Source organism: Gasterosteus aculeatus, chromosome X (assembly GCF_964276395.1).
Source record: "Gasterosteus aculeatus chromosome X, fGasAcu3.hap1.1, whole genome shotgun sequence".
NCBI classification, from domain to species: domain Eukaryota; kingdom Metazoa; phylum Chordata; class Actinopteri; order Perciformes; family Gasterosteidae; genus Gasterosteus; species Gasterosteus aculeatus.
In genome coordinates this window covers 14,172,765-14,411,107 of record NC_135698.1, presented here as the reverse complement: position 1 = coordinate 14,411,107, position 238,343 = coordinate 14,172,765, and the positions used below count along the sequence as shown (strand labels likewise).

Below are 238,343 nucleotides of genomic sequence, written 5' to 3'. Positions count from 1 at the left end.
AGAGCTAAGGTCTCTTTTTCAATGGTTGAATAATTCAACTGATGACTGTTGAACTTAGCTGAGAAGTATGATACGGGGTGGCCTAGGTTGTCAGCACCCTCCTGGAGCAGGACAGCTCCCACTCCAACCGCGCTGGCGTCCACCTCCAGCTGGAACGGACGAGTCAGGTCTGGGGCGGACAGCACCGGTGCAGTAGTTCTCTCCTCGTAGTAGGTGTTGGGTAGTTGAGCACAGCAGCCACCTTTCCGTCCCGTGGTCGCACTTGACCATTTCCCACCTGCTTCCCCTTGATCACGTACGGACCCGAAAAACGGGCCGAGAGAGTGGTCCCATGAATGGGGAACAACACGAGAACTTTATCTCCAGGCAGGAAACGACGCACCACCGCTTTTGTATCAAAGCGTTTCTTCATCTTCTTTTGCGACAATGAAAGCGCTTCCTTCGCCGTATTACAGGCGTCTCGCAAACGTTCCCGAGTACGTGAGACCAACTCGAGAACGTTTGTTTTCGCGGACAAACCTCTATCGAGAAACTCTTCCTTTAGCATTTTTAAAGGACCCCGGACATCATGCCCGAACACGAGCTCAGCCGGACTGAACCCGAGAGAGTCCTGTCTTGCCTCACGCACTGCAAATAAAACTAACGGGACCCCATCATCCCATTCCTTTCCAGTCTCGGTGCAATACTTGCGAAGTGCGGATTTTAACGTCTGATGCCACCGTTCTAAAGCTCCTTGCGACTCAGGGTGGTAGGCACTTGCGACGACATGAGCCACTCCAAGAGCCTTTAAGGACGTACGGAAAACGCGAGACATAAAGTTTGAACCCTGATCGGTTTGGACCGTTTTCGGCAACCCAAAGGTGGTAAAGAATTTTGTTAGTGCCTTAGTTACCGTCTTGGCCGTGATGTTACGTAACGGGATGGCTTCCGGAAAGCGTGTCGCGACGCACATGATTGTTAACAAGTATTGGCACCCGGACTTAGCACGAGGGAGTGGACCGACACAATCAACTAGCACGCGCTCGAATGGTTCGCCGACGGCAGGAATAGGACAGAGGGGAGCCGGCGGCACAACTTGATTAGGCTTCCCATTGACCTGACAGATGTGACAGGTTTTGCAGTATTGTGCAACATCAGTTTTTAAACCTGGCCAAAAGAAATGCTGGAGCACCCGGTTATAGGTTTTAGTGATACCGAGGTGTCCGGACCAAGAATGGTCATGGGCCAGTTCTAAGACCTGTGATCGAAACTTCGAGGGCACCACAATTTGATGCACCACATTCCAATCGTCTTGCTGCCCAGGATTTAGCGATCGACTCCAGTGACGCATTAGCACCTTATCGTGCCAGTAAAACTGGTGATTACGCAGCGATATTTTCCCCTTTTCAGCACTCGCCCGACATGGAGTTAAAGATAAATCTTCTCGCTGCGCTTCAATCAGAGTTTCGCGCGAAACAAGCAAATTAGTAATGAGATCAAAGCTCCTAGCTGACCCTGGAGTCGTTTTGGGCGGCTCTGGAGGATCAGCCAGCACGTCAGTTCCCAGAATCTTGGGAAACACAGAATCGCAGAGTATATTACTTTCCTGAAGGTCATGTTTTGCTTGGGCTCGTGTCACCACGGCGCTAAACACCCCTGGCAGGTTTCTAGCAAGCACATCCGCCTGAGAGTCGTTGTGCGGGACGTCGACCACTTGCACCACCGGCATGACTTTACCCCCAGCTATATCGTTACCCATGATAAAGTCAACGCCTCTCACCGGTAGCGAGGGACGCACTGCCACCTCAAAACATCCAGACGCCACCTCAGACGAAACGTGCACCCGATGCAACGGGACAGTCACAAAACCCATTTCAATACCCTGCACCACCGTGCTGGTATTACACGCGGAATCAACACCAAAATCCAGAACATCTGCTAATATGAAGGACTGAGACCCCCCTGTATCCCGGAGAATTCTTACCGGTTTTCGATCCTCGCCCCTCTCACCTACTGAAACAAAACCGCGGAATATGAACGGCTTGAAACAGCTGTCTGGGGTCGTGGGGGACACTGCAACCGCCGGAGACAAAGTTTTCACCAACACCGAGCCTCGCGGTTGAAAAGATGAAGAATCTTGTCGTTCTTGTTTACGTTTCAACGTACGACACTCAGCCATACTATGACCCATTTTGTGACAGTAACTGCATTCTCGATTAGATTTCGGACTGGGAGGACTCCATTTACTTCTCGAGTCGGAAAGATTTTCGTTCTCCTTCACGGCGGAACCCCCAGAATCAGACGGACGCTTATAAAACACCGTTTTGTGCATTAAAGCATACTCGTCAGCTAACACCGCAGCCTGCTGAACAGTGCTGACTTTTTGTTCGTTCAGATACAATGCAGTACGTTCAGGAACACAGTTCTTAAATTCTTCGATCAGCAACAGCTCTCGCAAAGAGCTATAGTCAGTTACCTTGCACGCCTTGGTCCAGCGATCGAATAAGATGCCTTTTTCCCGAGCGAATTCAACATACGTTTGCGACGTGCCCCTTTTCGAGGTACGGAACCGTTGTCGGTAATGCTCAGGAACAAGTTCGTATGCCCGTAAAATTGCAGCTTTCACGGCTTCATACTGTACGCTTTCCTCTAACGAGAGAGATGCACATACCTCCTGCGCCTTACCTGAGAGTTTACATTGCAACATTAGTGCCCAAACCGCGTTTGGCCATCCTAAAGCTAACGCCACTCGTTCAAAAGCTTGAAAATAAGCTTCCACTTCCTTTTCCCGGAAGGGTGGAACGATCGAGATGTTTTTAGCCACGTCGAAATGTGTTGAAAACGGCGCTACCGAATCACCACCAGTACCAACTGGTTCGTCAACGCCTCCCGACGGTGATGGACCAGGCGACGTAACGGGATCACCTTCGACCAGAGATGTTTTGACAGTAGATTTCTTTGGTACCTCGGGCGCAGCCTGTAACTCCAACTCCCGCAGTCGTACTTTGGTATCAGCATCAATTCGATACATTTCGATCTGACGCTTCAAGTCATCTTGCCTTGCCTGAGCTCGGTCCTGGGTCTCCAACTGCAGCCGTGCTAAACGTAGTTTTAGACGTGCATCTGAGCGACTCCCTGTTGATTCTGTGGAAAGAGAAAGAGGCTCAAATTTAGGCATCGAGTAGGCTAAACCTTCCTCCGCACCAACCCCCACCAAGGGAGTTACTGGACCACCACGCGATACGCGTAAAGGCGAAGTTCCCGCAGCAGCTGGTGCCTCCAACTCCGCCGCTACAGTGGGACTAGACTCCATGGCCGAAAAAACACCTTTATTAACCAAGCCAGCCACTAAACAATCTTTTAACTCTGCTTTTCTTAGTGTTCTAGAAAAAGGAATCCCATAATGTTGAGCAATAAGAGACAAATCACTTTTTCGACATGTCCCTAAAACTTCAACATTTGGTTGATCTATAAATCGGCTTAACTCAAACGTTGCCATTTTTAAACAACAATATGCAGAAATAATCAGGATAATCCAACATTCTCTGGGCCTACTTACCTAACCCATAAAGCTAACTTTTCCTCTCTAGTCTTCAGAGGGTACCGATTAAGAGATCGCTCTCTCCCCCGGAGTACCTCCAAAAATAACAAACTAAAATAAGAAAGGCAAAATAATAAACAGTAAACCGTTGTCAGGACTGGCGCTAAGCACAGCCCCGCTGGCTTACTCTGTCTAACCAGAGAACGTGGATCACCCGAATTAAATTAGATCACTCGAATTCCTTAGCTACTATCCGGACACAGAAATCCCGGACGAGCCCCCATTTATGTTACGGACCCCTCGATAAGGTGACGGCTCGTTCAGCCGAGGGGTCAGCCACATAAAGAAACGCGATAGGCAGGAAGCGATGCAAAGTTCTTTTTATAGTTTTCCAACCTCCAGCCCCTCCGTTTCACACATTAATATATCACAATAGTAGCTCGAACACAAAACACTGGTCTCCTGGTGTTGAAGCCGGGGCCTGGCGCTCTCGCAGGTCTCCTCCTTCTTCCGGCGCTCAGTCGCTCTCCCCTCTATATGCTCAGCCTGAGCCATCACCGCAACCGCTCTCAGGTGCGCAGGGGCGGAGCCTGCACTCAGAAGGGCCAAACCAATTAATAATCACAAAAACAAACTCAGAAGGCTGTGGCCGTAACAGTCCTTTCAACTAATTATTTGTTTCCTCTTTTGTTCACAGGGAGTGGGGAGTAGATTTAGAGCTACCCGGGGGAATCCATCACTTCTCTGTCTATAAACACCAGTTTAGACCTGGGCGGACCACCACCTGTACGTTTGGTTAGGGCGCCTTGACCGTGTGCCAGGAAGAGTGTATTTTCTATTGGTTAGTACAGGTTAGGGGTGGGGACCTTTTGTTTATTTCTTTGTTTTGGTCCGTCCAGCCCACCCCTTTTCCCAGAAAGTTATTGTTTATTTATGTATATTTATTTTTGTGTTTAGATATAAGCGTTTATCCAGTATTTTGTGTTTGTCCTTTTTCTCGCACCGCGACTCCATACCCTATTTGCTGGCATCGGTGGGCCCGAGCAGTGGGTTGCCATGTTCCCCTCACTTTTGGGAGCTGGAACGTAACAAGCTATATTAATGTTCACTCGCTCCTTGCTGGTTCACAGTGGTCCTTTTCATTTATGCCAAATTCACCTGCAAAAAGTCAATTCCAGATATATAGCCAGCTCCAGTCCAGGCTCGTTTACTAGAATCAAGTGAATATCGCTTCTCTGGTGAGGTCAGCCTCGCCAGAAAGGGTTTCACCAAACACGGTCAATAATAATATATATATACTTGCTTTTAGAGATTTTGCAGTGGTCAGAATGTTCACATGCAATGGGTAGTATAACATGTAACAACGATTGCGTTTTTTTATTTTTATTTTTTTTTACAGGTAAGGATTTAGTTTTGGAGTTGTAAAACACTAACATTTGTTTGCTCAGGGTAAGCTAATATTTTGAGTCGATTATTTTATTCACTATAAATTTAAAAATTCTGTCTTTCTGTTTGTACACTATACTGTATGGTTAGTTCCAATTTTCACTACACCCCATGTGCATTGCAGGTATACTTCCTCAATTTGAATCACGTGACTACCAGGAGTTTTAAAGTGACGCGACCCTCTCTTTACACCGCTCTGGGTACAACCGGTAGCACTTTGGGAAGAAAACCAACGACACAAACCTGATTTATTTCACAACAATGCAGCATGAGGGTATTTCTTTTGTTTCAGTAAAGGATTTGTTTAGGAATCAAATAATGTTTTCAAAATGGAGATAACCGTTGAGTCTTAATGGTGTAAATGTTTTAGATAAAATGAAGCCTAAAATAATATACTTGAGCTCAGTTTGGGAAGGCTTAGTGACAATCCTAGTGTGACGTCATGGAGGAGCTAGCTCGCGCTAACTAAGATTCCTTATGACAAGCGAGGAGGTGAGTAGGAGCCAACTTACTCTGTGTATGATCATTCAAACTATTATTTTATGTTTATTTTGTTATATTAATGTATATCCTACCTAACCCTAACTTATTTGTTTAACCTTAATAAAGTGAAACTTATCAAACACTAATTAAAAAACACTTGTACAATGTGACTCCCAGCTCCACACATCAGCGCCTCAAACAAATTGAACTGGATTCTGAATCTGAATGCTTTGACCATATAGGCTATCATGCTTCCTTTTAGTTGCCCTTTCCTCCAATTAATACTTTTATTTATTCCCGACCAGCCCAGCTCCTCACAGCGCTCCTGCTTTACATAACCTCCTTAAACTATTCAGTTAACAGGAGTACTTCATATCAAAATCAATTCAAATTGATATAAAGTTTTTAGTATTTTGGATAAATTATAGTACTTGTGTGTACCTGGAGGTGGCGCTATCGGATTACAGTCCGGTACAATACATTTACAACACAGATCCACATTTCAGAACTTTCAGAACAGCGTTTCATATGGCAGATTTGTTCTTATTTCATTTTTAAAAATATTTTTGGTCGATTTGAGATTGATTACATGTATAATAACAGCCTTTGAGCAAGGCTTTTCTCCTAACCACGACCTAAACGCACCGTCTCGGATTGATTCACAGTGGATGTAATACTTCATCTGACCACTAAGGGGCAGTGTAGCCCAGCATTAGACTGTGTTCCAGACCGGAGGATCGGAGTCACACATGTATGACGCAGCATCAAAGCTATCCTATAATATTCCTTGTACGATAAATCTAATGTATCAGTGGTTTCTGTCTAACTCTATCTTGCTGTTGTTCAAAGACACCAAAATGCTCTGCAAGATCATTTATTATGTCACTAATCTGTTGTCTTATCCCTGTGATAGTTGAGGCCCGGTTTCAAAGGCCATGCTTCTCATGCTCTGTTCCCCTCTGGACCACAGGCCTCACTAAGCCTGCTGCTGTGCACAAGGATATTAGAATAAAGAACAAATTTGTGAATCCGCTTTAGCGACCCTGAGTGGATAGAGATGGTTTAACCAATTTAAGATATTACTTCGTCACTACGTACCATCATTTAACCTCATTCAAGACATATTTTGAATTTGTAAGTTAGCTTTGCCTCGTTTTGGCTAATGGGGCTTCCTTATTTCAACTAGATTATTAAACTAAGTTATTTTAAGAGAAATAAGCCACTGGACTGAGACGAGGTCAGAGAATTGAGGGGATGCAGTCACGTGCTGTGGCTGTGATTTGCTCGATGTGTTCCAGAGAAACAGGGAGATTTTGGAGGCATCGCTGGGACAGAGGAGGGAGCATTGCTCGTGAGACATAGAGAAAGAATGGTTGGTAGAGGATGAGAGACTTCTGCCTCCATGAATTATGGGATGAAACATAGGCTTGTGTGCGTCCTGTGTGTACATCAGTGTGTATATGTTTGACAGAGAGAGAGCGAGACTGAGTGAATGCCAGTGAGAGGAAGCCTGCGTGTGTTGAGATAAGCATGATTTTTGAGAGGTTGTTGTTTTCTGGGCACACATACGTGTGTGTGTGAGTACGCATGTGTGTGTAATGGATTGTTTTTATGTTGCACATAGCGGTTCTGACTTGCAGTTGAGTGGATATTTTGGACTACACACAGTAACAAAATAAATGTTGACCCTAAATGGCGGCACTCTCAATAATTGAGTTCCCCTCTCCCCCCCGGTTTGCAGCTTTCTTTTTTCCCTAAATGCCGTTTTGAGCTATTATGTGCTATTACGTGTCTGTTAAATTCTGTATGCTGGTAAAGCGGCCTGTTCTTGATGTCTTGCATGAACTCTCTATCACCACACACTTTGTGCCAAGACTTGATTTGTCTTTTTCTGTGATGGGGGATGGCAGAAGTAGGTCAGTTTGACCTTCGGTTGATTTGTATTTCATTTACTAAGACAATATCTAATCAATTTCATAATGCTTGGTCATTATGTACAATCGGAACAGTACATTTTTTAAAATTAGAATAGCTTAACCATTCCAGAATGTTGACTAAATTGTTGAAATATAATCAAATTAAAATGTCAAGAATCAAAACCACCCATTATATTAAACCAGACGTTACTCCAACATATGTTTTCCTTCTTTAATAAAGAAAGAAAAAAAAAAGTAGAAGTACAAGTACGCAACTGTTTCAGCTTTTCATCCATCAGTCCACAACTCCAGCTGAATTTTGGAATATCTATCTGTCTGATAATGTATGTCATGTCTTGATTAGTTGTTGTTATGTTAAATGGTAATATTTATTCCTTTGTAGAATTGTCACCCCGCCCCATTCTCATTTAAAATCAAAGGTTTTCCAAAGGAAATTCATGAAATATGGCCAATAAGTAAGTTATTTTTTTCCTAACCATCAAAATTGTCTTGTGGTGTTAAAAGCTGAATCACCACCAGCCTGCTGCGAGCAGACTCGCGGCCTGAAAGGGCCACTTGGATTGTCAGGAAGTTTCCGGACTTTTTTATTTCCCAGTTGAAACTCAGGCATAGAGGTGACCCCGACTGAGTCACACAAACGCTGCCGCTCCGACTGTTTACCATCACAATGCTGACACTGGCACTTTCCCTCGCTGTCAGGGGGACTCATATTTATGTATTTTCATTGTAATTACATGGCAGTGTTTTTATATTTCCAAAATGCCCTTGTTTTTTCCCCCAGTGGCGCTTTTCAACCCCGACTGCAGATCAAACCGAGCTTCTGCCAACACTTTGCTTTCCCAAGCCGCTGAGAATAAAACCCACCAGTAAACAAAAGATAAAGCACCCGAATGGAAGCTGAAACTAACACAATGAGAGGGGCTGTTGAATAGTGACGCAGTGTGTGTGTGTTGGCTGGTATTGGAATTAGTTGACTAAAGAGTGGAAATGTGTGTGTCTGTGTGTGTGTGTGTGTTCAATGTTTTTTTGTTCCTACAATTTAGTAGAATTATCTGCAATGTTTTGAGCGATTAAATTGGCAAATCATCTATATTTCCGTGGAAAGTGAATTTAGCCCCAAAACCAATTATTCCACTGAAGATATTACGGTATAAGCCTATTTTTTGTGTTACCAAAACAAGCCGCGAACGGTCCTGAATAATCGACTCGAAACCTCATGTTACTTACTCTTCTGACCAGTTGTGACTGTGTATCTGCGTCTATCCTGCACTCATTGGACTGATAGCTGATAGGTCGATGGTGGCGGTAATGCGGGTGCGCCGGGAACCGCAAGGTTGGCGGTTCGAGCCCCGGCTGCTCCATGTCCCATGTTGATGTGTCACTGAGCAAGACACCTTACCCCTAATTGCTCCCCGGGCAAAAATGTAAAAAGCTGTGGGTTAAAAATGCAATGCAAGTCACTTTGGATAAAAGTGTCAGCTAAATGACCTGTAATGTAATGATAGTGCCATGCTAGTGAGCTCTGTAACATTTGTGAGTGTGTGCGCACGTCTACGAAGTGTGGGTGCATATTCCTGTATGACACGTGTATTGGTCTCTGACTGAGGTCACGCATCATTTGCTGGTCTTGATCATAATGAATCCAATGTGTGTACAAAGACCCGTCTTTGTATCGCTCCAAAATGTGCACAATGACCTGGTTTTGAATTGACCCACCCAGAGGACGAACCCTAACCCAGAGGTGTCATTTATCACACGTTGAGAGCAGAAAATCAGGATCAGGGCGCTAATAGGACCGTTTTCAACCTCTGACTGTATATTGTAGCCAGACTTGAATTATTCTACCTCATAATCATCCTCTCATTGGAGCGTGTTGGAAATCTCTCTCAATAGCTGTGTACATTGTGTTTAGCCCTATTTCTTTATGCGAGAAGGAGGGGGCACAGCTCATACAAACTCGGGTCCAAGACAAAACATACTTAACTGTAGTTTTCCTGTTTCACACTTGCCTGAATACGATTGTGTAGGTCGAAATACTATGAAATAAGAAAAAGGGGAAATGAACTATCTATGTGGAGCCTTACAGTGTGCCCCGTGTGTCTTAAGATGCACCACTAGATGGCATCCTGAGAGAGGTCTGTTCACCCCAGCGGCTCCTTTCTGAGTGCAAGAGGAACACTGTAGAATCCTGTTCATCTCCATAGGTATTCCTTTAATCTCTTAGTTATATGGTCGGAGTCTATATTGATTCTCTGTTTCTGCGCCTGTTATTTCCTTTTTAATATGCAACATTTTTGTGATTTATTCTTTAGCTATTGATGCAACCATGAGAATGTCAAATTGAATGCCTGCTCAGGAATCCTGCATGTGCATTTCCTTCTCGGCAGTGATTGGAATTGGTTCCTAGCACTTCAAACCTTTGTTTTTTTTTGTTGTTGTTTTGAGACTACGGATATTTTATTACCTCTGATGATTTTGCGTTTCCACGTACAAGAACTTGTGTGAAACTGCTTATAAGGGTCCTCTACATTGTGTGGGGTTAAGTGTAGCCAACCATAACTTGTTACTACAATCCAACAAGACGCTCACAATAGCTGCGTTGAGCTTTTAGGAATGTTGAAAATGGGGAATTTCAGCAACATTTTTCTGGGACAAACAGGCTCTTGAGCAATGAATGTTCTTTTACAAATATATCCCCTGTGCCAATGAGTTTATGAAAGCTCTGTGTGTGTGTGTGTGTGTGTGTGTGTGTGTGTGTGTGTGTGTGTGTGTGTTTGTACATATGTGTGTATATAGGATGTTTGGCATTGTGAGACACAACAGGCTGCGTTTGCTGTGCGTGACTGAGAGCCGAGCACCAGGAGCAGCCAGCTGTGTCCACCCATGAACAAGGGCTGCACGGGGAGGGGGGGGAACATGTCACCACACCAGATCACTAAACACTAGCTCACCTTCTCCCTCTCCGTGTGCAACAAAAACACAGGTCAACAACTTACTTTTCCCTTGGTCCGTCTCCGTCTCTCTGGCTGCGTCCATGCGTACAGCATCCCCTCCTCCATCCACCTCCTCTCGCCCCCCTCGGCTCAATCGCACCACGGCGGCTCTCTTTTCTTAGCAAACCTTTCTCTCATACATTATTGAGACTTGTTTTTTTTTCCTTCAGTCTCAGAATGAGGAATCTTTTGAATTTTTAATGTCCCACATGAAAAATGTAGCATCAGTCATTTCTCAACGATACGAACTGGTAAACTTTTAGCAGGACACAACACCCCGAGTCACGAGATGATGTCACACAATCAAGGGATTCAGAAAAGCCCCTCGGCCTCTGATATTGAGAGGTCGGGGAGGGCATGGGTGGAGGACCTAATAAGATGGAGGAATATGGAGGAAAAAGTCTGAGGCGCCTAATGGACGCATCGTCGACTACAACCTTCTCAAACATACATGCATTTATAGGCGCCTCCCCCGCCCCCCTCCCCCAAAAAAGAAAAAAGGAGCACAAAAGAAGGTGGTCAGAATGATCAAGTCGGGTGAATACAAATGTTTACTGGTGCGTTCTCATCCCAAGAAGAAGGAGATAATCATATTCAGTGAACACCTGCAATGATTTGAATCCCAATGGTGGGCCGTACTTTGTAGTCTCTTGCTATTCATCAGGGAACCCTGTTAGAACCCCCCCCCCCCCTCCCAGTCATCCAACCCGCTAGCGAGTCTCCCCTCACCTGAGCCACGGAGCACGCTCTACAAACGGCAGCCGGGGTCAAGGTCAGTGTTGTGAAATGGTAACGACCCTTTGTCAAGAACCATTTACTCGCATAAATCAAACCCGGACTTCACATCCCTGCATGGGATGGAATTTATCAGGACTCCACCAACCGTCAAGACCTACTGTGACGGGAGACGTAGTAGAAAACGTGGATAGTAGACAATACATTCATCCTTCTCTCTGGTTGGCACCCTTTCTTTAATGTTGAAAGGTGATTTATGCCTTAGCAAGAAGCGTAAAAAGCTGACGCTGTTATACGTCTGACAAGAGATGAGCTACATGGAGGAAGGAAAGTGGAATCCAGGTAATGGATTTAACACTCTGTGGCTCTATAAGCCTTCTGGGACATACGCAGCGCCACTGTGGACGCGACAGGCTGATCGCCCCTCATCTATTTATCCAGATCATGAATCTGACTCTGTCCCTGTTCCATAAATGCATCTCAGAGCTCAACGTGGGGGGGAAAAACTGAAATGGACCTATAGCCTGAGGGGGTCGTATATTCCTGCCACAAGGCTGGAGCCTGTCATCTATATTCATGCACTCATTTAGTTGTTTGTGTCTGCAAATTGGCCACAGCTTGTAGTGGCTCATAAATAATGTGGAAGATTGATGTAATATATATCACCCCTCTGCCCCTCCTTTACGGCCTTGCATCATCTCAAATGGGAGGTTTATGCCGACATATATACATTACAAACCAGTGAGTTGATGGATCAAGATGCATTAATGTGTGATCGGTCCCCATTTGCATGGTCATGTTTGACATACTAATGCAACGGGAGGCCTTTTTAGGGAATCGTCTTGTTGATCGCGTAAGACCAAGGAAAGTTTGTATCGTTGTACATTGAGCGGAGCGCTGGTGTCATACTCCTATTTGGCTCTCTAATGGTGGCTGCTTTTACGGCGTGTTTGCCGTCTCTTGCAGCCTTGGCCGGTTTATCACCGGCTGACGGCCATTTGTCAGCGGGAGCGAGGTAGTCTGGAGGACAGGGACAGCGAGGGGCCCACTGCTCCAGTTCCAGGAGTCAAATTGAGAGCAGGAGGATGGTTCTGCCACAGGCAGTGGTTATAGCAGTTTGGGGGATCCATTAAGGTACCTGCCCTCATCCACAACATGGTCTCCCTGTGAACGCCGTTTAGCCAGAGGTGCGTTCCTTCACAAGCAGCAGCAGCATGGAAGAACCTCTGGTTGGATAAACAAACATCACTTAAGCAAGGAGAACAATCACTGGTGTATTTTAGCTACACAATAAGGTAACCTCTCAATCATTTAACAGGCTTTAGAAAGTCGTTTTTGTTCTCTCCATTGCCAAGGAAGCACATAGTAATCCACTGTGAAAAAAAGACCTTATGCTGAATGTAATATTGTAAACAGAGCGTCAAAAGCAGGTGTTTCACACGCGGGTTTCATCTGTACGTCCACGATATGCAGAATGTATAGCCGGCGGCCATGGACGGAAATAGAACCAACAGCCTGGCAATAAACTGTCAAGGGACAAGAAGCAAAAAGGTTAAAATGAGGAGGAGGAACAGCACAGAACCAGCTAATGAAAGACGGACTGTACTACAGAAAATCCTCCACAACAACAGGAGGGAAACCAGAGAGCATCTACAACCGTATGTGATAAAGGTGAATGTATTCTGTCTTCATTTGAACACACTTCCATTCCCTCTCTGATACTGATGAAGCTCTAATAAGGAATTGATTTTTTTTAGGGAGACGAAGGATTGTGACCTTCTGACCCCATTGCTCCTTGTCGGTTTTGCAAGGAACCGTCTCCGTCCCTGAGAATCGATGCAGCGGGGGCCTCCTGGCCCTCCTGGCCCTCCTCTTCCGATCGCAGAGGCCCAAATGTGTCATCAATGTGTCATTGAGCATACGTCTTCTCGCCCAGAGGCGACAGGACCCCCGCCGCCCCTCCTCAGCACCCCCTCCCTGCCCCGTCGGATGAGCGGGCGGAGAGCGGCGTTTACCCCCATTCTGTGAAATGGTGCAGAAAACAGGGGAACGAGGGACACGCCCCGTAGTGTCTATCAATCCCGAGTCTGCAGCGCTGACCTCCTGTGAAACTTCATCTAGACGCCCTCATCTATCTGTCCGTGAATGGGGACAGGAGGTAAAGAAGGAGGGGGTGGCACCGGAGCCGGCAGCCAATCTCCCCTCCCTTCTCCGATGCATAATTCAGTGTTTCTCTCACAACAGCCTGCGCTTCGAAGGGCTCAGCTCCCCCCAGCCATGCGGCCGGCAGTCTGCTAATATGAAAGAAGCTCCGAATCCACTCTGTTGTTCCTTCAGGCTTTCTGGCTCTACATTCTCCGTCATACTTGTATGATTTATTCAGCTTGTTCATCCACGGCGTGAGACTCGGACCCCAAAGGACGAGTTGGGGAAACATTTTTGTCCTTGCCGGGATCCAGCCGCAGAACTTGGCAGAGGAAGTGTGTCGGCATCGCCGTGGGTTGTCGGAGTGACACTGGAGTAGCTTGACCTCCCGCTGGTGGTTGGTTTTACGGCTCCTTCAGAGAGGCGCGCTGCTGAGCCACTGTACAGCAACCCTGCCTTGGCCTCAATCAGCAGCCCAGGAAGAAAGCAGAGAGGACAAGAGCACAGGGTGACTCTTCCTGTTCCTCCAAACACTGTCCGCTTTTACCAGTCATTGAAAGTTCACTGAAAAAACTTTTTTTTTATATCTTTCTCTTTCCCAATAACTTAGACAACATGTACACGTCTTGTGTAAATACGTTGTAATTGTGGTTTGTATTGACTCACGCTAAACATTTAGTGGTTTGTTGGTTGAGGGAAAGCGGCCAGCTGTTTATAGACCTCTGGTTGGTATAATAAAGTGCCTCCTCACTGAACCACCAGACTACTTTTTATCTCCCTAGAAGTGTTCATTATTGAAACCCGGCACCACCACAGCCATGAAACGGAAACTGTGTTGATTACTTTTGTCTGCTACTACAGGGAATTGAGCAAGAGGAAGAGATGCTAAACACGCCACGATCCTCTAGGACTAGGTCAAGGGTCACCAGTCCTTACCACTGTTCATTGTGTATACAATTTTGTTGCTGAAAATAAAAAAATGATGGGTTATGAAGGTGTTTGTTTCTTGTTGAATTTCTTCTTGGCAACGCTCCTGTGCAAATCTCCGCCGGTTCAATTTATTGCATTTGGCGGCTTTCTGTGCTGAGGTTGCAGATTGCGGTGAGGTTGCAGATTGTAACCAACATAAATTTCTCCTTCATGCCAAGCTTTTAGGATTTGCACTTTTGAAGTACTGTCCTTATAAGTGTCATCTGGGGCCTGCAACGTTAACATGAATAAGGTATTTTGTTACTGTTACTAAAATGTATATTTTCCTCGCTTGTATAAAATGGGACGGGGGGGAGTGGCGTGAAGTACGGAGCGTGAACGCAGGGGAAGCGGTCAGCATTGGGTGGGATCAAGGAGTGGGATTCTCAGGGGACCGTGCAGCAAAGAACCCGCATCAAAGTTCCCTGGACTACTGGAAGAAAGACCCTGCATCTAAAGGGAAGGCGGTTGACGTGGCGTGAGTTCTGCAGAACACTGAACGCCGGCGTCTTGCCACGCCTCCACAGTTTTTGGCCTAGGGGGATTTATTTAAGTTGAATTAAATTTTGGACTGATGTGACTGGGGGTAAAATGAATGAATGAGTAGAAGTAGTACACAGCTTTTTGTTTGTTGTTGAAAAATGATTTTTTTATTTATTTTTTTAATCCGAAAAGTAGATGAGATGATTTTTTCTGATATTATAGTTAGAAAAAAGGAGAGATGTTTAGGTGATTTTTGTACCTTACAGATATATTAGGCAGTGGAATAGCAGTGTCCCTTGGATTCAGGGTATATATCTTTCCATGAGGTTTTTATAGTAATAGAAATGCTATCAAAACCATCCTCTTATATGTACATGTAAAGGGCTCATTGTAAGGAAACCAAAACACAACTATTGATATTTTTCTATATGTGGCCCAATATGTTAAAATAACAAAAAATGAAATACAACATTTAAATTCCCTTCCCCTTTTCTCTGGTCTGGGTTGATCTTTTACTCCTCATTCTATAAGGTCTCCCTTGTGCATGTGAGGTTTTATTAAATGTTGTGGGAGGCCTTGCGGATCAATATTCCAACACATTTCCCCTTTTTTTTAATCCCTCTTAAAACGAAACAAAACACATGAGCATGAAGGGGTGTTGGGGGTGAGTGAGCCTTGCTTGGCCCTGTGACTCATAACCGTAATCCACCAGCTTCTGCTGATGATGAGATCCCCTCTCCAAATTCATGATTAGAATTGCCATTTCATTTCACGGAAAGTTTCCAGCCCTGGTCGAAGCAAATGGGTTTGATCTCCCTGTTCTTATCTCTCTGTCTGGTGTTCTCTTGATCTTCTCTCTAATAGAGAAGAGCGTAGCTTAGGGAACAGGTTAATTATGGTGGAGCTCATTACTCATGTTTAATTATTGCAACTAGATTTTTAGCTGATCAAAACGTGTCTTCTCTTCATTGCGGAGAGTGAAATTACTCAATCGTGTGATTTACTGCTTATATGACTGATTTCATTTTGGCTGAATATTATTTTTCTTTCACAAAATATCTCATTAATACCACCAGGATTATTTGAGCACTACAAAGCATGTCAAGTAAATCATTTGTTTGATTTTCTTTTTAGCACACTGTAAATAACATGTTCACAACACTAACCATCCCCACCTGTAAATAAGCTGATTTTCACACAATGTAGGTTACATAGACGCTTTGCTTTGTGTAAGCTGCCAGTGTAGGACTCATTAGCTGACAGTCATTAGCAACTTGTTAGATTGAAGTCATTTACAGGCTGCGCTAATCTGCTGAGGTGACCTTGATTCTGCGTCTGGGTGTTGTTTATGCAGTGCAGCAGAGTGTGTCTCTTTGTTTGCTGTTATGAGCACAAAATGCATCCATCCCCATGCATGGCCGTTTAACTTCATTAGTCATAATTACCTTTGCTGTTGCCCAGAGAGGTGATGAGTTTCCCCTCTCTTGCTAGACTGATGCCAGGAGAACTCATCAGCCGGGGCGCTGAGGGCCCGGCGTGCTAAAATCTCAGTCCCCATCTCTCTTTTTTTTGTCTTTAACTGCTCATTGTACATCAATCTAATCTCTGCTGGTGAAGAGAGTGGTATTAAATCTGGCAGGCGCAGGCAGGACAAGTTTCAAATTTATAGTGGGGGAGAGGAGAAGGGTATGAGAAGGTGCTTGTTGAAGTGATAGATAAATGAGGCTTGGCCTTGTGTGTGTGTGTGTGTGTGTGTGTGTGTGTGTTTGTGTGTATCCCATATGGACTTTCTTTCTAATGTAACGTTTTACAGTTTTCATCTAGTACATCCAGCACTAGTGAATGAAAACCATCACAAAACCATCCATATATTGACACCGTGACATCGTTACAGTGGCACAGTGACTGCAGGATAGACGTCCTTGGCTCGTAACCAGAGGCCGAGAGAGAGAGGAACAGATTTCTCTCCTCTCCAGGTCCGGCAAGTTGAAAGGGACCGGTTCCCTCAAGGCGAGAGCTCGAGAGTAGGAGAGACTGAGTGAGTAACGTTGGATGAGCGTAGGAGAGAGGGCAGTGATTGAGGAAAGGTCAACCACAGAGAAAATAGATTAGTGGAGCAACTGCAGCAACACTTGCAACAGGACTATTCGAAGAGGAGAGCAAATTAACGAAAAGAGCTTTTAGATTTCCATGACACTACTTTCCTGTTCCTATAGGACATGTGATTGTTCAGAGCAGGGAAGTGAATATACAAAGCACATGCGCCTGTGATTGGCAGACACAGACAAAGAAGGAACGCTCTGTGTGCACAGTCAATAGCCATTTAGAGGAGACGAAGTGAGAGATGACAGCTGAGCAGAAGGGTGTGAAGAGAGGTGGATAAATGAATGAAGGGAAATAGTGGGAGGATGGTGAGAAGTGAGTGGGGGAGGTCCTATTTTATATTGTGGTAGGATGGGATTGTCTTGTGACCTTTGCCCTGTAATTGAATAAATGAGTGTTTGGAGCACTGCGCTGAAGGACCTACAGTGAAGCTTCCAGCCGGCCGTTTTATTTAGTATGAAGGTGTGTCTGTGTGTGTGCATCCAAGTGCCATCCTGTAAATGTGTATCCACACCTCGCTGTTAATTACAGTCTCTAACCATCACAATGATGATGGTGGAGCAGGTGTGCTTTGGGCTCTGTTCTCTTTGTTATTGGCACGTGCAGTTTTTATGTCTGAGGAAACATTCCTTCTCTTATCGCATTTATTTTTCACGTTTGTTTGTCTCCTGACTGACGAATGCTCCAAAATATTGCTGAACGCGACTTTATTTGCATTCTAGAAGCTGTCACGTTAATAAACAGGGCCTCATATTTGATTGACTCCCTTTTTCAATCAACTGGGTGTCTTTTGTCTGACGTGTTGATCCCCACCATGTGGGACCACCAGCTCCTGATCCACTGACCCATATGATTAAGGGCAAAGGCCTCCCTCCTTCTATTTGTAGCTACAAAGGTGAAGTGCACATTAGCATCAGTATCATCTATCTCACTTGGTCTTCGCTGAGACCCCTCACCTTTTACCGTACCGTTTCCTCCTCCATTGGTGTTTTTTTAAAAGATCTTTATTTTTTTTTGCTCCATTTAAGAGATGTGATGTCTGACCAAATCCATTTGCTTTACCCCGCTCAGGGCCAGATGTTCATCCATCTGTGTGGGGTTAACATGCCAAAACAGCCGTGATCCGTTGGGTCTTTCCAGCATCCACACCCACAGAACGTGCATGCCCAAAGCCACTACTTGTTTCCCTAGAAGTAAGAAGGTTGTTTCCTCGCCGTGAGGAACTGAAAATGCTCCGAGACATTCGAGTCTTCCTTCAATTGGCGCAATCCTATACCGAACACACAAGTTCAGCATACTAAACTAGGAAAAATGAAATGGAGCCAATTTAATTTCAACAATAAAGACCTCGCGCCCTCTGAGCTTTGATTGTGAGGCTGTGCCGTTGTCTGGTACTGCCGGTATTCATGACGGGAATAAAGAAAAGCAGAATAAACCCAGTCGGTGCGTTGCTGTTGGTGCGCGTCTCTGGAGGCTCCACGATAGCTGGGATGGATGGAGTTGAGGAGACGAAACGCTGGGTCTTTGTGCTTCTCCGGAATGAAACCTCGATCAGGGATGTGAGGAGGAGGAAAAGGAGGAGAGCAGGGCGGAGGAGTGGGCTCCGAGACGGGTGTGAAGCTTCTGGTTTAAAATGAGATTTTCCCGTACTTATTTATTTATCCGAGCTCATAGCTCAAGGCTGTCTGCTTGCTTTTTGTTGTATGTTCTGTGGCCTCTGTGCCCCCTTCCCCCTCCTCCCTTTGTGTATTTGCAAGTGTAAAAATGTATGTGTGTGTGTGTGTGCACATTTGCACCTCTATTGCTGCTGCCGGTGTGTGTCTGTGTGTTTGCATTGTGTGAGTGAGGGTTTGTGTTTATGAGCGTGTATTTTTTTTTCACTGCATCTCTGTCTTATGTGAAGTGAGAGCCTGAGCTGCTGTCGAGGGAAGAATGCTATCTTCTGGGATAAATTTGTTTTATTATGCTTGTGCCAGACATGCTGGGCATCTACTGCACAAACCAGAAAAGCAACCTCTTCCGGGCCGTCGCTGAGCTCAATGTCTGAAAACGGCTCCGATATCGCAGGACACTGCAGAGTGAGAACAAGAGCTTTTTGTCTTCGTTTCTCAGTTGTTGTTTTTTTTTACAAGTTCATGGACATTTGCAGTAACCACACTAAAATCAATTTTATCTCTATTAGGCTAAAAGAGTTGTCCGTGAATGCAGTGGATTTTCTTCTGAGTGTGCGTGTAGGATTTCCGATGTGAGGACATTTCTCTATCATTTATCTCATTGATTTTCAGCCACTCTGATCTGATCTTATATTCTGTTGAATAAGGGAGGGGATTTGCAGCTAGCATGCTGAACGGTTCATATCAGTAGGTCAGCCCATGATTTATTTTGTACAGGAAACCGGTGCCATTTCAAATGAGAGAATTAAACCTCAGGACCAAAAATACAAAGATGCCAATCAAACATTCCCGTTTGCCTCGACTCTGTTGCGTCGCACATAACTCCTGCCTCCTTGTCCGTTCTAATGCATGCTGGATGCTAGGAAGGGGAAATGGCTCTCTGTGGTGTCAAACCACTCAGCGTCCCCTCCGTCTGTCTCCGTCACAATGTGGCCAATGTGTCCGTCATCTCCCGCGTCTCATATTCCTCCGCTTGTTCTTTCACAACTCCGTTACCATGACTGCCGGATGGGAGGGGAGTTGCTGTCACGACGGTGGACCGGGAGCTGTGCTGAAAAACGCGGGTGGCTCTGAGGAAAGCACTAAGCCACGGTCAGACCCACGAAACAACTATGACTCACAGCTATTGAAAAATGCATCACACTTAAATTGTTCCAGGCCATGTGGAGTGCCTCCACCATTCAAACGTAGACGCACACGCATGCAGACACACATTTGTCGTAGGCACTGCAGACAATGATGTCTGTTTGAACCCCATTTGTAATTTGACAGTTCACGATGAAATTGAATGTGAGTCACAAGGCCGACACACCGAGACAACAATGGGCACCTATACTAACTCTACTTATTTCTGTGTGTGTTCAGCAGAAATGAAATTTAAATAGTGGGAAATTTTATATAGTGGGAAAGAAGACCAACGAGGGATATTTGTACGTAAACCATTATTATGTTGATAGTACACATACATAACATACTGTAGCCCTTTCCCAAATCTTTACCCTACCTAACCTATTATGGCATGGTGTTTATTTGGAACTTGTCACGGCACACAAGGGAAAAGTCTGCACTTGTCTGCAATGAACAATGTTGTAATGTTTGTTTAAATGAATACAACAAATAATTTGCTCTATGATCCATGCAGATATCTGCAAGGGCTCTGTGCAAGCAAATGTAACCTTTTATTTAAGCTCCAGGTCTTTTTTTTGCATATAAATGTGAGGTTGATGCCCAGAACTGAGGAACACAGGCGCTGATGATGACGGCATCATCATACGCTACAAAAACGATGTGTTCTTTCATCTATCTGTTTTTGTTGGGTGAAAGCAAAGAGGAATGGCTTGTCCCAAACAGCTGGCCTTAAGGGCATAACTCACCTGAGTAACAAATGGCTCTTTGCATGCTGCTGGTCTCACGGGCCAATTGCAAGGGCACCTCGACTACACTGTTTTCCTGCCAGTAATAGCTAAACAGTTCTCTAAATACTTACATATAAACTGTTTTCCAGTTTTTCCAAAGTGTTCTGAAGTAGTCTAAAACTGAGAGGTAAAACAGTCACACACACACGCACAACAGTTTGATGATTATCTAAACGTGTCTGCCAAGCTTCCCAGCAGACACAATTCCACTCTTTCAACTTAACGCCGAGACAGTCTGCACGGCTTTGTCCAAACAACAGATTTGGGTTGTTTATGTGAGAGAGGAGGAACACCGTATGTGGGGAATGTTGATCCTACTGTTTTTCAAAGGATGATCCTGCACTTGATCTGGAGGACTGTTTAATTTGTCATGGTGTCACTTCCACAGGCCGGCGGCCTGATGCTGAAGGGACGGGAGAGACGGGGTGCGTAGCACAGAACCACACGTAAAATAAAAACGTCAAGAATTCAAACAACCGGTCTGCTGCTTTATGAGCACAACTGACAACAAGGTTCTGTGATTTAGGAACTACAATACATTTATTTGAAGGGTTGCATCAAAGATGAGGTCTGAACACAATATACAAAATGAATTGAAACCTTTTCAAGTGTCAGGTGGTTTTGGCTCGACATCACTAACATTGACTAACCAGCCATGCAGAGGAGCAGAGGGGGATTAACATTTCCAAAATTTGTACAATTTATCTTTATCTGACAGAATCAATATGCAGAGAACTTGTATGAAACATAAAGATAACTTGTGCATTTCAACACTGTTTCCACTGCGTTGTTGTAGGTTAGGAGTCAAAATACAGTTTCTCTTCTGGAATATTGGCACTGGACTGATGACATTTTTTCACTGTGGCAGCAGTGCACATGGAAAAAAAACCTCTCCGATGTGTAGCGGCTTCTACTGGGGCTCGTCTACGATGGAAAAACTCCACTGTGCACTTGTGTGTCAACCTCACTCATAATAACTACATCTTACTTTTCTTTGGTTCACAATGTGTGTCTGCAACGAGTGCGGACAAGCTGTTGAGTGTCAAGTGTCTTCCGTTCCTATAATGCATTCAGTGTTAATAACTAAACCAGCGCAGGCGGCAAAGACGCGTCATTTAAGATGCCGAGGCATTCAAGTGTCTTTTCTCCTGACGTTTGGTCCATCGGAGTTTTTCCCTGCGTCCACGCCTGTGACTGCAGCGCTCCCTCTGTGCCGGGGCATTGAGTTTTTGGGGTGATCCTGGCTGGTTTTGTTTACACGTTGACTAATGCACCCCTCCTTTGACTTCTTTCAGGGAGGGGGACAAGCTTTTCATGGGACTAATTGGAGTGTGCAAGCCGTCACCGCTGAAGTGCTCCCGCAGGGCCTCTCTTTCTTTTTCTCTTTTCTTGCCTTCTCCCCTCCTCCAACACTCAGCCTTTTATTATCATTTCCCATATCGAGTAAACAACCTGTTAGTGTAAATTAGGGTCCAGTGAGTGATGAAGCGACACATCAGACCCCTCCTGCCTCCTCTGCCTCTGCCCCCCCCCCCCCTCTCCCTCGCCATCACACTCTTTCCGTCCCTTTGAGCTCTTTCCTCTTTTGTGCCCCCACCCTCTGTTCTGCCATGTATGGCACGCAGCCACTGGTTATGATGGTGAGTGTGTGAGTGTGTGTGTGTGTGTGTGTGTGTGGATGCAGGGGGTCTGAAATGAAGATTGAAGCGGACAAAAAAGCCCTGGCGCAACCTTGAGGTAGAAATTAATAATGATAAAAATAATTACTGCCCCACTCCCCTCACCCACGCCGCCCCGACCTAGTTTCCATAATGGAGAACGATAGCCCCCAGTCGCACCCTTATGTGTGTGTTTTAAGTGTGTGTTAGTGTGTCTGTGTGTAGAGTGTGCACATAAGGCCATGGTGTTGTAGGGATGGATGTAGGACAGGACCTACATGAGGAAAAGCCAGAGGCCTTCAGGCACCGGGACTTGCGACGCTGTTACTACGGACAGCTACAGGTGAAACGCCGTCTTTCTGTCCCTCTCCGCGTCGTGCATGAAATGCACTGGTGCTGGCGTTCACTTGGCGCGTACTCGCCTTGTCAAGGGTCCTCATTTTGGGTGTGAACGCCGTGCATGTATTCAGCGGTGGCGTGGGGAACAGACGGCCAACACTGTGATGCCACCTAATCTCTGCGGAAGGTCACACACACACAGACACGCACACACACATACATTTTGTAATGATGAACTATAACAATGTCTTTTAACTATAGTTCGGAGGTTTTGTGTGAAACATTCTAATATTTTTATGCCATCTTACACCGTCTAAAGAGACTACGACTAAAGGCAATTGCATTGCAATGCAATGTTGGCGAATAAAAGTTTAGAGGCTTAAACTACAATATGGAAACATTTACAGAGTAGAATGCTATCAAAGCTGCGCATACTGTGAGGACTTAAGCTCTTTGAGAAGTCTCACCGGTGATTTAATGCAGTTAGATTAATTAAAAGTGCTTAATTAAGGCATTGAGGAGATGAAGCGTCGCTGTGGACCGCTTGAGAAGAACAACAGAGGAGGGATGCGATAACCTCTGACCTCACTCTCCAGTCTCAGAATAGTCCACTGAGGTGACCTCATGCAGCAACTGGGCAGAACGCAAAAAAAGTTACTGCCTCTGCTGGATATCTTCTTTTTTTTTTACTGTACTTCCTTCCTTAGTTCTTTTCTCACATAGTTTTATTATGCTGATTTAAGACCAACATTGCAACACACCTGGTCGGTGTGAAGCCTCCGTCACGCTTTCACATCACTTCCTTCAGCTCTCTGACGTTGTGTTGGGCAACAGACGCGGGGGGGGGGGGGGGGGGGGGGGCGGCGGGTCACAGAGTTACCGTGGACACTATTTGATGAAAGTAATTGCTCTCTCTATCTAGCAACTGTGATGACTCATTTCTGTACGTTTTGAATGTTTTGAAGGGGAATTATTGATGAGAAAGTGAAAAACTAAAACTGAGCAGAAAAAAAGAGACGGTTAAACTCAAATGTTCTTCAAAATCACACTGTATGTAACTGCATTTGAGGAATGTTTAAGCGGCGTAGGTTGTCTGACCTTCATGGATTTATAAATTAGTATAAATCCGACTGACCACCGTAAAACTAGCCCACAAAGTGAGGCTGTGAACGTATTAAAAGTTGCATAACATGTGCTTTTTTTGTCCCGCCCTCTTGGACGTGTGGACTGCTTTGTGGATTCACAGAGCCGGTCTCGGCTCAACAGCTGGCCTGGCAGGTGAATGACTGCTCTTGTATAAATCATCTTAAATACTAAATAAAGGGAAGGGATTAGGTGTGGTACATATGCCTTTCTCTCCTGCGACTATTTTCATGTTCAGCCATGTGTGTGTGTGAGTGAGATTCAGGGTTTAAACTGTGAGAGCATCTGGCCATGCCGGCCTGGCTGTGTGCTCCTGCTGTGGGTCAGTCAGGCTGTTTGGACGTGAAGTGGCTGTGAGTGTGTGTGTGCAGCTTGCTGGCTTGGGACTGTTTATGTCTGTAATAGGCACTTAACCACACAAACCCAGCAGGCAGCTAAAGAGAAACGCCAGAGGAGATTCTCGGTGGTGTTAACAGCAAGTTCTTTAAGTTCCCCCCCCTCTACCGTGATAATTTATTTAAGGTGGTTTTCTCCGCCGAACCACATTATATAGCAGGCCTTGTCTGCTGAGAGAATATTCGATGGTAAGTGTATCACACCAGAGCAAGAAATGGATGAAAGGGAGACAGGAAGGGAATGCACGGCTGAAAAGTGCAAAGGGTGCAGATCCACGGTGTTTGTATTTATTCCTGGATAGTATAGAGCGGGAGGAGGGCGCGTGCAGGGTGTTAGACGGATATACTTATCCATCAATTGTTGAGCCGGAGCAGAGGCTGGTCGGAGGGGCGTTACGGCAGGTGTCTGCACTGTGGTGCCGGGTTGATCTAAAGCAGAAGAGGCAGCGCAAGCTGCCGTGACAGGGAGGAAAAAGTTGGAGAATACTGTGGAAAAGAAGATCCTGATGGAAAACCCGTGACAAAAACCAAAAAAAAAAGAAACAGCACAGAGGAAGAAAAACACATCTGACTGCTGCCGAGGACAAGAGGAGAGACGGCGAGGTACGGGGTTGGAAAAAGAGGGAGATTGGGTGAGGGGTGGGGGACTAAGTGGGAGAGCCGCGGAGAGACACAGGGAAGAAGAGGGAGGTGTGATAGTGGGTGGGAGAGGAGGACAGCCTGGTGGACGGGCAAAAAGACAAAGGAAAGAGAGGAGAGCCAGCTCAGGTTTGAAGAAACCAACAGATGCATGGAGCCAAGGTCTCGGGAGGAGGATACAGGAGTGAGATGTGGAGTAACACAGTGGTTTAGTGAGAGGTAAAGGAGAAGGAGAGAAGCGAGGGGGAAGGAAAAGATTAAGGGAAAAGGCAGAGTGATAAACTGGCCGAGTAGAGGGAGGAGAGAAGAGCTGGATGAGAGGAGAGAGGAGGGAGGCCGTCTCGTAGAGCTCACACAGCACGCGTGGAGCTGGTGTCAGAGCGTGAGGGAGGGAGGGTGGGAGGAGAGAGGGAAGCAGAGGGAGGGGGCGTGGTATTTAAACGCCGGAGCAGGACAGCACAGGCGAAGCTCTGAACTCCCCGAGAGTGAAGGTAGGACAGGGAGAGGAAGCAGGAGAACAGAGCTGCACAGTCCCTCCTGACGGCCAAGCCCACACACAAACGCACACAGACACACACTTACTCTGACGCAGGTACTTTTGGACTTTCAACCCGTTTTGTGGACTCCAAAAGCTGTCCTCTGGAACTCTACCTGTGCTTGCCTTCGCTCCCACGCACTCTCCCTCCTCAACTCTCCACCCCAACGTCACTCCCCCAGTCCCCCGCTCGGTGAGGGCAGATGGCCGCGGCGTGGGCCTCTCTCGGGGGGGCCTTAGGCTGTGCCCTGCTGGCCCTGGTCTTGGGGAGCAGCATGGATTTCGGGGCACCCCCTGCGAGCTTCTACCCCCGTTTCAACCCCTTCTTCTTCCTGTGCACCCACCATGGGGAGCTGGATGGAATCGGGGTGGCAGAAGGCGGGGGAGAGGTACTACTCACCCTGCAGATTACGGGCAACCCCATCGCCTACACCCCCGGACAGGAGTACCAAGGTGAGCACACCCCCTTCGGCGTCCACTTTGTTTTTTTTGTTTTTTATTTTGAAGAGAATAGGATCTATTCTTTTAGAGATTTGAGTCACACAGAAGAAGTATATTAAATCAATCTGAATGTAAATTTACTTGGTTGAGAAAATGCAATAGTTTCCCTCTTTACTTCATTTACTTTGAAATTCAGAATACTTTCTTTGACGTTGCTGAAATTAGCCAAAATTGTTATAATGCCTATGCAATACTTCAAATGAAAGATATAAATCAACAATTCTACTCACGCGAGTACAGTGAGCCCGTTCCACTTGCAGGTGTTTTGCAACGCACACGAGGTACCGCCGCGTGGGGTGGCTGTTGTTGGAAACCAGCATTTATGTAACTGTAATGAGTAGTGATGCTGAGCGGCTCTGGTGTTTTACTGAGGTGCGATCCCTATATGTAGGTGGCCTCTCCAAAGGAGAACAGCAAAATCCCTCCAGCTGAATGAGAGACAGAGGGGGGTGATGAGTGCGAATGGACAAACGGAGGTCACATTCCCATGCAGCTCTCTCCTTCGAGTTTTATATTACTGATTTCATCTAACTTCCTCTAAATATACACACGTTGTGTGTACATTGCCCGTATATTTTCCTAACCCTCTTTGTTGTATTTAATCTAATTTGATATGGCAGTGGATAGAATGGAACACAATGCACTCCATCCAGTATCATGGCAAATAAACCTCTTGATTTCAAAAACGATTCATGCAGCAGAGTTTCTTTAGTTGTTTATGAAACGAAAAGGATATGAGAAGGAAAACAGAGGTGGAAAGGAGAGAAGTCTGGAAGAAGCGGCATTATCCTCCATCTGAAAATAACAGCCCGGATCAACCCTTCAGTCAAGCACCTTTTAACTGGGGCCGGGCTTGTACCGAGAGTGGGTGGGGAGAGATTTGAATAACTAGCTGGTGGTTGGGAGGGATAGAGCGCACGGAGAGGTTTTAATAATTAGCATTAGAAATGTGGTGGACTGGGTGGAGGGACAGATTTAAATAGGGCCACGGCTGGGATCGGATGGAGTTGGGGGAGATTTAAATGACGATGAGAGGATTGAGTTGATAAGATGCAAGCGGCGGGGCTTGAAAAAAATGACATGGTTCCAAGCTGCTCACTTTCCTTTCTCCGTCCCATGTTTTGGCACATGATGGCACCTCATTGTTAAATTTGCAGGGTTTTCAATGAGTTTGTATGGAGATTGAAGGATCAATGCCAAGTGAGCAAGTGAAACATGGTTGGCTGCGAGTTAAATTGCCCAATAAGGAGCAATCCTAGTCCCCGTCTCTCTTTCTCATCTTCTCAAACCTTCACCATTATATTCATCTTTTCATGTGCTTACCACATTCACTGCCAGAATTGGGCGTTTTTTTCAGGGCTTGATATATATATATATATTAGTTAGGTGGACATGTACTGTATCTGCTTGCCCTGCAGAATTAAGAATAAAAGATACAAAGAAACCGTAAATCACATATTCTGGCGGTGTGAAGGAAAAGGCAAGAGAAGTGTTTGTGCCATTTTCTGTCAGTGCTCCTTCTATTTGGTTTGAGCTCAACTGCCCCCCCCCCCCCCCCCCCCTCTCTATTGCTTTCTATGTGCTCTCCGGGCTTTAGTTTTGGATTACATTCGGTTTAATCTTCTAAAAGCAATGTGTGATCTAACCACTGAAAGAGCTGCATGTGGAAATGGTGGGCGGAAGGCATCAGAGATGCCGGCCATGTGGTTGTTGTCGGGCCGTAGAAAAGAAAACTAACGAAACAGCGCAAAGGAGAGAGGTTGTTATTGAAGGAAGGGAAAGTCAGAAAAAGAAAAGAGATGAATGACCCCTTCTTAAAGAGACAGGAGGCGAGTGTCTCCGAGTCCCATCTCAGCATTCAGTGCCGAGCCAGAGCAAGACTCCGTGAGGCAGAATTGTTGTACCGTAATTGGGTTTCTGACCTGACCTCACTGCTTCCCGCTTCTCTGTTGCTTTTGGGTGATAAGACCAAGTGTGGGCAGCTTACTCTCCGTGCATGTCTGTGTGTGTGTGTGTGTGTGTGTGTGTCTGTGTGTGTGCGTGTTATAGACGAGATTACTGTGTTTAGCGATCAGAAAGAAATGCCCAAGAGAGGTTGCGACACTCTCGGTGTAAAATGTTGGGTGTATTGGCAGGGTCACAGTGGACAAAATGGAAACCGAAATACTGTAGACACTCTCTGAATCGATGGGAAACAGAATGAGGGGAAATGAAAAGATTTGTGTGCTTCCATTCAGGCTCTAGGGTCAATCCTTGTACCAGACAAATGCAGACCAAGTGTCAGCCACTCACACGCTCACATACTGCCCACAACTAGCCTCAGCTTTCAGAGGACAGGAAAAATGAACTAAGGTCACACTGGGATTAGAGCCTGTACTCTGAATAACCAAACAACCCCTTTGAACCACTTTTGAAAGAAGAAGTTCTTTATTTCATGAATTCTGTCTTTGACCTCTGGTAACTGCGGTGGGAATGCGAGATGTTCTCCGTACAGCAACCGCGTGTTTATAGGAAGCAACATCCGAACACAAACCCCTCTGAGCTCCGATTCTAAACACAGTCAATCAGAGAGGGCTGTTTTTCCTTCTTGTTGTTCCTGGTCCCTCTTCTTTGGAAAGACTACTCGTTCATTTCTACGGATGAGCGGCGGTGTTCAAGAAGGGAGGGCGACACGGCGGTGTGAAAACAGGAAGACGTCAAATTCTACTATCAGAAAATATGGCCTTTCTGGTAAAGCACATTTGATGCAAATGATGGGCAGAGGAGGGCACCAATCTTCTGTGTTCTGCAGCAGGATTAGAAAGTACAGCAGAGAAGCTTGGTGGTGGAATTGAACGGCGGCGCGCTGCCCTCTGCCAGTCCGTTGAGAATAGCCGAACAAATGGAGGGACACGAGCACAAAATGGGCCACTGAGGTTGATCGAGTGCCCTTGTGTGTTGAGGAACTTCACATTTAATCCAAGTTTGAAGTAATGCTTGTGCACTTGTGATTAAAGCCGCCGCTGAGTTTATTGTGACAGTGATTTAAAGTATACCGCGTGTTTATTTATATGGAAACCAGTGTTATGTCTGGCGTCTGTCGCGTTTGAAAAGCTCAAGCGAGTGCTCGCATTGGGCGTACGCACATTAAAGTAAAAAGTCTTTTGTGGGTGTGTCCAATACCACAGCGCCGCAATAGAAAAACCGCAGAGTGCACGGTGGTTCGAAGGGAAAGGGATAGGCGGTACAACAAGAGAGCTGTTTAGAAACCTGGCTGACCGTACAGGCTGAAACGGACAATACTAATCTGTCAATGGTCTCTACAGCCGCCCCGGCTCCACGGACCTTTTCATGTGCAAATGATTGAAGAGCCCCGAGAAACAATCAACATTTCAAGGGGATTTGGACGATGTGACTAAATGGCATTCTTAATGGGAACTTGGAGATAAATTCATCCCCACAAAATGCCATCAGCTCTCACCAGGATAACCTATCAGATTAGACATTGTGAATTACTTCAGCTCCTCTCCCGCCCCCCACCAGCAACAACTCAATGTGGCTTGCGATAGGGAACGGGGCCATTATCTATCTGCAAAGTTGATTGCTTGTCGTGGTTGGGGGGAGTTTTTTCCCTGTGAGTGTGCCGTTGGTTGACCGATATCTGTAGAACAACAAGTCAGAGAGAAGGTCACAGACAAGAGGCCCCGGTAAGGCTGGAGAAAAGCAGGTGCTATCTGGCTATGTACAGGGTTATGTCACTAAAGCCACAGCACCACGGGACCATTGAAACACAGGGACCACCTTCGAGTCTTTGCAAACTTACAGTCGTCCTCGGGTATGCATTAGATACCGCCGCGGCATCAATCGGCTGTGACGTTCAAGCGCCCCGCCGGACGTCATCGTCGCCTTATGCAGCACTTAACCTCCGAGGGGACCGCTGCGGGTCTGCTTTCTGACCTCTGACCGCTTCTTGTCAGTGCCGCGTTGCTCGGAGCTCTGCTCCTGACGGGTGATTAGATTTGCCGGGTGTCCCTAATTTTCCTGTCCCGCCAATCTATTGCTGCTCGCGTTTCTGCACAGCGCCACTGTAGCATTTCATATGCGCAGCAAGCATTGGTGCAGCAAGCATTGGTCAGTGAACCATCAAAAGACTGGCCTAGTTTATTCAGTTTAGGGGAACAGGGACACTGAAAAAAGAGGTAAGAGTGAATGAGGAGTACAGGGATAGAAGCTAATGGTTTAATATGTATCTCTTGTGACCAAAGGAAAAGCAACATGCAGATAGCACTCGCGTTCTCAAGTGGTCCAAACCTGCGCATTCATTGGCTTCTCGGCTCTTCAGCCTCTCTGCCTCCTGCTGCTGTGTCTGAATAGGTCACTTCACTGAGTAGAGGGAAGTGTGTCAAGTGTATTGCTGTTTATATGGGCTTGCTGGCTGTGTTTGGGTGTTCCGTCTTTGTGGACATTGAATGATGAACCATTTAAAGAGCATTGTATCCATCGAGATATGCCAGTTTCCTTCATAAGAAGGAGCAGATGGGCGAGAAATGATAATGGATATTCATTGGGAATCTTCTCTTTGTCACAAACGCATGCTTGGCCATGCACACTGCACTCAGCTCTTAGTGGGTGATCCATCATGACATAGAGACATGTCAGATGCTGCGCTCGCTAAGCGCAAATGCCATCATCAGCGAGCTATTACAATTCTTTGTGTTGATGTTACAACAGAATGTAAACTGATATCAGGACTTTTTTCCCCCTTCAGGGGCTAAATCAGTGTCACAGAAACATGCCATTATAACCTATAGCATACTATGGCGATGTAGTGATGCGTAACAGACTTGCCGGGACACACACACACACACACGTGTGATGCGTCCCGACCTTTGTACTTCCTCATGAAGAGACAGCGAGCTGCAGCACCTCCGGAGGATTTGAAGCCGAGATGGCCCAGATGACACCTGTACGCTACATTTGTGGAAAATTGATTTAGTGAATGGAGACTGGCCTCAGATAACGGTGACATTGTTAGCCTTTTGCCAGGCTGGTGCCAGATCGATGCCAGCACGGCGCCAGGTGTGCTAGAAAGAGCTAAAAATGGAAGGCAGCGAGTGGATCCCTGCCAGGCAGAGGTGTGTGCCTGCGTCAGTCTTATCTGGGCAAGTGGCAACGGGCGCTCACATGTTTTTTATTTTCAATTTCATAAGCAGATTCACATTGCAGCCAAAACAAGGCAGCTCTTAACAAGCATTTGTGAGTTGTGTTTTCAGTAACTTTTATGAGTGGGCTGACGAGTGGGCGTAAAGTATTTTCAGGACGTTGGAGTGTGTGCTTGCCTTTTGGGGGTTTGCCTGGTTTGGAGTGTCTCTCTGTTGATAAAAAAAAAAAGGCTGGGGTGTGCAGATGCTGGGCTCCTATGTACCCGCTTGCTGTGTTTCCGTTGTGTCAGGAGGTTTGAGCTTCAGACAGCAGAAACACTAACAATGATTCCACTCCTGGCAAAGACTTTAATAATATAAAAACTGCCAAAAATGTGGTGGAATTATTAGCCGTTCCACGTCTGAAGCCCAAAGCATTTAGTTGCATTTTTGATGGTTGACTCACATTACCGGTGTTGTTGAAGATTAAGTTTGGTGAGGAGTTATTTATTTAATTGTGACGTTGTATTCGTATTGGTCCCTACGGTGAAGCCTGGTGAGAAACAACCCCGACTCACACAGCCCACACAACATGCTGTAGACCCTGAGGGCGTGAGGATGGATCCCAACCACAGTGTAGTTTTTCAATAGAAAACACAAGGAACGCACCGGTCTACAGTCTATTTGAATTATTTTTTATGGCCACATTGCAGCCCCCCCCACCCCCCTTCTTTTCCTCTTCTTTGATGTTTACTTTCAACTTACAAACAGGTTGTAAACATAATTAAAACGGTTACTTTGTTGTTTTTTTCATCACATAAAGCCCAAATCAGGAAGCCCAAATACCAAGTCCACACATAACCTTATGGGCTCCTTATGCAAACTCATGCTAATGTCCCCATCCCAATCTTCCTCATGACAATGGACCAGTGTTCTAAGCTGGATTTTGAAAAGAGGTGGATGCTCTTTAAAGCTTTCTTCCCTCCTCCCCATCCTTCACGTTGGACGTGTTGTTCTCATGGGGTGGTTTCCCAGCCGCTGTTGATTAGCGTGTCAGCTTTGCCTATGGCCTCTTCCTTTTAGAGAATGGAGGTCCTGTTGGAGGACTGTGTACCTCCTCCTTCTCCTCCTCTTGCTCTGGATCCTCCTCCTGGCGGCTTCATTGAGAGAGCTGTAATCCGTGCTTGGGGGGGAGGGAGGGGGGGCAGCGTGTCGTCTGTGCTGATAGCATTCAGGGGGCCTTGTGGCGCTCCAATGGACCCACTACAGAGGAGGCAGCATGGTGCAACTGGCTAGGTGCTGGGCACACGTCGCGTGGCTCGGGCGGATTAGTCCCAGCTCTACCCCCCCACCACCACCACCACCACCACCCCATTGAGCCCCAGCCTCCTTCAAACAGCCAGACCCACTCTGCCCACAGAGACAGGGCAGGCTGGCTGAGGCAGATTACACGTCCGCACACATGCACAAGCTCGCACGTATCGCTGCCGAAAGTGACAGCATGGGTGAGGGGGTTAGTGTTAAACAGGGACCCTGGAAATACCTCATTCCCCTAATGCTCTCTTGTGATATCCCACCTATGAAACCTCCAGCCCCCCAACACAGGTCTTCGTGACACCAGCGAGCGCTAACTCAGGATTAGAAAATCCACAGGCAAATAAATATTAGTACATTTATCTTGCTTTTGAGGCTTTACCCGAAAGACTTTTGTAAGGCGCTTCACATCAATAAATAACGAAATCCAGTTTCCACTCATTTACCCGGAGGAGCAGCATGTCTTACACCTCAGGGGAGCAGGTGTTTGATTGCGTGTCTCACAGAACAAGAAGAAGTGGGACTTCACCAGTGTGTCGCACTATACTCTAGGTAGTCTTTCTTGACTTTTCCTTCCATAGATGAACGTGAGGCTGCTCACTTTCATAGGGACGACAGCTCTGAGGTAAGGAAGAAACAAAACCTCATTTAAAACCCCTAAAACTGAGAGATTCAATGGTCTTTTAAGCGCACGTATCACTTTTTCTTGACCACAGAGGAAACAGAGTCAGTGATGCTATCGAGTGAAAGCAGAGGTCTGAGGTAGAAGTTAGAGGTAGAAGGACAGAAAAGAGGTGGGGATGGGAGATGGGTGATGGAGGGAGCGTGACAGTGTTAATTACAGCAATGAGTGCATTCTTACCATGCTGAGCTGGTGTGATTAAGACTGGATGTCAAGAGAAATGATCTCCATTGATCCACTGCCAGTAGAGACCATCTAGTTTTTTCATTACTGCGACCAGCTTGTTAATTGGAAATCAATCTTTCCTCTCTGCTCTCTGAAACCCGCCCCTTCATACCACTGTGTCACTTTCCTTCCACACAAACATTTATACCCAAAAGCTATGGAGGCTTGTCAGACTTTGACTAATGTCAGTACTTTTTCACTTAGTTGGCCATAATCTGTAATTTTCATGCCAAGAAAGAGCAGGGAGCGGAGAGCAAAGTGAGGCACAATATCCTGCCTTCCTTTCCAACTCCCGGGACGTTTTTCAGTTCTTTAAAGAATTCTCCAAACTCAGGATTGCTTAAGGATGGAGGACTGAAATCGAATATACTTGCTGAATAACAATTATCATGTTGTCTTTCAACTAGATCTGTCAGCAAATATAGACCTGTAGACGGTTTTAGTTTTTAGTTGAAGGCTAAATGGGACCGGATGGTATGGTTCATCTTGGAAGGCTTATGGTTATTTTACATACCTTTACATTCAATGAATAGTTTTCCAAAGTGTGCAATTTATTAATGTATGATTATGTAATGCATCACATTGTACCTGACTTGTTTTTAAATAATGGGTCAGATTATAGCACAGTCTCCTAACTATGCACACACACACACACACACACACACACACACACACACACAAAGGAGAGTAAAGAGGCTGTGGAGGAGATGCTGAGACGGACTGAGCAGGGATGGAAAGTGAACCCCTGAGTAAATGGACATTTCCATTATTCATATTAGCACTATTATATCTCTGATAGTGGGAAAATGTAAGTACTGTCAGCCTGTAATACCGTCGGCAGCTTGGGCCTGAGTTTGTGCAGTGTGTATGTGCTCCTATGTGCACAGATGTGTGGACAGTGGTAAGCGCTAATAGGCAGAGCAGCACTCTGGTTTACAAAGGGAGATGTGTCCAGATGTTTCTGGCAAGTAGGAGTTCCAAGCCTGGCTCAGATATTACTATGTGAGGTACATGGACAGGTATACATAGACTTATTCGCAGATTCATTTTGTGTGTCAGCTCAAAAGCATGCAAAGATATAGAAGCCCTACAACTGTCTGTTCGTTGTTGTTACTCTTTAGTCAAGTCTCTAGAAGCTAGGAGGGCGTTATGCAAAAAGCTCAGATTTTTTTAAAAGCAAAACTCACTTGTTTTTGAAACACTAACAATGAGTGCTGTCCTACACACAATAAGGACCATGTATTTTACTGTTCAAAAGGCTGAAAAGTCCAGATTGATGCTGTGATAAAAACTGCAGTTTGAAGTGTCAGCTCATGAGGACGGCTGAAATGAGGGCAGGTGCACCTGGTGCTAACTTACTCACTTATTCTCTTTTATCTCACAAACCTTAGGTGAGCCTGGAATATGCAATGTCTGAAATAAAGAGGTGGAAATTCAGTAAAAACAAGCAAAGACCTTTAGTGAAATGTATTTTTTCAAAAGGTATTTATTGTTTAAGCATAGCTGATCTCTGTTGGAAATAATTAAATAGCATTTCTCACTATATAATATATACACAGGAAATGTTTAAAATCTGCTGGATTGTGCTTTTGACTGGACTTCTTTAAATCAGTTAGATCAAGATACTTGTTTCAAAGAAGGTCAAAGAATTAAAAATGCAATACTTTCTCAGATCAATCCAATTGTTTATTTTATTGAAGTGTCATACTCTGGCAAACATATGATCCTCTGTGGGACAAGTTTCCAAAAAAAAGATAATCTTACCACTTGAGCCATTGTGCTGCAGACAACCAACAATCAGTAAGGCCTGTCTTTGGCTAAAGTTTGGTCATTCAAAAGATAGAACTTCTGTGTCCAGGTGGCGCCCCTTTTGTGGACATGACATTCTGTCCCTCGGTGTCTGTGGCCTTCTTGTGGTCTCAAGGCTCTGCTTTGACGGATGCCTTCCGGTCACGGTCAGCTTAGCGGTGGGAGGTCGGGGACAGACCAGCTGTAAGAAAGGGTTGAAGGTCACTTGGGCTATGTGGCCTGGTGTCCCCGAGAGGGCCGTAGCAGCCGGTGGGGTTATGGAGACTGTGGTTGACAAGTTGGCCCTCATTGCCTCCTTCCTGTTTCCTATCAGCACAGGTCCCAATGGAGCAGGTAAGATGGAAAGACAGTTATGCAACAGCGTTGGTCTGTGTCCAATGTCTGAATTTAGTCTGTGGTTACTTTCACATCTGGCCTCATGGTCGGCTCAGTGAGATTGTCTATGAGTGTGTGCTCTGTTTACACATGTGGATTGATGTGTAGTGTTGTTGAGTGGTTTAAATAAAAATGAAAAATATGTGAAAAATGTCTCTTTGTGTGTTTTGTGTGTCTTTCCACTGTGTGAGAAGTCATGTTTTGGTTTTACTCCAGTTTTTGAGGCTGACTGGGCTTTCAGCTTTTTCCTACATTCTTTTGATTTGGTCTCAGAAGGCAAAGCCATTTAAAGTGATACTTCTGCGTAACCTGCATTTAGAATAAAACAGTTTCTATTATCATGTTTGCTTTTCGTAGTGTGTTAACATCTTAAGTAAAGGAAGGTGCTTTGCTTATCGGGGCTGGATGGCTGAAGCCTCTTCTCTGTCTTCGGAACACATGGTGTTGATCACAAGGACCGCTCACTCTCCAGGCCGTCACCAAGCGACAGAGGGAAAGAATCATGGTGTTCCTCAACCCCATTCTAATGTAACCCTTGAAAGGAAGCACCTATTATGGATATTATTCCAATGATATTTATACTGACTGCTTTGTAAACCTTTATAGGATCTAGTAATTATGCAAGATTCTATTGCTTGCTGCCTTGGACCTCTATTCTATTTATATTCACTTGTCTTATTGTCCTACACGATATTACCTTTTCTGCTCTGTTTCTATCTAGATGTCGTCAAGATTGATGAAGACAAGGTCCATATAACAGAACTGTAGATTAACAAAACCTCTTTAAAGTTACATAGCAGAGATTAGTACGTTGATGGTATCTGCATGCTGTTTGAGTCCTCTGTACAATGAACCAATGAATAATGTTAAAAGAAAATGTGCTATCAAAGCCACTGAAAGGTAAAGAGTCTTCGAGTTGTCCCAACGGGATGTGCTTCTTCTGAACATGCAGTGTTCGGTTAGAAACCATAAAGAAGTGTTCTGTCGTAACCTGGCCTTTTCCATTAGTGTATATGCCGTGTTATTGGGGTGGCTTATGTATACAATGTTGACCTTTTTGCATATCAATAACAATGTGTAGAGAACAACACAACTTGGATATTGCTTGCAGATTCACATGTGCTCATATGAACGTAAACAGACACACGCATACATTGCATGGAATGGGAGCAGCACAATGAAGTGTGATTCTGAAGCAGATTATGTGTGAGGAACAGGATGTTTGTGACAGAACTGCCTCTTCACTCCTGTTTTTCTCCACGGCTGTTGCAGGGGTGAAGCCAAAGTAGGGAGGCAGTGAGCCTTCGACTTCCCTCCTTGGTAAACAGAGAGGGGAACCTCATCAAATTGGACCAAAAACAAGAATAGGCTGCACATTATGATCTCTGGCTGCGATCAAGGACCTGTGAACTGGTCACCAGTGATAAATTGCTTTCATCCAAAAAAGGTTCAAGACGTTGCTGTTAAGCAGACCTGTAGAAGCTCGGTGGCTGTTAGGTTGTCTGTGATCTGGTGTTTCACAGCAGCAGATGGCAGTGCCAGCAGGCCAGGATGGTTCCAGAAGGTTACGCAATGGAATGATGCTTCTAAGACCTGACTAGAACACCACATGACACATCTATGTGCAGAAACACACTTCCCACACAGTCTTCTGAAACTGGAGAGAGACATTCATGCTTGCAGTTTTCTCTGCATCTTCCTGTACTTTAAAAGGGTGTGTTTCCCGTCTCTATCGCAGGAAATAGTGGCCTATTCTTCAAGGTGTCATGCTCAGGTGACTGATGGTTTGGACCAGTTCAGGAAGCTCAATGTGAAGCGGCACCCTGAGAGTGGCAGAGGCGTGGAAACAGATGGAACTATAGCTTCCCCATGGTCTGGACTCCATTTCCTGATCCTCTCTGGGGCACGTGTGTGTCTGCCAGTGGGATATGGGTCAGATGGTCGGCTATCTTCATCCAGATTGTTGCCAGGAAAAACCTACATACATTGGAACCAAAAAGGTGTCCTCGGAAATTGACTTGATTACAAAAAAGGGGTATTTCATTGATAATACTTTACATTATACACTCACTATGTGGCTCGTTCTGCCGTATCCTGTTATCATTATCATTTCAGGGTAGGCTGTGCTTTTTTGTTTCACTGTGAAGTGTGCAAAGCGGGTCCCACCAAAGACAATCTTGTCAGAACGTCCAGCAGCCCATGTCTTTTCAGTCTTGGGTGCTTTCCATATACTTTCCGTGGCTTGTTTTAGTAAAGGTTATGAATGTGGGTGTGGTGAAGAGCAGAAAGGAGCTGTTCACACCATGCCAACCATCAAGGCATTTAAAATTCAAGTTGTCTCTGCTGCATAAATGGATAAAGGTCTTCTCGCATTGCTCCCAGACTTCATGTCCAACTCCAGCCAAGTTTCTCATCATGCTGTTTTCTATAAATGTGCTCATGCCGCAAAGCATTGCCAACCAAGTGCCGACTGTACTTTGCTGTACCTGAAGCGAGACATTACCAATCCTTTTAGGATCCCATACGGCCCTATTTTTCATGTCCCTAATATGATTGCTGACCCAGCACACAGTGAGCAACGCCTCGGTCTGTTTTTTTGCTGTTTAATAGACCTGCTTCTTGTTCAAGGAATTGGCCCGACTCCTTTATCAATCATGGCTGCTACTTGACTGCTTGTAGTATAAAGAAAAAGGAACTAGAAAAAAAAACACACATTCCCTGTCAACCTCAGGTGCATTAATTTCTACAGTCAACAGCATTTGGGACGTTGTATAACCTTACTCTAGTATTGTATACCATTTTTAAGCATCTATTCCCTGACCAGCCATAGTTTCTTGTTTGTTACATGTTGAGGATGCATTTACAGAATCCAGGGTGTGGTGGTAATAGCAGGAATGCAAATAGAGAGTTTGTAAAAAGCAACCTGGGTGGGAAACATTTGCATTCATTCATAATATTACTAATATTTTCTTTGAAGATTAATTTCCCTTGACTGATTAGTCGTTAATGCGTATATAATGTGTGTATCTACTTCAACTCAGAAAAACTTGTCTTGTGTTTTGTTGCTTTTTGTGGTGGGCTGCTACTTTGTGCCTTAACATCACTCCTATGAGAAGTGAAGAAAGCCCCAGGCCCATCAATAGTTGAGTAGGAGCACGGTTGTGTGTGTCTGTAATGAGGCATACCACATCGCATCATCAATATTACATGTCGGCTGAGGGCCAAGGGAGGTGCTCTGTGGTGTGTTCAAGTATAAAGTATGAGCGTGTGCATGTGGGTGTGAGTGCCATGCATGATGTGTAATTTTTTTTATTATGTGCTTTTTCGTAATATTTTTTCATACGGTGCACTTGCAACTACAGGAAGCAGACCTGTCCAGGAGCATGTAGACGTTCCGATGTGGGTTTAAGTGGGACGGAGGGATCCGGTGCAAAAAGTGCTTGTAGGTCAGCCAGGATGCACCTTACTGCTACAGAGTGCTCTCGCTCCTCAACATGTCATAAACATATAAAATACTTCTGCATAATGAAAGTGTACGTGTGCATTACGCCGTGTATGTGCTTTATTCATCAAACAAAGAGTCTCCAGTATATCCAGAATATCTTATTTCAGAGACGCATGTAGTTAGTAAAAGCCTCCTGTACTTGAAGAGGTCTGAAAGGCAGTTTCATGTATCGCTTTGTTTTTTGCAGAACAATTTGCTTCTTCTTATGGTAGAAACAGACTAAAAGTCAGTCCAGGTGTTTCAGTCAACACCTGCTGTGTTTACACGTGAACAGGTGCACACACATTGTGTGTGTACGCACACGCTCACACGTGCACGGCACCTGCTAATGTGTTGTATGAGAGCGGTGATAATAAAGTTCAGCCCCATTCCCTCCTCGTGGCTTCTCATCCCCTCAGCCTAGTGAACACTACTCAGAAATGAAGTATGGACAAGAATTTTAAAGGCTACCATCAAAGGCCACAAGCCCCCCCCTTTAGATCTGTGTGTGTGTGTGTGTGTGTGTGTGTGTGCCCCCACAGGTGATTGGATCTTATCTGATCTCATCTGATTGGCTCATCTGTCTGTTGCGTTCCGCAAGGGAAGGCGAGAGGGGTGTTAGAGGCCTGTTTAAATAATTTAGATCTTGCATTTGTATTGATCAGGTAGCGCCGCTCTCCGTGAGCCACTCCACTACCACTTCTGTCTTCATCCCTCTTGGACCCTGTTCTTGTTTTTGGATTGTAACCTTTTGCCCTTAGCTTTGCCTTCCCTCCACTCGTTCTCCGCCCAACTCCCACATCAAACAGAGTACTGGCGCGCTGCTGCGAGGGAGCAGAAAATGCATGAGAAGGGAGTAGATGGAGAAAATGCAGGAGAGAGTATTTTTACCATTCCTGAACTGGAGTGAGGTCGAGGGAAAGAGGCTGGGAGAGAGGTGTAAGCTGCAGATAAAGAGAGAAATAGCATGGTGAAAGCATAACACAATCTTTAGTGTGTGTGTGTGTCTGTGTGCGCACTTCATATGCAAGTGTCTGCGGAGAGTAATGGACTGTGTGTAACCTCGCAGGTCAGTGGAAATGCATAAATGAGCGTATTGTGTGTATGGAAGCTGAAGCCTGGTCCAACTCACTACATTAAATCCACTCCATTACTCCATTCCTACTGCATCAATGCCATGGCCTTGGATCAATACAACATCATGTGTACAAGGATAACCCAGGTCACAACCCTGTGGAATGGAATGGTTGAATAGGTAATGTATTCAGGAAAGCAAAAATAAAATAAAAGAGGACACATGTAGCACATGTATGCTCAGCATGAGAATGAAAATTGCTTGTTTAAATGGAAAAACCTTTTCTTTTCTATTGCAGAAAGATGCAACGAGGAACAGGGATCGAGTATGATAATGTATCGGTTGCCAAGCAAAATATCTCTTTCTCACATACAGCTCTGTGGACACACTGTTCATGCGGGACAATGTTGCAGTGTATGCTGTAGATTACGTGTTGCTCAGTCATTCTCACAAAAAGAAAAATATTTTCAAATGATCAAGAATTTATATCGGTAATATTGATTCAGTTGTAGAATATTTGATTTTATTGGTCCACATTTAGTAACTTGAATCTATGACCACTGTAATAGCTGTTTGCCCTTTTCCAGATGTTACATATTGCTAGATTAAAAGTCTTAAATGGGCATTTTTAAAATATTCAGAGAAAGCAGCCGTCATTGAGTGACGTTTACGGTTGTATTCTGTTGTGGAGCAACAAGCATGTTAAATACAGCATTAGTGGCATTAAAACTGGATTTCTGCGTAAGAACCGCGTCAGAAGAAGGGGAGGACGTGTCTGGATATAACAACGAGAGTTGTGGGATGAATTATTGAGGCTTTGATATGGAGGAGAGATGGGAGGGGAGAGAGGGGCAGAACTGTGTTTTTATGACGGAGTGTAGTACATCCAATATATACACGGACACATGCGGACACATACACACACACACGTGGAAACGCCAGGCGCCTTATGTGAGGACGTGTTAATGGTATCACCGAGACAGACAGCCATGAAGACGTGGCCACACAGAAGTCCCACATTGAAACACACTGAGCCCAGAGGAATGAAACCCTCGAGACCCAAACCGACATGTTGCTATTCATACGAGAAACACTCCAACGCCGCAGGTGTCTCCTCCATTTCCTCCGCTCACCCCCCCCCCCCCCCCCCCTCCCAGCCCTTCCCCCAAAAGCAGGGGAGTTCCAGGGTCAGGAAATAACAACGCCTTCATCTTTCCCCACTGGAAAGGATTGTTTTCCTCCAATGTAAAAGTGTGTTTTCTGCGGTAGGGTTTTTGCTCCTTGGAGCTGCAGACTGTTCCCCTGTGCTCTGATCTGTCTGGCTGGAAGGAGTCCAGAGGCGGAGCTCTTTCCCTCCGGTGATGTAGCTGGCTCTGTGGTCCCGTCACTCAGGGCCTTTGTTTACTGGGGTAGATCAATAGGTTACTTGCTGCTGGATACAGGATACACTAAGCTGAAGATCTGTGCAGCTGGATAATAGACCTCTGGCAGTTTTCTACTCAGCCACCGCTTGTGCTGACCTGTGATAAATGGAGACTTTGGCTATCAAGGTTAGAGCCAATTAGCCCACCGGTCTCTTCTATATGGTTGTCAATAGGGACAGGCTTTGATTATAGCACAGTGATTTGTTCAGGATGAGCTGGATTACATTCTTGCGCAGTTGGCTGTGAGGTTTTGGATTGTTTCTGGTTCAATTACTTGAAAGTGACTCAAACCTCCATCTAGCCAACTCCTGTGTGTGTGTGTGTGTGTGTAAGTGAGCGTGATATTGTTGCTTGCACATTTGTGTGCTTTCCTCTGCTCCTGCAGGGCCTTCAGGCTCATTGGCCAGCCAGTACAGTAAATGTCCCTTTACGTTTCCATTTGTTAACACCTGAGCGCTCTGCTCATTAGCAGCAGGATGTTGGGGAGCTGTAGTGCGTATTCACTTCCAGACTTCCTGTTCACACAAGTGTTTGTCACACCAACTAATTATCTGTGTAGATCTCTCACACCTTACCAGCAGTATTACTCTTGATCTCTCTGTCCTCTTTTAAATTAGCAATAAATGGTCACTAAAATGTATGAGTATAATGCATTATATTTCTTTACATTTTGGAAACTATTGCTTTATGACAGAGGTCTTCAACAGGGGGTCCGTGAAGGTACTGCAGGGGGGGTCGCGAAATTTTTGGTTGATAAGACAATTTTTTTTAAACAATTTTTTCCCCCACAAATGTAAATGTCTCAGAATCAGAATCAGAATCAAAATTTTATTTATGGTCTTTAAATATAGATTAACATGAATCCAACATATTGTAGCGAATGGATAAATTGATGGAGAAGACGTTATCTGTCAGTCCGCAACACACATATTGAGCTTCCCTCAGCAGCTCTCAAGCTGGGCACCGGTTCACTCACTGCTCCTTTCATGCAAATACGACAGCGCAGGCACCAGCCAATCAGATTGCGTTTATGCTCACGTCAAAAATAAAGGATGGCGGACCAAACTCCGTAGAATAGGGGGTCCCTGCTATACCTCGCCATTAGTTTGGGGGACCTTGGCTTGAAAAACGTCTGACCTGAAAAGACCTCTGCTTTATGACATAACCAATTGTATGTGGAATAACAGTGACCTTGCAGATTGACTGTTAATACCAATGTTGAATGCCTTCTTTTTTTCTGTCTTTTCAGTAACCATCTCCACCAGTGTATCCTTTGATGGTCTGCTGGTGACTGGCCTCTACACCTCCACGCCATTCCAGTCAGCTCCCATTCCTGCTCCAGCGGCCTTTGGCTTTGGTAAGTCCTCATAAGATATCACTGAAGGTTTTTTAGAGCAGATGGTTTTCCTGCACAAACTCTTTACACCAATACAAAGTCCTTATTAAATGCTCAACTTTGCATTTCAGCACAAACAAACTTGAACAGGCTCTTGGGTAATGTAAACGGTTTCTATAGGGCCGGGTATGGAGTATCACACTGAGCACAACCCAGCTCAGTAATCCACATCGGTTCCCAGAATGAGCAAAAGACCACTTCCCTCTTGGGTTGTGACAGGCCGTGATGGATGAGGAGTGGGGATGATGTGAACATGGTTTTTGGCCAGATGCGATTTCATTGTGTTTGAGGGAAGAAAAACAGAAAACTGAATATGAGATGAGAAAAGTACATTTAAGAACAAGTCAGTGAAGTATGTGAGCCCTCTGAGAGACAAAACCAAACTTCAAATTATAAGAAAGGAGAGAATAATAATGATCATTAGGCCAGCTGGTCAGATGTTGAGCTGCAGAAAAAGTGCAGCGTTCCTGTTGCATTATATTTAGATAATACATATACTGTATCATTACAATAGTAAATTCAAACAATTTCGGAAACAATTAAGGAACCGGACACTATTGATATTATTATAGTTTAATTATTATTATAGTTTTTATAGAAATATTTTATGAAATGAAAGTAAAAATATTAAATATTTAGTGAAAAAATATGTTATGTCAAAAGTTCTTATGGGAAAATAAGTCAACATTTTCAGGGAAAATAAAAAAAAGTAGAAAAAAATATCAGGTGTCAAAAAAATGTCATGAAAAAAAAAGTCTAAAAAAAGGATTTCGTCAAAAAAATGTTTTTGAAAAAAAAGATATTTGTAGTTTCTAATTTTTTTTTGAAAAAAGTTTTTAAAAAAAATCAAGATATCTTATATTAAAAAAAATAAGTTGAAAATTGTTTTGGAAAAAGAAAAGTGACATAAGTGTCACGGGAGCGGGTGGGAGGCAGGACTCAAACGCAGACTTGCGGGAAACAAAAAGGACTTTAATAGTCAAAAGCCAAAAACACAGGAACCGGGAGGAAAAACAGCAGGCAAGAAACTAAGCACATCCACAACAAGAGAGAAGAACATGCGTGACGTTAGGTAAAGAAAACATGGAAAAAAGGTCAGAGAATATAGGTAAATATAATAAAAATATTTTTGAAAACAGTCCAAATATGTTAGGTTGAAAAAGGTTTTAAAAAAAAGGTTTAAACGTATAGCGTGTTTTATTTACATAATCAGTATACATAGTTATCTCAAAAGTAAAACCGATTGTATACCTTCAATTTGTTTTACAAGAACAGTAGAATGAGGATTTTTTAGCGTGATGAAGAGTGTGTGGAAGGAGCCCTTTGTGTGCAGGGGTGGGGGCTCTCTCGGGCCGGTGGATCAGCCATGAAGAACTGCTGTGAGAACAAGGCTACTGGCCCAGAACTGTCGCCCCGCGGGCGCACCTATCGTGACTAACTCCACTGTTCCTCAGTCACTGACACCACGGACAGGGCAGCTCTTCTCTCTGTGCAGCCCTGCTTACTGTGGGGCATCCAAGCAAGGATTGCATCACCTTTGCTAGACTCATTAATTTGAAAAGTTCTAAGAGAAGAGCTGCACTGACTGATAGGCAGCAGCTTGTAAAACTGTGAGCTGCTGCCGCGTGTTTAAATCGCCTGATTAATTAGTGCCACCAAAGTACTCTCCTTAGCAATCATTGTGGAACTGCTGCATCAATTACAGTTTTACTTTCTTTCTCTGCACAACTATGATACTATTTCCTTGAGATACTCTTCGCATGCCGGTTTGGCCATCGTCCGTCGTGATGCTGCTCGCAGGGGGAGAGAACCAAAAAGAACTTCATTAGTGAGCACATGGAAACCCGGCTGTGCTTTGCGTAAGAGAGTGAAAGCAAAATGCTTTGAAGATAATGCAGTGGAACAGCAATGGAACAAGACACCGCTTGATGGCCATTGGTGTTGTGACAAATGTAAAAAGGTCTGTGAGGACAGGAGGGTCATGTACCTCCATAAGGGAGTTTTGTTTAGTGTAGAGGGCATTGCATAGAGTGTGACTCTCATCCCCCTTCATCGGTGCATGTAGGGGACACAGCTACACATGGACAGGGAGATATAGACAGAAATACACAGGGAATTCTATAAAACTCACTTTAACTCAAAAGCACACAAAGACACACTCCAGCTGTACACAGCTGCTAGAGATGTGGCTTGTTGGGGTAACATGTGGATGGCAGATGTGACAGTGCAGGAAAAATGAAACCTGACTGAACCGCCAAAACGGAATCTCACACGCAGGGAGTAGATTAGTGGTAAATCAAGGTGTCTTTAAGTATTGAGATAAGATAATGCTTAGCAAGAAGGGTCTTTTTAGTTTGGGGATCTTTAATTTCTGCTGAGTAGATGTCTCTGTAGAGAAAGACAAAGACGTACATTCATACATGGTTTCAAAGTGAGAAGAATAAAAAGCTGAAGTCATGGATGGCTCTAAGGATACAGAGAGGTTAGGATATCTAGTGGTTGTTGTGGCCAGAGCGTATGCAGACAAGACGACTGCCGGCTGGCCTCCAAAGAGAGAATTCCCTACGGCCTTCCGGTTCACCCTTTATTGCTTTTTACGGGACACTCATAAAACCAGTGCATGACCACACTGCATGCAAATGCACATGCTGTATCACTGCTCCTCCTCTCTCTTTGTCTTTTGTGTTTTTCTGGTATTGCTCTTTCCCACGCGCGCACAGATACCTTCACATGTACAACGACACCAGGGCGTGGAAACAGTGAAACTCGCAATTTATTGGCTTCCACTCCCTCCGAATAACCATGCACTTTACACTACATTGGTAATAAAAATGTGAAGCTTTCAGTGACAGACTTTTTACTGCGTCGCCAGAACACCCACTCATTGTTGAGTTAACCAAAGTCTAACAGAGCGATTAGGGTGGCAATCATTGCAGTCTGAGGAATGCCATATCCTAAGCTTCTGGGCTGAGCCGCGGCTCCGGTGCCCCAAAGCTCATACCTCCACCGCCTAAAGGCTGGGGAAGCCCCGCTAGCCGCTGGGCGGCTAACCACAAACCTTTACGATGGTGTAATGGCTTTGCTTTGGCTAGTGCAAAGCGAAGCGGAGAGAAGCAGGACACAGGAGTGACAATTGAGTGTTTTTATTTTTATAAGTATGACCTTAAGAGGCCCAATAAACCAGTCTGTTCAAGGCACAGCCACAACAATTATTCTGCGTTAAAAGGCAGGAGAGACTCAACATGTCATTGTGGGATTTATTCAGTCACAATACACAGTTAATGGGCGAGGTAGTGTAAGGTGATTCATTTCATTATGTCGTCTAGCGTCGTTTGACAACCTAATTGCTCACCAGAGACATTTTCAGTCACTTTTACAGAGAAACGTTTTGACTCCACGTGTGTGTGTGTGTGTGTGTGTGTGTGTGTGTGTGTGTGTGTGTGTGTGTGTATGCTCGAAGGGATGCATGTACTCGTTGCCAAAAAAGGAACATGAGTCTGAACTGAGGGCTGCTGAAGAATTCCAACTTCTGAAATGTGTTTTTCTCTCCTTTGACTTTTATCCCGTTAGGAGCAATTTCTTTCCATTTCAGCCGCCTTCCTTTCTGTAAGGAACTCACACATATTTTAAACTTTTTATGATGGACACAATGACTTTTGCAAATTGTCAAAATGAATTTGATTTATTGGGTTGGGCTTTGAATAAGAACAGTTTGCTGTTGTATGTCGCACAGCAATAATGGCGTCATGTTTTGGACTCCACAGGCTGGGCGCTCGTATGGAAAGAATTGTCACATGTGGTCGTATTTATAATGCTCCCTTAATGGCAAAATGTTTCCTATCACATCATTATCCACAAAAACAGTGCACGTATCCATCCGTAATGTCTCCAGATATTTTAGAAAAGGCACTTGAAGGAAGGAGAGAGCTTTGGAAATAGACAAGACGGGGAAATGGATTGACAAAAATGCAGACACGGGATTAAGAAAGTGCCTGAGATTAAGGGAATGAGTGTGAGTGGCGAGTGAGAAGCGAACATTTGATGAACGACAAATGGCAAAGAGGGACCGATGACAAGGAGGCAGTATGTGAATGATATAACGAGGGCGAGAAGATGAGAAGATTCCATCAACCCCCCCCCTGACGGAGTCACTGATTGGTGTTGCCGTGCCAATGCTGAGCTGCTGAGAAACTGGTCATTGATGGATGGCTCGTTCGCCGGATGATGTTTATTCTGTCGTTAATTTGCATATTTGTATAGATTTGCCCCCGTCTCAATATGATGGATCTGGCTGTCAGACAAAACGGACTGTTTAGTGACAGGGACATCCAGCCGACACTCGGCCCCCGTGACGGATGGGCTCATGCTAACACACGGCAGAGTAGAGATGAGATCCTGCTGCACCTTGACCTGTGGAGCCAAAAGGGTAATCATACCACACATTTTAATAAGACTCATGCAAAAACAAAAACATAGGGAAATACAATACACATTCATTAATGGTCTTTCCTTGTCATCATGCCCCGTTATGCATTCAAATCCTGATACACACTCATCCATCTCGAGGCTGCATGTCGGCTGTCTGCGCCCTGCTGCTACTAAGCCAGGTTGGATGTCAGTCAGAATGTCAGACGACGAGAGACGGCAGCTCATCATGTCGGTATTTACAGAGACACACTCGCAGGTGGGATTCCCGCTGAACAAAGCCGTGTTTTGCAAGCAATAGCAGTCCCAGGGGGGTGCACCAGTGTTCTTCCATCGATGGCGTGCGGAGAAAAACTGAGATGGAGATAGCGTGTAGGGAGAGATGGAGGATAAAGAGGAATGATATAGTGAAAGGGCGAGGCGACGAGGAGGGAAGGGGTTCCCGTGGGGAGAGAAGCTGTCAGTCCCTAGGAGACTTCAAACGCACTGAAGCCCTGTGATCAACCTGCTCCCTGGCACGTTGCTGACAGGTCCCTGACTGCGCCGCTTAGACTCCTTCATGCACGCTCACACACACACACACACATGCACATATACACTTCCCTACTATACAAACTCTCACACTCACTGATTTTTCCGCTCTTACCATAACACATTCAAATTCCATTGAATCATGCAGATTCTCCCGCGTGAGATGCACTACTGTGAAATATTTGTTCTGACATCCGACCTTGCAATAACAGCGGACGCTCCCCAAGTTCCCCTGTTGCAACTCTGTCAAGGGCGTTGCAGCGTCCCAAACTGTTGCTTTCTTATCTGTGGGCATAACAGAGGAAGGGTGGCGCTGCCGACGATGATGCTCATAAGTATGATTATGATGACTTATCTGAGCCAGTACTCCATCTCTGCTCGGAGCCGAGGCACCCAAAGGCGGATCCCTCCTGATGATGAATTCATCAGGGCAGGAGATGAAATGAGTTGTCTGGGGCGGGGCTATGGAGGTGATTTGTGTTCTCTGCGGCACAGTGTCAGATCAGGCTCGAGATCATCTGGGCCGGTTCGCCGTAAATCTCGCTGCTTTTCTGGCACACGGCTGTCCCTGTCTCTTCCTCCAAGCTGCTAACAGGCGGTTAAACATTCGGGTGCTCTCGGACCCCACGGCAATGTTCAGAAGTTGTGCGTCTGTCCATGCACGAAATCCCTTTGGAAGCAGAAAGCTACCGCAACTTCAAAACGTTTCAACAAAACACAACTCAATCCGTTATTAATTCGAGGTGAACCCACAGCGGATTTGTGTTTGCCATGCATCCCAACTGTGCAGGTTGTGCGCCTCAGCTTTGGTGGTACAGTGCACCTGCTTGGGAATTACTAGTTAACTAAGTGCATGCTTGCTCTCCTGGAAAACATAGTCCCTTCTTTGAGCTCCCACAGCTTCCCCAGGTTCAGTGAGTGTGCGTCTTTGCTCATGCATATGTGTATGTTTTTGTGTCGGCGAGTGAAGCTGTGGCCGTGTGTCTTTGTGGGAGCACACGTGTAGTTTTATGCACACGCTTAGCATTTGAGTGCTTTGTCCTTTCTTTGCTGTATTTGCTGCTTCCAAATGTATGTTAAAAACGGTCCTGACCATGGGTGCAAAATAGTGGAAGGCGGGAGCTGGACTGCCAGAGATTTCAAAGTGTTGGGTGAGATGTTGGCCTGTTATTATTTTTTTATCCTGCAGGAGAGGGGAGCAGGCGTAGGCTGTTCCTCCCATGTGTGGTCTCCCTTGAGCAGAGCAATGTTATGTTCTACCATGCAGAGAGGTTGGTTACGTGCCAGAGAGAATGAGAGAGGAGAGAGAAATAAAGATAGAATAAAGACAGAGGGAGCTTTGACTAAAAGACTCCTCGGTTTGACACATTTCTGTGAATACTAGTGGGTTTCGCATCCTTTCAACAAAGAGCCAAGTTGACTTTGAAATGTTGTGTTGTGATATAAAACTCCACGTGCACCTTGCAAGTGTGTGGGCATCCGTGGGTTTTGGTGTGCAAACTGTGAGAAAGTGCGTTTACAAAGCCTTCTCCACAAAGTGCAAACCATCTAGGCTGCACTCTGAGGTCTATTCATTTTTAAAGTTCGCTTGCAGAGAGAATGAGAACAAGTGGAAGTGCTCTCTCTGGCTCTGTGAGATGAGGAAGCCTAGTGGTTCCACCGGTTTCTCCCTGTAGGGCCCTGCTTGGATCTGTCCTTACACCCTCTAAAAGCCTCTGAGAAATACAGGAATGCTCCACTGCCTCGCCCAATTTTCTTTAAATTACTTACAAGTTATCTGTGAACAACTCATACAGATCCGATCTGAGCCATATTTTGGCAGCAAAAATAGTTGGTGACCTTCTCCGTGTTTCGCCCTGATTACGAGAGGCCGGCTGTTGCTGTGATTAGTTCTCTGCCTCCCAGCACTCCTCTGTCAAACCAGACTCGGCTGCATAAAACTCCATAAACACATCTCGGCACACGCACACATGCGATATACACACACATGCACTTGCTACACATGCACCGTGCCTTGCCTCCCCTGGCTTTCCGAATGGCTCCTCACCTGTCGCCCCAGGTCTCTATCTCTCACACTCAACATGTGTGTCAGGACAGAGCCTGCGAGACCCCGGCCTTAGCAGTTTGTTTGTTTGCTGCATTGACGGGTGGGGAGCAGGGACGTGGGTGCAAGAAATTAGCACAAGTCAAATCAGATTAATTAATCCCCAGCTCAAACTATTAGCCGAGGAGTCGTGTTGAATTAAAAATCAAATTAGCCCCGGCGCCTGCCGTTAAAGCTGCGGTGTGTGTGCCTGCCAAGCTACCATGACACACACACGCACACGCACAGAAGCCACCCGCTCATGGGCTTCGCTGACGGATGGACGTATGGATGGACGGGTGCTGGAGGACCGGAGGTGGGGGGGGAGTTTGGTGACTTTGCCACCAAGTGTGGTAAGCATATCCAGGGGCACGGAGCTGGCTGGTGCTGCTCCACAGTCCTCACACCGCCACAGCTCGCTCAAGTTCGGCCTTTCAGCAACATTTCACCCGGATGGTTTACACAACACGTACAGACATGGGACCAAAGCCTGGAACTTTTTTTAATGACCCGCTTCTCCGCAGGACCCCATCAAAAACATGAATTAAAATTTACCTTTTACACAACTTGTGGTCTCATTTTTGCGTTCTCAGCCAGCACTACTAGCATATACTATTATCATCAATAATCATAATATTGTGTTCAACAAATCAATTTTTTGAGAATGTAGCAACACTAAACACAAAAAAAACTCGACGTGTGTGATGCATCAGTATTCTTACCAATTACTTGAATGAAGGCTAAGATAATGACAGCAAGTGCACAATTTGCAATCAACTTGAATTTTCCTTTAACTGTCCCAATGTGTTGTATACATGCTCATGCTGGTGTACATGCATTTGGTTATACCGTGTCCGTGTTTGCCAGTATGCAAGTTTGCTTTTGAGATGTATTACATAGTTGTGCAGCTCCATAACACATAACACTTGTTAGAACAACAATGATTTCAATTATGACACATTAGTTCAAGAGGGGTATATTATGCTCCAGTAGTGCTCCTGTATTCCATTTATCATTTACGCATGTAGCTCTGTGAGAGGAAGCACCACACAGTCTTCAGCAATTAAACCAAACTAAATGTTTATCTTCTTTATACTTTTACTATTTTAGTTATTTAGTTACTGGTTGTTTTGACTAGATTAGATAATGCAAAGGACAACAGAAGAAAAAGCAACAATTCTGTTTCTGTTAAATCATTTTTCACGAATGACCATATATTGTTGTGTACAGTGCTGTTTCTCTTTCAGCTGAATATAGCCACCGTGGCAGCTCTTACAATAAGCCTTGGCTTTGTGTGTGTGTGTGTGTGTGTGTGTGTGTGTGTGTGTGTGTGTGTGTGTGTGTGTGTGTGTGTGGCCTTGCCTTCAGAAGTCTAAAGAAAATGGGTGATAGATGCTGTGTGATACAATGGATGCCTAAATGAAAGAGCAGTTGTTCTGAGAATGTATGCATATGAGCAAAAATGGGTCTAGTAGTGAGAGCCAGGGCAAGTATACAAATGATGTATCACCACACAAATGGGTTCTTTCACAGAGCGTTCGCTTGAAGCTAATGTGCACACATGGAAAGACATAATAATGTAAACATATGCATATGCACAGTCCCTCATATGCTCACCTGCACACACATACGGCTCAGTAGACCTCCAGGTGTCCGTTACTGCCAGTTAAACTCCCCTTCATTCATATGACCCCCCCAACATTTTCCCACAGAGTCTCATACCCCATTTCCCCCTGGCCACGGGCATCTTTCACCACCCATATTAACACACAGCTTCCTCCTGGCAACGCGGTGCCAGACCCCTGCCATTCCCCTAACTTTGCCAACCCGTCTCCATGGCAGCGTGATTGGCAGGTGCTGAGATGGATGCTCATTTGAGCCAATAGCAGATCAGAGTGGGGTTGTCATGCCCCGTGAGACCCTGCACTGGCCCAGCTGAGGATGGTGTTGAGAAGGGAATGCAACACAACAGGCGTACACAAACGCACACACTCATAGCATGGGCTCGTTCAGCGGCACAAAGCGTATGGGGTCCCTGCTCGGGCTGTCAGTTCTGTTGTGATGTATCATTTATGTCGCCATTGTGCAGCCCTTTCATGAAACATGTTGACAGAAGCATTATTCTGGCTTTTGACAGATTCCCATACATTCACCGGCTTTTAATAACACATGTTAATGCTCCGATAGGTTTATGACAGGTTTTTAGAATTACCAAATGAAATATGAGCCCTAAATGTGCCTCCTCTCGAAATAATCTTGGGAGGTATATGTTGGATTTCTAAGTCTGAGATGGAGAATGTTCAATGCTTATGAGGCTATTATCAGTCTGAGTGTGCACATAGTAACTACACACACACACACACACAACAGGCTTGGAGGACGAAGATCACAACATTAATCTGCGCTCTTTAAATGAGACACACATTTCTATGGTCAATCAAAGAGAATACAAAGAGCATATATTTATTTATTTATATCAATGTAATTTTTAATTATTGAACATAAATTCATTATTACAATTGGATCACTTTACTAGAAAATGTTTTGTGGGACAAAAAAAAAAGGCATCCAGATCCCCTTCAACCTTTTGGATTGATGCCTTTTCGATCCGGTGCTGCCTGTCAATCACATCTCTCGCAGGACGTTTATCTTGAATGCATCAAAATCATTTAATAGAATGCACTCGAATCATAGACACACAACCGCACCCGTTGTTCTGTTGCTCTCCAAGCCAGACTTTTCTGAAGGACAATTGGGGAACGACTGCCAAATCCAGTGGCTGTTTGGTACTGACCAGATGTCAAACGGTGTGTATAAACTCTGAATGATCCTCGCTAATGTGTACATCAATTTGAATGGTGCCTCTCGAATCGTCGCAACTCTGCCACCAAACCTAACCATCAGCTCTAGTGCCAGTTAGACCGGCTCCTGCTGGTCCTACAGTGTGAAATCACTGACAGGCTGAGCCACCGATTGCCCATCTGCTCCATTGGGGAGAATTCTCACTCCATCTATTTGACTTGTTCGGAGCTCGGCTGTTGAAAAGCTCATTAGCTTTGCAAAGTGAGATATAAAGATGGATACAAAATGCTGTGTCCAAATGAAGAGATGTTAAAGAGTGCATGGACAGATGTGAGTTGAAGTGTTTACAGATTTCGATGAAGAAAAACCAGACGAAGGGGTAAAAATGTGGAGGTCTATGTTACTGGAGACATGTGTGGAATGAATATGAATGCATAAGAGGCAACAACTTCCCACTTCCCTTTTTACGAGGCGCTTAACACATTCACTACCATTACCAGCAGAGATTAATGTTGGACGACAGCCCCACAACCAACACGTTACCCATTAAATCCTGACGTGCATTTGACCGTGGACGTGTGGTTGCAACGATCCCAAAAGCCCCCCTCCCCGCAGCAGCTTATTGAATCAGAAGTGGCCTCTGCTGATACTTCTGCAACGTGCAGCATGGCTGAGTTTGTACTGTAGCTAGAACTTCCCTTTTTGTCGGCTCATTAGGTGAGTTCGGTATGCGGCTGATTGTTTGCTTGCGACTCCCAACGTGGAGAACGAACCATCACAGCTGGTGAGGCATGAAGTGTGCCCATTAAAATAAACTCTTCTTCATATCAATCGGCCTAATTATTGTGTGTTTAGCTGAGTTTAAAACATAATTCAGAGGTCGCAAACAATAAAAGATCAAGGAAGAAACAGTGTGTAAGGAAACCAGTCGGGTTTGTCATATATATTCTTTTTCACAATGACAAAATGTCTTTTATTTCTTCGCTCATCTCCCTGTACAGAACCAGGAACGTACCGAGACTTGTCTCTTTTTCTTCCCAGGTTCACTCCATCTTGTTGCCCCACTGGATTTGGGATTTGGATCTTGTTGAATAATAGTAATATATTTTTTCTCTCTCTCTCCCTCTCTCTCTTTCCTCCTCTCTCCACACCCGGACATGAAAAGGAATCGTTTCGTTATTTGCATTTTTACGCCTGAGTGTATTTTTCAAGGGGGAATAGAAACTCTGTGAGCGGTGTCGATTCCCAGCGCTGCTGTGTCCTGGAGTGCATCAGTCTGCCTTTTCATCTTCACCCTAGCCTGACTGCTTTCTGCTTCTCTTTAGCCATATCCTCAGTTCCCCCTTCTATTCCTCTCACCGTGTCTGCTGCTTTTTTCAATATTTTCCCACAGTGTTACGCTAATTTCCTTTGTTCCCAACATTGGACTGTGTGTTTGGTCTCACTTCATCCAGCATTAGTTAATTTTCCTTTTCACTGTGAATTACAGTTGTATTCAGTATGAGTATTTCATCACTATAAATGAAAAAACCCTCCACTTCGGTTGTTGTTGGTGTCCGTTCTCTTTAACTTGATGATGTCATCGCCAAATTCCTTTTAAAGGAGTTTAACCGTCCACCACATTTTTTTGTCTTCACAACTTTTCCATTGTGCCAAGAGCTAAGCTTGTATAGTGCACATCTGTAGGCATTCTCAAATTGCACCATGGCAATGGGGTAAGAAGTATTCACAGTGCTGCTCCTTCCCTTCATCTGCCACAAAACTGGACATTCGATTCCAAACCTGTTGTGTTGAGATCCTTGGTTTTGCGACAGTAAACAGCAAGCTCATAACAGGACGGAAATGTTCTATAAAATGGCCTTTTTTGTGTCAGATGGAAAGAGAAAGAAGTATAGCACATTGATGCATGCTGGACTGAGGGCTGTCTATGAACAGCCCAGAAGCAATTTCTGCCCGGGAAAACAACATCGCCCCAGACAGTTATGTATGTTTATGCGTGTGTCCCAGCGTGAGTGTGTATGTGTTTGCCGAAGAGTAAATGTTGGTCATTACACAGGAGAAGTTGTGGCAGAGAGGTGATTGGAGAACAGCAGTTCTATTAGTGGGCGATTACATCTCGGCCCGTTGCTACACACCAGCAGCTCCTCGGCGACGCGAAGGGCTGCTTCACTCGACACCTCGTAAATCTGACGCATGCGGCACGCACTCACACCTTAATGATGCCGTATGTTTTTTTGTCACGTGAGCCCTTTTAAATCCTGTAGCTTTGATGAACTCTAGTTAAAGAGTTTTATGTGTGTCACTATGATGAGAACAAGAAAACCTGTGGGAAGCCCGGTGGGTAAACAGATAAATACGTGGTGCTCCATTTAAAATCTAGCTTGTTTTTTCATTATTTTGTCTCGACAGCGATGGTAACTTGTTTTTTGCGCCCCGTGGCGCACACATACAAACATCAACATAGATTTCATGCAAATGGTACAAACGGCCACACACACAGAGATACACACAAACAGCTGGCAGAGATAAAGAGAAACATTTATAGTGCTGTCAACATTGTGTTTAATAATGGGACAATCTGTGGGGTCAAATTTATTACTGTCAGAAAATGGGCGGAATTATTTATCTTTAAATAATTACTTTTATACCACACACACACACAGTATTCACATATTGATTTGCATATTGATTAAGTGGATATTAAAGCTCCGATGATATTAATCATTGCTCATTAGGTTTTCAGTGAGCTGGATGATGATTGAGGAGATGAGAGTATTGTGTTTGCGGGTCATATAGAGCCGAGGTGGGCCGCCGCAGAGCTGCAACTCGCTGCAACTCCGTGCATAGAAGGGACGTCACACACATTTTTAAACTGGCTGTGTGTGTGTTTCCTCTATGAGCACTGGACAACATTATGTTGACTTTGTGTTTTAAAAGTCATTAGAAATGCTCAGATTGCTGTCCGGGAGATGCACACTTGTGTAGTGAATTATTTAGCTGTTCTTCATTTCTGTGCGGCGATGGAAGACTCAAGCGGCGTCCTGCCCTCGCCCTCTGTGATATGAAGAAAAGATTATGTGACATGATGTCATTCCGTCGCCGCAATCATAGCCGCACACAGACGGTCATTAGTAAGAGCAGCGCTGTATGGTGTCAGATCACAGGGAGGAAGAAAAGAACGAGAGGGTCAAAAGAACAAGCAAAGCAGAAACGGTGACTGTATTGATTATGATTATGTTTTAAAATCTGTTGAGAATCGGCAATCAAAAAGAAGAAACAATGAATTAAATATTATTATTATTATTAATTGGTGGCCTTTACATGTGGATTTCTTTCTGAATGAAGGTGATGTTGTTCCTAAAATAATGTCAAATGGATATAATCATAAATGTTTAGGACTAATTGAATTTTTGGATGGCAAAAACATCTCTAATGTTTCCCAGGAAACATTCTTTGCATCTCTTAATACATCTTTGAATTCTTTTGTCCTCCAGGTGTGATGCCAGAGCGCCAGTTTGGTGGAACCCAGTTTGTTTGCAGTGTGGTCGCTTCCCATGTCAGTCACCAGCCGTCCAGCAGCTTCAGCTTCGTCTGGATCGCCCCCCCACCCGGCACCGGCTGTGTCAACTTTCTGTAAGTTGTGTGTGAGTGTATACGTGTTTCAGAGAATGGCTAAGGGGGAATAAGAGTAGTTGAAGTGTGGGCTCGGACCTTAACAGCTACCTTGGTATGACTCATGCATGAAAGTCGTTAACTTTCATATAAATATCCATTATGTTGTGTGTTGTATTGACCCAGTAAGCCTGGGGGTGGTTTATCAGCTGACATCTTGGGCGTTGTTTTCTCTGTCAGAGCCACATACACGATGTGAAGAGGCCGTTGTCTCAGAGAAGGTATGCATAACAACTGGAAGGAGGTTAAACTAGGGCCAGAGATAGTGTGTGCGTGGGTGTGTGTTTGTGTGATAGTACTGTACCTCGGTTGACACGGCCTGTGTAGTGGTAGGTGTGTATGTGTGTGTGTTTAATATCCGTAACCTCTCCATCAATGAGCTTTGCCTGTCTTCCCATTGGAAAATGTGTGAGTGATTAAACAGATCCACCCATTCCCCGAGGATGGGTGTAACAAGGACACAAACAGATTCATGATGCTCTTCTTCTGTGGCATTGCACGTATGCAATATTGAGAAGAAATGCCTTCTGCTACCGCCTTAAAGGAGCAGTGTGCAGGAGTTAGTTGTATTTAGTCACAAGCTGCAGATGGCGTTCAACTGAATACACCCCGCCCAATTCAAGAAACCATGGGATCTTATGGTGGGGGGAACAAAAACCAAATCATTCTTAGTTTTAGGAGATTATACATGAATGGAACCATGGATATGAATGTTTTATTACATAAATAGCAAAAATGTTACAAACTGTTTAATCTGGAATTCAAGGCCACCAACAAACCTTTGGGTTGACACTGGTTGGTCAGAAAATACAGCAGTAGTCAGTTTGTGCACATGGCACGCCTGATTAATGCTTGACGCATCTGTCAAGTTAGGAATTTCTTATGACTCCATTTTAGAAAAGAGTCAGATTTTTTTTCAAATTTACGTTTTCTCAACATTGTGTCCCCTCATATGACTATAGTAAGAATTTGATGACTTTTATGCATCCTTTCTTACAATTACTTGAGTGAACCACATGCAGGATCAGGCGACTCCACCCAACACAGTGTCGCCATTGGGTGGAGTCGAACCGGAATAGTCAGACTACGAGGTGACAGTGCTAACAACTACACCTCCGTGTCCCTTCCAACAAAAGCTCTTCAATAGATTAATTCTCTCATAAAAAATCTTTGTTTTACTAATGGCGGTATTGCGCTATGAAACCGGGATTGTGAGACTCCGGAAAGGATGTAGTTAGCGGACCAATCACAGCCTGGCGTTACTTTTGACGCTAGTCTAGAAGAATTGGGCGACGCGCGCAAGAAGGGGTGAAAAGGCACGCAAGGGGCACCCTGTTCTTGTTCACAGCTCCCATCTCCACCAGTAAGGTTCAGTGGCCCAAAACCGGGAAGAATTTAACTGGAGGGGCCCTCGTGACCAAAGCTGCCTTATAATTTAGTATTATTCCTCTTGAGGTTGAGACGTAATCAGAAAACTGTTTAGGAAACTGTTTTATTTCCTGTTCTTCATAGTGTTTTATTTGGCTCACTTAGCAAGTGCAGTTTAGCATCAAATATTACAATCACTTGAAAAGGCGTTAACATATCAATTTAAAAAGACATCTGTCAGGACCATATGAAATGTAAATAATGCAATGTCTTGTCCTTGCCCGTAGCATTCCCGGCCTGATGGACGGACTATTTTACACAGGCTTGCCCACGAGAGTTTAAATTAAAGTCGTGGACATCCCGTGTCCTTCACAGGGCTGCAGCCGGTCCCCCACTGCATCAATACAGAACCTATGAGCAGTTTTATGGGCAATACGGTGGAAGTGTAACAGATCCCTTGCAGGACTGTGATAGAGTGCAGTGACGTTGGCACCCAGAAGAACTCATTTTCTGGGCGGCTGTAAATTGCCGCCTAAAGAGAAGGGGAGGCCTTGGAGGGGAGGAGGAACAGGGAGGACAAACACACATAGTCCCCCACACACACACACACACACACATTATGTAAACAATTCAAACTCAAACTATCCAAACCATAGAAAGTAATCAGCGACGTCTTAGAAACGTATTTGTAATATTCCTGTTCAAACATCTTCTTAAATACACAAACAAGCTGTTTTTCTGTTTCATATCACTGTGAAGCTGTTGGTCACTGGACAGATGTTACAAAGTTGTCCTAAAAACATGAAACACAAATGAAACACAGGATCTTAAAGGAAGCAGGTAACTGAGCGATCATTACGTTATATCAAACATGAATTGAGACAAGATTATGTTGGATTGTTAGACACTAAAAACACACATGTCAGAAGCACAACACAAAGACAACAATGAAAGAAATGCATTCAGGAAGCTTCATGCATGAAATATGAAACACAAACATGTTGCTTTTAGATGTGTAATAGAAGGGTGCGCATTAGTTAACCCTCGTTCGTATAGAAGCTTGGTGACGGGATCGATGCTTTTCTTGCATACAAAATATAAAGAACTAACTCAAGCTTCAATGATTGGGTAAAGAACAGGGTTGTGCCCCACTTTTTATTCTACTCGCTCAGACATGAAAGTCCACACCACTACACAATCTACTGAATGCGTCTCTGCACTTAGCGGAGGTGAGAATGGTTAATAGCTTCCTCTGGCGAACGCACAGATGCACTGGTGTGTCTCGTCCTTTCTTTGCCTTTATTCTGCTTCACTTGCAGCCTCGAGGCAGTCCGTCAGGAGTGTGTTTGGGCAGATCCACAGGATTTTTTTTGCTTCAGACAGCTGCCTTCAGAGGAACACATCCAACCACTTTGAGCATTGTGCAGATGTCTGGCTTGTGTATGGCTGCTTCCTGGGTGTATTTGTTGATATACACATACAAATCTCCACAATATATCCCTGTGTGTGTTTGTGTGAGATGTGCTTTTGCCGTCGTGTTATTATACTGTTCCCCCGGTGGGACTCAGACAGTTCCCTGCTTGGAGATTGCTTTAATCACTGCGTATGATTCTCCTTTCCGAGATATACCCCCGAGGTACATTTTTCCTTAATATCATATTTGTGTTTATGTGCACATTATTATTTAGTAATACAATTACTAGTTGTTCTTTCTCTGCTACCTGTGTCGGCAACTCAAGCACTCTCCTCTTGTTGGCGTAATTAGAAAGGAGTGATTCCGGTGCTGTAATTATGCCGGCTGTTGTTGTGTTGTTGATATTGCCATCTGTTGAAAGCAGGCAGATGTATGAGAGCATGACGTTTGTGAGATATGGTGTGGCATCGTACGTGTATTCAGTGCTGCATGTGAGCCTGGTTTGGCTTTTGCTGAGCTTGCATTACGCTCAGCCAACTTGACTCCGTTAAGAAGTCGGAGCCCACCAACTAGACATCGTTCAGGGCCATGGGAACGATTCACGTTTATACTCTCACAAAAGCGTGTGTGAGTATGTGTCCTTTTTGCAAACATGCCAGTTCTGTCATTAATAAAGTGATCAATTAAATTATTTGAGTTGACCTTTCCATTTAATGACAATAATCTGTCTTTAAGCTGCAGCAGTCTGTTGGAGAGGGGGATAGACATTAATCAGAGGTCATGGGTCAAAGTTCAGACATTAGGCTGACAGATGACCTATCTCATCCGGCAACTCAATTCTCCTGGTACTAGTCTTCTCCATTGATTTCTTTTTTTCAAGTCAATCTTGTGCTCTGTTTTAACATAAAGTGACTGGTTAATGAGCTTCATGAAAGCTGTGTGACAGAGTCACTGGAGACGTTTGGCCAGGGGGACATGAATGCTTGGTTCAAAGGGATTGCATTGTGGCATTGTAGATATAGAAATATGGGGTAGAAATGTGACAGGGAACATTTAACAGCAAATCGGACCTTTGGTATCTGCTCCACAGATCACAACACAGACTCCTGTTGCTCTTCCCCCTAAAGGCCTCATTCACGATACTGTCTTATTTCCCCAGGGATGGACCTTGACCCCTGTAATGAAATACAAACACCTGTGTACACAGAGACACACTGTGTGCACACATACATACATCAATATCACACATCAGGGCTGTGATCAATACAGCCACAAATTGTCTACATCACATCTGTGGTGCACAGACTCATCAGGAGGTCACCGCTCCAACTGCTGGGACACTGACCTCCTTATCAATTTAAGATGAAATGGAGCATAGGGATCGAGAAGAAGGCGCTTGATCGCGAATGCAGGATAATGAAGCATGCTCGGGGCAGAGTCTTCTCCAGATCTATTTATTTGAGCAATCATTTGTTTCACATTCTGCGCTCTCTGTTCCCGAAAATGTGTGTGAATTAGACAGATGAATTACGGACGTGACTTGTCATAGGGTTTCATCGCTCTTTTGTTGACTCTGTCCATATGGTATTATTATGGATTATTCCCCTCCCACCCCTCTTGTACTCCACACATGGGTCTACTCTGATCCCGAGTGAGGACGGGACAAAGACTTTTAAAAAGCCGATTTTCTCAGATATCATTTTTTTTAAAGTTTTGTTGAGGATTAAATAAACAGCAAATCTACTTCAATTGTTTTGTTTTTTTCCATCTCGACATGTTAAGTCTTAACTGTTGTTTTTTTTCCCTCATCCTCTTAATTATTACTCACTAACAGTCACGGTAAATTGCTTTTCTCCCGGCTGTGAACGGAGCAGTAACCACGCTTCTTCTGGCTGTACTTGGAGCCGTAATCTCAATGTCCCCGGTGCGAACAAGCAGGTCATTTGCCAAATAACTCCCAAATCCCTCCTCTGTGGAGATTCATTAAATTTGCATCTTCTCCAAGAGCCTTTTTCAATTAATTAATTTAGGCTTGGAGAGAGGGAGTGAAGTAATGTGATTCCAAGAAGCCGGGCACGCCTTTTCATGCCCTGATTGATGTGAAAATATCAAGGCCGTGTTGAAATCAGAAAACTACTTTACATTTCATCGAAGCTCCTCTGGGGTTTTCTCAAGCAGTGGATTCTTACCTCTGACTCTCATCCCCGTGTTTCCACTTTTCACCATGTTCCCGGTCGCTCCGTTCTTCTACCCGTTGTCCTTGATTGCTGTGCAATAACCACAGCTGGTCCTCAACACGGAAGATAAATCAAACAATTAGGGTGTATTATTTTAAAGGGTCAGGTCCAAATCAGAGCTGGCTACTGGAACCGCACCCCGTCGAAGCGCCTCGTATTAATCATGGTTTCCAACAAGCCCCGTAAATTGCCTTTTAATTGGGATTCGAACAGGATGGGAGACAGTCATCTAAAGAAAGGAAAAGAGCGAGGCAACGTGTGTGTTCTCAAAGATGTAATAGTTCTGGTGGAGGAAGAAAATTCAGGGTTGTTTTTTGTAAAATTGGCTACAAAGGTTTGTTTTTCTAGTTGGTATTCAGAGCATATTTATGTCTTTAAAATAGCAGTTTCTATAAACTGCACGTATACTGCTCTAGGGTAAATCCACCATCCTTGCTCTTTCTATCTATCTGTGTATTTGTGTGTGTGTGTGTGTGTGTGTGTGTGTGTGTGTGTGTGTGAGGGTATGTGGTTAGCAGAAAACTGTCAAGCTCGCTCCTGAGGGATACTTATGGCCGACAGCAACATGTAATCTAACATGGAAGACATGCTTGGTAATTACCCACTCCGGGGCCTTTTGGGAGCTCTTTGAGTGACAGCCTGTCCATCTGCATACATGTTAAAGCTCATATATGGCTCGGAGTGTGTGTGTGTCCGTGTGGACTGGATCTCTCAGGCCTCGCTATTTGACAGCAGATTGAGGACTTTGAGAGACAAGGCCATCCAACCCCCGTCGCCGTCTCCACTGACCAAATCCCCCCGCCCCCTCTCCCTCCCCCCTCAATTTATCCATTTCTCTCGCTCAAGCCTCCTCTTTTTTTTTTTTCTTCATCTTTCTCAATCCCTCCCACTTTGCCATCTCTCAGATTTGCTCCTCTAGACTAATGAGAGAGTAGAGGATGACACTTATTTTCACAAGATGAATGATCTCTCGTTTGATTCGGAGTATCGGAGAGAGGAGGGAGAAAAAACGTCGACACGTTAGGGTCCTTAATTGCTTTTTTCCCCTCCAAAGAAAGTCAAATTAACATTTAGATGTTCAATAAATGTTTTATGTGTATTAGTGCTGATCTCCTTACGAGTGAGTGTGTTTGTGTGTCTGTGTAGGTGTGTGTGTGTGTGTGTGGAGGCGGTAATGAGAGACACACGCTGAGGAGCCAGTGGAGTGTGACGGCAGGCCAGACGCTGGCGTCGCGCTGCGATGATCACACACTCTGCGGCTACGGCTAAATGCCCTCTCCCGGCTGCTGCTCTAATGACATGCGCGTTATTCAAGTCAAACCACTCAAACACACACTTTCAAAGGAAAAAGCATCGTTTTCCGCTGAATATCTCTCTTCGGTCATTGTGTAGATGATGCCTTTGAATTGTTTGGCGGGAAAGAACAAACACACCGTTTAAAACAGACAAGTGGTTAAAAATACAACAGCTTTCCCATTGTGTTTTGAGGTACTTTATTTTTACTTTATTTTTTTTACCAACAAAACGTATTTTCAGTCCAGCCATTCCACGTCACTTGAGACACTTTTAGCACATTTTGTTGATAATACTTTTGCCATGCAATGCATGACTTTTACCAGAGTACCTGCTTCATTATTTGCGGTTTGCTTTTAACAGATGTGTGTGTATCTGTGCATTTTGTGTTTGTATGTTCAGTCAAACGTGCCCTTTGACAGAGCCCCCCTGTCCCCCGTGGCACTTAACAAAATCTGTAACACAATCAGCGAACTTAAGCTGTGTTTAGTAAATATTTAAAAGCCTTGTTCCTACATACCCACCCGCTGTTCGTTACGCGCCATCTTTTATTCATGAAATCCAAACTCAAATTAGTTTTCACCCAATTCTGAAATATGAGCGTGATTAAGTGTGTTTTCTCCCCAGCGCTGCGAAGGCACAAGACCTCTTTACTAATTGAAAAGTGGCCTATTCCTTATTCATGAGCTGGGATGAACGTGTAAATGCCTTGGCACCCATAAAAGGCCCGAGTGGGCGAGGCGGGCCGGGCCGAGGTCACATGACACTGTAGGAAAGGAAAGAGGGGCGAGTCTGCAAAGTGGATGTGGGACTCACTGACACCCACTGCCTTGTGTGCATAAAGTTTAGCTCATTTTTAATCTTCTCCTCATCGTCTCGGTCCGTGTTGTAACGTGATATATATTGACTGGGTGTGGCACACACACACACAGACACACACACACACACACAACTGTCTGAATTTCTTCCACGGAGCTTGACGTACAGTGAACTCACAATGAGGTTATTCAGAGCGCTACTTCACTGGTTTGACTTAGATAAAAGGAAATGTTGTGTAATGCCTCTGGACTCTGGGAACACGCTGAACACTGAGACAACAGTGTGTGTTCTTACACGGCACAGACCAAGAAAAGAGACCTTTCATTTCCACAAGTGCTCCTTGAAGGGACTTTCTCACTGGTTGTGGGTGGTGCACTGTGTGTTTTTTAGCTTGAGCCCGTTCTGATTTACAAGTCACAGATGACGTTCGAAATCAAAAGCAAAGCCAAATTACAACATTAGAATTTGATCCGGCTGCTGGGCAGATGAGACCAGACTCTGCTGCTCTCCTCTCCTTGATGGAAACACATCACGTCTGTTTCTGACCTTGAAAACTCCGATTGTTTCCCTTTTGGCGTTAGTTTAGGGGAATTTGCAGGTTATACTGTTGGATTCATTTAACAACATAGTGTTGTCTCCCTCTAGCACACAACTCTCCTCCATATGCCGCTGAAGGAGCTACAAAGGCCTGATTTATAAAACTTTACTTGCTTTTAAAATAATTGTTTTCCAGGATTCTTAGAAAAGTATTGCATATGCCTTATTCTTACTAATTCAGGTAGACTCAGACTGGCATGCAAGAGTGCAGCGTGGTGGTGCAGGGAACCAATGACATTGGAAGATGTTTAATCACCCACACTCTATTTGTAACCATATGGGCACAACGCTTTTGTTCCTGAGGAAGTATCCTTGTTAAAGCTGTAATAATGAACGGATAATAAAACCAAATGATCTGGGTTTGTAGGATGGTTGGTGGGGTCAATCATTTCAGCTCAGATATGTGGCCGTCTTGTGTAGGGCTCTTACATATTACATACACAACTTGCAATGTCCTGCCGTTTGTAGGAAAATTCTGTTTGATAATGGATGGATGGATGGAATGGATGGATGGATCCATTGGAGATTTAAATTTCCATATGGTATAATAGTTCATCTTAATGTTCCTTCATTTTGATGTGGTAAACCGCTTAACAAGAAAATAATGGCACTTCATTCCCAAACCTCTTCCACTTTCGCAGTTAAGCCTGTTTTTTCTTTCTGTTTTTAGCTCAAAGTCACATCATAATGAACCTCAGAAAATGTCCTCTTTTATGGAAGGTGCCTTAACACATTTTGGTTTCCCGGGAAATGATGCCATCTGTGCCGGATTTATCTTCACATAATAAGGACAGACCGGTTAACTTTCTCCAACGTGCTGCTAATGCTCTTTTACTTCTTTCTCTCTCTCTTGTTTCTCTCAGAGCCACAGCAACCTATCGGGGACAGATCATTTTCAAGGATGCTCTGGCCCAACAGCTCTGTGAGCAAGGAGGTGAGTAACAATCAGCAGGGAATGCATGATTATATATCCTTCTTCCCCCCTTATGAAAGAAACATGTTCACATACGGCCCCGGCCGGAGGATATCCATGAATAGACATACACGTTGAAGCACGCGTGTGCTCCTCACCTCCCATTACTGTCCATCACATGCACAGATTGTCAGAGTATGGATGGCACATTACGGTCGATGTGCTGCTTCTTCTCGACACTGGCATGGCTGCACTGCCTGGCTCTCTTTCTGCCTAATGATGCAGCCAGAGCCAGAGATATTTGGATGTCTTATATTGCCAGCTTAATTTCAGCTTATGCTAAACTCTGGTCTTTTCACTCTCTCTCTCTCTCTGCCGGAGATTTACGCGTTATGTCTTACATCCACTTTCTGTGACAGCCTAAAGTAGCAGTAGACAGACAGTGTGGTCCCACTCTGCATGCTGAGTGGGTATAATTGCTTGTTTACAGGAAAGAAGCCCCCACCTCACTCAAGAGCTCCTCCTTGCAGATCAAGTGTGACTTTAATGCTGAAAGTGGAGTGAAGTACACTAACGGCTGCCGGGGCGTTTCAGGGGCTAAACAACAACATTTCAGCTTTAAGACATACTTAGTCTTCATTAGAAAAAGAAATATAACCTTTGAGGACATACTTCATTACAAGTATGTCCCAGAGCAGGTCATTGGAGACACGACAAATGACTGTAGCACATGGAGGGAAGAGAGTGCTCAACTCCGTGGCCTGATGCCACATAGAAAAGATGGCGCACAAAGCCTTCAGTCAGGCCTGGGAGAGTGACAGAGAGAGCGAGATGGCTCCTCTCCTCTGTCTCCTCGCCCCGAGAGCTCGTCCTCTCACCGCCACTGACACACTGCCCCAGTCTTCTCCCTGTGCAAAGGAAACCGCCGCAGCCAGCGCCAGTCACGTAGCTGCTCTGTGCCAAGGCCCTGCAGTATCTCACTAACACACCACTGCTCACAGGCAGACGGGCTGGAAAACAGAGATTTAGACCCTGCTGGGCTTTGGAGGTGACGCGTTGCGCATGGTAGCAAACAGAGAAAGTAACACTGAGGTCATGCAAATGATGAAACGGTCTATTTTTGGTCAACAGCCTTTTTAAGTTGTTCTAACCTCCTGATGGTGTGAGCTACAAAGATACTTTACACAAGATTATTTGATAGTTATGCAAAATTAAAAAAATAGGATCAAGGACTATTTTTCTACTACTTTTCTGTTGGTGTCTCGGCCAGGACTCCTTCAGAAAAGAGGGAAAACAAGTATTATTTTGAAAATAAAATAAAAAGCAGAGAAATACAATATAAAGCTAAAAGATATGTTAGTGCTGATTTATTTCTAATTGGTGAAGGACAGATAGATGGTGCTTTGTTGTACAGTCTTATTGCAGATTGGAGGATCGAAGGAAAAAAAAGAAGCAATGAAAACATATTAATGAGACAATTGAAGGTCATGAATTGCAGATGATTTGAGGTTTGGGGAGAGCGAGTGATGCGATTAAACCATTAATAAAAGAAAAGTGTTGACACGGTGTGGCTGATCTTGTGGTTGACCAAGTCCTTTGAGGGACTTTGTTTTTGTGAAATATGGCAGAAAATGTAAATTACAAATGAGAAATGACCATGCCACGAGCAACACAAGGTGAAGGTAGACAGAGGAGAGATGAGAGAAAGGAGTAGACAGAATCAGGCCCGATCCTTTCTGGCCTCTTGTGGATTTTTCAAACAGGGACAAGCACCATTTTTCTCCACTCTGCTCTAATTCACCACAGTCAGTTCCTCTTCCTCTTTCCAAGCCAAACCTGCAACTTCAAAAGAGCTGTGCAGATAACAAAAGCCATGAAAGTGGAATGATGAAGGGGAGTTGACGTTGAAATGAAACTCAAAAATGACTTTGACATTAAACAAATTGTGCTGTGGTGCAGCTTGAACCGTGTTCCTCAGAAGAGAGGTCGGCTAATGCAGTTACACTACTACTACTAAGGTGCATGAATCACGTTTATTGTCTTAGTTCCCTCAGCAAAGACTCAGACTCGCCGAGGCGTTCAGACTTCTCTCTTCCGGTGGGATCAGATACGCCACCGTCCCAAATCAGCAGTAGAGTGGCAAAGAGAGTGCAAGCTGCTTTGAGCGGAGTTACTTCAAATCTCGGCATTAGCATTCAAAGTGGAATGAAAGCTATACGAGGCCAGCTCAAGCCACTTCAGAAGTTCATATGCTTAAGACTCGAGCTTTGAAAAGCTGCAGAAATGAAAGCTATCTAAAGCAGGGTTATGATCCGTGGAGCAGAGGGAGGAAGGAGAAGAGGAAGGAAGGAAGGGATGAGGAGAAACAGGGTAGGCTGCTCCAATAAGAAGGCAATCAGGGCTGATCAGCCAGAGGGAAAACTTTAAGAACAAATGGGCACATCAGCCAAGGAGATAGAAATAGAAGGTGACATTGGAGTGTGAATTTCAGCTCAGTGTGATAAAGAGATGAATGATATATGAATTCTAATGTACAGTAAATAAGATATTTAAGAGTGAAGAAAGAGGACAGGTATAATCCTTTAACTCACGTGGTCCGCCTGACATGCAGCACTTTGCCTCTCAGTATTGGAAAAAGACCACCTGAGTGTTCACAGACACGGGTGTTTGTTGTAATGTTTTCAGTCTGGTGCCCCTAAAAGCCTGCTGTGACATAAGTAAACTGGATATGTGTGTGTGTGTGTGTGTGTGTGTGTGTGTGTGTGTGTGTGTGTGTGTGTGTGTGAAATGATGCCTGGTCCCAGACACACTGCTCTATCAGCCCCTCTCTGCTGTGCCCGTACTCTTCTGCACTCCATTCTCTCGTTCAACCTTCAATTCATCCCTCCAACTTCTCCCACACTTTTCCCCCCATCACTTTATTCAGCAGTCAGCACAATAAAATGCACATATTTTGTCCTTACTTGTTGATTCAGAAGACAAAACTCACGGCTGTGTGACAGAAACTGCTGCAAACCAATGAAATGCACAGCACAGAAGAGAAGAGTGTGGCATATCCGCACATTTCCAAATGGTTCAGACAGTTTTCTGAAGATGCTTTGAAAGCATGATGCGGAAAAATGCAAATTACCGGCACACTTTTAAACCACTAAACCACAGATGACAGGCGGTGGGATAAAACAGAAGTAGATTTCTGCTCCTACTGAGCAACCATAAAAAAGTATTAAGTCCATATGAGTGGAGACAAGGTGGAGAATGAGGAGAGGTGCTCTGTGCTAGAGGGTGGAGGGTTGTGGGTGTCCAATGACGCTGCAGGCCCTCCATCAGCTCTATCTCCTGACGGCGCTCCCCAGCATCGCCGGGTCCTCTCATTTCCAGCGAGGGAATAAATCAGGTCTTTATGGGCCTGGCCGAGTGCACTGCACCCCAGATGGATTATTAAAGGGACATATAACTCAAAGAGGCCACTGCTCCCTGAGGGACGCCCGAACACAGCCCAACAGAGGAGCGACGCGTGGCCTCCCCCCCCTCCTCCCCCTCCTCACCCACCCGGTCTGCCAGCCGGCCTGCTTGCCTGGCTGAGCGCCGGCTTGCCTGACATCCCTCATCTTTCACCAGCGAGAAACCTTGAGACTTCGCTATGTAGCCCATGTCTCCCTCTCGACTGTCTCCAATAGCTCCAATTTTTCCCCGGTTTTTCTCTTTCTCTATCTTCCGGCTTTAAACACAGCCAGAAAAGGCAAAACAGAGATTGGAAAATAGAACGATGTCTTCGCTGGTCTCCTCTCCACTTACCTATGATTATTGTAATGATGCCGACTGAAGCCCACTCAGAGGCCCTGGTTTTCTCTGAGTGGAGCGAAGTGGCTCCTATCGGACCATAGAGAACAATTTCTTTCTAGTCATTGTAAAAGGAAAAAACAACAGCATCCTGCGTCCTGCTGAGTCTGTAATTGCAACAGCCAGTCAGACCGGAGCAATTCCACTTCAAACGAGGTCCGCCTCGTTAAGGATGTGAGTCAGACGAGAAGAGAACAGGAGATTGGAAGAGCGGATGCGGTTTACCGGGTGGGGAGAAAAAAACGGGGAGAGAGAGGAGATTAGAGCTGGAAGATGGAGAGAAGTAGGGGGAGAAGATTTAGCATGACTTGTGCCCTGCGCTCTTTGTGCCGACATGTCTGAGACCGCAGAGGCTTACGCTTATTTAGTCCCCCCTCGTATTAGCCAAACCCTGCTCATCAGCACCCGTCCGGTTCTACTCCCAGAGTAGTTTATTGAGAATACCCTCTTTGTTGCATCGCTTTCTATGTGTGCATATTTGTGCAAGTTAGTAGCAAAATAGCCGAGGGTTGGGTCAGCTCTGGCAGGAAACGTCTGTGTGTGTGTGTGTGTGTGTGTGTGTGTGTGTGTGTGTGTTTCTGTGTGTGTGTGTGTGTGTGTGTGTGCATTTAGAATTTTGTGTGTGTGTGTGTCTCCCTCGGCCCGCTTGTCAGCATAAGCCCCGGCCAGGGAGATACAGGCATTAGCGGAGATGAGCCCCAAATAGAGGAGGCCGTAATTGAAGTCTTTAAGAAAGTGAGAGGGGATTAATCCAAGTGAAATGAGCGCCACTGTCTGCTCCCGATGCGCACGGGGTTAGACACAGACAGACAGAATGGGTGCGGATGGAGGGAGAGATTGTGATGGAAGGAAAAGGAGAGAGACACCAGCAGAGCGTGATGAAGCATGGAGAAAGAAAACTGTAAATGAGGCCTTTCTGAAAGCTTGAAGGGATTATCCAGCCCCACCCCCCCCCCCTCCCCAAAAATCATTTGGGCCTTTCTCCAGCCAAATGGTCTCACTAGAAAGGCTGAGAGAGACTTAGACGGGTTTGTTTAAGAGAGAGAGACTGTATGCGGTTCACTATTGTCCGTCAGTTTGAGAGGGTGGATGAGCAGGAATCGTGTCGTGGTACCCATTCCGCTCCGGTCTGTTTTTTAAGGTGAACAGACTCTTAATGTAAACAGAGCCCAAAACTGCTTACCTTATTTTTCTTACAGTTTAATAGGGTACTAGGAAGCAGAGAGAGTTGCGCATGCTGCGATTGATAGCGCCTCCAGACGTGTTTGGAATCGGCTGACATTTGAGGATTAGAGGGCGAGGAAGGGAGAATGGGGGTAGGAGGGCCCTTTGATCTGCTTTTCATGGGCTTCGCTGTCGATGCTCGGGCTCCAGCCGTGGAGCCCGAGCATCGGGGTCCACCAGAGCGGCAGCAACAGCCGCAGCCACTGAACCGGCCAGCTCCGGCACACAGGCCACTAAAGCTCCAACTTCTGCCGTCAGTGTAAAACTTTTCCAGAACTCTGTGAATAGTAAATCCACTCTTAAGTGCCCAGCATTTGGATCCATAGGGAATAAATTACTGACCTCTGAATGAAGGCATTTGCAGAGCCATTACGATGGTAAGAAATCTTTTTTTTGATAATCCCTCTTGATTTATGTTCCGTTGTTCATGAGGGATTTTAGGTGGGCTTCTCAAACGCAAGCCCCTCTCAGAGGGAATGTTAAAACTGCTGCAAGGCTTGAAAGGAACTAACTAGAAATTAAACTCTTCATGGAGTGGGTTATCTCAGTGTGTTTTATCAGGTGGGCAGACTCATCCCGGATGGAGAATACTGCGGCAGATTATCCTTCTATTCGGTCTCGAGTTTAAAAAAAACAACAACTACCGGAGCAAAGTAAAGCAGCTCGAAGGGATTGAGGGGTCACATGTTCACTAAGGTTAAAGCCACTGTGCCAAATCCAGCAGTGACTGGAGTGAACATTTGGTGCATTTTAGCTTTATGTTCTTAGTGTCTTAAATACACAAAAGCAAAAGTTTTAAATTAGTCACCTACTGTATGTTCATTTTCTTTGGTGCAAATCTCCATAATTTGCCTCAACATTCCTGTCTCTTAATACAACATCTAAACTAATCAATCAAAATGTCTTTACTTTGACTTATTACGTTTTTAACCTTAAATGTGCATGCATACACTATTCTACGGTGCTCAGCGCTTGAGTCAGCGCCACTTTATTTTCTTCAAGCCATGTTTGATTCATTAAGTCTCAACATTCACCTCCGTCCTCTCACAGCCGTGTATCCTCTGGGAGCGATGGGTGGTTTTGTGTGATGGCTAGCTAGCGGCCACAGATTAAAGCACACGGACGCCTCTGAGGTGGATGGCGGTTAATTGGCATTGAACTGTCGAGCATGGCCGCCCTTACTGACAGGAATTAATTAACGTGGGCAGCCAGGAGACTGCAGCCGTGGCCGGCCAGGACACGGAGAAAGTTTGTTTCACTCTGAGATGACTATGACTCTTACACACGTTTTCCAACCAATCAAAATGCAAAACTGCATTGATAGGAAACGATGATGTAGTCTGTTTATCTACTACTGATAACAACTCATAACTCATTTCCTTTCTTCCTCTCTGTTTCCGTTTCAGCTCCAACCGAGTCCCCGTTAAGACCTAGTCTTGGTGAGTTTGCATCATTTTCCCATAGCTAATTGCCACATTAAATACAAGGTATTACCAAGACTGTGTCTGACTGAAAGCAAATGCTGTTTTTGTGCAGTGGAGCTCCATGGAAAACACGCTGTTCTGCGTGACGACTTTGACTCTAACCTCCAGGGCGAGCTGGACCCGAGCATCTGGTAGGGGAAAAGGACTTTTCTGCAATTTAAAGAGTTCTATATATTTGATAATTCTTGCTTTTGTTATAACTCCGTTTCCTCTCCCCTCAGGTCTGAGTGCAGGAACTGTGAGGTGGGAGAGCAGTGTGGTGTACTGATGCATGGCAGAGCGGTCACTTTCTGCGAGCCCTTTGGAGAACGTGAGCTGGTAACTGTCATGTTCAACCACACTGCCGCCGCTGTACATTTTACGGACCATTGAGCACACACCCGAAAAGCAACCACCCGGTGGCCACAACCACAGCTACAGGAAATTAGAGCGTACGAGCTGTGGGCACAGTAGAGTCTGAAGTTGTAACATCTGCAAATAACCTCCGCACAAATGTCTACTCTCTAACTCTCTCTAACAAAGAAACGGCCCCCTTTCTATCTTGACAAAGTTGATTTTGAGACTCTTTATTTTGCTGGGAGAGATGAAAGCCGGCTGGTCCGCAGCAGAGATGCATTTAATGTCTGATGAGTCTTACTTTACTGATAAGCAGTTGCTTTATCTGGCCGTTCCAAATGTTTGATGCCGTTGCCTGGCAACTTTTCTGACAAGTGCCTAAGCGTGCACATCCAGAGAACGTCTCGTATATAATATCAATGACAATGAGAATCTCTTCACGTGCACAAAGCTACTCTCAAACTCCCTCTCGCACACACACACACGCACGCACACACACACTTCTAATCTACTTGGGTTTTATACATGAATTTCTCACCCTTTTGCACAGATGTGGCAATATGTTGAAAACACTTTAGAACCTTGTTCATTGGGAATACAGGTGCAACAGACGTTTAACCTGAAAACATCAGTGAAACACTGTGTTGAGTGAAAAGCACTTGAAGTGCAAAAAATAGTAACAATAAATTATAAGATTTTTGATGATTTACGAGTGATATCCTAAACTGCCGTGTGTATCCTCCCCAGACCACTGTACCTCTCAACACCAGCACAGCCTCAGTCCTGCAGTTTGCCCTGGGTAGGTATTACATCTCTACACGTTGCAAACAAGGAAGTAGTACCAATACACAACACAGAGTACGATACCCTGTTCATATACCTCAGACCCTGCATGCAGCATGCAACAGTCTTTCTCAGCCAGGACAATATAGACCCCTTTGTCTTCCTCCATAAAACCACCATATTTGTCCTGTTTCCTGCCAGTGTGTTTCTCTGTCTCTCCTCCTCCTCTCCTATCACAATAATGAATTATTGAAAATATTCAGAAAAGACACCCAGAAGGTAAGGCAGAGTTTTTTAGAGAATGCGTCTTGTTGTATTTTTCATGTCCATTACGTGTTTCCACCAATACTCATGGGAACATGACTGTGAGGAAGTTACAGTACATGCAGCAACCTCTTTGCCCCTCCCTCCTGTACGTCTCTATTCCGATCTCTGTTCTGTCTGGCTTTGCGCTCGTTTGCAGGTTATTAATATGACTTTGTGATGCAGAAGTGTTGTGTATGCAGAGGTGCAGTAGAGCAGTGCATCGAGGTGGTGGCAGGTTAATGCACGACTGTATTCACCGGGGAGGGAGCGGCGCGGCAGGACGTGGCTGCCGCGCACCGTCAGGTGGTGTGGAGGAAGGCGAGGAGAGAAGGGCGGGATATGGGGGGGTTAGCCTATACTTCGTCCATTAGCCACCTTTGACCCCAACAGCTCCCGCAGCCCCCCCCCCGCACTAACCCACATGTCTGATCCCACTCAGACTTGCCAAGCAGTCACACGTACACACATACAGTGTTAATCTGTAGTTGGATATCGAGTCTCCGGTCCTACATCAGCTCCAGTGATTAAGTCTGCATATTTCTCTCAGCCCTGTTAAGCTGCTGATCTCTTCGTTACACCGTGACACCGTTTAAACCCAATTTTTATCACTTGGCTAAAGGGGGAATTTGGGAGCAATCAGTTAGAAGAAGCCATCCCCTTCGGGTATACTAGGGATCATTGCTCCGCTGATGGAATTCAATCGTTGAAAAGAGGAAACTATAGCTGACACTTTGAGTAGCTGTTCCCTCAACAGGAGTGTTAACTGTCATATATGTCTGTCCTCTGTGTGCATTTATATTCCCCAGGCTCAGGCTCCTGCCGGTTCAGTTACTCAGACCCCAGCATCACTGTGTCATACAGCCTAAGTGGCAACGCCAACACCTCAGATGACTGGATCACACTGGAGAAGATCAGGTCTCGCTCTCTCCCCTCTTCCTCCTTCTTCCTCATCCATCCAACAGCCCTTCCATCTGTTATGAACACCCGTCCTCTCCTCTTTTCCCCTCATTCACACCTCCCCCTCTCAATTTGTCATTCCTCTCCTGTATGTTTCTCTACGTTCCCCCTGTTTTTCATCCCTCTATCCCGGCCTCTCTCTGTTTAGTCAGCTCAGAGGGGGAACACAGGCTTAATGTAATGATGCAGTCTCAAAACTACAGCATTCAGCTGCAGTAAGCGGATGTTTTAATTGTGTGTGGACACAGAAAACCATTCATACATCAAGGATTGGATCTCTCTGTTTTATTCCACCATAAGGACAAGTAGTGTCTCTCCATATGTGGCTATTCCAGCTTCATTTCAATGACTAATGGTGATTATTCAATGCATAAACAGGTTGCAGTTAAGTACGTAATCACAGCCGTCACATATAATACTTTGTGTTATACGTTTCTCCTCCAGGGCCCCGACCAACAGCAGCACCGTTGTCCACCTGCTTCCCCTGCCGCATCAATCCAGGGCTGATGGCGTTCGTCTCCGCTGGTCTCAGGAGGTCCCCCGTGGACCCGAAGGCTACGAGTCCTGCTGGGGGCTGGACAATGTGCTGCTGGTCAATGCTGCCCACAGGGCTCCTCTTATGGAGGACAACTTGGACCCTCCAGACACTGCCAACTGGCTCTTCTTCCCCGGAGCGACTGTCAAGGTACACAACAAACCAGCCTACACTTACAGATTCCCTTCTTTAAGAAATATGATAGATTGAATCATGATGAAATAACCTCTCTGTTGCCAGAAAGACCATTTTTTAAGCTTTCACTGCAAAGTCAATACCAAAATCCCGTAGAGCACGGTTGCATGTGTTAACACCTGCACTCCTATTTGCCAGCATGCCTGTCAGTCCGAAGGCAATGCCCTGTATTTCCATGGTGGTGAGGGAGTTGGCCACAGCTTTGCCTCCACCAGAGACATTGACCTGCATCGGGAGGAAGGAAGGAGCTACTGGGAGGAAGACTTTGAAAGTCTACCGTCAAAGTAAGTCGTCATAATGGTCCCACGTTTTCCCCCACCCCATTTACGGGATAATTGGACCAGCTGTGCTATTTAATGAAGTTAAAAGAACAAAATATAAACAGACCCAAATCAAACCCACAAAAGCATTATCCTTAATACATGTTGGTTCATGATTGATATAATTATTTAATACAACGCCATAGCATGGCGTGGAAAGAGAGAGTAAACACAGAGAGATTGTTTTTGGTAGCCTACCAGCGCTCTGGTATTTGGGTGTGTATATATACACAGGCTTTGACATCTGTCACTTGTCATATGCCGACCGATGCAACATGCAGCGAGTTGCACAGGTTTAATTCGAGCACGGGGGCCGACACAGGTGAGTGCCATGCCTCTGACTGCTACGGGGACGGCAGCCCATCTGCTCAGAGTGAGACACACACACACACACACACACACACACACACACACACACACACACTCTTGCTTTCTAACACACACTGGACGGCAGACAGCAAGGTAGCACAGTGGGAGCCACTGCATGAGGCGGAGATATGAAAGAAGAAAGGTGATAGATACCCGTTAATGCCAGAGAGTGATTAGCAGACCCCCTGCACCAGGTCTGTCATTAATGAGGAGGATCTGAAACACGAAGCTATTTCCACTCACACCTTCCTGCAGCACGCCAGCGTGCGACACTGCACGCCATCTCTCACCCATCAGGTGTCATGGTCCGACACGTGTGTGATGTAGACATCGAGCGTTTTCTGCTCGTGCTAGGCTCCTTTCCACTAGGCGCCATTTAACCCAATAGACTGAAAGAAAGGAAAAGGGAGAGCGAGAAGCAGGCAGTGGAGGCAGAGGAACACACTGAGTATCTTCTGAGTTAAACACGTGCAGAAATGCTGTATTACTTGCGTTGTGTGTTTTTGTTGCACATTATGGCTGCTGTTTGCAGACTTCAGTAATACTCCAGGGGGGAATGTTGTATTAAATAGGCAATCTATAAACACAGATGTTTGCATCCTGGGATTATTAGGTCAATATAGGTTGAGGTTAATATTGGGCCATAAGGTTAAGTGCTTAAGACTTAGCAATAAATTAAGCCTCTCTCTGTGTACTTCACAGTACGTTGTTATTTTCAGTGTTATTTCCCTTCTTTATCCAATCTTACTCTTAAGAATGAATCATTGTTACTTTTAAACTATATTAGGCCACAAACCATCTTACTTAGAGAAAGAAAACTCATTATTTCAGTTTTAGAGTCTATCATGTGGCATTATTGCTTGGATCGCTTGTCTTTTTGCCATTATTAATGGTGATGAAATACTGCCACATGAGTCATGTTCTCCTTATTTTAAATTTTGTGCTGATGAACTTCATTTACTTACTCTTTTTTTACCCAGTTGGGACATAGAGGGAGCCGTCTGTGGGACCCACTGTGGGGAGATTGAGTCCGGCTCAGCGCTAGTGTTTGAGAAAGAGGGCAGGAGGAGGCTGTGCACCCCGTACCTCGACACCACGTCTTATGGAAACCTTCGTTTCTACTTCACCATGGGTATGGAAGACCTCCACACGTATTCACGTTAAGCAACGGTAGATGTGCACACAACCATTTGGCATTGCATGACCACGGAGATGCGTGCTTGTGTTCAGGTGGCGGGGACTGTGATCCAGGAGAGTCTCATGAGAACGACGTGGTTCTGTTTGGAAGGTCTGAAGGCAGGAGGGAACGCGTGGCCCTCGACAGCCTCCCTTACTCTTCTTACAGGGTGAGACACAAAGACGTGTACTTGTACAGTACGGTTCAGAGCCTGAAGTGCTGGCTTTACTGTATACCAGTGAATTGATGGTAATACAATGGCAGTTATATTGAATTGTCAGTCCAACTAGACAACCGTGTATAATGTAACTGTGGTGGAATTGTTAACGATGAGGTTCGAGATACTCTAGAGACCAACAGCAGTGTATTTCAGATTACTGGAATAAACCAATAATAAAGACTTTAGAATTTAATCAAATTATTTTTATTGTGTGTAAAATGTAATTTTATTTCCGTTCTGTTTCTCACAGAAACATGCTTAACTCCTGAACCAGTGCATTCCCATTCCTAGACTTTCAATAGAGCTGATACTATTGGATCATCATGATTGATTTGCTATTTGCATGTGTTTTGATAGTTGATTAATCGTTTCATTTTCCTTTTTAGCAATCATTTTGAAAGCATTGTTCCAGCTTTTCAAAATACCCCTGGCTTTTCTCTTTTTTGGCGTCTTGCCACTATTCTGATCTGCTTTTCTGTCTGTCCCAGAGTCCCGCGCTCGTATCGGTGGCGCTGCCCACCGAGCTGCAAACACCAGTCACCCAGTTCTGCCTGGAGCAGCGGTCACATGGGGGGGCCAACCGCCACGTATGGGCTGTGGACTTCATGCAGCTGCTCCCAGTGCTGCCTGGCACCCACACACATGTTGCTCAGTTCTCCATCAACCTCGGCTGTGGCTCCTACCAGCCTGCCAACAGGTGTGACACATGTTTAAACTGGGTTTTGACATGAAAATATTGCCACTTTTCATGTCAAAATCACAAAATTGGGCTCCAACAAAGGAGACCTCTATACGGCAAGTGAGACCCCTTCGATTCGGTCAGTTATTTTAGGGCAAGAAGGGTGGATATGATGTAAAGGGAACTTTCAGGCACTGTTCTTAAATGGCCATAGCGGTATCTGGAGAAATATGAACTCAAAGAATGAGGAATGTTTAAGAAGTTTCTTGGGATTAATTTCTTCTGGGTATTTAAATCCAAGAGTTCAAGCTCTTGCAGTCATTTGAAGCTTAAATCTTTAAATGAGTAGTAAAGTAAAAGGCATTACGGTGGAGTCTCGGAAGACATCATTTACGTTTTCTTATCTAATCTAAATAAGATCACTCTAGCCACTTTAGCTTATTTAATTTGCAAATTAAAATGTTGAGATAAGACGTCCTCTGTTTGCCATTAGCGTGAGTCTGGAGTTTTCCACCAACCACGGCCGCTCCTGGTCTCTGCTCCACACCGAGTGTCTGCCAGAGCTCTGTGCTGGACCCCACCTTCCTCACAGCACCATCTACTCTTCTGACAACTACAGCGGGTATGAAGGAGTCTGCAAACCTGTGTGTGTGACATGAGTGTCTGACTCATACATACAGTATGTGTCAGTCGGTCACTTTGGAAACATGCATATTGTATTTTGTCTCTCCAGGTGGACCAGAATCTCCATCCCTCTGCCCAATGCTGCCCTGACGGAGACAACACGTTTCCGTTGGAAACAGACAAGCACTGGATTGGGCAACATGTGGGCTATAGACAATGGTTAGTACTATACATATACAGGTCACATGGTTTAGTTTGACGCCAAAAATGAGATGCAAAACTTCCTCCATAAGAATGAATTTAGGGTTACAGACATTTTGAACATAAACAAAAGTATTAAATTATCTAATGATGTCATTTCCATGCCTGGATTTTGCTTCAGTGTATCTCGGTCCGGCCTGCCTTCGTTTCTGCTCTGGGAGAGGTCACTGTTCCCGCACCGGCTGCAAGTAAGTATCTGCTTTTTATTAAACCAAATGAATCCATTGTGTCTCCTTGAAAATGAGTCTGCTCGTTATCCACCTAATGCCTTCCAGCACCAATCACCATCCAAAAGTTAATCAAATTGTATTATGCTTGTGATTTATTAATGGATTTTCATTATGACTGTCTTCTTTTTCTCATTTATATCCTTCACTCTTTTTTAATGTGTCATGTCTTTCCCACCTACCTCTCCTCTCTCCCTCTCTCTCCCTCTCTCTCCACCAGATGTGACCCTGGCTTCAGTGGTCCTGCCTGTGAGCTCGCCTCCCAAACCTTCCCGGCGTTCCTGTCGGAGGGCTTCTCCAGCCCGCGCCTCTCCTCCTACCACAGCTTCTCCTCGCTCCGTGGTGCCGAGGTCAGCTTCGGTTGTGGCGTGCTGGCCAGCGGGAAGGCCTTGGTCTTCAACAGAGACAGCAGGAGACACTTGGTTACATCTCCACTAGACAGCTCCCAGGCCAGGTAATGGAAAAAGCTGATGTAGGAAAAAACCCACACAAACATAGATTTTGTAAGATTTTTTAGATTTTGAATCTGCTGGTTTTTGTGCCACCAGAATATTTATTTGTAAAACTCTGACTTGTCGTCATCATCTGGCTCTACTGCTAATTAATACTGCAAATGTTCCATCCAGTCACCCATCCACACTGTCAGTTCCTCGTTCCCTCATACTCTGGGCTCTTATGCTGTTGATTGATTGCGACCGTGGGGAGGACTGCAGATGAGAGGAGAGATTAAAAGAGGAGGAAAATGTGAGGGCGAAAGATAGAGAGGCAACGGGGAAGTTAGATAAGGCATCTGTGTTAGATTGATTATGCCTGTTGCGGCTCTGTGTATGCCACCTGATGGCCATATTTAATGCCAGTTTCCTGGCTGAATGAGTGAATAGCTGCCTGAAAGAGGAAACCGCATCGCTATTGAAAGCCCTGCTCAGCCAAGGACAGAGAGAGCTGGAGGCTGACAGCCCAGGAAAGATGATGGGACATTACAATAAGTATTGCATTGGAGCGGATGAAAATATGTCGGCCAAAACATGGAAGAACACATAAAAGTATGGAACCTCGAATACATTATCTAAGTAGAGTTAACACGGACACATGGATCTTTCTTGCACTTTATTTCCTTCCACCTCCTCACATCTAATTTTTCCCATATTCATTTAATCATCTCATCCATCATCCTGCCACCTCCCTCCCGCCTCTCTACTCTGCATGACTGTCTGTTTGTCCGCCCTTCTTTCCCCTCTCTCTCTCTCTCACCTCTCTTCGCTTGTCTCTTTTCCTGCATCTCATTCATCAACCTGCCCTCTTCCCTTCTTCTGTGTCATTCTCCCCTTCTCACTCTAACCTCCCCTACTCCTCTCGCTTTCACTGTCTGCAGGTACCTACAGTTTACGCTTCGCCTGGGAAGCCGAAGCACCCTGAGCTCATGTCCCGCCCCAGACCAGCCAGGAGAGGGAGTCCTGCTACATTACTCCTCAGACAACGGCATCACTTGGACACTGCTGCAGCACTACGCTTACCAAGGCTTCCATGAGCCAAGGTACCTCCTATGTTTGGAGTCTGTCTGTGTGTGTGTGTGTGTGTGCACATACACTTGTATGCTTGCTCTATTCCACAGAGATACTATGACTCCATTAACAGACGCATTTTGCGCTGCTAATGGCATGCTGGAGGTGTAAGCCGCTGGGACCCATCGAGTCTGTTAGAGCGGTACGTGTGTGTGTAATGAAGACCAAGTGGGCTGGGTTCCAGCGTCGCAGAGCTCTTCATCACCACTAGAGGGGTCAACTATCTGACCCGCGGGTGCGATTGGAAGTTGTTACTCTTTCAACACCTACGTCCGTACTAAAGACCCCAAAAAACAGGAATCCGTCTTGACGGAGAGAAAAAGGTCTCTGCGGCAATTCAAAATTTAAAGAGTGACGCAAGATGCTGTTAATAAATTTGGTTACATTGACCATCTGCATTGTGTCAAAATCTGTTGAAGATTGTCTAAGCAGACTGTGATTATGCAGGGTTTAGATCCAAGTCAGAGTATCGGTTCAGTAAGCTACTGTGATTCACTCCAGCTATGTTTTCCGTTTTTTGGATACTGACCCAAAATAAACTGTTCTCGCATTTGCACGGATGTGACTTTGCGCTACTTTCTTCAAGCAGATCTAATAATCCCTCTCTCCCAACCAGGATCGTGTCGGTCGAGCTCCCTGCCGGTGCTCGTAAATTCGGCGTGCAGTTCCGCTGGTGGCAGCCGTACCATTCAGGTCGCGGTCACGATGTGTGGGCCCTGGATGAGATCAGCATGACCTCCGTGCTGTTTAACACTATAAGCCTGGACTTCAGCAACGTGCTGGACGTCACCCAGAGTCTCGGTTTCTATCTCGGCCTTGTCCAGCCCTACTGCCAACACGACTGGACCCTCAGGTAGGAGACTTAACGGCAGAGGCAGCCATCGCATAACAATCCTGCACACGACATTGAGCGTGGTGTCCTCTCTCTCCTGGCGTGTTCTACTATAGCTTCTCCGGGGAGCCCAGCCCTGGCTCCAGTATTCGTTACGTGGAAACTCAGTCGATGCAGATCGGCGCCTCCTACAGCCTGCAGTTCTCACTGGTCATGGGCTGTGGTCGCGAGCCGTCCCCTCACATTGACACTCAGGTCCGCCTGGAGTTCTCCACCAATCATGGCCTCACTTGGCACCTGGTCAAAGAGGTACGGAGCATGAACACAGTCGGCTTTTGTTCTCCATGTTAAGTGATTGTTGACACCTGAGGCGCACAGCCTTGTTCATGACTAGAAGTTGTAGGAGTCGTCCCCGAGAAAGACACGGAAGTATGTAATTCATGATTAGGAATATTGATTTACCCATTACAGACTGTAATAATATGTAAATAATGTCTTTAAACGTGGAACTTAGTTTCAGATGAGAAATCATCGCAATTACTTTTTATCATCCCACTATTAGCAAATACATGGCAATACTTGAATCAGCAGGCAGATTATCTTCTTATGATTCAACAAAGATTTTCCCCGATCACAAATGGCTCATAAATATTCATGAGGCGCCAAAGTGTCTGCCAAGATTTGTATTGCCATTGGAACTGAATAGGGCTTAATGAGTCTTCCATCAGTGAATGTTTTCTAATTCTCCCGTGCATGAAAATCTGGCAAGTGCAAAATGTAACTCGCTGAATGTCCTGTAACTAATCCTTCCTTGTGTTCCAGGGTCCAAGGTCAGAGAAACTGTAATCCTGTTTTAGCCTTTTAGTACGCATATAACGAGGGGCTAATGCGGTCTCGGGGTGTGTCCGCAGCGGATTATGCTGTTTCTGAAAATGTTTGCAATAAAACAAAGTCCACAATGACAAGTGGAAAAACTTTAAGAATTATGAGTAATCAATCTTAAGTTATGACCCGACTGTCCCCCCCCTCCCTCCCCGACCCCCCTCCATGACTATACGATAAAAAGTGTGTTTTAATGAAAGCTATTATCTCTTTCACCTAGGCCTGTCTGCCCGGCATGACAAGCTGCTCTGAGTTTACAGCTCCCAGCGTTTACCATCCATCAGAGTTCAAAGACTGGAGACGCATCACTTTGTCTCTGCCTCAGAAGACATGGTAAGAAACTCCCATCTGTAGACATAGAAGACACGATTCACAAAGGGCCCTCTTGGGACATCAAGTCCTCTGATTTGATCTTTTATCTTTCATATCTTTTGTAGTCAACAAGCTTAATACACCTGAGATTGAGGCGAATGTTTAACATAAAGGAAGCGCGGGCACCAATTACTGTTCATGTCTCACACGTCAATACACAGGCAGGGACGTGTGTAACTATTTTACATCATTCTTCTTTTTAAAAAAGGATTGTTTTCTTTCATATAAAATGCTCTAATGCACACTAACAAAACAAGGAATAAAAGTCCTTTTATTCATTTTGGAAAACATAATATCGTATTACGATGTTGAGAACACTTTAGTCAAAAGAACACAAAAAGTAGAAGTCAGTATTGATCCAACTCACTACGTGATACAGAAGCAGCGGCCTCTCTTTTGTGTTTGCACTCACTATTCGATTAAATAATCTGATGGTCATCATTTAGCTAATAGCCAACAGCTAGATGAACTAAAACCTTTGAATTGGCGTTATGCGTTTCCAGTATAAATACTCCAAGAATATAACAGTGCATTGTGAAAAGTAGAGTACAATCGTCAGTAATCAAGCTCCATTTACCATCATGCATTGCACTGAAACAAAGGCAGATGGACGAGAGGAAAGAGAGCAGCGTGATAGAGACAAATCCATGAGTTGAGGTGGAAAAATTATATATTTTATGTGACAAAAATAGCTTGCAGATTCATATTTACTGACATACTTTTATGTCAATATTTATTATGGATATTAAACCAGCCGATGTTGATCTGGCACATTTTAATTGTGGGGCAGCAGTAATGTAATTTAAGGCGTGGAGTAAACCAGCCGTCCTGTATTCAGCATTTCCTGCTAAATTCATTTACTGTAACAGCCCTCGCTTGCACATATATCAGCTCAAACCATCACATAAACCTTCCACACGGATAACTGTGACCTCCACCTCCATTTCATTCTGCCACCCAGCCCCTTAATAAATTGGTGGTCTAATCTCCAACAGGGTGAGATGAGAGGTCACAGGGTCACGGCTACCATAATGAAATAGTCGTGAAATAGCCGTGTAGGATCAGCTGGTGGTCTGAGTCAATACGGGTCATAGAGGAAAGAGACAAAAAAACGCGTACTATAAATCCCCCAGAATACCTGACCAACTGCGCCCTGACGACCATTTGTCATCACTCGACGTGCAGGCGCTCACATGCCTGCATCCACACTGCACGCACATTCACATCCACAGACCTTGAACACAGATGATGCGATGATGATGGTATGATGATGCCCTATGAAACAACCCCCCTTCCCCCACACACACACACACACAATAGACATTCACCAATGTGCTAAGGTTAATCTTTACCTGCCAGAACACTTAATCCACAACTCTTTATCCCCGGTAGAGAAGTAGATTAGTCAGTATAACATGATGACAACAGCCTGACCTGTTAGCAACGGCTGTCCGTTTTTGAGATCATGTAATGTGATTGTGTTTGTGTATTTCCTGTGTTCAGGTCCAGCGCAACACGGTTCCGCTGGATCCAAAACTACTACGGAGAGCAGGACGAGTGGGCCCTGGATGACATCTACATCGGCCAGCAATGTCCTAATATGTGCCACGGACATGGATGGTGTGACCATGGACACTGCAGGTCAGCTTTCACTTACAGATACAGGCATAAAACTCCTCGAGGATTGTCTATATTGCTATTTCAATAAACCCATTGAAGGCCCAGAAATATTATCTTATTGATGTTTGTTATACGATAATTCGAGCAGAGAGATTTAGAACCAAGATGAGAAGTTTGGCCGATGTCTTCTCTCGTAGGTGTGATGAAGGTTTCTCTGGAACAGACTGCCAGCCCTCCTCCCCCCTCTCCTCCAGCGTACTCTCTGACTTTGAGTCCCAGGATGCACTGCTGGCCACATGGAGGGAGGTGATTGGTGGAGAGGTCGTCACCCCCGACATGGGCTGTGGGGTGGTCTCATCTGGATCATCCCTGTACTTCAGCAAGGTGAAACAACTAGAAAAGTTTCTTGGAAATCTTGATCCAAATGCATATCCCAGAATTTTGATCGGGAGAATGCAGCATTTACAAAAAATGTTTTTCAATAAACTGTGTTTAGTGCACGATTATAAATAAATGTCTCACAAAAACATTTAGTGTCTGTTTACCTTTGACCTCTGAATTACTGCTACCCTCAAAATATATGGGATTTATTTCATCCTTTCATGGTTCTGTAGAATAATTGATTCTAACTGGATTGGGGGTGCACACAATTTTCAGTCAGCTCTGTATTGTATCTGCCTCTCACATTTCCAAATGACCAGACATAGCTGAAATCTGCTGCTGGTCTTTCTGTTTGAGTGATATTTCTTCCAGGATTTGGCGTTTTGGTCCTTCCTTTCCACACATGTCTGAATACATGTGCGTGTGTGTTGTCAGGCTGGGCTGAGGCAGCTGTTGAGCTGGGACCTGGACACTGAATGGGCGGAGTTTGTGCAGTTCTACCTGCGGGTGGGCGGAGACTGGGCCGAGTGTAATCAGGCGGACAGCCGGGAGGAAGGAGTGCTGTTGCAGTACAGCAACGACGGAGGCATAAACTGGGGCCTCATCGCCGAGATGTACTTCACCGACTTCACCAAGCCTCGGTGAGAAACCGGCAGAGGAACAACATTCAGACCCCTGATCTCTTTCTTGCTGTCTGTGCAATAAATGAGTTTTATGCATAATTAATAATTAATCTGTCGTGTCCTCTCAGCTTTGTCCACTATGAGCTTCCCTTGGCCTCAAAGACGCCCTCTACAAGGTTTCGGTGGTGGCAGCCTCTTCACTCTGGGGATGGTTACGATCAGTGGGCAATTGATGACATCATCATTTTATCAGAGAGGGAGAAACACATCATCCCCATGGCCAATCCAACTCTACCACAGGTCAGGAATCAACTGAAGCAGTTTCTCCTTTAACGTATCATCCGTTCACCTCTTGAAAATGTATTTTCTTGTTGAGGAAAGTGTCGGCCCAACTGAGAAAGAACAGCCCTAAAGCCTTTCCGAAAATATGTCCGATTATCTCCGGGTGAATATGCTTTGCTGCATACAGGGATGCCTCTTATCACAAAACAACACAACAAACTTGTCTGTCCTCTGTCTCAACAGAACTTCTACGAGAAGCCAGCATTTGACTACCCTCTGAACCAGATGAGTGTGTGGCTGATGCTGGGTAATGAAGGCATGGAGAGGGAAAGCAACAACAGCTTCTGCGCCTCAACGCCTTCTGCGATGGTGTTTGGCCGCTCCGATGGGGACAGGGTGGCCGTCACCAGGGACCTGGCCTTGCGGTCTGGCTACACCCTTCAGTTTAAGGTAAGCGTAAAACCTTTTTTTTTTAAGGATGCCGTTTTGGATAAAAGGCACACAATAATTACGTTTTTTTCCCTACCAGTTGAACATAGGCTGCGAATCAGAGTTCAGCGCGTCTGCTCCAGTCATGCTGCAGTACTCTCACGATGCCGGGCGCACCTGGGCGCTGGTCCGAGAGGGCTGTTACCCAGGAACCCTGGGGGCAGGTGTCTGTGAGGGCAGTGGTCGGGAGCTTAGAGAGCCCACCGTCTACAACACTGGAGACTACGAACAGTGGACCAGGGTGACTGTGGTAATACCACGCAACGTTGCAGCCAGGTAGCTATGGTAACAGGCATGCAATTGGATTTCAGTCGATGTATTAGGAATTTGATTCATTTTCTTCTGACTCAAAGGGGCGATTTAACGAAGGGATTGAACATACACAAACTACACTAAAGAATCTTTTAAAAGCAGCAGAAAAGTATGAAAAAACACAAATACAGTTAATTTGTTAGCGTCTTCAGAGAATTAGTGAATCAGGGAAAAGATGCAAATACTGAATTTGTGTCATGAAACATAAATGAATAAAGTTAGCCTAAATATATGATTTTTAAAAAGATTAAGAAAAAAAGGATTACAATATCAACAAATAAACAAATGATTTCTTCAATCCTGGCCTTACAATTTTCCCTTTCCTCTTTCTTAATTGCCTTCAGGAGCTTTGGATGGAAATAGAACTCTGGCTCAGGCTGATTTTCCCCCTCACAATCGGACTCATTAGCCTCACGCTTATTTATAATTTGCCACATAGATAATTGCAATCAGATGAAAAAGCTGAGAAAATTACTGTCAGCTGCAAAACTTTATGGACGTGTTTGCATTGTAATATAATTACGGTTGTTACATATATTTCGTGAATCGAACCTTGAGACTGGAGAGATGGTTGCAAATGATACATAATTCACAAAGCTACCGGCGGATGCAATCCCTTCTTTGTGAATATATATTCTGACTGGTAAATTTAAATGTCTTTATCACTTTCTTCTACCTCCTTCCCCTCATTTCCACAGTAAAACACGCTTCCGCTGGTTCCAGGAGAGCAGCGTGTACAGAGATGCTCCGCCTTTCGCCCTGGACGGGGTCTACATCTCTGAGCCTTGTCCCAACCACTGTGGGGGACATGGAGATTGCATCTCTGGCGTTTGCTTCTGTGATATGGGTTACACAGGTACAATAACAGATAGGGAAGGCAAAACAAATAAAATACATAATGGTTTTAATGTATCTTTGTCAAATATACCTTTTCATTTCCTATTTTATTGAATAGTGGAGCAGGATAGTTGTGTGCCGTCGGTGGCCGGTCCCACTGAGCTGACTGAGGGCTTCGAGGGGAAGTTGAGCCCTCTCTGGCAGAGCCTAAGTGGGGGACAAATTGGAGGTGGATGTGGCATCATTGGGGAGGGCAAAGCTCTGTACTTCAGTAGCCCCGGGAGGAGAGAAGCGCGCACAGTGCCTCTAGACACCACCAACACCCGGTGAGGAGAATCCACATCCGTACATCTCTCACATGGAGGCATTGGAGTCCAGTTCAATTGGAGGTTATTTATTTGAAACTGAAATTGAGTTGTTACTGTTTCCACACAGATTGGTTCAATTCTACATCCGAATAGGCAGCAAGAGTTTGGGGCCCACGTGCACGAGGCCTCGGTCCCGCAACGAAGGTAATTCTAACATGCTGTAGTGAGGCCCTCTGCTGCATTCGTGTGGCTGTTCCTCAACGGTGCATTGAAACGAGCAGCTCCACGTCTGATCTGATCAGTTCACGCCTCGTTTGTCTCATTTGTTCCTTTTGACAGTTTGCACTTTGACTGTGCAGTTTCCAATCTGGGCGTCATTCTCAGTCTATTCTAGTCTGTTTAGTCCAGTCAGAAGCGGTGAAGCGGTGCTGAAGGCTCAGTCTGATCGTTCCTGTAATGTCAGACTAAACAGCTTATTTCAGAAAAAAGTATTTTCTGCTGGTTTTATTTTGTAGTTGACATAGTTTTACCATAGTGTTTGTGTGTGCACAAAAATAAGTTCTCTCCCTCTGCTCTTTGTTTGATTGCAGGAGTCATTGTCCAGTTCTCTACAAACAATGGGGTCCAATGGCAGTTCGTTAGGGAGCTGGACTTTAGTTCCTTCCTAGAGCCCCAAGTGGTGACCATAGAGTTACCACCTGTTGCCAAAACTCCTTACACAGTATTTCGGTGGTGGCAGCCACAGCAGGGTAAGTTCTTAAGCAGGGTGAGCAGTACTACAGAAAAGCCCGGAAACATTACAATACTACAGATGTATTTGATATCGCAGCTTTAGCTTTGTAATCCATGTATATTTCTCTCTCCACGCTTGTAGGGAAACACTCTGCACAGTGGGCTTTGGATGATGTCTTGATCGGTATGAACGACAGCTCCAGAACCGGCTTCCACGACAAGTTTGACGGGATGACGCCTCTGAGGCACAACTGGTACCGCGTTCAGGGTGGGGAAGTGACTGTGGACTGTTTATCTCTGGACACGGCACTGACCTTCAACTCCGAGGCCATCGATAGTGAGTTACGCGAAAACATCCCTGCTCGCACGCATTCAATGAAGAGAGTTGATGACTGCCGGATCCGTAGTTGTAATTCCTTGTCCGGCTCAGAATGTGTGTGCGTGGGAAGTGAAGGAGTGACTCCCTGAGCAACCCTGACTAAGACTCTGTGTTTGCAGCCAGCAGCCCAGTGAGAAGCTGTTGGAGTGAATGTGAAGCAGAACTATACGCAGCCATGCATATGCACATTAAGTAAACCACCACTGACTGTATATTCAGATACTCAGCAGAAGTATGCATATAAATGGCTGCACAGTGAAATCGTAGCTTTACCCGCACTAAAGGCTGAAACTCGAGTCACCCATTGACTGTGGCGCTGTGGGTCCTGCATTATTAACGAGAGCAAACCTGAATTAACATCCTGGTTGTTATTTGTTGCTTGCGCCAAGCTGTAAACGGATTTACTTTGCACAAATATTACATTACAACGGGGCACATTCATTTAGCGCACAGAGCCGGACTGATTTGGCAACACATGATGCACCGAATGTCTCTGACTCTACGGCTGTCCTGATACGTGCTTAAGCACCACCCATTTTACAATGAACTCCTACACCCAACATTTGACAGCAGCTCTTGCATTTAGACTTTGTGTTTCGGCTGTACACTTTTGCTTTACATGTGACATTAAGAATGTTAAATCAAACCGGACACACACAGCGGTGTGACGCTTTGTTGTACTCCGTGTCTGCAGAGAAGCCCAGATATGCAGAGAGCTGGGACTTTGAGGTGTCCGGCTCGTCATTCCTCCAGTTTGAGCTGAGTATGGGCTGCAGTAAGTCCACCTCTTTCTCCCACGGTGTGCGACTGGAGTACTCCACAGACTGCGGTCATCACTGGTCTCTCATCACCCCGGAGTGTGTGCCGCCCGCCATCGGCTGCGCTGGTTATACGCAGAGTTCCATCTACACCTCGACCCAGTACAAACACTGGAGGAGGATCACCGTCTACCTTCCCAGTGCTGCTAAGTACGTGTGTTTTATACCCAATAGTTGACAGTAGTGGTGTATTTTCTGGCCCACGGACTCCCAGAGTAACTTTTCCGTGTAACTTTGCTATGTTTCCCTTAGTTCCCCCAGAACTCGGTTCCGTTGGATTCAAACCCACTTCACCCCAGGGGCCGAAGGATGGGCTCTGGATAACGTGTTGCTCGCCCCGGGCTGCCCGTGGATGTGCTCCGGACACGGTCTGTGCGACAATGGCCGCTGTGTGTAAGTCAACCAGACGTCTCCGCTCTGCTGACCAACTTGACAAGTTTGGTCATTTTTACACTTATTTTCTGACTCCATGTAAACGTTATACCTACTTTCACACAGGTGCGACAAGGCTTATGGAGGGACACACTGTGTGCCTTTGGCCCAACTGCCGACTGTGCTGAGAGAAGACTTTAATGAGAACCTGCAACAGGAGACATGGCCGGAGGTGTACGGAGCGGAGAGGGGAACTCTGAGCGGAGAGCCTCTTAAATCTGGCACCGCCCTCATATTCAAAGGGGTACAGGTCCTCATGCAGAAAACATCCCAAGCATAAAATACAGCGGCAATTGATATCTCTAGATCAATGACTCCTCTTAGGTGACAAACAATGTAATTCTGCTCTTTTTCTTTGCAGGACGGTCTGCGAATGATCGTCTCTCGGGATCTGGACTGCACCAACACTCTCTACATCCAGTTCTCCTTCAAATTCATTACTAAAGGTAATGTATAACTTGTTTTTTTCTCTGGTGTAGCTGTACTAATCATAATATTGTCCTAACAGGGTTTTTTGTTGGCTTTTCTAGGCGTCCCAGAGCGCTCCCATTCAGTGCTGCTGCAGTACTCTGTGAACGGAGGAATCAGCTGGTTGATGTTGGATGAGTTCTATTTCCCAGCTTCCACGGACACTCTGTTCCTCCACCTGCCACTGCCGGCCAGCGCTCAGACCAACGCCACCCGCTTCAGACTCTGGCAGCCCTACAACAGCGGTGAGTGGACACATTGCGGGGTTGCAAACAAAAAATCACATTCTGTTTCTTAAAGACTCACGACATGAACCAGCAGAATCCGTCTAACAGTTTGCACGATATACATGATATCCTGCAGGAAAGAAAGAGGAGGTGTGGGTCATAGATGATCTCATCATTGATGGAAGCTCCCTACACAACCCACCAACGGTGATAGACAGCTTTGACGAAGGTCCCAATGAGTCCAACTGGTTGTTCTTCCCCGGAGGAAACACTGGACTCTACTGTCCCTACCAGAAGACTGGAATGTATGTCGACAATGGCCGTCGTAATCACCTGTGAAGCAAGTGATGATATATCTTGCAAAAAGATGATTTTACCATTGAAAAATATTTGTGTGTGTGTGTGTGTGAACGTGTCAGCGAGGAGGACGACTCAGCAATGGTGTTTGTCTCCAGCGAGCTCGGCGAGCACTCCATCACCACCCGGGACATTGACGTAAATGAGAACACTATCATCCAGTTTGAGGTACACAAACACCACCTTGACTTCGTTTTCCAAAGCAACAATGACTCATACTCAATGAAAACACAAACCATGGCTCGTCTTCATCACCTGTATTGTGTATATTAACGGATCTCCAGATCAATGTCGGCTGCACATCTGAAAGCAGTTCCTCCCACCCGGTGCGTCTCCAGTTCTCACGGGACTTTGGTGCCACGTGGCACCTTTTGCTGCCTCTGTGTGCCGGTGGGCCCCAGCCCTCCTCGCTGTGCTCCACGGAGCTCCACCCTGCCAGCGTCTACTTCCCTGGTACAACTCAGGGCTGGAGGAGGGAGGTTATTCACTTTGGAAAGCTTCGCCTCTGTGGGTAAGGACCGAGTATATCCCTAATCAGCAGATACATAAGTGAAAAAAGGGGAATCTTTATTTATTCATAAGGGGTTGATGAGTCTCTCTAATCCTGGCATTTTGACCCCCCTTGCAGGTCAGTGAGGTTCCGATGGTACCAGGGTTTCTTTTCAACTGGTTCTTCTCCTCCAACGTGGGCGTTAGACAACATCTACATTGGCCCACAGTGTCAGGACATGTGCAACGGCCACGGTACTTGTGTGGGTGGAAGCCACTGTGTGTGTGACCCCGGCCACTCTGGATCTGACTGCTCTGTGCCCGACACCCCCAACCCCGATTTCTTAAAGGAGGACTTCGAAGGTACACATCGGAATCAGGAAATAACAGTTTATCGAAAACGTATATCTGAGGGAACCTGTGTAATGTGTATTGGTGCACAGAAGATAATGGTCTTTAGTTTTTCAGTACATAAAATGATGGATTCATGCTTTTGTGTTTACTGTTGCGTGTGTTTTTTCTACACCCTTGTGTCTGTAGGGGGAGCTGTGGATACGGAGCGTTTCAGACTGCTGAGCGGGGGCAAACCATCCAGGAAGTGTGGCATCATGTCGAGTGGAAACCACCTGTTCTTCAGTGAGGACGGCCTGCGCATGTTGGTCACCAATGACATGGACCTGGCTAATGCTAGGTAGAGCTACAGCCCCACCAAACAAAACAAAGCAACCTATCCACTCCTTGCATGCACTAACACCACCACGAGGTTGCTGTTGTTGAATTGACACTCTCTTGTGATGCTCATGTGTTTGTGAATGCGCCCTGCAGGTTTGTTCAGTTCTTCCTGCGCCTCGGTTGTGGTAAGGCTGCTCCAGACCCTCGCTCCCAGCCGGTTTTGCTGCAGTTCTCGGTGGACGGAGGACTCTCCTGGGGCCTCCTGCAGGAATTTCTCTTCAGTAACAGCAGTAATCAGGCTCGCCTGGTGGCCTTGGAGATCCCTCTGCGTGCTCGCACGTCTTCCACTCGCCTCCGCTGGTGGCAGCCCTCAGAGAATGGACACTTTTATAGCCCATGGGTCATTGATCAGGTACGCTAAGTAAGGATCCATCCAACCACCCCTCCATCATTCAGTCTTTTAATCATTTTCATTCAAGCAGTGAAACCCCGGGGCTGTCATCCATCCAAGCTTTCACTTTTCATAACCGAGCAATACAGTTTCTTCACATTTACTTTGCAAACATCTATCCTTTCTTCCCTAGGTGGTAGTAGGCGGCAGTGCCAGTGGCTGGGGACCTTTGGAAGATGACTTCTCATCAACTGACGGGCGCTCATGGCTCCTCCACCCTGGAGGAACCCGAATGCCCGTTTGCGGGTCGGATGGGCCAGCTTTCGCTTTTATAGAAAAGTCCAACACTCGCTATGCTGTCACCACTGACATCAGTCTGGGTCCAGACGCCTTCATCCAGTTTGACTTTTCTGCTTCCTGCTCTGTCACCAACTCCTGCTACTGTAAGCAATAAGAAGTGTGAATGTGCTTTTCAACTGAAAATTATTGGAACTCTGGCAATTTCTTTTTAAATAATGAATTATTTCTTTTGTCTATAAAACATCAGAAAATATATTCAAGCGGTTTACATTTCTCATGCAGCTTCTCGGATATAAATCATGTAGACAACGCTGTGTCCCTTGTTTCTCTGCAGCGGTGGAGTTGGAGTATTCTCTGGATCTGGGTCTGACCTGGCAGCCTGTGGTCAGAGACTGTCTGCCTACGAGCCCCGACTGCTCCTCCTTTACGCTGCAGAGGCTGCTGGTTTCTGACACATTTAACAAGTGGGGCCGCATCACCCTGCCCCTCCCATCATATGCTAGGTCAGCACTGCCCTCAATCTCACACATGGACTGTATATCCTTATCATAAGCATTTACCGTTTCATTTCTTTCCTATCTATTAAGTTTAAACACAACCTGTGGGAACTTCAGTGACTTGTGATGTATTTCTTTAGGTCTCCGGCCACGAGGTTCCGTTGGTTCCAGCAGGCTCCGTTTGACAAGCAGCAGACGTGGGCTCTGGATAACCTCTACATCGGAGACGGCTGCCCAGATATGTGCTCTGGACACGGACGCTGCCAACAGAGCTCCTGTGTGTAAGTAACGGCAGACTTATGCATGTGTGTAATGTCTGAACTTGTTTTTCTTTAAATACATTACTCCTCCGAGCTTTGTATAGGTTTGTGGCCATGTTGTTTCATCAGTTCGGGATGTGGAATGAGAAATATCGTGTGGCCTTCATGATTCATTTCATTTCATCACGTGAAGTTACTGTAACCCGTACGGCAGTTTTATCTTTATATCTAATTATGTGTATCTGACTCGACCGTCCCCCCCAGGTGTGACCCCGAGTGGGGCGGAGAGTACTGCGATGAGCCCGTGGTTCCTCTGCCCTCCCAGCTGAAGGACAGCTTCAGCCGAGCTCCTTCCCTCAGCCACTGGCACGTACTCACCGGCGGGAAACTCAGCACTGTGTGTGGAGCCGTGGCCTCTGGAGCTGCTTTGCACTTCAGTGGGGTGAATATACATCCGTACCCTTGTCGTTTGATTCTTTTCTGTTCTGAAATGATCCCCAACGAAGGATTTGGTGAAGATTAAATGTATGATAACAGATCACAGCAGACTGAGCCTCTCACTTCACCTCTACATGTGTCCGTGCTCAGAGCTGCAGCCGTCAGCTGGTCACAGTGGACCTCAACCTGACCCACGCCGAGTTCATCCAGTTCTACTTCATGTACGGCTGCATGATCCCACCCAGCAACCGTAACCAGGGAGTGCTTCTGGAGTACAGCTTGAATGGAGGAATCAACTGGCACCTGCTGACAGAAATCTTCTATGATCTGTACACCAAGCCCGGGTGAGTTTAAGTCAGCGTGGACTCATTTACATGATCTGTCCGGCCTGCAGTATATGTGTGACTTTCTTTGTGTTTTTCTTCCTCGTTCAGGTTCGTGAATGTGCTGCTGCCCCCTGCTGCCCGCCAGGAGGGAGTACGTGTGCGCTGGTGGCAGCCACAACATGAGGGAGCAGACAGCGGTGATTGGGCTTTGGATAACATTCTCATCGCAGGCTCGGACCCACGGGCGCAGATATCGGACACGTTTGGAGGGGTGGCGCTGCCCAACCACGAACGAACCCCTGCTGATGGGACCTCAGGACGGATAGGGCAGCTGAGCGAGCAGGAGGAGACACCTATAGGTACTGAATCAGTGTCTCAATGGAACAATATACAGGAATGTGGAATCCTCTTTAAACTAAACTAAACAAAGCCTCTTGTTCTGCTTCTCCGCCGTCAGTGAGCGACCATTGGTTGTTCTCAGAGGACTGCTCAGTGCAGCGTTTCTGCAGCTCCCCTGATGGAGTGATGGTGTGTGGCAATGCTGATGGGAGCGAGGTGTACGCTGTAACACATGATATCATCCCCGACAAGGGGTGGGTCATGCAATTTAAGGTAACTGACGAGCCTAAGCTGACTCCCATGCAAATGCAAGTTCCTCGTAGTGCACTGATGGATGATTTCAGTGAGTAAAAAATAGTCCATTTGCGACGATGGTGACGTTGTCAATGTTTGTGTTGCTTTAGATCGCAGTGGGCTGTGTTGAGCCAGAGCGTCACGCGGAGCGACAAATCCACGTGCAGTACTCAGTGGACTTTGGAGTGACCTGGAAGTACCTGACGCCGCAGTGCCTGCCTGCTGACCCCCGCTGCGGAGGTCAAGTCTCGCAGCCATCAGTCTTCTTCCCTGCCGAAGGCTGGAAGAGGGCAGTCTACCCGCTGGCCGACAGCCTGGCCGACACGTGAGTCGTCCTACCTCATATGTACCTTCACTCGCTGCTAGACTAACACAGCACTGCTTCATATTCAATTGTAACTTCAACTCAATTATTGAGGAGTGAAATTGTTGTTATCTTTTAAATTATTAAAACTTCTGTCATATGAATTATAAAAGTAAAATGCATGTTGTTTGAAGAACCCTCCCTGTCTTCTTTTTGCAGTGCGGTGCGGTTCCGGTTTTTCCAGCAGCACTCAGACATCCAGTGGGGCGTGGAGAACTTTTACATCGGGCCAGCGTGTGACGGCCACTGCGGAGGACATGGAGATTGTCTGGATCAGCGCTGTCTCTGTGACGCGGGGTTCACCGGACCGAACTGCTATGCCAGCACTCCGCTAAAGGTACAATCCGGCCGTCGCTAAAGTCAGATCCCTAAAGAAAAAAAGGGAAGTAGAATTTGATGAATCTGATCTGTGTGTCTTCTTTCTGTAGGCGTCTCTGAAGGAGCGTTTCGACTGGGAGGGGGCAGCAGGCCCTCAGTGGCAGGTGCTGGAGGGCGGGAGGCCCTGTACAGACTGCGGTGTGTTGGTTGAGGGGACAGCCCTGTACTTCGGAGGCGCTGATGCCAGACAGGCTGTCACTGCAGATCTGGACCTCCGCGGAGCAAAGTAAAAACCGCAGCAGGAAGTTTTCTGCTTTTATGGATTTAATGCGATTTCATATCAATTGTTTATAGTATTAGTTCACTAGAATTTCTTTACTGTTTCAGTAAACCTGCTGTTGTTATTGCCGTGATATTACATTACATTACAGGTCATTTAGCAGACGCTTTTATCCAAAGCGACTTACATTACACTTTAAACCCATGGCTTTTTCACATTTTTGCCTGGGGAGCAATTAGGGGTTAGGAACATGGGGCAGCCTGGACTCCAACCACCAACCTTGTGCTTCCCAGCACACCTTCTCTAACTCCTGCGCCACAATGATCCCACATTACTGCTGAACATTTAAACTGTGATTGTGTGTATAGGTTTGTGGAGTACTGGGCCAGGATTGGAAGTGACGATAACATGACCATGTGCCACCGTCCGACTTGTCGTAAAGAGGGAGTGCTGCTGGACTTCTCCACTGACGGAGGTCCACACAACATGCATACCTCTCCTTTTTTATCATCACTCGTTCATGATTTGTCCTCTTCTTAAATTCATTGTGTTTGTCTATACCTGTTCCTCAGGCGTGTCCTGGACACTGCTGCACGAGATGGATTATCTGAAGTACGTGTCAGTGAGGAGAGACTATATCGTCCTCCCTGAAGGAGCTTTGACCAACGCTACTCGCCTGCGCTGGTGGCAGCCATTTACCATTTCCTCTGGCCTAGCCACCCCAAGTCTGGAGAGGGCCCAGTGGGCCATAGACAACATATTGGTGGGGGGGTCGGACATCAACCCACCCACTCTGCTCGACACGTTTGATGATGGTGAGTTCGTTTGGTTTGATGAAAATGTTTTCTTTTTTTGCACATTTGCTTTTCTCACTCTTCTCTTTTTATTTCTTCACCTTTCGCCAGAGGGCGTTTCCCACGAGGAGAGCTGGAGTTTCTACCCCAACGCCGTGCGCACAGCTGGCTTCTGTGGAAACCCCTCCTTCCACTTGTACTGGCCCAACAAAAACCAAGACAAGACACACAACATCCTGGCCACACGGGAACTCATAGTGCAGCCCGGTTATATTTTACAGTTTAAGGTACAGTATTACAAGAGAGCCGCAGACGTGCCATATCAAACGCTGTCCTTTAGTGAACATCCGTCTCGTTGATGCAGATTGTCGTCGGTTGTGAGGCAGACACCTGTGGAGACCATCATTCTGTCCTGCTGCAGTACAGGAAGAATGCAAGGTAAAGAAGACATGGAGGGGCCTGATAAAGAATTCAACCTTGACATAACAATAAAAGGATTGTTTGAAATGTCTAAATAGTTATTTATTTTATATGACAGTCAGGACAGGTGGTGCAATGACGTGATCTAAAACATGAATGTTAAATATCAGGTCAGTAGCATAGGCTTATACTACTAGCCAAACTTTACACCCAACATATACCTTGGTTATGGTAATAGTTTTGTTTTTTTTGTAGAATTGACTTTTGCATGGACAGGTTTAAACTCTCAGGCCCTCCCTTCAGGTCCGACTCGTGGCAGCTGGTACAGTCGGAGTGCCTCCCCTCCTCAGTCAACAAGGTGGGCTGCTCTCCCTTCCAGTTCCACGAGTCCACCATCTACAGCCCAGTCAACAGCTCAACATGGACTAGGGTCACTGTGCAACTGCCAGACCACGTCTCGTCAGGGTAGGAGCACTGGAACATATCATGACTTACTGCAGGTTCATTTTTAAATTCATATTTTATACATGTTGGAGGAGTCTAGCCCATTTGGTGTTTTCTTCTATATTTCCAGGGCTACCGAGTTCCGCTGGATTCAAAAAGAGGGGACAGGAGAGCGGCAGAGCTGGGGAGTGGACCATGTCTACATCGGTGAAGCCTGCCCGGGGCTCTGCAGCGGCCACGGCTACTGTACGAGCGGAGCGGTCTGCATCTGTGATGAAGGACACCATGGTGGGCCACAAGCTGAAACGCACAAGACTACTTCTCATCGCTGCTGTTCAGATAAAATGTCTATTATTGATGATAGGATGATGCGCTGGAATAAAGAAAAAATGTCCAACCAAATGTTCCCATGTGATTGAGACACACCTTCAAAAGAAAGCTTGAAAGTGGTTTTCCGTCTCAGTTCCCAAAAAACATGGCTTTCGCTGTTCCTTTTACCATCAATTTCAACCACACCAGCTTGTGGCCTGCCGTCTCTATTTCATACAATTTCATCATCTCCCCTCCGCTTCCTCCCACCGCAACAGGTGACGACTGCTCCCTCTTCGGCAGCGACCTGCCCAGCTCCATCAAGGACAACTTTGAGTCCGGCAGTATGTCTCCGGAGAGCTGGCAGTTGATCCAGGGTGGCGGAGTGGGCAGCGGTTGTGGTCAGCTGTCACCGCACGCCCACGGAGACTCACTCTACTTCAATGGCTGTAAGATGAGGCAGGCAGTTACCAAACCGCTGGACCTCACAAGAGCCAGGTACAGGTACTGGCAGAGTATACTGTGCATGAACCAAAGATGTAAATGTAGACTTACCTGTCTCACAGCTACCATCGGAATTGTATCGTCAACCTTTAATCTTTTCTTCCTCAAACCTTCTGTCTTTTTCCTTCCCTCTCTGTCTCTCTACAGTAAGATCATGTTTGTGCTGCAGATCGGCAGCCTCGCGCAGACAGACAGCTGTAACATAGCTCTGGATCAGCCCGACACGGTCGACCGGGCCGTGCTGCTGCAATACAGCGTCAACAATGGAGTCAGCTGGCACGTAATCGCACAGCACCAGCCCAAAGACTTCATAAAGGCCCAGAGAGTGTCCTACAATATTCCACTGTGAGTGACACGCAGATACACTGCTTTCAAATAATGCAGCATTTCTTTTTAAGCTTCATGTGTTGTTATGTAACTAATGGCTTTACTTATTTATCCGCTTTTACTAACCAGATGTTAAATGGTAGTTTTACTTTCTGATAAACCATAAGCTAGCGCTCCTCATTTGTAAACGTGATTAGGTTGTCAGTAAATCCATTTGTACCCGGATGCTCTACAGCTGCTTTCCATGTGGTAAGTCCACGTGAGGAGTGTTTAAATAGCTAAAAGGACAATGTCATAAGGTTGGAAGATCTGCCAAAGAGATTTTTTACCGGCTCAAACTTTTTCATCCAGGGTTTAGAACTGATCTATTAATCATTTTAAAATGATGCACTAACCATCAATAAAGCCATCCCTTACATGTTTCAAACCCTTTGTAAAAAGGTGTATTAGATTAGCTTCATTTGAATGGTTTGAAGCAGCGATAATCTTCCACATACTCGTTGATTCTAACTGATTCCGTAAATTCGTCCCATAATCTCTGCAGAGAGGCGCGAGTTAAAGGGGTGATGCTGCGGTGGTGGCAGCCACGCCATGACGGCGCAGGACATGACCAGTGGGCGTTGGACCATGTGGAAGTAGTTCTGTGAGTACCCAATTCCCGGCCTGCCCCGGGCATCCCAGACCGGTCCTCGAAAGATCCCCGATCTGCCCTGTCTGAGCCTCCGACTCAGCCTCACCTATAGATACAGTCCCCTCAGACACGGGGATACAGCGTACACATGCCTATAGTGTAAGCACGCCTACGTGTGTGCTGCTCACCACCAACAACCAACCAAACACCTCCAAAGCGGCTGCAATGTGCTTTCCTGTGAAGAGTTCTGTTTGTGGATGGCTGCTCTGTGTGCGACGGATCATCATATTTTCAGTGTCTTGAAGAACCCGCGCATCTCCCATACAGGCAACTTCAAGAATGGGTGTGTTCTTTCACTGAAATGTCTAAAAAGTAAATTCGACCTAAAACATTGAAAGGTTTTGGTTGTGGTATATGAGTTTTTAAAAACATTCTTGGAGATGTTTGCTCTTGTAATGAAATGCTAATTAGAGGTGAACCATTCCTTCACTTAGCCAAAAACATAGTCCAGTCATGACTCTATAAATCAAAGACACTGGGAAGGTGGCTCCACGTTGAGGTCTTCTACTGTGAAGTTAGCATTATCACAAAAGGTTCATAGTCTGACTGGTCTTGTTTTCATTTTCACATTTTTTCCATGCGGAACAATGCTGCTGCATTTCGTTCTACTGGAAATAAGTAATTTAGTAATTCAATGGAAAACACCTTTTAGTTAAACCAGGATCATTAACATTTCTTTATGTAAAAGACAATGTAGGTTTAAAAATAAGTGGCAATGCTGGAGATTCTGCAGGGCACTGAAGGTATCATGGAAATGCTATATCTGGCTAGCAGCTTCTTGAAAACGGCAATATCATGAAGCGTTTTTGTTGCATTTAGCGCATGTTTCCGTGGGTGTCAGAGCAATGTTCCCTTTGAAGTAGATGCCGATTGTTCATTCAGAATGGGTACCCGATGCATAACAACAACCACGTCAAATGCTGTAATGTACCACAGCCTAACGCAGACAAACACACATTTATGCCTAACCTGAGCTGTCCCTGGTCTACGTGGTTGTGACCTGTCACACTTCCCCTCCCTCGCACGGTTTTCAACAGTGTCTGCTGAAAAGAGTGGCCGTGATCCTCACACTTTGCTCTGTTGTTTATTTCTCTCTGCTCACCACACCTCCGCTCCTTCACACATCCTTCCTCTCCTGCTCCTGCTCAATCTTATCTTTTGCCCCGCGCGGCTCTCCTCCGCGCCGCTTAATGTCCCCGACGTGTTGGAACGTGTGGTCATGCTCACTCCCCTGCTTGTGCCGCATCGTGTCCTACCTTCCTTCATCCTCACCCTCCTCCTCTCTCTCTCTCTCTCTCCTCCTTTCCTTGCTCCAAACTTGCTGTTTCCCTTTTTCCTCCCGTCCTCTTCCCTCTCTGGCATACGGCGGATGGATTACTGCTGTATATCTCTCTGTCTTCTCTACTTCTTGTGGTTTTCTCTCACGTTCCCGTCATCTTACTCTTCTGCTCTGCATTCTTATTTTTTTAATTCTGTCTTCCTCATTCTCTCCGTCTTTCCCAACCACTATCACGTCTTCTTCTTCGAACCTCTGACTTTCCTTATGCCTCTTCTCTCTCCCTCCCCTCCCTCTCCCCACTTTGGGCCCCTGCCTCCCCAGGGCGGGGCTCCTACCCCCCCAGACCTTTCTGCGCGACAGCAGTCCCCTCCTCCTGCTTCCCCCCTCTCGCGCTCTAACTTCTGCTCTCTTCTGTATTCTGCTCCCTCTGGCATGGCTGTAGCGTGAGGTAAGTTCTCCGCCTCTTCCTGGATGCAGCCCCCTCCCCCCGCCCTCCCTCCAGCCCTTTCTTCTCCCCGTTGCACTGTGCCCGCCCTGCCTCACTCCTCATCTTCATCACCACAGTCATCTTCATGCCCTCGTCTCAACTCGAGCCCCAGGCAGGTCAACAAGCAGGCCAGCCGCTCACAGTTCTCAGGTGGAGGCTCGCGGACTAAATTATCCAGCGTATAGAACATAGGCTTTCGTTGTCGACGTTGATCGCTTTCTTTTTGGATTCAAATCCTTCTTCTAAATGATCAGAATCATTTTTTTATTTTCTAGCATCCAGTATATTTTTCAGCATTTTTCACTGCTGCTCTGTCGCAATGGTCTCTGCCCCATCGAGAGATGAGCTTGAAATGAAACTGGGTCTACTATTTAAAACAAGCCAAAGGAACAACAAGGATTTGAAAGTGTCTTGTTCACCTTGCAGCTTGCTTGTTTCTAAATCTGGATATAGACAGTACCAACCCTTTCTGCCACCTTAACGGACGATCATTATGTCAAAGTCCTGCACTCCAGTTTTAAGGGACAGCCCAAAAACGTATTCACAGCAGCACGTCAACAGGGCAAAAACCAGCGGCAAAATCTATCAGGGTTCAACACCACGTCACCATGGTGACACAATCAAACGCTGATTTTGAATGTGCAGTTTACATAATCCTCAAGACGTTTTGAATGTGATATTTTACGTATACAAATGTCAGTGGTACGGTGTTGGTGTGTATACATGTGATGTAATCCATCACTATTCTTATATCTGTTTGTTTTGTTCCAAAGGTGTTGTTGACCTTTAGCTGATAATTCATACATACAGTTAAAAGACAACCTACTTTAAATAGTTGTTTCGGGGGTCCAGCATTCATCACACTCAAGCCCAAGCATCAAAAGTATTTTTTTTACCAGCATCAGTTGCGATGCAGGGCATCATTCATTTGAAACGTAGGTCCTCACGTAGGACCCGCCTCCTCCATCCGGCTCCTTGCACGGCGTTACTGTTGCCACAGCTCTCCATCCCTCTTTCACTCATGGCTGTGTGTCTGTCCGTGGACAACAACAACATGATTCTGAGCCAGGAGCTCCCTTCTCACTACCCTTCTAATCTTTGATCCAATATCTGAAAAAAGAAAGAAAAAAAACAAAAAAGCACACACACAAGCTCATGCAGTTCACCAGCCATCCCCTCCCATCCGCATTCACACCCCACCTCCCCAGCATCAACCATCACATACAAACACGCGCACACACGCACAAACTACCCCCCCCCCCCCTCCTCCCCGCTTCGCAGAGGCCCCTGCCTGCCCTGGCTGCACTCCTGGCTCACTGGCAACGCCCTGCTGGATGGAAGAGGCAATGAACAGGCTAAGCAAGAGCGATCCTCCGCGGCTTTTCTCTGTGTCTCTTAGTTTCAAATCCACCCCTCCTCTGCTCACAACCCTGCACTTGTGTGGTCCCGGTGATGGCTGTTAACACCTCAAACACTCACTGTCAGAGTCTGTCCCGCCCCCACGCCCTTAGCATCTGTGGTAGTATTGTTTGTAGATTGTATGTCCCGTGTCTTGTCTTGTGACATTTGGTCTTAGATACACGTAGTCCTACTGCAATCATGTAGCTGCATCTCATCCGTGCAGAACGTAAACAAGTCCAGCTGTGTAGAGTAGCGGCACCCCTTCTCCGAGCCATGAGACCCCACACTGGTGTTGAGTGTTTGAGGTTATGGCTGAAAATGATTTTTTTTAAAGTCAGCATGAAAACGGATGTGAGTTTGAACGAAAGCCGCATTCAACCATTGGTGTGTTTGCGTGCATGGACGAGAGAGCGCGTGCATGGGGGTGCGTGGATTTCTATTGGCCTTTACTCGGTCACTAATGTTCACACTCCTCCTCTTTCCTCTCTCTTTCACTGTGTTTGTATCCCTGCAGCACCCGTAAGCAAAACTACATGATGAACTTTGCCAGACAGACCGGCACACGTCACTATTACAGCCGCAAGAGGCGGGCACTGCAGCAGCGTGCCTGAACCCCCCCCAAGAAGAAATTCGCCCTCTGACCTGCCAATCACGCATTGATCCGCCATGTCCATCCTCTCTGCTCCCGACGACGCGTCGCCCTGTCGAGTCCCTTCCACCGGCGGATTCCAGGCAACCTTAGACCTCCCTCACCCATCTCTCCCTACCCTCTGCCACAAACACCAGGCCATCCAATCAGCTTACGCCAGCCAATCAAGGCCTTCGCCAACCACACGGATCGGTGGGAATGAAACTCGGAAGAAGGGAGCAAAGCGGCCATTCTGTTTACTTTTCTCCATGGACGGTCGGGGTTTCTAGTTGTTTTCTAATTGTTGCTGTGGTCCCTCTGATTTCTAAGACAACCCCCCCCCCCCCCCCCCCCCCCCCCCTTCCGGCTTCACTCCCCCGTCACTCACCTTGCCTCTCCTCGCCCTCCTTTTCCCACCACACTGTGAAATTGAGATAAAATATCACTGCTGAACTGACAAGCCGATTGGAGAGTTTCCTTCCAGTTCAACTGAGCCGTCGGGGGGGGGGGGGGGGGGGGGGGGACCTCTCCGCCACCGCCAACCAGTACGCCAAAAAGGGCGTGCAGGATACCGACCATTAAGAGGAAAAACGGTGATGAAGAAGCGGGAAAAAAAACAAAAAAATAAGAGTACTGTGTTCTTGCTGTTCTGTGTGTCTTTTTGTGATGAGTTGACTGTGGTGTTCCGTTCATTTGTTTGTTCGTTTTCTACTAATTCATACAGTATGCTTTTAAAGGGGGAGGGGATTTCTGTTTCCTTTTCGTTGTTTATCTGGAAAGTATTCGGGCAGGGTGGTAAAAACCTTGACCTGCGCAGGAAGAAGGAACGACAGAATGATTTGCACGACGGGAAAAGAAAATAAGAAAAAATGCGAGACTGAACATTGACTTTTGTTTTCTTTTAGTCATTTTTTATATGTGTTGGCTCCCGAAAGTACAGATATTTATGGTAAATGGTTCTTCACGTAACCTATTTAAGATGCACTGTGCGTGAAATCTGTATGTTATTTTCTAGTGTTAAGTTATTAGGCGGTCGAGTCAAGCTCTCCGACTGCATCATCTCCCCTCTTCTTTCTCTTCTCATGTGCTGTTGCGCCCCCCCAAACCCCCCAAACCCCCACCTCCTCTCTTTACTGATTTCTGATACCTGGAGGTGAGGCTCTATTAGTGTTGTTTTTTGAAGTCTGTGTAATATGGACCCTCTGCCCTCAGTGTAACTCCAGTATAGCAATCTCCTGTATATATACGTGTATATCCACTATGGGGAGACCCAGCAGCCTTATAAAAGGGAAATAAAGAACTGTCCAAACCTCATGTTGTACACATTGTTTGAGCTGCTCTCTTTTGCTCTTAAAAGCAAAACCTGTCATTGCTTTATATTTTTCCCAGTTAAGAGTTGGTATGTCTTGATACTCTGCCACGAGCTCCTTACTGTTAAATCCTGGCAATTAAATAATTTCACCGCATCTGTAGGGAACATTCAGCTGCAAATTAATAACCATTTAGTGCTCTAGAGAATATTTATAGTATTAGCAACAGGGTGGTGAATGTAAATCAACGCAATAGTGTTCCTTGTGCTGAAGGGACATGGCACTCAGTGGGAAATTGGGCCCCATTTGTGCTTTAAATAGTTTTCAGACATCAATGGGGCTCTAGAGCACATAGGAAGCACTGTGGAAAATACATTACCAGCACAGTTATGTGTGTATATAACCAATTAAACAAAGAATGTGTATTTAAAGCTTTATTTGTAGACATTAAAACTCTTTAAAATAGTGTTAGAAAATAAAAGGAGAGGCTAAAATCTCTAGCGGGCGCACAGCTTGGTGTCTTTAGACGGGAGATTCGCCGTATACCACTGCAGGCTCTTTGCATTACTTGATGCTGAGGCTGCAGAGATACTTCACACCAAGGCTCACTTTATACATCCCCTCCCCTACATAAATCCATACCACAGGGCCCTGGGTGTCTTTGGTCACCAGGTCATCACTGTCATGAGTGTGACAGTGATGAAGAGTAAATTGGCTGAGAGGCCCAGGCAGGAGTTACAGTACGGGGAATCACAGCAGCTGTAGCTCATGGTGTAGGCAGTTCCCTTGAGCGTGATGCTGTGCACCTGGCTGCAGTCCTTCTTCGCCATGCAGCCCCTGGCCGACAGCGCGCTGTGGTTGCCATAGCGACCGTCGGCCTTAAAGCAAAGCTCATTGGGAGGGCACTCGGTCACGATGAGCTTAAACATCTTCCCCTTCTCCAGGATGGGGCTGTAGTAGCAGAACCGGTTGTCACACAGCAGCGGGGGGACGAGAAGGTAGAACCACAGCGCGGAAAGGTGCAGGAGCTGCGACATGTTGGGCCTGCAAAAGAGGCATTTGGTATTTCACCAAAGTAAAAAAGGTCCAATCTTGTGGAAATTGAAAAGATAAAAAAAAAACATCAATGAGAGAGAAGAAAACAGTTTCGCGGGATCCACACATTTATAGTTCATTTCACCAGCAAATAAAAGGTTCATTTGTGGTCCAAGGGAGAGGGGAAGGACAGTGGGGGAGGAAATGGCTCTCTCCGGGTCTCGTAGCTGGTCTAACTGGCTTTGCATGGTTAGCATTCACCACGTCAACGCAAGTTACATATAAAAACAGGAAAACATTTTTTCCTCCCATGTCAATGCCTATAATAATGTAGCATTTATCGTACTATACTTACCCAGTCTATGGCTTAGTCACTTAATACATTACTTGACAAATCTCCATACAGGTTGTAATGTAACAGATTTCAGCCGCCTTAAGACGCCACGAGTCCAACATATAAATCAGAGTTCCATATCTCTTAATCGGTTTAATTCCCCATTTAAAACAATCACCAATTACAAAGCCAAATTCCTGACTTTCCTAGCAAATTATTGGTTCTTCTGCCACAGCTGTCAGTGATCTTCACTGATTGGCACATTCAAAATGATTAAGGCAGTAAAGGCAGAAAGAGATGACAGTTACAATGTGCAACCTAAAAATAATAACTCACCTGCGCATTTAAGATTTTAATTTCAGTCAAACAGGTCAAACTTTTTAGAGCTTCTCCTGATGGACCCCGCTCTCACCACTGACACCAGGTATTTCAGCACAGGCCACACCTCCAAGCACACCTGCTTGTAACAACACTGACTACACCAAGTGGGAGGCTTAATCATGGCGCTTTTATTTTGTAGCATTCATCAATAACCACAGGAATAATGTGATCGTTTACTCTGTACCAGGAGGATGGCTGACATGTCCACCTTTCTCTCTGGAGCAAAATGTTCTCAAACAAAACACGTACCACGATGTATCATTTTCTCAGTTACACATGGGTTTAGCGAAGATACCTATAATCACAAATATTTCCCCCAGTACTAGTGACCTTTTGGAGGCTCGGGTAAGTGCCTATGGCTAACAGGCCTCTCCTCAGACTATGATGCAGCGGCTGGTTACGTGGAGCTCCCGGATGTATAATTTGCACATGAGAGTTCCTCTCGAATAACATTAGTGCCGTTAGCGTCGTCTCTTTTGAATGCCATCATCCCCATCAGCAAACTCAGGTTCTTGGCAATCTTCGGCCGGACGTTGCATTGGTCTTTGCAACAGCAGGTGTGGCTGACGTTGTACTTGACCCCCCGGTAAGAGGTGATTTGGTGGGAGCCGCAGAGCTCGGTGTCCACGCAGCCCTGAGCGGACAGAATGTGCAGCGAGCCGTAGCGGCCTCTGGAGTTGGAGCAGCGCTGATCGGGGAGACACTGGCTGGTGATGTTGAGGCAGGACTGGCCTTTGTGCTGCAGGGGACAGTAGAAACACAGCAGGCTGTCCATGCCGAGAGCGGGCAAGACCAGAGCCATGGCAAACAGGATGGAGGTCAGGAGGCCGCGTGGTCCCGGCAGACGAGCGTCCTGACTGATGGAAATCCACCCGCAGAGTTAAATAGGAAGGTTAGAATGCAAACATACTTTGGCATCATTCGATACATTCACCGATTAGATTTCTTGTGTAGACGCTTTCAATAGTTTGTTTAGGCGTGATGTTCACCTGTTCCCGCTTTGTGAGTCCATCTTTTTGCGTGTAAAAACCCCTCTTAACAGGCAAAGACGCATCGACGTGAGAAAGCTCCAAATACCAGCAAAGCCCTCTGATTACTAAGCAGAAACTGGTGTGTATTTGAAGACCTTTCAACATAATCCAGGAATCATTTCAATAAGTCACACACAGGGCAAACTTCTAGTTGGGATTTTAGCTTCAAGTTTATTGCTGGAAAAAAAAATGTCACACTTCATCCTTGACACTTACAAAAGTTCAGTTTTAAAAGTAAAGCTTAGAGCACCATCTGCTGCCTGCAGCTCTGCAAAGAACAAATCATGAAAGTGAGAAATTTAAATGAAATTACAGCTGTAGCTGTAGAATATCCAGGACGTGTCAACTCTCAAGTAGAAATTGTCCTTTTGATCTGCTACATTATTTTTCTTTCTCTTGGTTTCCCGGCTCTCCTTTTTCATCATAAAAAGGAGAGCTTTCCTTCCTTATACAACAGCTCCTGTAAAGAACAAAAGAAAACAAATCATTGATAAATTGAAATCATCGTGATAATTTGATTTTTTGCGGTCTGCTCACAGCCAGCTCCTCCTCCTCCTCCTCCCCCCGGCCCCCGCTGGCCTCCCACTCTCCTTCGTCCTCCGCGGGGTCGTAGCTGTACAGAGGAATCAGCCTGTGCCGCAGCTCATCTAATCTAAAGCCAAGCAGACAACATAAATCGAATGATATATTTACATGACATAAAATGCACCCAGAAAACCACTTACCTGGACTTCCTTCGGACATAAACAACCTGAAGAGAAGCACAACAATATAAACTTCAGTGATAAACCTAATTTGCAGTGAATGAAATATACAAAGCTATTCTTACCAATGCCATTACACATCCAATCAGTGTGAGCAGGACAAAGGGGATGAGTGCATAGTAACCAGGAAATCCCGGGTTGGGTTTTGAGGGTGAAATTGTGTAGTTGAAATGCATTTCTTTGGGCTTGATCTCCTCCCTCTGCTCGGCGCTCCTCAGCTCACATCTCTGTGACACATTCAGCGGCGCGGCGTCGTCGTCGTCTGCTCCGACTGAAGGGCCACGTGCGGCTCGCTCTGCCCCAGGAAGACTAGTAACTATTGTCAACCAGCAAACACTTTGCTAAGACGTTTGTAATCCAAGAATCGGTTCTCTCCATCTTTCAAATAGCATTGATGATTGTACATAGGGTGCCCTTTAATAGCATCCAAACCTTTTATGAGATAAGGAAATAAAAAAACTTACTGTAGATGTCACGTAGAGTACACAAACAGAAAGTTCCTGCCACTATCATTGAACTTGAGATGAGAAACACGGCAGCTGCATACCTTAATAACCTGCTCAATGACATTCCCGAGTAAGGTGTGGATGTGACGTGTAACCCTGGTTTAAATACACGCATAAGAAGTATTAGTAAGTAACGAGTATTTTTTTGATAAGAGTAACAAAAAAAACTTTCTTGATGCGTATGTATCTGGTTTGCTTTTGCAAATTGAACCAAAGTAAAACCTAATTTTCCTCTCACACGTGATGTAATGTACTCTTCCCTCCAGCAGAGGGGAGGTTTATGCATGGCGCAGAGGGAGGTGCAGGGGGAGGTGCAGGGTGGAGGGAGGGACAGTGGGAAGGTGGAGGAACATACTTAGGAGGCTTTCCGGCTCTGTGAGCAGGTCTAACTGGCTTTGCATGGCTCCAGTCTCTGGCATTCACCTCCTCAACACAGGATGGCTTTACAGGGACCCGCTTGATGGTAAGTGGCCAACAAACCCAAAACAAACGCTCACAATTCAGAGGTGGTATAATGTTGTTGATCGTTAGTATGTGTATCTTGTTGAATCATGACGTTTTAGCACAAAGGCATTTAAACATAATCCCAATAATGTGTGTATCGTGGTGGTATGGAGGACTTTAGTCGTGTTTCACTTTGTCACACATGTTGCGGCGCTCGCTGGTAGATTTCCTGTTAAAATTTGAAAGCTTGTTAATAATTAGTCCAGCGGTGACCTGCAGCTTCCGTTAGACTGGAGTCCTCCCTGCGATATGTCTCATACACTAACCTAATCTACTCCCTTTTCATTCTGTTTTTATTTTAACAGCACTTCTGCATTCTGCCTTGTTATGAAGGGAGGACGTGCGTTAAGTGTGAGACGGGAGGACTTCCTGAAATGTGATGGATCCCAATCAAAGGCCCGCCAATGCATCCGTTCAGAGACAAGATGCCACTGACCTCCCCGGGCCTCTTACTGACGATCCTTTTGATCTCTACGAGAGCGCTGGGAAGATGTCCTCCACTGAAATCCAACCCAGCCCCCCCAGGCCACCACCAATCCGTCGCCCTCCTCCTCCGCTCAGAACCAGACTTCCCAGTGAATGTTTGCCGGGTACCAAAGGCCAAGCACCCGTTCCTTTACCTCGCAAGGGGCGAATACCCCTCAGCAACAGCAAGAAGCAGCTATCCTGTGACCTCACTGATCACGCTTCCAAACTGAACCGTTCCCGTTCGGAAATACACAATCATGTGAGTATGTGCCGATGTACTTTGGGACGATAAAAAGCTCCTTTTTGATGGAATCGAATGACCCGAAGTAACATCAACGAAGAGTGCAAACCGTCTTCTTGTCTTTTTTTTTTTTTTTTTTTTTACATCAGGACCCATGGACGATCGCACTAATAGACACTCCAGAAGGCAGCACCAGGAGGCTGACGTCTTTTTGTGCAGCCACTTCCAGGTCAGAGGGTGTATGAAAATGAGTTCTGAACATATTTGTGACCCTTTCCCTCTGGCAACTTGTTCAACTTTGATTCGCCGTCTCCGACAGCCTCATGTCACGACACCGGCACACAGACATCCTCCATAACTCGGGTTTGGTATGGAGTCGTTTGTTACGAATCAATCCGGCCCTCCTGCAGCAGGTGGAGGTGAATGTCAGCGTGGCCACCGAGTGGGACAATCACCAGCTCCCCTTCCGCACCGCGGGTAAGACCCACCAACGCGGTACCACAAGATCTCTACAGTTTGTACTGTAGAGAATGAAGAGAAACGTTACAAACTGTCGTCTTTTCTTTGATGTGAGCCTCTGTGAGGTCTTTGTCTCCAATGAAGCATCTTTATTTTTATGTTCAGTGAACAGGACAGTGAAGAGTCTGATCGATGAAATCTTCCAGCTGCTCGACCCCCCCCCCAGCCCATGCGGATGTCATTATTTGAAACTGTGCAACTCCGATGAGTATCTCGAAAAGTAAGTCACTCATCCAGAAATGATCGTTTTATCTGTGAGCTGTGGTGTTCTGTTTCCACATTAAGTTAAGCTTGATGATGTCTCCTTAGTGAAGAACTGCTGGGCATGCACGAGAAGGTTCAGATCTCCTCCAAGCTAAAACTGGTCGTCCCCCTGCGACTGCTCCACGTGGACAACCTCAGACACCGTCTGTGCAGAGATGTAAGTCGGTTCAAACTCCTTCATTGTTGCAGCCTGAGGTGTAGATTATTTACCCAGAAGGGGGGGAGGGGCGATCTGCTCTCGCAAACACCCGTGCCTGGCCCCTCGCCAGCCTGTAGTTATCATCAGGGCTATTGTCCCTGTAAAAATCTCCACCCTCGGTTCTTGACTTTGTCCTGTTTACACATCACGTCATGGCTGGAGGCATTAACAGCAAGAATGAAGTAGAATGAAGGTAAACCTAATGTAACCGATAGATAACTAGTCATGATATAGAACGTTTCCTTTTTTTCTCCAAGGGGGAGGATGACCGAACACCTTGCCAGCTGTACCAGCTCCTGCGTTCTGCTTGTGTCTTCAACACCTGCAGGTGAGCCTTTCAGTGGGTCACGTGTTGACCCGTGTCTGTTTGTAGACGACATAAGGACAGGTGGCTTTGTGTCGTGGTCCCCTACCGCGATGGCATCTGTGTGTGTGTGTTTAACCTGCCCCCCCTCTCTCAGGTTGAGCCTGCAGAATGTGCTCTGGAGCTACAACAGGGAGGTGTCAGAGCTAATGAGGAGTAAGGTGAGTGGACCGAGAGGGTAACCGGTGGGAGGGTTTCCCGCTTTTTTTTGCATTCTTCACCTCAGGATAATAATCTGAACCGGAATTTCTTTGTGTTTGCAGTCGGGGATGAACGTCAATGTGGTCGTGTCCCGCGTCCGGGTCATCAGTAATCTTCTGTGCGGGCTCTCGTGTCAGCAGCTGGAGGACGCTATCGGCAGTCTCAACAGAATCAATCCCATACCTCTGGTGGAGTGTCAAGCCTTTTTCTTCCCTCTCTAGAACAACACAACCATTTACGTCTTTAACCTTGTGTAATAATCTTTTAGAGATTTTAGATTACTTTTCTAACGACACAAAACAACGCTGTGTTTCCTCATATTTCGTTACAGAGTCATGATGAGATCTTTCAGTGTGAAACAGGTGAGCATGAGTGTTATTCAAAATGAGTGTTATTCAACTTCTCAGTGTGGGTGTTTAAGGGGGAAACATTTTCATTTCAAAACTAACCTGGATTACCAATAGTATTAAACCGGTATGAGTGTGAGATTTTCACCACGTAGTGCCCTCAAACCTGGTATAAATAGTGCTGGGAAGCACAAGGTTGGTGGTTTGATTCCAGGCTGCGCCATGTTCCATGTCGAAGTGTCCCTGAGCAAGACACCTAACCCCTAATTGCTCCCCGGGCAAAAATGTGAAAAAGCCATGGGTTTAAAGTATAATGTAAGTCGCTTTGGATACAAGCGTCTGCTAAATGACAAGTAATGTAATGTAATAAATGGTTTATAACACTACAATTTAGTTGTAAGTCTATAACCTCTAAGCATAATCTGTTGTTTGAATCAATTATGGTTAAAATGCAGCACAAGGTCAGAATAATGAAAAAGTTGAGATTTTTTGACCAGAAATGTACAAAAAAGAACAAAATTACATTTGATATCTGCTTTTAATTCATACATACGCTCTTCATACATGTCATACGCTGTATGACATTCATATAGCGTATGAATGTCAAAGTAAAGTGTTACTTTACTGGTAATTAACCTTATGAATTGATGTTAATTCTCTGTATTCCAGCCATGATTGTGCTCCACAAGGAGCTGCTGAGATTGCTTCAGGTCTTCTTCAACAATTTCCAGTCAGACGTCCGATGTCAGGAAGAAACCAACAGCATGCAAATATTAGACGTTGAGGACAACTCTGAAATCCTCCAATTCAATATCTGTGCTCTGTACCAACTCCAGTCCACCTGGTTGATGAAGTATGTATTATAGTCACACACACACTGATACACAAACATGTGCACACGGATACAAATATTGATCATCATAAGTAGAAAACCTTTTATTGTGTTCTCTTTCTACCCTGTTTTCGTTTTAGCTATGAATGCTTCTCGGTATCCTGTGATTTGACGTATGGAGGAATAAAGATCTGCGACACAGGCATCTCTGAAAATATCTGCACCGCCTTGGCATCCGGGAACAAGATCCAGTGTAACCGCGTGTAAGGGCGTGATCTTGTCTCTTACTGTAAATGATCTCCCATTCGACTTCCTCTTCACAGAAGAATCGCATTGTTATTAAAAGAGGAAGTACAACTAGATCCAGCATCTTTAAGAAGAGTTTATTGTCCGTTTGTTTTTGTACGGATGCCATCATGGCGTGTATTTTTGATACAGAGAGTCAACAAACAAGTGTGTGCAAATATTCAACGTGAACAGATGTCTGAGGGAAAAGACACATTTTCATGACTTTGTTTTATGGTTTTAGGATGGTGTTTCCCGCTCGGGTTAATCAGCTGCCGTATGAGTGCATGTTGACATTTTGCCTCAAGGCCTCCAAGCGCGGAAAGACGCCCGAGCTTTTAGGCTGGGCTGTGCTACCTCTCTACAGCAATAGGTGGGTCGTCTGCAACGTTTACAAGATTGTCAAGATTCTCTATAAGCTGTCGTCCTGCTTTGATTTTCAAATATCACATTTGCCTAAATGATGATACGGGTGGAGGCTGTGGAGTTAAATGGCCGGCCGATGTGTGTGTGTGTGTCTCCAGGACTCTGGTAAATGGGACCGTTCTGCTCAGTTTGTCCACACTGCCCGAGCTGCCTGTCCCTCCCTCCCCCGCCCTGTTTGACGGCCACGGTCAAGCCGTCGGGGTCATTCTGCAGGTCAGTGACGCTGCCGGACATCTCCGCCGCATGCGGACAAAAAGAAACAAATGATATTATTTCCCGTATCCCCACAGCTTGAGTTTGCTGATCAGTTCGAGTGGAGGTATCAGAGGCCCATCGCCCTCCCCGGCTCCTTCAGTTTTAATGAGCCTTGTGAGTCGTTGCAGAGAAAAATGGTGGAAGTCTCTAAGAAGCACTGTCTCTGCTTGTGAGTAGAAGAAAACACACCACCTTATTTTCGTTTTAAACAACTGAATGTATGTGTGCTGTGTTTAAAGCTTTAAGACATTATCTAAGGGGAGATTTCTATTTCTTTATTCTGTAGTTCAAGAATATCATTTAACCCGCAAGGGGCAGTTTGTTTCTGCTCAGCGTCAATAAAAATACAAAAAACAGAGCAAAAGAGCTTCAAAAAGTAATACATACTGATATATGTATTTCTGAAATGTTCTTTCCTCCCCAAGTCTAACAGAAAATGAGAAGGCTTTCCTCTGGAGTAAGCGCCACAGCAGTAACCAAAGAAGTACTTTTCTCCACCTGCTGCTTGGTGGAGTGCCCCAGTGGCGTCCTGAAGACCTGACGGAAATCTACACTTTCGTAGAGAACTGGACCATCTATCTGCCAGAGGAGGCCCTGTTCCTGCTCAGTGACAGGTAGGTTCCCATGCAGACGCATGCATTGTGCAAACCTAAGGAGGAGGTGATGCAAGATATAAAGTTCAGTTTCACCGCCCATGCAAACAAAAATACAAAAAAAGAACAAACACTCTCAATTTCACTAAATTAATTAATATCTATGAACACACAGAGAAACATCAAAGAACCGAGTAGGCTGAGGCAATAAAGAATGATCAGTTTTGGAAGCATTTTTTACATACTGTCACTTCGTTGGTGAAAAAAAAGAGCCAACTTGTGTGTTTGTGTCGTTGCGCTGATGGTGGTATGAAGGCTCAATACTCCCCTCTGCCTGTGGGTGGCGCTACGCAGCGTAATTAATAGGCAGATTTGCTGAGGCGACAATTTAAAAAAGTGAGATTTAAGGCTGGCGCATGTTTCTGCGTCTGCGTCGTTGCGTCGACGCACTCGTTTCACTTCATGGTTCTGCGTGTGTCGCAGAGTGATTCACCCCCAGAACAACAGGCGGAGTGACGTGTTTTGTAGAAGAGGACCTAGAGAGTCACGTCTATTTATTTATTTGTTTGTTTATTTATCATAGACTTTATTGTCCCGTGCATCGCCACTGCTGCTTTTCATCGCGGACACATTTGTCCCGTATTTTCCTCCACAACTTTGTGCACCTCTCGACCGGCAAACCGGCGTTTGCGGCGATCTCCCTCCGTGAATCCAACCCGCTTCTACAACCCGCCAATGACTGCTTGTATAAGCGCTCATATTTGCGCATTTTCTCCGACAAAAGTTATTATATCTGCTCCGTTCTCTCGTAAACATTCTTCGTGTTAATAATGGCGGTATCGGGCTATGAAAGGGGAAATGTGAGACTCCGTAAAGGACGTAGTTAGCGGACCAATCGCAGCCTGGTGCGCTGCGGGAGGCTTGCGTCGTTTTTAAGCCTAGAAAAATGTCTCGACACACGCAAGGACGCAAGGAGGTGTGAAAAGCGACGCAAGGGACACGCAAGGGGGTAAATCAGGCTTAAGAGATACCTGGGCATAAAGCCTGTGCCATCTTGGCATTAGGATGATGTTAAGTTTAATAAAACACAACAAATAGAACACGCGTGTCCCTGATTTCTTCGAGTATATTCTGCTCATGCTGAAACTATGTTCGGGATTGATTTTCATATCATTTCCGGTTGTTGGTGTGCCGTGAGATTTTTTCTGTGTGCCTTGACGCAAAAAAGGTTGAAAAACACTGGACTAGTGATTCCTTGACGTTAACACCTCATGGAATCATCGTGCCCATACTTCATGTTCTTGTTCTGAAATAGGTTTTGAAAATGTTTGTCTCATCTTTAAAGCAATCTCAGAATACCCGAACAAATGAAACGACCCTACCAGAGACCCCCCCCCCCCCCCCCCGCGTGCCAAGTGTGTTGAAGCCGACTCTCACTTTCACTGCTCCTTAGTCACCGTGTTCCTAATTGTACTTGAATGGAAAGACGCACTCCCACTTTCCTTTACTTCACTGGATCGAAGCTTTACTGTACGTTCTAAAAAAAAAACTCAATAAAAAGCTCCACAAAGACTCGTATGTGACCGTATCAGAGAGACATTGTTGTTCCCCGCTGTTCTGTGAAAAAAGACAAGGTTGGAGGCCATGCTCGCTCAGTGCAGCTCTCTCTACCCTGCGTGTTGGTTTGTACACTCTGTTCCCGATCCCAGACTATTCCCCCCCCCCCTTTTTCAATTCATGGTTGACAATTTATCTCTGTCCTACAAGGGCGATATCTTTTAATAACGAATTGTTTGAATGTTGTGTTGCAGCGGCCGTGAACTTACTACAAGGAGACCACTGACCTAAATTTCCTTTTTTTTTTTTTTATCACCACAAAGATTACAAGCTCGTTTGACGGGTGAATATATCTATTTTTTATTCAACAGTTTCCATGATCAGACTGTGAGGAGAGCTGCGGTTCATTACTTTGAACAGATACCGGATGAAGAGCTGGAGGTGTTTCTACCACAGTTAGTGCAGGTAAACCTACTAAGTATTACTACACACAGTGACACAACGCACAACTCCTTAATCTCCTCGTCAACCAATATCAAGTCGTCATTGATTGATCCGTCGTGCTGCTCTGTAGGCTCTGAAGAGCGAGTGGGAGCTGGATGGACCTCTGGTGATGCTGCTGTTGGAGAGATCATTGAAGAACGTGCGGATTGCCCATCAACTCTACTGGTGAGTCACACGTCAAGCCATGGGAATGTATCTTGTGATCACCAACACTATTTAAACATGTCAGTTTTTATGAAAATAAGTTTTACTAATAAATACCGTTATTTATGATAAAGGTATGCTGTAATATTTACATTACATTAAATGACATAATATATTATTTATTAAAATGCCGGCAGGCTGCTGGAGGATGCCTACACTGACTCCTACTACCAGAGTTGGTTTAGTAAGGTACAGGCTGCCCTGCGGCACTGTTGTGGCCGGGCTCTGAGGCAGGAGCTGGAGAACGAGACCCGCCTGCTGTCTGTGCTCATGCAGGTGGCCGAGCAGGTCTGCACCGCTAAAGAGGCTCGGCGTAAGGTTCGTAAACAGATGTACTTTCATCCACCGGGTCACATTGTTACATCCCACTGTGCACGTTTCATGCCCGTTTTCCTTTTTCATTTGACGTGTTTTTCAGCAGAATGTTTTGGCCAATGAGAAAGTAAAGATTCAGGAGTTCTTCGGAGAGCGGATCAGCTGTTGTCTGCCACTGGATCCTGCCGTGCGTGTGAAGGCAGTGGACCTGGATGTAATTCTAACTTTATTATAACAAATTAGGCTACCACTATTACATCATTACTTTGATCTCATTTTCAGATGTATTTGTATTGCCCTAAATCCCAAATTTGCAGCGTCTGATCTGATCTGCACACTGGAGAGTTTACTCTGATATTTGACTTGCAGTCTTGTAAGTTTTACAACTCCAATGCTGCTCCTCTTGGGATCTCCTTCTCCTGCTCAGACCCGCTGGCCAAAAACATCAGTGTCATCTGCAAGGTTGGTAATGATATGTTGCTTTATTGATCCACCCTGGGCCTCATGCAAGACCATTTTTCTTCTTTTAGCTTTTATCTTACTTTTATATTTAAGGTTTACTTGTAAGAGTTTGCAAAGTCAGCATTAATCAATGCCCCTAAAACGAGGTCCTGCTGGGTTGATGGGCAGGTTTTATTCACACAAAGGTTTCCAGAGAGTAGAAGTTCAGCCTGCAGAAATCAGCATAGGATAATATATAGCGCAGGCATTAACAAATAACTATCCAAGCAATTATCCAAGCAATATTACAGCTTTCAACAACGCAGCATCACAGCAACGCTCTACAGCGACAGACGTAAAGAGGGAATAGTTTGAGAAGTTTACTGCAGGAGAAACAAACAAAACAAAAAGTCTTGCTTTCGTCTTGGCTCACAAAGCACCTTTTAGTGAACTCATTTCTTTACCGTGTTGGATGTGTCGTTCAGACAGGAGATAACCTGCGGCAGGACATGTTGGTGCTTCAGATAGTCTGTGTGATGGACAGTGTGTGGCTACAGGAGGGGCTGGACCTGCAAATGATCACCTACAGGTGTCTTTCCACGGGCAGAAATCAGGGTCAGTGGACCTGTTTGTGTTTTTAGAACGTACATTATAATTTTATAATTTTTCATGATTGTCGTTACAAGCTAACTGAGCTGTGGATTCATTGTACTCCCGTACATTCTGTGTGGCCGTCAGGCCTGGTGGAAGTGGTCCCAGATGCAGTGACCCTCGGGCAGATTCAGCAGGAGTGGGGTCTGGGTGGCACCCTTCGAGAAGACACACTGGAGAAATGGTTCCACATGTCTAACAAAACTAAAGAGGACTATGACAAGGTCGGGACCACTGGAAAAGCTTTGATTAGGTCACTTCCGTGCCGGACATGTTGCACTAACACTCTGCTGTTGTGAACACGCAGGCTGTGATGAACTTCATCCACTCGTGTGCAGGGTGGTGTGTGGCCACCTTCATCCTGGGGATCTGTGACCGCCACAATGACAACATCATGTTGAAGAACACTGGGCACATGTTTCACATCGACTTTGGCAAGATCATGGGCAACGCACAAAAGTTCGGAAACTTTAAAAGGCAAGTGAACAAAAAGTCTAGCGCTACTTTTTTTAAAAGTGAAAAGAGCAGCGTGTTTAAAGAAAATGTCCCCCTGCTCCTCTTTTTGCAATGATAGGGACCGGTCTCCATTCGTCTTTACGTCCGAGATGCAGCACTTCATCACAGGCGGGGGGCAGAACCCTCAGCGCCTGCATCGCTTCGTGGAGCTCTGCTGTGAAGCCTACAACATGATCAGAAAGCGCACTGCATTGATAATCAGCTTGTTGGAGCTGGTGAGACCTTTTTTAATGAGTGACATCATCACGGTGAGAATCTCCTCGCTACATCCGAATAGCATCATCACCTTTTCATTGGTGGTTTCCAGATGCTAAATGCAAATATGCCAGAACTGAAGGACTCAAACGACCTGCTGTACGTCCAGAAGAACCTCAGACCTTGTGACACGGACCTGGAGGCCACATCCTACTTCACAAGGTGATTTCAGGGTCAAACACACAAACGATCAGCCTCTCTCCGGAAGAAAATCTTAATGTCTTATTCTTATGGTTTGTTTCCATCCGGCTGCAGGAAGATCAAGGAAAGCATGGACTGTATGGCAGTCAAGTTTAACTTCCTCACACACAGCATAGCTCAAGGGAAGAAACAAGAAGCACAGGTGCAGCCGCTCAGCAGCCCGGCTCCTTCCACCAACATCCAGGAAGCTGTCATCCAGGGATACACCATCAGCGGAAAAGATGTGGTGAGGCTGCGGTTATTCAGACTGAAATAACAGCTGGAACGGACGGCACATTGGTACACACAGGGGAACAACCCCCGGCATACTCACTGCGTGTGTGTTTGCTCTCACTTGTGGCCTCCCTTAGTGTTACCCATGATTGTTGCCATATCACTGCTCAGATTAAGCCTCCTGATGCCAGGTTGAACACTTTTAGACTGAGATGAAGCACTTACCCAGTGACTCAGATTGACAACTCTCATGCACTCTGGTATTAACACTGAGGTAGTTTCCCAGGTGGTCAGTAAAGGCAATAGCATTTCAGACGGCTAGCATTATAGAGAAAATCTTTAACAGTAAAAGTAAAGAAGCTGATTGGTTAGGATTGACTTGAAAGTACTGTAAAAGTTCTTTGTTACCTCGCTGTAGGGTTTGATACACGTGTGTGCGCCGGACGTTCTTAACTAAAGACAGACGGACCGCTGAAATGCTTTACAGATCCTTGAAGGTAAAATTTCCCTCAGGCTGCCATCTTCCAAGAGGATTTAAGCGTGCGCACCAGTTGCTAAATCAGCTTCCAGCTGAGCTTCAAAGTGGATTCTGTGTGATCAGCAGTCTCTCTTCATATATTCCCCCTACAACCTAATGAATTAGTTCTGTTTTATTCTGCAGATCTACAACATCCGAGTGACCATCCACAATGGTGTTCTGAACAGTGAGAAGACATTCGGGCAGTTTGAGCTCATCCATAAGCAGCTGAAGAAGCACTTTATTGAAACGCAGCTGCCGCCGTGAGTGAAGATCAAATATACCCGCACAACGCACATCCTGTGGCTATTTTATTCATTCTTCAACAATATTAACATAATTTAATTATTGTACTCAAAATAGGTTTCCCAAGTGGTTTAAGATGTCATTCACCCCAGGCAGCAGGATGTCTATGCTAAATAAATACCTGAAAGAGCTTTTTGAGGGGCCTTGCAAGGGAGTAAGTTCCGCTCGCTTTTTTGGGGGGGTGGATTTCTCTCGGTGACCACTTGTTTTGCCCGACTAACCCACAAACCTGCCTCGCGCTGTCCCTTTCAGAATGAGTTTGTCTGCAGCATGTTCCTGGACGGCCCCATCACAGTTCCAGAAAGTGGGGTGACAGGTAAATCCTCGCATTTAAATCAACAGTGGGATCAAATTTACTGTACAATTGGAAGATTCTGTGAATTTAGATGATTGCCCATTTACAGTACAGGATGTACTCAACGTTATACTTCGACATCGATGCACTAATGTATTGCAGGAGCTCGTCCTCAGGTCCAGCTGAAAATTTCTTACTCTGACTGCAAGCTATCGGTCTTAGTAAAACACCTGAAGAACGTTGTGAGTTTCCTTGACGGGCATCATTGCATTGTTTGTTCGTCTTATGCAAACTTTACGGTGTGTGCTAAAGTGCAGGCAATCTGTTTTCTTTTCAACAGAAGCTGTCAAATGGCGCCAACCCCGACGCCCATGTGATCGCGCATCTTAGGCCGGACCCTCGGCTGCAGTACAAGAGGAAGACCAAGGTGGTTCGGAATAATGACAACCCCACCTTCAATGAGCTGGTACGACTTCCATCTTTTCCACCTGCTATTCACGATCTAACACAGTCATAGAATCCTTTGGTTTTCCGTTGGGAAAGTAAGGCTTTCGTGTATCTAGTTAAAGGGCCAGTGCATGTAACATTAAGATACTTTTCAGTAAAAAAAGGAATAATGCCACAGTAATTTAAAGTAGTGTGTTGTTTCAGATTTTATTATGATCTAGGAATGTAAATTTGTATATATAAAGCCCTTAACAGTATTTTAATGTTGCACAGACAAGCTTTAAAGAAAGAAAAACGAATAAATAGGTAAACAATTAAAAGCCAAACTAGTCAGAATGTCAAGCTTTTTGATAGCTAAAATATCTGCCTCTTATTCCCAGTTGGAGTACAATTCCATCCCACTGCTGTATGGGAGGGTACTGGAAGTCACAGTGAAGAGCAAGAATAACTTTGTGGCTGCGACCAACATCAGACTGGTGGAAGATTTACTAGAAAAGGAGAAGTGGTTTGTCCTCGGAAACTGTGCGATCTGACCTCAGAGAGCTGCGCTGTTAGTGCGCTGCCAGCAGGGGGAGCAGCGCCACCAGGAGGGAATCAATTCCAGGATCTCTCCCATTGAATGAGACAAATGCACCTGTGCAGAGGAGCTGAGGACTCGCACCCATTCATCAGGCACCCTAGCCTCCCTCCAGAGCTACATATTTTGGCATTAAATTGGGGGTTTTAGATGACTTTACAAGGCTGAGTAAAAGACTTAGAGAAGGATACCGTTTACTGTACAAAGCATTACCTTGTCTGTTTTACTTTACAAAATGAAGGAATCAAATGAAGGAATCATTTGTCCAATTTTGGGATGTGACTTTGCTGATGGTTGAAGTCAAGAAACTTTCTATTTATAGGGATGACTATTGAACCTGGAAGCGTGTGTGGTGGAGACTGTCGATGTGACAGATTAAGGGGCAGGTGATGCATTGCAGTTAGGGAAGGCCTGTCTGACACCTGCTCAGACTGAGTGTGTTTGTCGACTGGATGTCCTTGACCGGTGGAATCGGAAGCGGGAGGCAGGAGAGTGAGGGAGAGGCAGGGGAGTGAGAGTCTGTGAGCGGGAGGACGACGCAGCCTCTCCGGCCTGAGGGGCCGAGTTAACGCTCTTCCCATCACTCCATCCTCTGTCTCATCCATCAGTGGCATTCAGACACAGCTATGCACAAGCAAACAGGCAAAGGCAGACATTTGCATGCCCACACAAGCACTCCGGAATAAAGAACACACACATACTCTCTGGGGCTTAAGGCTGGACCTCATGTGATCTTACATCTTCCTCATGATACGCCTGCTGACGCTCTACTGTCTTTCATCTCATTCATAGGATTTAGTGATAAAGGATAGAAGTAGTCTCGCAGCACTGGATTCAGTTGAATAATGTAAAGCTCTGTGAATGCTATTTATATTATTCCCTGCTGCGTCTCTCACGAGGAAGTGGGCTTGGAGGAAATTGCTGCCTGCTACTCTTTCATAGTATAGTGCTCATTGACTATTAATGTATCCTGGCATCACTCATTGCCTTCAGAAAATAGAATAATTGCATTCATTGTTTTGGAATAGATGAACATTTCTTTATGGTTTCTCTTACGTGTGATCAACGCTGCCACAATAAATGCACTTGCATCAATAATTCATTTGATAAGAATGTAATCTCCTACTTTGGGGGTTTCTCCACTACTTGATGCCAGAAGAGCGTTATTCTGCATTACTCCTCTGGTCTTTTTCCTCCTCACTGGAGAGAAAACATGTCTATTTTCTGACAATAAAACCGATATTTATATCTGAGGAAACGGTCCATTTGATTTAATTATATATTTCTGTTGATGCTGTTTCTGCATCAGCCACGCTTCTCTATCTCTTGACAAAGTGTGTGTGTGTGTGTGTGTGTGTAAGAGAGAGTCTGATATGGAGAGCTGTATTTAAGGATACCAAACAAAGACAAAGAGGGAAGCTGGATCCAGGCTGCATCCGTCTCGGGATCTCAGAGGCACCCAGCGGTAGCCTGAGGTGCAGAATGAAGGCGGGCGTCAAAAGAAATGTGTGTATAGCCGCTAAGTACGAGAGCATCACGAAGAAGCACAGAAGCATTTCTATGAAACGGGATCCAACCTTCAGCAATGCTGACGCTGTCAGCTGTCACAAGGGGAAATACAACAATGGTCCCACAATGTCACCTGATGTAATTTAGCCTTTTTGTCCCGCTCCCAACCTCCCCGCCCCCCCCTCCGACCTTCAGCCTCTGTGGCTCACCTCTCTTCAGGCTGGTGAAGGGCAGAGTGTACTGGCCCACAAAGTCGCTGGTGAAGAGCCCCGTCTGCTCGCGGACACAGAAGCGGATGAGGCAAAGCTCCGGCACGCTGATGTTGAAGTTCATGTCAGAAGCCCAGTAAGGACTCAGAGCTGTAATGGAAATTAGAATGACCCCGTTCACTGAGCATCAATAGGTTTAGCTAAAGCCATCATATCAAATGAATATGTGTATTGTGAAAGGTGTTACTCTTAACGATGACCCCCACAGAGTATTATCACTTGACTCTATTGGTCCCCTCAGCTCTGAGGAGTTTTAAGCGTCTTTTAAGTCATTGTTTTGGTTTTAAAGCCCTGTGATTCCACTGCTGTGGCTCACTCCCTCAGCTCTAATAGGCTTTTCCTGCCACTGCAGGCGGCTGCTTTCAGTTAAACCGCTTTAAATATCTGTAATATAAAGGCTCGGCACCAAACCGTATACAGATAACATTATGATGACCATAGTGGAGCATTTAGCAGTTAAATGGCATTTTTTTTTTACAAAATTACAAAATTGTTTCCCATCTTCATCTTAGTTCAACGTTGTTCTAATGCTCCCTCATTCCGGCTCTCTTCCTGTTTCTTCTCCCTCTCAGACATTTCATCCTGGTGTTCGTGAATTTCAGAACCCCTGTGAATCCCATCGGTGATTCCCTAACTTTTTCTCTCGCGGTTCAAAGCAAATAACTGTCATAACGTTAAAATTCCGAAAGAACAAACACGGCCCACAAAACCAATTATGGCTTCTGATTGGTCCTCAGAAATTCACGTTCTCTGCCATACTTCATTTTTAAGTTAAACTGCTCAGTTAACTAAAACAAAAGACACATTGTGACATGATGAAAGTAATCGGTCCGGCAGCACTTACAGTTGTTCTTGACAGTGTGGGTGCTTTTTTTGCGTGAATCAGATGGAATCCCATGAATCTCCACTCTGACAAAGGAGTCCAGAGGTTTGCCACTCCTGGAGATCGGTAGGTTGGACCCACTAATCATCTGCAGACACACACAGATTCATTTGGGATGGTCACAAAAATGGTAAGAGAACGTAATTGATATCAGGGAAGAACAGTATAAACAAAGAAAAGCGGAGGGCCAGTAAGAGTGGAGGACTGAAGAGAGGGGGGAAGGCTGTAATCACGCAAGTGTGGAGAGAGGCAGGCTTATCTGCAGTCCTCTCACACCGAGCCGTCCCCTCCCTGCCTTTGATCAAAGACAAACCTGCATGTACTTATCGCGACATGCACTGCTTGGCACTGATGAAGCTTTGCAGTGTCCGGCCCAAAATTACAGCCTTGTTTCCTTTGCTAAAGACGTGCTGCAAAACGCCCTGCATTATGCTCTTTTTTTTTTTTTAAACTCAACCACATGTAAGCGACACTATGACTTTCATGACTTTTATTTCAGCTGAGGTGAGAGCTGAGTCAATATTGCAGGATTTTGTCTGAAGGGATCCAATAATAATATGCCCAGATGATGTGAATAAATATAGGTAAGGTGTCTCCCGGGGCATCCGGAAAAGGAGCGCACCACTATTTACATTTCATGCACTGTGCTCGGATGGTGTAGTCTGTGTCTGTGCGCGTCCTCCTTTAGAAAACAATATCCGTTGTGCTCATCCATTCTCATGATCTATTGTCTGATCAAGATGTATTTCCTTCGTCTGACAACAGCAAAAGCAAGCATTATAGTAGGCGTTAAAGAAAAGGATATAGCTCGTGTAATATTTAAACAGCTACAATACTGAGTTCAATTTAGGAAAAACTCTTTTTGAAAACCATTAACACCTTTGCAGCCAGTTGAAATGATTCATAGGACTGATTCTAGTTCCTCTGCAGTGAGTCCCATGTGATCCCAGGCACCTCCACGAAGACATCTCTCGAGTCAAACCACTATGTTCTGCATAAGAGCAAACTGTAATTGGACTTTGAAAAGTTGATGTTGTGACAGGCGGCACACTAAAGAAACGCGACTGCTCTCTGCAGCCTCATTCATTCATTTCCGTGTGACTAGTATGCAGTGCATTACAAATTGCCACAAACGTGATTAAAAGAATAGAAAATAAGATGATTTATTAATTCTATCCGGGGTCTAATTGCATTAGAAATGCCGTCTCCTTTCCCTTTTACTATCTGAGGGAGGTAATCTCATTAAACAAAGACTATCTCAGGGAGATTCATGTGGTTGTTGGTTCACAGTATCCGGCAGGAAAGCATTTATCTGGAGGCTAAGAGTGAGATGAGCTCTTCTACACAACCTCAGTATTGTGAGGCATAGACGCACACACGTGTGTACACACAAACAACACACACAGCGCTGTGACATTACGCCTCAACCCCCCCTGAGTGGATTCTTCAGCATTCTGGGCTCTGGATCTGTACCTTGAGCAGCAGGTGTGTGGAGTTGGGGCCGCGCTGGCTGCAGCTGGGATCGAAGCTTCTCTGACTGGACATGAGCACCGCTGGTTTCAGGACGTAGCCACAGCCCCCGTTGTCCTGGAAACGGCCGTCGTTAAGGTCCATGGACAAGCCCAGGGACTGGAAATTGAGGGCGACTGCAACACACCACGGGACAATGTTTGGAAGGACAAAAACGAGGTGCCATCGCTGTGACAGCATTTTTTTTTTACAAGAACAAAATAGAGACTGCCTAGAGCTTGCTTTAATAAAACAGGCAGCATCTCCTCCACACACCTTATGTTTTCTAAGACATCTTGTTCATTCTGCAGGAGGGAGCCAAATTATATATATTGACTTGAAATGTTCCCTTAACAATTGCCTGCGTTGCATCAGGGAAATATTCAACTGGGCACAAAGCTCGTCTGTACTCGTATTGTTGTGGTGCAAAGCTCTTTTGACGGCTAGTGTGCAGCACATTCCATGTCTTCAGTGACATGTCAGACATGTGAATAGAGTGGCAGGGTGGAAAAAAAACACCTTTATTTGTGGTCCTAACCAGCCCACTCCAGTGAACCCTTGAAACCGTCGGCACGGCTAACACCGCAGCACGCCGACCCCTCTGCTCGGCCACCGGCGGGCCTTCGCGTCACATTCAGAGGACGGCCGGCTGAGTGATGAAGACGGATGAGGAGGTTGTGAAAAGGCGGACACGGTGACGGAGCCTGAGCGATGGGTTGTGAGGTTTGTGGGTAATCGCGCGTCGCCAGCAGGAGTGAGGATGTCAAGTTCACGAATGCGTTTTCTTTTTGAAGAATTGTCGCTCTGCAGAGCAAAGGATTGTGATATGGAGTCGAGCCAATGTTCACGCTGGACTAAGAAATGACAAAATAAAAGATAAGGATGTGGTTTATATAGAGAGAGAAAACATCTGGGGGGGTTGGGGTAGTGCAAATCGATTTATAAAATGTGCGATAAGGGCCAGGAGAGGACTCGCTCCGAGGAAACACAGATCAGCGGTCAGGCTGCAGACTGAAATGAAATGTTCTTTTCACTGCTAATCAACAGGACACTTGGCCGGGTTGTTCCCTTTGAAGTTTGACAATTTCACTTTCCGAATTGCGTTCCTCTCCATTTGGAAAGCTTGTAATGGGTTGGGATGGTTGTTCAGTGTGTGTCGAGCAGGAAACCAGGAAAGAACACTTCTGAATTGGTGTTTTGACCAAAATGGCAATATTCTTGGCAAGAGAGTACTACTATCAGGGACAAGAACCGTATTTCTGTATAACGCTATATTTTACAAATAAATGTCAATTAATTAGATACTCAATAAGTGAATGAAATAACGATGGCTTAATGTATTAATTTTTTCAAAAGAAAATGATTTACTTCCATATTTATTACCTATTCAGATTTGTCCAAATGACAGAATGCTTAAAAAGATTTCCATGACTCCATCACTGCATGTCAGGTAGCACTGCGTGCACTGTATGCGTATGCATAGACAGTATTCGTCCCATAGAAATGTGAATTTTTCTCATGTTTAAGCATTATTAGAAATTCAATGTCCATTTCCCGTGCCTAGATAATTATTATAATCATAATAATGTTTGTTCGCCCTGTCCGACTCACCGAGCTGTGAACCGACGTTCCAAAACTCCTGAGGGTTGTAATTGGTAGAAGACGTCCTCGAGCCGGCCGGGTAAATCCTGCTGAGGAACTTCTGGTTGTGCTGAACAAAATCAGCACCTGTGTGAGAGGACGCACAACACTCTCATGTCAAATGTGTCTGGAAAGTGTCACCACTCCTCAGCAGCAGCAGATGTCATTTCCCTACATCGCTCAGTTTCTCCGATTACAGAGACAGTTTCACTGATCAGCTGATTCGAACCTCTTCGGGCTTTTTTCCACTTGTCAAACAGTGAGAGGATGAAGCACATTTCTTGAGTTGTGCTTTTGTGCTTCATTCCCTATAAAGTACTCCCCCATGTCGTATATGTCATGCTCAATATGCCTCCGCTATTAAGGAGGTTTATGGCGCCAGATGTAATTGCATTTACCCGTCCAAAGAGGACCTACAGAGACTTGTCCTTTCGGCTCCATGTGATTGTAAATCATTTGAATATGCTGGCCTCATCAGAATTAGATTTTCTGAGATCTGTACTGACATCTAAACATTCTTCATTACCTCAGAATCAGGCTTTCCTTTCCTGACCCTACATATCATTTTACCTGAGGCTTTGGCTAGCTTGCGAGCTTTCTTCTCTGCCATTGATGTGTTCTCATAGAGGTTCTGATTGTCCTTGGAATGAGTGAAGCTGATGAACTTCACAGACCTGGTGTATACAACCAGGTCCGACAAGGCCTCTGCCACCGCAACCTTCTTCAAATGCTCATTTCATTAAGGGTAGAGAGAAAGACAAAACCAAATATTTACCAAAGAGAAAAGAGGTGGGTGGAGTAAAGCTTCACCTTTTTGCTTCATCATCTTATGGTTGCAATGTACATTCAATAATATCTGTGCAGAATACTTCTGTTCCTAACTGGCTTACTTTTGTCTTAGCAACTGCCTTTCTGGGAAGCCAGAACTTTGCTTTGGACTGTCGCTCCTCTTCCTCCTCCTCATCCTCATCCTCCTCCTCCTCCTCATCCTCGGCATCATCTACACTCTCCTCGGCCTCTGTCCCTGATGCGCTCTCAGCCTCAACGTGATTCTTTAGCTTTTTATTCTTGATGAGGATCTTATACTTCAGGTCCTGGTGTCCCCACAAATACACAAACAGCATAAATTCACACATGAATAAGTGGAAATGTTTACCTTCATCTCTGCACCTATAATCCCCATCACACAGCTGCATTACTCAAACAAACTCTGAATATTCCCTCTTCCTGCATCTTCAAACGCAGGAAACATACATCAAAACATTTGCTTTGCACAAACCGCCCCCCCCTCTGTGATTTGTGAAAAAGACCCTGTTCTGTTGTTCAAAGACTCGCCCTGTGGCCACATCATGTTAGTACGTGCACATAGCCCAGGTTGTTGCGGTGAAGAAGAAGAAGAAGAAGAAGAAGGCAGGTGTGCAAAATCTGTGAATCACACACATGCTGCTACATTTCACCGCCTTGGCTGTTAGTCCGTACTCTATAGGGCTCTTAAATGCAGATGAGCAGCCATATGCTAAAAGTAAAGAGAAGGAAAACACTATGAACTGGATTTGGAAGCAGCTTCATGGTGAGCCACAAGGCAGGAAGTCACCCTGTCAGCTGCAGTGTATGCACAGGCAAAATATGCAAAAATAATTACTGATCTCTTAACATGTATAACCCATAAAGAGTCCATATAGTATGAAAATTATAACCTCCAGAGCTTCTTTTGGCACGCCGGCCTTATTTCACTGCTGTTGCATGATTCAGTCTGGAGAGCTAGAAGCTTTGTGTATGTAGTTTAGAATAAAATAAATGATCCATGTTTACGTTTGAAAAAAAGAGTAAAAAAATGATTTGACGCCTTTGATCTAAAGGGTCAGAGTGGAGTAGAAGGTAATGAAGAGTTTTTGAGAATTGCATATTGGTTCAACTTTCACAATTGGAGCGTATTCAGTAACACTGATTCAGTATTCATGTTGCTGGGGGGTTAATAGTCAAGATGAGAGCCATTAGTGCTGAGGCTCCCATCCAAGCCCCCACTTCCTCAGTCATAAAGGTAAAGAATGATCTTATATGCACGCTCGGGATAAAACGCATCTCATTTCTTGCCATAAATTCCAAAGCCGTAAGAAGTCTGAGGCAGCAAGAAACTCCAGTGAGACAGCTCACATTCATTCACTCTCAGAGAAAAAGCCTTCATCTTCCTCATCATATAGATAGATAGACAGTACTGTGCCAGCGCCTCGCAGGCCGGTCGCTCAGTCAAAGGTTCGGGCAGACGCTTTCGTTGGAGAAGTCGGGGGCCCAAACGCGGTAATCGAAACGAACAATCAGCTCAAGTGCCTCGGCGTGCTTAAAAAAAAGATATTTCTCCATTCTCCGAATAAACCACATCACATTCCATTTTTCCAACCTCTGAGAGATTAATGAGGCCTGAAAATGGCCTTCTATGGGCAACAGGCCGTCAGGATTTACACATACAAACACGCCTGCAAAAGCAGCTCAAACATTAAACGCAGTTCCCGGTTCTGATTTACCACTCAGATAGTCTCTTTTTAGTCTCTTACATTGGGGCTAGGGAGGTCTCCATTGGTCGCGAGATCCAAGGGACTGCTCAGCAGCTCTTCCCCCAGGATAGAGATGAGGTACTTGGCCATGACCTCCTGCTGCTCTTTGGAGCAATGATTTTCCAGCGACAGGATTACCGGGTAAGCAGACACCTGCCAAGAAACATCAAAAAGAATGATTCAAACCCTTTTTCCAGCAATTAGCATCAACATGGAACCGCCGGGCTCGGTGTTCACTCTGAATTCTCTCGGCAGATCACAGAGAGAACGGCCAAAATCAAAGACAACTTGCAAGCAAAGCATTAAGATCAGAGATGCTGTTAATTGGAGCAAATGCAACTAAGTAGGAACTCCTGGCGGCTGCGGAGGCAGGAGCGAACACTCCTCAGGAATATGTGATGTAACACACCACCAGCCGTTACCTCAAAGGCGTGTTGCTTCACAGTGGCGATGACGTCCTTAAATAATATCTTGGTGGTCAGGGTGTAGCCGTGGTACACTATGGGCTCCATATCTGGCCCATCCCAGCAGTCAATCTCCAGACAGCGACAGCCTTTCATCAGAGCACTGTGGCACGGAGAGAGACACAGATGAGCACATGCATGCAGAGACACATGCACAGACTCAGCTGTAGAATACAATGAGCACGTATAAAAGGTGCTGCATGAGAACGTAGTAGTCTTCATAACTACTCTCATACAAAAGAAACATTATTGTATTTTATACAGTTTCATGTATTTAGTAAGTGTGAATAATACAATGTAAGGATCTGATAAGCTCTTCAGATGGGGCTAGTACATTTCCATTTGTTATATTTATTTGCTTATTGGGAAATCAGTCTTTCCGACCCTTTCTGCTGTTTTATGATGCCACACATGTGAATGCGCCTCCGATGTGTTTCTTCAGCAGTTAGTGTGTCATCATTCTTTCACCATAGTTCTCAGCCATATTTTTCTCTTTGCTCATAGAAACGTTATGAGCGTTTTCTTTCTGTAGTTTTTTGCTTTACAGAGTTGCTACAAACACTGATACTGTGATTAAAGTGAGTTGCGTGGTGACTTCCTCCCACATTTAGGAGAAGGTGTCACTGATTTATTCATTTTCAATCATTATATTCTTTTTTCGTATTTTTTTATTATATAAGGATATTGGATTAAAACACCTTTGACTATGGAGAGCGTGTGGAGAAGGATGAATGTATTGGAATTGGAACAGTTATCAAGTCCTGAATATGTGCTTCCAAAGTGAATGAGTCATTCTAATTCTAACTGAAGATGAGTGTTATTAGAGCTGGGAACCAATAAAATATAAATGTTTGTGCACAACAACACAAAATATGCAGTACAATGTGTTCATCTGTGACTTTTTAATTGAGAGTGTATCCCTTGTATCTTGACTGTGGCCTGACTCTAGCTCCATCCTTCATGCAGAAAAACAAAGAAGTATCAACCTTTTCATCGTATTCTCGTAGAAAGTGTTTTACCATCTATATCTTTGGCACCTCTTTGTAACCAGCCCACAAGCAGACGACATGTCACAGTTTATTCAGGTAGGCACTCTGAATGTGTGACCCTGATGCTAAATTCCCATGTGAGGATTGTTAAAGCTAAAATTATTATTAAATTAAATTATTTTAAAATATAAAGACTGAATCTTTTCATTTCCTTTTCTTTCTCCATTCACCTCCAGTTTGTAGCGTTTTTAAAAAGCGCACTTTTACTCCCAACCCTTTGCGCCCATCTCTACATGATTAATCCTTTACCTAAGTAAACCAAAGAGGCTCTCACTCCACCAAATGACCAGAGCTCTCAGCACATTCACAAGGAACATAAAAACATCCCTTCTGCTAGCATCAGCCCCTTTTGTAATCACTTTCATGGTCCCATAAAGGGACCACGGGAGATTCACCGTGGCTCAGCAGACGAGCTGGTGAATGAAAGGATAGAATCCTGAGAACACACATGTAGGTATCAGGAAGCGACTTTAAAAGGAAAGTCAATGTGTACTGATAGTGACCAGTTTAAATTTTTCAATTGGCCTTATCTGGGGTTTGATGACCCATGTTAAATAGCAGATGAGATGTAAGGATTTGCAAGTGTAATTACACGTCTGTGCAATTCTGGACAGTGGGGACTTGTTTCAATTGGAAGTGGGTTGGTGTAGCTGTACTGTTTTCACTGCACTTCCCTACCTAACATATGCGTCCAGGTGGCTCTTTCCGACAATCTGATCTCCAGTCAGGTAGGTGTTGTGCGAGGTGGAGATGAAGTAGTTGCTGAGAGGCTTTTCCATGTGTTGGTACACAGACGTGTGGGCCTGGTCGAACACGCAGCAGTCTTTGGACTCCATGTACCTGAAGAACCCTTCAAATGTCATGGACCTACTTTCTCTGGCTGCAAGAGGAGGAAAGAGAAGAGTAACACTGGTAGCATTGGCTCTTTTAAGTACAATACAAAAAAACATTTAAAGAGGGGACTACACTATTTAATTGGTCATTAACAAAATAACCATTTTGTCCATCTGTCAATTAGACCCCGGCCTTACAGCAAAACACTTTGTCAGCCTGGGACCAGAGGAGCTAAAGGCTTGACTTCTGTTTGAGCTCAATTAGCATCATTACGTGATTATTCCTTAAAAGAGTAGAGGGTTTTCCTAATCCAAAATAAGGAGCAGCAAGCAGCCCAACATGGCACGCAGCTCTGTCTTCACATACCTGTCTCTTCAATCTCATATCTCTCAATCAAACTCTCTGCGGTCTCTTCATTCGCCGTGATCTCCATCTGTTCTTTGTGCAGGAAAGTGAGGAGGGCGCAGGCAGGCAAGAGGGGCTGCCCCGAGGCGTAGGATTGGTGCAGGTGCTGGATTTCAGCTCTCCTAGACGAAGGACCCTTGGCTTTCCTCATTCTGCCCTGCATATAGTCAGTATAGCCTCTTAAACCCTTGTCACCCATCCCGGGAAATTAGCCTTTCTCTGTTGAAACTTTAAACTTGTATTAAATCACCATGCAGCTCCGAGGAGAGAAAGTGGTCACTAATAATTTATTAAAGGCTTGTGTTCGTCTGCAAGGCTGAACACCCGTCTTAATAGTGGCAGAGGGGAGAAAGCGTTGAATTTAGGTGCTCTCAAGGCAAAGTGCTTCAGACTATTCTTTACGTTGTCATTTTGTAGATATCTCAAACCCTTCCAAAGTCACAGCACGTCAATGGCTCTCTAAAAATAAGAGTGGATCATATGTCAGCTCGGAGATGTATCCCTGCCTTTACCTGAGCTCACTGTGGAAATACCACTTTTTCAAACTCAGCGTGAGAGAAAATAAAAGGGAAGTCACTTTCACTCTGCACAAAGGTTCTCCCATCCTCTCACACAGCATCCTCCTCTCCTCTGTGCATCTCTTGCTTCTTGTCATTGCTCTCAGTCAGTGAGACCAAAGTGTCTGTGACTTTCACCAGCCTTGTGTGTGTGTGTGTGTGTGTGTGTGTGTGTGTGTGTGTGTGTGTGTGTGTGTGTGTGTGTATGTGTGTGTTTCTCCCTCCATACCTTTCATCTCTCATACATATGCCAATGTCAGTGTTATGAGTGGGCCGGCCTCCCGCTGCATCTGTCGCCTCAGCGTGAGCAGCATAAAGCAACCAGCCACGCCATTAACCTTATATGCTGTTGCAGTGACTGTTTCTAAACCAGGAGATCCCTTTTAAAGTGCTGTCTAATAAGGGGCTACTAACTCAAGAAAAGTCACCAGACATAAACATGTGGAAGAGCATTCACTAGAGCAATGTTCAGCCATTGTCAACGAAGAGGTAATTAACGTTAGCTAACGCTAGTTGCAACTCTACTGAGACCAAGTGTTTGCTAGAATCTCATCAAGGAATCATGTAAACAACAGCCTACCTCAGACGTGACGGTGATGGTCTCTCGGTGCCTTTAGTATAGATATGTAGGAACAGGATATCAGCAATGCGTTACAAACACTCAAAACCTTTCAGTAGGTTTCTAGGGAGGTACAAGCAAGTTTTTGTCATGGCAACAAAACATTCTGAACTCTAAGGTTCTAGACTCAAACTGACTGTGTGTCTGAATAGAGTATGAGAAGAGAGAACATTTGTTTTCATGTACATGCCGGTTGAAAACCGTCTTGCAGTGAGTGAAGTGTGAAAAAGAACGTAAAAATAAACTTTTTTAACCTAATTTTGTATATTTTGGCTCATAAATAAAACTAAACTCTGTCATTTTGATTGTTAGCGTGTTAGCATGCTGCTACAAAGCACCAAATGTGCTGAAGCATAGCCTGGTTAGCTTACCTGTTAGCTTCTATGTTGACAGCATTAATATTTTAATGAAATAAACTTTTCATTTAAAACAAAACTGTTTAGAGGATTAAAATGCTGATAGGAGCTAAATGCTCTTCATTTTACCAAGTGATCTGGTTTTGTGTTTATCATTTCCAGCCTGGTAGAACGTTGTCGTCAGCTCTGAGCCGCTGTTTGAACACATCATGAAAATAAATAAAAGTCTACTGAAAACCAGAGATTCATTTCAATGGAACTAATTTCACAAAATAAGGTCCACCATCCCAAAAACCTCTAACCACGTTGAACGAAAGTGTGAGCGCCTCGTGAAAACTAATCTATGCAACAGTCCATGAAGAACATTTTCACTGATTCCGTGTTGGTTGTTTTAGCGAGTTTGACAGGAACTTCCTCCCCGGTTGTCTGTGTAGATCTGAATGTTATTGGTGTGTTGTGAATCACTGGTGCACGACAATAGTCAATACCCAGTGGTTGTCCAGCAGAGTCATTCCTGTCTGCGCCAGGCTGCGTCGGCTCGGCCGCGGGCCTGTCAGGACCGTCGGGCGCACGAGTTTGATGTGATAATTCCCAGGCAGTGAACACGAGGCCCTGTGCATGTCCCCCGTCTCTGCCTCACTGCACCCCCCCCCCCCCCCCCGTCATCTGGGCTCATCTGGAAGCAGAGTATGCTTGTGGATGTGGCCTTCGGTTCGTGCTTCTGTGCGTCTGTGCATACTGGAGGGTCGATGGTAAATAAAAGATCGGCGGTCCGCGCGTGTCTGCGTGTGTGTATCAATGTGCGCATTACACATGTGTAGCTCCGACGCACCAGCACGCTGCCGCACTGCTGCTCGTCGTGGGGGAAATCAGATCAATTTGCTTCGTATCACAATGTGGTGTTCAGGCGCTGTGGCTTGACTTAAGGTTTAATGGTGTGGCGACGCAGAGTCCAAACTACACCTGCTCACAGGCTTAAGATGAGTAGAGCTGAGACTTGTGCGCTGATTTGCAGTGGGACTCGGCCTACGCGGGGGGCACGCCACTTTTCCTTCTGACAATGTATTCCCAGCTGGATTTCCTCTGTCTCATTTGGTATTCATCGGCCCGTTGGAGTTTTAAGTCAGACAGCAGAATGCCAATGGTGGATGTAAAGGGGATAACTAGAGGAGTGGATAGTTAGGCATTAAGTCTGGGATTTTGAAACCAGCGTCGTTGTGTTTCCATCTTGCTGTTCAAACTACGTTTGGGTCAGAGACTGTAGCTTTGGTCAAAACGCCACGTGTGCTGTCTCCAATTCGTAGAAAAATAGTATAACAGCTGTAAAGTAGAATGGATTGCTTTATAATCCAATCACACACGCACACACACAAAAACACGCAAATACACATAAAATGCATGCTGACGGAGTTAATTGCCAGCTGGTGAGAAAGTCAATAGTGATAGGCTTATTATTACCTTATTATGTTCTATTTCGATCACTGTGCTTCTCCTTCCTTGGGGTTCTAGCAGAACTTTGCTCCTTCTAGAGACCCTGGTGTAAAACACATTTTGACAACTGTGAAATACCAATAAATATCTAGAAGGCTATCTTGTTATTAAGATGAATCAAAATTCATGGCTGCTTAGTATTCCTGCTTTTCCATTCCAGCGATGTTGCCACAGCCCCGAGCAAATGGCCATCTGTCGGTGGAGATCACAATCCAGCAGTCGGAGTCATCATTCCCTGCCTGTGCTGGTGTGTTAGGAGGGGCGGGCATTTGGTTATTGGGAGAGATCACAGCCAAGGAAAATCACAGCGTCAAAGCAGCAGGTAGAGATGTTTATTCAGGACAGTGAGACAGTGAGACAGTGATACAGATCTGTGTCCATCCTGAGAGATGTGTTACATTTATGATCCATGCACAGCGTGCCGGTTGTTACAAGTCCTCCACATCCAGCTTGTGATCCTCTCACAGAGTTTGACATGAACGGCACAAAGCCTCAGCTCCGTGGAAACAGCAGAAGCAGTTTGTTGGGCTTTATTACTACAGACCTCAATACAGTCTCTCATTTATGTATGTTCCTATCACTCTAAAATTGTTTGTCCTGAGAAATGTTTAAAAGAAAACACAGCTCTGTGCTGTCATGCTCTTTTCTCATTATGCTACTTTGCATTTTAAGCCTCTTAAATTGAGCTGTAATGAATTGTCTAGCAGGACACTTTGTTTCTTAAGAGGAGTATAGCTATGATTAGAAGGCATTACTATGACGAGTGTTCATTTAATTACTATTACAAATTATATCATAATTGTCAAACTTTTGCTGACTCCTGTTTTAATTACAGCTGGTTGCAGCCAATGTGCAGTGATCCCCGGCAAATTAAAAATCCCCTTTCTGTCCCAGTGTGCTTTAACCATCCATTTTCTGTGCCATCCTGCCCCGTAATAGCCATGGCAGATTAATTGGTGTCTCTCAGCCTTGCTGACTGCCAGGAGTAATGTGAGGGATGTTCGCCCACCTGACTGAAAATTGGACCATTTAGCTTTCTGTCATGGTTCACATAGCTTTCTCATCTTTATATCAATGCGCCCATATTAACCTAAATAACACCAGGCAACAATATGTGGCTCCCACCCTCTACTCGAGAATTTTGAGTCAGTACAGGATAAAAGATCCCAAATTTTTTTGTCAGTCAATTAAGCATCTGTCTAATATGGTTACAACTGTGTGTATGTGGTCCACTGCCCCACGGATGCAGGCCATTTCTGGCAAAGACAGACCTGGATACGCAAGCAGTTCATCAGGCACAGATGGCTCAGCCAACCATCATCACATCATTAAAAGATCACATCATATCGGACCCTGATGCTAAGGAGAAGGAAGAGATTTGACATTAAGTATAAAGTGCAAAGCATGGCTTCATGGGGTTAAAGTTTCTTTAATGATGGCCCTCCTCCTTGATGCAGTATGGGTTGTTTTCTGAATCGATGTTCTCCTAAATGGGAGCACAGTGAGAGCACAATGCAGTATTGCTGTCCATTTCAGGGTCTGGGCGAACCACAGTCCACCGTATTTTGGAGCGAGTCAACGCAGCATAGTACAAGGCTTGCTTGTGTTTACTGCTGCTTTTCTGTGGCGGCGGCGCGTGTAGTACACACATACACAGGATAATGCAATGTGAAAAGGTTGCTTCCCTAGTATGGTCCAACTGAGAATCATCACCCGAGGCTGAAGCTCTGTGCACTGCTAAAAAAACGTCTCTTAAAACGACCTTATTTAAGTCCCAGAAACAAAAAATATTCATGCCGTATTTTAAAAGATCCTCTCTCGAGCTCCAGGCCACACAAATCATTCAAGGCATCATGTCGAAGGCCATCGCCTACATACAATTCACAGTTTGGACATCCTGGACAAAATCATGTCAGTAATTATATCTAAATCATTATCGAGACGAGACATTTTACAAACTTAAATAACTGAATTCACCGAGTGTTCACATACTCCTGGCACTTTCACAAGGGGATATTTCACAGCCGTTTAAAATATTCATGGTGGCGTAGGATTAAATTGGTTATCATCTCATCTCTGTTCACTGCTACTGTGCCCTTAGGTTTGTTAAGCTTCAGCATCATTCTCAGATTTAAAAAGTGTTGAAACCAGAGTGAAAATGTGTGACATGCAGACACTATGTGCCATGACAGATCGGAGGAAACAGGACTTTACTGTCATTGAACTATTACAAACAAGTTGGGCAACATTCAAACTTTTATGGGATGTATTTACGTATGACACAGCAGAAACCAGTGACAGGTTAAAACAAGCTAAATGTGACCTTGTGCATCAGTGTCTACTGTGTCTGCTTCCCGTCTCAAATGTAGCTCCAATAAGTACAACCAGCGCCGAGGGGCTAATTAGTGGAGCTCACCTGTGTGTGTGCAGCTCTCTCAGGTAGACTTCTGTCTGGGCTCATTGTCATCCACCTTACTGCTGCTCTTCCAGCTAGACTGTTTAGTGCAGATGTCTTGTTTCAAGTTACTTTCCTGCTTACACTGAACTTGATTAAAAAGCTTCTGACTCTACTTGACTCCTCATAAACTCGCAGTGTAAACTGAATATTTGTGACCACGTTTTCTGTCCCAGATAAAGTATGAAAACTTCCGCCTCCGTGTTGGAATTTTTGTCAGCGGGTCATTATTGATTTTGGGAAATCTCCTCCATGACTTGATCTTAAAAAGTAGTTTTGCACAGCTATTAAATCTGGATATTTTATCAAGATTAACGGTATTTAGCCAAAGCGTAGATTTTTACATATTGCAATTAAACATTCCCACTGTCTCCCGGCACTTTATGGGTGCAGAGAAAAGCTGTGATTACTCCCAATGAGCTCTGCGGTTCTGGCTCCGCCGGTCCACACTCAGGAAGCTGCACTAATTAATCAGTTGCTTGGCAACATCTGGCCATGTGCTTGATTTATGGAAAACAGTAACACGTGTTATGGTGGGACATGAATGGGTGGAGGTTGAGTTATCACGCAGCCCGTCAGGCCCTCTGTTAAAAAACGTCCTATTCGACACCGGCATAAAATCATTAAACAGGACATTTATTAAATAATACTTACGAGCAGGAGAAAGACTTCACAAACGAACAAGTCCTGCGTCAAGACAACTGAAAGGTAATCTTCTCCAGCACCAAAATATATAGCTGAAAGATAACATTATAGTTTTGCACCACACGTCACCAGGAGCTCGTCTTAAGCGCATCTTCTATCAGCTGACCTGACGTACACAGTTAGCATTGTTAGAGGGTACAGACACTCGGCTGTCCTAGAGGCCCTGCTGACTACGACATGACGTTAATGCAGTTTTTCCAGCACCCTCTCACACTGTTTACACATCTGGCAGCAGATTTGAGCTTGACTGGGACATTTACATATTAAGGCCTCTGGATTTGAGCAGCTGATTTGTTTTATATTGTAAATGAGCACAATGCCCTCAAGGATGTTTCAACTCCAGCCCTATTTTTATAAAAATTACTTCATTAGATCTCTCTCACACACACACACACACACACACACACACACACTGCACAGCCATTATTGCGAAAGAAAAAGCGTGCAAAACATTCATGCGTGTACGGATAAGATAAATAGAGGCTTTCTGCCTGCATAAATATTTCCCTCACATCTTCATTAATCCCCCGTATTATAGTCAAACAAAGCTTAACTACAAAGCAGAGATTTCCAGTGGGTTTCTCCAATTATTGTCAAGCGCTGTCCTGTTTTTCCCCAAATCCTCTGGTAGCTTGCTTGTACCTGTAGGGACATGGCCGTCATCCAGGGAGCCGTGTTGCTTCACATTTTGCGGACCGTTCCCTTGGCATGTGTCTGTTTGTACAAAAAACAAAAAAAAGGACAAAAAAAGAAAGCGTCTGTGGCATCTGCATGGCACTCAGCCAGCTCATTCCAAACAATTGGCTCTTCACCTGCAGTTTTGACATCTATGTCACCTCTCAGAAACCTCAGAGTGACACACTGCTGAATCTGTCAGCTGATCCGAAGCTGTGTTTCCTGTTTCTATATTAGGCCCGGTGTGTGTTCTAAATTCTTCTAAACTTCTAAATTTGCATTTCTTTGAATGCTGCTTTCTTTTTCCGTCTCCCACTACATCCGAGCAGACAGAAAATCTTCACTTTCCCGGAGAGGACCTTGTGGTGAGCTGGGATGGAGCACGCTGCAGTGTGTCTCACTGAGCTCAGGGAAACTCATTCATCACAGCTCACTAAATAAATCAGGAAATCCTTAATTGCATTTCATAGCAGTCAAAATTAGGAATCAAGGAGCTTGTTTTTTGTACGCTGCTGTAATTGCATGATAGTCACAAATGCAATTACTCCAATCTTTTCTGCTCTGATTCAATTCCAGTTTGTGCTCTTCCTGTCATATCCCCAATGTTTCATCGAATATTTTGACAATGTTTCAAATTCACAAGTAGACAAGAGAGAGAAAGTGAAGAGTAACTGAGTGTCATTTAAAATGAATATTTTATTGAGCACTCATTACGTAGCTGCTTTCTATTTTTATTGCCTGCCTGCTGAAAATATCACAACGTGTGACTCCAAGACAAACCTGTTCGCCTCCTCCCACACGGGACGCGGTTTGCGCTGCACCTCGGCCCTCATCTGATCCACCAGGTTGGGCTTTGGGTGGGGCGAGACGCGTGCCTCCCTGTGCCTACGCCCTGCTCGACTCAGCAAGCAACATAATGCCACCGTTGTCATTTTCTGAGGCGTTGGGTGTTATTCTGACAACTGGAATGTGGTGTGTACGTCCCCCCTCCCCCACTGAAGAGACAATCGTTTCTCTGCATCTACACTCTTTGGAATGGAGGGGCCATACTGGAGAATCCAACAGTTTCTTTGAAGTGGTGACAATATCGTTCAAGGCACATGAGGCACGATTCTACAGTGATGCTTAAGCTTCTTGAACGGGCTCCTCAGCATCAACAAGTAGAATTTGAAAAAAACGTTCAGAAACACTTAAATTGCTCTTCTTCTTCTTCTACATTAAGGTACTGTATATGGTGTGAATGGAATCACTATGGTCCAAAACATGTCTGCACATTTCAATGTAACTGTATAATGGCCCAAGCCTTCATCTGAAATCTAGTGTTTATGGCACGCCTGTACTCAGTGAGCCATTATCCAGCCCTCGGTAGGATTAGAAGGAGAATTTTGTGTCCCAGAAATTGTGAATTTATGCATTTGTGTATGTAATGGTCCTGGTCTGTGGGTTATGCGTTGTTGTTGGTATTCAGTCAAGGGTGGACTTCAACCCCTCTTATGTGCGATATTCAACTATTTGCAAACCGCTGTCTGTCCGTGATTGTCAGTCACAAGTGTTTGCTCCCTCTTTATTTATTTTACCTTTCTGCTGAGCCATCTAGCCCACAAAGCCGCCTGCAGCGAGAGGAGAGTGTGAGCAGTAGACGGAGGAGGTTCAGAGGATGGATGGCAAAGAGGATACCGTGGGAGGGGGGGGGGGGTTACTGTCCGTGCAAGCGTTGATCAGCCCAATGTGTGCGTCCATACGTTTCTAGAGTTCCCTAATGCAAATCTGTGCATTCCCGTCCTCGTCTTCATCCGTCTAACAGTGTGCGCTCACACTGTTTGCGTACTCCAATCTGCAGCTATGCAAGCTTTTCCCTTCCATGTCATGCCGTGTCTTTGTTACCCAGCACCGTCGTTCTCCGCTCCCCTCCCCCCTGCAGGAGGTTAGATGTGTGACATCTAATCAGCCGGGCTGCACTTGAGATAAGTGAGGAATCAATACTTGTATATGGTGGGAGCTGTCACAAGGAACTCTTCCCCTGCCCCGCCGGCCCTGCCCGGGAGTCCCGGTGCAAAGAGCAGATGGTCCCGCGTGCCGGATGGTGCTCATCGCGTTTAGTGGCCCAGACACAATCTCACCACAGGAGTCAGCTGTGTCCTATAGCTTTTGCAGCAAACGGACAAATATAGATTCTTATGTAGACTCTCACACACACACACACACACACACACAGTGTGGATCCCTCACTGAAAGAGACGTCAACGAATACAAATCCTGTGATTTCCAAAAACATTGAGCAACGCAATTAAATCGAGGGATGATTTTTAAAACGGGGTTTTGAATTCTGGCCATCCCCTCTCTTTGGAAAAGATATTTTCATGACGGTGCGTGTGTCAATAAACCATTCTTTACATTTCTGTGGGATGTGCAGTAAATTGCTGAACGTTGATGCAGTAACTTTATGCTTACTAGACCTTGAAGAGGGAGGAAATGAGCTCAGATTTCCCCAAACCATCACTCCCACTTGTCGATTCAGAGGCAATTTACTGCCCCGGCACTTTCACTGTTGCTGACACTGGTCATTTTGCCAAATGGCTCAACGAAATGAATTTTTGTTTCTCTTTTACTTTGTGGCGTTGAAAGCTGTGTATTAAATATTTCAAAGGCAATGTCAAACTGCCTACACCGAAACAGGTGTGGAGTGGGAGGTAGAAGCCAAGATCTGAGTCACTTACTTTGCACAACGTGCAATCTGCCGCTAAAGCAGAATAAAGAAACCAACAGTTCACTAGAGGTACTCACAAAGGACTGAATTAAATTAGTATGTGTCAATCTGTAATTGATTGCGGTTCTGACCTTGCACCAAAAAAGAAGAAAATTTCATAGATATTATTAAAGTGACACCGGCGAAAATGATGTGCCAAATGTATTTTGTGTTTCATTAGAACATTTCTTAACACAAATCAAAGTCTTTGTGTGTGAACGGGGGACCTGATAACATAACAACCATAGTCATCAAATTCCTACATTTTGAATCAGAAAATGTTGTCTGTGTTTATTTTGCAATTTCAGTGAATTAACACATTGTGTGGGAGTTTCCCTCCTTCTGAAGCAGAATGACTGAAAGTCCCTGCTTTGCTTGGCTTGTTTAGACCACCGGCCCTATGAAGTCTCTGAGGACGGATTGTTTGTGCTAGAATACTCAGTGCATTCAGTTGCCTGTGCGCCACGTCGACGTAAACACGACTTTGTGCATAAAGCTGCGTACTTCATCAATCACGGGCAAAGTTACCATTATACAAACAAACAAATAATGCAGAGCATCTACGACTGCTCCGTCTCTATCAGACGGATGTTAGTGCCGAAGGATGCGGGTCGGGTTCTGAACAAGAGAATAATTAAAGGAGGACACTTTTTGGACGGATAAGCTTGGGCTTTAGATGTGACATTTTTCCCTTTGAATTGACTTTACACACCCACTGAGGAACATGATTAAGCACAGAGTCACATTGACTAGAATAAACACTCCCACAGAGGGACTCATTTGGTGTGGAAATCCAGGATTTCGCAACATTCGCTAGTGTCTGGTTTGTATGATGTAAAAAAAATGCCAATGAAGAAATTCCCCGGAAACTCGACAACTTTTCATGCAAGGCCAACAACAGACTAATTATTTGATCATGAGTGGAGATCATTGTACTTACATGACTGCGGATTTGAAAAACTCTAGGCCCAAAATAGCCCCAAGCAGAGCAGATGTTCCTCCATAAATATATGAACTGTAATGTCAGAGACTAGGTCATATGTTTCCTCTATCTTCTTTTGAATCATAATTACTTACTTTGGTGGACATACACTCTATTCATATTGTCTCTGAAGGCAACCAGTTGACAGTGAGATAAAGCAATCATCTTTTTGTTCATTTGGCTTTTCCAGTATGACACCTTTGTGTTCCTTATAATAGTTGTTCTGCATATGAACACAGTCTTCAGGGTTTGTGGCTGTTTTTGTTCTCTTGCTGGTTGAGCTCTGTTCTGCAGTGTACGCACTGCGCATCCTATTGAAATGCAATCGCTTCCTTTCATTCATTAGGAACAATGACTAATGTATTAGAGAGCTCTCTGTGAATTTGAAAGTAGTTGGTAAACAGAGTGGAAGGGATAATCAGATATTTTATCGTCCCAAACTTTACGATCATTTGGGAATACCAATGTTGTCCTTGTGGATTTCTTGCCATCCTCCTTGAAGAAATAATCCTTCTCATTGTCGGTCACATGACCCCCGCTGCCCCGGGAACGTGACCTGTTTGTCCCACTGCTCTTCTTTCCCATCAGACCCAGGATGCGTGGGTAAAAAAGGGAGGACGCCATGCTGAGACATCCTGGACACTGTAGAGACAAACAGATGTTGTGGTCGCATTGTAACACGGTGCAGTTCATCAACTACTCTAAAATAAAGACAACGTTTCTTTCATGGTTTTACGTCAACACTAATTAAAATTCAGACTTCAAGTCGTCTGCAGTGGAATGTGGCCTTGTCCCCTCTGAAAGCACTCTTTCTCAATAAACTGGCCCAAAGTAGTTCTCTTAGACCTGATCTCTTACTGCTACTTAAGCATAAATACGCTTCATTGTAAGAGCAAAGCTGACACCCGGATGTCGGGTGTGTCAGGACTCGTGGTGTCAGCACATGTCCCGAGCTTCAATGAGCACTGCATATTAGGGAATCACACCACCCTGTCAGGTTATTTATGCATTATACCAAAGTGGAGCTTACGACCCTGATCAATGTTAAGTAGTCTTTCACTTCAATTAATAATCTGCTCCATTACTGAAATGACATCGCAGGATCTTTTGAGTAACGGCGCCGGCTGCGATCGATAGGGAATCCACTCCCGTTATGTGCGGGTGATTTAGAGTCCAGTGCATCGAGAGTACAGCCCCTTGCTTACAAAGTACAGATAGCAATTAATAGAGCAGTTCAAATCGATGATGTATACACACAGCTTCTCGTCTAAACCAATAACGCCTAGTGACATCATGTAGGTAAGATTGTGATGATTATGTTGGTTTAGATATTTAACAGACACGTTAATCGTGTGAGGTTGAGCCATTGCCTTTTGATACCGATGATTTATCACACTTTATTCCTGCCCGGTTTGGCTTGCGGTCTTATTGTTTTGCTCAGTCTGGGTCTCTGCAGAAAGTACCACAGTAAACCTTTTCAATACTTTAAATATGAATAAACCATCGCATCGACCACAAGCCCAACTACGTTTTTACTTTAAAGGAAAAATGTCTTTGGAAAAAAAGCTCTGCATATAGATTTTTTTTTGCCACTGCTGAGCTGCAATGCATTTCCTCTCACGATTACTTTACCTAAGAAACATACTAAGGCCATCCGCAACATCCTCCAATTACAAAATAGAGTACCCAGTCATTCGGTTTTAATGGCACATATCACGAGTGGAAATCTCATAAAACCTGGAAAGAAAAACACTTGGGCTGCACCCAAAAAAGGGCTATAGATCCAATGAGCTCATTGCCTGCGGTGAACATAGAGCCATTTGTGGGATGGGTTTCAGTCCGGCTGTGACTAACAGTGATTTAGGGAATCCGGTTTAACGATTTGGAGGTGAGTTGTGAGATGTAGGCTTCTTTCAAGGTCTGATTCCCACAAACTTTCAAAGCCCATATTCCTCCCATCTGCTACTACTGCAAATACCCACATCCACAGCTGAATTAAGTGTTAAACCACTTTTCCAATGTTGCCTATTACTCGCTCCTGCCGGCTTGACTGGCCTTATTAGCGCTACTGGTCTGTGGGTTATGCATGCCAGTCAAATGACACTGTGTGTACAGTACAGTGCCATCGGAAGGTTTTGTACCCAGTGAGTTCATTTTGCATTATACTTGTGGGCTGTGGGGTTATTTTTACTTCATCAAATAATAAATAATACCCCCCCTCTAGTTAGATGGCAATATAATTGAGTTATTCACATTTGCAATCCACTGATTTCCACGGGCTGTGTTCCCGCTGAAAGATGGCTCCATCCGCACAGGCTTTTGATCCCATCGGATGAGGGGTCTGCACAGATGCCGGGTGGCTCCCCTCTAAAGAGGAGAGTCCTCCCTCTTACCAAGCACGGACAGGCACAGGGCTACTGCTGAGCTTGCACCAGAACAAAGCCCTCTAACAGCTGCTTGACAACGTGCAACCATTAATTACATACTGATGCCGGGAGTCTGGCCTGCCTTCGCCGAGCAGAAATCCCTCGCTTTGCCGAGCTTCAGCAATTACGAAAGAGTGGGTTGCACAATGCTAACCAGACACCACACTGTACTGCACCAACTGATGACTGTCCCCTGAACTTCTACATAGTCAGACGCCGGCTGTCCTTTAGGACTTGAATTTATATTCTGTAAGTCGAGTTGAGTCTTTGAGAAGCTGGTTGTATTGTGTTATTCTACTGATTTAGTTTATTTAATTCTCCTCTAAAAAGGGGGTCTAAAGTCAGGATAAAGGATGAACTTTACAAAGTTTCTCTTTGTTTTTGCATTACAGTATGACCAGTGGAAGTGGGACCTTTTATGGATCACAAAGACAAAATGATGTAAAGGAATCTGGAGGCGTTAAGGACTTAAGTTCTGTTTATTTATTTCCTTTTTTAAGAATCATATATGCTGCTATCTTTACGCTGGGCACCACCTGTGTGTACTGTCTACCTTTTGCCAAAAGACAAACACACTTTGTCACTCTCATTTAGGCTCGCACTTAAACTAAATGGTATCAGGCTGCTTGGGGGCTGATGATAAGCTACGGTGCAGTGAAGCAGGCATCATTCACCCTGGCAACCGTGGTTGCAGTTGAGAAATGTCTGCTCCTGCCAAAAGAAGAATTACATGTCCTGACCCACAGTGTAGGACTTTCTCTTATGTCAATACTGTCAAGACCTTGAAGAATAAAAGCCCATGCAAACTCGTACATTGAGTGGGGAAGCCGCAGAGTTCTTAATAAACCCCGTAAGTCAGATCCTGTGGGGGAAAAGAATTAAGAAAAAGGAAGCAACCTTTGTAAATATTATTATGGTAATACTTTTGATGAAAATGTTTATTTGCCATATATAAGATTACCCCATGTGTATATAAATTGGAAATAGTTCTTGCATTCTACTTTTCTATGTGTCTATATGAATGGCAAGGAAAACGCTGTCAGATATGAGTTTCCAGTCTGAAGGCCGAGGAGCTCTCGGATACCTTGCTTTCAGATCCTACGGGTATACCAGCCCATCAGGCTCTAATCCAAGTCCTTTATTCATCAATATTCTAAAAAGATTTGAAAAGTGACGAAACAGCAGGGGCTTATGCAAGTGAGATATTGTGTCTGTTCCTTTAAAAATATGCTTTGTTCAAAAAAGTCTGAATTTTAGATCAACATCTATCTCCATATTTGATCAAAGGGTTAGGGTTAGGGCTTGTATTTAGTTGTGCATTATGCAACAAAGTCTCTACACTCAAAAGAGCCTGAGAAGCTCTGCTTTGTTGAACATTACTTTCCATTCTTCACATAGACCTACTACCTGGGGGGGGAAGCAAGTAGTTCTTTTGTATGCCCTATAACCAGAAAGCTTAGCTGCTCTGCTCCAGGTAAGAAGAAAACAAAGGGCTCAGTGTTGTGGACACCTGACAAGGAGCAAATTCAGTGACTGCACTCTCCCCCCCAGAGTTATTCCCCAAAGTGGACGACATGGCAGTCGGCGGTATATGTTCACTTCCCTTCAAAAGCCGTGGCGTACCATGAGTCCAGAGCACAATGCAACGCAGCAAACCACGTGCGGGCCGGGCCCAGTGGTGTTGTGTGACTCGTCTTTGTGTGGTGCGAAAGGCTGATGCTGCCGTTTCACAGCACAATGACAGAAAGCAGAGACCGAGAAACCAAACGTAGAGTGAGTTTGCGAGCGTGAGCCAGTCTGTGCCTTCCTCAGGGTTGGATTACCAACCACGGTATAAAGCAGGCGACGCCAGAAGTCCAGGGGCCACAAAAGCTGCCGGCTTACTGCGTCTCATCTGGTTGGAGCTAACGATTTGGTTTGGAGTGTGTCTCGGTAAAGCAACACCATCTGACAAGATGCCTCAAGGGGGCACCTGACCCCGAGGCACCATTTTTAAGAGGGCCCCTCTGTTACAATTAAGACCTTCTTTCTGTTTTCTGCTTCCATATTTTTTGGTTCTTTCTTGTATTCAACTTTCTTTGATAGTACAGTATGTGGAGAAATTTGCTGGGAGGGGGTGCATCAGTTCCCCCCATGCTGCCGGCTTAATCAGTCAGTAGGCCCTAAATTAATGGTGATTTCATAATTTGGAGAAAATCCATTTGATTTAGAGATACAATCTCTAAGATTCTTTTTCTTAGGCAGCACCTTGGACAATAACTGGATATATGGAAGCACAGCTTCTTCCTTTTCAACCCTTCCTCACTGGTGCTGGGATACTTGAATGCAGGAACCATCATTAATGTAAGAAGTTACGCCATCCAGAGACCCAGCAGATCAATTGTGCCCTGGGGCTCCGTGGCAGGTTCATCTGGCCCCGTCCCCATGTTTGTTCACACTGGTCAAAGGTGTCTTTGTTGAGAACAATGTGCATCCACCACCACACAAAGGGCAAGAGTAACACCACTGGTATATAAAAAAAAAGAGAAAATCCATAAACACAGAAGTCAACAATAACTCGGCCACAATCAAACAGAAAAAAAACGTTTTTAAAAGAATTCTTTTTGCGAGATATCACATGAGATTGAAAGCAGCTGTCTGTCAAATGAAACGATTGAAGCAGACACGTGAGTTGGCCGTACCTGTCGGCCCTACCCCTCGGCTCCCGCCCGCCTATCACACGCCCGCCGTTGCCACGGTTTCCGTGTACGCGCCGGCTGCGCGAGCGGAGCCGCGCGCTAGTGTCACACAGTACAGCCAGACATGGCGGCGGATATACAGCCCGAGTGGATTTCTGGTCTCCCTTCTTCCTGGAGTTACGGCGTTACTCGGGATGGACGCGTCTTCTTCATTAAGTAACTATCCCACTCGAAAGACAAACTTAAAAAAAAAAAAAAAAAAACTAAAAAAACGCCTCAAGTATTTTCCCGCTTCCCGTGTTTTTTTTTCTTCATTCCGGAACAAAGTCACCGTGTTATAACGAACGCCTTCTCCCTTCTCCCCCGTCTCTCCCCCTCTCTCCCCCTCCACAGCGAGGAAGCCAAGAGCACAACCTGGCTGCATCCTGTGCGCGGCGAGGCGTTAATAACCGGCCACAGGAGCACTCCAGGTGAGCTGTCAAGTTTTCCTTCGCCGTGTTCAACGTCTCTCATGTCCGCAGTCATGTTGTCCACCAAATCCAGCCAAACCGACGCGAGCAACACTGCGCGCGCGAGAGAGCGAGACACAGACAGACAGACAGACAGACAGACACCCAGAGAGAGAGAGAGACACAGACAGACAGACAGGGACACCAGTGCTGTGTTTCGAAATCCACGAGTGTTTTGTTGGCACCGATGCCGCGTAAAGTGAGCCCTCTCGTGGAATAAAGCACCACAGAATCCCGCATAGCAAGAAGTTGTTAGAGCTCAAACAATTAGTGGATGGGTCGACAATTAATCTGCAGATATTTTCTAAATCCATTACTGCTTTGAGATAAGAGAAGTGTTAATTCCAGCCTATCAATACGGATTGATTTTCAGCTCGTGTTATGTGTTCTGTTCATGGTGAATTCAGTATTTCTACATTTTGCTTTTAGAACAGGTCTGCTATTTTCTGCCATTTGAACGACAATTAACTGCTTGCTGGAGAAAGAATTTCACAGACTGATCAGTTCTGAAAATAAGAATTCGTTGCATCACTAAAGCTGAATCAAAGGATACAAATTGCTTGAGTTAATTTGTCCAAGCAAAGGTCCAAAGCCCATGAGATATTTCATTGACGGAGGTAAATCCACATTTCAGCAGCGGGAACCAGCAAATGTTTGTCATTCTTCCAGGAAAAATGACAAAACAATAAATCTAATTTCAAAACGTTTACCAAATCCGACTCCTAAGTTTAGTCCAAACAAATCAAAGTTGCAGCTCTATCCGCGTGTGAAGTGACAGCCGGGAGGGCACAGCTCCAGTTAGTTTAGTACGCACACATCTGTCCGCCACAGCTGGTATTCACATGTTTTCCTCTTCCACAGACCTACCCACTGGATGGGAGGAAGGGTACACTTTCGAGGGTGCACGCTGCTTCATCAAGTGAGTTTAACAACCTCACATGACACACACACATGCACACACACGTCCCGACACCAGGCGCTAATTAAAAACATTTATTCAGACGCATTTATTCAGAACTGTTTTTATTTTTATTTTTTATTTTATCACTTCAGATAAGCGAAGAACTCGACCCGGGCCACTCCTTAAAACCCCGCAGTGTGTTAGAAGCAAAGATTGCATGACTGTACTTTGGGAACCTTTACTCCCCATTTCTTCACACAAGTTAATGATTACTGATCCGGGACATTGTGCAAACACGGACGGACACGGGCAAAGTGTGGTCGCTGTCTTCTCGCAGGCGGCCTTTATTTTGTCAGACTTCCACTGCTCCTACTCGGAGAGCCGGGCCACATTTATAACGGGCTCTCCAATCCAACGGCTTGTTGTTTGTGTTTACCATGTTTGCTCTTCTAAAAAAACAAAAGGACACCTGTTTTAAGTAGGAATTCGGAGCTACGTGCCAACCTATGGTATCACAGTCATTTCAAAAGACCTATTTAAAGCCTCCTCCTTCCATTGAGTAAATCCTCAGTAGTCTCATCTGTCGGTGCTATGTGGGCAGAAGGAAACGTGATACATCCTCCGTGGAGGCGTGTCATACTGTATACGTTATGCATCTTTACCCGAAAAGTACTCGTTACCTTCCAGACAGATCACAAGCGCCGTCGTTCAGTCGGCGCCGATTCATCATCTGTCTCCAGAATGTTTTAAATCCAAGTGTATGACTTGAGTGTTGCATTGAAGGGCTCCTCTCACACAGCACTTACAGATATGCTGCAGGGCAATTTCTCCGTCAAAGGTCTGCAGGATTGAAGCATTCTCATATAGAGGCTAGGAATTTAGGGTATCATGCCCTATTGTCCTCGCTGGATCCTCTCGCTCGCGTCTCTGACCCCCCCTCTCTCCCACCCCGAGGAATTTGGGAAGCTTCACTTGGCAGTTTGCCAAGCAGTTCTGACCGGCAGTCGATTTATGACTAGTGCAAGTTTGTAGGTTCTACGGGATACACGGACACTTTGTTTGTTTGAAAATATCTTTTTATAGATAAAAGTGTTCTCTAATAATCCCTATTTATTCAGTATTGGCTGTGTTAACTCAATGTAATATAGTTTGAGAACTATATTCAGAATCGGCCTCATTCGTCTCAAAAGCCGCAGGAAGCTTACTGGTTATATCTGAGTGGGATAATTCACATAATTCACTACCCCATGCACCTCTGCTCGGTGTTTTGTGTGTCTGCGACGAAGCAGTTGAGCCATTTGGATCCTTCAGTCGCCTTTAATTACAAGTAACAGTCCCAATAAACACACGCTGCAAACCAAAGCACGTTCAGCTGGTATGACTGAGCCCGTTTTGAGCGGCAGTTTAGCAGGTAAGTAAACCATGAACCTGCCTCTCTACCGCTGAGACCCTTTGCTTGAAAATGCAGCAAATACAGCGAAAAGTGCACCAGAACCCCCGACGTCCTCTATTTACTCTTGGTGGTGCATAAAGGAAAATAACTGTGAGATTGCTTTGATAGAAAATGTAGAGTGTAGTTCCCTTTCCATAGAAAATACTTGTTGGCATAGAGCTGAGGGTAGAATATCAGCTGATGCAGACTTTGTGGCTGAAATGCGGATATAAGCATTACATGTGACCGAGGCTGCGTCAGTGTAGCTTGTTTGGGCTGTTTTAGTAAGACACGTTTTTGTTTTCTAGTTCTTTTCTTCTTTGTTGCTTTTTACTTCAAGGCGCTGCATTGGCTTCTCCGGGCTTTGTCGACTTAGTTGACGCTGCTCACGGCACGTGCACAGTGCGACGCATTGTTTCTACACAAACATATTCTGACAAGTTCATGCGATCACTGCATCAGACAGTAAGTAAGTAAGTGACTTATCATTATTACTTCATCGCTTTAGTATTGCTGATGGTATTAAAGCAGATTGTGTCGACGTCGGCTGTCCTCGGACTGGGGGCGTGCAAGGGACTACCGGAGGTGCAGGTTGCCGCTGTGACAGTGTCGACTAGATGCAAAATGTGAAAAGTGAATTGTTCCCGGCGGCACAACGCCCCACGTGGCCTTTAGTCAAAAGCCTCCCCTCGAGGGAAGCGAGTCAAAGTAGTTCCTAAACTGCGCGCCGGTGGGTGATGGAGATTTTTGGGGTCGGTGCCTCCGTGAAGCTGATGGTTGATAAACTAACGTCTCGGTTTCTGCATGGTCCTCACGTTTTCTCTGGGCCTTGGGTCTAGTATTTTGTGCAGGTTCAGTTCCGTTTGTGACAGCGTTTTTATGAGACCCTCCATCTGGCAGTTTTCTTTTGTCTTTATTTTCCATTTCATCTCTCTTGGACATAATTCCACATTTGAAGTTGAGCTTCATTTTGAACAATATGGTGGTGGTAGTGGGGGGGCGGTAGGATTCGGGCAGTGGAACCAGCATTTAGTGTTTGGTCTGCTAATGAGGATTGTTGACCTGTGGAAACCTTTCAGGGGGCTGAAGCAGGCCCAGTCAGTGACACGGCTAAAAAAAAGACTTTGTATTGTGGTTTGGAGAGCAATCAGCCTAATTACTAAATCTATCATAACTGTTTCCTCGTGGATGCGGGAGGTGTTTACAGCAATTATGCTTATGCAAAGTGAGGTGCAGGTCTCCTGGCAGTTTCTCCCGCTTTGTTTGATATCGGCGTCTCGTTTATTTTGTCTGGAAAAGGAGGTGGACTTCGGGCTTATTACTGTTGGTTACACACTGACGTCTTGTTTTCAGGGCTAATGAGGGAGTAGTAATTAATGCGGCTGACCTTCGCAACGCTATAGACCAAAAGTCATTCTTTATTAGCGCACAGTTATTAAACTTTCATTTGGAAACGTTTTCTCAGAGTCCTTGGAGGGCAATTCGCCGCTTCCGAGTGCTCATCAGTATAAAAGAGCAACTTAAAAAAAATGAATATTGTACCCGTCTGCTCTGCAACCCCCGTGTTCACGAGGCCGCTCCCTTCCAAAGCTGCATAATTCATCACCCAGAATAGGAGAAAGCATGTTCATTTAAATATAGCAAATCATGAGAGAAATCCCTCCGGTGGATCTGTTTGCCTCATTATGTCCTTTTTGAAGGCCGACACACTGGCTCACTGCACAGTTAACACTGCTAAGCGCTCCACCGTGTTTGCCTGACATCGACCACTAAACGATGCTACGAGAGTGAACCGGAACACTGAACCGCTCCTCGGATTCTCTGTTGGTCTGTCACGGGTCAGTCTGCCATCGGTAGCTTCAATGATGCAGAAAAAACAGGTCATTGTTCATCTCCAATATGTGTTTATGTTGCTGTGAAAACATCTGTTTTAAAGGACTAGATGTATTCAAGTTTTTAGTACTGTTATCAGAGATTTGGCAACTAGGAAATGGCATCTTTTTGGGATTTCTGTCGCGGTTCCAATTTTTGGCGAGCCGCTGCGTTCCATCGCCACAGCGGCTCTTTGGAAGGTTTCATCTCCCGACACTTTGGAGACTGACACTTCAGGGCTCCAGTGAAATGAGGTGTCTTATCAGACATGTGAAGAATGGATTAGACTTCAAGCATATGGGATTTGTTTTCATTTTCCTGAGTGCATCAGCTGAAGTGAATGAAACTTGAGCTCACATTGACAATCATTTCTGTCCGTGTGGGGTTTCGCCCTGACTTAATCTCTAGTTTTACCTGGAGTGCGACTTTAGAGTTCAGGTCTCGATCTATCGGGGGGAACTCGGTGGGAGTCCGTCCATATCTGTCAAAGGCCGACTTTAAAGGCTCCCCCCCGTTCCCCAAGGAATAATCCAAGCTTCTATCTGTGCGCAAGCCTTCTACCAGATGTGATTATCTAACCCTGGAAATCAAGTCACCGTAGTGGTGTGTGTGTGTGTGTGCGTGTGCGCGTGATCAAGAAAATCAGAGGCGTTTTGATGGCTTGTTTCGCCCTCCAACAAGTGATCCTAATTAGGCTAATAGGTCGATTAAACGCGGATCAAGTGAAAACAAGTGCTCCCGTGTCAAAAGGAAGCTGAGACCAATCAGGCTGTGATGTGAGTGTTTACTGCTTCTAAAAGCCGATGGCGTGCAGCTGCAGTTTAGAGCACCTTAGACGGTTAACCTTCAGTGTGACTCTTATTTGGAATACAGGGATCAATCCTTTTTGTGAGTATGATGAGTATGGAAACCCCTTCCGATTTGCTGGCATATGCAACATAGCAACAATCATTAGATTTTATGGAATGGTTCAGCGTCACATGGAAACTGTACTATTTGTTGTCTGACCAAGGCTACAAAGACTGACTTTTAAGGCAGCAGCAATAGTCAAGCTTCACACAATGCTAGTTGTTAACTCCCGCTGCTGAATCTAACCTCAAACCTACTTACCCTTATCCTGTGCACGGTTGCCGGGGCAACGTGCACAAATGTCCTACTTTGTGTCTTTTTTTTTTTTTTCCTTTTAATTTTAATAATCTGCCAAACAGTTAACTTTCACACGTAGACGCGTCGGCCTCTGCCTCTCCCGGCGCGAACCGCCCCTGGCTGCTAGCGCCTGGAAGTATTTCCAGAGACGTACAATGGAGGCAACAAGAAGGGCCGGTTTGTTTCATTCGCTCCGCCGGATCCGCCGCCTCTCCCAGCACACATGAGGTGAGAGGTGTGTTGCACGCTGGACTGCTCACCACTGATCAAATAATCCTGGAGATCATTGTCCTCAAGAAGCCGAGTGTCCGAGTTCCACACACTCGTGGATAACATTCGCCGACGGCACACCTGGGGACCAAGCTTTACTCGGGCCGCAGTGTTTACTCACCCCCTTGGCAGGGGGAGGCTCCGACGGCTGTGGCTGCTGACTCGCCAACTCTGTCAATGCTCGGCACTCATGCAGCTCACATATATGTTTGTGTGTGTGCGTGTAGTGTGATTTAAGAGGGAAACCAGCAGGCCTTGATCTGCTGTACATCATCCCCGTCTCTCTGTTCAGAGGCCGGGTGGGGGACCCGCAGCTCAGAGTGCTCTCAGCGGGGTCGCTGCAGGAAATGTGTTCTGGTGTGAACATACGTGGGAGAGACCCGGCGATGTCAGTGACCTCCCGAGGTGCTAATTAAGAGCGCTCCACATCAGGCTGAGCGCTGCCGTTCGTTGACTTCGTGGCCGTCCCTCCGAAGGTTGAAGGGATGCTTTGGTTGCTCGTCTGTGCAAACGTGCGCTCGCTTCCCTTTGGCAGGGATTTTTTTCTTTTTCTTCATGTCGGAGAAATTATAGGCAAGGCTGCTTTTAATTGGATCAAGAGTCTTTGTGTGCTGCAGTGCCAGTATATTTTCTTGACATGCAGCTCTCTGACAGCCATTTGGGAAAAGGTGCACTTATGAAACCCAAATGCCCCCGCGGTACTAGAGAGTATGTGTTTGTATAGATTTGACTTGGCGTACCTTTTGGATTGAGATGGGCCGCATGCTGTAATTCTTTTGGACCTAAAGCTTCTTACTTGTGTGGTGTTTTGGATTTAATGCTGCTGGATGTGAGTAATCCTTGGAGTAATCTGCAACGAGCCATCCTTTGCTTGGGTCAGGGTTGAATCCGGGGACAGCCCCCTCCCACCCGCTGTTATTCCACACATTGTTACGTGTCCGCATGAGAACTTGGTATACCAGCCTTGTTTTTTTTCACCAAAGAACCCGATTTCCCAGGGAGCCGCTTTGCCAGCTGCTTAATTTCATTCTGCATGTTCTTCCATCAAATCCATTTACCTTTTACATTCTATCCATAGAGTTGGAAAGTAGAGAGGGGCATGAAGTTGAAGAGACACAAGTGAGAAAGTTATATTATGTTTTTTGCAAAATATATGATCTCATGCCACTGGGAGACTTTAGTATCCTGGCCTTTGAAAAATGTTCCAAGACTGCTTCTAAAAGGGCCCGGATGGTTGAGGAACTATAAACATTGTGTCAAGGTCAAATTTGCAACCATCGAAGTGACGAGGTACTGCGGTTCCAAAGTGATGGCTGATCAGTGCAACTTTAGCTAAAATAATAATCACAATAATACGTTTTATTTGTATGACCCTTGAGGTACTAGTGAGGCACTACAGAAATAAATGCAATCGACAATGGGAGTAATAACGATATAAACAAGATTGATGACATAACGGGAAGAAACACAACCAATAACAGTTAACCAGCTTCACAGGTTAAAAGCAGATGTAAATGGATGAGTTGTGTCACCCAAGGTCCGGTGCTTGGACAGAGTTGGGGGGGATTAACAGATCCGAGGCTGCGGATGGGAGCGTGTTGGGGGGAGGAGGTCAGAGAGGTACAAAGGGCTCAAGTTTTGAAGGGCTTTGTACGTGATGAGGAGAATCCTGACCTGTATTCTCATAGCGTGCGCCTCCTCAGCACTCACTCGCTCCGTTTCCCTTGTCTCGTGGACGGTGCACGGCCCAGTTGTTTTCCAGATGTTCCGTGATGATTAGGCAGCTTTCGGAAGCCGTCACTCCGCTTGAACGTTGTACAGCTGCGAGCTGTTGGAGCGTCTTGTTAAAATGTCCACAGAGGGATTTGGAACAGCGCACAGTTTCCTGAGACAAATTGTTCCAAATTCAGCCTCTGAATTTCTCTTTATCCACATCCAAAAAGGCACTCGTCACTGTTTTTTTTCTTTCCTTTCCCTCCAGAGAATCCGAGCCTCTGCCTTCACAGGGATCACACCTTTCACAAGAATGGGTTTCCTAAAGTATCGCAGCGTGTGAATAAAAGGCACAACGCTCGTGTGCTGGCTGCTGCCCCGATTTCAATTTAGCAGCAGCAGCAGTGGTTGGATTAGTATCGTACCCTCCCGGTACTCTCTTGTCTCTCGTGGCAACAGGGTCAGCTGTACTGCCCCGGCCCCCCTGCGCCCCAGCATACCTCAACTGTCCCACGAATGTCTCTCCTCTCCATCAGGGGCGGAATAATGTATTCTGCCAGCAAGACATTGTTTTTAATCACGATTCCCAACTCTCGCGCTCATTGTCAGCACATTTTTTTTTTGCCCACAAGAGCCGCACAATGGTGAGTGTTTTCAATTGAGTGTAAGCGGCTGGTTCGGTACTCTCTTCGCCTTCATAACCTTCACCGTGTCTCTAATGGCCTGATCACAATGATTAGATGAACCGCTGTGGTCGGCTCTTCTCTGTCTGAGCCCTTGTGTAAAATAATATCCAAAACATAGCTGCTCTCGAGTGCAGAACACGTGCTCCCACCAGGGGGCCTTCTCATCCCAACCTCCGCCTGCCTTACAGGTTAAGAGCTTAGCGAATACGAGCAGTGAAATCAACCTGACCCGCTTCACGCTGCACATCAGCCCTGTTCCAGGAATCAGCTGTCAGCCCCCGTGCATTGTGGGTCTGCAGCAGCAGGGACGAATGTCTGTGGAAGCCGGATAGTCTGGTTCAAAAAGCAACAGTACTCGCTGAAGGACAAACGCAGCCCTTTCGCACCTCTGTGCTGCTATTCGCAAACTAATGTGTGCCGGCACTCCCTCCTCCTCCTCGCGCCGGATGAAGAGGGGAGCCCACTTTCAGACCTCTGCTGGTGGGTCAGGGTGTGACTGGGTGGGGAATATCAATTGTATAAATGTCACCGGGGCAGAGGGATGAGCCAGGATGGGACTTGACGTAAAATGCGATGTGGTGTCTCCAGGTTGGAGAATCATTTGCTGCTTCTCATGGTCTTCATCACCTTTTCCGGAAAAAAAAAATTACACATCCCATTTTTTATATCAAAAAGTTTTTGATTGTACTGAAAAAGTGACGCAATGTGTTTTTTTTTTTTTTGTGTGTTTTTTTTGTGTATCAAACAGCCGGCCAATCTTTTGAATATCTTGCTCAGAATAAAATACTGAATACTGGTCTTCGATTGGTTCCGTAGTGATGTCATTCTCTCTCAAATAAAACTTCTAGAGGTAGTCTAGGAAGCGTCTTAAATAACTCAAGTCTTCTGAGTGTGTGTGTGTGTGTGTGTGTGTGTGTGTGTGTGTATGTATATATATATATAATATATATATATATATATATATATATATATATATATATATAATTAGTCCTCTTCAGACGTCACGTGGATGATTCAATGTGTCATTCTAAGCGGCGTGATGAATGCGGGCCCCGGTCCTTGATGCCACTGACTCCTGTTATAATCGCTTCAGTTTGTGGAAGGAATCTAAACCGTTCCCCAAATCGATAAGAAGTTGCAGTGATTTGAAACACACCGTAAGTCGACCGATCTTCTCCGAGCTGTTAGATCTGCCTATTTGTTTTCATTGTTTATTTATGGGGGAGGGAGCCTCATTAGTCATTCGGTTTGACAGTGTAATGTGTACACAGGAAGTTTGCTCTTTGCCAAAAACCAAAGCACAGCTGAAGCTGGCTCGCTGCCAAACTTCAGCGGGCTTCACGCTGCCACCAGTCAAAGTGACAGCGTTCTCAAAACCCCAGCCAGCACAGTACTTGACAGGACTTGTTGCATTTTTGTTTTAAGCAACATCTTCCAATAGATTTCCTACTCCCAACTAGCAAAACTGCTAGAACGGTGGTGTGTAGGTGTTGCTATTTAGTTATTTGATAACAGAAAGCTATGAGGAAATGAGCTGCTCAGTAACAAAAGTCTCACTCCGTCTTTGCGTGGACGATTGTTATTGGCTAACTGGCAGCCAGAGTACTTCCAGAACAAGATGAGCCGCTTTGAAATGAAGAACTGTGATTCTTAGTTTGAGAGCAAAAACGAGAAGCTAAATGCCACTAAAGCCACATTTTGATCCGATGCGTCAAAGCAGGAAAAGCATCATGCATCATGCTACACGCACATGACGTGGCTTCGGTAGCAGAAGTTTGTAATCCAAGGTTGATATTGGATGAGTCTGAATGACTTGCAACTTGATAATGCTCTGATGCAAGTTCTCTAGTGTACCTTCTGTGTACATTTCTCACCGTCCCCTCGTCCCCAGCCTTCATCTAAGGGCTTGAAGCCACGTTGAGGCCGGAGGTGGCAGGACAACCCCAGCCAGAGCTCTGAGTTATGAGGTACGACGCGAGTCCCGATGAGAGCGTTCCTCGGGGGAAAGTGGTGTGTGTGTGTGTGTGTGTGTGTGTGTGTGTGTGTAAAGTGTACCAGCTTTTCATTAGCATACTCCCACATCTCGTTGTACGTTCCAAACCAACTGACTGCAATGCTGCACGGTTCGGCGTCATTATCGTGTGTTGCCAAGCCTCAGTTTTCCTGCTCATTTGTGCATTCTTTTTTTGGGCACCAACGTGCAACGCCGCGGCTATACATTGTGTGCATTGTGTAGCTCGGCTGTACATTGTGTAGCTCACTCACGCCCATACTGCTTCCCCTCTGGATGACACATCCGCAGTCACGTTCACAGGTGTGAAGGCGCTCCTTTCCCTCCCGTATGAATACACTGACTCTGAGTGCCCTGACTTGACATCACCAGTGACAACATATTAATGGGGTGGGGTGGGGGAGGAGCCTCACAATAACGCAACAGGAGACTTGCTCACTAATGAGCGGATGTTAATGCCGCACCGGGTTCTTATCTTCCTCTCCTAATCGCAATCCCAGGGCGGCTCTACTACTTCCTTTGTTTCCGTGGTCCATATGAGATGAGATACAGAATCACACAGTATTGCTCAAGGTGATCGAGCGTCACAATAATGCAACTGGCATCACAGTCATTTGAACGGGAATAACACCAACTTGTTTTGTAACAGTGTTTCTTTTAAAAGCAAGATGAAGCTTTCGGGTTGTAGGCTTTGCAAAATTCTATTCTTTTTACTGCTAGACATTTTCCGTTCTTGTATCTTAATCTTGTAATAATCTTGTAAATGTAACCTAACAAGGTAGGACGTGTCTGTAACAGAGTCAGGAGGCGTGTTTCTTTTTAGGGATGTGATTTGTGGTTCCAGCTGCCTTGTAGGTTTGCCACTTGCTTGTAGAGTAGTTTTCTCATGTCTAAGGGCAGTCGTACAAACATAACTGAATTCCTCTGCCTTTTTTTAAGTGGATCTCGATTACCATCTCATTTAAAGAAAAGTTAGGTGTAAATCAATCCAGGCTAGCGAACAAGTTTGTGTTCTGTCGGCAGTTCCTTTTCCAACTGGCTCTCTTAGAGAGCTGCACACGCCGCCTTTACTACAGAATCGCGATGATCCATGAGTCATGCAAGTCTGCTAATCCTGTTTACATGTGTTTTTGTTTACGCAAACGGCCATGTCGAGGTGTGTGTGTGTGTGTGTGTGTGTGTGTGTGTGAGAGAGTCTTCCCCTCAGTCTACTGCAGTACTTAAATAGACCGAGATCAAAATGAGTCTTAAGTATTCCGTGTTAATGTTTAGTTTATTCTTCTTTTTTCTTCCGTGAGAAAGGCCACCTCATGTTACTCTGTTCTTCACTGGAATATATCTTCTATACTGTGTGTGTAAGTGTAAGGTTTGTTGGCTTCCAGATGTGAGGTTACGTATATAAACCATAGTCCGAGTGTGTAGGAGAACTACGAATGACCTGATCTACATTAAGCATCTGGTTTGTCCCTTCTGGGTTTCTGTAGAAACATGGCGGACAGACTCCTATGACCAGGACCTCCTCTGTATGTAGCTATAAACCGCTTGTTTTAGGCAACGCACTGATCGCTATTTTGGTGGTGAATGCACACTAAAGATGGCCCAATAGACCCCCGGCTGGTCTGAGGCTGTGGAGGAAGTTCTGGGGGCTGCAAACAGTTTGGTCTCTACAGACCAAAGACCTGGCAGCATGCCCCCCCTCTCTCTATTTGAGATATCGATGTACGATGTGCCACGGCTCAGCCGGGGGCCTTGACAACAGCGTCAGTGTCTCACAGTGACTCCATTGTTGACCAATAGTTCGTTACATGACTGTGCCTCCCACTGACATGTCGCGGTTTTGGGGGGGCTGCAGTTACAATAAGCAGAGACTGTTCCTCCGGGGAATCAGGGCGTTGTGTCCCAGCATCAAGCAGATGCGTGTGAGCTTTATGCCACGATGAGACGGGCCGTGGTCTATTCTCTGCTCGTCACGTCTGGCTGTGCAGATGCTTTGGGTAAAGAGAGAGCGAGCGCACGGTGGCATTTCACTCCTCTTTATTTATTCAAATGAAAAGTAGCTGGCGTCACTCTCCCTGACGGGGTGAGGAGTTCACTGACTCTGCTGTACACGCTTCCCGCTGCATCCAGCTATTTGAGGGGATTCGGGTATTGGGAAGTGTCATGGTTTACTTTGGGGGTTGCCAGGCAACAGATGACTGAAAGGAGGCCGAGGTGGAGAAAGCACATGTTAGGATTGGCCCCCGGGAGGGGGGAGGTGGCGACTGGGGATCCCCCATTAGCAGCTGGATGAAACCGAAGCAGGGACATTCCACCTTACCCTGGAGGAGGGAGGAAAAAGATCAAATTTGTTATTCATGATTTTTTGGACAACGGCTGTGTGCATGTGATCTTCTGCGGTATCCGTTGCCTGGTTGATGTCATTGGCCACATTTTTAAGCATGAAAAATAAAAGGGACCGCATTTTGCAATATTTATAGCCGACATTTTTATGCCAGTGTTTCCCCGAGGTTTACAACTTCGGGGGGGGGGGGGGGGGGGGGGAATAGTAGTCGGGCAAACGGGCTACCGGAAGGTAGTAGAGTCGGGCAGAGGTTCGGCTGATCCGGGGGGGGAATAGTAGTCGGGCAAACGGGCTACCGGAAGGTAGTAGAGTCGGGCAGAGGTTCGGCTGATCCGGGGGGGGGTCAAACTTGTCAAACGGGTAACGACAGATAAAAAACGCAGATCTATTTGCTTGTCACGCGACATATTTTGTGCGCACGTCTCTGTGCGCATTGGGGCAGAACTCACCGCCGTGAGCGATACCGAGCGCAAAGGACCGTAGAGGAAAAAAAAATATTCAACTTTTTTTATTTTTTATTCCACACTTTTTCAGGGGGGCGGGGGCGCCCCGCTGTTATAATGGTAGGGGAAACACTGGATGCTACTTGTCTTGGTCCGTTTGTGAGGAGAGATTGAGCTGCCTAGATGCCATCGGGGCAAACTGGAGATCTTCTCTGGAAGTAGAGCGGGCGGACACACGCTAAGGTTGGTGTCCCTTAAGGATCTGTGACGGGAATTTACACAAAGAACCAGAAGTAAATCAACTTGATGCATTGTTTGCTGCATTTTGAGGGTGAGGTTCAATTTCTGTAATGTAGCAAATAAAACATAAAGCACACTGTCATTTTGTTCCGTTGCTGTAATTAAGCTTTAATTTTCTTTCTGTCACAATTCTATAAGCTGATGTGTGAACTGCTCGGTATCTTAATTACTACATTAAGTCGGACTAAAAATGACACGTTTCCATAATCACACTTTCACTTTCGGCAACAAAAAGTCCGCCTGCCAGACTGCTATCCACTTGTAAAAGTTGGTTTTGAGCCCCGATGCTGCTTCATTTCCCAGCACAGCCATTAGCGAGAGAGTTGCACATCTCTGTCTGCAGCAGGGAGATGAAGGGCACTTTGATCTGAATTATTTTGAGGTTTCCTCATTTGATTGAATATTTCTTTCAAAAATGTAATGTGGGCTATTCTTTTATCGCGGTTTAGTTTCTGACATTGTCTGATTCCGTTTTCAACATTTGTCTATTTTGAGATCTATATATTCTTTGTCTCCGCGGCAATTAAATATGCATGAAAGTATGAGTGTGTAAAATATGAAAATAAGCCTTTTCTCAGCTTCATGCCAGACTTACTGCAGAGAGATGTCTGCAGATTGTCCTTGATTCAACAATAGCATCCCGAATGAAGACGTGTGTTTAGATGTATACCTACGATACTTGCATACCAACTTAATCTCATAATTCCTAAAAGATGGCTGTCTGCAAAAGGCATGTCCTGTCTGGAGCAGCTGTGCTCGCGTACATTTCTGTACTCTTCTGTACATTCTGTCATTTCTGTGACGAATATGCAGATTTACCGAGCTCGTCCGAGGCCTCCTGTTACGTGGGGTTAATTGTTTACACCATCATGCGTTTCTTTGCTCATCTCCAGAAACGGCTGGTTTTCTTTCGCATCCTCCTCCAGCTGCGAAGAGAGTGGGGTGGGGGTGGGGGCTTGCTGCGGGCTGACAGTGAGAACGAAGCACTCAGATGAAGACCAGATGGCAGCCCGCGTGCCATAAGGGACCCTGTGTAATGAGGGATGTTGCCCAGCAGAGGGCCTCGGTGACTCATTACATGGTCCATGTAGGAGAGCAACTTTTTTTAAAAGAACCTGGAAGGAAGGAGATGTGTGTTGCACTTTCCACAGAATGTTTTTTTGATTTGTAAAAAAAATGTTCAAGTACAGATTGCACTAAAATGATTTAAGTCTCCACCCTGTAAACTGAACGGAAACCAGTTGCATTAACGTCATTTTTCTGTTACTTATTCTTAATGGAGTCATTAACGACGTTGGACTGCAGGGGGCAGTGTTGGATTGTGGCCCCCTGCACGTAGCATCTCGGTACAGCGAAATTAGAGTTGGCACATTTGCTCCATCAAGAGATGGAGATTGTTTCTTTTGGAGAGACACACACACACACACACTTCCTGTGCAGTTGCATCATCAATCCAGGTAAGTGGCATTTAAATAAGCCTCGGCCGGGAGTGTAGGAGGACGACTGGGTGCATTTAATCGTGAGGTGTTTGCAGTGGAGGCGGGAAACATGTCTCCCTGCTGCCTCACTGCCTCTCACGCCGCCGCATCCCTGTCCCAGACAAAGGCCGCGGCTCCGGAGTGTCGCCCCCACTTTAAGGATACGTGCGCGTCATTTGTTCTTACGTTTTTATGTGTTTGCTAGGAAGTTGATTCATTCCCTCGTACCTCCACACATGCAGCTGTCGGTCAGAGGCCTGCACCCAGGAGGGGGGGTCAGGGGTGGGGAAAATTACCCACCCATTTACAGAGCTTGATTTGTGTGAAACAATATTCTCCCTAAACGGTTATTGTGACTGAGCTGGCTCACGACTGAGTAGCCTGTTGTTCTCTTTCTCCGGGGCTTGGAGTCATGCAGCTGCATAAACCAAAAAATGCAGTGCGGGGGGACCTGAGAGGAGGGGCTCCCTGTCAAAGTAATGCAAATGTGGCCTCTCCCTGCGATGAGTCGGTTCCAGAGGGCAAATGTGAGTTTGGGAAATTGTAATACTTCCGCCTGTCCTGAATTTGTCAGCCCGCACACGCCCACCCCTTTTTTCTCGCGGCAGCATTGATTGCCCCCATTTTCAATCGTAGATTACCCCGGTGTCACATGGTGTCAAATCAACATGTGGTGAAGCTCGGGGGAGAGGCTGATTTTTTTTTTTCTTTTTTTTCCCCAGTGCCATTTCCCTCTGCCACTTACCTCTGCTGTACTCTGTTGAACGGTAACGGCCTCAAAGGTTGCTTAGGTTACTTGATGTAAAGGAAATCTGTGCTCAAACATTTGCCTGCTTTCCTGAGGATCACATTTGATAAGCCACAGCACACGATGACGGGTTTCGTGCTTGTTGCCTTCGAGCTCATCTGGTCAAAAAAATAAACAACACATTATGACTGTAATCAGCAACCGTACATGTAATTGCAGGTTAACCCTCATGTCACAGTAAATATCCCCGCGCATGATTACAGGCGCCGAGTTTTCTGAGTGCACCCAAACACTGTGTGTGTGCGCTCAAACAAATCTCCTTTCCTTCACTCCAGCTCGGGTGACTTTCTGAATTCTCTGTCTCTGTCTCTCGCCATTTCCCGTTCTGTCGCTCTCGTGGCTGACCCACTTCTGTTGGTCATCTTCTCTGTAATCGGCTGGACCGACGTCTGAGTGAGGCAGTGCTCCCCGCGTCTCTCTGCTCACGCCAGCAGCTATCTTTGCCCGGGGAGGAGAGGAACTAGAGCTTAACCGTTTCTTTCTCGCTCTTCACTCTATGGCTGCCATTCTCTCTGTCGATGCATGTCGAACACGTTTTTGTTTCCCTTCAGCGGCTCTCGTGGTTTGTGGCTTTTCCATCCAACTGCAGTGTAGCCATATCTTTTCCTGTTGAAGTTCTGCATGATAGACAGATCAATGAGACCCATCACCAGGGGTGGTATTATTTGTTTGTGGCTGTGGTTGACAGGATTGGATTTTGCTCCAATATTGAGGGCCCACACACACAAACATAATCACTGCGGAGACACTTTCCATGACATTATTGGTTTTATCAGAAGTAGGACAAAGCAGGAGCCCGGCCCTGTGGCAGGCTTACTGAGCATGCTCAGCACCGCTGAAGGCGACGTAGTGGGTCAAAAGCTTGTTCTTCTGCTACTGTCAACACTCGCGCAACGAGGGGAGCACAAAAAGACAGGGCCGCGTTTCACCGTCTTCAGTATTAGTTCCGAATAATTAAGTAATTCATATTTTGGTCCGTAAAATGGGAGAGCGAGGGTGATATAAGGAAATGAAATAGCCAGGCAAACCCAGGTGGAGATAAGGTCAGATGGTAAATGATGGATCATTTACGTTGTTTGTGTATTTCCGCCCCATTCGTACATTTTTAAATTGTATTGCAGCTGTGAGTAGCTCCTCCATGTCCCCAGTGTGCTGTATTGACAAGTCAAACACTTCTTTAGTACACACACTGCATCCTCAGAAACTGCTTAGAAAAAGTAGCTGCTGCGGTACCTCTCTCAGTGCTCTCGTCTTGTTCCAGCAAGTATTCTGCGCCTGTTGAAGCAATTCAGCGTTTGCGACGAACTCATTCAAAAAGAGATTCTTTCATTCCCAGTTCAACTCTTTGTTCCCGGTCACTTGCATCTAGGCTGTTAGCTCGCTCTTCAAAATGAGCAGGTGTCATAAAACTTCTTCATGGAGCCTCTCAAAGGTGACAGCACAAACATTCTAAATGGGCCTCTCTTTGTGTTTGCCGTTGTAATGTTTGTCGACGTCGTCTCTGACAGGAAGTAAGCCTGGACCAAAGCGGTCGCCCTGGCAACATAATTGCAGCGAAAAAGGTCCGTGTGGAAGGCTGTTTTCACTCAATTTTGCAGCGATGAGGGAGGATAGCTGAGAGAGAAGAGGGGGCTCTTTGGAGCCGGTAAGTAGATTTCCTGTCTGCGATGAATGAACTCTAACAGCCTGTGTCTCTGCTCTATTGCTGTACTTTTTATAAAAGCCTCTTAGTGTGCGACAGAGGCTGACCCGGCATCTGACGCCTGTCCTCCGGGATCCGTCCGGAACTAAAGCGGGTCCTTGGTTTGGTTGTGGAGGTGCCCCGTCCACGTGGAGGCGGCTGGAGCTATTGGCTCTGTCAAATCGGCACCATCATCCACTCCCAGTGGGCTCATTGCACCCAAAGACCAGCGTTGACACTCTGCATCTGCGACAGAGAGGTCTGACTTCAAACACAGGCATTTATCTGGAGGAGGGGACTGGAGAGGGTCTGTGCAGCTTCAGTATTGTGTTTTACCATTGTGAATTAGATGCCAGGGTTTATCCAACATTCAGAGGTATTCTTATTATGTTTGGGCCATTTCCCCATATCCTTTTTATGATCTCATGCTGCGTAACTCAATCCAACGCTCGTGAAACAACCTATCGTCTACGGATGACTTTAAAGCGAGCCCCCGTGGTGTTCTCATAAACCCATTTCCTATGGAGGACACGCACATCTGCTGAACCGGTCGAATTAATGTCAACCCTTGTTTGACCCAGCTAATGCTGTCCCGGTCAATCCTGCGTCATCACTGCCCATAGACTCCACAGACAGACCGACACGTCGCGTGCAGCTGACTGTCTGATGCACGAGGCAGCGTGCATCGTAAATCTCTTTGTATGTGGCCGATCAGATTCTAACCACCGGAGTTTTTTCACGGCGCTCAGTGCATCGTGAGCTAAAGCCCCCCCCATCCTCGTCTCCCATCGACCCCTCTGTTTTCCAGGCCGTCCCGAGGTGTCACACACACAAAAAAATATTGATCTGCAGGCCTGGATTTTCCTCCCTTGTTTTCGCTCTGGGACAAGAAACTTCCTAGGAGCAGCCTCTCCATTTATCAATGTGTCGTTAGCACAGGGAGGTTTGGCCTTAAGAGGATCCCGCTCTCCTACATGTCCTGGCTGCCTGCGAGAGCGGGGGCGCTTTTGGGGATGCGCGCGTGCGGGGGGTGGGGGGCTGTGAGTTTTGACTAGCATATTGATCGGTCCATTTGTTGTTAGCCGTCAGCAAAATTAGCCACGTTGCTTTTTGATCTTGTTCTAATTAGTCTATTCAACAGTCTACTGAACGCCTTTTCCTTTCATTACATCTCTCCAAAAAGGGCTTTTGGGAAAGAGTTGTTGGAAGGACAAACAGAGTGGTCATCCTTTCTTTAACTTTGTTTTTCTCCGTTCATTACAGTGGTATGAAGTGGATGCATGTCATTTTGTTGTTGTTGTTTTTTTGGTGTTTTGAGATTAATCTTTCAGAGCGATATCAGATGCAAAGGCTTTCATCTCCGCTGTCGATGCTGATAAAAAATCCTGCGCTGAGATTTCCCAACAACCTTGTCTCACAGCGGAGATGAAAACAACTCCCGAGGGGTCTTCTTGCCGCTCTGTTCTTCGGAAACGGCAATAGATAGCGCGCTCAAGGGAAGACGCCTGGTGCTATCGCCGCGTCACAAATGAGGTTGGGAGTCCTTTGAAGGCTACTCGAGGCAACTAGGAGTTTTTCATTCCAGAATACCCGTCACCAATGGAATGACCACATTCGCACGCATGCGATGGCGCGACTCGATCAGCGGATGTTCATATGCTTTTGTCTATTTGACCTCTGCAAAAACGTGTTCTACAATTCACTGATGTCACTGGAGGGACCAGATCTTTTGTCCGTGCATAACGACAGCTCAGGCACCCAGGGGTCTGTTGTTGTTATTCAGCTCCATTTGACCCACACAGCTAATTACTGGAGCAGAAAACACCCCCCCTCTCCCCGGGCCCCCTCTCGTGTGCACACACACACACACACACACACACACATGCACCAAGAGGGTGGCCTTTTCAGCCCAGTCTTCTCGCCGGCTCCTCCAAGACAGGACTGGAGAAGGACTTATCTATGCGTGCAGTATCTGTCGCTCAGCCCTCTGCAGAGCGCCGGTTCCCGTTTGCTTCGCCATCCACCTCGGGGCTCACAAGCCGGGCACGGTGATAAACCGGGCCCCTCGGCGGCAAAGGAGACTGCGTGGCAGTGTGGGTGGCAGCAGAAAGAGTGGGGGACCGGAGCGAGTGGGCAGCGAGCAGAGTGTCCCTCTGCCTCGCCGCCGCTTTGTGACTCTGTGTGGGCAGCTAATGAGCCTGAAAGCTTCTCCCCGCCGTCTGTCAGCCGAGAACCGGATGAAAAGCAAGGCTCTGCAGCTCTTTGATAATTGGTACTATGTGCAGTATAAGAGGTGTTTTTTTTGTGTCTATTTGTACTTTTGTTATTTGTAGACTATTGGGACACACAAAAGAATATTATGTAATTCAAGGTGTTAAGCCTGTCAGAAACAAGCGCACATTAATCAGCAAAACGCGCTGTGCCTACCTCATCTATTCACACTTTTTGTTTTACTTCAATCAGATATAACATTTTAATCTCTTCAAACGTGGTGCTGTATATTGCAGGGCCACTGTACCTACATCATATGGAATTATGTTGTCCAGGTGTTGCCTGCCTTCATAGACGGGAGGGGTGGAGCCGAACCAATCCACTGTGACAAGATCACACACATGTGAGCCCGCCCTCCGTGTTATCCTTACTCCGTCATAGAGACATGCTTTCCGTTGGAACAACGCAGCATTTACACAGATGGCTAAACAGCTTGCTTTGACTTGCCCCTCTGACTCCTTTTTGCGGGTGTTTGAGCACAAGCTTATTCGCCACAGAAATGAATATCGTATCGCGTATCCTCCAGAAACTCCCTCCTTTCTCCCTCTCCCTGCCTCTTCTCAGGGCACGGTGTCCACTCTGGGCCCCAGGTGGTCGCCACACCCCAGGGCTCCCAGCTGTGGCATTAGGCCCTCCCAGGAGGACCAAGGATGGGTGAAGGACTGAATGTTTTAGTGTACCCTTCCTCCCCCTGCCTCATAATGGAAGCACCATGCATTATTTATGTCGTAGAGCTGGTCAAGGAAGATCACACTTTACTTATGTCATGGTGTTAATATCCGTAAGGCCTCTGTACTGTTTTCACACCAGAAAACTGTATTGCCTCTTGTGGTGTTTTTTAAATAAATTTTTTTTTATTGCCTCTTGAGATCTACATGGTGAGAAAGAAGAGAAAAGAGGCCGGCGATGGCCTACTGATGGCCCCTGGGTGCCTTCCTGCACCATTGACTACACAGCAGGTTGATGAGTGGAGGAGCCGTTTGCCTTCTAGGTTGGAGCCGAGGTCATTGTCCAGGCTTTCATGTCCTCAATAGCTGCAGGCTCCCTGCTGAAGCTACTTGATATTCAGTTCTTTCTCTCACTTCATCCCATTGAAACCATCAAGCTTCCACCCGGGTAGCCCACCTCCAGCGATCACAGTGGAATACAAGTGAGTCCAGGCCTACAGTATTAAAATCCATGGAACTTTGGCCACAACTTTTAACAGGCTGATTCCAAAAATTCTGATTCCTTTGTCTCTACTTGCCAAAGAATGAGGCGAGGGAGGGGCAGCTACCCACATTCATGTGTGCAGGCCCAAAGCAGTTAACGCCAGAAATAACACAAGGAAATGAAGCTCCAATTATTTTACGTGCTATATTATTGACCTGCCTGGATACAGGCCCAAACCAACAATGGAACAAAACTCGTAATATGGTGTCACTTCAGTTCTCACTAGTAAAAATGACTTTTCCATGAATTTCTTCCACGTGGAGTGTAGCTGTGGCTGTAAAAGTATATACATATAATATATATATATATATATTGTGGTATTCACCAATGTCACCGGGACACACTGTGGCGCGCGCGTGTGTGTGCTTTGAGCTAACAATCAAATCGCCGCCGGCCACCTTTTTTTCCTCTTCTTTACATCCGGACCGTGACGTCACCGGCTCTCTGGTTTCAGCGTGTCTCGGGCACGGGAGTAATGCTCGCGCTCTCCCGCACACCGCGAGCACAGCAGCAGCAGCAGCAGCAGCAGCAGCAGCGGAGCGAGCGGGACCTCACTACACACGCTTCTACCAAAGTAACCGGAGGCTCTTTAAACGTTGTTACCTCTGCCGGATACGACCCTTTCGTATCCCCCTTTCTCTCTGCACGTTTGACCGCCCCGGCGTTTATGGAAGCTTTCTCATCGTAAGTACAAAAAGCAGTTACCAAAAAAAAAAAAAAAACTGCAGTCGACGCGTGCGCCACACTGCGCACACTGAGCGGGATGAGCTTCTAGCGGGGTAACGATGGAGGTGTTTGGGGTGTGTGTGTGTGGGTCGAGGTGTGCTGACGGTGCCGGTTGGTGCTGTTAACGCACCGTTTTTGCTCCTCACATGGCTTTAACGCGCGGACAGGGTCTCGTGCGCCGTGTCAGAGTCCCTGTGCGTTGTCAAACATATACGATATATGCATGTACATGGACCTCATGTAATTTATGAATTTTTTTCAAGTGAAATGGTGCATATTGGGTGAATCAAGTACTTTAATTTGGCCGCACATTGTCACAATAATTCAAAATTCAATAATCATAGTATATTTCTGTCTTTGGTGTAAAGATGAGCTTCAGGTATTTTTGGAGGATTACAGCATGTAAACAGACGGCTGGAGGAAAACTTTTTTTCCTTCTCAGTTACTTTTTTCTTTTTTCCCCCCAGAGTTTCAGTGCAGTTTTTGATTCAATGCAATCAATCTGCCAATTCAAGCACAATGTATGTAGTTATCGGAAACATTTTTTTCTGGAGCTGTCCCCGAGGAGCCATGGTTTATCCCTCCATCTCCCATCACTTGGCATCAGATGCGGGCTTCTGTATGTTCTCAACACTTTTATCTGTTGAACATAGTCAGTTCAGCCGTAATTAGAGCTAAACTATGTCCTCCCTTTATACTCCCGTAGAGCAGATCACATCCTCGAGATCGGCTGAGCAACATATGTTTACTGGATTGGCTTTTTTCATATTTGTGGTTTTGGCCAGAATTCCTGGAAACTGTAGACTATTGGACCTGCTCCTCGGGATCCAGGAGGATGTGTTTTGTTTCTGTTGGGCTTAGTTTGTTGAACTTTTTGTGTCTGCCGCTAACAATCTAGAACATCTGAAAAACAGTTTAAATCTGATTTATTCAGCCTTTGTTTGTATAGTCTGATCAAGTGACTACAATAAGTTGTTTGTAACGCCCCATCTATTATACGTCCTCCTCGTACAGTGTGGTTTAGCGCCATGTCACCGTGAGGCCAACATATTAGGGTTTCCCCTCAGTGTCATAACATTACAGGTCATTTAGCTGCCGCTTTTATCCAAAGCAACTTACATCACATTTTTAACCCATGGCTTTTTACATTTTTGGGGTTAGGTGTCTTGCTCAGGGACACTTCAACATGGGGCAGCTTGGACTCAAACCACCAACCTTGCGGTTCCCAGTGCATCCTCCTTATCCCTGCACCACGTCGACCCCGGCATCGGCAACCGTGTCCAATGTTTCCTGCACTAGATATTTCATTAAATCATTGACAAGGTTTCCTACAGATAGTTTATTTGTGGTGCTCAGCCTGGGGGTGGAGGGGGGGGGGGGGGTCGCTCCTTCAACAAACACTTCAGTTGTCTCCGAAACGTGATCGCAATCACACACGCAAACATCTTTTTAACAGTTAATTAACCGATGTTAAATATAACATCACAGGATATTGTTTCACTACTCTTGCAGACTTTTTAGAGTGTCAGTTTAGTGTAAGAAATATTCAATAAAAAATACATTGGCTATATATATATAACGATTATTATGGGTTGACACTGATCCATTAAAGAGCAGGTCAGCAGTAATGGAGATGTAAAGATGTTTTGTTATTGGCTACAGGTCCTGCCCCGGCACCCGCTGAGCCGAGGAGATCAAGGGGAGAGCAGGGTGGAGGGTGGAGGAGGGTGGAGCCACATCTAATTTCAGGCTTTGCCTCCTGAGAGATAAATCAGCAAAATGGTGAATCTGCAGAGTTGTCCACTTCCTTATTGAGCCAGTGTACTGGTGGACAAATACAGACCCTAATGTCTGTGTCAAATGTGTGAATCTTTACACAGAAATGCGTGTAAGATGTTACGAATAAAGACTATGAAAGCTGTAGTTGTTACCAAAGCTGTGAAGTTGAGTGTTGAGCTTTTTACACAACTTTACAAATGCTATTCCACGAGCCTGCAGCTTCCCATCCGCTCATCCGTATGTCTTTAAGGAGATGACCTTGATAAGAAGAAGCTGAGTACTATTTTAGGAGATTCTGCTCTTTGTCCCTGCAATGGACCTACAGGATACAGTAGGGATGTGATGCCTGTTTCCATTTCAGGACATTAAAATGCACATATCTCAATAAAAATCCCTTTATTTGTATCACCATAGTGCACAGACTGGCTTACTATACTTTATCTGCCATGATGGCCGTAATGAATGCTAGCCCACTGTTACTTTTGATGAAGCGCCACATCGAGTATATGAGTTTACAGACCCTGAAAGTGGGAATAGAAACTTCAGATGAGTAATTCAGTGACGTTTGGAACTTCTGTTCCACAAAAAGCTTTCAGGAACCAATTCTTTTTGTCTAAGGAGGAACCGTGTTGGCCTCCGGAGAGAAGGTCACACTAAAGCCTTCAGTGGCCACAATGCACTGCCCTTTAACATTTTGAATGCTTTCCCAAGATACATAATTTCACTTCTGTAAATCGGCGTCTTGTTTTCCTTTTTGTAAAGGCAATTTGTTTCCACGGCTCTGAAATGAACACAAATTGGCATTCTCAGCTGTGTCACCTTGTCACACTTTGCACACGGTCGCAGCTGCTTTGAAGGGGCCGCTAATTGAATTGTTTGTGCAAAAAGAAACCTGATTTGCTGCCCGAACGAGCAGCTGTTTTCTGGGGTTGAGTTAAAAAGGTCTAAAGTGAAAATTTGAAGCTTAAAAAACGCACAGCTGAAGCCTCCGGCGCTGCTCAGTGTCGTCAACGTTTTCCACAACATGTACCCACATTAGTGAAGAACTCTGCATTATACCAGTTACGCGTTGTATTCCACGCTGCTCCTTGTTTTTGTCTTTACTCTTGCTTCCCCCCTCCTACATGACCATTCACAAACGGCCTACTCTGCTTTCACCTCAGCTTTTGTGATGCGGGCTACTCAAGTCCTCCAGCCAATGTCAATGAGATGTTGAGTTCAACACAGCCAGCGTGCTAGTTAAGAGTAACCACCGGCCTTTACTAACGCGGTGTCCAAGTTCTTCCTGTGTAGTCGGATTAGATTTATGAGAAGAGAATTATCGCTGAATCGCTCTGCTTGGTGATTTGTGGGATTTGTTTCCCGCTGACCTTTTAGACTGTCAAGTATCTCAAAGTGTGTGTGTGTGTACGTACTTGTAAATGCAGAAATGAATGTGATTACCCGGCTGATATTGACCAAGGGGACCAGAGCTGAAATGTGATGACATGGCTGATGTGGACTAAGTGGACCAGAGCTGAATAATGTAACATGGCTGATGTGGGCTAAGGGGACCAGATCCGAATGTGATTACATGGCTGATGTGGACTAAGGTGACCAGAGCTGAATATTATAACATGGCTGATGTGGACTAAGGGGACCAGATCCGAATGTGTATACATGGCTGATGTGGACTAAGGTGACCAGAGCTGAATATTATAACATGGCTGATGTGGGCTAAGGGCCATGCATTCTGGTTTGAGATCGCTAGCTCGGCGCTGTAAAGGATAAAGTCTGATCCTACGAGGTAACGGCAATGCTAAAGTCCTCTCACCGATGCTACTGGAAAGGCTGTGATTGAAGCAACTGCTGCTCTGAGATCTGTCATTAGATCATGTCCGTGGGAAAGGAGGCTGGACGCTTGATTTCTCTGACCTGCACCGCTCACTACTCTACAGTAGGATGTCCAAGCAGCTGAAATGACATTCAATTAAAGATTATTCATATCCGTATACTGTGGTGAGCCATTATTTGTATACGAGTTGTGAGGACAGGCAGAGAGGCATGATGTTCTCTACTTCAGGTTTCTAGGCACCAAACGTGTTTTTACATTTTTTAATTAAAGCATCCACTGAGGTTTTGGTGTGAAATTTCAAATGTTTGCCATCATACTCTAGTTAAGATAAGAAAATCCTTTTTAGTCCTGTAGCGGGGACATTTACAGGGCAAATTACCCCTTTTTAGAATACTTTTTTGGATCTACTTTTATCTTACTATCCCTGCACTTTCAAAAATAATTATTCAGGAAAAGATGGATTTGAGATGTATTTTGACAATGACTTAACTAAAGAACCTCCGCCATCCTCAGTGAAAACAGTCCAAAATGAGCAGTGCTTGGCTGTTTTTGGCCTCGCAGACGACACAAATAGGTTTAATGCTGAACCAAATGTTTCCCCACCGTACTTCTTCAACAATGTATAAAGCAAAAGGCTCCCTGTCTGCTTCCGCTTTCAAGTAAAATAACTACATGGGAGCTCCCCCCAAACTCTGGTGTTAAAATCCAAAGATGTGTCGTCAAAACTCATGAAGACTTGACCACCCCCTCCCCCATAGCCCCTCAGTTGTTTGTGGTTAAACTGTGGTCGGCGGGGAGTGACGGATCAAAGACCCACCCAGAACAATAAAAGCTAAGCCCATGGAGAGCTTAAGCTCTTCATTACTGTGGCTCGCTGCTAATTATTGTCGATGGGACGGTGCTGAATCGCCCGGCCCTCCTCCCAACAGGGTGGTCATTTTTTTTTTTTTTTTTTTCTTTTACGGCCGCTCCCAGTTCCTCCCTGCTGAGGTCAAGAGGCAAAGGAGCCTCCCTGTGCCCTTCGCCCTTGTTATCCTCCCAATAAACCCACATCTCCCTCTGGAAAACAAGAAGACTGCCAAGCGAGGAGAGTGCCGTGTTTGTGCTCTCAGGAGAAGCAGAAATGTTACCATATGCTGTGACTTTGTGCTGCTTTACTCTTTACTTCAGTGACCACAGACCACATCCTCCACGGGAAGCGTGACCATTGCGAAAGGTGTTGTGGAGCTAAGATTAGCATAGAAAAATGCCAGGATTGGCTTTTTGAAAAATATTTGAGTTCATATTCGGAGCCGTTGGCTTTGCAGCAGCTGTTTATTTCGATGGCGCCACTCCTGCTGTCACCAACTTACATTATCACCCAGTAACGTTTTCAGTGGGCCCTTATGTTGTTTGAGACAAGACAACCGACCCACATATCCTGTCAATAATTGCTTTGCAGTATAAAGCTGTCATATTTGCAATCAGCCGTTGATGCCATGTGGTGGAAGTAAATCCGCCGTCATCCTTTTTTTTTTTTTTCTCATCATCGTCACTTGGTAAATAAAAATGTCACTGCTGCGTAATGTGAATAGGAAAACGAAATGGCTCAAATCGAGACAGACTCAAAATGTCACAAGCTCCAAAGACCATTTCTCTGGTGGACGGGGAAATGATGGTCGCTGATACTCAAGCAGCCTTTTTGGGACGGCTACCACGGCCATCATGTTACCTCGCAGCCCCCCGCCCCCTCCATGTGTTCCAGGGAGGCTTGAGGATTTACTGTCCTCCCGTAGCACATGGATCATGTTTGGACTGTTTAGGACCTGCTCAGATGGCTTCGGTCTGCAAAGTATATGGGGTCTTTGGTGTCACACAGCCCCCTCCTATAAAACACCCACTCTGCACATGTGTCACACGGCGCATCTGCAAAAAATGGGATATTTGATGTAGATCATATTTACCAATATGAATAAAAAAAATACAAATTGACTCGCGTTTATCTTCTTCGACTCAGCTTCCCCTCTATAAGTCTCGATGAACCAATGTGGCTAATTGGGATTGTCTTTTAACCAAAGCGTTTTGGACGTATGCCACATTCCACCACCAAGTTCCTATGGCCGATAGTTGAGCCGACACCGATCAAGGATATCGTATTGGAGCCCTCCAAGTACACACTGCTGAAGTCTTTGGTCCCTTCGTAGTTTTGTTGTTTGCTCCGCCCACTTCGGAGAAACCTTTTCCGTGCAAGTTGTGTCCAATTTGGTTTGAGCGCACACACTTACTGTGTCATTCATCTACAGCCAGCATGGGACATTAACCACAGTGACGGCCAAACCAAAACAATGAGCTGAAAGCGGCTAGAATCTGTCCGGCGACGGCAGACTGGCTGACGACTCCCAGCAGAAACGAGTGTTTAACTAAAATAGAGATTGGTTATTTGAGGAATGTAACAGGGATTTTGCAACATTAAAAATATGCATGAGAGTCTTCAATCCAGGTGGCTGCCAAAGTGGGTACTGTCAAGCGATCCCTAATTAGACCATAATCATTTTAATCATCTTAGAAGGTATCAACCACTCTACTGTAATAAAGCTGCAAGCATTGTCAATTGATAGGTTGGCAAATTGCACTGTTCTATTTAAACCTTTTGTCCTTCCAACTTCAGCTAATATACCACATGAAAGCGAACGTGCGGTGCGTGCACTAAGAGCATCGGGGCCAAAATGCTCCGAATCGATTCGGATAGTTGAGTGATAAACATATCCCATCCACAGTTTTCGCGCAGCATCCATCCCTCTGTCCCACCACAGACGCGCCAAACCCTGACTTTCTTTTGCTTCTTCTAAACGTGCAGAAGAGTGCCGGCATGTGTGACGGGATCCCGGGGAGAAACGGTGCCGTCGGTCTGCCCCAAGACCGCGCTGAGGGCCCCGCTGCCAGCGGCGAATCCAGTAATTACAGAGCAGAGCTGTGGGGACTGTTGCTCTCCAGGCTCGGCCCAAACTAAACCCCCTATTTCATACTTTGCCATTTGCTCTGTTCTGTACCCAGTGTTTAAAATCTGTTATTTTTGGGCTGCAGCTCGACTCTCCTCCTGTTTATACTTCAGGCTGACTAGTGAAGTCAGTAGAGGCTTCTAAAGACTTGTTAACACTGCGACCAGTAACGTCCGAGGTCCAGTTTAATAATCACCACTGTGTCTTTTCATATGTCGATACGCTCTTCTATTAAACTTCATCAAAGAACCATCCATTTTCCATAGGAAGCCGATAAGCGCTTTTGATTCAGGATTTACGGTGCAGAGGAGCTTTTTATCTTTTAAAAAAAAAAAACGGATCACACAGCGCACTGACCATCTGTGTTGTCCGTGCGCTGGTGCTCCAATCGTCCCGTGGTGGAAGTGGCTGTGTGGCCCCTGTAGTTGGCCCACAGGATGAGTGGTAGCATCTTTTGCACTGCTGGGTCACATGTAAGGTGTAGGATGGAACCACTGCCTGCTGGATTTCTGTTTGTTTTTAATGATTTTTAATGATCCGTCTCTTTTCACAATGACCCGGGATGTGTCTGGTTTGGCAGGTTTTACAGATTGGACCAGTTTTTTGGCACAGCATGCCAATTAATTCCATATCGTGCATCTGTTCTGTCTCCACTCAATTGTCCTACTTCCACCCAGCCAACACAAACTCATGTTCTGGGGGTGAGGAGTTCGCTGAAGCCGTTGCAGCTGGAGTTCCGAGAAAACAAGTTTGCGTTTGTTTTCTGTGCAATTAGCGGCGTATCAGTTCAGGCATTTTAAAGATGGATCAGGTCTTATTCATGGCCTTATGTGTAGCGTTGTGAATGTAGTCTTTTACAACACTGAACACTCTTTATCCCCCCCCCCCCACTCTCCCCTTCTCTCAATAGTCACAATGAGCGGAAGGTGACCTGCAAGCATCCGGTCTCAAACTTATCCTCGCAAGACAACTGCATCTTTGTCGTCAACGAACAGTAAGTCTGTTGTTTTTCTTTTTTTGAGAATGCCACTGGGTTGCATGTCTGAGCATTGTGCGCTGAGCATGTGGAGGCTGCGCTGACCAAGCCTTGGCTTAGCAACCTTGATGCCAAGCGCTGACCATAACGAAGCCTTTGTATCGCGTAGACATCAGCCAGCGGGAATGAGATGAGTCACATTTGGGCCCTTGTATTTTGCTCTGAAGTTAGTGGCCTTTTTTAGTAAAAAAAAAAAAAAAAAAACTGTCCACTGACAGCGTTCCGTCCATGTGATCACTGCACTGCTTTCAGCCGGACCACAGTCTCGTGTCTGCCCACATGAGTGGGTCAGAGGCCAGTCGTCTCGAACAGAGAATGTCGCACCACACCCTCCATCTCAAGAATTGTCAGTGCTCCCATTTCTAGTTTCATGCACTTTTTTTTAAACTCCGCCCATGGGTCACTTTTAGTGTGTATTCCTTCCAGGTTTGCAGGATATCCATCATAGAAAAAACAACAACAAACAGATGTTCTTTGCCGATTCACTACGATGTCAATGCACGTCTCAAACCTAAATGTTTGCATCAGAGCCCGCGCCACCACACTCGCCTCAGCTTTCGTCTACTTCCCTCTGCTTCTTGGCGTAATGCCGGGCGACACCACTCGGCTCCACTCAGCTTCCCGCTTCGCCCATGAAGCCCCTGTCACAGCAGATCCTCCACCACGCTATAATGTAGCGCTGAAAGGATGTGCGTGATCCCAACTGGTGCCACTTATTTTACTGAGCAATGAATGCAGATTGAAATATTTTCCGCTTAGAGACATGAAATTTCACTCCCTCGTGTGAAATTGTGGCAAGTCCAATCACTAGCTGGGTGTGAAATCTCTGATGTATCATTAAGGCTGTCAGTTTGTTTTATAAACTAATATGATATAGATATACACAATGATCTATTCCAGTTACTTGTCTCATCAAACTGGAATGGAACAATTGGAGGCTGGTCGCAGAGACTCTTGTCGTGCCAGAACTGTCATCCTGCGCCCACTCGACACATTCCTCCCCTCACCGCGTAACTCCCAAATATCTGCTAAGGGACGCAAAATGCCGACACAAGATGGTATCTAATGTGGCAGTTAGCGATTGGTTGTTGTAAGGTAAGCTGGGAAATGAATACGGGATGTCCTAGAGGTCAACTTTGGGAAGCAGCAGCAAAAGCGCGAAGAAGCCGCTACTTGACTCAGGGTTGTTTTTGTTTGTTTATTGCAGTGCGTCTCATCTTAACAGTTGGCTCTGTTTTTCAAAAATCCCCACGGGGGAAATCTTCACCCCGGACAAGTAATAAAAGGCAAAGACTGATTTAAGCTGCCACAGGGATAAAGAGGCCAGGCGGAAAATCACTGTCTAATCTGCTCTGTGCTTTAAGTAAATCCAAAACACCGAATTTGGTTCAAATTTGTAAGTATAACGAATAAAGAAAATCTCCGGTCTGCCCGGAAAGAAAAGGTCAGCCACTCGGTGTGAAGGCGTCTTTGCCCATCCGTGATGAATTGTTATTGTGAGCGTAAAGAGATTAGCACTACCATACGTTAAGGGTGGTTACCATGGATTACGCTCAGTAAAGTGTTAATGCAGTCAATCCAAACTCCTGAATGTGCAGCAGAGTCCGTCTTTGTTGTTGCTCTTGTCCCAATTATTGAAGGCTTTCAAGGTTCTGTCTCTCTGAACCAAACACAGACGGATGAAAGCACAGGGCGCCACTCTGCTGTGTGTGTCATCGAGGCACCAATTGAAGCCATCATCGGTTCATTGGCCCCTCGTAATCTGCTTTGACATTTGTTTATGGATTATATACATCCGCCGCTTGTTTTTTTCCATGACCAACTGCTCAAGTCTTGGTGTCCATGTCGCGGTCTATTCTTAGTGGTCCACGTGACCGTGTGCAGGCTGACAGGAGATATTTGCACAACGTCCATGCAACGCATGGTTTAACAACGCTGACCTTATTTCGAGAGCGTGGCGTTGGTTTGCTATCGAGGTGGACGATGTGACGACCTTAATGCTGCAGGAGTGTCAAAGGTTTCGCCGTGCCGATGTTGCCGTGCAGTTTGTACTGCTCCCCTTTTAATATCGCTGCATGATTTAAAGATGTTGGTAGTCTGTGAACTAGACTGCATTATGGCAATGCTTTTTTTGCTGAGTGAAATCTGGTGCTTAAAGGGGTGCAGTTTGGCGTTTTTGCGGCCAGCGCACACCGATTGCTCGCTCTGCGCGTGCCCGCCTGGCCTCCCTCGCCTTTTGTTTGTTGAAAAACTAGAGTTCAGGTTCACTGGCAAACAAAAGTGTTTGAAAGCCCCCTTATTTCTTTAGAAATGCTGTGTGGTCATTTTAAAATGCACCCTCAGCCGCTTAGTTCGCAAGCCCCCCCCCCCCCCCCCCCCCTCCCTCATCCCAGTTTGGTCAGAACCCCAAGCGCCAGCGGCGGTGTGATCCCTTCTCACAAAGTCCATGGCGGGCCAGGCGGCGATGCAACGCACCACTACACACTAACTGGGGAGGGTGTTGGCCCCCGTGGGCACACGTAAGCGTCACCGAAAAGCAGCATGGTAATTCATGGTATTTCAGTGGAGCAAAGTCTCAGTTGAAAATATGTCGTAGACGGTTGTTGGTCTCAGTCTTCGTGTTGCTGCAGAATGAATCCTGGAGAGTTCTAAGAGCCAAAGAGCTGCCGTCTCCATTGTTTTTCCCGACGCTTTCATTTTGTGTTTGGGATTGAACAATCCTCCCCCGTACAAATGTGAACTACTGCTGAACCTTTTTTTTTTTTTTTTGTATTCCTTTTAAATCATAAGTTTTTCAAGCTGAATTGACCTTGCTGCAGCTTAGTTGTTAGTGTTTGCTTCGTTTCTTTGTGCTATGTCAATAAACTGAGCTATTTGGGTTGATAAAACCACGTTCCTCTAATATTATAACTTTGTAGTTAATCCTAGACATGTCATGTTTTTGTGATTATTGCTCTTTAAATTTAACACAACCTTATTGATGAACCTCATTGTAATGCAGCACCAGTTCTTCTATTGAGCTTGTAGACGCAGACCAGCTGTTACACCAAAGCAATTTGATACACACACTACTTTTCAATTTGGCTGCATACAGATTAATGATCAGGTGCCAAACACACACTCACACGTGCATCCTACAGCTCAGAGACTGGAAATGGTCTGCTGACCTATTAGAGAATCCAATAGAGCAACACCTCTTACGATATAGGGAATTAATCCCTCCCCCCGCCCGCCCAAACCGATGTGTTTATGATGGCGGGTCGACACGGCATTGATTATAATTCACGGGGGGGCTCTGCCTGTTACTGGAGCCTCTGAGCTCATTTTCTTGAGCGAGGTCATTCGACAGAGAAGACTGCACATCTCACTGGCTGCTTCGAGTAGTGACTCCAAAAAAGTGTTAAAAGTCTGTGCTTCTAACCGAAGATCAATCTAGTTGCTACTGATGGACGTAGAGTGCATGGAGATGGTGCGTCATTAATGCTGAATGGTACCATATAATATGCAGACTTCAAAGGGTCATCCATCAAATGGGCAGGTGAGAGGGGGAGGGTTGTTGTGCAGGCCTGGCTATTTCTGTCCTTTTTAGTGACCTAAAACCAATACATCTGATGGCTGAGGGATTCTTTTTTTTTGTCGTGATTGCAGTATTTCTGCTCTACTGTGGTTTTGCTGCCTTGTTCCCTCTAGACCACAACCCCCGTTCCCTTTCTTTATGTGCCATATCTCCACGGCACCGAGACAACTCTCTTCACAAGGCGTTCCATCCTGTGGCAAATGTGTAGAACTCCCTGTGCTTTTCAGTTTTGTTTTGAAATAGTTTTGTATTGCGAAGGCGCCCTGAACTGTATCACTGCAGCAACCGTTTACATTGCAGTGTGTCGGGCAGACTTCGCAGTCCATTCCCAGCTATAAGACAACTGGGAATGTATCTGCAGTGACATGGTGGGAGTAATTGGCATGATTCATAGGCCCAGGTTGAGATCTCATTATAACAGTTTGGACTTCAGAGAGATGGGGGAGGACAGGCAATAAAGTCTGCTTCTTCCTAGTATCTCTTTTTTTTCTTTTTGGAGCGGTCAGTAGACATAAATTTGCTATATTTTTGTATAGCTATTGTTTTTCTCACTGATTTGCCTGTATGCTTTTGGCACGTTTGTTTATTTTTGTAACTTTATTTTTTAGATCTGCCTCCAAAGTGCCGGCGAATGAGAAGAAGGATCGGCCACTAAGCACCATGACTGAAGCCTCCAACTACACAGGCAGTTCGGACTTTGCCGCAAACCCCACCAACACGGCAGAGCGAGTGAGTGACACCATGAATAAAGGGAAATTCAAGCATGTGTGTTAAGTTAGGAAAATAATGGGAAACCAGTCCAGAGGGTTTCAGAGTCAAGAATTATTGTTTGTGGATTGCGTTCACTTTGCCATTAACTCATTATTTTGGTATTTCTAGCCATCGAGACCTTCCAAAAAAATCCACAACTTTGGGAAGAGATCCAACTCCATCAGGAGGAATCCCAGTGCGCCAGTTATCAGGAGGAACTGGCTTTATAAACAGGTGAACAATAAATCACATGATGTTCTGGGCTGCAGAGCAGGTAACTCTGCATCAGGTCCAGCTGCTTGTTCCCAGCGGTCAGTCCGTCCCTAAAGTCTGAAAGTCCGTCTGAAATGTCCCGACAGCTATCTGATAAATTGCCACGGAATCTGGTAAATGCATTGAGGTGCAAAAAATATGAATCAAACATAAAATCGCAATTAGGGCTGGGCGGGATACCGGTTCAAATGGTATGCTGGTATAAGATTTCCGTATGGAATGAATTTCTCACATACCGCTCATACCGGTGTTACGCCATAACAACTGCCGTTGCTCTTTAGTTTATAACAACAATGAATAACTCTCAACAAACGCTCTTTAACAGGGTAAAACACCACGACACAACAGCTTGTGAGGCATAAACAATTTGTAGCACTAATAATTGTACATTTATAAAAATGATCCCGGCGAACTGCATGCTGGGTACAGCTCACAACAAGAAGTTACTACATGAAAACATGGAAAAGAGCAATACAGGAGGAACAACGAAAGACATGGTTTTTTGACCATGCCGCAAAGCCCTAATCACAATAATCCGGTAACTTATCTAAAACCTAAAGACAAATTCATTATTAAAAAAATTATTTAATTTAAAAAAGGTGCATTCCAGGAGTCTTTTCCCCAGCCAGTTATCTTTGTATTGGTTAATTTGTGAAGGATATTATGAAATGCATTTCACATATTATTTGGGGAAAGTCCATGAAACATCCGTATAAATTGAATGTTTGGACAACTTTCCTTTTTCCACGTAGAACAATTGGGAAGTTCTCTCCATAAGATCCGCAGCGTCACATAAGTTTTTCGACGTCTTCCAGGATCCGAGCACTCCTTTGTCCCGCGTTTGGGCCTGGCCTCTCATCCAGTGCAGGCAGTGTTTAAATACCAATCCCTCATCACGGCTGCCTGGTTATTCACAGGAGGGTGAACAGGAGCTGCTCGGGGCGGCTCTTTGCCAAACAGGAGTCTCTCATGCTTCCTAAGTAGGAGACTCATTTACTTTTGATTGCAGCCTCCCGGCGCAGTTTTGTGAGCACATGATGGTTTCCTTTGGTACAGCTGCCAGCTGCTATTTCTTTGGGGACCTCAATCAGGGTCGAAGTAGATCAAGCAAAAGACTCACAAGTCTGCTACTGCGTATAAAGGCTGGATTTGCACTCTTACTTTCCTGCCTCATTGAAACCTGGAAGCTATTGAAGTCGTTGGCGGAGGAAAAAGCTGCAGCCCTTGAGGAGATCCGCGGGGAGAACAAAATGCCGCACTGATTGATGTGACTGTGAAAGGCTCGTTGTTTTTCTTTTCCCGCCTGAACTGAGCAAAATCTGACAGAACTTCTGATGAAGTGTATTCAGGAACACGTAAAACGAGCGGTTGAGTCCCTGATTGAACGGGGGGAAGGTGAGGAATCAATGGACGCCTTTCTGGCGCGCCTCCACCGTGAACGTGCCAACGAGCATCTGGTTTTGCCACTTTTTTTATTTTTTATTGGTACTAATGTGTTAAACATGCTGGGTTCATGGAAGTGAATTTCCATTTAAGCTAAACTGCAGCCCACATGCCGTTTGACCATAATGACAGAGCCCTTGTGGTCCCTCCCCCTACTTTTGTCCCCGGGTGGAATCCGCGATTAAGAGCCACGCTCAAGTTTTCCAATGAGGCGAACGGGGGGAGTTAATACCCGCTTCCTCACCCTTCATCCTCCTCAAGCAGCAGCCTGGAAAAGTCCTTTTGATCACAGCATTGCAATACCGAAGAAAAATTTTGGCAGAGATTTATTTCTCTTTATTTCTATTTCTCTTTATTTTTTTAAAAGGGAAAGCTGTTAGTTGCATTGATACACACCACGGAACGCTTACTATGTTTATTATACGACTCCATCCGGGGACCATGCCTGACTTGTGAATGGCAGAACGAAGCATTTTACACCCAATGTACAGCGTTTAGGAAGCCGAATTGGAGGCATGGCATAGAAAGTTGCCAACAGATCATAACTCATTAAGTGAAACTAAGTGCCTCCAAGTAGCCGGCAGTTAATCACAGACCGAACAATTGAACTAATTAAGCAACTAGTAGCCATTCACACCATTCCCCCGGTGTCTTTTTAGGACAGCACGGGGATGAAGCTGTGGAAGAAGCGGTGGTTCGTGCTGTCTGACCTGTGCCTCTTCTACTACAGAGGTGAGTCCCGTCTTCTTGGCCCCCAACGTGTCTCATCGGTGCTGCACCGATTTACAACAACACTGTTATTCCATCAGCGGCGCTCGGGGCTGTTGTGACCTTCAGAGGCATCGTAAATGTTACTACATCTGTATCCAAGGCCCTGTGGTAAGCAGCCTGACAGGACCACCCAAGGAGACTTATTAATTGAAACGCCTCTCTTGTCATCTGATTTGCCGTTTGAGTGATCATTATGTCCCCCGAGCAAAGTCAGTGCTTTTAATAGAGCTCTGATGCAGCCGTGATGTTGATGGAGAAAGCAAGGCAGGATATGGGATTCCACACCAATGTTAAGTCATGGAGCAGGTTTCCAGAGGTGGAGCTGTTTGGATACAGTGGTTGCATGCCAGCGTTATTCTTGGATTCAGTCGCATTCAACAAAGAGTCCACATTGGCATTACCACGGTTATATTGTCACTGTGATTGTCCTTCTGAATATGTGCAGTGTTTATATTGTTCTTTAATTGAGTGCAGAGATATTAAGAAACATGTATTTATACTGAAGCAAACACTTGAAGGAATTCCTATTTAAGTTGCCATAGAATAGCAAATATGCAAAAGTCATGTTGTTTTCTTTAACGTCGTTAAGTTTTAGATGTGGGGGTCTTTTATGAGAATGTATTGACTGAGCTGCTATTGACTGGGCATCCTGGCTTCACTCACGCAGTTCTAATGTTCAGGTCAAATATTGACACAGCTGTGAGCATTCGAGAGATTTCCTACCCAAAAGAAAAGAAACAAATCCTGTGTATCATCGAGGCTGTAAAGTAATTGTAGTCTAAGTTTACCGTTAGGCCGCTTCTACAAAGAGAATAAAACCAGTCCACATATCCCAAAGCCGCGGATACAGTCACCATTTCTGCTGATCACGATGACATCTAGTCTGTGTTATTTCTAGTGTCTGCCTGCCTGTCGCCTTCTATCCGCCCACTAGCTGATAAAAGCCCCGGGCAGCAGCGGACCCAAAGGCTTCATCCAAACGGACATGTTGAGAAATCCACCCATCAGCAGAGAGTAGACAGAGGTCACCAACGGCGCCGGCCCTCCGTCGAGCACGAGCAGCGCTCTCTGCTGCAGCGATCGGCCTGTTATTATGGGCTCAGGATCCCCCGCTGTGCAGAGACCTGATAGATGCTGCATTGTTGACGTGGAGCGCTGTCTGTTAACTTAATGAGGATTAGAGCGGCCAAGCTGCACGTTGAATCAATGCTCATCTTTTGCTCTGATTGTCCGCTGCTCATCGCACACACTCCTCTTCTAGATCTTTCTTTGCTTTCCACATTTCTCCCTTTTTCAAAGTTTACAAATCTGTCACACATAAGAGTTTATTGCAACATCTCTGAGGGATTGAAGTCAAAAACCGACCCCTAATGCATTGCGTTGGCTCGTTTTTGTCTCTGCAGACGAAAAGGAAGAGGGGATTCTTGGCAGCATCCTCCTGCCGAGCTTCCGTGTGTCCATGCTGTCTGTGGACGACCACATCAACAGGAAATATGCCTTCAAGGTCAGTGCATGTCTTCATCGAACTATCAAACTTTGTGTTTATTGGATACGCAAGTAAATCATGAGTTTACGTGACGTTGTAATAAAACGAGGCGATGAGCGTACAAAAGTTTCAGGGTGCAATAGAGTCAGAACCCCCACAGGGTTTTTTTCAGCCTACATCGCAGATCTAGGATAACGTTCCTTGAAAATTGGCTTTTGTCTTAAAGTTACTGTGTGAAACTTTTTAACTGGTAGAATGCGGAAGAACCAGGACTGAGCGGGTCAGATCCCTTGACAGAAAATCAAAGTTCCTTGTAGTAACTTAAACAATTTTAAAATTGAGTGAGAGTGGAGCTGTCAAGTAATTGTTCTCCGCTTGAACGGCTCTCTGCTCGATGTAAGAAGGCAAAGAAACCTCTTGCCAGGTGACTCGGTAACCCCTGGTTACAGAGCAAGGGGCACGTTCCATGGGATCCATTGGTGTGTACATTATCTGTGGGTCCTTTTATAGAGCCTGAAAGACCACAAAGTAGTCTCGCCAAGCACAGCTAAACACTGACGCCCAGGAGTCTGCTCAAGGTCTCTCCAACCACACAGCTCCTTTTCCGAGGGGGAGAGAGAGAGTTGAGGTAAAGGGAGAAACACGAGAGCAGCCCACGACCTCTCCAGTGATTTGTGACTTTTTGACTGCATATTTAAACTTTTCCCCATCTCTTAAATGGCCATGTCATTAAAGGTTCCTTATTTCCCATCATTCTGAAGTAATTGGAGCACTGATGGTGCTTTCTTCCCCATTTATTTTTTCTAGTCATTGGTAAACAGGATATTGAGATTGTTCACTAAACATTCTGTTTTTCTCTCCGTTTGTGTGGGTTTAACAATACACTGATTTGTTCGCTGCAAGGAAAGAGAACAACTAAGGAACGTTGTGTTGGCCATACAATACAACTGCATGGTAAGTCCTGCAGTATTGTGCTAAATTCACTTAATCTACTGGCATGCATGAAACTCCAGTTACTCCCGTCTTCCATCACTATTTGTTAAAACAAACTATTTGATTGCTGTCCAGTGTCACCGATCCCAGTTGACTTGATGCTTTTCTCTTCTCTCTCTTTCAGGTAATTTTCTGTGTGTGTCCCTTTTTCCTGTCCATTGTCCAAACAGGCAACGCATCCCAACATGCGGACGTACTATTTTTGCTCGGACACGGCCAAAGAGATGGAGGCTTGGATGAAAGTAATGACCGATGCTGCGCTTGTGCATTCCGAGCCGGTCAAGAGGTTTGTTAAAGAATCACTACTACAGACAGAGCCTGCATTTCATTTGAAGTTGGGAGATTACAAGTGGGTTGTTTTGCCATTGACTGGTGGAAAAGACATTTGAAGATGAGAGCAGTTGTTTTTAAACAGAATGATTTGGCTCCTTGGTTTGATTATGAATCCAGATTTTTCTTTTTAAGCATTTGTTCTGTAATCAAGCGCTTAGGCAACGGTTCACCACCTGTCAACAACCTTATTTATTACAAGGCGGTTTCATTACACACGGATGCAGTGGGCATGTAGTCCCTGAGATGTATGTATGCACGCACAGCTGCGCGGGCTGATGAGAATCAGTGACTCATCGGGAGAGGGTTTTTTCCTTCTTATTTTTGTTCAACTTTGTTAAATGTCTGTCACTTGGCTGCCCGCCTGTCTAATGCTCCCTCTTACATGGGTGAGCGGAGGCGTAGTGGTGAAGTGCTTTATAATTACATGAAGCAGTAGTGCCTGAAATTCACTGGATAGCAAAGGGACAGTGTGGCGCTGTTATTATTTTATAATGTTCTATAAACAGCATGGCAAAGCCTATCCAGACTAAAAGCTATTCAGAAGGCAAAGTATCTCGTGTTTTATTGTCTTCTATGCACGGTATTGTCATGTCTTCATATTGGTTGTATAAAAGAACAAGATATGGTAGCCAAACTTTCCCTTTAAGCGTTCCCACAGTCTCTTCAGAATGTCTTATAAAGCATGAGTAAATGCACTCCCAGCTTTCTTTGGAACAAATGTGTGCTCTAGTGGTCTGCCTGAGCCGCAGATGGCTGCAGAAGACATTACGTGACTGGTGCTGCTATTTAAAAGGATACAATTGAAAACTTGAGGGAAAGACTTTCCTACTCCCCTCCTACTGCTTACCCAGCGAGCCGTACTGCTAAGGGGAATTTGCCAAACTTTGAAGCTGTGACCTTGAGTCTGTCTGAGGCCAAGGAGTAGTGGTGTCAGTTACCTCTGGAGACCTCAGAGCTGTGTTTAGGTCTTCTAGAGGGGAGCTGCGAATGGATTACCGGAGTCTGGGCAGCACCTTCGTGACGTGCCCCAGAAGAGCCAACGCTTTATTGGAGGTATCCGATTTCCTTTAACACGCCTGGTCTCCTCTGGCAGCTGGAAGAAACATTCTACAGCTCCGCCCATTTTCTTTGCACTTTCTTTTTGTCTCTCGAGCACTAGCAGGGTTCACAAAGGCAATGGATTAGGTCCGCAGTATATTTGATCCTCAATCACCTTTTACTGGTGATCTGTTCTCCAGATGGAGCGTCCCATTGAATCTATTCTACTTGTCAATCTTATGGGCCTTGATTGCCTTCAGCTCACACAGATGGTTTCATAAGGCCTCCTCTCCGTCTTTATCAGGTTGGACAGGCTAAAGGTGGAGCAGTGCGGGCCGCAAGAGATCAATCACGTGGCCGACCACCGACCTCCGCTCACGCAGCCCGAAATCCACAACAATCAACTGAACCGTGAGGTGGACCGCGAGCGCGCCCCAGAAGCCTCCCCCGCCGCAGCGGACGATGAGCGAAAGCAGCGGGACGCCGAGCGCTACGGCTTCCAGCAGGACGGGGCGGAGCGCGGCCGCCCACTCACCAAGATCAACAGCGTCAAGCTGCAGCCGGCGCAGGCGGCAGCCGTCAAGGCCAGCGTCGCCTCGCCGCAGCCTCCGACCGAGGTGGACGGGTCGCACCGTGGCCCCCAGGTCAACGGATCGGGGGAGCACGCCGCGCAGGACATGACTGCGGTCCCTCCTCGCCGAAGTCCCACTCCCGAGCCGGACCGCGCGCTGAGCAGGACCAGCTCCATGCAGCAACTAGAGCACTGGGTCCGCACCCAGAGGGGCCGTAACCAGGACGATGACACCAGGAGGTTGGCTTGATTATTTCCTCTATTGTGGGCTTAAAAAACCCGAAACGTTTACAGTTTTGCGTTGTGTAACCTCAAGCTATTTGTGCGGCAAGAGGAGAAAACTAGTTGATTTCACAAGAGTCGAAACCTCAACAACTCAAAGCTAAATGTGTGTCGAAATGCTGATTCAACCTCATCTTGAGACAGGAGGAATTCTCCTTAAGCAGCCGAAGGCCCGCTTGCATGTATGAACGCAGACTACGGCTTCCCAAAGCTTCTTAGTGCTATTTCTATCAAAAGCTGTCGTGTTCACAGCCAAAGGATTCACCGTGACTTAAACACTTTGATATTACACTGTTAAGTGCACTAGTAAGTAGAACTGGGGATGAACAATAGCCAGAGCTGCTGCCTGCCACCGGCCTGCTGTGACAGTCCCATTTTTAATTGGTTGGGATTAATCTTCCTCTCTCGCTCTGTCTGCCCGTCTGTCGGTGTGTCTGTCCCTCCGTCTGCTTATAGTCACCTGGCTTACGCTCACGTCTGACACAGCCTTTGCTTCTTTGCCTCCATTTACTGAAAGAAATGTATTTTTTTATTTATAAATATGAATTCTTTTTTCCCGGCAGTGGGGCTCTGTGATGAGTGTAAACTCCCTCTCCATATTCTCTTCTATTCAGACTTTGTTTTTTCACTACTGCGGGTTCTCAGAATAATACTCTCGAGCCTTTTCGTTTTACACACGGATGAGCCTGTGGAAGCAGAGCTTTTCAAAGCAAAGATTTTAAAAGGCCATGCGAAGCCTTTCACTAACTTGCTGCTTCATAATACGACCAACCTTTACAGCTATTACAGACAAACCTCTTCTCTAGCTTCAACCTGCCACATGGAGCCCATTATTCCTAAAACAAAATCCCATTTAGGGAAAATGGATGAAATGGCAAGTAGTCGTACAAGACTCGTCAATTTTTGTACCTCCTTTGATGGCTGATAACTAAAAATATTTAGACACTACATGAAAAGAAGTATCTTTGCCATCTGTGTTGATATTCATCATTTGTAAAATTGGTGCTAAACTCTTTTACTCTCCCCCTCCAAACCCCCCCTTCCAGCATCACGTCCTATCAGACGCTGCCTAGAAACATGCCGAGCCACCGGGTGCCCTACATGCCTCACTACGGCGACGGCTACAGCAGCATGCCCAGGAATAGCATGGCGCAGAGGGACAGCCTCTGCAGCATGTCGCCCTCGTTGTACGAGCAGGCGCTGGGTCCCTCGCCGGTGGACAACCGGCGCTCCATGCGCGACGACACCATGTGGCAGCTGTTTGAGTGGCAGCAGCGGCAGGCCTACACCAGGCCGCCGCCGCCGGGCCTCTACAGAGACATGGCCAGTCCCAAAACCATGATCAACCTGTCGGAACACGCCGCGCCGAGCCACTCCATCCCCCCGTCGCCCTCCCACGGCTCGCTGTCCATGTACGGCGGCTACTCCCCCATGCGCTCCTACGTCAGCGGCGCCCGCTCTGAGGTGTCCTCTCCCGTCTACAGAGGGGACGCCAGCATCGACAGGCGGCTCAGGCCGCAGCACAACAAGGTCAGCGGAGGAGCAAAAGTGTTTTCATCACTTGGTTCTGGGGGGGTCTAGTTGTGCAGATTGATCTTCAAGAAATCATTTTAAAGGAGCTTAGACAAAATGTCCCCAATCAACGTATTTGTTTGACAGGATCTCAATATTTTGAATGTGAAAGTGTATAAATGGCTAAACGGCACGAAGTATGGCCGAGCCGATCATCTATGAATCCCTTTTGAAATGTGGTTTTGTTTGAAATCGGTCGTGTCCTGCAGTACGCCTACCCACCGGATAGGAGGTCGATGCCTGCAGGGATCCCAGTTCAGACCATCAGCGCCCAGTCGCTCCACGGCAAAACAGTACGTCCATATCCACGTTGTCCCCTTCTGTGTCCTCTCGCTGAAGTTCTGCAGTACACCGCCCAGTAACCAGTGCGCAGAGCCCAGTTATTCCTTGAGTTTAATTGGACTTTCTTTGAATGACCAGTCTATTTGTATAACTCTACCTACTTTCCCTCTCCTTCTTTCTGTCCTTTATGCCCTTCCAAGAGGACATTTTGACAGTCTCAGGAGACAGATGTAGGCAGAACTCTGCATGTTCCAAGTGGTCTGATTTAGGGTGCGCTCGCTTTAGGAGCTCTTTTTGATTCGCTTCACATCGGTTGAGACTTAAAAGCCCCGTCACTCTCTGCTTTCTAAGCTAGATCAGGAATGTATGTCAGCGCGGTGTACGGCTCTGCTCGCGGAGCTGCGAAAGTGTGAACCGGATTCTGTAATAAATGCTAAACGGCCCTTCTGTCTTGATCTGAACAGTGTTGAATTTGCATGCTGCTGACAGCGAATGCACCTCGGATAACCTCACGGCCCTGCATGAAAAAGCAGATGTAACAACTATTCACCTATTTGGAGCGTGATGTGTCTAAATCTCCTGTCCTGGTGTGTTCTCTCCTCTCCTCTCCCCACTCCCTTTGCGGTGTGCCCGTGTTTTTATTGTGGCTGTATATTTCCCGTCCTCCCTCCTTCCCTCGCAGCCTGAGGAACTGACTCTGCTGCTCATAAAGCTGCGGCGGCAGCAGGCAGAGCTAAACAGTGTCCGGGAGCGCACCGTAGCACAGCTTATGCAACTAAACATGGACGGAGACAACCCAAAGGTCAGGCCCCCAGAGACGCTCCTGCAGGCTTGTGTGTTAGCGTGTGGTGTGCGTGCGCCATCTTTAACCACTTCCATTATCCATCACGATCCAGAGGGAAGTTTCTTTCGGGTTCTTTACACCTGGCTGATTTAAGGATAAAAAGTGCTGCAGTAGGCACTTTCTCCATGACAGGCTTTTCTTTGGCTTGAAGTTATCTCTTCGCCGTAGCTCGGCATCGGCTACTCCTAGATCTTTGAGGAAACGTAAATGTCGAATAAGCTAATCTCCCACGCAGAGTTCAACTAATCCGGTCAGATCATCACATTTGATCCTTTTCAAATTGAGCAAGCAGTAGATTTCAATTATTTTAATAGTCCATACAGATGAAACTCTCCTAAAGAGGGACCGGCTACAGAATTTGTAAATGTCAAAGCAGGATTTTTGCATTCAATTCTCCCAAGTAAATGTGGGTCAATGAAACCCGAGGAGGATTGTGGGGTTTAGGTTTATCATCTTGTTTTCAGGAGGTCAATTATCAAGATACTCACTTTCAGTTTAAGGGATGTCAAGTATTATTTCACCCTTGGCTCACGGTTTTCACCCACAGTGCACTCACTCTGTTTATAGTGAACACCTGCTACCTGATTTCTTCACCTTGACTTGTCCTGCCTTTTCTGTCCGTTCCTATTTGGGCACACTGAACATGACACACTTGTGTGGGCGAGCGAATGAGAGCATCAGAGAACGACTGGCTTCCTCCTCTTTTGTCTCACTCTTGTTGCATTTTATTTCCTCTACTCTTTGCTGCTGACGTTAGAACGACATTCTCTCCCATCACCTCCAAAGGAACCTCATGTTTTTGGACAATCAGGTGGGGTAATGCATGACTGCATGGCCCTGTCTCCCGTCATGAACTGAATTCACAATGTAATGCTTTGCTATGGATGTATTAACCAGCACAGTCTGCTGAAAAAGCTTTTGATTCCCTGTTTGATGCATATGTAACTAATGTTATTTAATAGTCTACTACCTAGTTTGCGATTTGAGTTTCGTAGACATTCATTCATTAGTCCGCTATACTAATGAATATCTGGACATCACTCTATTCTGTATAGTTTAAAGAAATATTCCTTATACAGCACAGAGGTACCTGCAAGGAAACTTATCTGCTGTTATTTAACTGACTGTGCGATTACGAACGTGTGTGGGGTGCACAGAGGCACAATGCCACATTGCTGCTAATTGACCGTAATGTTATAGTGAAATGTGCTTACCTCGGATTTGTGTACCCATCAAGGATTGTGTAATTTAGCTCCTCAGTCTGAAAATATGTTCCATTTACTGCCACGTGAGCATTTCTAAGCTTTGCATCACAATGAGAGGGAGAGCAAGAGAGATGTACCAACGTTGTCCGTGTTGTCACTGCTGTAAACTGACACTTGCTATATCGCTCCTCTCCACACACCGGACTAGATGAAGGAAAGTGACCCTTTAATCGTCATGACTCACACTTTGATTGAGAACTCTGCCCCGAGGCCTCAACTTTACCACCAAGTAAGGCCAGCCGAAGGCTTTGCTCCGCCTCACCAGTCGCTGTTGTTATTTTGGTCTGTTGTGCAATGCTCCTCCTTCGGTGTCCAAGTCCTCATGGCATCTTGAGACTGGTCTCCCTGTACTGTCTGTATCCAGCACCTCCTCATCCATCGCTTTTGACTGTTCTCATGTTATGAGAAGTCATTCCAACATGGGCATGACTTGTAAAAGAGTAGGATGATCCCTCGCAAAGTCTCTGTGAAAGTGTGTGTCTGAACTGACGCAGCGAGCTGTGTGACCGTCCTGAATCCGAATCAAAGCCTGATCCTTTAGCTTGCAAGGCCTCGTCTTTACTCCTCGTGTTTTGTCTCGGGGCCTAACCACTGAAGGTTAGTCAGGGTGGGATCTTCAATGAGCCATCGCACAATGCTTTTCTCCCATTAGAGTAGTGAGTCCGGCTCCAAGTCCAGTTCCTTACCAAATACTATATCTTACTGTGAAGAGGGGAACTGATGGTGGTTGTTTTTAATGGCATGGTTTAGGGCAGTAAAGTCAATTAAGAAAATTAAGTTCTACTCTGTTTACAGTTCATTCGGAGTCTACGAGGGCTGCTCTCCTAACTTCTGTTTGGGTCCACATGATCCGCTGTGCAATGCGGTTCACCTGTAGTCAGTGGGAGGTGATGACGATGTTAAAGACAGATTTTCTAGCCAAACGTTCTCTACCTTTTGACCTGTCTGCATTACTTCCGAGGATTCTGCTGGTGGAAACGGGAAAGGGGGCCGACTTGTGTATGTGTGACGATGGCTATGACAACACTTTGCCACTTTTGTGTCCGCCTGCCCCCCGCGGTGTAAAAGTGCAGCCCGCCACCCCCATCACACCCAACAGCTGCATTCCCACCTGTTCAGCTGCCAGAATTGTGTCTCCCTCCTCGTGCTCATGTCACTCGAAATCCACACCACAGTGAAGCGCCCCCCCCCCCCCCCCCCCCTCCCGCCTTCCCTCTTGCTGTGGGAGAGTCTGCATGTTTCTGTGTGGAATGCCATGTGGACCTCAGGTCCCACCTGCTTTAACTGTACTGTGTGGTGCAGCCGAGGAAAAGGTGTGGAGAATAATGTGTGTGAGTGTGGAGCGTTGACACCGAGACGTTTGGACGGTGAGTCATTTCCCTCGTTGTTTTTAGCTCCATAGACCAAAAAGTTGGATTTGAAATTAGAAATATTATCTATGAAGTTGAAGTGCAAGTAGATTTAGTTATTTTTGTTAAGTGCAAAGAAATTAAATATTGAGAGCAGCCGTGAACCAAAAATACCAGAATACAAAAAAGAGCGGGGGAAGATCCAGCCGGTTAACTGGCTAGTTGGGCTAGTGCCCAATAAGAAGGTGACAGAAAGCAGAAAGTTGGCAGTTTGCCCTGTTTGCAGCCTAGTCGTTATTATCCAATGAGCGAATCGATTCAGAACAACACAGAAATGTCTCACTGTCCTAATATTGATGTGCAGCACATTTATTGATTCAGATTCAGAAGAGGGGATGAATGATGAAGCTCTGAAGAATGGATTTTCTGGAAACATGGGATCCAATGCAGTTTAAACTATTTCCTTTTTTTTTTCATCAAGAGGAGAAGTAAGTTAGTTCAAAAGGCCTGAGAATATTAGAGGTAAAGTCATTATTCTGGAAACGCACGGACACACACACACACACACACACACACACACACACACACACACACACACACACACTAATTTGACTACAGATACCGGGCAGAATCTTTTGACTAATAGTTACTGAGAATCAGCAGGAGAAAAAGGCGGTCGGGGCATTGCAGCTCATGCGCTGACTCTACAGTTTAGTAAGCACCGTTATTGTACATGCCTTCCCCTCGCATTTCCAATGAAACCACTGCGGTGTGCTGATGGAGACAAACAACCGTGGGTAATCATCCGAGAGGAGGCCGTGTTTAGAGCAGCCGCTCTCCCTCCCTCGCTTCTGCAAACTCAGATTGTCCAATTCAGTAACTAATGCGAGTTCCCACTCAAGGGCAAAGTCCAGCAGCTCGGTGAGAGAGCCTCCTCGAGACACTGCATTTGATCTCCAGATTCTACTGTGTATGTGCAGGTTGGGTGTCTCCCCTCTAATGTCTTGTCTGTCCTCACAGCTGGGTCCAGAAGACTACAGGGATCTGGCCTACGCACGCGCGGCGGAAGAAGTCGACATCGATGTAAGTGCGGTCGCGACGCTCCGTTCTGCGACGTCGTGCTGGCCGCCTCACGAGTCTCTCTTGTTGTCTCCTCAGACCAAACTGAGCCGGTTGTGCGAGCAGGACAAAGTGGTGAGGACTCAGGAGGACAAACTTAAGCAGCTGTACCGAGAGAAGGTGACTACGCGCTGCACATCTGTCACATTACATTCTCTGTGTGACACGCACAAAAGATTACACACTCCAGACTCTGTTTAGATTATGGGAAAAAAGTTTATATGGACCACATCAAGAAAGACCAAAAAAAACTACAACTCATTATATTTGTTATATGTATTTATAGCCCAGCTGCTGTCACCAGCCTGCAAGGATTTGCATTTTGGATTTGTGAAATGCAGCATAATCTGGGCTATTTGAAGTTACCTCCCTGCTCATAAAAAAACACAAAATGGCGATAATATACTCAAATTGATTTTGCAAACCGTAAATGGAAGGATTCATCATTCATTTATTAATGAAGTAATTAGGCATACCAAACTATAGCTGCGGCTTCCAATTTGAGTTTTGCTCATTTTTATTTTTCTCTCTGAAAATAGGATTACATTTGCATTTGCCATTATTGTTTTTTTAAATATTTTTATAAACTGCAATTACTCAAAAACAAAAGGAATACACAGTTTTACCAACAGAAGAAAATAAGGATTTTTAAAATTATTTTGTTCCTTTATTTAAACAATGCAAGAAGTAAGGGCGCTTAAGAATTGTGGCCGCGGGCCAGAAAAGCGAGCGGCTTAAACCATCCATCATGTCTAAATCTGGCTGATTGTAATGTGGCGCGTTCCCTCAGCACACCCTGGAGACGGCGCTGCTTTCAGCCAGCCAGGAGATCGAGATGGGCTCTGAAAGCCCTGCTGCCATGCAGAGTGTTATCCAGCAGAGAGACTTGCTGCAGAGCGGCCTGCTCAGCACCTGCAGAGAGCGCTCCAGAATCGCTGCTGTGAGTCACACGCTGCTCTCGGCAACACCAGCGCTGTCTTTAGTCAGTGATTATTGGAGTTTTTTGGCTGCTTTATTTCCCCTTTTTGTCATTCACAAAGTGTACCCTATGTCCAACCAGGAGTTGGAGCTGTCCTGGAGGGAGTACGAGAAGCTGGAAGGAGACGTGGCTCTGGCTAAGAACGACCTGCTGGAACAGCTGGAAGCACTGGGAAGCCCTCAGGTATGATCCCTCTTAAGACTTTTCTTGTTCTCGCAAAGAAAAACGGCACGGCATGATGGTCTAACCGTGGTCACGGGTACAAAAATCGCAAAACCGCAACAAAAAGTGGCAGCGTGGAGGGAGATAGCGGAGCTTTCAAAGCCACGCTGTCGCTGATTGATGACTGCAGCGGGGACGGAGCGGCTCTTAATTAAGGCCGTCTCTTATCTCATCTTTCATTGCGTGAGAGGTGTGCCGACGGAGAGAGACTGCTCTAACTGGTACTCCTGGTTGAGCTTGAGTCGGAGCCAAAGCTCATTCTGAGCGGAGAGGTCTGAGGGTCAGCAGGGAGCCGGGACATCCTCCTCTTCAGTGCCCTGCACCCTCAGACGCACCTGCCATCAGTGACGACATAATTACACATCACTTTCTCCGCTGTGCCAAGTTAGTCTTCCGGTAATAATTGGTGATGTGTGTGTTTGATGTGTGCCCACCCAGACGGAGCCTCCCAGCCAGCAGCATGTCCGCATCCAAAAAGAACTTTGGAGGATTCAAGATGTGATGGAGGCCCTCAGCAACCACAAAGCTCAGCGAGAGGCTGATGGTATGAGCTTGCACGAGCCCATGACCAACTTCAGCAAGAATAAAAACGAGGTGAGGCACCACCACTAACCGACGGGTTCAACCGATTCCGCACTGAAACAATGACTCATTTAATCCCTTTAATCGATTAACAGAAAGTCAATCAACAACAATGGTGAACATCATTTATTATTATGTCATTTATGAAGCAAAAAAGTTTCTTCGAGCACATACGTTGTTCTCTTTTCTCTTTTTTTAATACCATCGTATTTTGAATAACGGAGGTTTTGGGCACCCAACGTAAGGAAATGGTCTTTCTGACTAAATATTTGATCTGTTAATTCAGAAAAAGTGAATCAATCCCGTGAGTACTCTGCAGTTGAAGCCCCACAGCCGCACACAATGTCCGACTTAAGCCGAGTGATCATCCTGCCAGCCCTGCTCAGGCTGGTACTGCCTGAGCGGATGTGTCAAACCCCCCCCCTCTAACAGCTTGTGGAGCTCCCTCTCCCCCCTCTCTGGCCAATCAGCCGCTTTGCCCATCTTGTGCCAGATGGCGGTCGCCCTGAGCGTGCGTGGTGGCGCCATGTGTCACTCTGTCCTGTCGTGCACTGTACAATCCCTCAGGAGGACGACTCTGCTCCCCCACGGCCGCCCCTCCCCCTTTCCTATGAGCCCGACCCCCCCGGCGTGCCCCCTGTGCCCCCTCATACTGGTGTGCGCCCTTCAACGCTCCACAGGCCCGAGGAGAGGAAGAGGAACGGCTCGCACAGCGTAAGCCCTCACGCAGAGCCTGCCGCCCTCGTCTGTGTCGTCACACGTCGTCATCGCTCGCCGTGATGCTTCTCACCTTCATCTCCACGGACATGTCATGTTTTTTTGGATTTCCTCCCTTTATTTTACTTGATGCCATACTTCCATTATTTTTTTCAGTTAATTGGATGAAGCCTCACTTTTCTTTTTTTCTTTTTGTATTGACGCTTTTTTGTCTGTTGCTGTTCCCTTGTTGCAAACTAAGCCATGTTTGAATGCAGCCTTTTTTATTTGGCTTTTAAAATGTGTCTTGAGTTTTTCTTCAAGCTGTATATATTTTAGTTTGAAGGAGTGTCAAAGAGCCATTTTGTAAAAAAGGGATGTCTTGTTTGCTGCTGTCTCTTAAGACTAGACTTGCCATTCAGCAAGAGAAAATAAACAAAGGTTCGACATCTTTCTTTGGAGCTAAACTCTCCATGACTACAAATCGATTGTGTGTTTGTGTGTGTGTGTGTGTGTGTGTGTGTGTGTGTGTGTGTTGAAATGTTCTTTCTCATCTGCAGGGCCCAGACTACCGGCTGTATAAGAGTGAACCGGAGCTCACCACGGTGGCTGAAGTGGATGAGAGCAATGGAGAAGACAGATCTGAACACCCTTCTGATAGAGAACATTCTGGAAACAAAGGTACATCACTCTGAGTAATACGGTGCCACTTTTGTAATAACTATGCAGCTTTCTGTTAATTTATCCATTTTGTTGGCACCGACAACTTTATTGAACGTGTGACCTGATAAACTGGTTTACAGCACTGGCTGTTGTCACGGTTACTGTGGTATTTACGCAGACATCTCTTTGATACAGAGGTTCAGTAGTTTAGGCTTCTCTCCAACCATTAAGCCAGGTCAGCATATCACAAAGTAAATCTCATGGCAATCAGTATTTGGCGTACTGGATGTCATTTACAGCGCTCAGCCTTGGGTCTCCGCATTAGTTAGTTATCCAATTAACCCGACTTTGATCAGACCTCGTGTCACAATACATCCTTCGTGAAGAGGTGGTTTAGAAAAGAGCAAATTGACCGCAGTTGAAACCGCTTACGCAGCGGAATGCCGAGGGTTCTGAAGTGGAAGGGTTGCGCTGTAGCGCTTCACTTGTTTCACACTGCCACACAATCGATAGTAGCAGCTTTCTGATGCATCAAAGGCTGCAGGAAATACTGTCGGTGGAGTGTGGCTGATGCAGGATTTCACATTCAAGGTCTCACCAATAAATGAAGGATTTCATCCGGGAAACTAAAAGAAATTATTGTAATTAAACTAATTTGTCGTCATTGAACAGGTGGCTTACTGACCGTTTGTGTTTTTTACCAAATAGGGTCCTACCCAGTGGGCATTGTGCCACCCAGGACCAGATCTCCAGTGACGGACTCCTCTTCAATCGCTTCATATGTTACTTTAAGGAAGAGCAAGAGGCCAGATCCCAAGGCGGGGAATCTAATGGTAACTGTTAATTGTTCTATGCATGTGTAAGCGTTAAAACCTATATTCCTAATACTTCTGGGTGGTCTGCTACTCCATTGTTGCATGTTCTTCCCACATAATTTGCTGTTGTGGTTATTAATCTGCTGGTCGGAAGTTAACATGTGGCAGTCATCACGTGACCAGGGTGTGACTCATGCTCCTAAAACCAGCCAGTCACAAAATAGACGCCAGACTTGGTTTAGACAGTTTCCAGCCTCTAAACCTATCAACTGAAATATACTGACCGTGTCATTAGTGCACCACACGGTGGGGAGTCTCTGTTTCTGTTTGGAAACACTGATGGACAAGTAGTATAAATGAACCTAGTTGAACTTTAAGAAATGTCAGCTGAGCACAATGCCGTCTTCCCTGTGGGCCACACAGCCTCGAGCTGTAAAAGAGTGTAAAGGGCCTTTTTGGAGTTCAGCTGGGGGCTTTTGCACACAAGCCTCTTCTGCAATCTGGACAGCGGAAGCTGCGTCCTCGGGCTCTGGGCTGAACCCAGATCCGAGCCCTTACGGCATTGCATAAACCTGAAACCCCTTAGTTCGCTTCACCTCCTCAGCTTGTCCTGCTCAGGCATTAATGGGCCCACAGCCCTCTCTGAGTGCAAGTGTGTGTGAGTGTACACACAGCAGCCACTTCAGGTTTGGGTTCCAGGAGCCTTTACATTAAAGAGCCGTCTCAGTCCTTATTGTGGTTTTTCATGCCAATTCTCACTACTTTGTTGAAAGCGGTTGGAAAAAAGTTGTTTTTTCCCCAGTACGTGTGACATTTCCTGAGACGATGAGGTTAGTCTACTCTGTTTCTAACAATAGCTAGTGAACTCTTTTAATGCGGCCTCATTATGAGCTCTGACCCAACCACACTCCGCTAGACACCCAAACTCTGCCCAGTAAAACTCCACAGTGGCGACGTGTGTCCTCCTGGCACGGGACAGCAGTATTAACTCCTACGTATTTGTGTTTCTGCGTCCCTTTCTTTCTCCGCGGCTGCCGGCGTCCCCTCTGGCTACCAGGAGCGTCCTCGCAGCGCATTGGAGCAGCAGCTGTGTGCCGCGGAGAGCGGGCGGCCCCGGATGAGTGTGGAGGAGCAGCTGGACAGGATCCGCCGCCACCAGCAGGGTGCCCTCCGGGAGAAGAAGAAGGGCGCCCACGTCCGGGGCGCCGGCCAAGAAAACACGCCCTCTCGCAGTCACTCGTTCACAAAGGAGAACCATTATCGCGCACAGGTATCTGGTGACGGCCGACTTGGCTTCCGAGAATCAAATCGTAAAATCCATGTCGTGTGAAGTAATCTCTGTGTTCCTTTGCGCGCCGCCCCCCCTTTGTGTCTCTTCTAGTCCCAAATGAGGCGCAGAGAAGAGGGGATATGTTGCATTGATGAGCTGGAGGCCTCGCTCCGGCTGCAGGAGGTGGTCCGGGACCAGGAGACGCCGGCCGAGGAGATCGCCCGTCTCAAAGAAGCCTCGCAGGACGACCACTTAAATATGGACCGAGAAGTGAGGCCCAGCGGCCGGCTGTCAATCTCTTCAGACTCAGAGGGCTGAAATAAGTGCATGCTAGTTAGTTAGTTAGTACCGCGGATGTGATCCTCAAAACCACCATCCCCACTTACGTGGTGTTATTATCAAAACATGTTACCGTAACATTACATTTATTACGGTTAAAAAGGGAATCACTGCTATTCCGCACTTGCTGAACATCCATAGAAATCAATTACAATTAAATCAATTGACCAAACTGCAAAGTGGCAAAATATCTTTGCAGGAATCGTTCGAGGCCTGTGCATGAATGATGCCATAAACACTCCTCACACTGTGACATCCTTCTAAAGGCTGCCTATAAGAATGCACTTGATTTGAAGTTACTTCTTGTCGTGATTACAAGAAGTAATGCCCTTTTCTGGATCCCATCAATAGAATTCCTAGCTGATCTCTGCGTGTCTCACACTAAGTGTTCCTCGCTCGGGGACAGAGCCTGCAGTGATGCTCCATTTAGTTCATACGCACCCCAAATAAAAAATGTGGAGCAGGCTCTCTGTGCTAATGCTCTGTTTGTATCTTCACATCTTGTATCGCATTTGTATCTGCATGTGTTTCTTTTCTTGGTAAAGCATTAGTTAGGCCGTTCACTTGTTTGAAGTGTGTAAAGTTTGTTTTGTGTCTCGTGTCTCCAGCTGTCCGTGCCTGACAAAGTGCTGATCCCTGAGCGTTACGTGGAGTCCGACCCCGAGGAGGCCCTGAGCCCTGAGCAGGAGGCTGATAAGCAGAGGAAAGTTGATCGCATCAAAGCCCTCATTGCCAAAAACAGGTACGAGAGTCATCGTCTGGTAACCTTTAGTTAAGGTTAGGTGTGGATCTTTGGACAGGGAGGCACGTTTCCCCAGCAGAGGTTGTGCATGAAGTTCTTTAAAGAAGTTTTGGACATGCTTGTCCCATGCAGATCAGTACTCAGTGCATGTTCAAAAGAGCGCACGCTTGTATCTCTTAGCTGCTGTGACAGTTGATTCTAGATGTCAGCCCTCTTGGATGGACTTGAGATTGCTTCTCTGTCCCGAGGTCATTGTGTTTATTCTGAAACTATGTTGGCAGATGAAGCTGTATACTGTCTATTACTTAGACTGTTGTCGTGTGTGTGTTTGTTCTCCCAGCATGCAGAATGCGCTGCCTAGTATGGCGCTCAGCCCCGAGGAGGAGACTGAAGTGGAGGTCACCGTACAGGAGAAAGAGAAGATGATTAATATCTCCTACGAGCTGGCGGCAGAGGCCTCCAAACGCAGCAAGCTGGTAGCAGGTACGCCCCCAGAGAGAAGAGGGATCCAGGGGCATGTGATGTAACAAGCTTGTGTGAGCCTCTTCTTAAAAATGGCTCCATTGGCTCCATTGTCTTTGTGCTCAGTCAATGCTCACTGTAGTCCCAGCGGTTTGTTCATTAGGCTCATTGGTTCCTGTCATTATGTTCTGTGTTGTTTTGGCTGTTGATCTACGGATATGATTTTTACTTATTTTGTGTTTGCCTGCGTATGTTGGACATCTCGCTCTTTCATTGCAGTGAACCGCCTGTCGTCCTCTTCCTCACCCCTTCCACAGCCATCTAACACACCCCCTCAACTCCCTGACGGGTCTCACTTCATGTGTGTGTAGTTGCACCAGTAAGGGCCTTCTTCCACCTGTTTTATCCAATGTTTTCTCAATCGTTGTCTGCGGGTAGAACGAGCATGTCATGATGACTGAGTCCGATTATAAGGACGGGTCTGTTTGCATGTGATCTGTGTTGCTGTAGAACCACTCGCTTCTTCTTTTTTTTTATTCTTGGTCACATGACTCTGCTTGTGCCGTATAATTGGCCAATACAAACTTTATAAGGGTCAGTTTTTGTTGACATAAGTAATGATTCAATTATTAACTAGGTTAACGTGATATCTTATATATGTTTACATACATGATAAGGGTGGGACATTTGACAAAAGTCGTGAATATAATCCAGCACACCTCCACCCCTAACTAAAAGAATTTATCGAACCCCTTTGTGAAAGGGATCAACAGAACCTGAATCTTCTAGGTTAGTCAAAGGTTTTAAAGACGTCATACAGTTGCATTAGAATGTACAGGTGGCCACTGAGGATATAGGAAAACAACGTCACATATCCCATGTGTCTGCTATTATTTTCGGAGCATAATTTAACCTTTTGCCCCCATTTAAAAAAAAAAAAAAAAAAAAAAGTCTCACATTCTCTCTCTACAGCACAGGCTCTGGCCTCAGTGAAAACCTACACATGAAGGAAACCGCAGAGGAGTAAAGATGCCCCTGAAGGCTTCCCCGAGGATTTCAGCACAAGGCCGCAGCCTACAGAGAGAAACTGCCTACTTCGTACTGTGGGTTCTTAACTTCTGACTTCTGTACGCTCACTGTGACGTCTTAAGCTCTTGCGCCACCACCAACGCTTTTCCCCCCACGACCTTTCTGTTCACCTCGCCTCGGAATACAGCTCCAAACTGTTATTGTTGCAGTTCCATTTTAAGTTTTTACAAGGTTTTTAAGGATATTTTCATTATTTATATGGTTTTATTAGGTTCTTGTAAGAGTGTGGGCCCGCATTGGTCTGTTCTGTTACCAGCCTGAGGGTCTTGTGACGAAATGTTTCGGCTACATTTTATGTTTCGGCTACATTTTATGTTTCACAATCTATTCTAAAAGCTTTCAAGAACAAATTTCCCCCTAATTTTACATTTACCAGCTAATCTCAGTCGTTTACAAATGACTTAATCACTTGTTTTTGGAGAAATTGGCCATTAACCAACCAGTCATATGTGTCCATTTATTGTAAAGAACATTTGTCATTGTGAGAGATGATAATGAAAGGAGGAGCCACTTTATTGCTGCAGATGAGTATTATTTGTAAATTCCCCCTGTTTCTAGGTTGTAATTATTTAAAGATGGGATCTTCTGGAGTCCGTTGCATTGTTGCCGACGCATATGTGAATGTCTAAGTCACTCTATACTGTCTTTTTTTGTATTGCTGAAAGTTATATTTAAACTGAGAGAAGGAAAAAAACAAGTTTGGTTCTATTTTATGATATGTTAGTTTGAAGACTATGGAACTATGGGGAGAAAAAAAAAAGATTAGCACATGTAAAAAGCAATAAAAAAAAGCTGTTTGTGGATCCAGGAGTCTGTGTACAAAGTGTAATTATCAGAGGTTTACTGTGTATATAATGTACATGGTACAGCAGGATGGGGATGTATCCAGCACATGGTTGCATACTTAATCTGATTTGAAAATGTTCATATCCCATCTGTTTTATATCATGTGAAATAAATGTTGCTGTTCTTAACGAGAGATTGGGTTTTGTTCTTTGACATCCAATGTAGTGGAATAGAATATCAGGTTCAAATATAGAGCTTTGGCTCCCTCTAGTCACTCTGCAGCCGAAAAGTCTGGATTTAGAGTATTTGTAAACTGCATATATTGGAGACGTCATCATGCCAATTTCAATTTCATAGAGCCCTACAAGACTTAATTAATACTAAAATTAATACTACACATATTCACTGAACTGTTTTAATATGCTGTACAACAAGATAGATGGCTACTAGGAAGCATTGATTATTTCCCCACTATCTTGTGGGCTTTGAGAAAAATGCTTTTTAGACCCACTTACCTCATTTGGCAATTCAGCTTTAACATTCCGATACTAAAACTAAACTGTAGCACAGACTTCCATATTTAAAAGAAGATGTGTGTTTTCGGAAACACATGGAAAGTTTAAATAACCCATCAGTTTTTCCGCCCCCCTGACCAATCAGCGTGCAGACAGCGCGGTTCGACCCCGCCCTTCAGTGACGCCGTTTCTCGGTGCCTCGGTTGTATTTCGATACCGAAAGTGTCTCACGGGCACCTACGCCGCTGAAATGGCTGCCGCGGGTCCAGAAGAACCCACCGCTCTCGGTGTTGAGAACGTCGCAGCGCCCGTAGATCCAAACAAGGGCAACGGCGGGGAGAAAGATAAGAGCCATACCGAACCGGAAACCGGAGAATCGGGCGGTAGCGTAGAACCGAAAATGAAAGCGTTAGACGCGGCGGCCGCCGAAGAGGAGCCCGCGGTTGCGGCAGAGAAGGCCCCGCGGGATGCGGTGACAGACGGCGGCGTGCGGGCAAACCTGGAGGCGACGGCCGCTCCCGAAGAACCGGAGCGAAAGATGGAGTCACAGGGAAAACGGGGGGAAGGAAAACAGGAACCCCCTGCCGTTAACGCATTAAAAGAAACGAAGGTGGAACCCGCAGGAGGCGGCTGCCAGAAAAGCAAAACGGTTTGTGAAGACGGCGAGAAAGCCCGCGGCGGGGGCGGGGAGCTGGACGACAAGAGGCGGCCGAGTGTGGAGATCTCCTCCTCGGATGGGGAGCCGTTGAGCCGTATGGACTCAGAGGACAGGTTGGTCCGGGGGGGGGGAGGCCCTCAAATCTGACTCTTCAGTAAGTTACAAACCACATAATGTCTTCATCCCGCCCATTTCCATCTGTACTGCTCATGTTTGCATGTAACGTTAGCTTGAACTAGAGTACCATAATGACCGGACAGGTGTTGTACTGCTCCCTCATTGGACAATCCAGGCTTAGCCATCATAACAAAGTCCACTCCTTAAATAAGTGCATCTGAAAACCTGCTCCTGGTGCAAGCTTTTTAATTGAAAAAATCCCCCCAAAAATGTCAGTGTGGAGGTCATTTCAGACTTTCCCATCACACTAAACTACCACATTGGACCATGATTGGCTTCCAAACTTGTTGAAATTGAAATCACAAATCAAAACAAGGAAAATCCCATTTATTAAAAGGTAATTCTACGATCCCATTAATGAATTGACAAACCAAAACGTTGGACTATAGCCACTCGCAGTAATAGTGCGTTATCGAATGAGTGATGCTCCTGAGCCCTTATGTGATGTTGAAAGCGCAGCAAGTTAATAATCTAGTCCTCGGAACTTTGAATACCACAATTGAATTGATTTGACGTGTGATGAATATGGCATGCATGGAAAATCAGCTGCAGCCCAACGGTTTTTGATGTACAGTTACTATTTAATGTGGCTTGAAACATCTGCACTTGTTCTCGGCGGAGCCCGATCGAAGCTGCGAAGATACTCCTGGACGGCCTTTGCGCCCGTGTTTTTACAACAATCGCATGGTGTCTCTCTCTCTCCCTCCTCTCTAAGTATCAGCAGCACCCTGATGGAGATGGAGAGCACAATGTCCAGTGGGCGCTCCACCCCCGCTATGATGAACGGACAGGGCAGTGTCAGCTCCACCGGGACCAAGGCCGTGGCCTTCCCCTGCTGCTGGGACCTCTGTCCGCAGTCCTTCAACTGCAGTCCTGATCTGGCAGAGCACATCCGAGGCGTTCATGTGGACGGACAGAGAGGAGGGGTCAGTGGACTTGGTCACGTAGCCAAAGAAAGATGATTTTAGTTTAACATTGACAGCCCGGACAGACATCCATCTGACCGTTGATTATTAAGGGGTTTGTTCAATATGCCGAGGGCATTGGAACGACCTTCTGCCGAAGAAATGTGAGAGTTCGTTTAATGATCTGGAGTAAGAGATGTTGCTGTTGAACTTCTTCAGATAGAGTTTGTCAATGTTTTTAACTCTGGAAATTGGATTCACTTTATTGGAGTCGAGTCAGAAACTGATATTTGAAAACGTATGAATGAATAAAACTTTTATGAAAGGCTGAATACCATTAGAGGTACAAAAAAAATCCTTCATTTTTTATTCTGTGTGTGAAGTGAGTTATTGATAGCTTCACATTGGCAGCATCATTAAATCAGTACGCACGCCGAATATACGGTATGAATACAAATGTAATGAACAGTTTTTTTTGCCCGCACATTCAGGATAAAATTTTACAAAATGAACCAAAAAACGATAAAACAAAGATGACGAAATTAATAAAAATACACTTAAAAGTAAAAAAAAACCTTCTCACAGCTGTCTTGTTAACCATGCCCCACTTTCTTCTCTCTTCATGTCCGTCTCTCGCCTCCCTCAGGTGTTTGTGTGTCTGTGGAAGGGGTGTAAAGTGTATAACACACCGTCCACCAGTCAAAGCTGGCTCCAGAGACACATGCTGACCCACAGTGGAGACAAGCCATTCAAGGTAAACATTCAGGGTAATACGTGCAGTATCAGCATACTGAGTAAACAATCGAGTTGTATCAATCAGATAGAATTTTGGTTCCCTTTTATGTGTTTGGGAGCGAGCGATGCAATGTGTGTTTTTTCCGCCGCAGTGTGTGGTTGGTGGCTGCAACGCCAGCTTCGCCTCCCAAGGAGGGTTAGCTCGCCACGTCCCCAGCCACTTCAACCAGCAGAGCTCCTCCAAAATGTCCGGCCCGTCCAGACTCAAGGACGAGTCGTCCTCCAAAGCTGTGCTCAACAGGAGGAGGAAACTCAAGAACAGACGCAGGTGCTCTCAAAGTAAGTAGCTGACAGCCTACTTACACTCAAACTAACCTCACTTCAAAATGTGGATGCTGACACTTCTGGGCTTCCCTGGGGGACGGGGGTTCTGAAAACCCCCTTTTTTTTCTCTTCTTCTTCTTCTTTATAACCTTTTTTTTTACACTTTTGCGCAAATCTCCCTTTTCTTCTCTTTTAGTTGAATTTTTATATTATCATTAAGAGACTTCAGGATAAGCGGTTTGATGATGGATGGATGAATTAAGAGACTTTTCTTTTTGCATATTTCAGTCCATTAGCAACAGCATACTTGAAGTTAATACCAACCGTTTTCCCCAAGAATAACTTTTAAATAAATTTCCTTTTTAGATGACCATTAGTCATTTAACTAAATCAGCATCAACAATCCAGCTCACAACAACAGTCCTTTACTTACACATTGTAATTCAGGTGGAAACTGGAAACGTTTTTAAACTCCTGGGTGTCTCGTGTTGTGGAATATTTCAATAAAAGCTCGGTAGAAGAGAATGATTTGTCTGATAAAACAGAGTCTTGATGAATGATCAAAGTTGCAAAAAGTCCATTTATTGCTTGCAAGCAGGAGGTCAAATACACAGGCACGTATCAGGGTGCTCTGTGGAAATGGCGTCCCCGAGCAGTAAAACCGCTGAGTTTTTATACACATGTGAAGGACATTCTCCGTGCCAGTTACGAGAAGCTGCACAGCAGGTTGACATAAGAACCCAGGTGAAGCTGAGGGTAGCACACACACACAGACAAGATCCTCCTCAGTGGCCGGTGCAAATCATAATTAATTGACACAAAGTAAAACGTGGATCCGGAACTTTCGTACCGAATAAGATATGAACTAAGGCCATGAACAGAAGTCCTTTGTTTTGAAGCTTCTATGAGATCGAGTCGACCGTCCTCTCTTCTCAGGGCACAGCTGCAAACTAACATTTTGTATCATGCTGCTCTTTGTACATCAGGGTCAAATACAGGACACTTGAGACACGGCTTTAGCACAAAACAATGTTATAACATTATAACATTTAAAATGTGAGACGGATTGTTCTGGCTCTCAACAAAATATGATGCTGATTGTGTGCGCTGAAGCACCCTGATGTTATGTCTGTTCTACCGTCTTCTACTTCTTACTCTCATGTGAGTGTTTTCCACCTCCAGCGAGGCCCCACGACTTCTTTGATGCCGAAACCATGGACGCTATTCGCCACAGGGCCGTCTGCCTTAACCTGTCCACCCACATTGAGAGTGTGGGCAACGGCCACAGTGTGGTCTTCAACAGCACGGTACGTCCTACACTGCTTTTGTGTTTCCAGTAGCTGATGTGCACAGATGCATTCTAAAATATGACAACTGTCTTTTCTAGATTTTGGCATTATGCTCTTGCATTTGCCCCTTAACCAAAAACTATACTACATATATATGCATACACACACACGTGGTCAACGTCTTTATATTTATGGTGTTCCATTATCAGACAGCAGGGGGCGGCAAAGACTCACTATTGAAAAATCACACTCCCTTCATTGCAGAGTGCACTTGAAGTGAACCTGGAGAATCGCCCCAAGGCTCCGTGTTGCGATTCTGTAAACGGCGCTTGTTCAGGTGAAGGACTCTCGTTCTCTCCCTGAACTGGCTTCAAGGTTGGAGTCATTATTGGGGGGAGGTTAACTGGCATGGCACGCTGGTTTGAATGGCAGACTCTTTTTCAACAAATTAAATTTCTCGTGCACTTCCACTAGGCGGCGCTCTAGCCCTTGTTTCAGCCCATCACTACATGGCAGTGGAAAGACGAGAGGGGCATCATCCGCTGATTCTCAGCACAGCCCCTCGTATTCGTTCAGGAACGCTCCCTGTAGTCAGGGACCACCAACGGTGGAAACCGATGCAAACCACAGGTTTGGTAAATAATATTTATCAAATTAGGGACATATTCGCATATCACTACACACCATAATAAGGCAAATGTGTACAAAATAGCGTAACAAAGCAGAGCAAAGAAGGGGATCCACTGTTGCATGAGAGCTATTTCGTAATTTGTGTGAAAGAAAACTACAATAACCTCGCCAGTTGGATATTGCTTGGCTTTGGAATCATATATTTGTGCAAATAAAAGTAGCCGAAGAACAAAACCCATACATACAGGTGACGTAAATAGAGCTCCATGTAATACATGCATGACATTTACAGCATGCGAATGGATCGCCTTGCACCCCCTTCCCGCCCCAAATAATTCAAGCATTTCTGAAAATGTGCAGCTTCAGACAAACGGGCCGTTGGTGTTGAAGTGCAATTAGAGTGCTGACACCGGCTTTGTCCTCACTACAGCGTTCGTCTGCTCTCGGCTCCCTTTCAACTCGTTTCTGCTCCCCGTCAACCTCCACTGCCCCCCAGCAGCCAAGAACGTTGAAAGAAAAGCAGAAAGAAACGGAGAAACTGAAGATAAAGCTTTGGAAGAGGTTAACCACATATTGGGGTGGGGGGGGGGGGGGGCGGAGCCTCAGTGAGAAAGGACAAGGATACGGGGGAGGGGGGGGTTAAGTGGAGTTCAGGGTCATGGAATCGGAAGGAGATCTGGCCAGTTGGGCACAAATTCTCCTCTCCTCTAATCCCCGGGGGATTGTGGTGGAGAAGGACCGCTGCGCTGCGTCAGACCGCCGGGCCCCAGCGGACCCCCCCCACCGGGGGTGGCGGAGGGGAGCGGTGGGGGTCCTGTGGAGTTTGGCCGGTGGGCCTGCTGACATGCCAGAGCAGCTCAGCTATGTTTATGATGGGTTATTTATGTTATTGCGCCAATCTGCGTCATCCACAGCTTGAACCTCCTCCCCTCCACACCCCCCCACCCAAAAACCAGACAGGCACACGTTTTTTAGCAGGCCTGCCCCGACTTGGGTTCAGCAATTGACCTTGCCTTGTTTTGGAGCCTTAAAACCTTCCCTCCCCGTTTCCTCCCGCTTCGTCTTATCTCCCTCTCTTGAGTCCATTTAGGACGAATAAGATGGATCCTTTTTTTCTTTTTCTTTTTTTCTCAAAGCACGCGACCTCTCGGCTCACAAGCACTTCATGCCGCCCACTTCATCTTCGGGCTCCGCGTACTTGGTCACGGCCTGTCCGAGCGGACCCCGGAGCTTGTGGTCATCAACCTGGTGCCCTCAGTAGGGGGGAGGGGAGGGGGGGGGGCACATTGTTTCTGGGGGTCTTCAGTGGCCTGCTGAGCCCCGGTGGGAGGCCAGTCGATAAAGGCCTGGGCTGATAAACAAGAGCCAAATGCAATGACAAAATGAATTCATGAGGCGAGACTAATGCTCTGAGAAGCCGGGAAAGAGGTTTTATTTTTTTAAGTTTGATTTGAAAAAGTATGAGAGGGGCCTCTAATGGCAATTTAATTGTTGTTGAAATTGTTTTGTGAGAGGCTGCTGCAGATGAACATTCGTATATATCTACGGCCTCGTGCTTACATGTTCACATGCGCGTCAGCGTGCAGCGGCACAAGAGCACGTCACTACAGCGTCAGCTCTATTTGACGTCTGAAGGAATCCCATATTTCTTTTTAAGGTCCTCGGTGAGGTTCGGATTTCACATCAGCAGCATTTCTCTTCAGGTGTGAGGAGCTGGGGTCCTTTTCACTGCTTCACCTTCTTCTTCTCTTTCCCGCGTGAAAGCTGCATCACAGACGGGAAGCAACGACGACTTGGCGGCTGTTTGCTAATCTTCTTGCAGATATAATCGAAAGCACGGGGCCACCAACGAAAAGACCACATCCGAGAAGACGTTTGACAAAAAGTTGATCAAAGGACAACTGAATGTGTTGGTTGTGTCAGACGGCAGCTTCCAACGCGGATGTTTTCTAACATCTGTTTAGAAAGTACGGAGGAGACCAATACCGTAGTGTTTTTCTTCGACAGCAGACCAAAACATGGAGCGCCATGGAAGGAGGCCAGATTGTCAGATCACGGAGATAAATAAAAGTAAGATAAATAAATGTCGTCTGGGAGGACAAGAAGGGTTGTAAGATGAGTGATTGTAGTTGTGTGTGTGTGTGTGTGTGTGTGTGTGTGTGTGTGTGTGTCCCCTCCTCTCTGTGAAGCCCCGTCCCCCCGGTCCTCAAACCAGTTTCCATCAATGCTGCGGCCGTTCCCCTGAGTGCCAGAAAGGATTCCAGATATTCATGTGCGTAGGAGAAGTTCTTCACACGTGAGCTCACTCCGTCTCCTAAAAATAGACATTCCTGACAAAAACGAGCCCAGTGACGCAAAACGTCGTCTCCGGCTATTTTTTACACTCCTGGTTATTTTTCCAGCTTTACTTTCCCCTTCCGAGAATATTTCTGCAAATTCCACACCGTTTTTTTTACTATAAACCAACACAGCAAGATGGATGAAATGTTATACATGAAAGGGGCCGACTATTTAGGAAATTGCGTATTGTCTCAACTGTATTTTCACAAGAAGAAAGAAGGTCCTGTTGGCAGAACACTGAAATGAACTCGTAGCGTAACGTGGACCCGCTTTGGAAACCTCTCCATCTCGCCCAGCTCTCGCATTGCTTATTGGTGTAGCGATCCGACACTGTGTCACCCGCGTGGCCTCATCACTCGTCAGAGAGACGGGGCCCGGGTCGGGGGGGGGGGGGCACGTCTTTGAAGCCGGCTCTCGGCAGACGGGAGAGAAAGAGACCGCAGCCAAAAAAAAAACCCCACGTGTTTTGTGACGCTTCCCCGTCTCTGAATGAACCATGATGGAGGTCGGATCCTACGTTGGTCTGTTTGTTGTGGTTATTCTGGTGACGGTTAGAGGTCACTCGGCTACGCGTGCGCCGCACAGCGGAGACTGGACCTGGACCGCAGCGCTCGCCGTGTCTCTCTATCGCTCAGCGTGTGCGTTTGCTTCGTTATCTTTGTGCAGGTGGTGGCCAAAAGGAAAGAGGGGTCCGGCAAGGTGAAGGTCCTCCTACATTGGACACCTGAGGACATGTGAGTAAAGTGGATAGAATTTAAAAAATAATATAATGTAATGAGCTGCGTAGTCCCTCAAATGTTGACATGCGTGTTTGAAATGTACATGGTCCCTTTTATTTGAAACACTGTTCTGCATGTGGAGCTAAAGGCTTTGTTCGCATTATGTGTCCGTCAACATTCTAATAGAATCAGGGATATTTTAGAAGTTATCTACCAATCAGTGAAGTCTTCCTCTTTCACGCAAACATTTCCTTTTTGAGCAGCATTGGTTTAGTTAACAACCCTACATGTATTCTATCTCCATCCACTCGTGCACTCGACGTGGTGGTCTTCCTTTACAACTCGCTATAAATCCTCACAATCCTACCTCTGTATGACGATCCAATACTTTTAGTGGAGAGCTCTTGGTGCCGGGACCCCAGGTCCCCTTTTAGTCCTCATCAATTCATCCGCAAAGGGTCCGTGAATGATTATTATTTTTGTGGCTTCCGTGGTAGGGGAAGGTAAACCTCGGCACAACTTAAGCCCCTTAAGCGTTTGGCAGAAGATCGAGGAGGTTTGAGAAGTGCTTTTGTAAATGGGTTTGTGTCATAGAGAGAGAGAGATTAACGTTGGCGGACGCCGTAACATTCAGCAGGATTCCTGCTCGGGGGAAGCTCCCACCGAACGGCCCACACGCTCATTAAAGGCTTCCACTGCCGGGCCTGTGAGTATCATCGGGGAGAAGGGGAACAAAAGAGAGAGGAGAGGAAAGGTGAGGAGGAGGAGGAGGAGCAGGGGGAGGGACAAGGGTCAAATGAGACAAAGAAGACGATTGACAACAAAGAGGAAAAGGGATCTTGGGAAGTCGGCGCCGGGAAGCGAAACCCAGATGACGCATGATGAAGCAGATCGCAGCTGACAGCTTCCGACGAACATGGTTCTCCCAGTCCTTCGTCTTCCCCTCTCTCATCCACCTCTGATGTCTCCTCCTCGCCCCGCATGTGGGAGTTTAATCTTGTGCATTGGGAACTAATGAGAGAAAGGGGGAAAGAAGAGACGGATGAACTCCGGTGATCAGGAAAGACTCCGCAGATTAATTCCAAACAGAGAGACGCAGATGGAGATTGATCCTGAGACTCAGAGGCGGAGAGAGGCGGAATGGGGGAGACAGAAAACGGTCGGAGGTGAGGGATGGAAGTTGGAGGAAGATGGCTGTGGGAGAGAGAAATGAAAACCGAGTGAAGGATGAGGATCAAAGATGGAAAACGGGAGTGAGATTACTTTTTTACTACAATGCTCGTGATTCTTGCTCTCGAGCAAGACCGTAATTAATGAGCATGAACATAATCCTTCCACAGAGGGATGGTGAAAGAACACACAATGTCTTACTTTATCTGTGAGGGTTATTATCACCTGACAGATAAATGCTGATGAGATTAAATTAGGGAGGAAATGCTGAAGCTGCACATCACAGGCGTAATGGAAGTGAAAAGACCCGTCCAGGTACAGATTAGTTATTTCTGAAATTTCCCAGAAGTCCAAAGCTTTCCAGGCATCGGATCGCTGCTCAGGGAAGGGATCTAGCGTCCTGTAAGCGGTTCAGAATGGGGGCGGTCGGTAACGAGTGTCTGTTTACACGAGTTAATGTTTAGCCTTTGGCTCAATATAATGTCTTCTGTAGCTGACCATAAATGTACTGGTCATTTAGTCAGACATCCAGGGTCACGACCCTGAAGGCCACGGCCAACATCAAGGCGCTCTCTCACTCACAAACACGCGTGCGTCCCAGAAAGTGAATGTTGGAGCAAACTATTCACCTACCGAGACTCATCCACTCCATTTGGATGAACGAGACACTGATCAGCATAAACCATTCTGAACAAGAACCACCAGCGGCGCGCTAAGGAGGAAGAGTGGAGTGGGGGGGCTGAGAAAGCGAGGAAGAGAAGCATAACTGCTGTCTAATCTCTGACGGATGGCTGAACGGGTTCCCCGACACGCTGTTGAATGCTGCGAAAAACAAACACACAGCCGGTGCCCCCGGATGCATGCTGGCACATTGTTTCTGTACCGACAACACGGTGCTTTTCAATCACGAGAGACCTTTTGTTAGCTTCTTTGTCATGTTCTAAAGACAAACAAGGCCTTTAGTAAAAACGAATAAGACCTGTTTGAAATGGACACAAGTACAACCGCCTTTTGTGGCCACGTTGGGGGGGAAAAGTGCCACAAACTCTATTGTGTGACTTTCTTCTATCACACGCATTTGGAATATAAACCCAAACTCCCCCAAGGGGGAACTTTGTCGAATTAAATGGGCAAAAACACTGACTCTTGGTGCAGAGTTATTGATGAAGGATCCCCGCTCACGCTGTGAACGAGGCGCTTGCTGTTTCTGCACATCTTGGATCGAGGGGGGGGGCAATGACTGGGTGCATCGGGAGCGCCGGCTCCATTTTTGTTCTGCATCATCAACGGTTGCACGTCTGCTCCAGAGAATAAAATGAAGAAAGCTGCACTTTGATGTTTGTCTTTAGTTTATAGATGTAGTAAAGTTTACAGTTATGGAACCACTGCTTTTCACTGGTAGTAATAAAACAATCTTCCTATCGGGGTCAAAGCGTCATATAAACATAGACATCCATCAAACGTATCATTTGCCAAATGATATATGGCTCTTACCTTGGTTTTATGGCCTGAACCCAATCAAGATGTGAGGTTAATATGCGATGGTCAACTGGGAGAGTTATGGCTCGATGACAATTAGCACAGCAATCTAATAAATGAATACTACACAATAAGTAAGTGTGTAAGTGAGAGGCGTGTGTTTACATCACTCTGAGGAGCAACCAATTTACTTACAACCAATTTACTTTTTAAAAGAAAAGCGTATTATTGTGGATTAAGCAGATACTGCACTTCACAAGGTCATTGAACACCTAAAGTCCTTCATACTGGTCCTAATAAATTTCACTGCGTTAGTCATTTAACCTCGACTCTGTTGCCCTGTTACGGACTTATTGCACTGGGAGCTCGAAGGCCCACAGCCAGCCATCAATCCGGGCTGGAGGACTCTGCTTCATTCTGGTGTGTGTGTGTGTGTGTGTGTGTGTGTGTGTGTGTGTGTGTGTTATAGTTCTAAACACTCAGCGGGTCTTCTGTCATTCGATGTTTGGGTTGCACCAGGACACTAACTCAGGACCAGCCTAAACTTTAATGCTGCTTTGAAGGGAACTGTTCCTTGTCTCGTCCCTGCCTCTTCTCAAACCCTCTTACTTCCATGGCAAACATTAAAGGGGACGGAGACACTTTTACCATAACAATAATGTTTGTTTTTTAAAATCCACACATTTTGGTGAGCACGTTACTTCATTTTAGATTTTTTTTCTAAACCAGATTTAGAAAACCTTTACCCTATTTTTTTTTCTCTCGCTCATATGTTTCTTTTCTTTTTTTTTTCTCCACTTTCTTTATGAATAAACTAAACTTACTCAGGTGGGATGTTGTGGAATTTAGGAGGACTGCATCCTACCCAGCAGGCTGACGAGGCACGTGAATGAGTGATTTGGGCTGGGTGGCTGCCCGTTTTCTAACTGCCGCCTGCACCGAGTATGTGTGTGTGTGTGCGTGTGTGTCTGCATCTCTGGGGGCTCCTGTGATGACGCACATAGTGACGGGGGGAATGTCGGGGGCGGAGACGGAGACGGAGGCTGGAGGAGGGAGGGGAGGCGCAGTCGACTTGCGAAGCTCTTTGTTTCTGCTGCACCTCGACTCGCCATGCCACATGCTCGCACGCTCCCTTCCTTCACGGGGGGGAGGGGGGGGGGGATTCACACTGCGTTGGGTACAGTCGGGGGTCCGCTGAGCAGCAGTGTGGGGGGTGGGAGGGGTTTGTGTGTGACCATCTTGACTTTGAAGAGCTGTAAAGATCAAGCTGTTCTCATTGTAGACGTTGAGGATCTAGTGTACAAGTTCTAATTAACAGCAGGGGGGTGTGTGTGTGTGTGTGTGTGTACACGTCTGTGCACACACACATGGCCTTGACGGCATCGCGCTTTGGTTCGTTACTTATGGAAACATGGAAGGTGTTAACATGTGCGCTGGACTCAATGAGGCTCTTTGTCCATCCCTCTCACCCTGTTCCATTCATCCTTACACCCACTCCTCCCCCCTTTCTCTCCCTCTTTCTTCTTAGAGCTTCAACCCTGACCACACGTTGTGTGTGTGTGTGTGTGTGTGTGTGTCCTACAGACTGCCCGACGTATGGGTGAATGAAACGGAGCGATCTCAGCTGAAGTCTAAAGTGGTGCACTTATCCCAGTTGCCGCAGGACGCTGCCATGCTGCTCGACCCAAACATCTATAGGTGAGTGTGTGAACAGTGGCCTCTTTGAACACGTGCATGCACACACACACATACACACACACACACCCTCACGGGTCACTGCTGCAGATGCGTCTTGTGTCAGGCAAACACATGTTACCCATGTGTAAATGTTTGCCCTTTGTACCACCAGGTGGCACCAACTCCTGATTTCATCAAGTACGTCAAAACGGCTCCTGCAGAGGTGTGTGTGTGTGTGTGTTTGTGCGCGTGTGTGTGCGCAAGATCAGAGAAACATTTTAAACTGTTCAACCAGATTCGGTACGTCATCGGCAGGTGCAAAACTTCACAAACCCCAAAAACCAAGAAGATGTTTAAGCACTTATACACTTATAGTAGAAACCAGGACAAAAATATATTCTCTTTCCTCATGCGATTTCTCCAAGTGATGCAATCCTCCCTCTTCAAGTGCGTCGCGTTCCACTCAACATTAACCGTGATGTTATTTAAATCATGTGCAGACTTGTTCCACTCATCCATGAGATGAAAAAAGAACAAGGTTAGCTTTCATGATGCACCATAAAAGGCTGAAAATGAATCCTGAACAATGTGCCTAAAATAACAAGAGTGGTCATCTCGCCAGAGAGATATGCCTCCCGAGGGTGCTGATCAGCACGCAGTGCGGCTGATTTTAATTGGACCCGGAGGTCCAGTAACTTCAGGTGCTGCTGCCGGACTGTGGTTTCCTATTTGAATGTAACCGTCCGCACACAGTTCATGTCAATGTTGTTGTGGCGTTAGAACCCCTTCGCACGCAACTGGGGGGGGTGTTTGGGAGCAGGAAGAGACTGACGTAGTTGCCGCCCAGGATTTTCAACGTTTCCACTTTGAGATTCTCGCGCTTTTGTCACAAGTCCTGCTGGACTGAAATCGGCTCTTAACACACGATCACGCGGGCAGAAGTTTTTCCGCCCCGGCCGCCTCACAAACCTTTCCTTTCTTTTCAGAGCGCTTCCTCAAAAGCGGCTGAAGAGCAGGTAAGCTGATGGAGTTCATTAATAGAGTTGAATGTATTTAATGATTTCCACTCACTCAGAGGTCTTTTGGGGTATAGATATTGGTGGCACAGTACAGCTGTGTGTGTTTCTGATTCTCATGTTTCACAGTCCTGTAGTAGCTCACAGCAAACAATTTAGAGGGCAAGTTATTTCACCAGGTTATAGATAGAAGAAATGCAGAATATAAAGTACAGAATATCTACTGTGTTGTGTAAACAAATCATACCTTTCTGTTTTGCTACCACAAATACCCAATACAGGATTTGAACTATTAATCAGCTAAAATCTCTTAGCCTTTTGTGGTTATTTCCCCCTGGATTCTTTTTTTTTTCTCTTAAATTCCTTTTTGGATGTACATTTTTTAAAATTCAAATTAACTTTCTTTGCGTTGTCCCTGGATGAACAGGAAGGGGAGACTGAGGCATCAAAGATAGCTGTGTGATGCAATGTTGTCACAGCATCGCCTCTTTTTTATCAACAAGTCGTGCACAGCTTTTGTAACCTCACAGTGTGTCACTCTGTGTATGCAGGCCACACAGAGCTGCAGCACGATTGTTGCATAATGACGCTCAACTGTCATGTTACTATTCTCTCTGAACATGCTGTACCTCGTCTTGTTCTTTGCTCTAATGGAGCCTCGACGCCACGGTAATAATGGAGCATCTGCAGAGTTCCTCGTGGCTCCGGCTCCACTGTGGGGAAACGTCCTCGTAGATCGTTACTTATCGCCCACGGTTTCTTGCTCCCTACGTACCGTGACGCCAGTTAATTGGGAAACGGGCAAGTTGGGAGGCGTGACCGTGGGCGCCTGGCTCGTAAACGAGGTCATATTTGGCCATCGTTCATTATTCCATTAATTGACCTCAGTTGTCGAGTGCAGCTAAAGTGCTGAAATCCACCACGTAGTGTGTGTGTGTGTGTGTGTGTGTGTGTGTACACCCAGCATGAAGCCCACTCCTCTGACTGTGATCCTTCTCCTGACACATGGAGAACGACTCATTCTGTCCCTCTCTGTGTCTCCCTGCTCAGCCAGTGAGGACTCATCCGTGGACTTGGTACTCGCTCATAGGAGGCTCGCCTACATGGGACGGGACGCTCTCCCTGCCGTCTCCGCTGAGCGAAGGGACGATTGAAAGGAAAGGAAAACTTTGGTTTTGTTTATGTGACCAACTGCGGTAGAAAGATGGGACTAACAACCTTTTAAAAAGAGTTTGTGTGAATGTGAACTTTTTTTTTGTTGTTGTTTTTTTTTTTTAACAGGCACCAAACTGAAAATATTGTTAATACTGTTTTTGTGTCAACTATTTATGCTGTTTCGTAATTTATTTTTGTACCATGCCAAATGCTGATGTAATGTGAAGGTTTTTGAACGGTGCCGTATTTACTGTGATCTGTTTCCTGTCACTTTTAGGCCTATTTGGAAATTTATGGTCGTAACTAAGCTGTACATGAAAGAAGTCTTTAGATGATCCTATTTATACCTACAGAACGCAGTACTTTTACCCGTAGTAATGACATTAATGAAGAGGGGGGTTGTGCACGGCACAATCTGAATCTTAGGCAGCATGGATGTGATTAACATATCAAGCACTCAAAGTGTAAATCACAACAGTTAATGTTCTTCCCCAAGTAACATAAACCGCGTATATTATAGTTGTTGTGATACATTTATGTTACTGCTCTTTAAGCACACAAAAGCTTGTTTTTTACTGTGTGTGATGGAATGCTCTGCAATAAAAAAAGAGGGAAACGACAGATGTACGTTGTTCGCACGGGTGGACGAGGATGCGCGGTGTTTGCGCGGCAGAAAGGCGCGACGCGCCCTCGGCCGTGTGAACGTGACTTCTTTGCGTGTGCGTCGGAGGGACTGGCCGGGTAACCGCTGAGGCCAGCGGGGGGTTCTGCCCCCCGCTGGCCTCAGCTGTTCGCGAACATGGCTGCGGAGAAAACGGGAGTTCAGGAGGAGGTCTTCTGCAATGTGGCTCAGTGTCTCATGCACTTTTTATGGGGAGTTGGGACTCGTGCAGCGTGCAACACTATAACGAGGCCTTCGGGTGTTCCATTCTTTTGTTGCGGGGGAAGCACTGAATGTTTTGTTGGCCCCCCTGTTGTGTTTGTGCGCTTTTTGGTTTTATGTCCTTCTCTGTTTTGTGTCAGATTGATGAGATGAGTCCATGATTTGCAGGCAACACATATTGGGGTCATTACAACGAGGCCAGCATCAGCCCGACTTGCATCACAGTCAATTGTAGACTTCTGCATGTGTCAGCAAATATGGTCTTTTTAAAAACAAAACTGGTGCTGGCTTAAAGTGGATTAAAAACACAATAACGAATAAGGAAAATATTCCAGTTTATTTTTCACTGTACTGACATACAAATGTTTGCCAACGATTTCTTTCTTTTTTTCATGGGGCAATAGACAAGCCAACATTTTATATGTATGAACATATGCTCCTAGTCAAAGTATGAAATAAATGTCCAGTAAAAACAGGATGCAAGGCCAACAAGCCATGTGGCAATACCATTAGGCCTTTTATACCTATTTCAAACCCTTTTCCAAACTGCTGTATTTTGTAACCTACTTGCTACATATTTCTCTCCTGCAGCTGTGATTCAAATATGGAGTCTGCAGAGAATGTCATGATTCGGGTCATTCAGCATCTGACTGCACGATGAAGCAAAACACATTAAAAAGTCCATAACACCGCTCAACGTTTTTACTTGTTCCATTTCACACACGCTTATTTCTTTCTCGCGGTTTTATAAGCCGAGCGCTGGACTTCTCACAGAATCACAGATTCAATGCTATCGGTGAGCAGGAAGTTGTCAATGATAAGCGTGCACTGTGAGGTGAGAGTGTACACGTTATTTACAAAAACTCCGGTACTCATGAGTCATAGTTGAATGGGCCGGTTTTCTTGTATCGGGGAGGGAAAAACATTCCCACAGTTCTGTGGACGGCGCTCGATTAATCAGCTGCCGCCCGTTTGGCTGTGACAAAGACGTAGGCCACGTCTGCAGCGCCTCCTCCGATATATTGATCGATGTCTCGGAGGAGGACAGCCGGCTCCTTTTGGTGCATGATTGTGATGTATTCTCCTTGGTGTGCTCTTGTCTTTTGAGAGCTCTTTCTATTTTATAGTTGTATGAAACATTACCTGCTCTTGGGTTTTTTTTTTCCAGGATTGTCGAGCAGTTATGGTTTTTGACAGCTGTGGTTTCAAAATTCAAAGACATCTATCGAGAGTTGATCGAGTCGAGCAAAGAGCGTTCTTTGTTTTGCTGTTACTCTGTGAACTACTGTTACCAGTTGTATTCTTTTCTTTTCATGAACCGCTTTATTTCCTCATTTAAATCTGCAGATATTTGTTAATTTTCTTTTATAAACTTAAAATCAATTTCACATCAAATACATAATTGATAGATCCAACTTTGGAGGCCTTTCAAGGTTCCTTAACCCTTTCTGTCGGATTGAGTTTATTCACGTTCTCTTGACGGCTTCGTTCTCCTTCCAACCGACGGTACCGAGGTTGGTTGGACGCCGTGACCTCAGAAGGGACGCCAGTTGGACAAACAGAGTGATTGATAGAAACGGTGGCGGTGCAGAACCTAGTCCCGCCCCAGCCCGTCCGTCGGTCTCTACCTCGTCGTGGTGTCTGTTTCTCTAATCCATGAGCTTTTCACGAGTTTCCCTCCTAGAGCTCCTCCTCTTCCACGTATGAGACCAATGCCTTCGCCGCTATCTCACCGGAAAATCGCAAAAGTTTTATTCTTCTTTTGTTTCCGATTCAATTTTCAATGTGAATTTATTGGCATATTTGGCCGTTCCACTAGTAATGGAAGCACATTCTGTACTGTGAAGTGAACCTTTTTAAGCCGGTTATTACTCATGTGAGACAATGTGTCTGCACTCGGTGTCCACATGAATGTTTGGTCCACTCAAACCTGAGACTCTTCCATAGGAACCATCCATCAGTTTCTCCTTGTGCGCAAAATCCTCTCTCCCTGGCTACACGCATCTCTGACTGCGTGAGGGGAAAAACAATGAGCTGCTGCTCAGAATCCACCAAAATGTTTCTAAAATTGCAGAGAAAGTAAGTTATGCTAAATATATATATTTTTTAAATCATACAGTGAGATTTTCTGGATTTTTGTACCTATGATACAAATTACAGATTCTTGTTCTTCCCCACTGTACATAGATGGCTGAATACTTCAGCTCAGATATTTACATATGCTTCTGGTTGAATGCTTTTATTTTCATCAACAACATGGAGCTTTGATCACATTGGCGGTGTCCCGTGCGTCAGTGTGACATCCACCCGTTTAAGGCTTTTTGCCTGGACCTGCAGCAAGTTTACACATGGTGCTTGTCAGCAAGAAAGAGGACAAGCGCATAGCTGCACGAGTATTTGTACACTGCACATCTCTTCTTCTTGTCGACCTTTCAATTGGGTTTCCTCCATGTTTCTGATTGTTCGGCTCCAGTGGGAAGCCCTTATAGGCTTTTTATTGAGGGGCCTCTCTCTCTCTCTGGGTTTTTCTTTCAAGTCCATTTGATATGCTGCAAGTCTGCGCTGTGTCATAACTGTTCATGCGTAGCTTCGTCTCCTGGCAGTATTCATTCCGATGGGTTACTCCTTTGTTTAAGCATTGTGCACAACTAGATTTTGACAGCTTTGGACCATTAAATTAGGGCGGCCTGCGTGGAGAAGCGGTCAATATTATGTCCTTAAGTGGCCTTGACTGTTGAACCCTCCTGTCAACACAACGATCTGATCCTGTCTAAACATCTTCCAGCTGTCTTCCATCTCGCTCCTGTCGTCGTGCTCTCGGGCCCCGCTAGCCGCTTGGTTACATTGTTTCCTTTGCTTTTTTTTTTTTTTATCTCCTTTTTGGTTTTGTTCCTGAATTTAATAAAACGGTCGTGGGAGTTATTTGAACTCTGCTGCCAAATGTCAACTCAAAAGGCCGTAATGCTCCTTTGCTCAAGGGTCGGGTTCATCTGCGGGCCAAAGAAGGAGATTAGATCTCCCTCTTATTTCTGTGCATTAGGTAGGGAGCTGAGGTCAAGAGGCAATTATCTTAGCTTAGTAAAAAGAGAGTGAGACGGCTAACCTAGCTCCCTCTCTCTGTAGTAATGGACCCTCGGGGGGGTTGCTGTCCTGTGACTGTTTGTCCCGTCACCCCTCAGCCAACTGTCTCGCTCCTCACGCTCCCTCCGTTGTGTCAAGTACTGACACGTATTGGTATTGGCGGAGCGTAGATAAACGGGTGTAATCAGGTGTTTACTTAATCCATACACAAACAGAAATCCGCCCAGGAGGAGTTACATTCTTGTAACTCCCTTTTTAAAAGCCCAAATTAGAGAGACGGGACACACTGGGATGATTTAGCAGCGCTGCAGGAGGTGTTAAGGTGTTCGGCAGCTCGGGAGAGAAGATGCGTAGCTGTTTCCCTTCGCTTCCAAAATGTGTGATGAGTTAAACTAAACTAAAAGATTATAATGTACAGACTCCTACACGAAGAATCCCTCTCATTCGTCCGTACTAACCCAGTGCAGCGTGTGGCACAGACTCCGCCCTCTGTGTATTCGGGAGGTTTTCTGGGTGTCAACCTCTATATAAACATAGAAACAATGTGCAATATCATAAGCGCGCATCCAAAAGGATGCTACGAAAAAAAAGTTGGGCGCGGTGCATAAATTGCCAAGCAGATGAAACTCGTTCCAAAGCGATACTCTTCGAGCCGTGGAGGAGGGGGCCACCTTTTAAATATTGTTTTTGTAACCACGCAACCACCAAATCCTACAGGCCTTCAACGCACCGTAGTGGTTTTTATCGTCTCATGGAAAGATCGTGAATAAGCGTGTTTCTGAAAACGCCAAAGTAACCCTTCAATATACCGTGTAATCAGCCCGTCAGCGTCCTTATGAAGACTGTCCAGCCACAAAGAAGCACGCGGTTGCTCCCTCGGTGCGACGGAGTCTAATAGACTCGCAGCGGGACCCTGTGGAGCCAGTGTTTAGCGGTTATGTAAGTCATTATTTCGGTTGGACTGCGAGCAACAGGAAGGGGGACTTTAAAGGGTTAATGCGGACGCTTTGTGAACAACATTCAGGCCAAAAGGCCCGTCGGACGCACACAGACGGTGGCCATTTAGCCAGCGTCGCTCTCCCTCTTCACGCTCCCAACGGTCCCACGCTTTCATCTACAGACGACAGCATTTCATTGGACTCTGTGTCTCCGGCACAGCAGTGGGGAGCGGTGGAGTCACAGTATCTGTGATTGGGGCATTATGAGTTTTCTCTTTCGGCGGAAAGTGATTTTCTGTGTTTTGATTTGTTGCGATAATGGGTTCATACATCACAGTGTTTCCACGGGTTGTTTTCTGGGAATAAGAGAGTTATCTGGTTGGATTGGATTCTGTCGAGAGACACAACTGTACAACCTCCAGCTGGGCATCGTCGTAAGACAAATCACCACCAATATAAACACAAACACATTACACTCCGCGCTGAGGCCCTGATTAATCAACTCTGCTTATGGTTTACTGTTCTGACATTTGTCCATTTGTTTATCTGTAAATCGCCTTTTCACAGTTGTGTACTGCATGCGGTGACGTGAGAATGCTTATACACCCTTCAGATTCATTTCAGTATACACAATTTAGCGAAAGGAGCCTCTGCGTCCTCATTCAGTATCGCCGTGGTTGATTCCATACAGAACTCGTCTTCGGTTCTGACACGGCTCCCTAATCCGAGCGGGGCGACGTGCTGATTGGGGAAGATGCAGAAATGGGAAGGTGGTGATCGCAGGATGCTGTGAGCTGGTGACAGATGATGAGAAGAAGAAGACAAGTAAATGGTTGGGCCTGTTTTCTGTGTTTCTGAACTCCAGTTCTAAACAACAAATTAGTGAAGGGACACTTCTCATGATGAGAATGCGTCTCAATCCATAAGGTGTTTGGGACACTGTACTGCAAGGAAGTTCTTCCGAGGACATAAAGACGTACTCTAATCATTGCCAGAGTGGTTTGGCTCATGCTCAGCATCATCTTCACATCCTCTCCCCCATCGTCACTGTACAAGTAGCCACGGAGTCATTGGGGATTGCTCTTGTATCTCAGGTGGCCTGCCGGTTTCCCGATTTTCAATATATTTGTCCTTAAAATGTGATTGGGTGGCCGCCTCTCCACGTGCAGCCTCCCGTTTTCCAGGCATCAGCGATTTGTCAGAGTTGCTGCCCGGCTCTCTGTGTGGTGTCTCTTTCCCTCTAGCCCTCTTTCCATCCCCTGCTCCCTTCATTATCTGCTTAAGATATCGAGCATTACAGCCGCTGACAGCTAGAACTCTATTTCCTCCTCACATTAGGCACTTTCTTAGAGTTTGATGAAAGTCCATCAATCCCTTTTGGGTTTGGCGGGCCCACCAACAGGAAATGGAATACGGCGTGTGGGATTTACAGTGTGTGAATAGCTCGGCCGTTGTACGGCGGTTACGCTGCAGTCCTGTGCACGTCGCAATGCGTGTTAACACATTGCTGCCACGCTCACGCGTACTGTTGACTCATAGTTGTGATTTATCATGTTCATAGTTAATAATGAATCTGCAGCCAGACCAGAGCCATCAAAGCGGCCGTAGACAACACCGGATTCTCACCCAGAGGATGAAAAACGGGACTCTATAAATATGTAAATGGAAGCGATGTCGGAAAAGGTAGTCGATGTGTAACCACCTTTAAAATCATCTGTAAATCGCGCTCGGCACACTCAGATCTCGTGCAAATGAAACCGTTGACCTGCGCTTGTTAGATTTGGCTGACTTGCAAGTTCAGTGTTCAGCTGCCTGTTCAGGTCAGATTACTTTATCCGGTGGTGACCAGTCTCTCCCCACACACACACACACACACACACACACAGAAGGAATGGGCATGTCACGCTAACTCTGGCATGGATGCTGCAGCTTTCATCTGAGGGCCAGCCCACCTCTCTGAAGGGGCTCCCCAGCACCAGCTGCATTGCCTCATATGGAAATAACTTGTGACTGTAAAACTGTTGTTGTGTGAGAGAGGATTCATGTGTCTTTTTAAACCATCAAACGGCAGAACTCTGCAGCACTTCGAGAGACGGGATCATGGAGTCCTGGACAACATAGCAGCGTTTCTATTGCCATGTAGTTCATAATATCTTTCCAGGATTGAATGGGAGGGTTTTGTACTTAGCTGTGTATGCACACAGGTAATAGCTAACTCAACCATTAGCCTCTGATCTTTCTTGTTAGAAGTGACCACTTGACAGCTGTATCCTCCAGATAACATTGCAAGGCCCATCTCTTATATTATAATTAAGATAGTTCCTTGAACACAACATCAAAAGTTATCTGATCTCGTACGACAGAGCTGTAAATTCTAAGCACTATTTCACTCTGCTTTTATCTGAGACTGCTGCAGCTCAAAATCGGAGCTTTCAATGGACTTTCTCCGACCGTTAAATGTTCCTGAATCTGTTTTCTAGGACTATAAGTCATCTTTGCTATTTTTTTATTGGTCCCACTTGCGTGGTAAATCACATTTGGTGTAACAATGGTTCAGCATGTGGACTGAAAAATGGAGGCTTGTGTTGTATAAGCATCATCAATCTGTCAGGTTTGTTTTGGTCAGTTCATTTCCATCCGAAGGGAACAACCAATCCGTTGGCAGATTCAAGCTTGGAATATAAATATTGACATCATATTTGCTCTTTTAACGGATCCCGACGGAGGACACTAGCAAATTAACAATTAATGGAAATATTTGTACTCCAAAGGGTTTCCAGCTCTGCTCGCTGTCATCATCATGTCGTTGTTGGGCCTGTTGTGGAATATTTCAATAAAAACTCGGTAGAAGAAGCAAATCATTATTAATTGACATAAAGTAAAATGTGGATCCGGAACTTTCGTACCAAATAAGATACGAACTAAGGCCATGAACAGAAGTCCTTTTTTTTGAAGCTTCTATGAGATCGAGTCGACCGTCCTCCCTTCTGTGGGGCACAGCTGCAAACTAACATTTTGTATCATGCTGCTCTTTGCACATCAAGGTCAAATACAGGACACTTGAGACACGGCTTTAGCACAAAACAATGTTATAACATATTTTACCATTACAGGCCAGATAACCGTCGCCTCGCCCTGAGATACATGACATCCGCACACGGCAGCGGTGGCTAAAGGCATGATGGCAAGCTGTCTGCTGCTCTCGGAGAGACTGAAGAAGGACGTTGACGAGCACAGATGTGTCATTGTGCTGCGGTCGGGTGGGGTGGGGTGGGGTGGGGGGGGGAGACGACGACGCGTGAGGAGGGGCCTTCGCAGCCTCCTGCCTCTCAGGGCTCCTTTGGCCTGTGTATAATTGATGGGTGGAATGAATAAGAGATGCGTTTGTGACTGTCAGCCAGCCTGATGGGGATGGACGGAGCTCAAGTTTGGCTCTCCTCATCTGGCTGATGATGACAATGATGGTGAGGATGACTGTGCCCTTCCCTTTCCCACAACACCGTCCGGGGCTCTGCCCGGGCCGTGCATCACCACTATCGTCACCGCTACCTCTTTCAGGATGGCAAGGCACACAGAGGCAGCGGGATGAAGAGAGAAGGGGGGGGGGGGTGGAGGATACGAGGAGACCAAGAATGGAAGTTGGATGAAGAGGAGGGGAGAGGATAGGAGCGAAGGAGGGGGAGGAAGAAACGACCCGGGAGAAAAATCGCTCCCATAAAATATGATGACATGCAGATCAGGCTTAGAGGGGGATTTGGTCGCAGTAGTGGCCTGTAAACTGGACGGGCCAAATGATTTTCATCACTATTTCTGCATTGATAATCAATCTTTTCGATTTATTTGAGGAACTGGATACCGTTGGGGGATGTAGGACATGTTTGGACAAGAGTGGGCTGCCATAATATGAATATATTACCGGGTTCTTCCCTGAATCATTTTCAATCTCCGTCCCCATTTTGATAAAAGTTTTGTCATTCCGAGACAACAATTTCCATATCAATGTGTTTCTTCAGAAAGGGATTACCAACAGAGATTGGACTTGTTACAGATCTGATGGGAGAAAAAGCATTTTCCAAATGGCTGATAGCTAAAGGGATGTCGTGAATGCTGATCCTAAGTGCTCATTTTAATGTCCAGTTATAACAGTAAATGAATGAATAGGAAAGAGTTGGTGTGGTTGACGTTACAAGGTGTGTTTAAATGCGTTTAACGTAATTAAAGCAAAGAATAAATAAAAAAGCATCCAAATATATAGTAACCTGTGAACAAAAGGGATTTTGTATTAATCAAAAAGTCTTTAGCAGCTTCTGGTCGTGATTCATTTTATCCAAACGATCACCAAAGCTGCCATCGGAAAACATTTTAACGGGCAATTTCGAAATGTATTGCGGGGTGATTGGAAGAACCATCTGACAATCAAACTCTTGGCAATAGCCATTTGGGAGAAGAACAAAACGATCTTCTTCATCCGGAAAAGTCTTCAGTGCTTTTATTTGTATTCTTCCAATGCAGAAATACCGGTTCTGACATGACTTTTGCAGTGGCTGCTTTGTGCGCTAACCTGTTCAGACTTCAAAATCTTGTTCCCCACAGGATGCTGATGGGTGACCTTTGACCTTACAGATTCTCACGTGATCTGGCGAGATAAAGATGCAAAATAAACATGAACCATTGAACCATCTTGATCTAAAACAATGTTAGTGATCAGGTTGTGACTATTTTTTATTTTCTGTAGTCAATATTATACATAAAACCAGATGAATGATTATTAATATCAGATTCAGTAAGGATATTAATTGCATCAGCGCACATTTATTGTTGCAAGGTGATCACCTGTTTTGACTTTTTTGAGGTAGTGACCTTTTTGTCTACAGTACCACTTTTTTCCCCTTTAAACAGCAATTCTTTTTCCATGAATACCTGATTTTAATGTATTCACGTATGTCCTTTGTAGCGGTCTGTCTGCCCAGACATACTCTGGGATTCGGCTGGTTTACAGGACTGCTGCGGTGCCACGGAGAAAGAGAGTCTGCCCTTTACACAGCCGCTGGGAACCGGGTGACTGACATTTCAGCTAATGCCATCACATGAGCCGTGCCATTTCAGCCGAAGACGTGGACAGATGCCACCCTTTGCTCACACCGCTGTGACCACACAGGAAACTCCGTGTCTCGCTGTGTTTTTGAGCGAAAGCCTTGCAGAGGTACATTTCTCATGGCCATCTATGGAGGTACGCTGCCTCCATAAACGTCACATGTTGCATTCTTCAAAGGATCAATGAGTGCAGGTGACAGCCCGGAGGATACGCAGGCGAGTACCTGTCAGGCATGCGTGGAAGGCAAAACTCAAAATGCAGACTTTAAACCAAAAGGACTTTAATTGTCAAAAAGGCAAAAAGCAAAGGCCAACGGGCACAAAGGCACACAGGAACCGAAAACATCCACGACGATAGACAATGACGCGACAAGTGACAGGAGACACACACAGCTTAAATACACTAGGGAGGTGCAGGTGATTGGACACAGGTGGAAACAATCAGACAATCACAGACGATGACAGGACAAGGCAGGAAGTGAAGTTACCCAGGGAGACAAGAAGCAGAAAACTTCAAAATAAGACAGGAAATAAAACCACACCGTGACTACTAGTACACGCTCGGCCAATGGCTCGGGCCGCACACTGAAGCTTTTATGTGTGCCGCTTGACTGCTTCGGGATGATTCTCCCACACGTTGCGTGTCTGAGTGTCATTTACGGCTAACGTTTCACAACGTGTGGACTGCAGACAGATCCCATTCGATAACAACGCATGGCGAGCTTTCACCGCCCTCCTCTCGGTCTGAGGGGAGTAGGAGCTCAAGGTCTCTCTCTCTCTCTCTCCGACAGTCCGCGCTCGAGCCGAGAGTTTCAGCTGAGTCCAGCGTTTTTCTGTCCGCTCCCTGATGGCTCCCAGATGTTTTTTTACAGCAGCCGTTTTCTCTGCATTTGCTCCCCCCTCCCTAACACCACTACCACCACCCGCTTCTTCTCGCTTTCTCTCCTTTCACATATTTTGCCGCCTCTTTCTCCCTGTTTTTCCCGCTCTTCAGGGATCACACCTTTTTCGCTTCCCTGTGACCGATGGTAACCACCGGTCGCTCTCCACACTTTCGGTTTTGCTTTTCCGTCCTCTGTCCTTTGCCATCTTTGCTTCTTTCTCTCCATCATCATCCTCCATTGTTCCATCATTCATCTTATTGGATCCCGGGCCAGTGCATTATGTTTCTACTATCATATACCGGACTGTGTTTACAACGCATGTGTTTGAGGACAGAACCAGCTGTCCTCGGCCTTCAAAGGCACCCGAGGGCGAGTAAGGTTCTTCCAGCGGCAGACAATAACCTCTGCAGCCATTGTGTGTCAGAACCAAAATGCCTTCGGTTCGCGTGCAGAAATAGCCGTTGTGTCCGTCCCGTGTGAAAACACCTCCCATGAATGAGCGTGTGTGAAAATAATAAGACGTATAGATAGAGAGGAAAAGGAAGAAAGTGAGGGAGGAAGTCATAAATAACGACCCCCGCCCCCCCCCCCTCCAATCTGAGCTTTCCTGTGAAAACGGGAACTTTATTTATATCAATGAAAACAACAGTTTAAAAAGAAATGGATTCTCTATGAACACGTGTACAAGGAATACACGCCGTTTTAAAAATGTTACGCTCACCTAATAGTACAATTGCATGCTAACATTAACTTATACATCATGTTTTCATCGAGTGTTCCTCATCTTTTGACTGCAACAAATTAAATATACGATATGATGTGGTTGCAGACATTTTTATATTCAAAATTCAAACTAGTAAAGATGTTTATAATTAACTGCTAACTGATAGGAAGGCAAGGCAGGCACTCCGCTGACGGCCTTACAGCTGAACTAACTCAGCGGAGACCGGGGACGTGGCTGCTTGTCATTACTGCTGCACCAGTAGAATGATAGGACATCGCTTCCCCCCTCACCCACCATCCCGTCTCTGGATGCAGGCCGCACATGAGTGTCCACCGACAGACAGGGACGTTGACTGTAAACACCGTGATCTGTTTTGATGACGCACAGCCCCGGTGCGAGCTCAATGATATGGAGAGGGAACTGAGGTCAGAGGATTCCTCGTCAGCAAGCACATTCCTGTGATGTTGACCCAATGGACTCCAAACTGCACCGCATGGAGTTTAAACCTGTGTGGGTGTGGGGATGTGCATTAATGGCACAATGCCTAAACGAAAGGCATGTGCATTGTGTGGACAACAAATAGTAAAGGAAGTAAATCCCCTTAAAGGCTTTAGTTTTTTCACTTCATTATGCATACTTTTAAAATGGATGGTTTTGTAGACATGTGTTTATTTGGTTGATGCGATCCCCCCCGAAACCTGTTTGTCTTATTGTATCTGCAAATAATGATCAGTTGATTGGATGTTCACAGACCAAACCAATCCCCGGAAACGTGTCATCTATATTTACCAACGACCGTGATCTATAATCTATAGATTTAACAAGAAGTATACAACCTCTATATATTATAGATATATTATACCTAATCTGCTGCAGAATATATCCAATTTAAAGGAGTAGTTCCACACTTTGGAAGTTCCATTTATCCACCCGAGCTTGCAGAGAGTTGGAGAATCAGGTTATCGCTCTGCCTCCAGTCTTTACGCAAAGCGGGGCTTATTTCCTCTTGGCTCTAGTGTGATACTTATAGATTCTGTTTGTGGCGTTTTAGATCAATTTGACTAAACTAGCAGTCAGATGAAGCCCGTCATGGACGACTGTTTGGACGCGTGATAAGAGCTTCCTGCCGCCGCTCACAATTCCCCGTCTGCTCGGCTTGGTGGATGCATGCGGAGTCCCGATCTCTGAACTCACGTCATTTCTTTCATGTGAGACGCGTGTCTGAAAGGGTGTCAATGCAGTTACATATGTACAGTATACATGTGTGTGTATATAAATATGCAAACACACAGAGAAACTGCATGAATTCCTTGAGCAATTAGCACTTTTTCCTTTTGATTTGTGTTTCACATGACTTTACTTTATTCAAATTTCTAATCCTCAACCCCAAAACCATGAAAACCCCAAAACCACTGCAAAGCAGATATGTGATGGGAGAGCTCCGTAGGGATGTAATCATCACACAACAACTCTTATAATTTGCAGGAGTAGAAGCTGGTGCGCTGTGGCACAATGACGAGCCTTGATCCAGATTCTTTGAATCATATAAAAAATGCTCATTATCATAAGACGAACTGTGGACCTTTGCTCATTGATCTCACATCTCCCTCTGTTTATTTCTCTTTTTTTCTCAAACAGAACCCTGCTGTCTTTTCTGCCCTCTCTCTCTCTCTCTCTCTCTCTCTCTCTCTCTCTCTCTCTCTCAGTGATTACCACTTTCCGTAAAGTGCTTTCCACAATCTCTCCCCCTCCATCCCCGCTCCTCCCTCTGTCCCTCCCTGTTCATATTAAAACGTCTCCCACTTTAGTGTCACCCTGGCACAGGTCCCACTCGCCTCCACTAAATGATCCAAGGCTTCCTTTCCATCCTCCTTCCCTCCATAACTCCTCTGTGTGTCTCTCTCTCTTTGGCTCGGCATGTGAGGAGTGACGCACAGTGCTGCTGTCAGAGAGCGATAGCAGACCTGAGTCTGGCTGTGACGTCACCAGGTTATCTCCAAGCTGTCCTTCTGCAGCACTGCTACACACACGCACACACACACACACACACACACACACACACACGTGTGCTTACACCAACAGTATTTGGATGCCAACCGTCCGTATCGCGTTGCATCTGCTTATATGAGAAAAATGCCCAACTTCCAAACCTAATACCGTTACTTATGCCTCCTGCACGCCAGTCAGAGGATATGTGTGGGAATCATTAACGCTCCCATACGCACAGTGAACAGTGAAATGCTCACTGGGATTATCGGGCTTCTAATGCACAACACGTGAATAGAAGCCATGAAACCGACATGCTGAATGGGTGAAAGGAGTGACTTGAACTGCAAGGTTAGCTTCTTTTTCTTTCGCTTTATTTACGAAGGTTACTTTTATCTCCACGTTATATTGACCTTGAATTGAATCCAATCAGAGCATACAGTCAATATTATTAATCACAAAATGTATAAAACAAGGAGAAATGAAGAAAAGCTATGAACATTTGTGAAATATTAAAATATTGCAAATATGACATAATTCATTATTATGTCGTATTTGTAACATGAGATTATTTTTTCTATTAGTTGATAAATCATCATGTTCACAAAATGAAATTGCAATGTTGGGGGGTTGTTATCTTCTAATGAGCCTGCATGTGACGTAAAAGAGAAAACCCTGAAGGACAAACCAATTCTGACAGGAAGCCCCACAACAACAGTTTTTTATTACTTCACAGTCAGTGGGAATGGGCAATTAAAGCACCAATATTCATAATTGAATGGGATTTATTCAATAAAAAATTTTAAAAGGCTGGGAGTAAATTATATTTATGTTTTAAAACGGACTCAATAAATAAATCAATGGTCAATATGTATACAGATTTTCCCATTAACTAGTCTAATTATTTAATCTTTATCTCTAAAACTAAATAAAACGTATGCAGAGAATAAACACAGCACCGTCAGAAATTACATAGTAGTCTGTCAATCGGGACTGGGCTCTATAATGGATAAGTACCCGAGCTGTTAAACATTTTAATTCTCTTTAGTTTGGTCCCAGAATATGAATTATAAAACAACGCCTTTAACATCAATGGTATTTATATTTATGTCAGTAAGTATGTAACTGGGTCAAAGTCTTCTTGTTCATTCGATGTTCTCCTGGTGATCAGTCGGTTTTGTCCCGTCCAATTCTACCCTTCCCTAATATGCCCAACTTCTGACGCAGAGGTATACGCTTTGTTCTTGTTCTTTGGTAATAGGACAGCGTTTGTCCCCGAGGGGCTGTCTAAAGTACACCGGCTCCTCAGAGAGCTTTTTTTTTTCTTTTTTAAATGCACAATACCTGATTTCACAAGTACAGTCAGTCTTGTGCTCAAACCACAACCATAGAGTCCCAAACCTATTGGAAGCTTAAAAAACATAAAAAACACCCACTCTCAATATTCATTTGAAGTGGAAAATCGGGCAAAAGTTCAGTGGGTTTTGAGTTGAGTGAATAAAATTGGACAGCCTCCTTTTTTTTCCCCATTTCATTGAATTTAGATCAGGACATGAAGGCCAACTCTTAGATGTGGTGCAGAATTTGGCATCCCCGGGTGATGGCAGAGGCAGCTGTATCCAACGTCCCCCACTTCCATTTGAAAGCTCAACCTCCCACAGTGCTCCAGCGTTTTCATCATTCTCTTCTTTGTCATCATTTGTGATCCATCTCTCCCGTCAACTGATTCATATTCTCTGCTGATTTCTTTGAAAAATACTAATGAGGAGGTTCCAAATGTCATGGTTTCGTCGTCCTGTCGAACACGCTTGTTCTCGGGATACTTTATCATCATCGTCCGGACCAGCATTTGGCTTCAAGGGGTTGGTAGTGAGAAATCGGGCCAGCCGTAGATGGGGAGACGTTTGCGGCGATATCTGTGTGTGGCCAGGGACTATATTAAAATACAATAGAAACCCCAGGACAGGCTTCCCCAAAGTAATGATGCACAGCGCGACCGGCTAAGCTTTCTTTTGTGTTCTCTAGCTTACATCAGCCAGCCATGATGCAACATGGCAAAGGATCGACATTGCATCGTTGCAGAATTATGGGCCGCCGTTTGTAAAATGTTGCACGTTCCAAAATCCTGCGCAGTTTTTCCACATTTAGCATTATCATATAAACAAAAAAGCACAACAATATTCACATGTCACTTTTGCAAACATTTAGAGAGAAATTCATGTACATTCATGCAATAACTTTTTTATTTAACAACTTTGTTACTGCCAAAACATTATCCTTGGAAAAGTTATTGCCGGTTAACAGGGTTAACGGGGTTAACGGGTTAACGGGGGGGGGGGGCGCGGTGAAATCCTCGGCGATGGTCCGGTCAAGGGGGGGATGCGCACCGTTCCGTGCCCGTGAACCCACCCCGCATGATTTCAGAATAAGTTTGACACCCCTGCTCTATAACAAGAGCTAATTCATCCGGATTTGCCAGCTTGAATTATCGTAATTATTGTAATGTTCAGTTGTCAAGTCTTAAATGTTAAATGTAGAGCTAAATGTAGACTCTACATTTAACATTTAGATTTAACATTTACATTTAGATTTAACATTTAGATATAACATTTAACATTTACATTTAGATTTAACATTTACATTTAACATTTAGATTTAACATTTAGATTTAACATTTAGATTTACATTTAACATTTATATTATTTAACAACAATTATTTGTTACTGCCAAACTTTATCCTTGGAAAAGTTATTGCATGAATGTACATGAATTTCTCTCAAAATGTTTGAAAAAGTGACATGTGAATATTGTCATGCTTTTTTGTTCATATGATAATGCTAAATGTGGAAAAACTGCGCATGATTTTAGAACGTGCAACATTTTACAAACGGCGCCCCATACAGAATAGCACTTTGAACATGAAGCCCAATGTGACGTTTAGAGCTTGTAGGGAAAACTTGTATCAGACATCCTCTTTTTTTAGAGCCAAGTCAGGTCTGTCTAATGTAGATTTAGTGATTGAGGTGACAATGTGGCACTTCTCCAGCTGGGGACCCCAACCGTATCACCCTTTCCTCTCCCTTATTAATAATCATACTTTGACTCAGGGTTTTAGCTCTAGTACGTATCTCATCCAGCTAAGCGGTCTGCACTTAACTTCTTAACTACACAGATGCCAACATTCCCTTTAAATGAATGGTTTTACACTTTGGTAATGAGACGATTGGGATCACTCATGCCTGTGTGCTAAATATAAAGGTGTCGCCAGCAGCGGGTGACCTTAGCTGAGCACAATTACTGGAAACGGGCCAGCCTGGCTCTGTCTGAAGGTAAACAAACCTGACTTACAAAGCTCATTGATATATATATATATATATATATATATATATATATATATATATATATTTAATGTAATTATTTTTTCATGAGCGTTAGCAACTATTCTCCGAAGGTTAGTATTAAGATTTACAAACCTGAGTTGTTCATTATTGATCCTGGCAATAGTGTCTTTACTAAACAATCTTAACCTCAGGTCCACTTCCTGACATGTGTGTCTTCAGTGTATTTGTTTCTGTTTATTTTTTGTATAATGTGGTTAGCTTCAGTCAAGCCATATTTATGCAACACAAAATCTCTTTAAATATGCAACATGCATTGGTCTCTCCCATAATGGTCGTTATCAGTGCACCAGTCATAGAATAAAGGAAGCTGTAAGTAATTCACAAACAAACAATTCATTTGTGTTTCTACTGACAGAAGGGAAACAGCAAACTGATTACATGAAGAGTGAATGGGAGGAAATCACCTGAGAATGCTGATAGTTACTTCTGATTACATAAAGAACTCTCACCATTATATTCATCATCATCAGAAGAAGAAGGAGATATAAAGAGGAGACACTGAAAATAGATTAATGGAGTCAAATCCGGAATGCTCTTTATTTCATTTTTTTAATCCTTAATTTCATTTTTTTTCCCCATCCATCTCAAGATCCAAAACAAAGTAGTTCTGTCAGGAAGGATGGATTCAGGAATTTATAAAGAATTATATGCCAATTCCCAGAAATAATTAAAAGTATAATAACCCAAATAAAAAGTTTGAGTTTAGGAGTTACATGGTAATTTGATCATTTACATCATCCAATTCTCACATGTTAAAATGTGCAGTGCACCTTGTTACTTAGAGGCTTTGAATTCATACAAATGGCATCATTGTAATGCATGCCTCATAGGGCATTATTCTGGACCAAAAGAGAATAAAGCAGGGTGGAAATGGGAATAGCTTCAAAGGTGCAGGAGTGTTCTTTTCATATACTGTGGGCTTTTTCTTCCTGATGCATGAAGCATGTGACACAGCACCGGGCAATGTGTGGTGATAACGCTGCTCTCTTCCTGGGCTCTAACTCACTCCTGCCGGCCTCGTCGTGTGACTCAGTAAGTCAAAGGAAGGACACGGAAAGGACACGTCAAGGAGAAGTACAACGACCCCCACCCCTCTTTGGCATCAGATGTGCCAGCGAGCCTTTAGTCTGTGAAGTGAGAACTAAGCGATCTCTTGCGCTCCTGGCTGTTAACGGATGCGAGAGGGAAAAAGTAGTTCTTCCCAGCGAGGACACGGGCGGTGCTAGAAACCGTCTCTCCACTTCCTCGACTTCCAAAAGAATGTAGCGTCTGAAGTGAAACGACTCTGAAGAGGACAGGAGAGGGATTAATGCGGCGCTCAAGATGGGAGACGCATAATCGTGTCCTCAGTTTGATTTGGCCACGTGCCTTCTTACATGCTGGGCCAAAGAAACCAACCAAGTCACTGAAGTATGGAGACGGATCCGCCCCTGAAATACCAGCCAGTTTCAAATCACCTCTAACTGGGTTGTGACTCCATTCAATGAAAGCTTTGCCCCAGTTTACTAAACGTTGCGTTCTGGCAACAAGTCATGATTCCAATTGAAGAATTATGATCTTTCTTGGGGATTTTAAACTGAAATGTTGCTGTGCTTAACTACTGTCACGTTATTGTTTATTAAAGATTAATTCCATATAGTAGTGAGTAAAACTACTGTGGAAGTTTCTTAATGATGGTTTTAGTTCAAGAGCAAGCGTGTTAATATCTGTTGCGAATGGCCTCATGACGCCATGCTTGGCGTCACGAAGAATCCTTTAATTGATAGTTTAAATGGGGGTGACGGCGCACACTTTCTGGCTCTTCATCTGCGTGATTGGGTCTGGCACGCAACCGGCCGTGTCCTCCTTTTTAAATTGACAGCGCCATCTTCGACTGTGCCAAATGTTGCTGATGGACTAGTTTGTCCGTGAAACCCAAGATCAAATGGCTTTTTCCTCCATGCCCTTTCAAAACAAAAGTATCCCACAGAACCAAGGCATTTTTATTTCTTAATATGTTACAGTTGCTCCTAAATGTAAGCGTTAGGAAATACAATAACTGCAAATATATAAAGAATCTTATATCTCAGTGATAACTGAGGAAACCATCTGCGTTGAAAGCTTTCTTGGTTCTTCTATCGAACTGAGCAAATTAAGGATTTATTAAACAAAGACGTCAAGAAGTCGTTATTCACGGTCTGGTTTGCATTTCTAAATATTTACGTGAAACTGCGCGTTTACGGGTTGCCACCCTCTGGGTCGTCCAATGATCTGGTAGATAATCTGCTGGTGTTGACAGCACGACAGTGGAAGGCCGAACCCGGAGGTTGCAGTGATAGATTGCTGTTGTGCCCTCTGCGCTGTTTATCAGACCTCTTCCTTTTTACTGCCAGCATCTATCAGGCTCGCAGTAGTTAAATGCTGCAGATAAAAGCACATAGTGGCGGGATCACACAAAAGCCACCCGGTTGATTTATTAGGTTGTCCTCCACTGGAGATCTGTGATTCTCAGGGCCACAGTGCAATGACTGCCTTGTATAACGGCCCTTGTTGTGTTGTAGCCACGGACACCTAAATCCCCTGTGCCTCCTGGCAATGATTGTCATCGCCTTAACGGTTCTGTTTTTCACCGTCAATGCCTTTTCTCATGTTGGTGAACTATGGAGCCACTTGGAACATGATGTTCTCTGGGTGGCACGAGTTCTTCTTTTTTTTTCTCTCCCCACTCTTAGAAAATCAAAGGATTTCTCGACATGATAGGACTTGAAGAGACACATCTCCTGTGTCCTGCCCGTTGATTCGTCTGAAGCGGACACTACAGAGGTCGTTTAAAAACAGTCGCCTGCAGTTCACCCTATTTGATTGACATTTGGAGATAGCAGCGGCTGATGGAAAGGTTCGGTTTGTTCGCAGGGGGAGAGACGGGAGAAAGAGAGACAGAGAAATTGAGAGAAAATGGGAGAGCAGAGCATCCGGAACTACGATAACCTTAAGTCCTCCTCTGATGACACATGCTCCCATCTCTGACTGGGTTGATCATGGTGACAGCAGCCTTTGCTCATCCCACTCGAGCCGCTGCATCACTTTCCTATGATGGAGACACTGCAAAGGAAAAACCGTGTTTGTTGTTGCTCTGGATAAAATGCCTTTATTCTGTCTCGCTTTTGAAGAAGGGCCCCTTTTAACAGGAAAAAGATCTGCTTTTAAAAAGAGAAAAAGTAAAGTGTTGATACCAGCTTTTATAAAACAACATCTACCAAATGATCTATTTAAGAAACAAAAAAAACATACAAGCAAACAAAACAATATATCACACCAAATAACATGATGCTATAATTGCGTAACAGTACTACAGTTGAAGTGTTTCTCTAAAAACTGACATTGGTTATTCTCCGCTCACAGAAAAACAATCAACAACGTTATTTATGGAAGTCCAAGAGGAAGTGTGCCGTCTAAATAGAGTTACCTTTAACAAGCTGTCGACAGGAGCCTTGAGAAGAAGTGTACTATGGACTTGCTGAGAGTTTT

General features: G+C 45.5%; 7 protein-coding genes and 1 long non-coding RNA gene across 46 annotated transcripts; 4 read left to right on the top strand and 4 right to left on the bottom strand.

Moving 5' to 3' along the window:
* Window positions 1-24,865: 24,865 nt before the first annotated feature.
* Window positions 24,866-103,687, top strand: reln (reelin). 4 transcript variants are annotated; one of them, XM_078082890.1, is made up of 65 exons: window positions 24,866-25,565; window positions 42,371-42,478; window positions 55,853-55,991; window positions 64,622-64,692; window positions 71,142-71,174; window positions 71,272-71,350; window positions 71,441-71,537; window positions 72,303-72,354; window positions 73,451-73,559; window positions 74,046-74,286; window positions 74,470-74,615; window positions 76,001-76,152; window positions 76,251-76,366; window positions 76,906-77,114; window positions 77,590-77,718; window positions 77,830-77,939; window positions 78,103-78,169; window positions 78,429-78,662; window positions 79,581-79,742; window positions 80,387-80,623; window positions 80,719-80,911; window positions 81,705-81,817; window positions 83,360-83,497; window positions 83,674-83,860; window positions 84,293-84,498; window positions 84,609-84,780; window positions 85,006-85,212; window positions 85,292-85,527; window positions 86,262-86,419; window positions 86,519-86,726; window positions 86,836-86,912; window positions 87,299-87,457; window positions 87,583-87,777; window positions 88,514-88,787; window positions 88,890-89,030; window positions 89,136-89,313; window positions 89,431-89,515; window positions 89,600-89,782; window positions 89,901-90,069; window positions 90,184-90,289; window positions 90,406-90,632; window positions 90,750-90,973; window positions 91,151-91,301; window positions 91,436-91,694; window positions 91,867-92,116; window positions 92,308-92,476; window positions 92,611-92,751; window positions 92,995-93,172; window positions 93,319-93,512; window positions 93,603-93,853; window positions 93,952-94,106; window positions 94,238-94,452; window positions 94,651-94,828; window positions 94,920-95,095; window positions 95,458-95,564; window positions 95,662-95,904; window positions 95,995-96,170; window positions 96,248-96,321; window positions 96,607-96,768; window positions 96,878-97,035; window positions 97,335-97,554; window positions 97,708-97,905; window positions 98,432-98,530; window positions 100,179-100,305; window positions 102,260-103,687. In XM_078082890.1, the coding sequence occupies exons 1-64, from the start codon at window positions 25,316-25,318 to the stop codon at window positions 100,297-100,299; spliced, it is 10,452 nt and encodes a 3,483-aa protein (XP_077939016.1). In that variant the 5' UTR covers window positions 24,866-25,315; the 3' UTR covers window positions 100,300-100,305; window positions 102,260-103,687. The 4 variants fall into 4 exon arrangements, with proteins under 4 accessions (XP_077939016.1, XP_077939015.1, XP_040018697.2 ...); XM_078082889.1 differs by having other exon boundaries at window positions 97,335-97,560; XM_040162763.2 differs by lacking the exon at window positions 100,179-100,305.
* Window positions 103,688-104,104: 417 nt separating this feature from the next.
* Window positions 104,105-105,540, bottom strand: bncr (bouncer). The gene is made up of 2 exons (XM_078082893.1): window positions 105,389-105,540; window positions 104,105-104,727 (listed from the first exon to the last, which is right to left on the bottom strand). Exons 1-2 carry the CDS (start codon window positions 105,394-105,396, stop codon window positions 104,349-104,351), a joined length of 387 nt encoding a protein of 128 aa, XP_077939019.1. The 5' UTR covers window positions 105,397-105,540; the 3' UTR covers window positions 104,105-104,348.
* LOC144382931 (protein Bouncer-like) lies at window positions 105,541-106,619 on the bottom strand. Its single transcript, XM_078082892.1, has 2 exons — window positions 106,423-106,619; window positions 105,541-106,290 (listed from the first exon to the last, which is right to left on the bottom strand). The coding sequence occupies exons 1-2, from the start codon at window positions 106,485-106,487 to the stop codon at window positions 105,831-105,833; spliced, it is 525 nt and encodes a 174-aa protein (XP_077939018.1). The 5' UTR covers window positions 106,488-106,619; the 3' UTR covers window positions 105,541-105,830.
* Window positions 106,620-106,987: 368 nt separating this feature from the next.
* LOC120809134 (uncharacterized) lies at window positions 106,988-107,432 on the bottom strand. Its single transcript, XR_013451169.1, has 3 exons — window positions 107,294-107,432; window positions 107,190-107,215; window positions 106,988-107,116 (listed from the first exon to the last, which is right to left on the bottom strand). It is a non-coding gene; the product is annotated as an uncharacterized LOC120809134 (long non-coding RNA).
* A 625-nt stretch (window positions 107,433-108,057) lies between these two features.
* Window positions 108,058-121,489, top strand: pik3c2g (phosphatidylinositol-4-phosphate 3-kinase catalytic subunit type 2 gamma). Of its 4 annotated transcripts, none has more exons than XM_040163613.2 (33): window positions 108,058-108,197; window positions 108,544-108,965; window positions 109,097-109,176; window positions 109,267-109,424; window positions 109,572-109,686; window positions 109,776-109,887; window positions 110,187-110,257; window positions 110,391-110,454; window positions 110,557-110,682; window positions 110,826-110,856; window positions 111,511-111,694; window positions 111,814-111,936; window positions 112,203-112,331; window positions 112,483-112,597; window positions 112,675-112,808; window positions 113,065-113,253; window positions 115,161-115,254; window positions 115,364-115,458; window positions 115,635-115,815; window positions 115,919-116,026; window positions 116,182-116,274; window positions 116,739-116,868; window positions 116,992-117,128; window positions 117,212-117,381; window positions 117,479-117,635; window positions 117,728-117,837; window positions 117,931-118,102; window positions 118,751-118,869; window positions 118,970-119,066; window positions 119,165-119,228; window positions 119,370-119,449; window positions 119,548-119,673; window positions 120,035-121,489. In XM_040163613.2, exons 2-33 carry the CDS (start codon window positions 108,618-108,620, stop codon window positions 120,185-120,187), a joined length of 4,065 nt encoding a protein of 1,354 aa, XP_040019547.2. In that variant the 5' UTR covers window positions 108,058-108,197; window positions 108,544-108,617; the 3' UTR covers window positions 120,188-121,489. The 4 variants fall into 4 exon arrangements, with proteins under 4 accessions (XP_040019547.2, XP_040019545.2, XP_077939012.1 ...); XM_040163611.2 differs by having other exon boundaries at window positions 115,916-116,026; XM_078082886.1 differs by having other exon boundaries at window positions 108,081-108,197; window positions 108,572-108,965.
* LOC120809647 (1-phosphatidylinositol 4,5-bisphosphate phosphodiesterase zeta-1-like) lies at window positions 121,481-131,616 on the bottom strand. Its single transcript, XM_078082888.1, has 11 exons — window positions 131,304-131,616; window positions 130,786-130,983; window positions 129,017-129,161; window positions 128,595-128,747; window positions 126,933-127,136; window positions 126,613-126,772; window positions 126,013-126,129; window positions 124,366-124,538; window positions 122,854-122,980; window positions 121,950-122,099; window positions 121,481-121,701 (listed from the first exon to the last, which is right to left on the bottom strand). The coding sequence occupies exons 1-11, from the start codon at window positions 131,543-131,545 to the stop codon at window positions 121,619-121,621; spliced, it is 1,752 nt and encodes a 583-aa protein (XP_077939014.1). The 5' UTR covers window positions 131,546-131,616; the 3' UTR covers window positions 121,481-121,618.
* Window positions 131,617-146,944: 15,328 nt separating this feature from the next.
* Window positions 146,945-203,249, top strand: LOC120808943 (pleckstrin homology domain-containing family A member 5). 29 transcript variants are annotated; one of them, XM_078082858.1, is made up of 29 exons: window positions 146,945-147,252; window positions 147,430-147,506; window positions 148,407-148,464; window positions 176,338-176,421; window positions 180,649-180,769; window positions 180,920-181,024; window positions 183,166-183,238; window positions 184,681-184,781; window positions 185,927-186,042; window positions 187,432-187,938; window positions 189,027-189,510; window positions 189,762-189,845; window positions 190,517-190,636; window positions 191,436-191,489; window positions 192,092-192,172; window positions 194,313-194,375; window positions 194,451-194,531; window positions 195,202-195,351; window positions 195,472-195,573; window positions 196,051-196,206; window positions 196,762-196,908; window positions 197,451-197,571; window positions 198,262-198,386; window positions 199,426-199,638; window positions 199,750-199,908; window positions 200,586-200,719; window positions 201,060-201,202; window positions 201,461-201,560; window positions 202,159-203,249. In XM_078082858.1, exons 1-28 carry the CDS (start codon window positions 147,161-147,163, stop codon window positions 201,550-201,552), a joined length of 3,843 nt encoding a protein of 1,280 aa, XP_077938984.1. In that variant the 5' UTR covers window positions 146,945-147,160; the 3' UTR covers window positions 201,553-201,560; window positions 202,159-203,249. The 29 variants fall into 29 exon arrangements, with proteins under 29 accessions (XP_077938984.1, XP_077938983.1, XP_077938990.1 ...); XM_078082857.1 differs by having other exon boundaries at window positions 202,154-203,249; XM_078082864.1 differs by lacking the exon at window positions 190,517-190,636 and having other exon boundaries at window positions 202,154-203,249.
* Window positions 203,250-203,753: 504 nt separating this feature from the next.
* LOC120808944 (zinc finger protein aebp2) lies at window positions 203,754-218,464 on the top strand. 5 transcript variants are annotated; one of them, XM_040162317.2, is made up of 10 exons: window positions 203,755-204,342; window positions 205,122-205,332; window positions 205,958-206,065; window positions 206,199-206,385; window positions 207,553-207,677; window positions 211,296-211,363; window positions 215,582-215,695; window positions 215,847-215,872; window positions 216,661-216,690; window positions 217,741-218,464. In XM_040162317.2, exons 1-9 carry the CDS (start codon window positions 203,822-203,824, stop codon window positions 216,681-216,683), a joined length of 1,383 nt encoding a protein of 460 aa, XP_040018251.2. In that variant the 5' UTR covers window positions 203,755-203,821; the 3' UTR covers window positions 216,684-216,690; window positions 217,741-218,464. The 5 variants fall into 5 exon arrangements, with proteins under 5 accessions (XP_077939011.1, XP_040018252.2, XP_040018251.2 ...); XM_040162316.2 differs by having other exon boundaries at window positions 215,847-215,897; XM_078082885.1 differs by lacking the exon at window positions 215,847-215,872 and having other exon boundaries at window positions 203,754-204,342; window positions 205,128-205,332.
* The last annotated feature ends 19,879 nt before the right edge of the window (window positions 218,465-238,343 follow it).

Bases quoted from the DNA above. Each gene is read 5' to 3' on its own strand.
- reln (XM_078082889.1), top strand. From the start codon at position 25,316: ATGGCCGCGGCGTGGGCCTCTCTCGGGGGGGCCTTAGGCTGTGCCCTG. The intron at 80,624-80,718 runs GTAGGAGACTTA...GTTCTACTATAG, and splicing joins CAACACGACTGGACCCTCAG to CTTCTCCGGGGAGCCCAGCC. The intron at 90,290-90,405 runs GTACACAAACAC...ACGGATCTCCAG, and splicing joins ACACTATCATCCAGTTTGAG to ATCAATGTCGGCTGCACATC.
- LOC144382931 (XM_078082892.1), bottom strand. From the start codon at position 106,487: ATGCGTCTTTGCCTGTTAAGAGGGGTTTTTACACGCAAAAAGATGGAC. The intron at 106,291-106,422 runs GTGAACATCACG...GATTTCCATCAG, and splicing joins GACTCACAAAGCGGGAACAG to TCAGGACGCTCGTCTGCCGG.
- pik3c2g (XM_040163611.2), top strand. From the start codon at position 108,618: ATGGATCCCAATCAAAGGCCCGCCAATGCATCCGTTCAGAGACAAGAT. The intron at 115,816-115,915 runs GTTCGTAAACAG...CGTGTTTTTCAG, and splicing joins CTAAAGAGGCTCGGCGTAAG to CAGAATGTTTTGGCCAATGA. The intron at 117,636-117,727 runs GTGAGACCTTTT...GGTGGTTTCCAG, and splicing joins TAATCAGCTTGTTGGAGCTG to ATGCTAAATGCAAATATGCC.
- LOC120809647 (XM_078082888.1), bottom strand. From the start codon at position 131,545: ATGGGTGACAAGGGTTTAAGAGGCTATACTGACTATATGCAGGGCAGA. The intron at 129,162-130,785 runs GTAGGGAAGTGC...TCCGTGCCACAG, and splicing joins CACCTGGACGCATATGTTAG to TGCTCTGATGAAAGGCTGTC. The intron at 121,702-121,949 runs GTGAGCCACAGA...TCTGCACCTCAG, and splicing joins CTTCACCAGCCTGAAGAGAG to GCTACCGCTGGGTGCCTCTG.
- LOC120808943 (XM_078082858.1), top strand. From the start codon at position 147,161: ATGGCGGCGGATATACAGCCCGAGTGGATTTCTGGTCTCCCTTCTTCC. The intron at 194,532-195,201 runs GTGACTACGCGC...GCGTTCCCTCAG, and splicing joins AGCAGCTGTACCGAGAGAAG to CACACCCTGGAGACGGCGCT. The intron at 195,352-195,471 runs GTGAGTCACACG...ATGTCCAACCAG, and splicing joins AGCGCTCCAGAATCGCTGCT to GAGTTGGAGCTGTCCTGGAG.
- LOC120808944 (XM_040162316.2), top strand. From the start codon at position 203,822: ATGGCTGCCGCGGGTCCAGAAGAACCCACCGCTCTCGGTGTTGAGAAC. The intron at 206,386-207,552 runs GTAAGTAGCTGA...TTCCACCTCCAG, and splicing joins CAGACGCAGGTGCTCTCAAA to CGAGGCCCCACGACTTCTTT. The intron at 215,696-215,846 runs GTGAGTGTGTGA...TTGTACCACCAG, and splicing joins CTCGACCCAAACATCTATAG to GTGGCACCAACTCCTGATTT.